The following is a 243,793-nucleotide window of genomic DNA, read 5'->3' as shown; positions in this document are numbered from 1 at the left end:
TCTCTTCCTTCCTTTACTTCCTCCCTCCCTCTTTCTTTCTCTCTTTCTTCCCTCCCTCCCTCCCTCCTTCCTTCTTTCTTGTGTGGATTTGTATGCTGGCCAACTCCCTAAGGACTCTGGGCAGCTCAACCAATAATACACATCATGTTTCTCTGTGTCTGTAATACATGTAGGCATGCGTGCACATATTGATTGGTTGATTGATCGCGTCACGTTTTATGTGGTGCATATTAGAGGTGGTGACCCTTCGACAGCTGTCAGGCAACGAAGCCTCATTGTAATGTATGCCGGTTAACCTCCATTGAAAGTGAACAATAAACTTCATTCTAAGTTCTAAAGCGGGCAAGAGAGGCAGGTGGGCGCAGCCGCTTGCCTGACCAGCCCTTCCGATCCGACAGATAATCTCCGATAATCTTCGACGGATCCAGAGCGGAAGGTCCGATATATCCCCACAACGAGATGCGCAAAAAAGGTTGGCCCCGAGTGCCAGGCTGCCATTCAGGGCTCGTGAGGCGTCGGCTCCCTCCTCACCTCTCCCTCAGACTCCGGCTCGCTCGTGGCCAGCCCGACAGGAGGCGGCCTTGAGGCGAAGGCCGGGTAGCGGCCGTCGGCGCCGCTAAGCGCCGCCCTCTGCGTCCCTCCCTCAGTCTGTTTCCTCCTCCTCCTCCGCCTCCTTCTCCCCTTCGCCCACGGCCCGCGTTCTCTCTGGCTTGCCTGCCAAGCGCGGCGGAAGTCTTGCTTAGAACCGCTGCTGCTGCTGTTATTGCCGCTGGAGCAAAAGAAAAAGAGCCAGCGAGCGCCCGGCGTCCGCTTGGAAAAGAAGGGAGGGGAGAAAGCCAAGAAAGAGCGGGAGACTGCGCTAGACACCGCCGCCGGCAGCAATTGCCGCCCCCGAGCATGGCAGAAGGCGCCCGTTCCCTGCTGGGAGGCAGCCGCAGCTCCAGCCCGGCGTCCAGCCCGCTGATGGCCAGAGGCGGCAAAAGCCACTCGCTGCCCACGCCGTCCTCCTCCTCCTCGTCCTCTTCGACTTCGCTGCAGCAACGCCAGCACCAGACGCCGCCTGCCTCCCCCAAGCAGCAGCCGCCCGCGCTCCCGCCGACGGCTCGGGGCAGCCCGACCGGCCACTGCTTCAAGAGGGTCACCCTCACCAAGCCCACCTTCTGTCACTACTGCACCGACTTCATCTGGGGGTTGGCGGGCTACCTCTGCGAAGGTAAAGCGGGAGAAAGGGGTGCGTGGCGGAGTCGTGACGCGGGGTGTGTGTGTGTGTGGGAGGGGGGGGAGTGTGTAGGACGGCCGGTCTCGCCACTTCCGCGGGTGGGGGAGAGGCGCCCGAGAGGGAGAATGCGTGTCGTTTTGCCTTCCCCTGACTCCGGGCCGAAGGAAGCTTGCTCCCTCCGTTAGGGATACCCGCCGTTCTACCGCCATCCATTTTATATATTGTATTTTTTTTAATTGAAATGTTGTAAGCCGCCCCGAGTCCACGGAGAGGGGCGGCATATAGATCCAATCAATCAATCAATCTCATATTTGCCCAGCCGCCTGCCTCTTAAATGAGTTGCCTTGGGAAGGTTTCCCTCATTAAGCTGCGCAATAGCTTTAGGACCTTATTGATTGGGGTTAGTTAGTAAAACGTAGGATGGATTAGTTTTCCAAATTGGGACGCTTTAATACCTTTAAATACACTGGATGCAAATGGATGCAAAAATCAGTCGGTCGATCGATCAATTAACTGCTCAAAAAATGGATGCAAAAATCAGTCGATCGATCAATTAATAAAACTACACTACTCAAAAGAAAATAAAGGGAACACTTAAACAACACAATATAACTCCCAGTAAACCAAACTTCTGTGAAATCAAACTGTCCACTTAGGAAGCAACACTTGATTGACAATCAATTTCACATGTTGTCAGGGCATTCAACTTTGTACAGAACAAAGTATTCAATGAGAATATTTCATTCATTCAGGTCTAGGATATGTTCTTTGAGTGTCCCCTTTATTTATTTATTTTGAGCAGTGTATATTGTATATTATATACTTACTGGTATATATAATATATTTGGCATATAAGTCCAAATAATAAATAATAAAATCAATCAATCAACCGGCCCCATTTCTTCTCATGGGACAACATGGAATGTAAGCTGTCTTGCTGATGGGAAATTCTGCAGGACTTGGAAAATCTTGCTGTGTGTGTGTTACTCTGTGGGGTTTGGGTTTGTTTGTTTGTTTGATTGATTGATTGATTGGATTTATATGCCACCCCTCTCCAAGGACTCCTGACTGCTTACAACATATAAAAGAAACAACAGAAGGCAATAGCTAAATCCAATTAATTGTCTTGCCAATGGCGAAGTGTGTGTGTGTGTGAAAGTATCCCTTCACTTTAATGGATGCCTGGCGCACCTTCATTGGAAAAAGTTTTTCTATCACTTCATCTTTGTAGGAAAAAGCTTTCCCCACTGGAACAGCAAATGCAAAAGACTTCTTGTTTATTTGCCAAACTACCCCCCCCCCCCCTTTTCTTGAATGCCTCTGTGGAGTGGACAGGTTATTAGTAGATAAAAATATCTTGGGGAAAAAGAAAAGCTTCATGAATTGTAAATGATGCAGATAACAGGGCAGCGCTGTCAGTGTTCTGCTGATAATGTTTCTGGGACTTAATAGTGGCTTGTCTGAAAGGCTGAAATGTTCTTATCCCTTCATTTTTATCCTGGAAAAATGCTCCCCTGCCCTTCACATCACACAGAAAATGGATTTTCTCTCACATTATTGCTAATGGTTGGGCATTAAACAGTGGAACTGTCATGTACATTGCAACACAAGAGGTAAAGAATAAAAGAATTCCAGGTGTCAGTTTTCTTCTTGATCTCTTGCACATAGATCGATAGTTCTGAACCCGGTAGTAAGATTTAATCCTTGGCATCTCTAATTATCATTGCCTTTTTCTAGAGAAAGCCTGGCGTCCTTATGTAATCCCATTTAGTAATCTCAGTTTTACTTGGAGTTGCAGTTACACTTCCTCTGTTTGGTACTTTTAATTCTTGGAGACTAGTAGGTCATTAATTCAGAGAAGATTATTTAAGGGGAAGAATAAGAAAAATCTTCATGTCAAAACCATTTATGACATGCACAACCATATTCCTTGTGTTATTGCTACATATGCTGGCAACATTAGCTTTCAGTCCATGTGGATTGAGGCCTCTTGGTGGTGGGGACTCTGGGCTCTCATTACAACTTCAACTTAATTAAAACAATGCAAGAGTTGAAGAATATTTCCTATACATAAACACTTGGAAGTCTTAGTCAAATGATAGAGAAAATTACACCAATTAGGGGGTGACTATAAATCCGTTAGCAAATTTAAAGTAAGGCTATGTCCATGTCCCTCCCAAATGCTAACTGAATCCAATCATGTGTTGCCTAAAAATTCCAGGAATTGTAGGATAAACAATGTGGGAATATATGTTTTTGTTTTCCCGCTGTTGATAAGAGTGTGTTGTTATGTCCACAACAATGAACTGCAATGATTGTAATGTATCAGTTGTTTACCTTAATACCTGTATATTTATTTTGAGCACAAATTATAAAGATGTATTCTGAAAATGTATTTAAGTTTTGTATTATGAAGACATATTTATTTATTTTTATTGTGATGGGTTTTTTACAAAGGCATACAGGTACTCCTCAAATTACGATCACAATTTACCTCAAAATTTATCTTGTTAAGTTACTTTTGCCCCATTTTATGGCTTTTCTGGCCAGAGTTGTTAAGTGAATCATCATAGTTGTTACATTAGTAACCCAATTGTTAGGTGAAACTGGCTTTACCATTGACTTTGCTTGTCAGAAGGTCCCAAAAGATGATATTGCCACCCCGAGTCTGCGGAGAGGGCGGCATACAAATCTAAATAATAATAATAATAATAATAATAATAATAATAATAATAATAATAATAATAATAATAATATTTTGAGACACAGCAATAATCATAAATATGAGTCAGTTGCCAAGCATCTGAATTTTGACCACATGATCATTGGGATGCTGCGAAGGTTATAACTCTGGGAAAAAAATCATCTCACATTTTTCAGTGCTGATGTAACTTTGAATGATCACTAAATGAACTGTTGTAAGTTGAGAACTATCTGTATTTTTAGTCCTGTTTGAAGCATTCTCTGCAGTTTTGGTGTCTTTATTTCAGGTTACTTTGCTTGTTTCTCTTAACCATTGATGAACTTCTTGGGGGTCGGCTCAGATAATGGTTCAGTATGGTATTTGATGTTAGTGGAAGGGGTTCCTTTAAATTCATTTGATTCATTCACCCTAGAGCAGTGTTTCCCAACCTTGGGAACTTGAAGAGATCTGGACTTCAACTCCCAGAATTCCCCAGCCAGTGAATGCTGACTGGGGAGTTCTGGGAGTTGAAGTCCAGATCTTTTCAAGTTGCCAAGGTTGGGAAACACTGCCCTAGAGTAAGGGAAGCATGGGGACACTATGGAATAACATGTTGATCTTGACTTTTTGTCTCTTGTGTTCATTCATGTCATTCTGAAGAGAAGTTATCTTGCAGGCACATGGAAACTATCTGAAGTTTTGAGGCTGTATATTTCTCTGCTGTGCTGCTTCCTTCCTTCCCCTATTTTTATGGCTATGGAAGGAAGCAGCTGTTCATTCTTTACGCCATAGATATTAGGATTGAACTTCCTTGATGTACTCCATTGATCTTTTTAAATTAGCTATGCCGTATAAATTTTAAGATAGACTGGAACAGGAAGGTCACATCAAGATACATCACTGTATCTTAAGTTCTGGAACCATGATGAAGCATTGCTCATAGCCCTGTTGCGTAAACACCCAAGCCAGGTAAGGAAGTTGAGAATGTGAGTAATTTGCTCTGTTGCTGGATAGTTGAGCAATAACATGGATGGGAGAATAATTCTCTTGCATCAGCTTTTGAAGAGGTTTAAAGCTAGAATCCAAGTGACCATTGTTTCTTTACCTTTTTGTTGTATAACAAGGAAGAAATAAGGACTTATTCAAATACATAAGTAGCAGAAGTTGGCGTAACATATTTTTTTAAATAAAAAATTGAACAGTATACTATTGGCAGATGAGGAAGTTCAGCTAATAGGCCAAGAGGACTCTAATATCATATCATAAAAATAATTGATTTAGTACTTTGCTTTCTTCTACTCTGCCTCTTAGCTAGTAACTACTAAATGCCATGCCATGAATTAGCCAAGAAATATCAGTATTAATATGTTCCGTAGCAATATAGTGCTTTGTGCTATATGATTGAGATGCATTTTTAAATTCCTTTTATTTAGTTTGATACTTGGAGTACATTAAAAAAAATGGGAGCATGTTGTTTCTTTGAGAACGTTCTAATAAAATATTCTGAATAATTTCCCCACAACTAGAGATGTTCTATTTACATCACCATAACCTTTTGCCCCATTTACCTAATTTTAATGATTATTAATTATCTGAAAACTTTCTCACCAATGTTAGAATTATCATCATCATTACTGTCATTTAAAAATATTTACTGTCATTTAAAAATATAATTAAATATAGAATATTCTGAAACAAATAGGGAGACAGTAATTCAGCCTTCTTGGTGATAGTCTTTTTATTCATTACCATGTTAGTGTTATCATCATCTGTATCAGATGTGACCTGTAATGTTTCCATCTCTTAACCATGTCTTATATTGAATCACTTTTATGTGTAAATTCATCCTTTCCTTAATGTCTGTTTTAATTAGTATTTAATAAGGTTTGAGTTAACAGTAACCGTCATCTTTCATTGTTACAATACTCAATACAATGTAATACTCAGAACTCTGATAAAAAAAATGGAACTATGATTATTTTATTTATTTAATTAATTTTTTGTAAGCTATCCATCTTAAAGGTAACTCTGGGTGGCTCCTGAAAACAACTTACAGTGCCATATTAAAACTATAAAACTAACGACTTTTAAAGAAGAAAGTTGTACTGAAGAAAGAGGAAGCTTTGATATTTTTTTAAAAAAATATGTAATTTGAGATCCAGGGGGAAAAAAAGTAACATGCTGTATTAGGATCCAGTGGCACAATTTATCTGTCCTTAATTTACACCAGAAACTATTATGCTTATGTACAATGAAAGAGGGACTGTGTAAGTCTAAAGTGTACTACCTCCTGTTTCTCATTTACTATATGTATAGTGGTTTCGAGCATATTTCCTCAGCAGTGTTGGCTATGAATTCTAAGAGTTGTAATTTCTACTTATCTGGAGAGTGTCAAGTTGAAAAAGACTTGGAGGAAGAGTCTTCATTTCTGACATTTTTTTATTATTAGTATCATTTTTCTATTCTTGGAAAGTTTTGTATCTTTATTTGCAGTTTCCTTTTCTCCCGTTTGCATCATTTTTGCCATGCTTGATATGTTGTAGGACTTGAACTCTTGCATAGCATTGTGTTACAGTGGTGTGGATTTATTTTAGTTACTAAAATAAAATCTACTATTAAGGCAGAACTTCTCTTTAACTCATTTAACATTGCCTCACTTTTTTGGTATCATGCAACGGCAAGCCATTTCTGTATAGCTGCCGAAGGAAATGACACGAATAGTAACCATCTGGTAATTAGGAGTCAGGCTGTTTTTTTTAACCCTCAAGGTAGATTCAATTAAATCTTAATCGTCCTGTACAATGTTAAATACAAACCCCATAAATGAAAGTAATTCTGGTTTTCTGCAAAAACAAACAAACAACAACCCCAAAAACATTAAGCAAATTGATTTGCTTAATCTGCTTTGCTTAATGACCACAGCAAAAAAAGCCAAAAAAGTTGGTCTGGTTATATGATGCCTCACTTAACAACCACAATTATTTATTTCTGGCTCAATTATGGTCACAAGTCAAGGACTATCTGTACAAAGAGTCAAATGGTGGAATGTTATCTAGCTGGTTCAATTCAGGTTATGCAGATCCATGGTTTAAAAGTCGTATAAAATTTATTACCCAGGGCAGAGGAAGTACACTGGGAAAGACAGGCCTAAGAACTGGAAGAGAAAACATTTCTGGTTCTCAATTAACCGCAACACTTTGATTTGCACTTCAATTCAATTCAATTTATTAGATTTGTATGCCGCCCTCTCCGAAGACTCAGGGCGGCTCACAACAATAATAAAAACAATATTCCAGCGAAAACAAATATAATATTAAAAAGCACACAAAACCCTATCATATTTTAAAAAAGCAAACTACATATACACACCCAAACATAAATATAAAAAAACCTGGGGGAAAGGTGTCTCAACTCCCCCATGCCTGGCGGTATAGATGGGTCTTGAGTAATTTACAAAAGACAAGGAGTGTGGGGGCAGTTCTAATCTCCGGGGGGGAGTTGATTCCAGAGGGCTGGGGCTGCCACAGAGAAGGCTCTTCCCCTGGGGTCCGCCAAATGACATTGATGCTGAAGTCTCCTAAATATACAGCGAGAAAGTATCAGTCCTGAGAGGTACTCCAGACAAGAATCACTAACCATGAGTACTAAAAGTACCTTTATTGCAAGGCTACAATAAAGAATTATACAATTGTGAAAATACATCTCTTCCTCCTTTTACAGCTCAAGAAAGTAGGGAGGGTCACTTCTGAGACATTTGTCACATCCTACTAAGTGGCCTCTTATCTCATTGTGGCTCCATCTAGATTGTTGCAGGGTTAAGGGTGAAAAGTGTGAAAATTAAAAATAAATAATATTTAAAAAACAAAACAATTTTAAACTTTTACTACGGTGTTTGGATAAAAATGTGAAATAATAGTTTTATTATTTCTAATAAAAGGTTTTTAATTAAAAAAAAGAATCTGTAACACTTTGTAATGGCGTGATCTCCTTTTGCTTATTTATTATTTATTATTTATTATTTGGATTTGTATGCCGCCCCTCTCCGAAGACTCGGGGCGGCTCACAACAAGTGAAAAACAATCCAATACAATCCAATTAATTAAAATATTATAAGTTTAAGAAAATCCCCAATACTAACATACACACATACAGGCATACCATATATAACTTCAACGTGCCCAGGGGGAGATGTTTAGTTTCCCCATGCCCGACGGCAAAGGTGGGTTTTAAGGAGTTTACGGAAGGCAGGAAGAGTAGGGGCAGTTCTGATCTCCGGGGGGAGTTGGTTCCAGAGGGCCGGTGCCGCCACAGAGAAGGCTCTCCCCCTGGGGCCCGCCAACCGGCATTGTTTAGTTGACGGGACCCGGAGGAGGCCCACTCTGTGGGACCTAATCGGTCGCTGGGATTCGTGCGGCAGAAGGCGGTCTCGGAGATATTCTGGTCCAGTGCCATGAAGGGCTTTAAAGGTCATAACCAACACTTTGAATTGTGACCGGAAACTGATCGGCAACCAATGCAGACTGCGGAGTGATGGTGAAACATGGGCATACCTGGGTAAGCCCATGACTGCTCTCGCAGCTGCATTCTGCACGATCTGAAGTTTCCGAACACTTTTCAAAGGTAGCCCCATGTAGAGAGCATTACAGTAGTCGAACCTCGAGGTGATGAGGGCATGAGTGACTGTGAGCAATGAGTCCCGGTCCAGATAGGGCCGCAACTGGTGCACCAGGCGAACCTGGGCAAACGCCCCCCTCGCCACAGCCGAAAGATGGTTCTCTAATGTCAGCTGTGGATCGAGGAGGACGCCCAAGCTGCGGACCCTCTCTGAGGGGGTCAATGATTCCCCCCCCAGGGTAATGGACGGACAGATGGGATTGTCCTTGGGAGGCAAAACCCACAGCCACTCCGTCTTATCCGGGTTGAGTTTGAGTCTGTTGACACCCATCCAGGCCCCAACAGCCTCCAGGCACCGGCACATCACTTCCGCCGCTTCGTTGACTGGGCATGGGGTGGAGATGTAAAGCTGGGTATCATCGGCATATTGATGATACCTCACCCCATGTCCTTGGATGATCTCACCCAGCGGTTTCATGTAGATGTTAAATAGCAAGGGGGAGAGGACCGACCCCTGAGGCACCCCACAAGGGAGAGACCTCGGAGTCGACCTCTGACCCCCCACTAACACCGACTGCGACCGGCCAGAGAGGTAGGAGGAGAACCACTGAAGCACAGTGCCTCCCACCCCCAACCCCTCCAACCGGTGCAGAAGGATACCATGGTCGATGGTATCGAAAGCCGCTGAGAGGTCGAGGAGCACCAGGACAGAGGATAAACCCCTGTCCCGGGCCCGCCAGAGATCATCCATCAACGCGACCAAAGCGGTTTCCGTGCTGTAACCGGGCCTGAAGCCCGACTGCCGGGGACCAAGATAATCGGCTTCTTCCAAGGACCGCTGGAGCTGGAGTGCCACCACCTTCTCGACAACCTTCCCCATGAAGGGAAGGTTGGAGACTGGACGATAGTTGTTAAGTACTGCTGGGTCCAGGGAAGGCTTCTTGAGGAGGGGGCGCACAAGCGCTTCTTTATAGAGTGATGGAAAAACTCCCCTCCCCAAGGAAGCGTTGGTAATCTCCTGGGCCCAGCTCCGTGTCACCTCCCTGCTGGCCGAAACCAACCAGGAGGGACACGGATCCAGTAAACAGGTGGCAGAACTCACAGCTCCAATGGCCTTGTCCACTTCATCAGGTGTCACCAGATCAAACTCTTCCCAGACAGGTGGACAAGTACGTGCCCCAGTCACCTCGACTGACTCGTTGTCAGTCGACTCTGTTTTACAATTGGAGTCGAGGTCGGCCCGGATCTGAGCGACTTTATCAGCGAAAAACGTGTTAAACTCCTCGGCACTACTCTGCAAGGGCTCCCCAACTCCCCCCTGATTAAGAAGGGAGCGGGTCACCCTAAACAGAGCGGCCGGGCGGGATTCCGCTGATGCAATCAAGGCGGCATGGTACGCGCATCTTGCCGCCTTGAGCGCCACTTTGTAAGTCTTAATAAAAGCTCTTACAAGTGTTCGATCAGATTCAGACCTACTCTTCCTCCATCGCTTCTCTAGACGTCTCTTTTGGCGTTTCAACTCCCGGAGCTCCTCGTTGAACCATGGAGCTCTACGGGGTCTAGCGCCACGGAGAGGTCGCAAAGGCGCAATCCGGTCAAGAGCCTCCGCAGCAGCCGTATTCCAGGCCTCCGCAAGAGACTCTGCCGAACTGTGGATGAGTGCCTCTGGAATAACCCCAAGCGCCGTCTGGAAACCCTCTGGATCCATTAGGCGTCTGGGGCGGAACATCTTCATTGGTTCCGCCTCCCTGCGGGGAAGGATTGGAGCCAGGAAGTTAAGCCGTAGTAGAAAATGGTCTGACCATGACAAAGGCACTGCTTCTAAGCCCCTTAGTCTCAGACCATTACTCAGTTGCTCGGAAAGGAATACCATGTCAGGTGCGTGCCCCCCCTCATGAGTTGGACCCCGTACTACTTGAGTCAGGTCCATGGCTGTCATGGTGGCCATGAACTCCTGTGCCAACCCCGAGGTTTCGCCGAGTGACGGCAGGTTGAAGTCCCCCAAGACAATAAGTCTGGGGAACTCCACCGCCAACCCGGCTACCTCCTCGAGTAGCACAGGCAGGGCTTTTGACACGCAGCTGGGAGGCAGGTACGTGAGAAATAAGCCCACCTGAACCCCTAAGTCCAACCTCATCAAGAGTGACTCGCAACCCGCAATTTCCGGAGCAATGAGTCCACGCAGGCAAAGGCTCTCCCTGGCTATAATAGCCACTCCTCCCCCCCTTCCCTGGGGTCGAGGTTGATGCCATATCTGAAACCCAGCTGGGCAAATTTCGGAGAGAGGAACACCTCCCTCCGGGCCCAGCCAGGTTTCAGTGATACATGCCAGGTCGGCCTCCTCATCCAGGATCAAATCCCGGATGAGGAGAGCTTTATTTACCACCGACCTGGCATTAAGTAGCAGCAACCTGAGTCCAGGGCCAGAGTTACACTCATCACCAGTACCCAAGATTGGGCTCACAGAGTTGGAACAAGGGACCGTTATTAAGCAACGGTCTCTCGTTCCCCTGGAACGGCTAACTCTGTGACCCCCGCCATATCTGCCTCTCCCCAGCAACACAGGGATATTCCGGCCCTCTGCCACCCCAGAGATCAGTGCCCCTTCCTCCCCTGCCTCCCGAGCGTCGGGTGGGCCAATTCTGTCACTCATACTACTGTCACTCATCCCATCCATGCCATATTCCCACCCACCCCAACCATCACACTCATACTCATTCATTCCATATACAACATTAAATCTACTCCAGTCATCCATTAATTAGAAACCCCCCCCAATATTAAAAGAGGATTAAATTAATAATAGATAAAAATGCTGATAGAATATAGCACAGTATAATACATATAAATAGAATAAAAAAGTTCACAAGATTAATAATTAATAAAATGGTATAAAATGTTAAAAATGGTATAAATCAGTTCTTAATATTAATTATTAGCTAATCGTCGGTTAATCAATCGGCCCAGGTGTAGTGTCTTTATAGGTCTTCAATATAACTTAGATCTTTAAAAAAGTCTTAAAAACTGCTGTTGTTTTTTCCAGCCGGTCCACTAGGGGGCATAGATCTTCTGTAAAGTGCATAGACGTGCATAGAAACCAGGGGGGGGGGGGAGGGGAGGGACAAACAAGATAGTCATTTGCAAAGTTAGTATAAGCAATGTCCATGGCCAATTGGCCATATTGGTCCCAGGCAACCAGTCAACCAGTCCCAGGCAACCAGTCCCATCCTTCTCACTCTCCTCCATAGTTCATCGTCCAGCAAGCCCGTCTCCACAGTCTTTCCCACCTACTCCTCCCTTGGCACCAGCAGCTCACACCTGCTGGTGCCATACAGGAAGGGGGGGGGGGGCGGGGGGGGTCGTTATTCCAAATATGCCCCGCCAGCAATTTTCCTCCACTGGAACAGGTCGCTCTTCGTCACCTCCATTTCCCCTGCTCTCTCTCTGCTTCGACGCTGGTCACTCTCACTCACCAGGTCGGGGGGGGGGTGTCGGTTCAGTGCCCCCACACTCCACGTTCCACGTTCTTTCAACACGTTCTTTCAGCACCATCCACTTTCCTCCTTTCCTCCTTCTCCGTTGTTTCTTAATTTTTGTGCAAAGCACCGCCGCCATCTCTCGCGTCCCAATCAGCCACCTCTCGACGCTGCGGTCTTTTCCGGTGTCTACAGCACCCTCCGGCCCCCACCATCTCCGGCCCCCACCATCTCGGAACAATCTGCTCCCATCTGTCGGGCCGGGTCTGGGGATTCAGCCCGACAGTCGCTCTGCCTCTTCTCGGCTGCTCTCTTCCCTCCGATGTCAAAGACTCTGCGCGCGCTGCCGCCGCCATCTTCCGCGTCCCAGCTGGTTCCACGTCCCAGCTGGTCGCCCCGCAGACACTCACGCGCCTCTGCCCCCAGCCTCAGAGCTCTGCAGTTGGGGATACAGTTGGGGGTGCAGCAGCCACAGCGATAACAGACAACCTCCCATCCTGGACCAACATTTCCGACGATATACCGTTGTTCAAGGGAGCGGCGGACCCACCATCTCCCCACCGCTCGAACCGGAACCGGAAGTTTTCATGTATTATCTCAGCTTCTGCCAACCTAGCATGTAAAAATGCGAATATGAAAATAGGGACCATCTTTGGTGGGAAGATAACAGCGTTCCGTGCATCTTTGGCATTTAGTCATGCTGGCCAAATGACCATGGAGACGTCTTTGGACAGCACTGTCATTTCGGTTTTGAAATGGAGAAGAGCATCACCCCATAGAGTCAGGAACGACTCGTACATTTCTTCGAGAGGAACCTTTACCTTTAATCTGTATAAATGTTTTATTTTTGAGCTTGCTTGTTTTCTTGCAGACATTTTATTACCTAAACTAGATAACATCATCAGTGCAAGAAAACAAGCAAGCTCAGAGAGCACCAAGCTCCCCTCATGTCAAGCCTGAGCTACAAATATTCTCCTTTATTAGTAATCCATTATTTTACTTCTGCTATATATTGCAAAAATATACATAGAAACATAGAAACATAGAAGTCTGACGGCAGAAAAAGACCTCATGGTCCATCTAGTCTGCCCTTATACTATTTTCTGTATTTTATCTTAGGATGGATATATGTTTATCCCAGGCATGTTTAAATTCAGTTACTGTGGATTTATCTACCACGTCTGCTGGAAGTTTGTTCCAAGGATCTACTACTCTTTCAGTAAAATAATATTTTCTCATGTTGCTTTTGATCTTTCCCCCAACTAACTTCAGATTGTGTCCCCTTGTTCTTGTGTTCACTTTCCTATTAAAAACACTTCCCTCCTGAACCTTATTTAACCCTTTAATATATTTAAATGTTTCGATCATGTCCCCCCTTTTCCTTCTGTCCTCCAGACTATACAGATTGAGTTCATTAAGTCTTTCCTGATACGTTTTATGCTTAAGACCTTCCACCATTCTTGTAGCTTCATAGGACCCGTTCAATTTTGTCAATATCTTTTTGTAGGTGAGGTCTCCAGAACTGAACACAATATTCCAAATGTGGTCTCACCAGCATTCTATATAGCGGGATCATAATCTCCCTCTTCCTGCTTGTTATACCTCTAGCTATGCAGCCAAGCATCCTACTTGCTTTCCCTACCGCCTGACTGCACTGTTCACCCATTTTGAGACTGTCAGAAATCATTACCCCTAAATCCTTTTCTTTTGAAGTATTTGCTAACACAGAACTGTCAATACAATACTCAGATTGAGGATTCCTTTTCCCCAAGTGCATTATTTTACATTTGGAAACATTAAACTGCAGTTTCCATTGCTTTGACCATTTATCTAGTAAAGCTAAATCATTTACCATATTACTTCATTTCTGGTTCTTAGCCTCATCAAGACTTTTTCTTAAATTCTTATCAAAATGTAGTTGGTTCCTTTTAGTAAGCAAGTACTTTATTTCATACCATTGATATGATTAAAATTACAAGAAAAGTCAAAATTTGTCTATATTTATACTTCGAAGGCTTGTATTTGTCTATATGCTGCATGACAAAAACGTTTCTTAAGGTGAACATACAGTATCTATAAAAATGAGAGAGCTAAATTTAGAATCACTGTGGGATGAGCAAGCTAGCATATGGAACTAATATAGACATCGTTTCTGCAGCATTAATAGCAGTTGATGTGCTTGCTGTAATGCTTCAGTATGGATACTTCCTTTGGGCACAGACCTGCCAACAAGTATTCTCATCTTTCCTTTCTTCCTTAATGTTTAGCTGAAGTTGCAGAGCTGAACTTTCGGTGAAGTTAATTCTTTGGGATCTATTTTACATTGAGAAACGTCCTTCCTTACCGCAGACGTACTGTTATCATCTGTTTGAATAAGAAATCCTACTAATTAAAGTAACTAACCGAATATGGACATACCTGTGCAGGCAGAAAATGAAAGGGATCACAAAAACATATTTGGCAGAAGTGTATTTCGGATTCTCCTGGTGTGACCCAGCACAGTGGCTGGAATCTGTTGAAAGTGTTTATAAATTTATTTTATTTATTAATTGGACTTGTATGCCGCCCCTCTCTGTGGACTCGGGAGTTATGTATATAAATGTAAATGTTTAGTATTTTGTAAGTCAGTCTAAAAGCCTGGGGCTCTGGTGTTAGTTGCAATGTGGAAGGATCTTATCTGCTGCAGAATTTTACTTGTGTCTAATTCATTGTGCCTTTAGGGTCTCTTAAGAATACCAGAAGTAACTGGGCTTTTTCTTAACACTCTATAAAGGCCCCGTTTGGGATTATAAAGCAGATCCGGTTGGTGTTTCATAATTAGTTCACAACATACTAGAGAACAGCAATGTATCACAGTGAATTGACAAAAGAAGGACATTCTTTGCTCTGAGGCCAAATCCACCTGAGTGGGAATATTGTCTAATGCTCGTACTTAAGAGATGAAACCTGGATAGCAGCCCATTCTCACTGCAAATACATTTTCTAGCAATTGTAATTTTCTGGACAGCTCTCAGCTAAGCTTTCTGCTCTTGCTGAGCATAGAACCAATAGTGACTGAACAAATAGTACCATAGAAATAGCTGTGTTTATAGTACTTCCAGTTTTCTAAGAAATAAAGCTATAAAAGGATTTTGCTATATAGTTAAATTGCAGTGTGGAAGTCCTTGTAAAACTGTTTGTCATGTTTTTACATTGGAGTTCCCAAGCATTTTTCACGGAAATGTGGTTGGTTTTTTGAGTCTGTTTACTTCTCTAGTCTTCACCATTTACAGCAAATGCACTCAAACCTTTTCAGACTGGATTTGGTTTTTGTGTGGCATTCTGGGAATTGTGCTCCAAAACCTGGATTGGGCCAGAACAAAGTATGCAGAACTATGTCAAAAACTAAGTTTTGATTTTAATTTTGCTTTGCTATAGTTTAAAACAACTTTCTAAATTTTAGTTAATACGACTCTCCTATAGAGAACATTTTCTCTCTCTCCTGTCCCTTGAGAAATGACTGACAGCAACTTTTTCAGAGATTCTGGAAAATTGCATGCAAGGTATAAATCTGTTAGGTTTCCTTTTCCAATTAAATCCCGTCAATGTGGAGGTAAAATAACAACTTGTAGTCTCATTTTGGAAATACAGTATGTATTTGGTTTGCTGAATGCTTTACAGAAGCAGGGCTCAATCTTTGTGGCTTGGTGGCCTGGCTGCGGGAAAAGAGAGAAACCGGGCCGTGTGAATAGCAGGCTAGCATGTGCAGCTCAACTCAGCGCAAGCGGCAGGCTGGCATAGATGCTCATGCACCCAGAGCTTAACTGCAAGTTGATCTGTGTGTGTTCTTGCATACAAGTCTGCCTCTTGCAGAGTCTGATTCTGAATAGGCACAGCCCCCATTATGGGCCATAGAGCAGAGGTTGGGGACCCATGCTTTACAGCTTTTCTCTTTTCAGTCTCTCTTCCAATAATCTTGTTGTTCTTCCTCTTTCTTTCCATGTGTTGACATGAATGACGATCAGAGTTTTCTCTGTTCATTAGCAGCTGTCCATCCTTTGGGGGCCAGAAGCTCCTATGTGTTCCACCTGGGAAAGTGCAAGCCACTGCTTGCATGGTTGCCTGGAGGTGGTTGCTTCTTAAAATAGGATAGCCAGATCACTGGAAAATTACAAGGATACCTTACATTTCTTTAACCCCTTTTTGTCTTTAAAATACAATGCTCAAAAAAATAAAGGGAACACTCAAAGAACACATCCTAGATCTGAATGAATGAAATATTCTCATGGAATACTTTGTTCTGTACAAAGTTAAATGTGCTGACAACAAAATGAAATTGATTGTCAATCAGTGTTGCTTCCTAGGTGGACAGTTTGATTTCACAGAAGTTTGATTTACTTGGAGTTATATTGTGTTGTTTAAGTATTCCCTTTATTTTTTTGAGCAGTATACATCTCTTCTTCCTTTCACAGTTCAAGAAACTAGGGAGAGTCACTTCTGAGACGTTTGTCACATTCTACTAAGTTGCCCCTTACCTCATTGTGGCTCCATCTAGATCAGACCTGGGCAAAGTGCGGCTCGCCGGCTGTCTGTGACCAGCCCGCAGAGGTTGGAAGGAAGGAAGGAAAGAAGGAAGGAAGGAGAAATGGAGGGAGGGAGAAAGGAAGGAGAAATGGAGGGAGGGAGGGAGGAAGGAAGGAGAAATTCTCTTTCCATGCCCTTTTGCAAAAGTCCAATAAATGCTCATTATTTAATTGTTCATTGGTTTCATTGGCCTTTCCAAGAAATTTAAAGCAAACCCCCCACCCCACCTCTCATGGGGAAAAAAGGGAGGAGGAGGGAGAAAAGGAATCCAAAGCTACTTCCAGGCAAAGCCTCCACTATATTTTCTCAACTGACAATGTAGGTCAGTTGAAGAGAGGCACCTGAAAGGAATATTTTGAAAGAGAAGTAAAGAACTGCCCAAAAGCAGAAATAAAAGGCAGAGAAAATCAGAAAGACAGAAACTTCTCTCCATCTGGAGAAGGAAGGAAGGAAGGAAGGAAGGAAGGAAGGAAGGAAGGAAGGAAGGAAGGAAGGAAGGAGAAATGGAGGGAACAAGGAAGGAAGGAAGGAAGGAAGGGGTGGGCAATTAATTTTTAATTATAATATAATATAATATAGTATAATATAATATTATAATATAATATAATTAATATAATGTAATGTAATGTAATGTAATATAATATATAACATAATATATAATTATAATTCATAATTATAATATAATTAACTCAGTTCTACCCAATAATATAGAGTATTGGGTAGAACTGAGTTAATTATATTAATCCGGCCCTCTAAAACCATCCCAATTTCTCATGTGGCCCCATGGCAAAATTAATTGCCCACCCCTGATCTAGATAGTGGCATCTTCTCTTTCTATCTCTCTAGGACATTCTCATAGACCAATGATGGTGAACCTTTTTTGGTTCCCATGCCAAAAGGGTGTGTGCTAGCATGCATGTATGTGCCCACCCCCCTTCCCTTCCCCAATGCATGCACCAACCTTTGCACATGCACATAATTCCACCCACTTACAAGGATACTGTACATTTCTTTAACTCCTTTTGTCCTTTTCAGGAAAAACTGTAATTTCCCCCCCAGCCAGGATTATGTATTTCCTATCAAGATGATTGAAGCATATACAAGAAAAATAGATTCAGCATTAATAAAAGATTACGGTATTGTTTTTGTTGTTGAACTTGCAAAGGTGGAGGAACTCGGTGTAATTAGTGAATGAAAATAAAAATGGAATAATAGCTCTTTTGAACTGCCTTAGCGAGAGAAAGTTTGAATTGCACCAGGCAGGCACACTTTTCTCACACCCACTCAGTGAGAAAGACTAGAACAAAATATTTAATTCTGGATATTTGGGTGTTAGAAACAATTACAACCTTGTTTCGAAAGACAGAAAAGATTGTTAACAGGGAGGAGAATGCATTCATTATTTTACATCAGATGAAAAGTTCAATATAGCTAGTGCTTGACTTACAATATTTGGTTTAGCGACCGTTTGAAGTTACAACAGTACCAAAAAAGTGACTTGTGATTGTTTTTTTACATTTATGGCTGTTGAAACATCCCCATGGTCATATGCTTTATATTTGGATGCTGGTCAACTGGTTCATATTTATGAAGGTTGCAGTGTGTCAGGGCCAGGTGATCTCCTTTTGAAACCTTCTGACAAGCATAGTAAACGGGAAGCCAGATTCATGTAACAACCATGTTAATAACTGCAGTGATTCACTTAACAAATGTGGCATAAAATGGAGCAAAACTCACTTAACAAATTTCTCACTTAGCAACATATATATTTAAGTTCAGTTGTAGTCGTAAGTTGAGGACCACCTGAATATTAAAATATTTATGCCTGTATATTTTCTATGACTGCGAAGGGAAGGTTATAATAGGTTTGAATAAAAGTGGCCTGATTTTGTGGTGTGGAATTGGTAAATGCAGGAAAGTGAAGGCTTGGCATTAATTGTGAAAGAAAAAGTCTAAAATTTGTGATAGAAAGTATGAATTGGTGTCAAGGGTTTTCAAACTATTTCAGGCTGCAGAACCTGTTTGTTTTTATTTTTTCTTGGGACCCCTGATTAAGAGAAGTGGGGTATTAAGTGTCAGCTAACACATTTCATCCCTTCTGGTTGTATATTTAAAGAAATGGCCATAGATGCCTGCAGCATTGAAGCAGGTGTGGATGGCTGAGTGTATTTTTCTCTCTCCATTGGCCCCTTTCAGATAGTGAAGCTAAGTGAAACTTAGCTAGTGAAACTCATTCAAGTCCTCAAACAACTCTAGGTTACACAGAACCCAGTTCAAACAACCCCTATGGCTATGAATGCATACAAAAATAAATAATAATAATAAAATAATAATGATAGTGAACCTATGGTGCATGTGGAGCCGTGTCTGCTGACACATGAGCTGTTGCCCTAGCTCAGCTCCAGCCTCATGTGCTCTCTGGCTAGCTGATATTTGGCTCATGGGAAAGCTCTGGGAGGCTGTTTTTGGCCTCTGGAGGGCCTCCACGGAGCAGGGGAGATGATTTCATCCTCCCCAGGCTCTGGGAAGCCTCTGGGCCTACTGGGCCACCAAAAGTTGGGAAATGGGAGAGCAGGAGAGGGGGGTCGTACACGCATGGGCGGGGTGTAGGGCAGTGTAGGGGGGCACAGAAGGTGGGGCGTGTGGGGAAGATTGAATTATTAGTGTGGGCACGCACACGTGCGCAGTACTGCGTCCACATGCGCTTTCGGCACCGGAGGGGAAAAAAAGGTTCACCTTTCACTGTGTTAAGTGATAAAATGAGTGGCAGGAATGAAATGAAATATACAGAAAATAATGAAACATCCATAAATGTGCAAGAGTGACTGCTTTTTGAATATCTGCTTAGAAGAAAATACATTTCAAGTATATGCTGTTTACAAGTGGGAAAGGAATAAACAAAAATCATGCTGATTCCATTGTTTACAGTGAAAGAGTGATATGATTAATAAAGGATATCGTATAAGAGATTCTGAATCCAGGACAGGGCATTATCTCACAATATTGTGATTGGGTTTAGGGAAAAATGAAGTGAAAAGAAACTAGATTACAAGGATTGCTGGAAGAAGACAGAAGAGTCCTACATGGAACATAAGAATATAGAATAATTTCCCAGCAGAATAAATGGAAAGTGAATGTATGGGAAAAAGAAATAGGCAGCTGCTTCAGAGACAATAAAAAAGAATTATGTTAGAGAACGCCCCAGAAGTGTGACTAATGAAAAGTGAAAAAGGATGCTTGATGGAATGATGAAGTGAAACAGGCTGAGAACGGGGAAAAAAGGACACGTAAGGGAATGATTGCTGCAACGAATGAGTGGAGATCCTGCATTACTTGTATGGAGAAAATAATCCTGTAAAGAATGTGCACTAGTCAAAGAGAGCAAGGAGCTACTGTATTTAATGCACTTTGATTTTGATGGAGATGTAATTTACAAAAAAAAAAGAGTGATACAAAATAAATGCAGCAGAAAGAGGGAACCTAAGAAGTAGGAGTGGATATGATCAGGAATGCCTTAGGTCAGCGATGGTGAACCGTTTTTGGTCCGTGTGTCAAAAGTGGGAGTGTGGGCTAGCATGCGTGTACGTGCCCACACCCCTTTCCTCCCCCCCCATACATTCACACACCCCTGTGCTGCCCTCATGCATGCGCACAGGCCTCACTAAAGCCCGGAATGTGAAAAAATAGCCAAACCGTCAAACTGGAAGTTTGGAAAAACGCACTTCCGGGTGGCCCTTTATGCTGTTTTTTGCACTCCGGGACTTCAGGAAGCTTCCCTGAACCTTCCAGAGTGCAAAAAACAGCACAACGGGCAAACCGGAAGAGCGTTTTCCGAACTTCCGGTTTGTCCGTTCAGCGATTTTTTTGCACTCTGGGTTCATGGAATCTTTCCTGAAGCATCGGGAGGGTGAAACGGCCTTTCCCAAGGCTGAAAATCAGCTGGTCAGCATGTGCGTGTGTGCATGCGTGCGTGCCAGAGCTGATATAGGGCAAGGTCTCATTTGCCCTCTGAAATGGCTCTACGTGCTATCTGTGGCACACATGCAGGAAGAGAGAGATTGTGATCCTGCTATATAGAGCGCTGGTGAGACCACATTTGGAATACTGTGTTCAGTTCTGGAGACCTCACCTACAAAAAGATATTGACAAAATTGAACGGGTCCAAAGACGGGCTACAAGAATGGTGGAAGGTCTTAAGCATAAAATGTATCAGGAAAGACTCAATGAACTCAATCTTTATAGTCTGGAGGACAGAAGGAAAAGGGGGGACATGATCGAAACATTTAAATGTGTTAAAGGGTTAAATAAGGTTCAGCAGGGAAGTGTTTTTAATAGGAAAGTGAACACAAGAACAAGGGGACACAATCTGAAGTTAGTTGGGGGAAAGATCAAAAGCAACATGAGAAAATATTATTTTACTGAAAGAGTAGTAGATCCTTGGAACAAACTTCCAGCAGACGTGGTTGGTAAATCCACAGTAACTGAATTTAAACATGCCTGGGATCCTAAGATAAAATACAAAAAATAGTATAAGGGCAGACTAGATGGATCATGAGGTCTTTTTCTGCCTTCGGTCTTCTATGTTTCTATGCCATAGATTCTCCATCACGGCCCTAGGTGGTGGATTTCATATCAGACACTTTAGGTGACTTAGTCATGCAGAAAGAACGAATGAATGAAGCCTGAATCACAAATCAAATATCTGAAGGAAAAAAAGAATGAGTGAAAGAGGGGAAAACCAAGGAAGTCATGGTTGGATGGAGATAATGAGATTCTCAGAATGAGGGTGGTGAGAAGTTTAAAGAATAAAGGCAGTCTATGAAGTGGTGCACAGGCAGGGCAGAAGCAGGGATGAAAGATATGGAGAGGAATAACGAATGGCGAACCAGATTTAGCTGCATATCCTTTTTTGTGTCCTTTGGCTTGTTACTTTCTGTGCAAACGCAATTGAAAAATGATACAATGGTTTAAGAAATCTAGTCATTACCTGGCATGTGGCTCTTAAAGCAGTTGGATTTTTTTTTTTTTTTTACAATCAGTCCAAAAGATGTCGAGGTATTTTTATGGAGATCGCGTAAACGGTGCAGTTGAGTTTATTTCACACATTGTCCTTTATTTGAATGTCTGAAGTGGTGAAGGGTTTCCTGCCTAAGCAGGGGGTTGGATTAGAAGACCTCCAAGGTCTCTTCCAAATCTGCTATTCTGTTCTGTTCCATTCCGTTCTGTTCTTTTCCGTTCTGTTCTGTTCTTTTCCTTTCCATTCCGTTCTATCCTATCCTATCCTATCTGTTGTGATTCCGTCTGAGGCTCCTCAGGGAATGGCTGTTCCTCTGCCGGCTCCATGCTCAGAGGGGGAGGATGAGGAACAGGAGGAGGAGGCCCAGGCAGATGGGGAGGAGGAATATCAGGCCGAGGGAGAGGGAGAACAGCCTGAGTCCCCCGGGGTGGAGCTCTCCCCAGCAAGCAGCCTGGAGTCCTTAGATGAAAATGCACAAGCCATCATCGATCTCAGGCAGAGAAGAGCAGCACAACGAAGGGGACAATTAGCCAGGTATTTCCAGCCCTAAATAGGCAACAGCTGGGTTTGGGTGTGGTTCTCCCCAGAAAGGCTGAAAAGGCAGACCCACCCTTCCTGTATTGTGGAGTATTATCTTTGGGAGTCCTGGGACCTGGCTGTGATCTTTGGTGTCTCTGATTCTGGCTTGTGGCCTTGAAGACTGAAACCTTGGGGGGAAAGGCGTGGGTCTTATTCTCTACAGTGGTGTGTGTGCCAGCAAGAAGTCTGCTGTATTGTCTGGCCGTCAGGACTCTGCTGTGAAGCCTCATAGCCTGCCTGTTGGGAAGAACAGGTTTTTCTCTGTGTTTATTTTTCAAACTATAAAGTGCCTTTGCTTTTACCAGCGTGTCTGGCTGTTTTTTCCAGTTGGTGTTGAAGTCTGGGGGCACCCAGACAGAACACTATCCTATCCTATTCTATTCTATTCATAGGGAATATTTAATCGTAATCTTTAAACTTGAAGAAGTTGGCAAATGGGCCATTTCTGGCCTCAGAAGGGCCTCCGTGGGAGGAGGCCATTTTCACCCTCCCCAGGCTCCTAGAAAGGCCTGGGGGAACAAAAAAAAGGGAACCGGAAGTTGAAGTTGGCTTCCAGAGGGCTTCGGAGATTGGGGTGGGGAAGGGCGTTTTCGTCCTTACAGGCTCCTAAAAAGGCCCTGAAGCTTGGGGGAGCAAAAAAAAATGGAACTTCTGGTATAACTGGAACTTGGCGTACAGGCCATTTCTGGCCTCTAGAGGGGTTCCGGGATGGGGTGGGGAAGGGAAGGGTGTTTTCGTCCTCTGCAGGCTACTAGAAAGGCTCTGAAGCCTGGGGAGAGCAAAAAACAGGCATTATTATTATTATTATTATTATTATTATTATTATTATTATTATTAATTAGATTTGTATGCTGCCCCTCTCCGCAGACTTGGGGCGGCTCACAACAGCAATCGCATGCCGAGAGCAGGGGGGAGTCTTGCACATATGTGTGGGGGCCTGCATGGAATTGTGGGTGTGGGCCCGCATGCATGTGACACTTCTCCCATAGCCCCTCTTTTGGGCACGTGAACCCCAAAAGGTTCCCCATCACTGTAGAGGGCTGGGGAATTTCTGGGAATTGAAGTCCACACATCTTAAAAGTTGCTCAGATTGAGGAACACTGGTATAAAACGTGTCAACTGTGTGAGTGTCTTTGCTGCTCTCATTTTGTCACGCATCTATGTATGTTTATGTGCTGGCACTGGGAAAGCAAAGGCTCTGAGTCACATGAGAGGAAGGAGGAAGGCGGAGGCTTAGAATGGAGGGTTGGTCATTAGCTCTCCAAACTTTGCCCCAAAGGTTTCTCTTATGGGATGAATTGGGGGGATTTTTCTGGAATATTTTTCTGCTCAGCATCACGCCAGATCTTCCCTTGCTTTTTCTTTTGCCAGCTTCTCCCACCATTGCATGTAGTCCTCAACTTAAAACCAAAAATTACAACAGACTTCTGCAAGGCTACATTAAACACAGATTGGAAGTTCTGATGGTTTCCCCATCCATTGGTTACATGATCACATGATCACTTGGGCGCCAGCTCACATTTATTCACATGACAGTAATTTACTAAATGTTTTGCTGGAAACCAGTGTTTACTTTTGATTTCTGATAAAAAAACCATCTGTTGCAGTCCCCCATAGCATTCGCTTAACAACCGCAATGATTCGCACTGCCAAAAGGGTTGCAAAATAAGGTACGGTGACCTGCTTAACAACTGCCATGACTTACACGCAACAGATTCAAACTTAATACGAACCGCTCCAAACTTGACTGTAAAAAATATGATTTCAACAATCGAGTTATCGAAGCGTAGAACTCATTACCGGACTCAATTGTGTCAACCCCTAACCCCCATCATTTCTCCCTTAGACTCTCCACGATTGACCTCTCCAGGTTCCTAAGAGGCCAGTAAGGGGCGTACATAAGTGCACTGGTGTGCCTTTTGTCCCCTGTCCAATTGTCTTTCCTTTCTCTCGCTTATCATATATATTTTCTTTCTTTCATATATCCTCTCCTCTAAGTTCACCTTTACCCTTATATATATTACTACATGTCTATTTTTCTTCCTATGTATTTGTGTTTTGGATAAATAAATAAATAAATAAATAAACAAACAAACAAACAAATAATTGTCTTCTTTATTGTTGTTAGCTGCCCCGAGTCTTCGGAGAGGGGCGGCATACAAATCTAATAAATAAATAAATAAATAAATAAATAAATACATACATACATACATACATACATACATACATACATACATACATACATACATACATAGCTAGCTAGCTGTAATTCTGGCTTCAATTATAGTTGTAAGTTGGGGTGTATCTGTATCAGCCGTTCAGGATTTGGCAAGTTATTCTGCTGATAGACCCAGAGATGGACAGAAAGACAGATTTCTTGAGGCCCTTTCTATCATTTCTTTCCAACTTTCAGTTGGGGTGGGAAACTTTTTTTTAAGCTCCTTATATTTTTCATAGAAGCACTGTTCCTTAAGAGTTGGGAAAACTCTTGAGTTAGGTGCCATGTTGCAAGGAACGGGAAGCAGTTGGAGGACCTTGCCAGTTTCACTCAATCAGTATAGAGCTGGGAGGAACCTTGGAGATCTTCTAGTCTAACTCCCTGCTCAAGCAGGAGGTCCTATACGAGTGATGGCGAACCTTGTTTTTCTTGGGTGCCAAAAGGACGCGCACACGCTTGATAATGCGCACATGCGTGCCCACACCCATAATGCAATGGCCTACCTACAGGGGATGGCTACTGCCTGGATGGGGGGGGGGGGAACGCAGTGGGATAGCAAAAATGGAGCTCCACCCCAAAGCACCCAATTTGCACTGAAAGATGTTGAAAGAAAATGCAGGATGTCCTGCATAAGCCACGCCCACAGTGTGGTAGTAAATTTTTTACCTCCATTCATCGGTGCACGACCCTCCACCCATGCTGTCTCTCCCCCCCAGCCATGTAAGGCCTCACGGAAGCCTCCAGACTTTTGGTAGGCCCATTGGGCTGTCTTTTGCCCTTCCCAAGCTTCAGGAAACCTTCAGAGCCTATGGATGGTGAAAAATAGGCCCAACATTTTTTGCCATACATAGGCTCCGGTTGCTTTTCTGAGGAAAATACCCTTCCGCTACTCTCCAGAAGGCCAAAAATCAGCCAGCCAATGTGAACATGCATCCTGGAGCTGATATAGGGCAACACCCTGCATGAGATACGGCTCCATGTACCACCTGTGGCACACGCGCCGTAGGTTTGTCATCACGGCTGTATACAATTTCAGACAAATGATTATCCAGTCTTTTCTTAAAAACCTCCAATGATGAAACACCCACAGATTCTGATGACAAGCACTACCAGTTGCGGTAAATGTTTTCACTTAGGAAGTATCTCCTTAATTGCAGGTTGCTTCTCTCCTTGGTTAGTTTCCATCCATGGTTTCTTGTCTTTCCTTTTATGTATTTCAATGGGAAAAGCTTCCTGGCATTCCCTGCTTTAAGACAACCATTTGTGAAACAGGAAACAGTGCAAAATTTATTAAACAAACAAGAGGTTTTGTGGAATTTTGCAGAATCAGTGTTGTTGTTTTCCTTTGGAACTTTTGTCAACATCTATAGTTTAAAGTAATAGTAATAATTTATTAAATCTATCTGCCCCCTGCCTCAACACTTAGCGCCTCCAAACAGTTTTCAAGTAATTTTCAAGTAATTAAACTTTAATTAAAATTATGGGAGTGATTTCAAAACAAATTAAACAACCAACTGGGCGGTTTTAAAGTAATTCTAAATTAATTAAAATTATGGAAGTAATTTTTAAAATTGAATTCTAGCCCAAGTTAATATTTACACAACTATTTCTTGCATGTCTCATGCTGAAATTAAGTTCTGCATAACTGGATATAATTGCCTACTACTTTATCTGAGATTAACAGCACAGAAAATGTAGCTGACTGTGACATTGCCCTGGTTTATATAACAAGTGAATATCTTGGTGAACTCATCTGTAAAATATCCTATCATTTAATTAGGAAACAGATCAATATGGTGTTTTAAGAATAAAACCCTACGACTTCGCTTGGCATTACATTTGATTGCGGGATTGAGGCATGCAAAAAGGAAAAAGGATGCAAATCATAGGGTAGTTCATTGGTTTGGGAAATACTACAGAGAAAATAGAGATTTCTTGAATTCGTATTTAGATGATTTGGAATTCAGAGCAGAATCTTGTGGCATAGTTTAACCTTGTAGTTGATTGTTTGTGGGTTTTTTATTTTTATGTTAGCAATTCTTCGGGAGACCATTGCAATATGTAGTTCAACTCTAACAGAAGGAGTTCAGGAATGCACGAACAGATGTATTAACACTGTTTCTGAATCTTGGCAACTTTAAAATGTGTATATTTCAACTCCCAGGATTCCCCAACCAGCCATGCACTACTGGAGAGGCATTTTTCTTGTTGAATCACCCTGGTATACCCAAATATGTGTGGGAGTATATTGGTTCCTTTTTTCCTTCAGGGCCATATCCAAGGCAGTTAAATTTTTAAAGCCGACAAACTGTATTCTATATGTGTAACATATTTTTTGCTGATAATGAAAAGGAAGGGAGATTAGTATAGATCTATTTCAAGATTGTTTTGCTGTCATCAACTAGCCATACCCTTAGCAGGATTTGAACCTCGGGAGCCTGCCTGTAAGGCAGTACAGTGGTACGACATACGAGTTTAATTCGTGCCAGAGCCGACCTCGTATGTCGATCAATTCGTATCTCGAACCAATGCATTGAGATTTGGCTTTTCGCCCGGAGATAACTGGAAAAAATGGAATTCTTGCGCCACCTAGTGGACGCTCAGCTCGTATCCCGAATTTAAGCTCGTATGTAGAACAGAAATTTTGCTTGCCTCTCTGCTCGTAACTTGGAATACTCGCATGTGGAGCAGCTCGTATCTAGAGGTACTACTGTAGCTTTAACCTCTACTACACCACAGGCTCTCCTTTTCTTAGCTTGTACCAGGGAAGAGGTACAAATCCCGGCAAGGGTATGGCTAGCTGATGATAGCAAAATACCTTGAAATAGAGCTATACTAGTCTCCCTTCCTTTTCATTGTCAGCAAAAATATCATAAAAAATACATACATACATACATACATGTGTGTGTGTGTGTGTGTGTGTGTGTGTGTTTTGTAGCTTTCATGTAATGCATTTTAAAAAAATATGTGGGTAATTATGGTAATAGTCTCTTCTATTTCACTTAATTGTTTTTAAAAATGACCGCAATGTGTCATTTTACTGAGGTCATCCACTATATTTTAGAAAAACAGCCTGTTGCTCAATAATAACTGTGAGAGAAAGGTCTCAGAAAAATGTTCTTGATTCTGAATTTCAGTCAAAATCATGCTGATAAATAAATAATGAGTAAATATATACTTAAGATGGCACATTTATATTGTATTGTAAACTTGCTTTCCCAAACATTTCAACAGAAGTTGTGTTTATATCATCATGTTTTCCTAAGCCAGACAAAAATATTAGTCTTTGTTTTGACATTTATAAAACTATTCTTTTGGATATAGCAAGTTTTGAAATTTGTCCTTTTTGATTGCCAAATTATTCCTGTACCATAGCAACCCTTTTTATAATATCAACTTTGAAATAAAGAAGGATTTTTCAAATCTTAGTTTCTAATGGAGGAATTCAGAAGCCTCGCCCCTCTTGAACCAGGAATTCCAGATTTTTTTTTTTTTTTAAAACAACCCTTGGTTTAAAGTGTTACAGGAAGGAATAAAATCTATGCATTTTAAGACTTTTATACCTTTTCCTCTATTCTGCTTTTGGCTTTCTTGAATTACATTTCAGGGTTCTCAAGTGATTACCCAAACCAAACACTTTTACAAAACTTTATGTTATCCTCTTTTTGCTTGTTAGTTGGCAGAGAATTTAATCAGCATGACGTAAAACAAACTGGAAAGGAAAAATTAACTGTTCCAGTACTTCACCTTAACATCTACAAAACAGAAAAAAGTATGCTTCTCTACCTTAGTAGCTGATAATTTCAAGACCTTATATGTTATGCTGAAGAATGAGAAAATTATCCTTTAAGCAAAATGCAAACTTAATATAAAGATATCAAAATGCATAGTTTATTTAAAAGGTCTGCTTTATTTTTATAACCAGAAAACTGGCTTCTTAAAGTTAGTTTTGTGAAATTTATATTGCTCTTTATTTTCTATTTATGTCCATACTTGGGGAAAAACCTGCTGGAAATTTGGAAAGATTGGGTTTTAATCTGCGTAATTTGAGTTTATATTGCCACATATATTATATCTTTTATTTTTAATTTGAAAAGTGTAGAATGCTGTGAAAGAGAATTATTGAATTATAATGAATGGGACTTTTTACCTTGTTTTACCTTTTTACCTGTTTCTTAATACAAATTGATATGTATATTTGTTTTCCACAGTTTGCAATTTTATGTCTCATGAGAAGTGCCTGAAGTATGTGAAGATACCTTGCTCATCTGTTGCTCCAAGTCTTGTAAGGGTAAGTTGCTCATGCTTTGGGAAATGCTAAATATCCAGTGGGATGTAGCCAGTGGTGGGATTCAGATTTTTTAAACAACTGGCTCTGTGGGTATGGCTTATTTTTTCAGTGCCATTGTAACTTTGACTAGTCACTAAATGAACTGTTGTAAGTCAAGGATTACCTGTACAAAAATACAAAAAGCTGCTTTGCTTGCAAAAAGCTGCCCTGAATACTAATCATTAGATTAGAAATATCTGCAAACTGGAGTTAAAAATCAGGCAGGGTGCCAGAGCACCTTGAGGAATTAAAATAGTTTAAATGCAATGATAACTATCAGCAGCCAACTTGCTCATAAAGTGAACCGGGGCACATTGTTAAAATAGTGCCTTAAAAAAATACTGATTTATTGTTGCAGGGAATTCATCCCTGATATGGGGTAAATTAATATCAAATTGACATACCCATGTAATACAAGAATACAAGCCAATCATTCGATTTATGTAAATCCTACTTGATACCATGGTATTTCGAGATTGAAGGATGCCAATGCATATTTGTTAGACTACTCTTTATGGGGATTTCTGTTGAATAGCTATTGGTGGTGGCCATTCCATTATTGTTATAACCAAATCAAGAATGGGTTGGAGATCCCAACTTACTTTCCTGTCTGGGTGATAAAGGTTGAAGAAAATCTTTAGATGATAAAATAACTTACAATGAGTACAGCTTGTCTTTTTATTTAGATTATTGTGCTACTTGTAAGCTATATTTTTATTTGAGGATGTGATATTCTTCCACCCCCACCATCTCCCAATAACTGATAAAGTAGACAATAACCTACTACTAGATAAAATAGAGAAATGTGGGTTAGACAGCAGCACCACCAGATGGATTCATAATTGGCTGGCCAGCCGCACTCAACATGTAGTCCTCAATGGAACTACATCTACATGGAGGGAGGTATGTGGTCGGGTACCCCAAGGCTCTGTTTTAGGCCCAGCATTCTTCAAATTCTTCATCAATGATTTGGATGAAGGGATAGATGGGGAACTTATCAGATTTGCAGATGACACCAAGCTAGCAGGAATAGCCAACACTCCGGAAGATAGGCTTAAGATATATAAGGATCTTGACAGACTTGCACATTCTAACAAGAAAATCAAAATGCATAGATAGAGTATGTGGGGTACCTTGCTCTGTAGTAGTAATTATGAGAGGGATCTTGAAGTACTAGTGGACAACCATTTAAATATGAGCCAGCAGTGTGCAGCAGCTCCCAAAAAAGCCAACACAGTTCTAGGCTATGTAAACAGAGGGATAGATTCAAGATCACATGACATTGTTACCACTTTATAAAGCCTTGGCAAGGCCACACTTGGAATACTGCATCTAGTTTTGGTCACCACAATGTAAAAAAGATGTGGAGACTCTAGAAAGAGTGTAGAGAAGAGCGTCAAAGATGTTTAGGGGACTGGAGGCTAAAACGTATGAAGAATGATTGCAGGAACTGATAATGTCTAGTTTAATGAAAAGAAGGACTAAGGGAGACATGACTCTAATATCTCAGGGGTTGCCACAAAGAAGAGGGAGTCAAGCTATTCTCCAAAATCCCAGACGAGAAGCAATAGGTGGTATCTAATCAAGGAGAGAAGCAACTTAGAAGTAAGGAGAAATTTCCTGACAGAACAATTAATCAGTGGAACAGCTTGCCTCCAGAAGTTGTGAATGTTCCATCATTGGAAGTTTTAAAGAAGATTTTATTTATTTTATTTATTTATTTTTGTCCAATACACAATGAGGGTTTTAGTGAGTATATATCAATATACACATAGTAAAATACATGATGAAGGTTATAGAGGAGATACTCATAGTAAAATATATCTAAGATATTGGATAACTATTTATCTAAAGTGATGTAGAATTTCCTTCCTGTGGGGGATTGGACTAGAAGACCTCCAAGGTCCCTTCTAACTCTGTTTTCTGTTCTATCCTATCCTATCCTATCCTATGGTAAAGTAGACTGATGAAACATTGAAGTAGTAGTAGATGCGATGTGGATATAGATGGCTGCAATTTTAATCTCTAGCATTTTTGAAAGTTTTGGAGTCTTCAGCACTAGAAGGTATCATGAAATGTGTCAGCTACTTCTATTTATTAAAATGAATCTTCTCCCATTCAACTTTAATTCTTTATGACTTAATGGATATCTTGGCCACAGTAAGGAAGTGGCTTGTTATAACCTTCTTCGGAGATGTTTTTTAACTGCTCTATTTTAGTATCTATTCAAATAATATCCAGACTAAATGCTGCTTGCTTTCCAAGCCAAGATGTGGTCCCTATTAATTACATTTTCCTAACGAAGTATCTTCTTTGGTAAAGAACAACTATGAATTAGCTGCCTGAAGCAAATATTCAACTTGGTTCTTAATACTTAAAAAATAGCAGAAAGCTTAATGGCAAATTTATTTTTTGGGTAAAAATGTTTGTTTATATGCTCCAATCCCATTCCAGATTATAAAGTGGTTATTTTTAGAAGTTGTGGTACATGAAGGGATGGATTCTTAGACCATTCTAATATTGCAAATCATAAATTGTATTTTTAAATTATAATTTCAAGTTTGATGAAAATATGGCAATGGATCAATTTCAACTGCAAAGGAGATGAACTTACTTAAGAATATTTTATATCAGTATCTTAGTTTTGTTTAATATAATCCTTTGCACGAGTTATATTCTCATGTTTTATTACTCAATTTTAGCTTATTATACTGCATTTTAACTTATTATTTATTCAAATTCCCTCTATTTTAGCCAATTTTACTGTATTTTAACCAGTCACAGTTTTATGATGACCGATGTGGTCCTTTTTCTTGCTTTGATATGGTCGATTGACTAATCAAATAAAGTTGATATTGAACTGAATTTTTAGCTCCATGTTAATTGAAACTGGACCATCTCCCTATCTTACTGGACATGTCACTCTGAAGCAGGATATGGAATTCAAGGTCAAATGAAGTATTGTGAACTCAGATGGTTGGCATGAGTAAGATAAGTTTTGTGTCAACAACTTTCAGAGAATTATGGAGTTAGCATACTATGACTAATTGTTGCTTGGACTTAGTTACAAGCTGGCTGGAACTCATGATATTTAAGAAGCTTTTTGTGAGCAGCTTGTATTGTTAAGTTTCAATGGCTATTTTTGTGTATAAGTACACATATGATTCTTGGGGATTCCTTCTCAAATCACATTGAATTCAAAAGTCAATTCATGACTTTGCGATATTGGTTTGACTGAAACTGTTATGCCACGGCTGCTATAAAACAACTTTTATTGTATGTACAGTGCTGTTTTCCAGCATTTTCAATACTGCTGAACACTTCCCCTCTTTTTTTGATAATTATTTAATTGCTCTAACACGATTGGGTGAGTGCTGCTTCTCAACGTGTCCAATATTTACTGTGAAGGAGGTAAATTAATGGAACAATACCATTTTTATTTGTTTATAATTATTCTTAATTTGTTTATAATTATTCTTAAATGGATGCAAATGGATTGCTTTCAGAGTGCTGCTAAACCACTAATAAACTACAGCATTGAAATGGAACCTTTAACGGTATATGTTGATTGAAGCGAACATAGCAGTTGAAGAAGCTCCGATTGGAATATCACAATACATCATTCTGGATATTTTGATAAGCAGAATACAGTGATACCTTGTCTTACAAACATAATTGGTTCTGGGATGAGGTTCTTAAGGTGAAAGGTTTGTAAGATGAAACAATGTTTCCCATAGGAATTAATGGAAAAGTGATTAATGTGTGCAAGCCCAAAATTCACCCCTTTTGCCAGCCGAAGTGCCCATTTTTGCACTGCTGGGATTCCCCTGAGGCTCCCCTCCATGGGAAACCCCACCTCTGGACTTCTGTGTTTTTGCGATGCTGCAGGGGAATCCCAGCAGGGGAATCCTAGCATCGCAAAAACGAGTGCTTCGCTGGCAACGGAAGTCTGGAGGTGGGGTTTCCCAGTGAAGGGAGCATCAGTGAAATAGCAGCATTGCAAAAACACCGAAGTCCTCAAATCCCCACCTCCGGACCTCTGTGTTTTTGCGATGCTGCGATTTCACTGAGGCTCCCCTCACTGAGAAACCCCACCTCCGGACCTCCGTTGCCAGCGAAGCGCCCATTTTTGCGCTGCTGGATTCCCCTGCTGGGATTCCTCTGCAGCATCACAAAAACATGGAAGTCTGGAGGTGGGGTTTCCCATGGAGGGGAGCCTCAGAGGAATCCCAACAGCGCAAAAATGGGTGCTTCGCTGGCAACAGAAGTCCAGAGGCGGGGCATCCCAGCGGTGGCGGTGGGTTTGTAAGGTGAAAATAGTTTGTAAGAAGAGGCAAAAAAATCTTAAGCCCCAGGATTGTATCTTGAAAAGTTTGTATGACGAGGCGTTTGTAAGATGAGGTATCACTGTATTGTGAAGTGAGAAGAGAAGACTCATTTTTGTGTGGATCAGTTCTTTATACAGATTGTTTATTGTATATAACACTATATCCCCAATTGCCCCTTTGTAGCTTTGATTTCTGGTGTGGGAGAGACCTACATTTTCAGTCCATTTTTATTGTTTCAAAGAAAGGGGTTAAGGTTTCACTTTTCAATTCCCAATTTGTTTTTCAGTTTGGAACGAGTTTGGGAAAGAAATCTCTACAACTTTATTTAGAAGTTACTATTGCTATTTGAAAATGAAGCAGCACCTCATTGGTCTCCATATTAAATGTTCAGGTGGCTCCTATCATTTCTTAAGCAAACATATATTTGCTTCATATTTCTAAGGTCAGCCTTAGCCCTGAGCTCAAATGTAACTGACTCATTCCTCATTTATCAAGATGAAGCCAGTGACTTTCAAGTCGTGATTTTGAATAATGTCAAAAAAACTGAGCTTGAGAAAAAGACTTGTCCCATTCACTTTTTTAACACCTGTGGTTGAATTCTGCCATTGTATCTTTGTGTTTTCAAGATCATGCTTAGTTCTCTCTAAACAAAACTCCTTCCAAATAAGATCAGAAATGAGACAGCTGTTCTTCTGCATTTCGTTCAAGATTAAGGAAATAGGCTTTGAGAAAGTTGGCACCTATTCAACTTTTTTTTAAGCTACCCTAATGTTGAAAAACTTCAACTGTGGCTGTTTCATCTGTTTTTCAGAAAGCCAGATTATCTTTGTGTTTCATAGACTGTTCAAGACAGTCCATTAATTAGATCCTGCGTGAGACTTAAATTGGTTTCAAATCCTGCATTCGTTAGAGGGACAGGAAATGAGGATGTGATTGTTGTTAATGTATATACCATCCACAGAGTTATATAACTATTTTTATAATACGTTGAGGTCTGGTTTAAAATTTAAAAACCATGCATACATGTATGTGTTTATATGTGTGTGCAGTGTATGTCTTTGCATTACATATCCTAACAACTATGCAACTATTTAATGTGTTACATTACTGGAATATTTTTGAGTTCAGTTATTTATGCAAATAGAATATCTGTTCTATGCTAATACTTGAGGCTGTGTTTCTCAGCCTATACCTACAACTTTAAACTGTATCTAGTATTGCTCCCTGGGGAATTCTGGAAATTGAATTCACCAGGAGTTCTTAAACTTGCTAAGGTAGAGAAATTCCCTTCTGTACTATATGATCTAAAGGTCCACAGTGTATGATTATGCTGATTTGTATACTGTTTCCATGATCTATTATTCATAAAATGCTCATATAACTGAAGAATATTTGTTGAACAGATGGTCAGTTTGAAAAAAATTATATCATAACCTAAGGCCTTGGATGACAACATGGTTCATAAAGTTTGTTCGAGTCTTATTTAGAGTAAGAAGAGATGCTTTAATGCTTGACTGGACAATTCCATTCTTTGCACCACCTTTGTTGGTACAAGTAGTCCTCAACTTACTTACTTTATTTATTTATTTATTTATTCATTTATTCATTTGTCCAATACACAAATACATAGGAAGAAAAATAGACATGTGGTAATATATATATAAGAGTAAAAGTGAACTTAGAGGAGAGGATATATGAAAGGAAGAGAATATATAAGATAGGTGAAAGAAAGGAAAGACAATTGGACAGGGGACGAAAGGCACACCAGTGCACTTATATACGCCCCTTACTGGCCTCTTAGGAACCTGGAGAGGTCAATCACAGAGAGTCTGAGGGAGAAATGTTGGGGGTTAGGGGTTGACACAATTGAGTCCGGTAATGAGTTCCACGGTTCGATAACTCGATTGTTGAAATCATATATTTTACAGTCAAGTTTGGAGCGGTTCGTATTAAGTTTGAATCTGTTGCGTGCTCTTGTGTTGTTGCGGTTGAAGCTGAAGTAGTCATTGACCGGTAGGACGTTGCAGCACATGATCTTGTGGGCAATACTCAAATCGTGTTTTAGGTGCCTTAGTTCTAGGCTTTCTAGGCCCAGGATTGTTAGTCTATTTTCGTAGGGCATTCTGTTTTGAGTGGAGGAGTGAAGGGCTCTTCTGGTGAAATATCTTTGGACATTTTCAAGTATGTTGATGTCTGAGATGTGGTATGGGTTCCAGACAGATGACAGTCACCAAATGAACTTACAGCAGTTCCTTTGGTGACTGTTCTATCTTACAACAGCACTGAAAAAGTGACTTATGACCATTTTTCACACTTACGGCCATTGCAGCATCCCCACAGTCACATGATCAAAATTCAGACACTTGGCAACTGTTTATACTTATGACGGTTGCAGAGTCCTGGGGTCACGTGATCACCTTTTGAGACCTTCTGACAAGTAAAGTCAATAGGGAGGCCAGACTCACTTAACAATCCTATGTTGCTAAATTAACAACTGCAATGCTTTACTTAATGACTGTGGCAAGAAAAGTTATAAAATGGGGCAAACGCACTGAACAAATGTTTCACTTAACAACAGAAAACTTGGCCTCTATTGTGCTGTAAGTCAAGGACTACCTGTACATAGCTGTACTTGAACTTTTGTGTTAGGTTTCTAATTTTATTTTCCAACATTTTTGGAAAAGAGATTTTGATAGGAACTTTTCCTATTTGCTCTACCTGGCAAGACAAAACAAAACAAAAAAGGGCTATTGAGTGGTTATTGAATGTTCTGAGTTTTGCCATTTCGTTTGTTTAGTAAAATAAGAACATAAGAGCATAAAAAGAGCCATGCTGAATCAGGCCAAAGCCCATCAAGTCCAGCATTCTGAGTCACACAGTGGCCCACCAATTGTCCATGGAGATCTTGAGCAGAAAGAGAAGGCAAGACCCTCCCTTTCCCCTGACCCCCAACAAATGGTACCCAAGGGAATCCTGCCTGCCTCAATCAACATAGAGGCGGCACATGGACATCCGTTTCAATAACCACCAATACACTTGGCATCCATGAATTTGTCTAATCCTGCCTTGAAGCTATCAAGGCAGGACAGCTGTCACGACCTCTTCTGGAAGTGAATTCCATAAACCAACGACCCTCTGGGTGAAGAAATATTTCCCTTGATTTGTCCTCACTTTCTTCCCTATGAACTTTAGGGAGTGCCCCCTTGTCCTAGTATTGTGTGATAGAGAAAAGAATTTTTCTCTATCCACCTTTTCTATCCCATGCATAATTTTATACACTTTGATCGTCACCCCTTAAATGCCGTCTTTCAAGGCTGAAGAGACCAAGGCGTTGCAACCTGGTTTCATAAGGGAGATGCTCCATTCCCTTGATCATTCTTGTTGCCCTTTTTTGCACCTTTTTCAGTTCCATTATATCCTTCTTGAGGTGCGGTGACCAGAACTGTACACAGTACTCCAAGTGTGGTCTCACCATCAATTTGTACAGAGGCAATACAACACTTACCGGCTTATTTTCGATTCCCTTCCTAATCATGCCAAACATGGAATTTGTTTTTTTACTGCTGCTGCGCACTGGGTTGACATCTTCATTGAGCTGTCCACCAAAACCCCAAGATCCCTTTCTTGGGTTGGCTCAGAAAGCTTGGACCCCATCAGTTGGTAGGTATAATTGGGGTTCTTTGCCCCGATGTGCATAACTTTGCACTTGTTTAGGTTAAAATGCATTTGCCACTTTGTTGCCCATGCACTCAATACATAATACTATACATAATACTTTGTACTACTGTATACATAATACTATACATAATACTTTGTTGCCCACTCACCATACATAATACTTTGTTGCCCACTAACTCAAAATACTAAGTTAGTAATACTATTGTTGTTACTACTACAGGGTTTAGTTTAGTCAACCTTCATTTACTCTTGAAAAGCAAATGGGACAGCAATCAACTGAGGAACTTTGGGGGATGTCTCTCTACTGCTGGTCGTAGCTCTGGTCCAGGGATGAAATGCTCCCGGTTCGGGCCTGCCTGCCAGTGGTCGGAGAGCTGGTAGCAATGGCAGTGCAAACCCGGACACCGCATGCGCAGAGGGTAAAATAACCCAAATGGCGGCGGCCGGGTAGATGGGGCGAAGCCTTGTGCTGCCATCGCTACTGGCTCTCTGACCACCTGCTGGCACACCTGAACTGGGAGGATTTCACCCCTGCTCTGGTTGTAGTTTTCACCTGCCCATCAGAAACTGGTCACTCCAATTGCGAGGTCAATTTCCAACTCTTGCCTTTCCATGGTCGTATGCTTTCTGTAGCGAGTTTGATTTGTCTTAACAAAGCTCTTGTTCGTATTGGAACATTTTTTTAGCAGCTTAGTGATCCGGCTGCAAATAGAAGTGTAAATTGGACAGGGAGTTTTGTTCTTTTTTGAATTTATTTCCTCCTTTGTTAGAGATAGGGTTTTTGTGTACACTAAGTCCCCACAGCGGCCAATTTAATTCTTCAGATTTCTTAGGAGATGCATTGATTTACTCTATCCAAGATACGAATTTAGATGCACTAGGCTGAATCATTTCAGTGGGATGACTGATCTCCTTGGGATTGGCTCTTTGATGTTGAATGGTATCACCAAGGTTATAATGTATTAGGAAATCTTGTCCGTGGCAAATGTGCTAAACATTGGTATTATCCTCACCCAGTGTGTGTTTATGTATGACTTCTGCAAAAGGGTGACTAAAGGGCCAACATTCCTACATTGGTTATGATGCTGAAGGCCACTTGATTTCTTAAGAAATCTCATATCCAGTGTATAGAAAAGAATTACTAATAATCATTGAATTCATGCTTGTAATTACAAATTAATATTCCAAAGAAAATGTTAGTGTGATGTGTAACCTCTAAACTTGCACAAGTTTTCCTGTGTGTGCGGGGGTTTTTTGTCCAGCAGATTTTTTTCTGAATCTGTAAGCAAAACTAAGCAAGCCCATCTAAGGAAACCCAGATCTAGCATCTTCTTTTAAAAGTACATCCTGTAATAATGTATGTAAATAACCAAATAGATGTGGATGATAGATGTTGATGTTTTAGGATTGAGAAAAATGAATATGAATAAAACTTATCAGGAAAGACTTAATGAATTCAATCTGTATAGTCTGGATAGAAAGGAAGGAGGGGGCATGATTGAAACATTTAAATATGTTAAAGGGTTAAATAAGATTCAGGAGGAAGTGTTTTTAATAGGAAAGTGAATGCAAGATCAAGGGGGCACAATCTGAGGTTAGTTGGGGGAAAGATCAGAAGTAATTTATTTATTTATTTTATTTATTATTTTATTTATTGGATTTGTATGCCGCCCCTCTCCGTAGACTCGGGGCGGCTAACAACAGTGGTAAAAACAACATGTGACAATCCAATACTAAAACAGCTAAAAACCCTTATTTTAAAAACCAATCATACATACAAACATACCATACATAAATTGTAGAAGCCTAGGGGGAAAGAATATCTCAGTTCCCCCATGCCTGACGACAGAGGTGGGTTTTAAGGAGCTTAAGAAAGGCAAGAAGGGTGGGGGCTATTCTAATCTCTGGGGGGAGTTGGTTCCAGAGGGCCGTGGCCGTCACAGAGAAGGCTCTTCCCCTGGGTCCTGCCAAATGACATTGTTTAGTTGACGGGACCCGGAGAAGGCCCACTCTGTGGGACCTAACTGGTCGCTCGGATTCGTGCGGCAGAAGGCGGTCCCGGAGATAATCTGGTAATGTGAGAAAATATTATTTTACTAAAAGAGTAGTAGATGCTTGGAGCAAACTTCCAGCAGACATGGTTGGTAAATCCACAGTAACTGAATTTAAACATGCCTGGGATAAACATATATCTATCCTAAGATAAAATATAGGAAATAGTATAAGGGCAGACTAGATGGACCATGAGGTCTTTTTCTGCAGTCTATGTTTGTATATGTTTTTAATGTTCAAAATTTAATAAACAGAATTTTTAAAAGTACATCCTGACTAGAAATTACAGTCTCTATGAATTTGGAGGAGGGAGGAGGGGGTACTTGGTTCGGAAAGAGAATTCCAAGTTGTAACACTAAGTACTGTAGATAGACAGACATAAATGAATGAATGACACAATAACAAGAATTCTCCTTTCTCTGCTTCTATCTGTTGCTTGGCTGCATCCTCATGTTGAAACATTGTGGGCTTTTGGTTCGAAAAGGCAGAGTATACCCTTTTCTTTTCAAACATTATAGGAAGCTTTCGGTCATGTCTATATTTCTATTTTGAATATGGTGGCACATAGATTTGCTTAACTAGTTCAAATTTATATTGTCCCTGTATGTACTTCTAATCAAATGAGCGCTAGCTGGTTTTAATAGCCAGGGTGACAAAATGTGCTATAATAGTCTTTCTAAGAAATAATTGGTGAAGAGGAACATGTTTACATTAGGTCTTATTCTTCATCCAAAAATAATATTTATGTTAACTCCATTTATGGACTAATATTTTATTTCACTAGTTTGCAGCTGCTTTTACTTCTCCATTGTTGATGGTTTACAGTGTAAATATAGAGCGTGAAACAATCTTTTTTGAAGCCAGAATTACGTTTCTAAGGATTCTAACCTCAAATAGATTTATGTGTTTTTATTTATATTAGAAACGTTCCTGGTTTTGAGAGTCTTTTAAGATAATGTTAGTGTGTATTCTTTCTTGTTAGTATAGCAGTTACTAAATTGCACGAGTCTTGTTGAAATTATGCCACGGATCAGTGGTTCTCAACCTTTCTAATGCCATAACCCCTCAATACAGTTCCTTATGTTGTGGTGATCCCCAACCATAAGTCTAGCGCCAATTCTCCCAACAGAGCTTTAAGCTGATTGGCAGGAAGGTCAGAGGGACATGCCCACTGTAAACACCTGATTGATCAGATTGTAAAAAAATGCTCCAAGGCGCCAGAATAAAAGCTTTAGTTCCTAACACCACGGGAAATTTGTCTTTTCCCATGGTTTTAGGCGACCCCTGTGAAATGGTCATTTGACCCCCAAAGGGGTCTCAGGTTGAGAACCACTGCTCTGGATGGATAGTTCTTGCATAATTATTTGCGCACTGGATTAATATGTTGTTTTTGTGCAGATAATTCTTAGGTCAAATTAAGCCATTCCTTGTTCTGTGTAACAGTTTAGTATGAACTGATTTCCTAATGACTTTAGCTAGGAGCTCATACATACATATAAAGCCCTTCATGGCACCCGACCAGATTATCTCAGGGACCGCCTTCTGCTGCACGAATCCCAGCGATCAGTTAGGTCCCACAGAGTGGGTCTTCTCCAGGTCCTGTCAACCAAACAATGTCGTTTGGCAGGACCCAGGGGAAGAGACTTCTTTGTGGCGGCCCCGGCCCTCTGGAACCAACTCCCCCCAGAGATTAGAATTGCCCCCACCCTCCTTGCCTTTCGAAAGCTGCTTAAAACCCATCTCTGCCGCATGGGGGAACTGAGATACACTTTACCCCTAGGCCTTTACAATTTTATGCATGGTATGTCTATATGTATGATTGGTTTTTATATAATGGGTTTTTAACTGTTTTTAGTATTGGATTATTGTCATATACTGTTTTATTACTGTTTTTAGCCGCCCCGAGTCTGCGGAGAGGGGCGGCATACAAATCCAATAAATAAATAAAATAAAATAAAATAAATGTGTTTGCGTGTGCATTTCAGTCATGTGTATCATTGTTTAAGCCTGTCAGCATAATGAGAATTTGAAAAGCAAGGGAACCCCCTACAAAAATAGAAACAGGAAGTTTAACTGCTAAAGATAGCTGAAAATAGAACAGGCATCTTTGTCCCCCAAACAGCTGTTAGTGCTTCCATTTTCTAGAGTTAACCCACATTATTGTTTGGCTTTGTGGACTTTTAAAAAGGCTTTTCTATGAAAGCTAATAACAGTTTTGAACAGTGTGTGTAAGGCATACATATGTTCATTTTTATCTATATTATTTCTGATTTAACATAAAGCCAAAATTCTGTTTTGCATACTATACCTTTTGGCTTAAGGATATAGTGGAAAGATCTATGGTGTGAAAGTTCTAGAGCAGTGATGGCAAACCTATGGCATGGGTGCCACAGGTGGCACGCGGAGCCATATCTGCTGGCACACGAGCCGCTGCCCTAGTTCAGCTCCAACGTGTATGTGTGTGCCGTTCAGCTGATTTTTGTCTCACATAGAGGCTCTTGGAGGGCATTTTTGGCTTCCAGAGAGCCTCCAGGGGGATGGAGGAGGGCGTTTTTACCCTCCCCCAGCTCCAAGGAAGCCTTTGGAGCCTGGGGAGGGTGAAACACGAGCCTACAGGGCCCACCAGAAGTTGGGAAACAGGCCATTTCCGGCCTCCAGAAGGCCTCCAGGGGTTGGGGGGAAACTATTTTTGCTATCCAATCTGAAGTTAGTTAGGGGAAAGATCAAAAGCAACATGAGAAAATATTATTTTACTGAAAGAGTAGTAGATCCTTGGAACAAACTTCCAGCAGACATGGTTGGTAAATCCACAGTAACTGAATTTAAACATGCCTGGGATAAACATAGATCCATCCTAAGATAAAAATTCAGGAAATAGTATAAGGGCAGACTAGATGGATCATGAGGTCTTTTTCTGCCGTCAGTCTTCTATGTTTCTATGTTTCTATCCCCAGGCATTGAATTATGGTGTGGGCACTTGCGCATGCACGATAGTGCACACCCACGGTCTTTCAACACTCGAGGAAAAAAAGGTTCACTATCATTGTTCTAGAGCAGCGATTTTCAACCTCTTTTGAGCCGCGGCACATTTTTTACATTTACAAAATCCTGGGGAACACCACCAACCAAAATGACACTCTAACATAGCACATATATATATAATTAATAACATAGTTTCTAAATGTATTTATACTCACTTAGTGTGAAACCGGGCCTGTTTCGATGAACACAAAAGGGATATCCTGCCAACATTTATCTCCAGTCCTGACCAGGACTAGAAATCGGGACCATGGGGAGGAGTAGCAGCTTCAACTACTCGCCGCGGCTACACAATGACAAGCGGGGACCTTCCTGGGTGTGATGAGAGGTGGCCTGCTATTGGTTCATCACTAGTGGTCAGGATGAATCCTAGAAGGTGATTGGTCAGTGAGCGTTCCCTGTGCCTCCACTCTTCCTGTTGCTGATAGCCTGAGGGATTGTGAGGGGAATGTTTGTGTTCAGATGGAGGCAGCTGGCGGCAGGCCAGATAAATGGCCTCCACGGGCTGTATATGGCACGCGGGCCGTAGTTTGGGGACCCATGTTTAATTTCTCCACGGTACACCTGACCATGTCTCACGGCACACTAGTGTGCCACAGCACACTGATTGAAAAACACTGTTCTAGATTATATATAAGTATAGTGGCCCTGTATTTGTGAACCACTGTTTGCAGGATGGTAAATAAACACTTGGGGCAAAGTAGTATATTTATTTATTTATTTATTTATTTATTTATTTATTTAGTTAGTTAGTTAGTTAGTTAGTTAGTTAGTTAGTTATTGATTGGATTTGTATGCCGCCCCTCTCCGTAGACTCGGGGCAGCTAACAACATTGATAAAAACCAGCATGTAACAATCCAATACTAAAACAACTAAAAAAAAGGAAAACCCTTATTATATATATTCTGACAGTGTGCAAAACAGCATTTCCGTTTTATATTTTAACAACATAACACAATTGGAAGGGACCATGGAGATCTTCTAGTCCTGTGATGAACCTATGGTATGTGTGATGGCACACAAGCTGTTGCCTCAATTCAGCTCTGCCGTGCACGCGCATGCCTCCCGCCAGCCAGCTGGTCTTCAGGTCTCTGTTGAGCATGTGGCGGGGCATGCACATGTGCAGAAGGCACACACATGTGGGGGGGCGCACATAAATGCATGGAGGTGGGGGGTGTGTGCAGGAGCCATGGCACATACGCAAGAACCATTCACATATTGCATTTTGGGTGCGTGCGTGCTTTGGGCACTCGGTCCGGAAAAGGTTATCCATCACTATCTAGTCCAACCCCCTGCTCAAGCAGAGCACCTATACTATTCTGGACAAATGGCTGCCCAATCTCTTCTTCTTTTTTTAAAAAAGTTTTCTTTATTGAGTTTTACAAAAATTAAATAAAAGAAGGTGTATACACCACAACATCTTTTTTTTGTTGCTTACAGGTCTTAACCATTTCATCTTTTCCTTACATTTGCATTTTTACATTTTATATATTTACATTTCTATATAAATCAGTTTGCACTTACCTTTACAAATTGTTTGTTACATTATATATATTTGTCTATTTTTGTATGCCGTTACACATTGTGTCATTTTTACATGCCCGATCTCTTCTTAAAAATCTCCAGTGATGGAGCACTTGCAATTTCTGAAGGCAAGCAGTTCCACTGGATAATTGTTTCATAGTTAGGAAGTTTCGCCTTAATTCCAAGTTGCTTCTCTCCTGGATTAGTTTCCATCCATTGCATCTGGTCCTGCCTTCTGGTGCTCTCCTTTGTGACAACACCTCAAATATTGGAATACCGTTATCATGTCATCCTTAGTCTTCTTTTCACTAGACTACACATATCCAAAGCCTGCAATAGTTATTTATATGCTTTAACATCCAGTCTCTTAATCATCTTAGTTGCTCTTCTCTGCAGTCTTTGTAGAGTCTCAACATGTATTTTTTATTGTGGCAACCAAACTGGATGCAATATTCCATATGTGGTCTTACCAAGGCATTATAAAGTGGTTCTAATACTTCAAATGATCTTGATTACTATTGAACATGGTATACAGTGTTCCCTCGCTTTTCGCAGGGGATGCGTTCTGAGACCGCCTGCGAAAGTTGAATTTCCGCGAAGTAGAGATGCAGAAGTAAATACACTATTTTTAGCTATGAACAGTATCACAAGCCTTCCCTTAACCCTTTAAACCCCTAATTTGCAATTTTCCATTCCCTTAGCAACCATTCAGATTATTACTCACCATGTTTATTTATTAAAGTTTATTAAAAAAATATTTATTAAAGGCAGACGAAAGTTTGGCGATGACATATGACGTCATCGGGTGGGAAAAACCATGGTATAGGGAAAAAAACCCGTGAAATATTTTTTAATTAATATTTTTGAAAAACCGTGGTATAGACTTTTCGCGAAGTTCGAACCCGCGAAAATCAAGGGAACACTGTACTGAGAATATTTCATACTTTGGGCAACAGCAAGCTGAACATCCTTGTCAGACCCACAAAAGATACTTTATTTTGTTAAAATCCTACTTAATTCGATATGGTTTATTTATTATGCTCACCCAGTATATAGAATAGAGTAGAGTAGAGTAGAATAGAATAGATTTTTTATTGGCCAAATATGATTGGACACACAAGGAATTTGTCTTGGCATATATACTCCCAGTATAATGTATAACATATATATGAATAGTATAGAATAGCATGATGTTAAGCTCATTCTCCTTTCATAGCTTTAGTTACATGCAGAGGTGGGCTGCTGCCATAATGCCTAATTGTGCACAGCTCCGCGGCTCTGGAACGTGAGTGCGGGTTCGAGCGCAATTATCCATCCCGCACCTGTGCAAGAAGCAAAACCTCACCGAAACCCGTCCGCACGTGCGTCCCCGTGTGAGATTTTGCATCCTGCACAGGTGCGGGAAGCAAAATTGCGCTTGATCCCGCCCTCGCGTTCCAGAGCCGCGGAGCTGTGTACAATTAGGCATTCTGGCAGCAGCCCACCTCTGGTTACGTGAATGTGAATTTTTTTGCTTCAAATTTTGATGAACTGCAAACCTTTGTATCATTTGACAGAGGCTAATTTAATGGTAATTTTTGGAAACAAGCCATCTTTGTAAAATATGGATTGAAATTGGCTTGCTTTTACTAACCAAATGAAAGATGGATGGCATTTTGATGGCTTGTGTGATCAAATAATCTACTTAATTAAAAATGAAGGTGAAAGCTTTGAAGTCATCCTAGCTTATGTCTCTGATTATTTAAAGACTTTGGGATAATGCTGTAAAATGCCAATATTAAGTACATGTGTGAGGATGTGATTCAGTGTATTAAGGACAATTACATAGCTTTAAAGCAAAGGCAAGGATGAGATTACATTATCTTTGCAAAGTGATCTTAATGGATTATAAAGACACTGTTCTAGAAAGAGGGTTCAATAATAAACGAGAACCAAAAATTGATATTGCTTGTAGAATTAAAGCAGCTACTTGTCTGTAGTGATGATTAAGTACAAGAATAATTGAGGCTTTATGGAGCGAAGGAAGTAAGATTAATCTGAGGGATGAATTTGGCAGAGGGGCTGAAGAAGGGATTAAACCGGGCTGTTAAAACTGGATCCTTCTACTCATTTTCTGAGAATGTGTGGTGATATGCATATCTTGATGTAGAGCTATTTTTGTCCATTCACAAGAAAGGGAGTCAACGGAAGGCTCTGATGATTGCCATCATGGAGACAAGGGAACCTACTCAATAGTAATTGCATCATCTGATTGCATAAAACAGGGAGAATATTCCTTTTGCAATGCTTGTGCAACAGAGAGGCATTTTATACGTGGGTTGTTAGGTCAAGCACAGCTGGCACTATCCCATCCTTATCTTCAGTGATGGAAATATGCTGTTTGGGAATGGGACACTGCCTTTCTTTCTCAGCTGTATTTTTCTTTGCTGCCCTTTTGCCTATCTGCAGTGCACAACTACATCCTTCAACTGCAACTTCGTTTGTGTATCTCCTTAAAGGGAGATTTCTTTCTTGACTGGGTGGTGTAAGGAGGCTTCTAATTTTTTTCTGAGTTTTTTTTTAAAAAAATGTCTTAACAGAGCATTGCTGTTGCACCTCAACGCAAGCATGATGTTGAAAAAACTTTTTGTGTACCAGCAAGTTCAGCCTTCTTTTCTGGTTTCACCTGAAGGGATATTAGACATGGCCAGGGTGAAATGCTCCCAGTTCGCTCGTGCCTGTCGGTCACCGCAGAGCCGGTTGCGAAGGCAACATGAGACGCCGCCTTTGGGTACTTTTACCCTCTGTTCATGTGCAAAGCATTCTCTGTGATCGATAGGCATGAATGAACCAGGAGCATTTCATCCCAGACAGGGCCCATCAAATAATGTGAGGCTGCAAAATTCATAACCCTTGGCCACAGTCTAGTGCAGTGATGGTGAACCTATGGCACAGGTGCCACAGGTTGTACGTGGAGACATATCTACTGGCACCCGAGCCTTTGCCAATCTCAGCTCCAATGTACCTGTGTGTGTCGGCCAGCTGTTTTTTGGCTCTCGCAGAGGCTCTGGGAGGGCGTTTTTGGCTTCCAAAGAGCCTCCAGGAAGATGGGGGAGGGCGTTCTTACCCTTCCACGGCTCCACAGAAACCTTTGGAGCCTGGGGAGGGTGAAACACGAGCCTACTGGGCACACCACAAGTTGGGAAACAGGCCGTTTCTGGCCTGCAGAAGGCATCTGGGGGGTGGGGGAAGCTGTTTTTACCCTCCCCAGGCATTGAATTATGGGTGTGGGCACTCGCGTATGCGCAATAGCGCACACAAATGCTCTTTGGGCACCCAAGAGAAAAAAGGTTCGCCATCACTGGTCTAGTGAATGAGGATGATGGATCTTAGGCTTTCAGTTCCTGGAGATGGGATAGATCTTACAAAATAATTGCAGGTGGATAGATGTGATAGGATTCTTCCACCTTGATGAAGGTTACCAGTTATTAATTTACTCAAATCTTTTTTGTTTATTTATCAAAGAAAAAGAAGTTCTAGATTTCAGCAGTAGAACTATGACTCCACTGTACATTTGTTATCACCACTCTCTTTATATCAATAATACAACACTCACCTCCGTTCAGTTGCTACAATTCCACCCTGATGCAGGAGAGATTACAGCGTTGTTAAAAGAAAAATAAAATAGATCAAGTCAGAACACTTTTTGATGGCCTTGCAGTTCTTTCTAAGGGAGGTGGGAAATATTAAATCCGTCTGCCCCAAGCATCTGATGAGCCTAATTGGGTTCCAAAAGGAACCTTGGTTGTTCTTGAAGATCTTTTGAATGGTCCAAACTGAAATCCCAGTGGCTACCTGGAATGAGAGGGCATTGGGGCCTCTGTATGGGATCACACCCAAGCAGCCCCCTCCCTTCCTAGGGATCTTGGAACTCTCTTCTGTTTTACGGAGGAGTTGAGGAAGATAAGTGTTTGAAAGATACCTGAAGTGCTACTGAAGGCCAATGAGAAGTGAATTAAATTGACTATGGATTAGAACTGCAATTATATACTTTCTTTGTAGTGGTAAGAGCAACAAAATGCCAGTATTTCTTTGCTCTTGGATAGGTGGCTTACCTGGTAGTCTTCTTTCAAATGATCTGACTTTGCCTGATGTAGGAGATAGGGGAAGTTGATATGCCCCTTAGCTACTACGATTTATGTATGGTTTGCTTGGGTTGTGTGATTAATTTTTTATGATAAGGGTTTTAATCTGTTTTTTAATATTGGATTTGTACATTGTGTATTGTGTTGTGACCCGCCTTTAGTCTTCGGAGAGGGGCGGCATACAAATCTAATAAATTATTATTATTATCATTATTATTATTATTATTATTATTATTATTATTATTAATAATAATAATAATATTAATATTATTTTGCCCTGTTTTACAACTTTTCTTGTTACATTTGTTATGGGAATCACTACAGTGGTTAAATTAGTAATGCAGTTGCTAAGTGAATCTAGATTCCCCATTGACTTCACAAAAGGTGATCATGTGACACCAGGATCGCAACTGTCATGAATATGAACCAGCTGTCAGGCATCTGAATGTAAATAAGGTCACCATGGGGATATTGCAATGGTCATAAGTGTGGAAAATTGTCATAAGTCTTGTCCCGTATTTCAGCTCCTGGGCTCCAGATAGCAATAGCAGACAGAAAATACTTCTCACTTACCGTATCAAAGAAAGCTGTTGTCATTGGTCTTTTAGCTCTAGGCCATTCACTGAATAATTTGAATTGCATACCCCCAATGTTTTCTCTATGCCATGTAATCCTGCATTGATGTTCGGTACATTGACCATCAGAAAGAATAAGTATCCTTTGCTCGTCATTGGCCTGCTAAAACTTTGTTTTTTGATGTTTTAGTTAATTTTTGATACTTTGATGAACTACATAAAAAAAGAAATGTTTAGTAAGTAGGAAGCTGCCCTTAAAAGATAAGACTGGCATTTCATTTCATTTCAATTCAATTCAATTTATTAGACTTGTATGCTGCCCCTTTCCGAGGACCCGGAGCAGCTCACAACATGCAATACAAACAACATGTATACAAATCTAATAGTTAAAAAACAGTAGATTAGATTAGATTAGATTTATTGGATTTATATGCCGCCCCTCTCCGTAGACTAAAATCCCATTATATAAAAAACAGTCAGTCTACTCAATCACATCCATACATAACATTTGACGGTCAGAGAAGAAGGGGGCATGGTCTTTTCTATAGCAGATTGTATTTCTTCCTCTCTCCTTATGGTATATTCAGTTGCTTCATACATTAGACAATTTCTATGACTCACTGATTGACCTTAGGCCTCACCAACTTCATGAAACATTATGCAAATAATTGTGGGTACTACAACTGTGTGGGCTATTTTGTACAGCTTGGGGGAAAGCAGAATGCAATTCTAATAAGTAAATAAATAGAATAGAATTTATTGGCCAAGTGTGATTGGACACACAAGGAATTTGTCTTGGTGCATATGCTCTCAGCGTACATAAAATGAAATATACATTTGTCAAGAATCATGAGGTACAACACTTAATGATTGTCATAGGGGTCAAATAAGCAATGAAGAAGCAATATTAATAAAAATCTTAGGATATAAGCAACAAGTTACAGTCATACAGTCAACATGGGAGGAAATGGGTGAAAGGAATGATGAGAAAAACTAGTAGAATAGAAGTGCAGATTTAGTAGAAAGTCTGACAGTGTTGAGGGAATTATTTGTTTAGTAGAGTGATGGCGTTCAGAAAAAAACTGTTCTTGTGTCTAGTTGTCTTGGTGTGCAGTGCTCTGTAGCGACGTTTTGAGGGTAGGAGTTGAAACAATTTGTGTCCAGGATGTGAGGGGTCAGTAAATATTTTCCCCGCCCTCTTTTTGACTCGTGCAGTTTACAGGTCCTCAATGGAAGGCAGGTTGGCAGCAATTGTTTTTTCTGCAGTTCTGATTATCCTCTGAAGTCTGTGTCAGTCCTGTTGGGTTGTAGCACCAAACCAGACAGTTATAGAGGTGCAGATGACAGACTCAATGATTCCTCTGTAGAACTGTATCAGCAGCTCCTTGAGCAGTTTGAGCTTGCTGAGCTAGCGCAGAAAGAACATTCTTTGTTGTGCTTTTTTGATGATGTTTTTGATGTTAGGTGACCATTTTAGGTCTTGAGATATGATAGAACCTAGAAATTTGAAGGTCTCTACTGTTGATACTGTGTTGTCTAGTATTGTGAGAGGTGGAAGGGTGGAAGGTTTTCTCTTAAAGTCTACCACTATTTCTACGGTTTTGAGTGTGTTCAGTTCTAGATTATTCTACTCACACCACAAGGATAGTTGTTCAACTTCCCGTCTGTATGCGGATTCATCATTGTCTCGAATGAGTCTGATCACTGTTGTATCATCTGCAAACTTCAGTAGTTTAACAGATGGATTGTTTGAGATGCAGTCATTAGTGTATAGAGAGAAGAGAAGTGGTGAGAGTACACAGCCTTGGGGGGCACCTGTGCTAATTGTACATGTATCTGATGTGATTTTTCCTACCTTCACCTGCTGCTTCCTGTCTGTTAGTACATAACTGGTCATCTCAAAATATATCAAGAGCCAGCACTAGTAATGTCATTGTTAAATATTTATAAAGGCTGTGCAGCAAATCTATAAACGCTATCTTTAATATATAATCTTATTCCAGAATGTTCTACTTTAAAATCCAGCAAAAAAAATTATTAAATTCTACATTACCCATCTCACCTCAAATGACTGCCAAATTAGCTGGTTAAAAGCAGAATTAAGGTAAACACAGCATTATGTTTACCCAAGTCAAGAAACTGGAAATTAAAACAGATGCCTTAATTATAGATACAGTATATCTCATGGCATTAATGATGCCATGCAAAATTTTGACAAGTCAATCAGTAAAATTTTTCAGCCAAGGATAAATTTACATTTTGAGAGTAAGTGATGAGTACATGTACAAAATGGCAGAGATATCTCCCAATTCTCAATATAATTGTCATTCAGTCAGAAAACACATGAGAAGTCAAATCACTCCAAAAAGAATCCCATTTGCGTAAAACCTTTGTGGAGAAGATTGTATAAGATCTGCATCTTGTGAATAATTTTTGGTTCCCCCAGATTTGGGCTGCCTGAACAAGGGAAAGTAAGAGCAGGCGGAAAGCTAATTATAGATAAACATAGCTTTGACTTTAAGGTGTCATTATTGATTGTGTGGTATTTATTTGCCAAGGCAGCATCCTCAGTTTCTAAAATCCCTGGCTGTGAATTTGGCTGAATTTGAGGTAGCCATTAATTCTGGATTTTTCCACTGAATTTCTTTGATTTTTGTCAAGGAATTTTACCAGTATTGATTTATAGTTCCAAGCTTCTTCCCTGGTTTCTGGTAAATCAGCTTGTGTGATAAATAGAATTTATTAATGATGCATAATTCATATTTTTAATGTTTCCAACAATAAACATGATTATGTTTCTTAATGAGAAGAAATTAATATAGTAATTGCTTGGTTATATGCCATTGTTGAAATAGACTGTTAGCAGCCACATAGATTTTGGGCTCTTTCTGAATGTTTTTTTTAAAATAATTTTTTAAATAGTTTTAAATGTTAAAACATACAGACTAGATACATACAACATAAAAACAGTGTCCTGTGAAGGTCTTTCTGAATGTTGTGTTTGTATATTCATGGAAAAATGGCGCCTTGGATTCTGATTGGGCATTAACCAAATGCATAACAATTAAAATGTATATGCAACATAACCCTCTGTGCAATATGTAATTAATCCTTACCTTCCCCCCCCTGCAGGTTCCAGTTGCACATTGTTTAGGACCCATAGGACATTACAAGAGAAAATTCTGTTCTGTGTGCAGAAAGCAGTTGGAAAGTCCAGCATTCCGCTGTGAAGGTAAGCTCCAAAAAGAATGGATTATGCTACTAGTCAGCAGAGCTTAATTTCAGTTAATTCCTTTTTTCCTGATTCTGATCTATATTTTTCTATGAAAATAAAAAATACGAGTGGTTCTTTAGAAAGTTGGAAGACTTGCTGTAAAAAATATTCAAAAGGAAATCCCTATTGCAATGGAATGTTTACAATGAAACATGTCCCCTTGTGTTTCATGCATTTATCACTGAAATTATGGTTGTTGTGTATACAAATTAGAATTAGAATATTTTGTTTGGCCAAGTGTGATTAGCCAGATAAGGAATTTGTCTCTGGTGCAGAAATGTTTCTTCTTCTTCTTCTTCTTCTTCTTCTTCTTCTTCTTCTTCTTCTTCTTCTTCTTCTTCTTCTTCTTCTTCTTCTTCCTCTTCCTCTTCCTCTTCCTCTTCCTCCTCTTCCTCCTCTTCTCGTTCTTCTCGTTCTCGTTCTTGTTGTTGTTGTTGTTGTTGTTGTTCTTCTTCCTCTTCCTCTTCTTCTCGTCTTTTTCTTCTTCTCTTCTTCTTCTTCTTCTTCTTCTCCTCCTCCTCCTCCTCCTCAATTCAGCCATACCACATTGCTAAATATACTGTACATCAGTGCCCCCCAACCTTTTGGCCACCAGGGACCAGTTCCATGGAGACAGGTTCTTCTGTGGACCGGAAGGGGCATGGTTTCATGTGCTGATTGCATTGCACTGGTGGTGCCTTCGCTTGTTTACGCGACCTGGTTTCTAACATGCTGCATACTGGGACCCCTGCTGTACCATAGATGTTAGACAGCACTGTGAGAATCAGTCATTTAGCAGATCACCTAATTTAAATAACTTTTATGTTTGTATTCAGAATACTTTATTTACTGATTCTACAGTGATTGACCTGCTGTAATAGTTTTTTAAAGGTTATCCTGGAAAGAAGTAAATGCAGAGATGCATGTGGGTAAACAGATGCAGAGGGGAGTTCACTTTGATTTCCCCCATTTATTTCAGTGTGCGAGATGCATGTACACACAGACTGTGCCCCCTTTGCTTGCAGTGATTGCCGTGAGTGCCATCAAGATGGTCATCAAAATCATGTAAGTATACTTTAGCTATCATACTTAAAAAAAAAAAAATCAAGGTAGCAAAACATAAATTTTAACTACAGGAGGATACGGTGCTAGAAGGAAAACTTCGGAGAGGGGCGGTATACAAATCTAATAAATAGATAGATAGATAGATAGATAGATAGATAGATAGATAGATAGATAGATAAAACAAGAACAAAAAGAAAATGGGGAAAAATGTGACTATGTATGCCTATGTGTGTATGAGTGAGTTTTACATACCCTTTGTATGCATATACATAAATATTAAACATGGTTGTAAAAAAATAATTAATAAAATTAATTAATGATGGTGAATTTAAATAAATGTTACATAGAAACATAGAAACATGTTCTAAGCTCTTTGTTGTTGGATTACTTTTTCAGCTAAATATTGCAAATTCCCCCACACCTTTAAATATTGCTGATCCAATGAGAAATGTATCCTAGCCTTTCAGTGTTTTTCAGTAATAAATTTGGTAGATGACAACAAAAATTAATTTGTATCCAGAGTCATGCAAATGTGATGGTCTGCATAAAAAATTGATAAATAAATAAAGAATTGAGCAAAGTTGCCAATTTTGGGGGGAAACTTATTACCGAAGAAAATAACTAGTAGGGCATTGCTATTAATTGGTAACCAATTTGCTTGGATATCTTGTTCACAAAATCTAAATTAAAATCTATTCAATGATAGTTTGATTTATCCGATCCACTTCTGATAGTTTTCAGGTGCTACATACATAATTTATATTCAATCATCCTTTTGATATAGCAGGAATGTCCTGCTGAAACAATCTGAAAGTAATAATTAAAACAAAATGCAAAAAGGACATATTAATTTTTTCTTCTTTGCATTGCTGAAAGTCCTTTGCATAATATCATTAATCAGATAAGGTAAATTACACCACCATCTCCTCCATTTATGCTATTATGGAAATAGTATAAATCAATGCAAATTACATAATTTGCATTTAATAGATATTTAGTAAGAGCAAACATTCCAGCCCTTCTATGGTGAATTAAATCAACTTTCACTAACAACTTTCACTAAAATTGAACGGGTCCAAAGACGGGCTACAAGAATGGTGGAAGGTCTTAAGCATAAAACATATCAGGAAAGACTTAATGAACTCAATCTGTATAGTCTGGAGGACAGAAGGAAAAGGGGGGACATGATCGAAACATTTAAATATATTAAAGGGTTAAATAAGGTCCAGGAGGGAAGTGTTTTTAATAGGAAAGTGAACACAAGAACAAGGGGACACAATCTGAAGTTAGTTGGGGGAAAGATCAAAAGCAACATGAGAAAATATTATTTTACTGAAAGAGTAGTAGATCCTTGGAACAAACTTCCAGCAGATGTGGTAGATAAATCCACAGTAACTGAATTTAAACATGCCTGGGATAAACATATATCCATCCTAAGATAAAATACAGAAAATAGTATAAGGGCAGACTAGATAGACCATGAGGTCTTTTTCTGCCGTCAGACTTCTATGTTTCTATGTTTCTAATGTAGTGAAAGTGTAGAGTTTATTGCCTTTTGGGGATTGTGTCACAGTTAATTCAATACCACAAGAGTGAAATTTATCAAGTTTAATTTCCAATCTCACCTCTCTGGGTTTACTTTAAAAAAATAAATATGCTTAATATAAGAGTTCTATAAAGTATTGAAAAGATGCACCAGATTTAAAATGAAGGAGAGATGGATACTTTCCAATCCATCTACCCAAATTTGAGCCTGATAGTGCAAAATATTATGATGCCCTCTTAACATAATTCTGGTGATTTTGCTTCTCTTTAGGATATGTACCATCATCACTGGAGGGAGGGAAACCTTCCATCAGGCTCACGTTGCAAAATTTGTAAGAAAACCTGTGGCTCTTCTGATGTGCTCTTGGGTATGAGATGTGAGTGGTGTGGCATCCTGGTAAGTATGTTAAGGCTCAGGCAAGTCTTCAAGGAAACAAATAAATATATTCCAAGGAAAGAAAGTTGTTCTTCAAAAGTATTTACCATAACTGTGGGAAACAAAACACAATATTGAAATGTACATGAAACCGCACAGCATCTACTCTGGGAAACCATCATTTCCTTTGTGGTGGTCCCTAGCTTAATAATAAAAATGGTTATTTGAATTCATAGAAGGTATAGGTACAACACAAAGTTGGAGATTAAAAGTTTAGCCTTTAAAGCAAAACATTTATTCCTTCTGAATAGCACCATTAGATAGAAAACTGGAGTTTGAGGGAGAGAAATAACCCATGATTGTTTCCATCGTTAAAACCTGGGGATTTTCAAAAGAAATCAGGATGCTGACCACAAAGATCTGACTGAACTTGATTCAGTCGGCCTGTTTTTCATGGCCCCCACCTTGACCCTTTTGCCCACACTCTGTGGATATCTCTGTAGCTGAGAGAAAAGTATATGAGGAAGTTTTGGCAAGGTTTCAGCATACAGGTGGTCCATGATTAATAACCACTCATTCAACAACTGTTCAAACTTAGAAAAGCACTGAAGGAATACCACTTATGACCAGTCCTTAAAGTTCTGGCTCTTTCAGTGCATGGTCATAGGTCTGTGATCTGGTCACTCAACAACCAGCCTGGATTTCCATGATGAGATAATTGTGATTTGCAGCCTTCCCAGGTGACTCCCCACAAGCAAAATCAGCAGCGAGTTAGAAATCCTCACTTAATGACCTGCAGTAATTCTCCTAACAATGGTAATCGGGGCTTGCCAGAACTGCTGTTGCCTAGCATTCCAGATGTATGATTTTGCATTGCTTAGCAACAGAAAGTCCAGCTCCAATTATCGTCATTAAGCGAGGGCATAAAGGCCTTAATCCCGTTTTACTTTTATTGTTAAAAGCAGGCTATTAAAATTTCACCTGAATTAAACTTGAAAGTATTTTTGTGTGTATGTGTTGTGCTGTCAGAATTTGAAACCATCCAGGCACACAAAATATATTTTGCGCTGTGGAGATGAAGGAGGATAAGACATGTGGTTAATCTTCTACCTTAATTTGCAAACAAGATAGAAAACATTCTAACTATGAGTAATCCAAAATTCCTGGATGTTCTGTTGGCTACTTATTAAATCAAATAAGCTTCAGAATTATTAGCATGGTGTGTGGGTGTGGGTGTGTGGGTGTGTTTAATAAATCTCTACAGATGGTAACATTTCCGCTAGTTACATATACACTGAAAGGAGGGAGTCAGTTTGGTCTACTCTAGCGGTTATAGCACCAGGCTAGAACCCAGAAGACTGCGAGTTCAAGTCTGACCTTAGCCATGAAAGCTAACTGGGTGACCTTGGACCAGTTGTTTTCTCTCAGTTTAACTCACCTCTCAGGGTTGGTGTGGGGAAAAATAGGAGGAAAAAGGAGCAGTAAATATGTTCACCACCTTGGGTTGCTTATAAAAACAATAAAGGAGGGATATTAATTCAATAAAGTTTAAAGAATTAAAGAAATGTAAGACAGACTAAAAGAGTTAGTTTGGTGTAATGGATAAAGCAATAGGCTAGAACAGTGTTTCCCAACCTTGGCCACTTGAAGATATCTGGACATTTGCTGGCTGGGGAATTCTGGGAGTTGAAGTCCAGATATCTTCAAGTGGCCAAGGTTGGGAAACACTGGGCTAGAAAATAGGAAACTCTGAATTCTAATCCTACCTTAGGCACAAAGCTGGCTGGGTGACTTTGGGCCAGTCACTCCCTCTCAGCCACCGGAAGAATGCACTTTAAAAATGCTGCCAAAAGACCTGTAGGGACTTGTACAGTTGTTGCCAGGAATCAAGACTCGGAAACAAACAGACTCACATAAAAGAAGTCTGATACCATGAAGTAGAACCATAGAGTAAGAGTAAACTTAAAAAACAACAACAAATAAATATTAGCTGTTATTTCTGATGCTATCATTACTTACTTGATAAAGGAACGGAAATATTCTTGTGTTCAAACGATTTCCTCATTCTTTGTAAGGGAAATCTGATTTTTTTTTAAGTATAAACTTTCTTCCTCCATTAAAACAGCTTGTAGTTCTGAGTATATAGACACACACATTATTATCAAAGCTCAGATATGGATTTGGATTTGCGAGAAATTAACCATGTCTGTAGTTACAGCTAAAAGAATGCTGAATTATGTAGCACTGAAAATATAAGTGTTCTCATCTCTCAGCTGCATAGCAGCTTTTTGGGGGGGGAAGCATTAAGTTTGTCATTTCTGTTTTATTGCTGCCACTGTAGAATATCACAAACTACAGGAGATGAAATGTAATTTTACAACCTCTTGGCTATACTGAAACAGCTTCTTGAGAACTTGATGTTGTGTTTTCTGTAGGCTCATGCTGCTTGCTGTGTGATTGTGCCTCCTGAGTGTACTTTTGGAAGATTAAGGAACATGATTCTTCCGCCCAATTGTGTGCGATTATTTTGTCGGAACTTCAGTAAAATGCATTGTTTCCGAATATCAGAAAGCATACAAGTAGAGCCAGGTAAAGTTCAGAAATTATGTTAAGCTGTTTCATTATTGTTTTTTTCTCTCTCCCTCTCTTCTGTCTTTTTCTCTTACATTTATATTATTATGGATTTTTGTTAAATAACATTATGACTTCATTTGTTCTGCTACAGGTAATCTTTGTTTAGTGAACATAATTGGGATTGGCAACTTGGTCATTATCGCTAAGTGGAACCGTTATTGTTTTTATGATCTTACTTCAGATTTTCTTTGTTTTATAGGATTGCTAAAGTAGTAAATGTAGGCGCTGGTTACTTTTTCATCACCTTTGTAACTACAAACAGTTGATGACCATGGTAGTCACAAAATCAGTGTAAATAGCAATTCTGGCAAATGATTTGAGGATTATTTTTCTTCCAAGGGTTAGAAACTTTGACAGGTTTGCAGGTTCCAAAAAGACAGGGAGGGAGGGAGGGAGGGAGAGAGAGAGAGAGAGAGAGAAGAAATGTCTTACCCAGTTGAAAATATCAGAAACTGTGGTTTGTAGGGTTTATTTTGAATTCACTAAATATAAGAAAATGTTTTAACCTTTTACTGGAAAAGATTGACGGTGACAGCAAACTAAAGTAATATTTTGGCAAAGTAGTAAGCTATTATAAAATTTAAATTCTTAGTTTATCAAAAATTGTACAGTGCAGCCTTCTTTCCCTGATGTCTTACACATAGAGAAACTATAGTTTCCACAATTCTAAGCCAACACATTAATTACAAATTTGTAGTGGAAAAAAGAGGCCATTATAGGACAACATGGGATAGATTTGGTGATCGGACAAATATGCAAACTTTTTTAAAAATCCTGTGATTTATTTGCTTGGGTTATCCTGAAAAAAAAAACACTGTTTGGAGTCTAAAGCAATATTTTGCTGCCCTCTACAGTACATCTTAGGCCAATATTTTCAATTTCGGGAAAATTTATTTATTTTATTAAGCTAATTTATATAGCTGCCAATCTCAGAAGCCTGACTTTGAATTGCATATTTAACTACCCCCCCTTTTCAGTTGTGTCTGATTCTCAGAGACTTCTTGGAAAGTTCTCTCCAGTTTTCTTTTTTTCAGATGTGGTTTGCCATTGCCTCCCTTGTAGGGTTGAGAGAAAGTGACTGGCCTAAGGCCACTTAGCTGGCTTTATACCCAAAGCCAAAAAAAAATCACAGTCTCCCAGCTTCACTACACCAAACTGGCATGCAAATTAAATTTAATTGTTTAATTAAAACAAACATAAATAAAAAGCCAAGATGCTTTCTTTTTTAGGTTTTTAGTGACTCTTTCCCTGGGTTGTGGTCCACCTACTTGTATTCTTTAAGCTACAAAGTAAGCATTTCTAAAAATATTACAGATTTCCCAACCGTCTGGTTTTTCTTTCTCCCCACCAGACAGTTGTCAACAAACATCACTGTTTAAGGCCATCTAGGTTGCCAACCATTGCATTTTAATTCCTGCTTTCTCCCAATTCTTCTTCCTAAACTTTCCAGGATTTAACACGCCTCCTCTAAGTGTGTTATGGCCATTTCTCCAGTATGGGAAACCCTATTCCATGTGGAGCTAAACCAATTGATAGTCTCAGCTTTATCCTTCACCTAAGAGAAGGAATAGCAGAAACTGGGGATGGAATCGAAAGAGGAATAAGCCCAGAGTCATTATTTAGCCACAAATAGACTAAGTCTGACCTCTCTTGAATCCTGTTGACCCTTATTTAGCGTGAAAGTAGGGCTGAAATAGATTCTTTTTTTAAATTTTTCACCAAACTTATATAAACATCCATATATATATACCACAGTATCAGAACATCCATAGTTATACATTTCTAGCCAAAATGCCATAATATATTCCGTAATTTGCTCATTTTATACCTTTAACTCCCGTCTGCTTTCCTTCCATATATCATACTACTCCCTCCTTCTACCTCCCTCTCTTCCCTCTACCTTCTTTCTCCCTCCCTACCTCTTTTCTACTTCCCTCCTCTCAGTCTCCCTCTGAACCTTCCCTGAGTACATCTAATTATAATCCATTTTATGGTCAGCAGACAAGCAGTTCCAACATCGGAGCTATTCTTAAACTTATATCTTTCTCTTCCTCCATATTTATACAGTATATATATAATATTCTTCTAGATATATCTACTATTATTCTAACGCTGTCTCCTTCCTCCTACTTTTGTTGTCTATGTCTACCACCTGTAATTTTTAACTTTCTACCAAATTAATTGCTATAGCTAGTAGATTCTTGTACTTAAGCATGACTAGTAAAAAAAATCAGTTTGATTGGAACTTCATGTATGCTCCCAGTCTTTTGCACCTATCTAACAAAAAACATGTATTTTAAATTTCTACATGGATTCAGGAACCCCAATAGGGTTGTTCCAGTATCATTTCTTTTCTTCATAAAAATAATATATAAAATGTAATAAATTTGTGCCAGGTTCTTTGATTCAGGAATAGAATGTTCCAGGCTTAATTAAATTTGCACACCTCTGTTATAAAACAGTATCATTATGGCTATAGGTATTTTTAATCCTCCAAGGGCATAAATGCCGGGTTGAGCTACTGCCGGGATGGGGGGGGGGGGGTGCAGTGGGGTAGCGAAAATGGAGCTCCACCCCAGAGCACCCAATTTGCACTGAAAGATGTTGAAAGAAAATGCATAAGCCACGCCCACACTGTGGTAGTAAGAATTTTGGTAGCCCTTCACTGCATAAATGTCATTAGTATCCTGACTCAGCACTCTTCATTATGTAATACATTATGTCTACATAAGAAAAGCAATATTGGGAGCTTATTGTTTCTGAATACTATAATATTCTTAAAACAATACATTAGCCTCCGTATAAAATACCTTTCCCAATTTTTCTTTCGACAGATGATGACGATGATGTTGATAGTTCGACACAATCATCATCAAAAGAAACCCAGGCTTCAGCAGATTCAAGTAAGTGGCATTTGATATTAAGTACATATTCTCTCCGCAGCACAAAGGTTTACACACAGATAATCTGCAGGGGTTTTTTATTGTGCAAAATATTCAGTCCCAAAGATTTTCAAGAGGAGCAGGAGTGTCAAACTGGATTTCTTCGAGGGCCAGATTAATATTGTAATTCTCTGCGAGAGACGGGACACGGGATGGACACCTCCTGCAGCACCCTCCTGCCCAAAATGGGATATGGTGCCCTGTTTTTAGCCTGGACCCTGTTTTGGTTGCCAGAGGCACTGCGACCCAGTCATTTGCTATTTCCCGTGGGCCAGATTTAAGCAATCCGTGGGACGGATCCGGTCCATGGGCCTTAGGTTTCATGTAGAGAGAGTCAAGAGGATGATCTTGCAGAAATATGCAGGAATTCTTCTTACCTAACCAACAGGGAATGAAGCACCCTTTAAAATCCAAACAAAGATATAACATTTGGAAATTGTTTATTTATTTATTGGATTTGTATGCCGCCCAACTCCCAAGGGACTCTGGGCGTCTTGTTCAGGGAGATGCCTCCTTGAGTCACTAAAATGTAAAAAGGAGAAGGAACAACACAGGCTGACTTGCTAGAGTTTGTTATTATAGCCAGTCTTAATGAACATTTTAGTCTTTTTTGGAAACGATTTCCTCATATGGCTTACTAGCGCAGCTGACAGCTTGCCAGCTCTTGTTTTAATTGACAATATTGCTGTTAAACAATGATTAATTCAAGTTGCTTGTGTGATTCAGCCCTTTAAGGTCTCTGCAGTGTAGATTCTTTGAAATATTACGGTAGCTTTTTATTATTGAATATTTAAAAACATATAACGTAAGGTTAAAATGGCTAAATTAACCTAATTAAATGACATATGAAAAGACATCCGCTGCTCTCTCTATTGAATTAAATATCTGCATTCATTGTGGCTGATTAATTGTTTATACACTAGTTTCAACGTGATTTAAAAAGCAGAATTTAATTTTTTTTACATAAAATAATCCTCAAGATATTACAGCTCCCATTGCCTTTTGCATTGTCAAGTTTAAGAGCTCCGTACTATTTTGTTAGCTTATTTATTGTACTTTTTAATATAATTGTTATTAACAATGTTTTTCTATAGAGTAAAAAACAATATAAATTTTGAGTTAAAGAGAAATAGAGAAAAGTATTAGGAAAGTGAAAAAGAAATATAAAAAAAGTAGGAAAAAAAAGAATAACAAAGAAGTGATTTCTGGTCTTTTTAACAGCAGTTATAGGAACTTTTATATACTTATCCCCCCCCCCTTAAGGTTACCACCAAGTTTTCTTCTTTCCATGATGTGTTCTGTCGGGCTCTCTGGTAGAATCCTCCCAAAAATTCACAGGTACAAATTTCAGACACACACACGTTTGAAAATTCAAAACAATGTTCTTTATAATGAAAATTCACTTAAACCAAGCCCTCTTTTTGTAGAGCAAAGAGCACTCGTCTCCAAACAAACTGGTAATTTGTACAAGTCCCTTATCAGTTCTGTGATACTTAGCTTGCAGCTGTGAGGCAATTCACAGTCCTTCTTCTTTCACAAAGTGAAACACACTTTGCTCTGGGTTAGTTTCAAAGCGGGGAAAAAGCAGCACATAAAAAGTCAAAGTCAGTAAAGCAGTCACAAAACACAAGGATCAGATAATCCTCCACAATGGCCAAACCCACAGGCTGCTATTTATAGCAGCCTCACTAATTACCACAGCCCCACCCAACCACAGGTGGCCTCATTTTCTTTGATAATAATCTCTCAGTTGTTGTTGCCTATGCATCGCTCTCCGCATGCGTGGCTGTATCATTAACTCTTGTTCTGAATCCAAGGAGGAGCTAGATAATTGATCTCCTTCTGAGCTGTCTGCCCCACTCTCCTCCTCCCTGTCACTCATGTCTTCTTGGTCAGAGGAGCCTTCATCAGCAGATTCCACCGGGGGCAAAACAGGCCTGCAGCATGTGGATGTCTCCCCCACATCCACAGTCCTTGGGGCAGGAGCTGGGCCAGAGCTAACCACAACATAATGTAACCTTTCTATTCTTCTGATCAATAAAATCATCAATTCATTTTCTTTTTTCAGCAAAAAAATCCCCTAAGGGCTGCCCAGTTTTTAATAAATGTAGTAGCTGATCTTTTTGTAAGCAAACAATTTTTCTAGACTTCTATATCAATTCTCCGTTGTGAGTATTTCAGAATCTTCACACATCAATGATCATATATTAAACAATCTTCAATGGCTGTTTTCCCTAGTTCATTGTGCATTAATCCCTACCAAGAATTCTTGGTTCAGTTAAATTTTTGTCTCCATAATTCTGTGTATCACCAAATGTATTTGAATTCAAAACGTTCTGGCTTACATGTCCAACACAACCCTTCATGTTGTCCACATTTCCAACATATTGTACATTCGAAGTACTGTATTTTTCAGAGTATAAGATGCACCAGAGTATAAGGCGCACCTTGGGTTTTGGGGAAGAAAATAGGGAAAAAATTATTCCTACCAGATATTAATCTGGGTAGCGTCCTTAGTCTGATCAGCTTCAGTACATTATTTTATCTGCTGGTTAGGGCCAAAAAAACCTTATTTGGAGCAAGTAACAATGAAAAAGCTTGGAAGCCAGTAAGAGCTGGGAACATCATTAACACCTTGTTAGGGCTGAAAAAAACTTGTTTGGAGCAAATAGCATTTTAAAAAAGACTGCAAAGACTGGAAAACCATTCTTCAGAGAGAGTAACAATGAAAAAGCCTGCATATTAGTAAGAGGTGGGAAGATCATTAGCACCTCCTTAGGGCTGGGGAAAAAGCTTAGAAAAAGCTACATTCAATGTAGAAGGCACACCCAAATTTTCAGCCTTTTAGGGAGGAAAAAGGTGTGTCTTATACTCCAAAAATACAGTACCTTTTCTCATGATAGATAATTTTTCTGGAGTCATATACTGATGGTGCATCATTTTATAAAAAATCTCCATTAGATTATGTGAATTTCAATCCTTTCAGCTATATTTTCCCATTGTTCCAGCAATGTATGTACCAGTTTTTCAGCCAATTTTATCCTATACCCTTTCATGTGTTCTTTTTTCATTTCAAATTTCAGCAAGAGTGCATGCAATTATTTGTACATAGTTCAAGCCCTGTCTTTTATTGCTCAGTTCCAAACATCCTGCTATATACCTTAAATCTTTCTCTTAACCGTGCTTTTATTTGCTGAACTTTTCAGTTATGAGGTCTCCAAGAATGGTTAAAAATGTGTGTACAGTATTAGTGAAGCTTTGATTTAAGGACGGGGATCACTTTTTCCTTTCTCCAACAGTCTTCTGATTTTTTTAATGCACTAGATACAGAGATAGTCCTCTGAGCTTCAAATGTAAAATATTTGAAGGTTCATCTTATCTTCCCACATTAGAATATTTGGTGTTTTCCATTCTAAACAACTATCCCTCCTCCGCATGAAATATTTTCTGCTAGGGTACGGGAGATGCAATGTGTTTCCATGGATTCTGAAGCATTGCTTGAAGTTAAATCCAAAATATTCCATGTAAGATGCATGGTCCTATTTTCTACCATGTGTTCTCCACCGTGATTGAATTCAATAGGTGCTCCTTAATAAGGGTGTATGAAATCCGGGATAATTGTAGGATCTTATGGTTTTCTTTCTAATTTTGTAATGCCGCCCCAAGTCTTCGCAGAGGGGTGGCATACAAATCTAATAAATAAAATAAATAAATAAAAATAAATACAAAATCTTCTGGATTTTGGACTGTTCTTTCTTCTCCTGAAATGAACTGTAGACTTTTTGGCTAAAGTATAAATCTAAACCTATCAACTATGGGAGAAGTTTGATTTTATGAAATCATAAGTTGTTGGAGAACAAGTCTAATTTTATGAAGTCAGACTGTGTTCTCTGACAACTTATATTTAAAAAGCAGCTACTTAACCAACATGTTTTTAAGACCTTTCATTCATTCATTCATTCATTCATTCATTCATTCATTCATTCATTCATTCATTTATGCCGCCTTTCTCATTAGACTCAGGGTGGCTTACAACATGTTAGCAATAGTACTTTTTAACAGAGCCAGCATATTGCCCCCACAATCCGGGTCCTCATTTTACCCCTCCTTGGAAGGATGGAAGGCTGAGTCAACCCTGAGCCGGTGATGAGATTTGAACCAGTGACATGCAGATCTAGCAGTCAGCTTTAGTGGCCTGCGGTACTGCACTCTACCCACTGCGCCACCTCAGCTCATCAATACCTTCAGGTTATACTGAATATTTAGCAGGATTTAGTATACAGATTTTTTTTACATTAAAATATTGAGAAGTAAACCCCAAAGTAACAGAATCTCATGGAATGAGCCCTAAAACATTGTAGCCTCTATTAAGAAAGACTCGACATTTTTATTGCTAATTCGTAGTATGATTTATTAAATTTGTTTTATTTTTATATGAACATTTTGTGCACTTGCTAATTGGTTTTGGTTTTTAAATTCTGTGTGTTTCTGTTCTCAGAGAATTCCAAACAATTATAACATTTCAAATTACAGGTTGGAGGCTTATTGTACTTGTAGCAATATTTCTTTCGCTCTTGGGACCTCATAAACTTTGTTCCCTTAGCTATAAAATGAAATTCGTAGCACGGAGTGCTGAAGATCATATTGGTTTTGTCAGTTTTATACGCTTTTTAAAATTGTGTTGTGACTCATTTTTTGCTGCATAATATGAAAATTATTACTGCCTTAGGATGATGAAAATGGAGGAAACATTGCCTATAAATGGAAAGTGGGTATGATTGTGGATGTGATCTTGTGGGCCTTTGTAGATCATTTGAATGGAGGCTTATGTAGAAATTCAGATTAGTATTATGGCATTGATGGTTTATACTTATGAAGCCTGGTGCAGTGGTTAGAATGCAGTACAGTGATCCCCCGCTCGTTGCGAGGGTTCCGTTCCAGGACCCCCCGCAACGAGCGGGTTTTCGCGAAGTAGCGCTGCGGAAGTAAAAACACCATCTGCACATGTGCAGATGGTGTTTTTAACTTCCGCAGCGCTAGTGAGGAGCCGAAGATTGGGGGCGGCGCGGGTGTTTTAAAACGTCGCCGTCAACATGGGGGGCTCGCTAGCACCCCCCCGAACCCCCAACCCGGGTTTGGGGGGGTGCTAGCAAGCCCCCCATGTCGGCGGCGACGTTTTAAAACACCCGTGCGGCTTTCCAATGAGTCCCGAAGACAAATGCGGAAGTTTGACGTTTGTCTTCGGGACTCATTGGAAAGCTCCGATCGTTTTAAAGCAGGCGCGCCGTTCTCCGCTGACTCCTAAAGCGGGGAAGTTCGCCAGGAGTCAGCGGAGAACGGCGCGCCTGCTTTAAAACGATCGGAGCCGGCCGGCTCCGATCGTTTTAAAACAGGCGCGCCGTTCTCCGCTGACTCCTGGCGAACTTCTCGGGCAAAGGGCGAAGGGCGGGCGAGCGGGTGCTGGGGGGGGCTTCGCCCTCCCACCAGCAAGAGGGGGAAGACCCAGGGAAGCCGCCCAGCAGCTGATCTGCCCGGCGCCATCTACGCATGCGTGCCCATAGAAAAAAGGGCACGCATGCGCAGATGGTGTTTTGACTTCCGGGTTCAAAAATTGCAAATTACCCTGTTCGCAATGGTCGGGGACGCAATAACCGGGGGATCACTGTATTGCAGGCTGACTCTGCCCACTGCCAAGAGTTTGATCTTGATGAGGTTCAAGGTTGACTTAGACTTCTTGAATCAACCTTCTGACGTTGGTAAACTAAGGACCCATATTGTTGGGGGGCAATATGCGGACGCTGTAAACTGCCCAGAGAGTACTGTAAAGGACTATGAGGTAGTATATAATTCTTAAGTGCTGTTGCTGTTGCTATTAAAGCTGGCAGTCTTGTACAGCCATAAATCATGGTTCCGTTTGGATCCAGATTTTGCTAGAGAATGTAAATGAAAAGGTGCCAATGCAATTTTTAAGATTTTAGAGTAATGAAATCCAGATGCCTTTAATTCCATCTGTCTTAAAGTTGCCAAGGTTCAGAAACACTTACGGCATTAGAGAACCTCTGAGTGATAGCTATCTAGCTTCTGATTAAAAATTGATTGGTCTTAAAGATAATTTTGTCTAATTATCTGATCAGTGCATGATTCACTAGAGCAGGAGCGTCAAACTCAATTTCGCATGAGGGTTGGGTTTGATCTTGGGGAGCTGGGGTGGGTGTGGCCTGCTTGACATCACTCATGTCGAGGGCACTGGTCATGGGCCAAGCGCTCTGCCAGCAAAACGAGCTCCCGAGTTCCATTTTCAGTTGGCCCTGCCAAGCTCCATTTTTGCTGGCAAAGTCACTGCGGGCCAGTTCTTTGCTGTTTCAAGGACAGCTCTATGGGCCAGATCTAAGAACCCCACGGGCCGGTGCCAGCCCAAGGGCCTTGACTTTGACACCCCTGCACTAGAGCAACATTTCTCAATCGGAACCTCAAGGCGTATGGATTTCAATCGTCAAAATTCTGGGAATTGAAGTTAATTGAGATGTCTTAATGTTGCCAAAGTTGAGAAACACTGCATTAGAGAATCTCTGATGACTTATTTAGCTTCTGATTAAATTGCTGTATGAAAGGAGAACTCTTGATGTGGTAATCTATGCTACTGGATGACAGTAGTCTGATAGCTCATGAGTGGAAGAGAAAATGTTTTAAAAATGCATCTGAGAAATTCTTTCTTATTTCTTACAGATCAGATGTTAACTCAATGTAGCCTCTTTGATCAGTGTAAATAATAAAACTGTAATCATAATCCATCAATATAGCAATTAAGATTTAACCTTTCGAGCGCCTCAGCAATTTGGAGGTTTATGCTATTGAACTGTATTTCTTGTGTTACATATTAGAATACTTGTTTTGTTTTAGGTAAACAAATATTAAAAATATATGATGGGAATGATGCAGTAAAACGTAACCAGTATCGTCTTATTACAGTTCCGAGGATTGCAAAAAATGAAGAAGTTGTGGTAAGAATGCCAACAGATCAAATTGTTTATGGAAAATGCTGAAGAATTTAATTCTGTGTGTAAGAGAGACCAATAATTTGATCCAAGGGTTACTCTTTTATTACACAGTAACCAGTGAGAAAGTAACTAGTATTTGGTATAGTACAGACAAAAAGATCTGGGCTTTTTAGTTTTATCTTAATGTTCAGTATATTTTACAGTCTTTGCCATGTGCATAATGCTGCTATTTGTACACTGCTCAAAAAAATAAAGGGAACACTTAAACAACACAATATAACTCCAAGTAAATCAAACTTCTGTGAAATCAAACTGTCCACTTAGGAAGCAACACTGATCGGCAATGAATTTCATGTGCCGTTGTTCACATTCAGCTCTAGGATGTGTTATTGGAGTGTTCCCTTTATTTTTTTGAGCAGTATATTTTGAGTTTTGATTGACTCTAAATAGAGGTTATTAAATTATGCCTATTCAATGGGAGGGGGACATCTGGCTACCAATGGTCACTGTACCAACAAAGGAGGTTAAACAAAGCTTTTGCAAAGTTGAGTGTGATGACTAAACAGGTCCATGTTGATTTCTTAGTAAATTTAGGAAAATAGATCACTACTGTTCTTTCTAGAATGTCATTGCAATTTCTCAATCTATTCTGAGACCTTGGAATGACCGCATAATCTCCCATCCCAAGGCTAACCACGTTTTATACCACTTAACATTTTCAAGAACAATCTAGAATGGGGTACATTGGTAATTGGGATGCATGATGATGCATTATGATAGAATTTGCCAATATTGAGTAGAGATTAGAATTTTATACATTTCTCATACTTATCACGAAACTTCTTAGGGGAAATGTAACTGCTGATTGGAATTGTATATTTGACACCAGTGAGGGCTGTATCACCATTCCATTCAGGCATATTCTTTTGATTTTTTTAAAAAACAAGGATTTACTGTTGTAGGAGGCTGCACTGAGGGCATACTACATCAGTGATGATCAACAAGATTACGAACTTCAGACATTCACTCAGCAGGCCTTGTTTTGTGACGACATCATTAATAGGAATGATACAGCTGAAGAGGCGCAGCCAGGCTCTGTCTTCCCAGAAGCCGTTCCTGAAGCGTGGGTTATCAGAGCTAAACCTAAAGAGAATGAAGTCATAAAGATTTATCCCGGCTGGCTGAAGTGAGTCATCTTTTTCTCAACAAATTCCAATTGCACTTTTGTTGTATATTTATTTACTCAAAAGAGATGATCTACCCAAAATGTAACAGGGAAAAAAAACCAACAGACTAGATAGCATGGTCAGGTCAACCTTAGGTTACTCAGTCCATCTGAAACCAGTTTTTGAAGGAATATATGTGCTGGGAAAAGAAGAAAGAGAAGAATACAATTAAACTGGAATGAAAGAATTGGACAGGGAAGGGGGAGAGAGAGAGAGGAGAGGAAGAGAGAGACATATACTGAGAGAGAGAAAGAGAGAGAGAAAGAAAGAAAGAAAGAAAGAAAGAAAGGGAGAGAGAGATACTGAGAGAGAGAGAGGAGAGGGAGTGAGGGAGGGAGAGAAGAGGGAGGGAGGGAGAGAGAGAGAGAAGGAGTGGGAGAAAGAAAGACCAAGAGATCCTGTCTAGACATAACATGGATTATATTCTTCAAGCAAACAGCTCTTCCAAAGCAGCTGCTAATCTTCAGGCTAATCTTCAAAGGCATCCATGCCTTGAAGCAACAAATTGCTGTAGTCATATCTAGCTCCTGTATCGACCTCTTCTTTTAGCAGCTTTTAGCAGCTGCTTCTATATGCAAGAGTATCTCCCTCAATTCATAGATCTCTCTTGTATGAAGGACAAGAAGGTTGAAGCTGAAGTTTTCCTTGCTTGGAGCTCTGTACCTAGGGACTGCCTGAACATATCCATGTGTTTTGTTGGATAATATTTCTTGTTGGTTTCTTGTCCATGTGTCAGTAAAGTCAGAGAAGTTGCTAGATAGTACTATGGCATGATATCAAAGTATTGAGGTTATTTATTCTACAACGTCAACATTATACATAAACGAACAACAGTTATTAAATAAACCCACCACTTAGGATGTGGAAAAGCGCTTGTCTTTTTCTTTGGTATGGTTTTACTATTCACTACTAATAATAGCAAAATGGAGATTAATTTTTAAATCCACTTTGGTAGGATTGAAAAAGGAGCCCCCCCTCCCCCGCCAAAAGTCACATTCAGTGAGTCTATAACCATTATATTGTTGACTCCGTTTTTTGAAATGTCAAATAAAAAGCCTTTGCCCAATCCTTGGATTCAATCTCTCCATTTTAAATCATCAGAATTTGGTGATAAAGCTGAATGCCCTTGAATTTTCAGAAAAATAGATTAGATTAGATTAGATTTATTGGATTTATATGCCGCCCCTCTCCGAAAACTCGGGGCATCTCACAGCAAGACAAAAACAATACATAATGACAATCCAATACCCACCAATCCAATGACAATTTTAAGCTAAAATTCATAAAAAACAACCCCAGAGTTTTAAAACAAATAAGCAAAACACGCATACAATCAATCTAATACCAAAACAACATGGGCAAGGGGAGATGTTTCAGTTCCCCCATGCCTGACGGCAGAGGTGGGTTTTAAAAAGTTTGCGAAAGGCAAGGAGGGTGGGGGCAATCCTAATCTCAGGGGGGAGCTGGTTCCAGAGGGTCAGAGCCGCCACAGAGAAGGCTCTTCCCCTGGGTCCCGCCAGACGACATTGTTTAGTCGACGGGACCCGGAGAAGGCCAACTCTGTGGGACCGAACCGGTCGCTGGGATTCGTGCGGCAGAAGGCGGTCCCGAAGGTATTCTGGTCCGGTGCCATGAAGGGCTTTATAGGTCATAACCAACACTTTGAATTGTGACCGGAAACTGATCGGCAACCAATGCAGACTGCGGAGTGTTGGAGTGATATGGGCATACTTAGAGAAGCCCATAATTGCTCTCGCAGCTGCATTCTGCACGATCTGAAGTTTCCGAACACTTTTCAAAGGTAGCCCCATAAATAATATTTATTTGGTTTTTTTAAAAAATTATTTATTCATATCTTGCCTTTATTATTTTTACAAATAACCCAAGGTGGTGGACATATACAATAACACACTATCCTCCTGCTGTCCCACAACAACAATGCTGGCAGATGGGTTGGATAGAGGACAAGAGATAGAGATAGAGAGGGACAGATAGAGAGAGAGGCTGGTCCAAAATCACCCAGCTGGCTTTAATACCTAAGGTAGGACTTGAACTCACAGTCTCCTGATTGTGTTGGCACAATTTTCATGTTTAGAAACTGAAAGAGCTTACTCTCTTACACTGACTACAGTGGCCATCATGTGACAGAGGGATGCTCTAAAGGTCCTAAATGAACATAAATTAGCCACAAGGTTATTGTAATTTCAAACAATTACTGGATGAGTGATTGGTAAACAAGGCTACCTGTACCTTATCTAAACAATGGATTGGTGCTATGTGTGAATTGTCAACATTTAAATTAGTTTAGGATGTTTTTTGCAAAGGAGAAAAGAAGGACATATTTATGCTTTATTCCTTTGCCCTCCTACCTTGCTAAATGGAGAGATTGAAGAGGAAGGGGTTTCAAGAGAGTATTGCAAGTTGTTTGTTTGCATAGTGCACTTGCAGCTCCTGGCCCTGGCTCTGTTATTATCACATTGCTTTTGATGCTTACACCACAGTAACCAGGCACTTGAGTATTCCAAAGTGCAAGGAAGTGGTTAGGAGGCAAACAAAAACTGAAAGCATGAAACTAAGTTCTCTTATCTCTTTCTAACCAGATAGCACAGTCACATTAACATGATTTTAGGGACTGCTTTACTTTGTTGCAGAGTTACTGGTAACAATGAGGGTCATTAAGGAAATACTTTCTGTATAGATTTCTCTTTCCATTGTTGTATGCTGATTCTTTTAGACAATCTCAAAGTCCACACCACTTAATGTCAAAATATTAGAGATGTATCCAAAAAAGAACAAATACATTTTTATCTGGACAACCACTGAGAAGACCGTGGAGGAACTATGCAATGAGTTGCAAAAGCAAAAACAAGTTTTAAATCACGGGAAATGAGCAAATCATGGAAAAATACAGCTTAGATTGGCTCTGATATATCTCCTGGAGGTATGAGAAGGATGGACGCCGCCGCCAGGCTGAAATTAATTACAGTAATCCTTCGTATTTTGTGGGGGATGCGTTCCAAGACCATCCGTGAAAAATGAATTTCCGTGAAGTAGAGGAAAAATATTTTTTAATGTATTTAACGAGTATTTGGAGTTTTAAAATCCACCCTTTGCATTAAACAGTCATTATGTAATGTTTTTCAGCTGGAAATACATGTAATACCCTACCAGTTTCTTTAATAGAGTACAGTAGTACTGTAGAAGAATTTTAAGAATTATTAATGGATTTAAAATTTTCAATGGATTTAATGGATTTAAGCCCACTTTGAAAACCCGTGAAGTAGCGAATCCGCAAGAGATGAACCGTGAAGTAGCGAGGGATTACTGTAATTACAATAGTCTATCACAGTAAAGTATAGTTCTAGTATAGGCAGGGTTTCCAACATACTGCCATTACTGGTGCTGATGTGTATGCAGCTCTGGGTGACCAACGCATGCACGCGTTGGAGTGAGATTTGGCTTCTGTGCATGGGCAGAAAGCAAATCTTTTGAGAAGACGTGCCGGCACATGAGATTTTGGCAATTTTTTTGCTTCTGCGCATGTGCAACTAGTCAGGGTGGATCTGGCTGATAGTTCTACCCTATCGCTGAAATTTCGTGCTCACATCCTCTCACAATACTTTGCTGCATGCGCAGAAGCCAAATCTCGCTCCGACGTGACTACCTGCTGGTCATTCAGAGCTGTGCACATAGCTTCATTTATACTTCCGATGCGGTATCCCCCACCCAGGAGTGGGCTGCTACCCAGACGGGGGGATGACGACACACAATGGGATAGCGAAAATGGAGCTCCACCGCAGAGCACCTAATTTGCACTGAAAGATGTTTAAAGAAAATTCAGGATGTCCTGCATAAGCCACGCCCCCTGTGTGGTAGTAAACATTTTGGTAGCCCTTCACTGCCCTCACCATGATACTGTTCTAATCATACTGTAGAGTCTGTTCTCTGACTTAGACTGCCTCGAAGAGCTGACAACATCTTGCCATTGATGCAGAATCATATCAATTATATCCTGTTAATTTCATTCTCAAAATATAGCAAAGTACAGTGGTACCTCGGTTCTCGACCACAATCCGTTCCAGAAGTGTGGTTGAGAACCGATTTGGTTGAGAACCGAATTAATTTATCCCATAGGAAATAATGGAAACGGATTTAATTGGTTCCCAGCCCATTGACTTGCTGGGAACCAATTAAATCTACAGTATTTCCTCTATTTCCTATGGGATAAGGATCTGAGGGGACGGGGTGAGAGGGAATGGGAGTCGGAATCCCGACACGCCCCTCCTGGCCGCCCTCTTAACAGCCTCCCAGTCTCTACCTTGTAACTGCTCCAAGCTGCAGGAAGGGTAGGGCTGGCTGCAATACCGGCAGTTTTGGGGGGCTCCTTTCCTCAGCGGTTCAGTTCGGTACCTCCAGGCAGCTGCACCAACTTTTTCCTTCCCGGCAGCGACGGCTCCGGCAGCTTACCTTCATCACATGACGTTCCTGACGCTGCTCCTCCTCGTAGGGAAGCCGCCGGAGCCGCCGCTGCCGGGAAGGAAAAAGTTGGTGCAGCTGCCTGGAGGTACCGAACTGAACCGCTGAGGAAAGGAGCCCCCCAAAGCTGCCGGTATTGCAGCCAGCCCTACCCTTCCTGCAGCTTGGAGCAGTTACAAGGTAGAGACTGGGAGGCTGTTAAGAGGGCGGCCAGGAGGGGTGTGTCGGGATTCCGACTCCCATTCCCTCTGACCTCGTCCCCTCAGATCTTACATTTCGGATAGTAAACAAAATTTTCTGTTCAGTATCCGAATTTTTGTTTGGATACCGAAGCAAATTTTTGCAGAAAATTTTGTTTGAAATCCGAAATGTATGAAAACCGAGGCGTTTGAGAACCGAGGTACCACTGTACATATTTTGGGCAGCGTCCGAGACATATGAATGAGTACTCCAGCTCCTCAATTGTATTTCCAACAGCAAGATGGTTTTTACTAATTAAATTGTCTCTGAGCTGTTCAGACTCTATAAAGCATGTATTATCATACCGTCCTCATTTTAAGATAGTTGGAAATTAATTATGTTACATAATTACATCATCACATTACTTGGAGGAATCTTGTTACCTAAATAGGACGTCCAAGTAATATGATGAATGGGATGATAATTCATAAATGTGAGCTTATTTCCTGTAAGACAATTTGTCTTACTTTCCTTTGATACAGGATTGGATCTGTGTACTTTGGAATAAAAAAATATAAAAGTTGATTACAGGTGGTCTTTGATTTGCAACTATACAACTAAACCCAAAATTTCCATTGCTAAACATGACGACTGTTAAGTGAACTTTGCCCCATTTTACAACCTTTCTTGCCACAGGTCATTAAGTAAATCACTGCAGTTGTTAATCAGCCACCTGCAGTAGGTTTGGTATTTGTTCATTCTTCTCTGTTTGTATCTCAGATGGATACAAATTTCAATGTTACTGTTTTTAATTGGTTTCAGTGAAGTCGGCAACATATCAGTCTTCTCACACAATATTGTTGCCGAATTCATTGTTAACAAAATTGTGTTTTGGAAGCGTGAAGTCATAGATGGATGGGATACATACAAAGTTAATCAGTATTTGTCTCCTTATAAGGATTTAAGTCTCTTGAATAAAACATTTATTTAGTAGCAAAACAGGGCCATTTAATAGGGACATTTAATTATTATTTTTTAAAATTCAAATAAAGCACTAAGTTAAATCAGTCTGTAATCAGAAATTGTTGTAGTATCTATATCACATGCTTTAACTTCAGATATCAAAATAAAAAGAAAGCAGTCTAACTGAAGAGCATTTCTGTGACTAGAAGCAAAGGGAAGCTAAATTCCTGTTGGGCTTTTATTAATAGAATGCCAAATATCCGGAATTGAATAATGGAATTGCCAACATGTAATATGGCAAAATATGAATCTCAGGATATAATTTAAAGGAGTGGACTGCTCTGGTTTAAAAAGAGATCCAGATCGCTTCCAACTGTTGTAGGTTGATTTAGGAGGCAGGAGTTAAAAACAAGGGGTTTTTTTTTGAAAATATGTAGTTGGAGTGTTATAAATTCAAGTCTCTTAGATTTTGATTATTGAGTCTGATAATGAAATCACATGGTCTTTTCCACCTGATGTTTCTTCTTTAATGATTTACTTAGAAAATCTGTCAGATAAAATAACAACCACCGTTGTACATTTTTACCACATATAATTCTTCCATGACCCCTTGACTTTCTATAAAAGTATATTGTTTTTAAGGAGCAACATTTTAAAATTTAGCCAATGCTTGTTTATGCTTGTGTGGAAAAAACCACTTAATTTTGCATCTTGCAAAGGAGACTGTCAGTAGCTAAACGATTAACAAGAAAAGGAAGCAAAGTTATATGTATTCATGCCTTAGCTGGACGACAGTGAAAGCAGCAGTTATTGTTCAAATCAAAACTATATATTATACTTTTGGATTATTTTTCTAATGTTTAAATTTCCTAATCTCTTAGTCAGTTTTTCAGAATAAGCAAGATAAATGCTAATGTTTTGTGTACATTACTGTTCCAGCAACCTCTGTAGAGATACATAACAGCTTCCTTTGTTCTAAATGAAATACATGGTGGGATATCTTGCCATGCAATATTTGTTTATTCATTAACTTTAACCACTGAAATGGTAACTTTTAGTTTTAAAATCAGGCAGTGATTACATGCATTTGAAGATTGTTTTAAGAAAGGATCTAACTAGATCTTGTACTTTATAGCTATTATCATGTCATTGTTATTTATTATTTTTGTTTTGTTGGGGTTTTTTAATGATTTATTTTAATTATATTTTGCATTTCAAGATTGCCCATCTCGCTTTATGTTTGCCTCCCCGAATCGTGTTTGGTTTGCTTGATGGGCAATTATATAATCATATAATCTCAGACACTAATTATAGGTGATGGTAGCAAGTCTGAGTTAAAAACCAGATTTTAAACAGCTGCAAAGAAAATGAAAGGGAGCAGAACTCTATAGATTAAGAACAAAACAAGAGGAATCTTGAAGGTTCCTTCATAATTAGTTTATTTAACAAAACAGAAGCTTCAGTGGGTGCCACAATAACATAAATAAATAATCAAATAACAAGAAGTTTATATATACATTCTCCTATGATACATTCACATAAGATATATATGTGGTATACTGTATATGTTAAGTTTTATTAGCTTATTTGATGAGATGCAGGATCAATATCCCATAACTTGACAAATCGTGCTGTTGTAGAGAATGAGAAAATGTTTCCATTTCTTTGATTCTCTTATCTCGCATATAAACTTTTATCTGTATCCTCAGGGTTGCAGTGGCCTGTGTCTCAATACGCATAAATAAGGGGAGCACCACTGAAATGGTGATTAAAGAAGTTCTTCCACTACTTGGATACCAGGTAGAAAGTAATATAAAGCTACCAGTTGATTCTCCTAGGGCAGTGGTTCTCAATCTAGGTGTCAGGACCCCTTTGGGAATTGAATGACATTTTATAGGGGTCACCTAAGACCACGGGAAAAGACACATTTCCCATGCTGTTAGGAACTAAAGCTTCTATTCTGGGACCTTGGAACATATTTTTACAATCTAACCAATCAGGCGTTTACAGTGGGGGTGTCCCTCTGATCTTTCTGCCACTCCGCTTAAAGCTCTATTGGGAGAATTGGTGCTACACTTATGGTTGGGGGTCACCACAACACGAGGACCTGTATTAAGGGGTGGTGGCATTAAAAAGGTTGAGAACCACTGTTCTAGGGTCTTATGAGTTAAATCTAATGGTCTTATTCTATTTGCAGTCTGAGTGTGATTCCATACAAGAGACATATGAAAATCTCTAGGGAATTTAATTCTTGGTCCATTAGAGTTTTCATTATATGTCTTCTGTTTCTCCACATCCTGCAATGTCCTAAGCTAGGAACTAGGTATTTAATAGTATTTTTTTTCCTGCTATGTTTACCTTACCTGATAGAAGAATGATGGGAAAGGAAAGCAGAAGATCAGGCTGCTCAATCTCCCGTTATATTTTATATACTCTCTGGGACTCCCCAAAAAGCAGATGAAAGGGCTTAGGTCTATATATTCAATCTGACAGGATTGGAATGTATAATTTTTATGATCTTGTTAGGTTACAGAGAGTGGGGCTTCTTCTGCACAAGATCCAAAGGAATTTGGATTTTTTCCCTACTTGATATGTGGCATGCAAAAATCAGGATAAAATCCATGAAGATCATTTGGTATTATTATAAATAAATAAATATCATTCACATTTCAGTGTATGGTGCATCTACGAGATTTTGCCAACTAAAAAACCGCAATCCCCACATTTTTCTAGGTTTTGCTCTGAGGCCCCCAAATAGTTTAACATATAAGACTAAGTCTGGATGAGAATAATATTTATTCTTTTCTCTTTTTTTGTGAATTTTGAAATTCTTTTTGCATTGATTCTTGCCAAAATTAATAATCTATTATTAGTTAGCCACTGGTAATAATGCTGTTGACGTTCTACATCTGTCTTGTTAAAACTAGAGGGACATTTTGTGCAAAACATGCTTCACTTTAGATCATTGGTAGCTGAGCGCCACTCATTCTGTAGAGTAAATTAACATTTACCGTATTTTTCAGAGTATAAGATGCACTTTATTTCTGGGGTTGGAAAATGGGGGAAAATCTAGCTATCAGGTATTCATCTGGCTAGTGTCCTTAGTCTGTTCAGCTTCAGCACATTATTTTATCCCCTGGTTAGGGCTGAAAAAATCTTTTTCAGAGGGAGAAGGAATGAAAACAAGTCTGCAAAGACTTAGGGCAGGAAAAACTGCTTTGAAGGGAGTAGGAAGCCAGGAAGATTGTTAGCACCTAGTTAGGGCTGGGGGAAAAGCTTCAAAAAAGCTATGTACATTCGTAGCATAAGGCACACTCAAATTTTCAGCCTCTTTAGGGAGGAAAAAGGTGTGTCTTACACTTGGAAAAATACAGTAATACTTTGGTACTTATACAGTGTTCAAGGAAATTTGTATTTCAATATCTAATAAAGGTCTACAACTTGTTTTTCAAATTGCAATGCAAAATTTCCCATCTTTTCAAGGTAATAAGATTGTGATACTAAAGAGACAACAACTTACTTCTAAGACATTTCCTTTTATTTTTAAATCATGTAAACTGTTCAGTTTTAAATCCTATAGTTTACTGGGCATTCATTTTTAACATACCTGTCTTTTGGCAGTCAGATTGCTTACAAAACTTCAAATTGCTGGAAGTCCTGATGGGATCCAGACAAGGTGAGATACTGTTCCTCTGAATTATGTAAATGTAACTTTAGTTTAAAAACCTGGATGTCTGATTCTCTCTCTCTTTTTAATTTCAAGTTCCCTTGCTCCTAATAAATTACCATTTTGATTGTTTTAATTAATTGCATGGTAGCTTTCAATTAAAAAAGAATAAATGAAGGTTTTTTAAAAAATTCTCCTTAGTTCAGCGAATGGTGCTGGATGATCATGAATCAATTATCAGCAGATTACAAGACATCAGAAAGGTAAACAAAGAAACTGTATAAAGTACTTTTCTATATAGAATGGAATGGAATGGAATTTTATTGGCCAAGTGTGATTGGACACACAAGGAATTATCTAGGTGCATATGCTCTCAGTGTACGTAAAATAAAAGATAAGTTCGTCAAGAATCATAAGTTTGTCAAGAATCCACACATAGCCCAGGAACAAATAAGCAATTAAATCATATTAGGAACCAATCATAAATTGTAAGGATACAAGCAACAAAGTTACAGTCAGACAGTCATTTGTGGGAAGAGATTGGTGATGGAACAAAGAGAAGATTAATAGTAGTGTAGACTTAATAAATAGTTTGACAGTGCTGAGGAAATTATTTGTTTAGCAGAGTGATGGTGTTTGGGAAAAAACTATTCTTGTGTCTAGTTGTTCTTTTGTACAGTGTTCTATAGTGTCATTTTGACACTATAGAAGTAAGAGTTGAAGCAGTTTGAGTCCAGGATGTGAGGTGTCTATAAATATTTTCACAACCCTCTTTTTGACTCATGCAGTATACAGATCCTCAATGGAAGGCAGGTTAGTAGCAATTGTGTTTTTTTTCTGCAGCTCTAATTATCCTCTGAAGTCTGTGTCTGTCTTGTTGGGTTGCAGAACCAAACCAGATAGTTATAGAGGTGCAGATGACAGACTCAATAATTCCTCTGTAGAATCCTTAGCTATATCTTAGGTGTTTTACTAAATGTTCAAACTCTTATGAATATTTCTAAAATAAATCATGGTTCAAAGATATTAAGGCAAAATGGCTGGATTCACAAGTAAGAAGATACCACAGCTACAGATGTTTCTACATTTATGAACTTGTCTTTCCTAGTGAGGTCGCTTAACCAAGCAGAAACTCCAAAAGAAACAAAATTCAGTACAGGTAGTCCTTAAGTTTGACCCCAACTGAGTCCAAAACCTATGTTACTAAATGAAATGTTTATTATAATTCAATTTTTTTATTATTTTTCATAAAACAGACATACAGACGTACAAACATTAAACATAAAATGGGGATGTATTTCCCCGCTTCTTTTGAAAGTATACATTCAAATAGAGAAAAGAATACATAATCAAACATTTGTTGAATGTTAAAAAGTCTAGTAAAAAATTTTCAAATCTTAAATGCAATATTAGTACAGTATAAGTAAAAATGCTTAATATGTTATTTAAGTGTAATATATTCATCTAATCAAACATTCAAACTAATCTCAATTACTAAGCATACATAAAACAAAATTTTTAATATATCGCTTGTGAGTAAACAACTATGTCAGAATCATCAACAAATACATCTAATATTGTTATCACCTAAATAAAAACAGATCTATCTCTTATTTTTTCTTATCTGACCATTTATATATGTTGTTCCATGTTTCATAAAATTTTGTATCTTCTTGATCGTTTAATCGTCTTGTCATCATATCCATTTCAGCGCAATCTAATATTTTAGCTATAACTTCTTCTTTCTTGGGGATTTCCTCCCCCTTCCAGTTTTGCGCGTATATTATTCTAGCCGCAGTTAATATGTGTATAATTAAGTAAAGAGTTTCCTTCTTATAAGTCTGATTAGTAATTCCTAATAAGTAAAATTCCGGGGTGTTATCTATGTCATATTTTAATATTTCTTTTAATATCTTCTCAATCATCTTCCAATAAGTTTTAGCTTTGCTACATGTCCACCATTGATGGTAATAAGTTCCTATATCTTTCTTGCATTTCCAACACAGTGGGGATGTTTTAGGAAACATTTTAGCTATCCTGTTAGGTGGAAGGTGCCATCTATAAAACATTTTAATTTGGTTTTCTTTTAATGAAACTGACTTGGTCATTTTCCAATTATTAATCCAGACTTTTTCCCAAGTATCTATATCTATTTCCTTGCCTATATTTCTGCACCATCTTATCATGGTATCTTTTAGAGTCAACTCTATATTTTTGTGAGCGATAAGAAATTTATATATTTTCCCTATCATTTTTACTGAATTATTAATAATTAAATGACTTAGCAAATTCTTACTTTTATTAAAAGTATAAAGAGTTATATCCTTCTGGTATCTGGATCGAATCTGGGCATAATGCCACCAATCTATTATTATCCCTTCCTCTTGTAGTTTATTCCTAAGCTTTAGCTTCATCTGATCATTTAATAATTCTTTATATCTATAAAATATTTTCGTGTCTTTTATAGATTTTGGATGTGTTATTGCTTCTAGGGGGGCTATCCATTCTGGAACATTTAAGAAGTGATTTTTCTTTATGTCCTTCCAAACCTCTAGTAAATACTTCCTTAATGTGTGTCTTTTAAAATATGAGTGATTTTTTTCCTTGTCATACCATATAAATGCATGCCAACCCAGCATAAGATCATGTCCTTCTAAATTTAATATTCTTTTATTCTCTAAGGTTATCCAATCTTTAATCCATGTTAAGGCGGCGGCCTGATAATATAATTTCCAGTTTGGAAGACCAAATCCTCCTCTTTCTTTAATGTCTTCCAGACAGTTTATTTTTATCCTTGCTTTTTTCCCTTGCCATATAAATTTTTTAACTAAGTTTGTCAAAGTTTTAAAGAAAGTTCCCCCTGGGTTTATTGGAATTACCTGAAAGAGAAATAAAACCTTAGGCAAAATATTCATCTTGATTGTGGCAATTCTTCCTAAAAATGATATTTTCAGGTTGTTCCATGTTTCTAAATCTTTTTTAATTTCTGATAATAATTTTATATAATTATCATTTTTTAAAGTTATTGTTTTCGCTGTTAAATTTATTCCTAAATATTTTACTTTCTTTACGGTTTTTATTCCAGAAATATTTTCTAATTTAGTTTCTTGTATTTTATTCATATTTTTGGTTAAGAAAGAAGTTTTACTTTTATTTATCTTTAAACCTGCTACCTTTCCGAATTGTTCAATAGTTTGCAATAAAGAAGGGACAGTTGTTATCGGTTCTTCAATTATAAACGTTAAGTCATCTGCAAAAGCTTGGAGTTTGTAAGTTTCGTCTCCTATAGTTAAACCTTTTATTTCGGAATCCGCTCTTATTTTAATTAATAAAGTTTCAAGTGTCATAATAAATAACAATGGTGATATAGGACATCCTTGACGAACTCCCTTGTTTATATCAAGTGCTTGTAATTGGTTATTATTTAATATTATTTTAGTCGTTTGTTTTGAGTATATAGTATCTATTAAATTAACAAATTTTGAGCCAAATCTCATTTTGTTTAATTGCATTTTTATAAATGTCCAGTTAACGTTGTCAAAGGCCTTTTGAGCATCTAAGAACATTAAGGATGCTGTCTTATCTGGATGTTGTTCATAGTATTCTAATGTATTTATTACTGTTCTAAGGTTATTTTTAATTTGTCGCCCTGGTAGAAATCCATTTTGGTCTTGATGTATTATTCCATTTATAATTCTTTTAAGTCTATCTGCATAAATGGCAATAAATATTTTATAATCTACATTTAATAAAGATATGGGTCTATAATTTTTGATTTTTAGTGGGTCAGTGCCGGATTTGTGTATTAAAGTTGTCAGCGATTCTGACCAAGATTTCGGAATTTTACCCTCAAGTCTACATGAATTAAAAATTTCTAACATATAGTTTCTTACTATTTCATTGTCTATCTTATACCATTCTGCCGGTATAGCATCCGGACCAGTGGCCTTATTGTTTTTCTGTTTTTTAATTATAGTTAGGAGTTCTTCCATTGTTATTGGACCATCCAACATAATCTGTTGATCTTCTGTTATTTGTGGTAATTTTGAAGCCTGTAAGTAATTAAAAACCTCATCTTCACTAACATTGTCTTTGGCATAAAGATCTTTATAAAAGTTATAAACAATGTCCGCCTTTCCTTCTGTATCATATTTTATTGTACCATCTTTGTCTTCTAATTTTTTTATCAATTTGGATTGACTCTGCTTTCTAAGTTTATATGCTAACCATCTGCCTGGTTTATTTGCATGTTCAAAATAGTGTTGTTTTGCTCTTTTAATTTTTTCAGTTATTTGATTTTGTTCTATAATTCTAATTTTATGTTTAATTACATTTATTTCTGTTTTAAAGTCTCTGTTCTTGGTGTGTTGCTGCGATGCAAATTCCAATTGTTTTAATTCATTTATTAGTTGTACGTACTTTAATTTATTTTCCTTATTGTATTTTGCTGTGTAAGATATTGTTAACCCTCTTATATAAGCTTTGAGTGTATCCCATATATTCTGTGGAGTGGTGTCTGGGGTTTTGTTAATCTCAAGAAATATTTTTAATTCCTTTTCGATCCAATCTTTATATTTCTTATCATTTAGTATAATTCTATTCATCCGCCAAATATTCTGTTTGTTGTTCCTTCTTATATAGACCACTATTGGGTTGTGGTCAGCCCATGTATTAACATCTATCTCTACTTCCCTTATTTCTTCTGCAACCATTTTTGATGTCCATACCATGTCTATTCTTGTCCAGATTTTGTGGGGATTAGAATAAAACGTAAATTGTCTTTTGTGGGGGTGTCTTTCCCTCCATATATCATTTAGCAATAATTCTGTTTTCATTTTTTGGAAAGTACTAGGTAGTAGATTTCTTTTTGTTTTTTTCCTTTTATTATGGCTCCCTCCCCCTGAATGGTCTAATTGCCTATTCACAATAGCATTAAAATCACCTATTATTAATACATTCTCAATAGCTAAGTCTATTATTATTTGATGTAAATTTTTATAAAATATCATTTGGTCTTCATTGGGAGCATAAATAGAAACAACCACTATAGGTCTAGGTTCAATATCAACTTGTACAATCAATATTCTACCATCATTATCCTTATATATCTGTTTGGAATTTATAGAATTCTCTACATACATCACCACACCTCTTTTTTTTTGATCTGCTAATGCAGCATACATTTTTCCAATTTTGGGATTCAACAATAATTTTTGGTTATCTTTTTTGATATGTACTTCTTGTAATATTGCAATTTGAGCATTTTGATTTCTGATTTTAGAGAAGATTTGTTTCCTTTTCCTTGGTTCATTAAGTCCGTTAACGTTTACCGAAAAGATCTTTAGATCTTTAGTTGTTGTCATTTAGTGGGTTTTTTGGTTTCTCGCTGAGGCTGAACTCTTCTTATAGCACCTTGGTCCTGCTCTATTGCTAGAGCTGTGGCCCCCAATAGTTCTTCTTGTTGGATTGCTAGTATCTCCCCTGGTTGCTGTTGTGCTGGTTGTTGATGAGCCTCTTGTTGTTTATCTGAAAAGTCCATGTGGCTGATGCCACTATTTTCAAAGAAATACCTAGCTTGTTCTACATTTTCCAGCTTGTATCTTGTAGAACGCCATGTCAGAGAAAGACCTTGTGGGATTAACCAACGATAGGTTATATTTTCTTTGATCAAAATTCTGGTAAGAAACTGGTAATCTCTTCTGCTCTCTCTGACACTTCTTGGAACTTGTTTTAATATTTTTATTTCCACTCCTTGATGTTGGAGTTTGGAGTTTCTTGCCCAATGGAGTATGTCATCTCGCAAAGTTTTCCTGGTGAATTTGATATGAATCTCTCTTGGAAGATTGTGGCGACGGATGTAACTATTCGAAGTCCTGTAAACTTCATCGATTTCTTTCACTAGCGCAGCAGGATCCTCCTGGAGTATACCTCCAATCGTTTCCGCCATAGTCATTTTTAAATCTTCATCTTTTTCCTCTTTCATATTCTGAAATCGTAGTCCATACGAAGCACGTTGCATCTCCAGCTGAATAATTGATTCATCATGTCTTCTGTGTCTTGCATCAGCTCTCCCTTCTAGATAATCAATTCTTTTTGCGTTTTTGTCAGATTTCTCTTCAACCTTTTTCACTCGATCATCACTTTCTTGTAGTGTTTGTTGGATCTCCTTTATCTGGTCTTTCACCTCGCCCATATCAGCTTTCAGTTGGGCCATCTCCTTTTTAAATTCTGCCAAGTCTGCTTTTATGGCTTCCCTTTGTTGTGTTGCATCCTCTTTTATAGCCTCTCTTTGTTGGGTGGCATTCTCTAGAGATTTAAAGATAGAGTCCTGCATATTGTTTAAAGTTTCTTGTAATGTTGCAAAGTTGGGCTGCGTTGTTTTGTCTTTTTCTTTATCCTTGGAAGACATAGCTGAGGCCTGGTGTGTCGGGGAAGGACGTGGGGACACTTGTGGAGAAGAGATTGTTGCAGTAGGTTGTTTTTTGACTGTTTTAACAACGGTTGAATAAGTTGACATTATCAATTTTGAATCCGCTGTTTAAAATTTGAGTTAATTTAAATCAATCTAAATTTATATATAGTGAAAAGGAGAAAATTTCTATAAATTCCAAATCTATTCAATCTGTTTTATTAGCGGTTACGCTTAAATTATAACTATTCAATTATCAAGAAAGTTCAAAATTCAAAATCCAATATATATTGTTATTAATTATTTTAAAAATTTAAATTGTCTTTAAAAATTTAAAGATATAATACCTCAGGAAACTAATATAAAACTTTTAGGAATAAAAAACCAGTAAAAGTTAAAAATAAATGGTCTAATAAAAAGACAAAATAAATGACAGCAAAGAAAGAGTAATAACTATTTTAAAAAGGGAAAGTTTGAAAAAGTACAAAGAAAAAAAGAAGAGAAAAAAGATTTAATAAGGCAGCAAGAAGAGGGAGAAAAAGGGAGAGGAAAAAAAAAGAAATGGGGAGTATTTCAATTCAAATAATTAAAATAGAGCAGGAAACCAAGGTTTGCTAACAATGCATAGTCTTCAATTCAAACTTCTTTCAAGAATAGAAATAAAAAGAAGGAAAATCAGAAGGAGAACAAAGAAAGAGTTAATTAATCAAAAAGAAAACGCAATATGTATAGTTATGTTCTTCTTATAAATCAGGAAATTATATTAGATGAATAAAGAGTGTGAATCCCAATGTCAGAAAATACAATTGTACTTAATCCCAATTGCAGGTCTCACGAAAAGAAAAAAAAAGTCAAATTAATTCTTGTAGTTAAAATGGAGTCTATGTTCTTTTCCAAATTCAAGACAAAGGCAAAAAAAAATAGATCCCAAGATGGAGTCAGGTTAGAAGTCAGAAGTTCATATGATCAGGCAGATGTGAAAAGGTTCTCAGAAGAAAAAATAATCCCAAGGAAAAAAAGCAATCAGCAAGTAATCCAAAGTAGTTCAAAGACAGTCAGCAAGTAATCCAAGTAGGTTAATCCAAAGGTAAATATTCCAAAGGAAAGGTATCAGTTCCTTCTATTTCCCATTTATTTTCAAGTTGTTATATAATGATATTATGTTGCAAAGACAACAGGATGAGAGAAAAAAAAAATAAGGCAACAAAGTTATATTCCTCCGCAGTTAAGATGTCAGCCCAGAACACAATGTTTTAACAGACTATAAAAAAGAAATTTTAGTCATCTTTACTAACTTCTTTTAAGCATTGAAATCTTCTAAATAGCCATTTCCAGTTCAAAATCTTTTATTAAAGCATAGAGTAAGAAAAAATATTTTATAGATTCCAAAATTCAAATACAAGATGGAAACAATGAAGATGAGAGAATTTAGTCTCGGCTGTTATTTGCGGATGAGACTCAGAAAAAAAAAAACTTTCACTTTCGCCTCGTTAAAAAAAAAACTTTCCCTTGAGGCTTGCGAACGATCAAATCTTCAGATTTTGGTCTTGAAACAAAGAGGAAATTTTTTACCTTGAGTCTTTTATCGGATGTATTCTTTTTCAGTTAGATAAATGTAGAACTTTCAATTTAGAGCTTTTTCTCAGCTTCCCGCTGGGTGAGGGGAGAAAGCGCTGGCCGGTCCTCTCAGACGAAGAGGATCGGTTCTCCCGTCTTCAAAGCTGCGGGGCGAACCGCTGCCTCTGGAGTCTCAGCGATGGCTCCTCGGGCAGAGGGGAGCCCCCTGTTCTGGGATCGGGCCATCCGAGCCCGATCCGATCGCGAATGCGACCTTCGAAGGGGGTAGAAGGGATCGCTTGGCAGAGCCCTGCCAAGGATGTCCCGCCGCGATCACCGCCAAACCGGAAGCACTAAATGAAATGTTTATTAAGTGAGTTTGCTGACTTTTCTCGCCACAGTTGGTAAGTAAATCATTGCATCGCTATCTTCGAGACTGCCTTTTACCACATAGCTCCCAGCAACCGATAAGGTCCACAGAGTTGGTTTTCTCCAAGTCCATCAGCTAAACAGTGTCGGCTGATAGCCCCGTGAGGGAGGGCCTTCTTTGTGGCTGCTCTGACTCTATGGAACCAGCTGCCCCCTGAGATCTGAACTGCCCCCACCTTACTGGTCTTTTGGAAAGCTGTAAAGACCTGGCTTTTCTGACAGGCTTGGAGCTGTTGATTGGATGGTACTCCATCTGGATCCAACCACTAATGATATGTATTGTTTTTAACTGTCTTGATTGTTTTTTATTGTTGGTTTTAATTTGTTTTGGACTGTTTTTAAGGGGTTTTAGTGTTACATTGTGTGTTTTATTCCTTGGTTGTGAGCCGCCCAGAGTCCCTCAGGAGTTGGGCAACCTACAAATCCGAATAAATAAATAAATTTGATAAATTAGTAACCTAGTTGTTAAGTGAATCTGGCTTCCCTATTGATTTTTGTTTGTCAGAAGGTCACAAAAGGGGATCATATGACCCAGGGATATTGCAGCCCTTATAATGATTCAGTTGCCAACCATCTGCATTTTGATTATGTGACCATGGGGATACTGCAAAGGTCATAAGTGTGAAAAATGGTCGTAAGTCACTTTTTTCGGTGCCATTTTAATTTCGAATTGTCACTAAATAAACTATTGTAAGTCAAGGACTACCTGCATTTCACCAATGCTGAAGTCTGTGTTTATGCATCCTTTAAAAAAAAGATCTGGTTGGAAGAAGAAAGTATATGATAGCTCCAAATCCTGGTATATTTGAGGAAGGAAGCAAAAGTCCTAGCTCATAAGTAATATAAACTTGTTTCTGGTGGCCTTTGTCTTTGATTGTGCTGATTTACATGTTGCTTATAAACTGCATTTCTGGCTTATTGTGGCAACAACTACTGTAGTAATAAGTATTTGTGCAAAATAGTTTACTATGTTCTTCACTGTGTATTCTTTTATGGAATTTTAAATTCAATGACATTAGCCTAAAATTATTTCGGTGCCTGTCAGGGGTAAAATCTAATAGGTTCTGACAGGTTCTGGAGAACTGGTAGCAGAAATTTTGTATAGTTTGGAGAACCAGCAAATACCACCTCTGGCTGGCCCCAGATTGGGGAGGGAATGGGAATTTTGCAGTTTCTTTCCCCTGGAGTGGAGTGGGAATGGAAATTTTGCAATATCCTTCCCATGCCATGCCCACCAAGCCACGCCCACCAAGCCACACCACACCCACCAAGCCACGCCCACAGAACTGGTAGTAAAAATATTTGGATTTCACCACTGGTGTCTGTTCATACTAATGGCATTCTAAACTATTTTCAGTTTTCAAACTTTTGCTAACATGTAGGACAGAGTGAAAATGAACAAGCAAATCTACACAAAAGGAAACTTGCCTGTTGATGAATGATCTTTATAATAGACAGGTTTCATGGTCTGGGAATTGTGTTTCGGTACTGAAGGCAGAATGGTTATAGAAGTCTTGACCTTCTCTCTGTATGAAATGTATCTTAAGGTGATGAAATGTTATTTTTTTTCTTACATAGACATCATTGCGGCAGATGAACCAAACAAGATTTTACATTACAGAAAACAATATATCAACTGTGCGTATCCATCTGTTTGTTGGTGGTCTGCCCCTCCATCTTACTCCAGAAGAATATACCAAAATCCTCAAAGACGAATTAGCCATCAAAAGTATGTCAGATATCCCCTTCCCCTGTGTTTTTTAAAAATCTACATAAATTGAAAAATGCTTCTATATTTTGAAATGTTCTCAGATGCCATCTATTTTTGGATTTACTTTTCATATTTTTATACATGCTGTAACTTGTAGAAGATGAAAAAAAAGTCTCTTATTTAATCAGAGGCAATTATATGTATGCCCCTGACACTTAGTTTTACTATTAATAAATTGTCCTTCCCTTTCTTTTTTCCCCTTGGATTGAATAACAGCCACTTTCCATTTTTCTGCATTTGGTTTTATAGGAAATAATTATTAGAAGTATATGCATTACATTTATAAGTCATTTTTAGTTTTTTTGGGGAAATGGTAGAAAATAATAAGGAAAGCTGATGTGATGTTAAAGTAATATATCCCCTTAAGAAGAATATATGAAGACTGGTTTCTTTTTAAAATTAACTAAGTTAGAATTGGCTGTTTTGGATAATGAAGCAGAAGTGGACGTTTGTGAAATAGGTATATTGCTGGGTGAAAACATATTGGATTCTTTGTTAAGCATCAACCTGGCACATTACGCAATCATTTTGTCCCTCTTTTTTCCATCACATTTGTGACAATAAATGTGAGTTGTGTATATATCTATCTGTTGGGTCCTCAAAAGCTCAGTTGCACAGATCAAAATTGTGCCCATGGTTTATGGAATGTTACCCATCCAATCCTTGCTGACAACAATTTAAATTAATAGTTAGCTTATGTGTGCTTTGTGTTTGTTTAACTAACATATTCCAATAAGTACTATTTGGAATCAGCTTTGTTTTATCACGAACCAGTTGATCCTGTTTACCATCTAGAAGCCTTAGCTTAAAATCCATGGACAATTCGTGTTTAAATTTCACTCATCTTCAAATAAACAAAACTGGTCTTTTAAAATACATCTAAAACGAGACAGCATTAACTTATTAGCTGTATACTTTTCTTTCAGTTAGAAAAAAAAAAGTTTTAAAAGGAATCCACGGCCAATGATTTTTTTTATTATTATTATCGTTTCAGCCAATTTAGTTTCTGTGAGTCACATATATTCATTTCAAGGTAAGAATATCATATTTTAATTCAAATTTGGCAGCTGAATTATTGGATATTCTGTTTTGCTCTAGTTCATGTATGGTGCATATAAGAATTAGATCTTTCCCCCTTCTCTTAATGCTCTTTACATGTAGAAGCACGAGCTCTTCCCTAATTATACTATTATTGTGTATTGATTCATCTCCTGGAATAGAAAACATTTTACTTTTTTAAAAAAAATCTAGACTGTACGATAGAAATAGATGTTTTGTTTTCCAGAAATAAATCCAGTCCTCAGTGACCCTAATAATCATTAAAGTTCTAGATTTGAGTGAGTGAGGTAAATGGCATGCTAATTCTTATGTTGGAACTCACAGTATTATACATATAAAATATGGGCATGTCATGTTAAATATATTCCTCATTTATTTAGGTGCTGTTGTGCTAGAAATTACTTGTTTTTCCGAAGCTGAGAGACTGTATATGTTAGTTAAAGATACTTTCATCAATGACAAGGCATTAACTGCAGTTATTCTCCCTGAAATTCTGGTAAGTTCCATTGGGTGTCTGTAGTAACATAAGACATTAATATCTGTTTGTTTGTTTGTTTGTTTGTTTATTCATTCATTCATTCATTCATTCATTCATTCATTCATTCATTCATTCATTCATTCATTCATTCATTCAATTTTTATGCTGCCCTTCTCCTTAGACTCAGGGCGGCTTACAACATGTTAGCAATAGCACTTTTTAACACAGAGCTAGCCCATTGCCCCCACAATCCAGGTCCTCATTTTACCCGCATAGGAAGGATGGAAGGCTGAGTCAACCTTGAGCCAGTGATGAAATTTGAACCGCTGACCTACAGATCTACAGTCAGCTTCAATGGCCTGCAGTACAGCACTCTATCTGCTGCGCCACCCCGGCTCTTTACCCAGTTCATGTCTATTTTGCATATTTTCCTCTGATGTTTGTTTTGTTTTATTTGTAAGACACATATATTATTTTACTGAAAGAGTAGTAGATCCTTGGAACAAACTTCCAGCAGACGTGGTAGATAAATCCACTGTAACTGAATTTAAACATGCCTGGGATAAACATATATCCATCCTAAGATAAAATACAGAAAATAGTATAAGGGCAGACTAGATGGATCATGAGGTCTTTTTCTGCCGTCAGTCTTCTATGTTTCTATCGCTTCAGTCTAGTGGCTCTCAGGTTAATTTTATATGACAGTTATAGAACAGTGATGGCGAACCTATGGCGCGGGTGCACGTGAGCCATTGCCCTAGTTCAGCTCCAATGTGCATGTGTGTGCCGGACAGCTGATTTTTGGCTCCCACAGAGACTCTGGGAGAGCGTTTTTGGCGTCCAGAGAGCCTCCAGGGGGATGGGGGAGGGCGTTTCTTTTCCAGGGAAACCTTTGGAGCCTGGGGAGGGCGAAAGACAAACCTACTGATCCCATCAGAAGTTGGAAAACAGCTATTTTCAGCCTCTAGAGGGCTTTCAGGGGCAGAGGAAGCTGTTTTCGTCCTCCCGAGGCAGTGAATTATGGGTGTGGGCACTTGCGCATGAGTGATAGCGTGCGCACATGCTCTTTTGGTACCCAAGGGAAAAAATGCTTCGCCATCACTGTTATAAAATTTCTGTATAATATACTATTGCACCAATAGAAGTGACTCTCCGAAGGCCTTCAGTCAGGTCTCTACAAGCCTTTGGAAAGCCGTAACAAGTGGGGTACCAGAATTTCAGGGGTGAAACTGTTTTCAAAAGTGGGGAGCTGCCATAGACGATGCCTATTTCCATGACCCTACTAATTATACTGCGTAGTGCACAAGGACCTTCAAGAGGCATTCTCTGTTTCAACATAATGGTTAGGCAGATTCAGATTCCATGTATACCCACGTCCTGAGCCACATAGGGCTTTTTAATTAATGATCTACACCTTGAATGTACTTGGAAACATATGGACAGTCATAACTGTTAACTCCTATAGTTATGTAGCAGCAGTTAGATGGCCCATAGCATGGGGTGACACAGCTTGCACTAATTGAAATTTCTGTGTCATTTTCAATGATAGCCATATGTAAAAGGAATTGCATTAATCCAGAAATGAGATACTTACAGAATGAGAAATACTGTGCAGCTCTAGGCAAGAGTACAGCTGGACAAAGACGCTCCTGATCATTACTTCCACTTGTTCTTCCCTCAAGAGCTGTGAGTCCAGGAGGAATCCCAAGATAAGGGAAACATTTCCTGTTCAGAGAGAAAGTTGTTACGATACGAATCCAGAATCATTAAACTACTTAATGAACTATCTCTCAATTTGTCTATTTCATTTCCCATCCAGACCCTGGTAGCTCCAGGTACTGGCTTAAAAGTTCTACCATCTCCCCCATTTGAATGAGAATGGAGATAGATATTGTTGGTATTTTATCCCAAAATTGGTGGATGACCTCATCTACTAGCTTTCTGTAGGTTTTTAATAGGATTGGAGACTGCAATAATTGCAGAATAAAAAAGAGAATAACCGAATTGGGAGGAACCTTGGAGGTCCTCTAGTACAACTTTGGAGGTCCTCTAGTCCTAATCAAGCAGGAGACCCTACAGCAGTGGTTCCCAATGTGGCGCCTACACCCCACAGGGTGATATGGGGGGGGGCATCAGGATTTTAGAGATGCTTAGGCCAAATAAATGTTGGGAACCACTGGCCTATACCATCTCAAACAAATGGTTATCAAATGGTTAGCAACATCATGGCACTGGACCAGGATATCTGCGAGACCGCCTTCTGCCCCACGAATCCCAGCGGCCAGTTAGGTCCCACAGAGTTGGTCTTCTCCGGGTCCCGTCGACTAAACAATGTCGTCTGGCGGGACCCAGGGGAAGAGCCTTCCCTGTGGCGGCTCCAAACCTCTGGAATCAACTACCCCCAGAGATTAGGACTGCCCCCCCCTCCTTGCCTTTCGTAAACTCCTTAAAACCCACCTCTGTCGTCAGGCATGGGGGAATTGAAACATCCCCCCCCTTGCCTATGTAGTTTTGTGCATGATGTGACTGTGTGTATGTATTTTATCTATTGGTTTTTTTTCTTTTTTAGACTTTTTAATGTAAAATTGTTATTTTAGATTTTAATTATTAGATTTGTTACCATGTACTGTTTTTATTACTCTTGTGAGCCGCCCCGAGTCTACGGAGAGGGGCGGCATACAAATATAATAATAATAATAATAATAATAATAATAATAATAATAATAATGGTGATGATGATGATGATAATAATAATAATAATAATAATAATAATAATAATAATAATAATAATAGAGCATCCACAACTTTTGAAGGCAAGCATTCCACTGGTTAATTGTTCCCAATGTTAGGAGATTTCTCCTTAATTCCAGATTGGTTTTCTTTTTGATTAGTTTCCATCCATTACTTCTGGTCCTGCCTCCAGTTGCTTTGGAGAATAGGTTGACCACCTCTTCTTTGTGGCAGCCCCTCCAATATTGGACTACTGCTATCATGTCATTCCACCCTTCTTTTTGTTAGATTAGACATACTCAATTCCCGTTCTTCATATTTTAGCCTCCAGCTCCCTAATTTTTGTTGCTCTTCTCTGCACCCTTCCCGGAGTCTCAATATCTTTTTTATATCGTGACAACCAAAACTGAATGCAATATTCCAAGTGTGGTCTTACTAGGACATTATAAAGTGGCACATGTTCACATGTTAGTTAAACTAAATTAAATTGGCACATGTTCACATGTTAGTTACATTAAATTAAATACTTAGAAGAAGTTAGGTAAATAGTTAGAATAAGAATATATTAATTAGTTAGTATAAAGGAAATAATCCATTTCACATTGCCAAGTGAATATTTTGCATAATTGAGTTGTTCCTTAAAGTCCTTCTTTGATATTGTTTAAATAATGAATGTTCAAACATTTGCCCAGTATAAATTGTATTAATTAAATATGTGCTCTCTGGCATAGAGGTGATATAAATCTATTCTATAATCAGAGCAAAGTGTTCTTAGTAAAATGAAAGTGATTGAATTTTTATAGCAATTTAACTTGTTAAATTAAATTCGGTGTTATTTTGTTATTCTACTCTGATCACACAGAGAATGTGAAGGAACAGTGGCACGGGAGAATTTACTGTCAACTAGGAAATGTGCTATTATAAACAAAGAACAGTTGTGTTTGATTTGAGCATATTTTGGTTCCATCTAAAAGAAAAACAGCTTTGCCAATTTACAAGCTTGAAGGACAGTTCCATGTGCTTTAAATAAGAACACTAGCTATTTCTGGAGAGTATAACTGAGTTAATTTACCTTTGTAAATAACTCTGTATATTGTTGAATATACTTAGTATTGAATTGGCAATAGATCTGGCAGGCTGAAATCTTTTGAAAATGTAAAAATGAATGGCAGTCACATTTTCTTATACAGTAGCAGCGTGAAACCTTATATCCTATGACATTTAGGAATTCTTTGATGTTTCTTTTATGAGTTAGACCAATTCCCATGGATTCTTCTCTGGCTTAATTTCTCCCCAACCATTTCTTGATATGTGTTGTGGGTACATACTGATACTGAGAGCATTTGTGAGATTATATCAGGAGAGAATACTGTAACCTGCTATAGTTACAGCTATTGCTTGTTTACTGAATCTAAATGAATCTTTTTTCCTTATGATTTGCAAGATATTTGAAATCTAAATAAGAACTGCACATTAAACAATTAAATGCAATTGCAACGATCAATGACTTACTGTAAACCCTTTGAAAAATCCCCACCTTACTTGAAATTGTCCAGTAGAATCATGCAATTACTTAATTCTTATTTTACATATTAATCAGATTTCAAAGTGTTTGCTTTTACTTCCATATTAAAGAAGCAAGCAAAGATTTATTTCTGCTCAAGTGAACACGTGGTGCGTAATGCTTTTCTTAAGAGAACACTTTTCAGGCAGTAAAAAGTTTGGGGGGAAATGCAATCATATATCGCAAAAGAATCCCTTAAGTCTATATATTGCTTATTGAAATACTCCTCAATACTATGTATTGCTCCTCTTAGTGATTAATTTTCTTTTGGAATTTGAGCCAAAGGAAGAAAGAGAATTGCAGAATTGAATAGACAGGGAAATTTCTTCCACCGGATTTGGGGAGTGTGTGTGTGTAGGTGCAGAAAAAGCAAGGTGAACATTCATATGAATTGGTTCAGATCCAACCTGATTAATAATTTAAAATTCATACAAACAATCCCCTTTGTTCTCAGATCAGTTGCAAAAAGTTCAGAAATGTTTGATTCCTCCTTAGATTAATGAGACCTTGGAAATGGGGGGCAAAATATCCCTGGTTTGATGGTAATAGAAATAAGTCAGGTCTGTGGATTGTGAAGCTGTTTTTTGTTAAGTAGCCCTAATTACATTTAATCACAAACCATGTGTAAACTTGTGGTTAATCTAAACTAGAAGCAGAAACTTTCAATTTCCGACCAACTTTGCCAGAAGTAGAGAGAAGGGAATTAAGGATCTTATTGTCCTTGTGAAGCCAGATTTACACATAATTGTTTGAAATCAATCACAGTTTTCTAGTATAAAGCATGGAATAAAGTAGATGAAAGGGTAGCTTCACCTTGTGTCTCACAATAAAAATAAGAGAGTTAATATTTTTCATTTATGAACAGTGAAAGTGAAACTTGAATATTTCTGATAGATGGAGTTTGTTGTAAGCCCATAGAGTCTTCCAGTTCCTCGGGCATTCATATGTACTACAAAAATAAAATAAAAACAAAATCGGAGGTTGCTATCAGGGGGTACTTACAAAGACTTGTAGGGATTTTGAAAATCGAATTCCAACATGACTGTCATGGAGGATTCATAATTCTGTATAAGGGCAGGCAGGTGAGGAGTTCTGCTGTGTGATAGAGAAGGTGGTTGGACTCATCCTCCAAATCTCCCCAGTTCTGTTACACAGCAAATGGTTTTTTATTTTTCTCTGTATAAACCTCTTCAGTGTTTTGTGAAGACCATTGATTTGGTACAGTGTAATCACAATCTCAACCCAGTGCCTCCCAGTGGTGGGAGAGCAAGGCAAGGAATTAACCAGCAGAGCAGAAGGAAGGCAACAGCTGGCACTCTTGGCAAGGAAGAGATTTAAGACTCACAGAAACAGTTTTCATTTGCTGGAAGCAATTTAAGCATCTGGCTCCATGTACGGTGACTTTGTCAATCCAGTTATTTACAACCCCTGCTTGTTTAAACTGCTGCTGATTTGGCATCATAAATCTTCAGCTTGGCTTTGGATTGCTTGACCTGGAATTCACTTTTGTCCAGCTAGATGCTTATCTGTGATTATTTGTTTCCCGGTTTTTTGCCTTTTACTTTTACAATTCCTGCTGCCTTACTGTCAGAATTTTCAGACACTCCACTTCCCCCTTAATAGGGAACCCCAGGAATTTTGTCTTGCTCCTGAAGGATTGGTAAGAAAGCCCCATCATCCATTTTGGGATCATCGAGAACATAGTTGGTTATTTATTGATTGCTTTGTCTTTGGGAAAATGTCCAAAGATACTTCACCAGAAGAAGAGCCCTTCACTCCTCCACACGAAACAGAATACCCTATGAGACTAGACTTTCAATCCTGGGCCTAGAAAGCCTAGAACTAAGACACCTTAAACAAGATCTAAGTATTGCCCACAAGATCATATGCTGCAACGTCCTGCCTGTCGGCGACCACTTCAGCTTCAACCACAACAACACAAGACCACACAACAGATTTAAACTTAATATTAACTGCTCCAAACTTGATTGTAAAAAATATGACTTCAGTAACCGAGTTGTCGAAGCGTGGAACTCATTACCGGACTCCATAGTGTCATCCCCAAACCCCCAACACTTTACCCTTAGATTATCTACGGTTGACCTATCCAGATTCCTAAGAGGTCAGTAAGGGGCGAGTACTAGTGCACTAGAGTGCCTTCCATCCCCAGCCCTATTGCTCTCCTATATCTCCTATACCTTTCTTCTATTCCTATATCTCTTCTTATATTCTTTCATTGATGTGTTCTATTACTATACCTTCTTTTCTATTATTTCTTAGATATATTTTACTATGAGTATCTCCTCTGTAACCTTCATCATGTATTTTACTGTGTGTGTGTGTGTGTGTGTGTGTGTGTGTGTATATATATATATATATATATATATATATATATATATATATATATACCCACTAAAACCCTCATTGTGTATTGGACAAAATAAATAAATAAAATAAGTAAATATATTACCCTAATATCCCTTATTTCCATATATCCACATCATATCCCTTCGTTACACTCTTCTTTCTTGAGTCTTGTGCTACCTATCACTCAAAAATCTCCCTTTCTAATTTTAAAGATGAGGGCGATGTCCCCACATCTTTTCTCGCTCTTCCCCAAATTTCCCAGCAGTCAAGATCGAGAGTTCCACAACATCCACCTATTTGTAATGTTCTGTTTCCAGTCTTGGAGTCAACCTCTTTCACCTCTTTGAATCCACTGGAGCAGAGGTCTTCAAACCTGGCAACTTGAAGACTTGTGGATTTCAACTCCCAGAATTCTCCAGCCAACAAAATAGGCCTTCCATCTCTAGGAGGTATAGTCAGGTTCTCATGGAGCAGGTCTATCTAAAATGTCTCCCGGAAGTTGTTAATGATGAGTAAGGTCCTAGCAAAGATGCACAAGAATCCAGCTACATCCTTTGCATGCCATGGAGGCTTCAGCAGCCATGGTTTGCTTCATTTTGTGACTTGTGGGATTACATCCACTTCCCCCAAATGTCCTGAACTTCTTTCTATCCATCGGGAAAAGATCCTTATTCTGACTGACTCACATCTTGAAGGAATCAATTCAGGTAATGTGTCTTCATACGCCTTTTCCTTCTTCCCTGCTTAGTGCTAGTGACTTTAAGATTTCATGCAGGATGACCTATGTTGGTATCGGGAATTAAGAGGATTTGGCATGAATTGTAGCTAGACATTCATTGTATGCCTGGAGGACAAGACTCCAAGCGAAGCAAGCCATAAAACTATAGCAGATTCTGAATGGGCTTTGCAGAAGTGGGAAAGCCCTTTGGTGAATTCACAAAAGACTATTCAATTTCATTGTAGGTAAGTAATTGATTCGTGTGATTGGCTTTTAAAGTACAATAAACCATAATGAGCACTGATGTGCTCTGTTTCTCTACCGAAAGATTCAAGTATTGAATTGATAGGAAGTTATGAAACACAAGCGACTCCGCATCATAGTTTATCTTTTCATTTGGAAGCTCAGACCAGTGATTAGTATAAATCATGGTGTCAGAAAGAGCCTTCTACTAGAGCCAGATGTAATTAGAGCCCAGGAGGAAAAGAATGATTTGGGTTGACAATATTAATCCATTCATTCTCTCTAAAATAAACTGCTTGTCACTGCTATTTTCCATTTTTGCCTAAGCCAACGAAAGATAGTCTTTAGGGATAAAGGCAAACTGTTCCTGTATTTAAGCAGCTGCCTAGAACAATCAATGCCTTTACCTTTGAGTCAGGTTGCAAAATAAGCTTTGCTCATTTTGGAGTAAATGTGGCAGGGGCGGTTCGAGATATATTTTCTTGTTGTTGGTTAGTTTGACTTATATGGATGTTCAGCTTGCAAAAAAACCCCAACCCTGAGTGGCTTACAATTGGAGAGAGACGTGAAAAACAAAAACTAAAAAACTAAAAAAAAGAAACACAGCCAATGCCTGGATCTAAAAATAGAATAACAAAATAAAAGCTAACAGAATAATTGAGACCAGGCATAGTGTTCATTCTGGATGGGTTCATCTCACGCTCTGTCCCAGTGTCCAAAACAGCTATATTTTCAAGACTTTACGGAGGGCTTAATAGAGTCAGATTATTTGAACCTTGGGAAATATTTTTTGATTTGATTTGATTTGATTTGATTTGATTTGATTTGTATGCCGCCCCTCTCCGTAGACTCGGGGCAGCTCACAACAGAATAAAACAGTTCATAACAAATCTAATAATTTACAATTTAAAATATTTTAAAAACCCCATTATTAAGCAGACATACGTACAAACATACCATAGATAAATTGTATAGGCCCGGGGGAGATATCTCAGTTCCCCCATGCCTGACGGCAAAGGTGGGTTTTGAGGAGTTTACGAAAGACAAGGAGGGTGGGGGCATTTCTAATCTCTGGGGGGAGTTGGTTCCAGAGAGTTGGGGCCGCCACAGAGAAGGCTCTTCCCCTGGGGCCCACCAACCGACATTGTTTAGTTGACGGGACCCGAAGAAGGCCCACTCTGTGGGACTTAATCGGTCACTGGGATTCGTGCAGCAGAAGGCGGTCTCGGAGATATTCTGGTCTAGTATTCCGTAAAGCAGGTGCCATGACAGAGAAAGCATCACTAGGTCCCTTCAGGTGTCATTGTTTCTGCCAAACCTCAGAGAGTTAGCAGAGACAATTGGAGGTAAGCTGTCCTATAAATAACCTTGCCTTAGGCTGTGTAGGCCATGTAGATCAGTGATAGCGAACCTATGGCACGGGTGCCACAGGTGGCACGCAGAGCCATATCTGCTGGCATGCGAGCAGTTGCCTTACCTCAGCTCCAGTATGCATGTGTGTTGGCCATCTGATTTTTAGCTTGCACAGAGGCTCTGGGAGGGCGTTTTTGGCTTCCAGAGACCCTCTGGGGGGGTGGGAGAGGGCATTTTTACCCTCCCCCTGCTCCAGGGAAGTCTTTGGAGCCTGGGGAAGATGAAACATGAGGCTACTGGGCCCACCAGAAGTTAGGAATCAGGTCATTTCCGGCCTCCAGAGGGCCTCCTGGGGGCAGGGGAAGCTGTTTTTGTCCTATCCAGGCACTGAATTATGGGTGTGGGTGTTCGTGCATTAGCGATAGTATGCACCCACACTCTTTCGGCACCTGAGGAAAAAAAGGTTCGCCATCATTGCTATAGGTGATAACAGTCAAGTTGAACGGCATCCATAAGCCAACATGGCTCCCAAATTTTGTTGTTGTTCCATCACTCTTTGTGTCCCTGTGGATTATATTTATTTATTTATTTATTTTTTGGATTTGTATGCCGCCCCTCTCCGGAGACTCGGGGCGGCTAACAGCAACAATAAAGCAGTGTACAATAGTAGTCTGATGTTAGAAATAATTAAAAGCCCATTAGTATAAAAAAACCAAACATACATACATACATACCATGCATAGAATTGTAAAGGCCTAGGGGGAAGAGGGTCTCAATTCCCCCATGCCTGACGGCAGAAGTGGGTTTTAAGCAGTTTACGAAAGGCAAGGAGGGTGGGGGCAATTCTACTCTTTGGGGGGAGTTGGTTCCAGAGGGCCGGGGCCGCCACAGAGAAGGCTCTTCCCCTGGGTCCCGCCAAGCTACATTAGCACTAACCAGGCCCCCACTATTCTCCACTTTTATCCTGTAGTTTGCCCAAATTCATGTTCATCACCTCAGTGGCATTATCTAATCATTTCATTCTCTGCTTATGCCTCTTTTTTTCTTTTCTCTTCAAGCTTCCCCAAATTCAGGGTCTTTTCCAATAAGTCCTCTCCTCTCATTAGGCGACCAAATTATTTGAGCTTCAGCTTCAGTTTCTGTCCTTTCAAAGAACAGCCAGACTTGATTTCCTTTAGGATTGACTCGTTTGATATCCTCTCAGGCGTCTTCTTCAACACCACAATTTGAAAGCATCAGTTCTTCAGTCCTCAAGGCTTTCTTCAAACAATATACTGTTAGTAGGAAAAGCTCTCAAAGGTAGTGGTGTTATGTGAGTTCACTGACTTATGTCCAACATCTACTTGCGTTGCTGCATTCTAGGCCAATGATAGCTTTAAGGTAGCTTTCAAAGATAGCCCCATGTACGGCACATCACAATAGTGCAAACCACAGGTGGCCAGAGCACAAATGATTGTGAACAGCCTATCGGTCTATGAGAAAGGACACAACTGGTACAAATGTGCACAAAGGTCTTCATGGAGATGGATGGGTGCCACCTGCTTTTCCAGACATTTTACTTTTGATAACTCAACCCCAGTATACCAAGGTTATCAAAATTCTTAGCAAGAGCTGTCCCTTGTAGAAACTAATTATTTCAGGCTTAACATGCCAGGCAATTTTAAGTTTTATATGTGTGTATGATTGGTCTTGGATAATCAATTATTTAGTTTGTTTGTTTGTTTGTTTGTTTGTTTGTTTGTTGGTTGGTTTATTCATTCATTCATTCATTCATTCATTTATTAGATTTGTATGCCGCCTCTCTCCGCAGACTCAGGGCGACTCACAACAATAATAATAACAATATACAATGTAACAAATCTAATATTAAAAGAAAGTATCTAAAAACCCATCATTTAAAAAAGCATACAACAGAAACATACCATACATAAACTATATAAACCTGGGGAAGATGTCTCAATTCCCCCATGCCTTGCGATATAGGTGGGAGGTCTTAAGCAATTTATGAAAGGCAAGAAGGGTGGGGGCAGTTCTGATCTCTGGGGGGAGTTGATTCCAGAGGGCCAGGGATGCCACAGAGAAGGCTTTTCCCCTGGGTCCCGCCAGACGACATTGTTTAGTCGATGGGACCCGGAGAAGGCCAATACTGTGGGACCTTATCGGCCGTTGGGATTCGTGCGGCAGAAGACGGTCCCAGAGATATTCTGGTCCAATGCCCTGTAGGGCTTTATAGGTCATTACCTATAATTGTGCTCTTCCTTACTGGAAGTCCCATAATTCTTTTTCAGGAGGCAACTGGACTTCGTTTTTTGGTTCCCCCCCCCACTTTAAAGACATTTTGCTTATCATCCAAGAGGTTTTTTCAACTCTGACTGGATGGTGAGATATGGAAGGGTTTATATTCCTTGCAGACAGCTGGTCACCTGCATCCTTTTTGAAACACATCCTTCAAATGGTGTGGGAGTATGAACAGATTTCTCCCCCCCCCCCAACCATTACAGACTGCAAGGACCATTAGTCCTGCTCAGTTGACCCTGAGGACATAGGTAAACCTCCAAGTGGCCTCAACGACCCTCAAAAAGGATGCAAATGACCAGCTATCTGCAAGTATCTATCTGGAGGAATGGGCCAACATACTAGCAACAGTGTATGCCAACATTGTGAAGACTTACAGAAAACATTTGACCTCTGTCATTGCCAACAAAGGACATATAACAAAGTATTGAGATGAACTTTTGTTATTGACCAAATACTTATTTTCCACCATAGTTTGCAAATAAATTCATTAAAAATCAGACAATGTGATTTTCTGGATGTGTTTTCTAACGTTGTCTCTCATGGTTGAGGTCTACCCATGATGTCAATTACAGGCCTCTCTCATCTTTTTAAGTGGGAGAACTTGCACAACTGGTGTCTGACTAAATACTCCCCCCCCCCACTGAAAATCCATCCATTCCCCACCATCCAGTCAGAGCTGAGGAAGGTTCTTGGATGGGAAGCTTCCTGTCGACCCTGAAGATTACATATGTGTAGCCATATTTTATTGCAGCCTTTGTCTGTTTCGTCCTAGTTTTTAGATTTGCAAGTAAAGGAACTTAATGGTATTTCAGGCTTGCCACTCTCCAACTGTTGAAGGAGGGGTTACTTAGATAAAGGAGGAATGTTACGTCTAGGTGTCATTCCTTCATGTGAGAACAGAGAAGATACCTACAGCTGGAGGAAGGTGCAGTTTAGAGTCCCTGGACTGGTTGGACTGAGAATTGATTGGAGATTTTGACTCAGGGGGGAAGTTTCAAACTTTTGGTTTTCATTGGGTGTAATTAAGGATCCTGGCCAGAAACAGAATTACATCAAGTCCTTGGCAATTTGATATGTTCCTAATAAACAGACTTTGATGGGAAATGGATACCTCGGATGCCTTTTTCTGTTTTGTGGGGCATGTTACTTGGAAGCTTGACAAAGAAGCTTTTTCAGCTCTGACTAGATCAGTGATGGGCAACCTTTTGAGCTTGGTGTGTCAAAATTCGCCAAAAAACTGAGCTTAACTCGGGTGGTGTGTCACCTTGAGAAAAAAACTGGGCGGCATAGAAGTATATATATATATATATATGTAGGTAGGTAGGTAGGTAGGTAGGTAGACAGACAGATAAACAAACAAAAAATAAATAAATAAAAATAAAAATAAATAATAAATCCCTTCTTTTTTATTAAAAGAAATTAATAATAAAACAAAACAAAACTCTATTACTATTAAAACTAAAACAACCAGCAAATTCAAAAACATAACTATTAATAAAAACAGGTGAGGGTTGGGGTTTTTTCTCTCTGTTATTATGTTTATGTTTATGTTATTATATGTTTTAAATCAAGAGTCACTTCTCTCTTTCTCTCTTTCCTGTCATTCTCTGCCTCAATCATTTTCTCATTTCTTTTTTTTCTCCCCTTTATTCTATCATTTTTCTCTCTCTCTCTTTCTATCTTCTCTCTCTCACTTTCTCTCTCTCTCCCTTCCTTTCTTTCCTTCTCTCTTCCTTCCACTTTTTTCTCTTTCTCTCTCTCTCCCTTCCTTTCTCTTCCTTCCACTTTTTTCTCTTTCTCTCTGTCTCCCTTCCTTTCTTTCTCTTCCTTCCACTTTTTTCTCTTTCTCTCTCTCTCCCTTCCTTTGTTTCTCTTCCTTCCACTTTTTTCTCTTTCTCTCTCTCTCCCTTCCTTTGTTTCTCTTCCTTCCACTGTTTTCTCTTTCTCTCTCTCTCCCTTCCTTTGTTTCTCTTCCTTCCACTTTTTTCTCTTTCTCTCTCTCTCCCTTCCTTTCTTTCTCTTCCTTCCACTTTTTTCTCTTTCTCTCTCTCTCCCTTCCTTTGTTTCTCTTCCTTCCACTGTTTTCTCTTTCTCTCTCTCTCCCTTCCTTTGTTTCTCTTCCTTCCACTTTTTTCTCTTTCTCTCTCTCTCCCTTCCTTTCTTTCTCTTCCTTCCACTTTTTTCTCTTTCTCTCTCTCTCCCTTCCTTTCTTTCTCTTCCTTCCACTTTTTTCTCTTTCTCTCTCTCTCCCTTCCTTTCTTTCTCTTCCTTCCACTTTATATTTATCTCTTCCTTCCTTCCTCTCTTCCTCCCTTTCTCTCTCCCTCTCGTTCACTTTTCTCTCTTCCAGCGGCCCCTGCGAGCCAACCACCGTTCGTGGTGGGCTCCGACGCTTGGCGCCGCGCCAATCAATATTCCCTCTAATTTTTTCCCGGTGTGGGCAGAAAAGTATACTGTCTGAGCGGCAGTCCCTTTGGGACTGGGCAGCATAAAAGTAATAAATAAATATATAAATAAATAAATAAAAATAAATAAATAAATATTCATGCCTGAGCAGTGCTATGTATTTTGTCAATAGTTAATGAATCTAACAATAGAGGTTCTCAAATTCTGAAACAGATTCCTAAAAAGATAAACCAATTTATGTAACCCACTTTATGAATAAATTAATCCTTTCACTGGCATAAGGACTAGGCAAGGAAATACTTTTAAATTTCATGTTATAATATATGTTCAATAAAACAATTACATAATTGTATAATTTAATTTTCAAATATTTAATTTAAAATATGATATTTATGACTATGTTTTGATGGGATGAATGAACTTGCTTACTTTTGTTGACATCTGAATCAATGTCTGATAATTGCAAAAAAACCTTGAGTCAGAGAAGTAGAAATGCCACAAACGTTTATCAGCACTGTCAATGAATTGATTATTAGGATTGGGTAAGAAGCTTTTTGAAAATACCTAAAAATGTTTCCATGCTAAAAAGCCAAAAATGTAAAAAATGATTTGAAATAGTAAATTTCACTATTAAAAAGTCACTCAAAAGATTATGGAATTACCAGTATGCTAGTGGGGATATATGAAACAAACATTTTCAACAGAAGCAATGCACAGTAACATTTGTTATCATAATTTAAATGATTTAGTTGGCAGCTCATACACTTCTTGCCGTTACTTAAAAAAAGAAGCTGAAAATTGGTTTGTAAGCATAGCAATGCTCACAATTCCAAATTTGATTATCATGTCTGAAACAAATATTTTTTAAAATTCCTACATACCACTTCCAAACCAATGTTGAACTTCTTACTTTATAGAGAAGAAAACAATTTCTAGCTTTGTTTTCCAAAACCCATAAACATTGAAAGAATTGCTATCTCCTCTTATAAATTCTGTGCAGTATTAGGAGAACTCGAGATCCGCCACCCACCTTACAGAGAGATACTGGTGCTCCGCCCCACTCCTCCTCCTCCCCCGGGATTTCCTCTTTCCCGCTCCAGACTTTCCCTTATTCCCCCTGCAAACAACACGGGGGGAACTAGGCATCTCACCTCCCGCTTGTTCCTGGCTGTGCTTGTCCACCGGCTGTTCTCTCCGGCACCTGGGCCAGGTGGCTCAGGGGACGGCGTGGTGCTTTCCCCCGGCCCCAGCCCAGCCTGACCTTCACGCCAAGCGGTTTCTCAGCCGCTGGCGAGACTGTTCCCTCGGCATGGGTGGAGTGGGGAGGAGGAGGATGACTGGCTGCCCGGCACTTTGAAAATGCCGCCGCCGCCCCCCTCAGCAGGGGGGAGGGAGGAGGCCACCCCCCCCCCCCCAGTAAAGAGTTGCAAAAAAGCAGTGAATTTGAAAAGCACGCTGCTTTCTCGGAAAGCCGGCTTTCCTGGCCGGCACAGGGCTTTCCCGCCGCCGCCGCCCCCCCGAAAACACAACGGAAGATGACAGGCAGGGCAAAGCGGGGTGGAGCTACGGGAGGCTCAAGAAGGCAGCCCCGCGCTTTTCTTTCGGCGGAAGAGGAGGAGATCGGGCGGGCGGGGGCAGCGCCTTCTACTGCCGGCGCCTCCCCCCCTGCGGGCTGGCAGGGGGATGGGGAGTGCGCGCCCATGGAAAAGGCTGCGCGGGGGGGTATTTTGGGGCGGGCGCTTCTTCCCTGGCCGGACAGGCATGCTTGTGCTGCCAAAGGCAGCGTGTGGGCGAGCCTGCACTCTGCAGGCTCGCCCATACAGAAGGAGGAAGGAGGCAGCTTGGGAGGCGGCCGCGTGTCACCGAAAATGGCTAGGCGTGTCAGTGGTGACACGCGTGTCATAGGTTCGCCATCACTGGACTAGATGGTGGGGTATGGAAGGATTTATATTTCTTGCATATAGCTGGTTGTTTGCATTGTTTTTGAGGGTCAGCCTTCGAATGGTATGGGAGTATGAACAGATTATTATTATTACAGTGGAACCTCGACATACGAGCAGCTCTACTTACGAGCTACTCGAGATAAGAGCTGGGAGGGGAGCGACATTTTTGTTCGCCTCCCGAGCTCACATTCGGGATACGAGCACCAAGGAGCTGTCTCCTGAAGCCGAACACTAACTTCCGCTTTCGGCTTCAGGAGACAGCTCCTTGGCGCTCGTATCCCGCGTGTTTTAAAAGGTTGCAGCCGGCCGGGGGGGCTCGGGGGGGTGCTGGCAAGCCCCCCAGGCCGGCTGCAACCTTTTAAAACACGCGCACCGCTTCGCAGCTCTCTGCTGAATCCGGAACGCTAACTTCCGCGTTCGGATTCAGCAGACAGCTGCGAAGCAGCGCGCATGTTTTAAAATGTGGCAGCCGGCCTGGGGGGCTCGGGGGCTTCCCCCTGAGCCCCCCAGGCCGGCTGCAACCTTTTAAAACACGCGCACCGCTTCGCAGCTCTCTGCTGAATCCGGAACGCTAACTTCCGCGTTCGGATTCAGCAGACAGCTGCGAAGCAGCGCGCATGTTTTAAAATGTGGCAGCCGGCCTGGGGGGCTCGGGGGCTTCCCCCTGAGCCCCCCAGGCCGGCTGCAACCTTTTAACACACGCGCGCTGCTTCGCAGCTGTCTGCTGAATCCGAACGCGGAAGTTAGCGTTCCGGATTCAGCAGAGAGCTGCGAAGCGGCGTGCATGTTTTAAAAGGTTGCAGCCGGCCTGGGGGGCTCGGGGGCTTCCCCCCGAGTCCCCCAGGCCGGCTGCCACGTTTTAAAACACGCGCGCTGCTTCACAGCTGTCTCTGAACGCTAACTTCCGCGTTCGGCGGCAGCGGTTTTTTTTTTTTGTTGCACGGATTAATTGACTTTACATTGTTTCCTATGGGAAACAATGTTTCGTCATACGAGCGTTCCGACTTACGAGCCTCCTTCCGGAACCAATTAGTCTCGTAAGTCGGGGTTCTACTGTATTATTATTATTATTATTATTATTGTTATTATTATTATTATTATTATTATTATTAATTAGATTTGTATGCCACCCCTCTCCGTAGACTCGGGGCGGCATACAGATTCCCCCCGCACACTCAAAAATTACAGACTACATACGGCAGTGTTTTTCAACCAGTGTGCCGCGGCACACATGGTCAGGTGTGCCGTGAAGAAGGAAGCTCGGCTTCCGGTCTCGCAACTTTTTGCTGAGGGCGCGAAGAGCAAAAAGTTGCGAGACCAGAAACTGAGCTTCCTTCTTCGTGCCTTCCAAGTTTTCCGCCAGTTGCAGCGCCCCACCCGACTGGAGCTTCCCTGGTGGTGGCGGCAGGTGAGCAACAGCATATACCACGCCAGCAACAGCGGCATCGGGCAGTAGCTGTGAGGCGGCAGCAGGGTGGTCGCCTGCAAGTGGGAACTCCAGGGCAGAGGCACCGACGGCGGCGGCTGGATGTATTGCTGGACGCCACACATGCTGGTGCTGAGGGGCTGGCACTGGCCCGCTGGCTGGGCCAGGACCAGCACAGCATCCAGCAACACATCCAGCTGCTGCCATCAGTGCCTCTGCCCTGGACCTCCCGCTCACAGCCGACCGCCCTGCCACCACCTCGCGGCTACTACCCGATGCCACTGTTGCCGGCATGATGTATGAGAGAGAAAGAGAGAGAGATAGCAAGAGAGAGAGAGAGAGAGAGAGAGAAAGAGACATACAGAGAGAGAGAGAGAAAGAGAAAGGGGGAGAGAAAGAGAGAGAGAAAGAAAGCAAGAGAGAGAGAGAGAAAGAGAAAGAAAGTGAGTGTGAGAGAGAAAGCAAGCAAGAGGGAAAGAGAGAGAGAGAGAGAAAAAAAGCAAGAGAAAGAAAAAGAGAGAAAGAGAGAAAGAAATCAAGAGAGAGCGAGCGCAAGAGACAGAGAGAAAGAAAGAGAAAGAAAGCAAGAGGGAGAGAGAGAAAAGGAGAGGAAGGGAGAGAGAAATGAGAGCAAAAAGGGGAGAAAAAAAGGAGAAATGAGAAAATGATTGAGGCAGAGAATGAGAGGAAAGAGAGAGAAAAGAGAGAGAGAAGTGACTCTTGATTTAAAGCATGTGATAAAAAGCATCCAAAGAACCCCAGCCCTCACCTGTTTCTGGAAAGAATAAGAGAGAGAAAACCCCCCATCCCTTGCCTGTTTTGGGAAATGGTTCAAGAGTGTGTCTACACACACACACACACACACACACACACACAAGAGGGGGAGGAGATGGATGAAAAAAGAGAGGAGAGTGTCTTAGAGTGTCATTTTGTGTCATTTTGGTTGGTGGTGTGCCCCAGGATTTTGTAAATGTAAAAAATGTGCCGCGGCTCAAAAAAGGTTGAAAATCACTGACATATGGGAACCATTAGCACCACTCAAGTGACCCTGAGGACATAGATAATCCTCTAAGTGGCCTCAACAACCCTCAAAAAGGATGCGAATGACCAGCTATCTGCAAGGAATATAAATCCCTCCATTCCCCACCATCCAATCAGAGCTGAGGAAGGTTCTTGGATGAGAAGTGAAATGTCTTCAAAGGAAAAAAACAAACAAGCCAGAAAGTCCAGTTATCTCCTGAAAAAGCATCTTAGTGACAACCATGATCTGAATGACTGAGAATGTTTACAGACTTCCTTACTGGAAATTAGGTGCAAACAATAAAAATAAGACTTTCTTTGGAAATCACTAACAGGCATGTTTTTACTTTTTAAATTCATGACCAACACTGACCCAAAACCATGCAAAAAAGTTCTTATTAAGTAGTCTTAGATTGTTAGAGATACAGCCATACCTCATCTTACGAACCTAATTGGTTCCTGGGGAAGGTTCGTAAGACGAAACATTGTTTCCCATAGGAAACAATGTAAAGTCAATTAATCTGTGCAACAACAACAAAAAAAACTGCAAAAAAACGCTGCCGCCCGGCTGTCACCTTTTAAAACAGCCGGGGGGCTTCCCAGCAGCCTCCCGAAGCCGAACGCCAAACCCGAACTTCCGGGTTCTGACTAAGCAGCCTCCCAAACCCGAACTTTTGCCGAACTTCCGGGTTCGGCATTCGGGAGGCTGCTGGGAAGCCCCGCCGCCCGGCTGTCACCTTTTAAAACAGCCGGGGGGCTTCCCAGCAGCCTCCCGAACGCCGAACCCGGAAGTTCGGGTTTGGCGTTCGTAAGACGAAAAAAGTTCGTAAGAAAAGGCAAAATTTTTCTGAATCCTGGGTTCGTATCTCGGGTTGTTCGTAAGACGAGGGGTTCGTATCTTGAGGTACCACTATTGGGTTTCCTTTTATTGTCTTAAACTTCATCATGTCATTTGGAACTTTATCTTGTTGGCTCTAAATGCCACATTTTTTAACCTCTTGTCCTTTCTTTCTTTTTTTTTGTTTAGCAAAATAAGCTTCCTCAGAACTGCTGTCCTTTGCTTGTATTTGTGAATCCCAAAAGCGGAGGTCTTAAAGGTCGGAATTTGCTGTACAATTTCCGAAAACTGTTGAATCCTCATCAGATCTTTGAACTAACAAATGGAGGTCCACTGCCTGGGTAACCTATTGTTTCTATTCAATACATATTTACTGTGTCATATGTTACTTGTTTTAGATGATCTTTTCTTACTTCCCCTTGCTCTTTTTTGTCCTTGCTCTTGCCAGAGGTCTCCAAACTTGGCAACTTTAAGACTTGTGGACTTTAACTCCCAGAATTCTCCAGCCAGCAGTGTTGGCTGGAGAATTCTGGGAATCAAAGTCTACAAGTCTTAAAGTTGCCAAATTTGGAGACCTTTGCTCTTGGCATTGCAAAGCTGCTAAAGCCCTGAGCAATGACCAAATGGAAATTGCTCGACTGACATTTTTACTTTGCCCGTTACCCTTTGGAGAAGAAATGAAGAGGATAACATTTCCTCCTCTTAACTCCTTTTTTGTTCCTGAAACTTTTGTGCTAAAATTTGGCACCGGGTAGTGACTCAGGAGTTTGAAAATCTGTAACCTAGGTTAATTAGGTGATCTTATATCGTTTCCATATGGGTGAGAAGACGGAGCTGCCAAGGAACGTCGTTAAGATTTTGCAGCTGCTGTGTTAGAATTTCCTAATTCTCTCTTTGACCAGAAGATTCTGACGCCTTATCATCTGTTTATTTTGGAAGGTTACTTGAACTGGAGTGCAAAGCTGCTGTTTGCAAAATGCAGATCCGAAGCTTTGGGCTAATGCTCCACAAAGACTTTGGAAGCCAGCCACCTCTTTCAAAAGCTTTTAGTGTAGTAATTAGGAAGCACCATAGTGTGAATAGCAATGTGGCTGAGTTTGGACAATACTCACAGCCAAAAGGTTCAATTTTTTTTTTTTTAAAAGGAAGAGATGTTTAACCCTACTGTCAAATAATAAATCTTTGTACTCTTTTCAATAGGCTTTAAAGTCACTTATTAAAACTGTCGGAATGAGTTGAATAAATGCCATTTCTATTTTTTGCACTGGGATTTGGCAGTGGTTATTCCAAAGAAAAGAAGCTAATTTGTCAAAGACACAATGATGCAAAGAATGAAAAAGAGAGAAAGCTAAAAACACTTGCCCTTTATTGGAAAATAGACTGAACGTTCATTACATGACTTCCCCCCCACTACTTACATATGTAAATTTTGATGAAGTATTAATTCTTGAAAATGAAACATTGTGGGTGGGTGGGTGGGTGGGTGGTGTTTCTACTTAAACTTCACAAAATACACTGACATGTTCTATAAGATTTTTTTTTCTTTTTACAAGTAAAAACAAGAATTTAATTTTAGGTTGGTTTGAGTACTTTCCCCCTCAATTATATTTTTTGGTGAATAAACATTAAGTTGGCTTTTGTATTTATTTTTTCTGTTTTTGGTTCTATTATATTAGAATATGAAAATAAAACATGTTTAATACAATCAGATCTTCTAGAATGAAGAGGTAATGCTCAATCACTCTTTGAGTGATCTTCATACTGTTGTCAGTATCTCAAAATCACTCAGAGCAGATCCATAAAGTTACTCTTGCGCATCTCCCAAGAGTCTGAGCCCAATAAGATTTCTCAATTCTTTCTGTTGACCTTCAAATTGCTTTTGGAGCTGGAAGGGTTGCTGCTGGAAGTCTAATCTCTCCTTGCCTATTGTTGTGGTTTGCTCTGGCCCAGCTCCTGCCCCAAGGACTGTGGATGTGGGGGAGACATCCACATGCTGCATGCCTGTTTTGCCCCTGGTGGAATCTGATGATGAAGGCTCCTCTGACCAAGAAGACATGAGTGACAGGGAGGAGGAGAGTGTGGCAGACAGTTCAGAAGGAGATCAATTATCTAGCTCCTCCCTGGATTCAGAACAAGAGTTAATGATACAGCGATGCATGCGGAGAGCGATGCATAGGCAACAACAACTGAGAGATTATTATCAAAGAAAATGAGGCCACCTGTGGTTGGGTGGGGCTGTGGTAATTAGTGAGGCTGCTATAAATAGCAGCCTGTGGGTTTGGCCATTGTGGAGGATTATCTGATCATTGTGTTTCGTGACAGCTTTACTGACTTTGACTTTTTGTGTGCTGATTTTCCCCCCCGCTTTGAAACTAAACCAGAGCAAAGTGTGTTTTACTTTGTGAAAGAAGGACTGTGAATTGCCTCACAGCTGCAAGCTAAGTATCACAGAACTGATAAGGGACTTGTATAAATTACCAGTTTGTTTGCAGACAAGTGCTCTTTGTTATACCAAAAGAGGGCTTAGTTTATGTGCATTTTCATTATAAAGAACATTGTTTTGAATTTTCAAACGTGTGTGTGTCTGAAATTTGTACCTGTGAATTTTTGGGAGGATTCTACCAGAGAGCCCGACAGAACACCTATGTAGAATTTATCTGGTTCTTGGGATACTGACTTCAGTCTATTAAAAAAAGAAGATACATGAGCCCATCTCTAGTTTTAGATGCTGGATAGATTGAAGGAAAACTGTGTACACATGCTTGAATTCACAATTTCACTTATAATAATATTGTGCTTATTGTTTTTTTATACACTGAAGATTTCATACCTTCTCTCAAATTCCATACTTCCGAATATTGGTATGCGGTGGTGATGGCACAGTTGGATGGGTCCTTGGTGCCCTGGAAGAGATCAGGCACAAGCTCGCCTGCCCTGAACCATCTGTGGCTATTTTGCCTTTAGGAACAGGTGAGGCTTAAACTGTGGATTTTAGGAAGAAGGGCAGCACATGAGGATTCCCATAAGCTCATAGATTCTATTCTTCCACAAATTAAATTATCATATTTTTCAGGCTATAAGATGCACCGGTGTATAAGATGCACCAAGATTTAAGAGATAAGTAAGAAATTATTATTTTTTGTCCTCCCTGACCCCCAGGAACACTCTACAAGCCTCCCAAAACCTCTGCACACCCAGTTGTTTGCAAAAATGGACCTGTTTTTCACCCATATTCATGAAAAATGGGGTAGACAGTAGGTTTGGGAGGCCTGCAGAGTGCTCTTGGGGGCTGGGGAAAGGCAAAAACACCCCTGTTTTTGCAAAAAAAAAAGGCCTATTTTTGGCTGGGGTTTTTTTTTTGTTGCAAAAATTGTGTTTTTATGTTCCCCTAGCCCCCAGGAGCATGCTGCAGGCCTCCCAAACTGTGCACCCAATTTTTATGAAAAATGGGATGTGGAAGTAGGGCTTCGGGAGGCCAAAAATGGCTGTATTCCATGTATAAGACCCTCTTTTGGGGGAAAACATACTCCAAAAATATGATAGCACTGGCTACTGTTACAGCGAGCCGGTGTTATTATGTTATTTCCAGTGGCAAATTCAGCAAACATCTCATTTTAAGTGATAATTTGTTTTGTAAATGATAATTAAAAATGTATTTGAATCAATAGCCTTGTCGATGTGGCAAAACTACAACTCTCAATCATCTACAAGAGTGGTTCTTAATCTTTTCTTCACTACGGACCCCTTTTAAATGCCTTTTGTGGCCTTGGACCACCAAGACTTAACTCAAGATTTAAATCATAACATTTCTTCAAGACTTTGTAGACCCTGCTATGACATTGTGTACCCTTAGAGGTTTGTGGACCACAGATTGAGAACCACATTCCCACAAGTAGTAGGCCTATTGAAATTCAGGTTATGTGAAAGTGAAGGGTTTTTCTTTTTCTTTAGTAGATTTTTTTTAATGAAAACATGCTCTTTTTGACCAGGTAACGACTTGGGGAGGGTCCTGCGCTGGGGAGCTGGCTACAGTGGCGAAGATCCCTACTCCATTTTGATATCTGTAGATGAAGCGGACGATGTGCTTATGGATCGTTGGAACGTCCTTTTAGATGCTCAAGAGGCACTGGAAAGCTCAGAAAACGGTGTATTAGAGCCAGAACCTCCTAAGGTATTTCTCAATTTTTCCTTCCTGAAACTATAACAATAGCAACAACGAAAAAAGAAAAAAGGAAGGAAGGCACTGAACATCCAAAAACTCATAAATGTGTAGAATGTAATCTAATAATCCAAGATTAAAGCAGTAGAGGATAACTTCGTTGTATTGTAGTGTCCTTCTCAGATGCCTGCTATTTATTACGTAAGTAGATTTTTGGAAATAATTTATAGTCTGCTGTCCATTTCCCCCTCACTTTCACTTCTAATTCTCTTTTTCCCCCACCATAATTTGTCTCTTTCACACTCTCTGTTCCTCTTTTCTTATGAATATGCAAGTCATGGTGAAAATTCTTACCATAACGACAATGCTATGTTAAAAATAATATAATCAATATTCTGATTACTTGTGACTGCAAATTGCCATGGTGCTTTGTTACATATTTTCCCTAATTGGAAGATTGCAAAGCTATAAAATATGCTAATTAGAATATATATTTGATAAAGTAATTATCACATGGCTAGGATTCCTATAAAATCCTTGTAAAATGGATCACAGTTTACGTCTCGTTCCTTTTTATAAACCAATAAAGCAACAGATGAGTGTGCTGTTCTATTGCAGGATAAGCACAGTAAACTTTCCATTGTCTGCCACACAAAATGAAATCACCAGCTTTCTTATGTGACCTCTTGAAGTGCATTATGCGAAGAATGCATGGGATTTAGTGTGAGATATGTTCATATGTCTTCAGATAATTTTCTAAGGACAATTATTTGTTTCTATATCAATCCATCTCACTCACAAAGCGGATTCCGAGCGGTGTACAATTAAACCATAAAAATATGATAGCGGTATTCCAATATTTGAGGGGCTGCCACAGAGATGAGGTGGGTCAAGTTATTTTTCAAAGCACCCCGAATGTCAGACAAGGAATAAACTGATCAAGGAGAGATTCAACATGGAAATGCAGTAAGGAGAAATTTTCTGACCATGAGAACAATTAACCAATGGAACAACCTGCCTTCCGAAATTGTGGGAGCTTCATCATTGCAGGCTTTCAAGAAGACACTGGACTGCCATTTGTCAGAAATCGTATAGGGTCACCTGCTTGTGCAGGGGGTTGGACTAGATGACCTACAAGGTCCCTTCCAACTCTGTTAATCTGTTAAGGAGAGATATAAAATATATAAGCAATGTATTCTGGTAGGAGGCAATTAAAACAAGAATAATATAAACAAAAGTTAAAAAGATGGTGAGACTCGAGTGAGTGAGCAGCAATGTCTTCAGACACCTCTGAAAGACCAGGAGATTGTGGATCTCACTTCACCTCTGGGGGAGGGGAATGTTCCAAAGGCCAGTGGCTTTGGCAGAGGGAGCTTTCTTCCTGGACTCCAAGAAGATTGTGTTAATCCAGTTTCCCCCAGAAATCACTCAGAGAAGGCTCTCTTCCTGGATTCCAGGATGATTATGTTAATCTGGTTTGTCCAAAATCACTCAGAAGAATTATGGCTACATAAGCAGGGGTCCAATACTCACATAGTGATATGACAGACTAAAAATAAAACATACTTTTGGCAATGTAGGAAAAGGAGAAGACGGTGAATAAACCGGATGCCGAGAATTGAGAATATTACTGGATTGCCTTTGGAAATGCTATGTGTTTTTATGAAAGACAGGTCAAGTAGACATTTGTCCTGTTGAAAGCAAATGTCAAGATTACATTTGTCTATCAACCAGAAGTTGAAACCTAACTAGTTAGGATCTGCTTTATGCTGTGGTTCTTTTTAAATTGGAGAGTTTATAATGGAGATGTTTCCTGTGTATTAGTTAGAAATTAGAAATCGTTTAGTTCAAAATGGAAAACTCCATTTCTATTTTTTTCCCCCAGATTGTACAGATGAATAATTATTGTGGCCTTGGAATTGATGCAGAGCTGAGTCTAGGTTTCCATCACGCTCGGGAAGAAGAGCCAGGCAAATTCAATAGCAGGTATTTGGATTTTTATTTTATTTTATTTTGAGAAAAGGAACCACCTCTCCCACTAACTGATAATCATTGAGAAGAAATGTCCATATGTTTCAGCTTATTAATACAGGTTGTGTTTGATTTTGTAATTGAGTCTGGAATTAGGGCCGTAAGTTGTGCTGGTAGTTAAATGGATCATCACATGGCCATCTGATTTTACAACCCCACCCCCCTTTTTGTGCAATGGTCATTAAGCAAATGCGACACTCATAAAACAGATGCTGTGATCGTTTTTTTGCCAGAAACCAGAAATAAACACCAGTTTCTGGCAATACACATAATAAATTGCAATTGTGAGTGTGAGACGTTGCAAATGGCTATAAATGCAGCCTGGCTACCAAGTGCCCAAACTGTGATCATGCCCACTGGGACATCAAATCTGGGTTATAAATAGCTGGGGAGCTGAGATGGATACCCCTTGATCTTCTTTTGGGTAGTGGAGAAGGAGGCAAAATGGGGTGTCACCACAAGAAAAGATCTTATAAAAGCTCACAGGACATCTTTTGTGTTGGGACCTAGAAGAGACTGAGTAGGTACATGTGGGAGAAGACAACTTCTTCAGGTTGGACCTGGTTCTAAGCCATTGTGTTCTTTAAATGTCTAAAGCAACACTTTGAATTGGACCAGGAACTAGCATAGATGACAAAGAACTGGAATCATTTGTTCAGTCCCGAGCAGTCTAGCTAGTCTATTTTGAACTAGTACAAGTTAGTTCAGACCAATTTTTTTTTTTGGGGGGGGGGGGGTTTATAAATTTTTTATTGTTTTTCACACCTTACAGAGATTCCAATTTACATACCTCAAATTAAAATATAATACAATACAATATCAAATGCCAATTTATTAGTCAAATTAATAAAAATTTTCTATTTATTTATCCAATTATTCCTGGTGTATATCATTCATCCTGTGCTACCTCCTTTCCAAATGCTATCATCCGGATTTTAGATAATGTTCTTCGCTTTCATTCATATTTAAAGTGCTATAGCTATTTAAATTTCTCTTGGCTATTTGCTATTTTTCCTAACTGTGCCATCGTGCTTCAGTCCCTCTCTAGCGTTCTTAGAAAACACATTCCTACTTTCATTTGAAAAAAACCCTCATTTTATCGCAGCTGCCCTTAACAGTAGAAAATATCTCAGACCATTTTTAAAGGCAGCCTCATCCACAATGCAGAAGAATATCTGTTACAAGACTCCCTCTGCTCGGGGTAATATAGAAATGTACATGATACATATCATACCATAAATTAAGGATACAGTGATACCTTGTCTTACAAACGCCTCATCATACAAACTTTTCGAGATACAAACCCGGGGTTTAAGATTTTTTTGCCTCTTCTTACAAACTATTTTCACCTTACAAACCCACCACCGCTGCTGGGAAGCACCCGTTTTTGCACTGCTGGGATTCCCCCGAGGCTCCCCTCCATGGGAAACACCACCTCCGGAATTCCGTGTTTTTGTGATGCTGCAGGGGAATCCCAGCAGCGCAAAAAACGGGTGCTTCGCTGGCAATAGAAGTCCGGAGGTGGGGTTTCCCAGCGAGGGGAGCCTCAATGAAATCGCAGCATTGCAAAAACACAGAGGTCCGGAGGTGGGGTTTCGAGGACTTCGGTGTTTTTGCGATGCTGCCATTTCACTGATGCTCCCTTCGTTGGGAAACCCCACCTCCGGACTTCCGTTGCCAGCAAAACGCTCATTTTTGCAATGCTGGGATCCCCCTGCTGAGATTCCCCTACAGCATTGCAAAAACACAGAAGTCCGGAGGTGGGGTTTCACATGGAGGGGAGCCTCAGGGGAATCCCAGCAGTGCAAAAATGGGCGCTTTGGCTGGCAAAAGGGGTGAATTTTGGGCTTGCACGCATTAATTGCTTTTCCATGGATTCCTATGGGAAACATTGTTTTGTCTTACAAACTTTTCACCTTAAGAACCTCGTCCCAGAACTACTTAAGTTTGTAAGACAAGGTATCACTGTATTACTAATATTAGGATATCATGGCAACTCTAACACTAATCAGTGGTAAACACCGTATCTCATGAGAAGATCATGCTTCTGCCTATTTAATGCCTCCAGTGATGGCAAACCTTTTGGTATGAGTGCCAGAAGGGTATGTGTGGGTGTGCTAGCATGTGAGCATGTGCCCACACCTCTTTCCTCCCATCCACGCATGCGCACAACTTTGCACTACCCCTGCGCATGTGCACAATCCTCCCCCATTCCCGCGCATGCCCGGGGACAGTGAAAAAAACAGCCAAACGTGCAAACCAGAAGTTCAGAAAAATGGACTTCTGGTTTGACCCTTGTGCTGCTTTTTGCACTCCGGGGCTTCAGGGAAGCTTTTCTGAAGTGTCCAGAAGTGAAACGGCCTTCCCAAAGGCTGAAAATGAGCTGGCCATTGCTTGCACATGCACTGGAGCTGACATTAGGGCAACATCTTGCATGCCCTGCAACTGGCTCCGCAAGTCACCTGTAGCACACATGCCATAGGTTCGCCATCATGGATCTAGTCTACCTTGGCTTATCTTAGACCGCTAAGCAAGGCCAGTTATTATTTGAATGCTGTGATATTTCAGTCTAGAAATGTATGATCCCAGCGACCGGTTAGGTCCCACAGAATGGCCTTCTCCGGGTCCCGTCGACTAAACAATGTCATTTGGCGGGACCCAGGAGAAGAGCCTCCTCTGTGGCGGCCCCGACCCTCTGGAACCAGCTCCCCCCAGATATCAGAGTTGCCCCCACCCTCCTTGCCTTTCACAAGCTCCTTAAAACCCACCTCTGTTGTCAGGCATGGGGGAATTGAAGTTTTTCCCTTCCCCCTAGGCTTATAGAATTTATACATGGTATGCTTGTTTGTATGATTGGTTTCTTAAATTGGGGTTTTTTTAGATTATTTTTAATATTAGATTTGTTTACATTGTCTTCTTTATTGTTGTTAGCCGCCCCGAGTCTTCGGAGAGGGGCAGCATACAAATCTAATGAATGAATGAATGAATGAATGAATGATCTCACTCTGAACTTTGAAGCGTTCGTCTATGGTAGTAAGCCCTGATTTGATTCTATGTTCCAGTGAATGAAACTCGTCTTCATATAAGAGCAAAGATGTTTGACAATTCTACTGTGCCACCTAATTGAGGCTGAGACATGGTCACTTTTTAAATAATGTACAGCCCGGTTCCATTTCAGGCTTGATTTGCTAAACATTTACTTACCTGAATGAGGAAAGCAAGTCTCCCATAAAACCAGAGAAAGAAACTATTGGGTCAATGAGAAAACCATACCCTGTGATGTGCCATTTTTGTAAAAGAAACACAACTTTTATTTCTAGGCTACACAACAAAGGAGTCTATGTAAAAGTTGGGCTGCAGAAAATGAGCCACACCAGGAGTCTTCATAAAGAAATCAAACTTCAGGTGGATCAGCATGAAGTTGAGCTTCCAAGTATAGAGGGTCTTATTTTCATCAATATTCCCAGGTAAATACAAGACAAATGGCTTTGGATTTGCTTTTTACCAAATGGTCCTTATGTTAGTGTTTACAGCTGCTTTGTCTTGATAGTTAAAACTGCTTTATTAATAAATATTTTGGGTGCTTTTGTATTAAGGGTTTACCTTCATCCTGAGTTATGTTATTCTACTGTGAATTTAAAAAACAACTGTGAGTTAGTTGTTAATGCATAGGAGCTTCAAGTTCATGTGCTGCTGTTTCTGAAGAAGAAGCAAACTTCTTGAGTTTGGTTAGATTAGCACTGCTGATGTTACCTGATGGAACATCTTCAAGAAAAGCACCAAGGGGGCACCCCACTTCTGCTGTTGGGACTGCATACATATTATACAGATGCTAACACTGCAACTGTATACTATCTTGTTTCCCGGTTTAAATAAACTACACTGGTCTATATTGGTCTATAGCAGGGGTCTTCAAACTTGGCAACTTTAAGACTTGTGGACTTCAACTTCCAGAATTCTGGGAGTTGAAGTCCATAAGTCTTAAAGTTGCCAAGCTTGAGGACCCCTTGTCTATAGGTTAAGGCAGGGGTCTCCAACCTTGGCCACTTGAAGACTTATGGACTTCAACTCCCAGAATTCCTCAGCCGGCAAAGCTGAGGAATTCTGGAAGCAAAGCTGGCTGAGGAATTCTGGGAGTTGACGTCCACAAGTCTTCAAGTGGCCAAGATTGGAGACCCCTGGGTTAAGGGACCAAGCTAAAAATCAGCACATTCTGAATTCTGGTCTTCCCGAGGCATGAAAGCTGGTTGGGTGACTTTGAGCCAGTCACTTTCTCTCAGCCCATCCCTCCTCACAAGCTGGGGAAAATAGGTAGAGGGAGAAGTATTGGATATGTTTACCTCTCTATAGATAAAAATAATAAAGACAGGATTAAAAAAATAACAAGTCAACTTTCTTGTTTATCTGATTTTAGACACGATGCTTAACTGCTACAGTATTTTAAAATAGGAGAAAATGTTTTGGTCCATGCTTGGCATTGCCAAGGAATAGCAAAAAGACTTGCAGGCTTTAGTGATTGGCAAAGTAGTATTCTTGTGATATATTGCACCTGTGATATATTGCACTGTTCAAGTGAGATGCATATACCGTATTTCTCAAAGTATAAGAGGCTGAAAATTTGGGTGCGTCTTATATTCTGAATGCAGCTTTTTCAAAGCTTTTTCCCCCTAGCCCTAATGAGATGCTAACGATTTTCCCAGCTCTTACAGGCTTGTCAGTTCTTTCATTGTTACTCTCTCCGAATAAGGTTTTTAAAGCCCTAATTCGGGGACAAAACAATGTGCTGAACCTGACCAGACTAAGGATGCTAGCCAGATGAATACCTGGTAGGCAGATTTTTTCCTCCCCCAAAACTAAGGTGCATCTTATACTCTGAAAAATACGGTAGTTTGCTATGCCTGTATTCATTCGCTATAGCCTAGACACATTTAAAGAAAGAGGCAACTATTTCACAGAGATACAACACAGTTTAAAAATGCATGAAGCATAGTGACATGAACAAATGGACTCTGTTCTAGCTGTTTTACTTATTGTTCCTGCCTTTGTCCATTCAGCTTCACTTCTGAACACATGAAGCTGCCTTGTACAGAATCACGCCATTGGACTCTTGAGGTCACTAATGTTTGTGCCAGCTGCCCAGAGCTTTTCATTGTCTTGTATGGACATTCTCCCCACCCCCCACCCCCCTTTGCCTGTTACCGAAAACCTTTTCATCAGATGATATCAGCAACAAGATTCTCAGATTACAAAACGTGAGACTCTTCTGAGAATTCTGATAGGTTTTTTTAAAAAAAATCAGTCACCTATCAAATCTATCTTCTGTATATAGAGAAGGTGTTATAAGAATGAGCCCTTCTGTTACAATTAGTATATCTATTATTTATAGATAATACGAGGAAATATTAGGGATATTAATATAAGATTCACTAAACCAGCATTTGTTCGTCTTAGCTGGATTCAGGCATCATACAAAGCCAAAACCAGACACATCCTATTATATTGTAGCAGATACTGTAAATCCAATCAACATATGGATTATTTGTAAAGGCTTTAAAATGAGCTCTGCATATATTAAAGGAGAGGGGGGGAAATGAGATGAAACATATTTTTAAAATAATTAGGCAACTGCATTTTAGTCAGTTTCTACCTTTTTCTTTTTAAAAAATATATGAAAAATATTTTACTGAAAGAGTAGTAGATCCTTGGAACAAACTTCCAGCAGATGTGGTTGGTAAATCCACAGTAACTGAATTTAAACATGCCTGGGATAAACATAGATCTATCCTAAGATAAAATACAAAAATAGTATAAGCAGACTAGATGGACCATGAGGTCTTTTTCTGCCGTCAGTCTTCTATGTTTCTATGTATCACCAATCTGTTAATCTGACATCATTCCAATAACAAATTTAGCTTATTAATTATACTCACCTCTGAATAAACTCTTGTTTGTTTCTTTATAAACACTAGCACATCTTCACAGGTTGACCTGGTATGTCAGGACAGAGGTTTTCTTTTTGTAGTCCCAGTCTTTATTAAATTCTGTGGGTTAACATAGGATTTTTTCATTTTACCTAAAAGTTTTTGCAGTATATCCCTTGATTTCAAGCGCCCCCTGCAGCTCATTAAGACAAGAGCAGAGAACATACCTAATGTTACTTGGTCTTCTGAATATTAAATACTTATTGTTCTCTTTCAAGTTGCTACCATGCCCCTGTATGATGCCAGTAATTACAGTAGCAGTGGTGGGGAAACTATATGTACCGTTTGTACACTTGTTTTTCTGTTTCAATTTCCTGCAAAATAAATGCTCCAAAATAAATGTTTTACAGAAATTTTAAAAAGTAGTAGAGGTTTAAATATGATTTGTCACACAGTCAACAGAGACTGGATTTAGCATTTTTATTTATCAAGTCCTTCCCAAGAACCTTTGATAGGTAAATGTTGTTTGGTGGTGTTAAAGCTGCCTTCACAAATGTAAGTTGTTTCATGTAAAGCTGCCTTTTGCAATTGGCTGATTGGGATTATTCCAAAGCCATGTTTCAGTTATTTTATTATTACTAGTGCATTATTGTTAATTACCCAGAGATACATATGTAAAATGGACAGTCGTATGAATTTTCTAAATAAGTAACTATAGTAAGGTTATTTCTCCGGATCCCATCGACTAAGCAATGTCGTTTGGTGGGACCCATCTCTGTGGCGGCCCCGACCCTCTGGAACCAGCTCCCCCCAGATATCAGAGTTACCCCCACCCTCCTTGCCTTTAGCAAACTCCTTAAAACCCACCTCTGTCATCAGGCATGGGGGAATTGAAATTTCACTTCCTCCTAGGCTTATAGAATTTATACATGGTATGCTTGTATGTATGAGTGGTTCTTTAAATTGGGGTTTTTTAGATTATTTTTAATATTAGATTTGTTTTCATTGTCTTTTCATTGTTGGTAGCCGCCCCGAGTCTTGGGAGAGGGGCGGCATACAAATCTAATAAATAAATAAATAAATAAATAAATAAATAAATAAATAAATAAATAAATAAATAAATAAATAAATAAATAAATAAATAAATAAATAAATAAATAAATAAATAAATAAATAAATAAATAAATAAATAAATAAATAAATAAATAAAGAAATAAAGAAATAAATAAAGAAATAAATAAATAAATAAATAAATAAATAAATAAATAAATAAATAAATAAATAAATATATTTCATTGCTTTCTTTCTACATAGTTGGGGATCAGGTGCTGATCTTTGGGGGTCTGATAATGACAATCGGTTTGAGAAACCAAAAATTGATGACGGCTTATTAGAAGTAGTTGGTGTTACTGGAGTTGTTCACATGGTAAGTCGAAGCACACTTGATTTCTCTTAATAGCTTTTTAAAAAAAATTGAACTCTTTAGGAGATATACTGTAATGGATTTATGCTGTTTGTCTTGGACTAGATGACCAAGATGAACTCTGTTAATCTGACTTGAGCTGAAACAATTGCACTTGTAAATTAATTGAGATGTATGTATATTGGAACAGAAGGAATATAGTATGGTGCTGGCTGCGAAGGCAGATAGTCTAAATGGAAGCATATTTGGAGATTATAGAACATAGAATAATAGGATTAAAGGGACCTTGGAGGTCTTTTAGTTCAACCTTTTCCTCAAGGAAGGAGACTACCATATTTTCTGGAGTATAAGACACACCTTTTCCTCCCTAAAAGAGGCTGAAAATTTGGGTGTGTCTTATACTTTGAATATGTATATACACCCCATGTCCAGTCAACGAAGCAGTGGAAGTGATGTGCCGGTGCCTGGAGGCTGTTGGGGCCTGGATGGGTGCCAACAGACTCAAAAGTATAAGTCTCCGGTTCCGGTTGAGTAGCAGGAGGGAGGGAAGAGACTGCTGCTCCGCTGGACTACGGCATTAAGATCAAATATAGGGAAATTTTTCAGTTAATTTTGAAAAACAACAGATAGTTCAGAAGGATTAGACTCCCCCGTTTCGGAGGATCGTGTTACCTTGTGTCTCGGCAGTGTTTTTCTCTTTATTTCCTGCTGTGAGAAAGCTGGGAGCCCCGATCAGCTGGGGCTCGGAAAATGGCGACCGTGACCGAGCTGGCTTGATTCTGCCCTGAATCCACACTTTTTAAGAGCATTCTGCAGTGGGGTGAGCTGTATTGTTGCAATCACATTGAGGCTCAACCCGGGGGCTGGCAAAGATAAGAAGAGTGGGGGTTGCCGCCCAGCATTGACTCATACCGACACGGACAGAGGTGGAAAAGGAGAGGTGGAGAGGGATTGAGAAGGAGCGAGCGAGCGTGTGAATGTTCAGGGCAAGCATGCTGGGCGGACTGTGCACGGGCCGAGGAGGAAAGTAGATGGAGGAAAACGTCCCCCACAACAGCAGGACGTTCCCAAAAACAACGGGATCTACCGGATAGACGCTGGACGCCGAGTGGTTACATGGTGGGCACGCTTGACGTCGGAGGGCTTTGCGGTGGACATACTCGATGCTGGAGTGCCTGGAAGAAGGAGGGTCTACCATTATAGTGAACAAGGAGATTGTGAGAAAGAAACTGCCAGATTGAAATTGACAGTATGAAAACCTTGTGGCTGCTGGATGCTATAACTGAAGACCAGGAGATACAGAGATACCTCTCAAATAACAGCAGAGGTACTGGTAGACATTTGGGGCGACCCATGAGAGACCGGGGGTGTCGTGGAGGTGAGAAAGCTGATAACAACGACAGTGGCAAAGAGAAAACCTGGGAGGACAGAGGACAGAATTTATACTCAGGACTGTTTGTCCTACTAATAACATCATACATCCCTCGGACTCACCTTTTTAGACTGGATGATATCTATATGAACTTGGCTTAATTGATTAATTAACTGACCAGTTGAAATATCTTCTACCTATATTTTTATTTTTATTACTTATATTTATCTATATTTTTAATAATTAATATTTTAATAATATGAACTATTAGTTTTATATTAACTCTTTTTAATTAAATTATTGTGGGGATTTTTAAGTGGATGGGAGCATGGTAGTGATGGCATGAATGAATGGGACTATTTTAGTAATTATTGGAATGAATGGAATACTGTGAATGAAAATGAATGGGAGGGGAGTGATAGATGGAATGGAGTGGGTGGGAGGGATTATAATATGTATGGAATGAATGAATATGACATGAATGGAATTTTTGGCACACCTGATGCTGGAGGGGCAGGAGGGGAGGGGACACTTATCTCTGGGGTGGCAGAGGGTCAAAATATCCCGGTCTTGCTGGGGAGAGGCAGGTATGGCGGAAGCCATGGAGCTAGCCGTTCCAGGGGAAGGAGGAATCGCTGCTTAGTAGCGATCCCTTCTTCAGGCTCCATGAGCTTAACTCAAAGCACTGGTGATGAGTGTAATTCTGGCCCTGGGCTCAAGTTGTTGCTACTCAATGCCAGGTCGGTGGTAAATAAAGCTCTCCTCATCCGGGATCTGATCCTGGATGAGGAGGCCGACCTGGCTTGTGTGACCGAAACCTGGCTGGGCCCGGAGGGAGGAGTTCCTCTCTCTGAAATTTGCCCACAGTTCGGCAGAGTCTCTTGCTGAGGTCTGGAACAAGGCTGCAGGGGAGGCTCTTGACCGGATTGCGCCATTGCGACCTCTCCGCGGCACTAGACCCCGTAGAGCTCCATGGTTCAACGAGGAGCTCCGGGTGTTGAAGCGCCAGAAGAGACGTCTGGAGAAGCGATGGAGGAAGAGTAAGTCCGAATCCGATCGAACACTTGTAAGAGCTCATATTAAGACTTACAAAGTGGCGCTCAAGGCGGCAAGATGCACGTATCATGCCGCCTTGATTGCATCAACGGAATCCCGCCCGGCCACTCTGTTTAGGGTAACCCGCTCCCTTCTTAATCAGAGGGGAGTTGGGGAGCCCTTGCAGAGTAGTGCCGAGGATTTTAACACGTTTTTCGCTGATAAAATCGCCCGGCTCCGAGCGGACCTCGACTCCAATTGTGAAACAGAGTCGACTGACAATGAGTCAGTCAAGGTGACTGGGGCTAAACGTCTTTGTCCATCTGTCTGGGAGGAGTTTGACTTGGTGACACCTGATGAAGTGGACAAGGCCATTGGAGCTGTGAGTTCCGCCACCTGTTTACTGGATCCGTGTCCCTCTTGGCTGGTTTCGGCCAGTCGAGGGGTGACACGGAGCTGGGTCCAGGAGATTGTCAATGCCTCCTTGGGGAGGGGGTCCTTTCCGCCACTTTATAAGGAGGCGGTTGTGCGCCCCCTCCTCAAGAAGCCTTCCCTGGACCCAGCCGTGCTTAATAACTACCGTCCAGTCTCCAACCTTCCCTTCATGGGGAAGGTTGTCGAGAAGGTGGTGGCACTTCAACTCCAGCGGTCCTTGGATGAAGCCGATTATCTAGGTCCTCAGCAGTCTGGATTCAGGCCCGGCTACAGCACGGAAACTGCTTTGGTCGCGTTGATGGATGATCTCTGGCGGGCCCGGGACAGGGGCTTGTCCTCTGTCCTGGTGCTCCTTGACCTCTCAGCGGCTTTCGATACCATCGACCATGGTATCCTTCTGCGCCGGCTGGAGGGGTTGGGAGTGGGAGGCACTGTTCTTCAGTGGTTCTCCTCCTACCTCTCCGGTCAGTCGCAGTCGGTGTTAGTGGGGGGTCAGAGGTCGACCCCGAGGTTTCTCCCTTGTGGGGTGCCTCAGGGGTCGGTCCTCTCCCCCCTGCTATTTAATATCTACATGAAACCGCTGGGTGAGATCATCCAAGGGCATGGGGTGAGGTATCATCAATATGCCGATGATACCCAGTTGTATATCTCCACCCCATGTCCAGTCAACGAAGCAGTGGAAGTGATGAGCCGGGGCCTGGAGGCTGTTGGGGCCTGGATGGGTGTCAACAAACTCAAACTCAACCCAGACAAGACGGAGTGGCTGTGGGTTTTGCCTCCCAAGGACAATTCTATCTGTCCGTCCATTACCCTGGGGGGGGGGGAATTATTGACCCCCTCAGAGAGGGTCCGAAACTTGGGCGTCCTCCTCGATCCACAGCTCACATTAGAAAAACACCTTTCAGCTGTGGCGAGGGGGGCGTTTGCCCAGGTTCGCCTGGTGCGCCAGTTGCGGTCCTATTTGGACAGGGAGTCATTGCTCACAGTCACTCATGCCCTCATCACCTCGAGGCTCGACTGCTGTAACGCTCTCTACATGGGGCTACCTTTGAAAAGTGTTCGGAAACTTCAGATCGTGCAGAATGCAGCTGCGAGAGCAATTATGGGCTTCTCCAAGTATGCCCATATCACTCCAACACTCCGCAGTCTGCATTGGCTGCCGATCAGTTTCCGGTCACAATTCAAAGTGTTGGTTATGACCTACAAAGCCCTTCATGGCACTGAACCAGAATATCTTCGGGGCCGCCTCCTGCCGCATGAATCCCAGCGACCGGTTATGTCCCACAGAGTTGGCCTTCTCCGGGTCCCGTCGACTAAACAATGTCGTCTGGCGGGACCCAGGGGAAGAGCCTTCTCTGTGGGGGCCCCGACCCTCTGGAACCAGCTCCCCCCTGAGATTAGGATTGCCCCCACCCTCCCTGCCTTTCGTAAACTCCTTAAGACCCACCTTTGCCGTCAGGCATGGGGGAACTAAAGCACCTCCCCCTTGCCCATGTTGTTTTGTTGATTGATTGACTGTGTGCCTGTTTTTTATATATACTGTTTTTTATGAGATTATTAATTTAAATTGGAACTGGATGGGTGGGCATTGGATTTGGTATTGTGTACTGTACTGTTTTTTATTATTGTTGTGAGCCGCCCCGAGTTTGCGGAGAGGGGCGGCATATAAATCCAATAAACCTAAACCTAAACCTAAACTCAACCCGGATAAGACGGAGTGGCTGTGGGTTTTGCCTCCCAAGGACAATTCCATCTGTCCGTCCATTACCCTGGGGGGAAATTATTGACCCCCTCAGAGAGGGTCCGCAACTTGGGTGTCCTCCTCGATCCACAGCTCACATTAGAGAACCATCTTTCAGCTGTGGCGAGGGGGGCGTTTGCCCAGGTTTGCCTGGTGCACCAGTTGCGGCCCTATCTGGACCGGGACTCATTGCTCACAGTCACTCATGCCCTCATCACCTTGAGGTTCGACTACTGTAATGCTCTCTACATGGGGCTACCTTTGAAAAGTGTTCGGAAACTTCAGATCGTGCAGAATGCAGCTGCAAGAGCAGTCATGGGCTTACCTAGGTATGCCCATGTTTCACCATCACTCCGCAGTCTGCATTGGCTGCCGATCAATTTCCGGTCACAATTCAAAGTGTTGGTTATGACCTTTAAAGCCCTTCATGGCACTGGACCAGAAAATCTCCGAGACCGCCTCCTGCCGCTCGAATCACAGCGACCGATTAGGTCCCACAGAGTGGGCCTTCTCCGGGTCCCGTCAACTAAACAATGTCGGTTGGCGGGCCCCAGGGGAAGAGCCTTCTCTGTGGCGGCACCGGCTCTCTGGAACCAACTCCCCTCAGAGATTAGAACTGCCCCTACTCTTCCTGCCTTCCGTAAACTCCTTAAAACCCACCTTTGCCGTCAGGCATGGGGGAATTGAAACACCTCCCCCGGGCTTGTTCAATTTTACACATGGCATGCTCGTGTGTGTGTCTGTTAGTATATGGGGTTCTTTTAAATCTTTAAATATTTTAAAGTTATTTGAATTATTTATGATTTGTTATATCTTGTTGTGAGCCGCCCCGAGTCTTCGGAGAGGGGCGGCATACAAGTCTAAATAATAAATAAATAATAAATAAATAAATGTGTGTGTGGAAGCTTTTTTCCCAGCCCTAACTAGGTGATAATGATCTTCCTGGCTTCCTACTCCTTCCGAAGAAGGTGTTTTCCAGCCCTAAGTCTTTGCAGGCTTGTTTTTATTCCTACTCCCATTGAAAAAGGCTTTTTCTGCTTTAACACAGTGCTAACAATCTTCCTGGCTTGCAGTATTTTTTTAAAAATTCCTACTCCCTCTAAAGCAGTTTTAATCTGCCCTAAGTCTTTGCAGGCTTGTTTTCATTCCTACTCCCTCTGTAAAAGGCTTTTTCAGCCCTAACCAGGGGATAAAATAATGTGCTGAAGCTGAACAGACTAAGGGCACTAGCCAGAGGAATACCTGGTAGGTAGATTTCCCTCCCTATTTCCCTCCCCTAAAAGTAAGGTGCATCTTATACTCCGAAAAATACAATACAGTGCTACCTCGTCATACAAACTTTTTGAGATACTAACCCGGGGTTTGGAATTTTTTTGCCTCTTCTTACAAACTTTTTTTGCCTTACGAACCCACTGCCGCTGCTGGGATGCCCCACCTCCAGACTTCCGTTGCAAGCGAAGCGCCCATTTTTGCACTGGTGGGATTCCCCTGAAGCTCCCCTCCATGGGAAACCCCACCTCCGGACTTCCGCGTTTTTGTGATGGTGCGATTTCACTAAGGCTTCCCTCGCTGGGAAACCCCACCTCCAGACTTCCGTTGTCAGCGGAGTGCCCGTTTTTGCGATCCTGGGATTCCGTTCCTGGGATTTCCGTACAGCATCGCAAAAACGTGGAACTCTGGAGGTGGGGTTTCCCATAGAGGGGAGCTTCAGGGGAATCCCACCAGCCCAAAAACGGGCGCTTTGGTTTGAAAAAGGGTAGATTATGGGCTTGTACACATTAATCGGTTTTCCATTGATTCCTATGGGAAACATAGAAACATAGAAACATAGAAACATAGAAGTCTGACGGCAGAAAAAGACCTCATGGTCCATCTAGTCTGCCCTTATACTATTTTCTGTATTTTATCTTAGGATGGATATATGTTTATCCCAGGCATGTTTAAATTCAGTTACTGTGGATTTATCTACCACGTCTGCTGGAAGTTTGTTCCAAGGATCTACTACTCTTTCAGTAAAATAATATTTTCTCATGTTGCTTTTGATCTTTCCCCCAACTAACCTCAGATTGTGCCCCCTTGTTCTTGTGTTCACTTTCCTATTAAAAACACTTCCCTCCTGGACCTTATTTAACCCTTTAATATATTTAAATGTTTCGATCATGTCCCCCCTTTTCCTTCTGTCCTCCAGACTATACAGATTGAGTTCATTAAGTCTTTCCTGATACGTTTTATGCTTAAGACCTTCCACCATTCTTGTAGCCCGTCTTTGGACCCGTTCAATTTTGTCAATATCTTTTTGTAGGTGAGGTCTCCAGAACTGAACACAGTATTCCAAATGTGGTCTCACCAGCATTCTATATAGTGGGATCATAATCTCCCTCTTCCTGCTTGTTATACCTCTAGCTATGCAGCCAAGCATCCTACTTGCTTTCCCTACCGCCTGACTGCACTGTTCACCCATTTTGAGACTGTCAGAAATCACTACCCCTAAATCCTTTTCTTTTGAAGTATTTGCCAACACTGAACTGCCAATACAATACTCAGATTGAGGATTCCTTTTCCCCAAGTGCATTATTTTACATTTGGAAACATTAAACTGCAGTTTCCATTGCTTAGACCATTTATCTAGTAAAGCTAAATCATTTACCATATTACAGACGCCTCCAGGAATATCAACCCTATTGCACACTTTAGAGTCATCGGCAAATAGGCAAACCTTCCCTACCAAACCTTGTTTCGTCTTACAAACTTTTCACCTTACGAACCTCCTCCCGGAACCAATTAAGTTTGTAAGACAAGGTATCACTGCATATCATTCTGGTGAAATGGCTTTCCAATCTATATTTGAAAGCCTCTTGCATGTGGAGCACCCGCACTTCCAGGAAGCAAGCTTAATTGTTCTCACTGTCAGTAAATTTCTCCTTACATCAAGATTATAACTGAGAGAAATTCCATATATGATGCATTTATAAAAAATATGAAAGAATCAGTTACGTTTTGCCCAGTGATTGATCTCAAAGGAGACTTGGTTTTTTTAAAAGTAGCATTCTGATTAGTTTTTCCCTGCAAACAGGGTCAAGTTCAAGGAGGCCTCCGTTCTGGCATCCGGATAGCCCAAGGCTCCTACTTCCGTGTAACACTTCGGAAGCCAATTCCTGTCCAAGTCGATGGTGAGCCCTGGATTCAACCACCAGGTCAGATAATTATTTCTGCAGCAGGACCAAAGGTAAGGTATATGTTTGGTGTCAAACATTTTATCATTACTGTAGAAAATCAGGCAAAACTTTATTGATTGATTGATTGATTGATTGGATTTCCATGCCGCCCCTCTCCGAGGACTCAGATCCTGTAATTAACAGACTATAGCCAGATGGATCTGGCTAAAATATAATGTATTTTAATTATAAAAGATGCCAACAGCTGTAACCTTTTCCCTTCAGCCTTTTTGATCTGCTATGATCGGATGCTTTGGGCGTTAACTAACCAGAATTACATCTCAGGAATGTACATTACTGAGAGTAGAATAAACCTGCATGTCAGATGAATATCCTATCACAGTGATGGCGAACGGGTGCCACAGGTGATACGAGGATGCCATATTTGCTGGCATGCAAGCTGTTGCCCTAGCTCAGCTGTAACATGCATGTGTGTGCCAGCCAGCTGATTTTTGGCTCACACAGAGGCTCTGGGAGGACATTTTTACCCTCCCCCGGCTCCAGGAAAGCCTTTGGAGGGCAAAAAAGGAGCCTATTGGGCCCACCAGAAGTTGGGAAACAGGTGGGGGAACCTGTTTTTGCCCTCCCCAGGCATTGAATTATGGGTGTCACAAAGGTGTTGGATGAAAGTGGTGCCGTAGTTATTGCATATCTGGACTTCAGCAAAGCTGTTGATACGGTTCCACATAAAGAGCTGATAAGTTAGTGAAGATTGGACTTAATCCCTGGATAGTTCAGTGGATTTGCAGCTGGCTGAAGCATAGATATCAGAGGGTTGTTGTTAATGGCGAGTATTCTTGAGCTGAGCCTGGTTACAAGCTGTGTGCCACAAGGGGCTGTTCTGGGTCCTATTCTTTTTAATATGTTCGTGAGTGACATAGGGGAAAGTTTTGTAGAGAAGGTTTGCTATTTGCCGATGACTCTAAAATGTGCAATATTGTTGATATTCCTGGAGGCGTCTGTAATGATTTAGATTTAGCAAATGATTTAGCTTTATTAGATAAGTGGTCAAAGCAGCGGAAACTACAGTTTAATGTTTCCAAATATAAAATAATGCACTTGGGGAAAAGGAAACCTCAATCTGAGTATTGTATTGGCAGTTCTGTGTTAGCAAAAATGTCAGAAAAGAAGGATTTAGGGGTAGTGATTTCTGACAATCTCAAAATGAGTGAACAGTACGGTAAGGAAAGCAAATAGAATGCTTGGCTGCATAGCTAGAGGTATAACAAGCAGGAAGAGGGAGATTATGATCCTGCTGTATAGAGCTCTGGTGAGACCGCATTTGGAATACTGTGTTCAGTTCTGGAGACCTCACCTACAAAAAGATATTGATAAAATTGAACGGGTCTAAAGATGGGCTACAAAAATGGTGGAAGGTCTTAAGCATAAAACTTATCAGGAAAGACTTAATGAACTCAATCTTTATAGTCTGAAGGGCAGAAGGGAAAGTGGGGATATGATTGAAACATTTAAATATGTTAAAGGGTTAAATAAGGTTCAGGAAGGAAGTGTTTTTAATAGGAAAGTGAACACAAAAACAAGGGGGCACAATCTGAGGTTAGTTGGGGGAAAGATCAGAAGCAACGTGACAAAATAATATTATTATTAGAGTAGTAGATAAACTTGCAGCAGACATGGGTTGGTAAATCCACAGTAACTGAATTTAAACATGCCTGGGATAAACATATATCCATCCTAAGATAAAATACAGGAAATAGTATAAGGGCAGACTAGATGGACCATGAGGTCTTTTTCTGCCTTCAATCTTCTATGTTTCTATGTTTCTTTCACTATCCTATCATGTATTCAGGGTTTATTGGGGGGGGGGGGGAACAGAATGGAAAATGGATTAATCAACCTGGAAAATCATGGTATGTTGAAGAAGTGGAGACCTGCTATAATATGATAATTGAATTATTGCTCAATGGTCATGTTCTCATTGTGCCATTTAAGTTTGCAGGCTGGAGTACACATAGCTAAATCCTCCCTCATGTAATACATGCATACATGGAAAACTAAAATGTGAGGTTCCAGCCTAACTTCTTTTCCTCCCCAAATATAGAGTTTTCTTTGAGTACAACATTTTTCAACATTTTGTAAGACTCTTCTAACAACTTGAAGTTAACTATAATAGTTCCAATAGGTATTTGTTATCATGGTCAGAATTAGCTGTTTCTTCTAGGGATTCAGTATACAGAATTTAAAATAATATCTGAATCTACACCAGATTATTTCTGTATGCATAGCTTGTCAAACGTTTTCCCACTACCTACCACTCTCTGTGTTGCATCAAATGTATTATATAGAGCAGGGGTCTCCAACCTTGGCAACTTTAAGACTTGTGGACTTCAACTCCCAGAATTCCTCAGTCAGCTTTGCTCAGAATTTCTCAGCTTTGCTGGCTGAGGAATTCTGGGAATTGAAGTCCACAAGTCTTAAAGCTGTCAAGGTTGGAGACCCTTGATATAGAGAGCATGTTAGGATGTAGCCATGTCTAGTATATCTTCTACAATTCTTGGGAATGCTAGTTGGGGGAGCTGGTGTTTGCTAAGCCATGCCTTAGAAATAAAAGTTAGTTCTTCCCTCTTTTAAAGATTTTTATTGTATTGTATTGTATAATTGTCTGATTTTTAATTGTGCGTGTGATCTTTGCAGGTCCATATGCTAAAGAAATCAAAACAGAAACCGAAGAAAACTGGAAACCTAAAGGATTCAAGAACCGAGAGCACATTGGCTGATGAAGCAGGGCACTGATGGGAGATACCCGTAGTTCAAATGCTGCACATCTACTGTAGATGACACCTGTCTGGCAAAATACTGTTGCATAGTTCAGGTCGTTTATGAGCCTGTCTTCTTGTTCCATGTTCATTGTCTATGTAACTGACATGAAAATATGATTGTACACAGGAGTTGATCAGAGGAGTTTGTATTAGGGAGCCTTTGAGAAAAGTACATTCTTTCTCCTTTTCAGCCACTCTGGGGAAGGATTTAAGCCAGTCCAGAAAAAAAAAAATTAACTTGGGTGAGGATCAAAAAGAAACAATAATATAATTTGTGAACTAGTTCCTGAAGTAGGGTAGATTTATGATGATTTAAATCCAGGAACGTAGTCTGGGACAGATTTTTTTTCCTGGTTTATGTAACAAGGGATTCCTTTGCCTTCTCCTCTTCATCTGTGCCATCCACAGCTTACTCATACTCTTTTGATCAATAATTTGTTAAACACGCAACAGAACTCATTGAAGAACTGGCAAAGAAGAACCTTAATAGGATATAGAAGGAAAACTTTCCCCATAATGGCTAGAAGTGCTCTGTTTCGAGTTTTCGTCTATGCGCCACAAACACTTTCACTACCCTACCACAAGAAACGTTTTGAGATTAAACAAAGCTCCTATAATTTTGACTCTTTTTAAATATATAGTTTACAGATTTTTTTTTTATAAAGCCTGCAAGCTTTGGTTTTCTAAAGTATCACATGGGTTTCTTTTCTCTAATTCTGCTCTGTAAGTCAGTGTTCCTGATTTCATTCTTTAGCCTTCTCTTTCTGTCAGCATTCAAACTCTCACCGAAATGTCAAACTCAGAATGAATACGAAGCACAATGTAGTAAATTAATTTGTTTCAACCATTACTTGATTAATATTAAATGATCACACAGAAAATGAAATACACATTGGTTTATTATCAGTTAAAATACTTTTGACTTAAAAATAATAATAATAGATTTTGTTCTCTGAATGTGGATAGTGCCAAATATCCTATATAGAGACCTCCTTATGATTAAGAAACTGATTATTTGCCAGTCCATAGACATTTTTTTGCTTGTTTTCACGATTATCATCTCATGGTGTTATTTTTCTTCTATAACTATCATTCATAGTTTTGGCCATCAACTCACTACAGGTAGTCCTCGACTTACGACCACAATGGAGCCCAAAATTTCTGTGACAAAGGGAGACAGTTGTTAAATGAGTTTTGCCCCATTTTACAACTTTTCTTGCCACATTTGTTCAGTGAGGGGTCCTTGATGCTCTCTGAGCTTGCTTATTTCCTCGCAGACATTTCATTACCCAGCTAGGTAATATCATCAGTGCTATGTCAACCCTGAGCTACAGATATTCTCCTTTATTACTTATTAGCTGTTAAGTGAATCATGGCAGTTGTTAAATTAGTGACACAGTTGTTAAATGAATCTGGCTCCCCCATTGGCTTGAGTGACAGGTGGTCGGAAAAGGTGATCACATGACCCTGGGACACACTTTAATGGTCGTAAAAAGGAGCCAGTTGCCAAGTCTCTGATCACATAAACATGGGGATGGTGCAACAGTGGTAAATGTGAAAAACGGTCATAAGTCACTTTTTTCAGTTCCATTGTAACTTCAAAACAGTCACTAACTGAACAGTTGTAAGTCGAGAACTATCTGTATACCCTCCCCCTCCCCCAAATGAGTGTATTGCCTAGAATAGTGTAGTACCATCTAAAAGATGGACAGTTAGAATAAATCAGTGACTGTTTCATATGGGAAATAAAAGGGGGAAGGGCATCCTATTTTTAAATGTCTAACCTGTTGGAATTGTACCGCACTGTAGTAATTAAACCTGAATGCCGAAACAATAGCAGTAGCCAGGAACCTAATCAGAATCATCATATGCAACTAAGTCATAGGCAGAAGTTGTCTTTCTCTATTTGAAAATAACTTGATAGAGATCTTTATATCCACATTCGAGAAATCGTGTGATTGTGCAAGTTGTGCCTGTTATAGTATCCTTTCTACATGTGTAGGAATGGATACAGCTTTGCTAAGTGGTATCAAGTCTCTTTAAAAATGGATGAGTTGCATTTTACGCATAGCAACAGAAGAAAATTAGAAAATGAGCAGTAAACATCGAAGCTCAGAAGGTCTGCAGGATTTGCTTTCGGCTTAGAAAAGATGCACTTTCCAAAAGCATTAATCGATTTGCTGCTGCAAATGTTGCTGCTGTATTTTCCCAGGAGAACAGGGGTGACTGGAAAACATCTGTGTGGATTCACATAGCGTGTTCTTGTAGATAATACTGGTCCATCCCCAACTTTGTCAGCCGTGGCTCTGCTTCAGCACTGTTGTGTGTCTTGCATCTCTCGTATTTGTGAATAATTGCAAAAAATAATAATAATTGTGAGGTGCTCGCTAGTGTTCTTTTTTCATGCACCAGTCTTCCAAACAGTGAGAGCGTGTTGCACTTTACAGTATTTCTTATCTCCATGCTGTGCCATCCAGTGTAACATTGTAGAACGATGAATATTTTGCAAAAGGTTTTCTTACGAGACTCTCAATTTCTTTACTTTTTCTTTCTTTTCTTAACATGTGACTTGATTCTGGAGTTTCTGGTTTCTTAGAAGCGTAACCATGAAGGTTTACGTAGAAATGGGAATATTTTGTTTAAAATATTTGTAAAGTAATCCTTTGCAACTAAATATGCTTTATTGGGGGGAGTTTGGAAGTTTTCATAACGTCAAAATCATATGTGTGCTTTTCTTTTATCAAATCTTAGAAATTGTCCATAATCCAAAGAATGGCAAACATTGTTAGGGGATGTGTGTGCATTAGAGCAGGGAAAGACACTGACCATGTTCTGATGGCATGCTTATCATGGTTTGTTTAAAACAAGGGTCTCCAACCTTGGCAACTTTAGAGACTCCTAGTCTACAACTTACCTGGCTATACATCAGTGATGGAGAACCTTTTTTTGTTTGGGTGCCAAAAAAGCTTGGGCATGGGGCCTCTGGATGGTGAAACATGGGTCCAAAAACAGCCTCCCCACCACCTTCCATAAGGCCGAAAATCAGCTGATCAGAGCACACATGCGCACTGGAGTTGACCTAGGGCAATGTCTCATGTGTCCTCTATGTGACACTTGTGGCATGCGTACCATAGTTTCGCCATCACGGCTGTACATGATTGGCCATCTCCACTTCATCTGTGGTCGCTTTTGTCTTATTAAGGAACGTTTAAGAGTTCTGATGTCATCTGCCAGTAGGTTTTCTCCACTACTAACAATAAAATAAACTGGGGAAAAACCCTCTTCAGTTATTTTTCATACGGATAAATACAAGGTGCTGGAAGATGATGCTAGAATCTTTAAACCTTAAACAAGCCAAGATTGTGTGGTGGAAACACGACATACAGATTTGGACTTTAACAAACGTGACCTGGCAAACTCAGAATGAAAATTAAATTTAATTATTTAAGCACAAGGTCATCTTAGATCTCTTTCTTCGTCATCTTTACCTCTGTTTGGGTTTGGGTTTCTGTGGAAGTGTGCCTTCAAGTCAGCTTTGATTCCAGGCAGCTGCCTGGGCAAAACCCTGCAATTTGCTTGGCAGCCGTTAACAATATCAACCGCAACAGCAAAAATCTCACCCTTATGGGTAGTATTTGTCTTCCCCAGTCTCGGACCTCTTCCAATGGCCTGGGAGTTTGAAAGTTCTGTGCAATATCTTAGTTGTTTCTAGTACTGTGCTCTTTTGGACATCTGATATTGTTCCTGGGATATGTTGGACCACTTTGGCCTTTACTTTCCACATGTATTCTAGGTCTTCCTTCAGGTGCTCCTTCTTCCTGATGTTGCTGTCACTGGGCATTACTATACCCAGGGGTGAGCTACTGGCCAGAACGCTATATTGGGCTCGCCACCGCGGCTCATGCGCGATTTTGCTTCTGCACCTGTGCAGGTAGCAAAATCGCTCACGGAGCCATAGGTGCGCCCATGTTTTGGCATGCGTAGAAGCAAAAAAATACTTGCCGAAACAAGGCGCACCTACGGCTCCGTACATGATTTTGCTCCCTCTACAGGTGCAGAAGCAAAATTGTGCTGGCCCTGCTAGCACTCATGAGCCATGGCGACAAGCCCAATTTAGTTTTCTGGCTAGCAGCCCATCCCTGACTGTATCTACCACCACTGTTGTCTTTTGGTCCTTGTCTATTACTATGATGTCTAGTTGATTGACCAGTTGCTGCTTGTCTAGATGTGGAAGTTCTACAGGACCTTAACCTTGTCACTCTGTTATCCATGACTTTTTGTGAAATCTTCCATCTTGTCTTGAGATGGTTTAGCTATTGCACTGTGCAGATGTTCCTTCACACAACGCCAGCTATATGGTTATGTCATTCAATCTATGGTCTTCCAGTGTGCTTCTTACATGTTGCCGCTGTGTGTTGGGCGGTCTTTGAGGCCTCTCTGAATAGTCTGCACGTGAGGTGCTCGCTCGTGTGACCCACCTGCTTCTATGATTCTGTACCCTTAAAAAAGGGAACAGACTTTTCCACTAATCAGTAGAATGACACAATTGGATCCAATTCAAAGAATATTAATGTAACTAGTTTGGTGCATCCCAAGTCATGTGACTGGGTTTCTTTGATAGAAAACCTGTATAGCGGAACTATTTGAAAAGTCTACCTTAACTGAAGACAATTACAATTAGATGGGTCCATTGCACTAAGCCAAAAAATGTTGCTTGTAAGTCATGGTTTGCGATTGAGCACATTTATGGAATAAACTATGGTTAAATAAATCACAGCTGTATAAGTGAATCAGTCTAAATATATCCCCAAAGTAGTGCAGCAAAGAGTGTGTTTGTGGGTGGATAGGGAGTGAGATTGTAGCACCTTCTGCAATTCTTTTAATATTTCTTCAATTTCCCCCAAGAATCTCATAGCTGCCCTCCATATATTTCATTTAAACCCGTTTCATGCTACATTGCTTTTCATGGTAATTTAAAGGTGTTCTTCACACTTTAACTCAGGGGTGTCAAACACACAGCAACACGTCATCATGTGACATATCGCAGCTTTCCCCTCCTTCGCTAAAACAGGGGTGGGCGTGGCCAATGTGTGACGCTTCTGGCTTGCAGGCCGTGAGTTTGACACCCCTGCTTTAACTGATCTAAAATAGGACTTAGCTTTAGTTGTCTGCATGAAACATGCACCTAATTTTGATTGCACTACTTTCCTGAGTAAATATACAAAAATAATAACAAAGAGTACATTTTCTTTTGTCCTTGACATGTTTCCTGAAATACAACGCCCTTTAAATGTTATTTACATAGCAACGTTCTTTTTAGCTTTTGAATTTCTACGCATAAGTCATGCATAGCATTTTAGCATTGAGATACATTCAAATTATTAGCCAAAAGTATTATTTGGACATGTGTTGCTTAATATTTTTAAACATTTTCACTACATTGCTGATCATCACGATGCTAAAAAAAGTGAACTACGTACAATGTCTTAGGTGGCTTTTGCGCTTGTGCTAAATTGCCCTTTTTACAGCTCTGGAATTCCCGTAGATTGCATGCCAAGTTTCAGAAACACAATTTTTCAGAAAGTTTGATGGAATTGTGGCATGAAATAGGTTTCCTAAAACTTCCAGAGGTCCTGCTGCCTTTTGCTTTGTTATAACTCCCCATTTCCAGATGCTAAAGGAGAAAAATTTAGGCCTACTGGCTTTGTTTCTCCACTGATGATACCATGCCACTCCATGCCACTGCGCCGACCTTAACTGTCTGCTGTCTTGGTTTTATCTTGCCATCACCGTGTCCTTCAACAGCGTGTTGTGTTTTGTTCGTTTGATTTTTTGAAGTGCTGCATTGATGTACTCGGGCATTAAAAAGAGTTAAGTTTCTTTGCACTATGAAAAGCTTCCCTCTGTGCTAGGTGCCTTTGACATTTTCTTTAAAAGATGGAGGGAGTTTCCTGCTAGTTCCTCTTGAAACCCATGAAGTGTCCAAGTGGGACGATGTGATTGGTGATGAGGATTAGTTTTTCTTAAAAAGATATAAGCTATCATAATAACCATGTTCATGTGAGTTGGCCTCAGACTGTTATTATATCCTAATACAAACGTCACTGAACTCTTTGCAAAAGTTGAATTAGAGATCTGAGAGCATGCTCTCTATTGCCTTCCCCCCCCCTCCACTGAGCACTAACTATAGTTTTGCATTATTGGAACAGATGAGCTAATGCAGATTGTAATTATAGTTTGCTATCTAACTGCAGCAGCCTGTCATTTACAAAGTAGTTGTCGGCATATTTGTAGTGTTCAACCATAGAGAAATACAGGAAAGCAACAGAAGTACATGTAGTCCTCAACTTATGGCCATGATTGGGATCAGAATTTCTGCTAAGCAAGACAGTTGTTAAAATGAATTCCACCTGGTTTTAGGAACGCCTTTTGCCATAGTTGTTAAGGGAATCAGTTGCCCTTAACTGAATCACGTGTTCGTTAAGTGAATCTGGCTGTCCCCAATGACTGCTTGTGGGACGCCAACGGCAAAGGTCATGAATGGCAATCACGTGACTCTAGGATGCTGCCCCCCGTGTATTGGGCATGGCAAGTATTGTACAGGCCAGTTGCCGAGCACTCCAATTCTAATCACATGACTGTGGAGACGCTGCAGCAGTTGTAAGTGTGAGAGCTGGTCGTAAGTCACTTTATTTTTAGTGCTATCGTATCTTCAAATGGTCATTAAAGAAACTGTTCCAAGTCGAGGAGTACCTGTATAAGTTCTGAAAATGGGAGCACGTGCTCCTAATTTTCAGATCATGCTCTGCACGAGGATAATAATGTAGTATCTGGGGGATTAGACCTCACATTATATTTTGAAAGCAATGCATTGCTCCAGATTTATTTTAAAGATAGCATGAATAATTTTTAACAAGGCAGAGTGGGCACATCTTTGTATATGTTCACTTAAGAGGCCACTATGTGGATATGCTGCTTAGTTTGCAGATTTTCAGAAGCAAAAATACACCAATCTCTGGATAAGCCCAGATCACATTGACAAAATATTAATGTTGAAATCGGTCTTGGCACAGGCTTGCTAAGAATTAATTTCATACTCTACCTAGTAATGTAATAGTAATATAGAAGTCTCTTGTTTACACGCTTCCTTAATGTTGCACTTGTAAATACTTGCCTGGCATTTAAAATCCTAGACGAAAACAATGTGCATTTTAGGGTTAAGATCTCCAGCACATAGTTAAATTGTCGGCTTTGTAATTCTGCTATATTTTTTAATGCCTATTTATTCCCCATCCTGACTTCTTGCTGCCAGGTGTAGCAAGTACTTCTGTAAGACATTAATAAATGGAAGTTTCCCATTATGCTTCTATAAAAATTTGCTGTTTAAAGTCACGAGGAGTTACAATTGCTAGGGCAGAATTGGAAATAAGAATTGCACTAGCCATTAATATTTGTGTTAGGTCTATGTATTCAAAAATATGGGCTTGTCTCTGTCTGAAATTGCTATACCTGCATTCCAGTTTTATAGTTCTGGCAGGTGGATTCTGTTTTGGTCCTACATACGTGATGTTCATTTTATGGATATTAATGTAGATCACGGGTATCCAACCTTGGCAACTTTGAAGCGTGTAAACTTCAACTCCCAGGATTCCCCATGATGACTGGGGGATTCTGGGAGTTGGAGTCCACAAACTTTAAAGTTGACAAGGTTGGACATGCCTAGTGTAGATGAACAGGAATATTGGTTGTTACCATTGAATTGAGTAGCATTTATCCAAACAATCTCCAGGTTAGCACTGCTGGACAGCCATGCTTTTGGGTTGGGGTTGGGGTTGGGGTGGGGAGGTTGATAGAAATTGAAGTTCAAGGCATAGGTTGAAGAGTGGATTGGGGAAAGCTAATTTACACCATTTCTGGATCACATGTGTACATTTAATGCCTTTCAATTCCACGGAAACAGATTATCATGAGAATAATGTTCTTTTCATAAATAAATCATGTTTGGCTAGTGATCTTTAAAGAGTTTACCTGACTGTTGTGACTTTGAGACAGTCTGAAGGTCTGAGTGTTGCTAAGTAATATTTTCATTTTGCTAAACTGTTTTCTCACTTGAAATGGCTTACTAAAACTACAGTTTGCCTTAATGAAGAAAAGATACGGGCATCTTTTGCAGTTGTTGCCTACCACAAGTGAACACAAATGTTTGGAAGTGATTTTGGAGAGAGGGAAATTAATCACAGGACCTAAATGAGAATAGAATCAGTTTGACTTTTGGTAAACTTTGATAGGTTAGGTCAGAGGTCTTTAAACTTGGCAACTTTAAGATTCCCAGAATTCTGGGAGTTGAAATCCACAAGTCTTAAAGTTGCCAAGTTTGGGGACCCCAGGTTGTGACTCCTTAGTTAGACTGGAATGCTGCAAAATGTCTACTTTTTGTGAGTTGGGTTGTCTGTAATTTTCATTAAATGAAAATCCCTTTATTGAGTATGAAAAAACAAAGTCATCTGGAGAGTGGCTTTGATATTTACAGAGTTATTATGACTGTTGATTGTAAACTTCCATGTCAGTGCACTGCTTTTCATTGCTTTCTGCATTTGACAGTAAAATTCTATTTTCGGATTGGTCTCTTAAGATGCTCTTCAAAGCTGTAAGTGTAGCTTTTGACTCATCTGAAGATTCAGAGACTGTAGCATTTGTATTGACTTAGATATTGACTAAATATGTATTTGTAACTAACTAGAAGGTTTATATTTTCTGAAAATAATTTATAAGGAGAGTTTTATATGCAGTTACAGAAATTTTGATGGAGATATTGAGTTAAATGTTCATCAATAATAATAAAAATAAGTAAGATTCTATTTTGGGGGATTCCCTGATTTGATTTGTAAAAGGTATGCCTACAATATTTTTAATTCAGATTACATTTCAGCTAGCAAATCTAGTATATGTCAAAGTTTCTACACAAATATTGCTTCCATGCAGAAAATATGTAGCATCTATATACAGTGTTCCCTCGCTTTTCGCAGGGGATGTGTTCCGAGACCGCCCGCGAAAGTCGAATTTCCGCGAAGTAGAGATGCGGAAGTAAATACACTATTTTTGGCTATGAACAGTATCACAAGCTTTCCCTTAACACTTTAAACCCTAAATTGCAATTTTCCATTCCCTTAGTAACCATTCAGATTATTACTCACCATGTTTATTTACTAAAGTTTATTAAAAAAAATATTTATTAAAGGCAGACAAAAGTTTGGCGATGACATATGATGTCATCGGGTGGGGAAAAACCGTGGTATAGGGAAAACCCCCGCAAAGTATTTTTTAATTAATATTTTTGAAAAACCGTGGTATAGACTTTCCGCGATGTTCGAACCCGCGAAAATCGAGGGAACACTGTATATGCAGTTGTCCTAGAGTAGACACCTATGCTTAAGTCCTCCATATATGAAGATGGTTGGAAACCCTGTTTGGTGACTATTGGTAGTGTAAACATACTGTGTATCCACTGAGCATTTACACTTTGACCAATACACAAATCTTTCATTATTAAGTAGTGAAGTGGAATTTGGTATGTATAAAACTAATATTTTTTTCAAGAAGGAAAATGTTAAATGCATGTTGTTTATCTGCATGTTTCTACAGATATAAAATTGCTGCTAGCTTTGATTTTCTGTGTATCTATAGATGTTATTATAATCTGTCCACTTAGTAATTCTAGACAAATGAGGTCTGTTGAGCGTCTGGGTTTCTCTGCATGAATAGAGGGGTAGAGAGTAAGGAATAAGACTTGGTGGATGTGCCTTAAGCTAAACGGGTAACGCATTTTTAAAAGTCCAAAAATCCAGATAATATTCACAAGACAGACACCTCCCTAGTTTATTCAACTACAAGGAGGGGGAGACACACCACCGTCAGACCTGCAAGATTTAGTTACTATATCTAATCTCCATTTTAAAAGGTAGTTGTAGCCTTTCAGTGGAGTTGATATCATGGTCTAGTCCACCTAGGGAGACTAATAGGAGGAGATATCTTGCATTGTGATCAGTTGTGTTAAAAAAAGCATTTTTAGAGGCGTTTGTCATCTTTTATTGACTGATTGGCATTTGCTAACACCTTTGTGGGGTGTTGAGGCTCTTTGCTCTCTCTAATTTTTTTACCTACTGAGGCAGATATGCTATGGATGAGCTGTTTTGTTTTGCATGTGACTAGAAGTTTGCATGGAGCAAAACATCACCCTAGGAGCTATGGTCATGCCGTGGTTAGAACACAGTATTGCAGTTGTCTAATTCTGCCAACTGCCAGAAGTTTGATTCTGACCAGCTCAAGGTTCACTCAGCCTTCATCTTTCCAAGGTTGGTTAAATGAAGACCCAGATTGCTGGGGGTGATATGCTGATGTTGCAAACTGCTTAGAGAGGGCTGTATGAAGCAGCCTATAAGTCTAGGAGCTATTTGCTCTCCTCAAATATCCACATACAATTCAAATATGTTTGTAGAAAATAAAATTAGTATGCAGCCTGTTCTGCTCGGAAAAGCAATCACTTTCCTTAATTGATCTTCCTGGGATCTACCCATTCACTTCAAAAGCTGGCCTGCCTTTATCTGTAGAAGTAAGGAACAAGCTTGATGCAAAATTATCAGATGTGTAAATTTTTATATGCCAAATTGGCAGACTTAAATAAATATTTGTTGAAGAAATGAGTGAGAATCCTAACTTGCTCTGCACCAAAGGAAAAAATATAAAAAAGACACAAAAATAAGGCTGTTCACTATTTTGTAATTAACATAAAAGGTCTCTAAAAACACATTGACTTCTATTATATAAAAGCAAAAGAAAAAAAACTTGCTGAAGTTTGGTAAGAAAAAAAATTATGTCCCTTTTGTTTCTTTTGTCACAATACAGTACATCTTACAGAGAACAAGCTGTGCAATCTAAGTCACTTGGTAGCAATTAAACATTTAGTTAATTTTATTGTAGATAGCTTATGTTATTATTGCAACAGGACAGCTATAAACTATTTTCAAAACTGTTTTGCTGGTCAGTGACCAAAATAAAAAAAAACTATACGCCTATTTTAGGGAGAATTTTAATATACTGTACTCCTAGAAGTATCTGCAAAGTTTTTTTTTCAGAACCAAGGACCATCTTATACTGATATTTTAGGGAGGGAACAGATCTGTAAACATTTACAGTATATTTCTGAATCTTTGATCCAAGAAAAGATTTCCAAGAAAATGAGGAAAGTGGTATGGGATAATTGTGGCAGGTTGAGATGGTTTAATCCAGATGTCTCCAAACTTGGCAACTCTAAGGCTTGTGGACAACTTCCACAATTCCCCAGCCAGAAATCACTCAGAAAGATTGTTTCCCTGATGATCGAACAGGCAAAATGAGGCATAGAAAGTCTCCGTGGCTTGGCTTTTGCATCTTTCAGTTTTTTTTCTAAACTGAATTATATATTTACTTAGCTTTTTAAAAAAATCACTTTGATTGCTGTATCGGTAACCAAGTAAGCCTCTATTTTCCATGTTGCCTGAAAATTCAGTTATATATTTTGTACCGCAGTTTTAACTATCGTGACTCAAAGACTTTTCGGAACAAACAAGCTGGTAGCTTCTTCCTGGAGATTTCTCCAGGTCTCCTCGGTCAAATAGGGTGCAATGGCTTTGAAAAGGAATTACAGCACTAGGTAAGCCAATTCCAAAAAGATGATTTGATAAAGATGATAAAGATGATAAATTGATAAAGAATATGACTGCCATTTGAAAAGAATTAAGTCAGAGGGGATGCTTACCTAATACACAAATGTTCACTGCTGTGCTCTTCTCAACTGAAACGTAAAATATTTTCTATCTGGGTATGCCCACTGTGGTTTGACACACACAGATCCTCGGGTGGATGGAGTGCCCTTTTCCTCATTCAAAATGAGAGACCAAAAAAGTTCTAGAGAAAGATTAAGTTTTGCAGCAGTCCCATCAAACGCACTTTCTCCTTATGGTGCCAGTTGGACTTGCTGTGAAATCTGAATCTTCCTGATTATTTCCCCCTCCATCCTTCTTGCCCTGAGCTGCCTTGCTTTAGAAGAGAGGTTGTGATGGGCCTTTGCTGACATCAGCACTGGATTAGTGACCCGATCTGATCCCACAGTGGCAGTGTGAAACATTTAGGTATTCGTTGTCTAAAAGATGGTACAGAAAGGAGCCTGCCTTTGAAAGCTATGGGGCTAATGCATTGAACTTTATTCTATTCATTAAGCTGAGCAGGAATTTGTGGCAAAGGCCTACTTCTAACATACAAACCATGCGTGGCCAATGGAGTAGTGTGCCAGGCTTGCTTTTTGCAATATATGCGCTTAACAACTTGCTCTGAATAATAGTGAAATTATAATAATTGGAGTGTCCCCACAGTGTGCTTAAACAGAAGCTAGCAACGCACAACAACTTGTTTACTTGTTTCTTCTGTATTAGTTTTGTTGTGTACCTAGTTTTCTACTTAATCTGCCTTGCAAACTCCTTTTCTTGTCTTTGAAGTAGCAGTCCTGAAATGCAATGATTGTAAACATTATTTATAAGATTATGCTTTTTTTTTTCATTTCGATATTTAAATATGTTTGTCTTCGGGTTATAACCTTAAAAGAGATCTGTATATATTTTTGCTATGTATTTATGTTTGGTTGCATTTTGATTGTATATTTTGCAATGATTTAAAATATTCTGTATCAAGTACATTGTGACTACTGGATATGCCTAGAATTTTCTGTTACAAATATAACAGTTAAATTTCTGTTGTACCTAGTTATGCTTGTCCATTGTGTTTTTATGCTGCAGGAACACCATCTAATTGGTCAAAATAACTAACAGATAATCACGAGCAAATAAATGCATGCACCAGTAGTGGGTTCCAAATCCTGTTGCTACTGGTTCGTACACACGCAACACTTCTGCACATGTGCAGAAGTGTCTGGGATGGGTGAGTGGAGCCTCCAGCCACTGCCACTACTGATTCACTGAACTGGGAGCAACCCACTGCTGGCATGCACTCATCATGAGATTGTTCATAGAAGATATTGTACATTGACTTCACCCATTTTCTACTTTACTTAAACAGAACTCTTGAACTCCATTTATAATTCAAAACACTTTTAAGATCTGTAACAAAAGATGTAAGGCAGAGGGCTACTTGTTCATAGCTCTTCCATTTTGTTCCTTTCCACTGTCCCATCAAATAATATCCCATAGCGAGATGTACTGAAGGTTCCTCTGCAATCTATGAAGTTTTTGTAAGCATAACTAGTTCCGTGGTTGGGATGGTGCATCTCAAGCAGTACATATCCAACCTCACAGCTAAATTCTGCCCTTCATAGCAAATATATCAGTTGCATATAGATACTCCCATTGAACCATCTTGGAAACAAGGTGTGCTGGAAAATCTGAACTTTTTTAAAGCTGGTTCAAGCATCTGCTTTCTTTGGAACAATTAGCTAAATACATAAATCATAAACCATAAACTTTGGTCTAGTGCAAAGTGGAGTCAAACCAACCGTATTCTGTCCTAGATGAACCCAACAAAGCTCTCTAGGAAGAAAAGGAGTGATTGCCCAGAACTTTGCTACAATTTAACATCATTGCCAAAGATTAAGTTCTTTTTAAGTGAAAATCTTTGTTTCTAACTCTGAAAAAGTGTCAGGCAAGGAATGAAGCTGCCTATTAGAATGGTGTGTGGTTCAGTTTGTCAATCTGCAGTTCAATCTTCCCTCCCTATAAATATTTATGAATCTCCCTTTTGTCTCCCTGCTCCAAATTTTATTTATTTATTTATTAGATTTATCAGAAAGAGATGCACCTATTTGAAATGTTCCATGCCACTTACACATTCAACTATCAGAAGGAATAAAAAGAACCAACGTTTTACAGTCAATTATCACAAAATTATAATTTATTGAGTTTATGGCACTTGGGGTGTCTGGGGTGCCAACTGATTTTAAGGCATACGGATTAGTCCAGAGTTAATTTAGAAATATTCCATCTCATGCGGTTACTCCAACCTCATCGTCTTCTGTTTTGTTGGTGGAAGATGTTTCTGCAGAGATCCTCTTGTAATTAGTGTGAAATGTAATGATAAAGAAACAGGATGCCACAGTGCTGATTCCCGCCATCACTAGTGTTGCATCTGTAAAAAAAGAGAAGATATTGTCCAATACTTTATTTTGAAATATATAGAAACAAAACCCAATAGTTTTAAAACTATGTTTAAATAAATTTCACTTAACTACCTGCAGAAGAAATATCTCATCTCAGTGAGAGGAGCAATGCATCTACGGCAGTGGTTCTCAACCTTTCTAATGCAATGACCCCTTAATACTGTTCCTCATGTTGTGGTGACCCCCAACCATAAGTCTAGTGCCAATTCTCCCCACAGATCTTTAAGCTGATTGGCAGGAAGGTCAGAGGGATACCCCCACTGTAAACACCTGATTGGTCAGATTGTAAACATATATTCCAAGGTGCCAGAATAGAAGCTTTAGTTCCTAACACCATGAAAAATTGGTCTTTTCCCATGGTCTTAGGCGACCCCTGTGAAACGGTCGTTCGACCCCCAAAGGGGTCCCGACTCCCAGGTTGAGAACTACTGATCTACGGTATCTTGAATATTTAAACTATGGGGATTTGTTCTGTCTGGATGGGTCAACGCTCAGATAAAATCCACACACACACATACTCAGATGTTCAAATATTAAAAACTACATTGCTATTAAAAAGACCAGTATCAAACAGATTTAGTCCATGCTGGCAGGGTTCCCAGCTCAATTTGTCTCTGAGATAAGAACAGTTACCAGGACGGAAGCCAGAACTCAATTAGGGAGATTTCTTTGAAGTGATTGTGTTCTTCAAACAGACTTACAGTTCCCCATGGATTTTTCAGAGAATGAGATTACATGATGATGAGCTTACATGAGTTGGAGCGATCTGCAAGCAAAGTATTCCTCGAACTCTGGAGCTTAACCACACAGTCATGGTTACAAACGTTCACCACATCCCCTTCTCCCAAGCCAGTCACTTATATATGGACCAGGCATTGCCAAGTGTTCCACAGAGGAGGGGCATGCACAGTTGGCTCTTCTATGACTTTTGGACTTCAACTCCCAGAATTCCTGAGCCAATCATGCTAGCTCAGGAGTTCTGGGAGTTGAAGTCCACATGTCAAAGGAGAGCCAACTTTGCCCGCCCTTGCCATAGAGCTACTAACACCAAGACCCTTTCTTTCTCAGACATTCTTGTCTTATTAAGAAAACTGTAGAGACTTGCCCAGGTAGTAGCCGGAAATAGACACTGGTTGAAACGAACCACACACACAAATTATTTATATCTTTGTGTTGTATCTACCCAATATGCATTTTTTTTTAAAAAAATGTTGCATAAAGAGCATATAAGAGTTGAAGTGGCGCAGCAGGTAGAGTGCAGTACTGCAGGCCACTAAAGCTGACTGTAGAGCTGCAGGTCAGTGGTTCAAATCTCATCACCGGCTCAAGGTCGACTCAGCCTTCCATTCTTCCGAGGTGGGTAAAATGAGGACCCGGATTGTGGGGGCAATATGCTGGCTCTGTTAAAAAGTGCTATTGTTAACATGTTGTAAGCCGCCCTGAGTCTAAGGAGAAGGGCGGCATAAAAAAAGTTGAATAAATAAATAAATTGAATAAATTCTTGCCTGGATGTCCTTCTCCTGACCCTTGCAACTAACAGGGGCTCCTCCCCATCCTCTAATTCCACATTGTCCTCTGACTCATTCCGTACCATAACTGGGGGTGCTACAGTCTCTCCTTGATCCTCAGTCTCTAATTCCTTCCCACTCTCACTATCAGATTCTGGTGGCAAGAAAACTGGTCTAGGATACCAATATGCATCCGTCTCCTGGTCCTCGAAATCCATGACCAGCTAAACCGGACGTGGACCATTCACAACAGACTTTACGCAAATCAGTTGAAACCTGAATTAGTATTATTATATAGAGCCAAGGTGGCGCAGTGGGTAGAGTGCGGTACTGCAGGCCACTAAAGCTGACTGCTAGATCTGCAGGTCAGCGGTTCAAATCTCATCACCGGCTCAAGGTTGACTCAGCCTTCCATCCTTCTGAAGTGGGTAAAATGAGGACCCAGATTGTGGGGGCAATAGGCTGGCTCTGTTAAAAAGTGCAATAGCACTTGTAAGCCGCTCTGACTCTAAGGAGAAGAGTGGCATAAACATAGAGATGCATGCCAAAGGTTTGCCATCATGGGACTAAGCCCAGTAATGGGCAGCCAAAATTTTTACTGCCACACTGTGGATGTGGCTTAATGGTCATGTGACTGGGCAGGAGTGGCTTGCCGTCCATGTGACCAGGTGGGATGGGCTTGAACGATCATCATCGTTCAAGTGAACTGTTAAGTCCTCGACTTACAACCTCACCAGTGTCACTCGCTGGGGTGACAATTTGCTTCGTGTTTCCCGTGCTCTCCTTCCTGGGTTGCCCCCCCCCCCCGCCTCAGGCTGAGTAGCTAGGTGAATGGGTGCTGCCAGAAGCATAAATGCTGCCAGCGCCGCTTCCACCCATGCCTTCTGCTTGCATCTCAGGCGGGAGGTGGCCGTGTGAGGCTGGAGGGAAGCCGGGCAGGAGAGAGGGAAGCTCATACGAGGCCAGGAAGGAGGAAAGAGGAAAAAAGCAAGAAGCGCAGATGCAGCAGCAGGGGGAAAAAGGAGATCTGAGATGAGACCAGTAATCCAGGAAGTGACAGCCACTGATCAGCTGTAGCTGTGCAGGCATCTACATTTCCACCGGTGGAACTGCGTTCCAACCCATCCTGCCTGCTGCCCACTCCTGACTAAGCCATTAAAAAAACAGATAATGGCCCAGAAGCAACTCTAGGATTTTATTCAACTTTATGCGACCCTGATTTATTTATTAAATTTGTATGCCGCCCCTCTCCGCGGACTCGATGCTGATGCTGGCGAAGAATCTGCTGGTGACTTTAATCCAACCGTTCACATGCCAATAAATCATTCAAAGGAACATACTTACTTGTCCAATCCATTGGTGGGCCTAGAGATAGAGCACAGGTAGAGAAAGGGGCATTTTTCTTTTCCACAGCCAAGTTCTGGAACAGAAGTATGAAGAGAACTCCTAGGATTTGGCTGTTGAAACAAAACTGACTGTTACCCTTTGGTGATAACATTTAAAATATTATTTATTAGATTTGTATGCCGCCCTTCTCCGAAAACTCGGGGCGGCTAATATGTCTACTTTGAAGCAAGATTTTCAAATTTAACAACCAAGACTTAAAATAGACCTTCAGGTTGACCTAGTTATTGATTTACTGTAGAATCTAACCTGGTTTTTTTTTCTTAGCTAGCATCAATAAGTCCATGTGTTCCAAAATTTCTAGCTTCCGCAGTCCAACAAGATTATTATTATTATTATTATTAATAATAATAATAATAATAATAATAATAATAATAATAATATTTGTATGCCGCCCCTCTCCGCAGAGTCGGGGCGGCTCACAAAGAATATACTGAAGAGGTCAGATTTCTTCCCATTTTGGAAGGAAAAAGTAGGAAATCCTCCTGTTCTCTTCTTTACCAGGACTTGTTTTTTTTAAAAAGTATTTATGGACCAGGGGAAGAGTTTGAAAAATATAGTTTTTCTTAAAGCCACAAGAATACTGTTCTGTTGATGGGTATGTTACTACTGGAACTGGCAACACTGTAATTAAACAAAATAGAAAACATATATACAAAGGGACTACAGTGACCAAGGAATCAGCGTGCTTTCCTAATAAGAATTCTTACACTGTCCTTCTGCAATGTGTTTTCTACTTGAATGAACACAGCTTTCTCTTTTCTTCACTCTTGTGTGACTTGAATAAAGTACCTGTTTTGTAATACAGCTTATGCGTTCTGATTTACATCTAGCAGAGGGATGAGAAACCAGAGCTTAAATGAAGGCAAAGATGAAAGAGCTGTTCCCTCCTGGGAAACATTTAATTGCCTCTATTCTGCAATGTCCTGCACTGTTTTCCACTTTGCCTACAAATCCTTTCCTTAGAAATGATTTGCTTTGGCTTCACTTCCAAAGTGTGGGAGAAAAACAAGTTATTTAAATTTATTGTTCATATCCCAGGATTTGGGCAATTCTGACTCCTACTGGATTCTAAGATGAAAAGACTCATCAGTCGTTGCCGCTGGAAAGCATATACAGTAGTACCTCTACTTACGAACTTAATTCGTTCCAGGTTCTTAAGTAAAAAAGTTCGTAAGAAGAAGCAATTTTTCCCATAGGAATCTATATAAAAGCAAATAATGTGTGCAATTAGGGAAACCTCAGGGAGGGTGAAGGCCCTGTTTTCTCCCATGAGATTCCTAGAGAGGCCCCATGGAGGCTTCTCCCCACCTTTTCTGGCCCTGTTTCCTCTCAGGAGATTCCTAGAGAGACCTCCCCGCCTTTTCAGGCCCTGTTTCCTCCCAGGAGATTCCTAGAGAGACCTCCCCGCCTTTTCAGGCCCTGTTTCCTCCCAGAAGATTCCTAGAGAGACTTCCCCGCCTTTTCAGGTCCTATTTCCTCCCAGGAGATTCCTAGAGAGACCTCCCCGGCTTTTCAGGCCCTGTTTCCTCCCAGGAGATTCCTAGAGAGGCACCAAATTCAATTTTGGCAACTTTAAGATGTATACATTTCCTCAACTAGCATTTTTTTTGGTTGAATAGCCAAAGCCCAAAGATCTTGGTTCACAACTGTGATGCTGGGCCATAAATTATGATTTGCTAACACCAATGGCTAAAATCAACATATTAATCCCAACCCAAATCAAGTATCCTAAAGCCCAGTGAATGAGTCCAGTTATTGACCAGAGAAGATAAATTTCCCTTTTCCATTTCAATTATTTGGATGAATCTATTGATCTACCTGGTCACAAAAATGATCCCTGATGATGTTCCTTCTCCTACAGGATAAGAGCATTCGACGTTTAGTTCCATCGCGATGGGATAGATAGAAAATCCAAAAAGCCCAAAAAGACTGCTGAATATTGCCACAGCATAAGTTTGTTCTCTCATCTGACATACCTGCGGGAAGAGAAAGAGAACATAACCATAGCAAATGGGGAAATCTCTATAGCCTTATATCCAGTAGATATTCCTGCCACCCAGAGCCATGCTACACATTTATATCTGAGCATGGCAAATTCGGCAATGCTGTTCTCCAGTTTCTCCCTGATGCTAAATGCATCCATTTAGATTTAGTTCTTCACATAATGTTTCATTTCAAGTTTCAAGTTTTATTGGATTTATATGCCGCCCCTCTCCGAAAACTCGGGGCGGCTAACAACAATCATGAACAATATACAATAAAATCCAATACTAAAAGCAAATTAAAACCCATTAATATATAAAAATCAAACATACATACAAACATACCATGTATACAGTTGTAACGGCCAAGGGGGAGAAAAAGTCTTAATTCCCCCATGCCTGGCGGCAGAGGTGGGTTTTAAATAGCTTACGAAAGGCAAGGAGGGTGGGGGCAATTCTAATCTCTGGGGGGACTTGGTTCCAGAGGGCCGGGGCTGCCACAGAGAAGGCTCTTCCCCTGGGTCCCGCCAAGTGGCATTGTTTAGTTGACGGGACCCAGAGAAGACCCACTCTGTGGGACCTAACTGGCCGCTGGGATTCGTGCGGCAGAAGGCGGTCCCTGAGGTAATCTGGTCCGGTGCCATGAAGGGCTTTATAAGTCATAACCAACACTTTGAATTGTGACCGGAAACTAATCGGCAACCAATGCAGACTGTGGAGTGTTGGTGTGACATGGGCATATTTAGGGAAGCCCATGATTGCTCTCGCAGCTGCATTCTGCACGATCTGAAGTTTCCGAACACTTTTCAAAGGTAGCCCCATGTAGAGAGCGTTACAATAGTCGAGCCTCGAGGTGATGAGGGCATGAGTGACTGTGAGCAGTGACTCCCGGTCCAGATAGGGTCGCAACTGATGCACCAGGCGAACCTGGGCGAATGCCCCCCTCGCCACAGCTGAAAGATGTTTCTCTAATGTGAGCTGTGGATCGAGGAGGACGCCCAAGTTGCGAACCCTCTCTGAGGGGGTCAATGATTCTCCCCCCAGGGTGATGGACGGACAGATGGAATTGTCCTTGGGAGGCAAGACCCACAGCCACTCCGTCTTGTCTGGGTTGAGTTTGAGTTTGTTGACACCCATCCAGGCCCCAACAGCCTCCAGGCACCGGCACATCACTTCCACTGCTTCGCTGAGTTTGAGTGATTGGTGACTTCTGGAGTCAACAAATCCATGCATTTTTTCTCTAAGCAAAATGTTTGAAAGTGGTTTGCCATTGCCTACTTCCTAGCATCTGGTCCAAGGTCACCCAACCGGCTTTGTGCCTGAGTCAGGACTAGGATTCACGGTCTCCTGGTATCAAGTCTAGCGGCTTAACCAATATATGAAAACTATCTCTCTCTTTAGGAAAACTAAACATGAAAAGCAATATGGAACTTTCAATAGGGAATTTTGGGAACTGAATCCCCATTTCTTTTTGAAGATGCAAAGTTGGGGAAGTCTGTTCTAACAAAAATAATACTTTCTCAAGCAATAATAAATGATTAAGAACCCCCAAATATGTCTTGGCAATATTTTAACCACCAATACTCTCATGAGAACTTTCATACTAGTTAAAAGTTTGTAAATAATATGAAATGATTAGATGATCATACGAAACGTTGACATGTGTTCAGTTTTTATTTCTCTATTCCAGATTTCTATTCATTCTATTTTGTCCTCCTAAGACTTCAGTTAGATAGCTTGGGATCAAAGAAGTGCGATGATTGTACTTCAAAATATTCCTCTGATCTCCTTCTCCAGTATTAGAATGAAAGTGAAAATATTATAACCTTCATTATATCGCTTGGCACTGGACGGATTAAGTGTTAATCAGTCCTTACTTAAACATCTATGGTTACATGGAAAACACACTTCTCTTAATAATCACATTATAAGATTTAGATTATTAACTATTTCTTAGAGGACAGGATTTATTCAGCTGAAAAGTTCCTTATCTCTACAGAAGGGTAGACCAAAACGTTTTTTCAGTTTGAAAATATATTTACCACTGCAAATCCAATGCAAGTCAAAGCAGAGAGAACAAAACTGATTTTGGTAGTTTCTGTAAACTTCTTCGTCCTATCTACATATAGTCCAAGGAAGAAGGCACCAACGAGTCCAAATATAATGAACAAGGCACCGGTCAAACCTGCAAAAAACTGTTCAAGATATTGGATTAAGGGCACATCGTTGTACAACTTCAGGAATAAAGAATAGTACTCTTTTTTTTCTTAATCACAAGATTTGTGAATAAAAGTAGTTATTGCCAAGCTGGTAACAATTTTAGAAACACCTATATATTGAAACACACACCCACACCCAAATATTATAAGTTTGCTTATGTATAAGTAAGAAGCAATATACAGTGGTACCTCGTGGTACGAACCCCTCGCCATACGAACAATCCGAGATATGAACCTGGGGTTCGGAAATTTTTTGCCTCTTCTTCTGAACTTTTTTCGTCTTACGAACTCGCCGCCCGAACGCTGAACCCGGAAGTTCGGCAAAAGTTCGGGTTCGGGTGGCCGCTGAGAAGCTTTTGAAATAGCCGGGGGGCTTCTCGGCGTCTACCCGAACCCGAACGCCAAGCCCGAACTTTTGCCGAACTTCCGGGTTCGGCGTTTGGGAGGCCGCCGAGAAGCCCCGCCGCCCGGCTGTCCCCTTTTGAAACATTTCGGACGGCCAGAAACAATGTTTCGTCTTACGAACTTTTCACCTTATGAACCTCCTCCGAGAAACAATTAAGTTCGTAAGACGAGGTATTACTGTACTGTATATTTGTGTGTATACTTCAGTTCTGAAGCACTGAGAAAGTACAAAGTATAAATCTGTGGAGGTGCAGTGGTAGGAACGCAACATTTCAGGCTAATTCTGCTGACTGTCAATTTGATTCTGATCAGCTCAAGGTTGACACAGCCTTCCATCCTGCTGAGGTCGGTAAAATGTGGATCCACATTTTGGGGAGCAATACGCTGCTTAGAGAACGATGTAAAGCACTATGAAGTGGTGTAAGTCTAAGTGCTATTGCTATTTAAAATGTACGTAACCATCTCTACATTTTTATAATACATCTAGAAGAATGAGTTCAGTAATTCAAGTTACTTCAAGAGGGAGTCCGCACTATGAAAGTTTTCTAACAATTGTCTGAGCCCAAGCGGATTGGAATTTATTCAATAAAAGAAATGAGATCAACTCTACTGGGAAATCATGTCGTTTAAGCTAGTAATTGAAAATTAATAAGCAGTCTATTTCCTCAACCCTCATTTGGCCAGCTTCTAGTCTCAGAATAACCTCGGATATGCATTTGGGAGCTTGAAACCCAGCTCTGATGGCCTTCGTGTATCCTATTTCCAGCAGCCTCTACTTTAGGAAAGTCTATAGGGGATCCATAAAGCAAACAAGCCAATGATTTAACTGCAAATAAGTTTTAGAGCTGTGGAGATGCATTTTCTGCCTTTTATGTGAAAAAAAGAAATGGAGGAGACCTAGATGATTTTTGGAATAAAATATCGGAAAACATTTTTCCAGTGGAAAACTTTGGTTTATTGTTGAACAATTTGGCACTATTAACTATTATCAACATACAGGTTATCAAATGATGCTTATGGTTGCCCTCTGCTGCTGATATATCATCCTAAAGAAATTAATTTATTTGCTTATTGTATTGATATGCCACTCATCTCGCAGTTCAAGGCAGACCAATTATGTAACTGAACAGAAGAATAAAAAGAGAAGAACGGAAACAAACTTAAGAAATGCCTTTCATTGGTCAGGGTAAGTTAAATATTCGTGTCTCCCATTCTCCTTCTTCCACCACTCTTCAAATTAAATACCCAGAAGGAGCATGGACAGTTCGGAGAGGACATGGGACGCACAACCATTAATCATAAGGTCCAGAGATTAACATGAGAAAAAGGCACTTCCTTGTTTTCAATCTGCACTGCTTCTCTCAATGCCATGTGTTGGAAAGAAACCTTCAAAGTTAGTGGGAGGGTTGAATTAGTCTGGACCCATTAGATAGATACAAGAAGGCAAGATCTGACTCCCATTGAATACCTTTAAACAGGGTGGGTTCCACTTACCGTCCGTACTGGTCACATAATCACAGAAGTGCACGCCTTGCACACACACATCCATCACATCACGTAAAATACCCGGAAATGACCCTCTGCGCATGCGCGTAGGGGTGTTTTTTTTGCAAGCCACAGTGACCGGAGGATCACTTAGGGAGCGTGGACTTCCGCTCATCACTACCAGTTCAGCGAGTGGTGGTAAATTTCCACTACCCAGTTCTAAAGAACTGGTCTGAACCAGTAGCAACCCACCACTGCCGTTAAACCTTATCTAATCTTTCTCAGGGAAAAGCTGTCAAGTCTGGGGAGATTCCTGTGCAGTATGCTCCATCCCATAATTGGGTAGACCAGGTTGCCCTGATAAAAAGCAATCTTTCCCCTGATATAGCCGACAAAGTGAGCCCATGGCTTAGAGGTTAATACATCTACCTAACATGCAAGGGTCCAAATCCAGAAGAGTATGGCTAGCTTGAAATAGATCTATACTAGTCTCCCTTTATTTCTTTGTTGGTAAAACAGAAATTCCCATCCACAAGGCATACAACAATAGAGCAATCAGTTTGAACACTACATGCATGGGTCTGGTTATCTGCATCGTATAGTATGTGATCACTTGTCCTCCTTATCTTACCATCCAATCTCACAAAGTTCCTAGATTGTCTTAGCTTCTCCTGACATCCAATCCCATTGACAGAGGCACATAAAAAGAAGGGGACTTACATTGGAATATCCATTGACGCACAGGATCTGTTCCAACAGAGAACTGAGACATGTGAACAGTGCTATCCCAGTGCCAAAGCAGAGAGTCAGGATGATGTAAGGCTTATTTCTGATGAGCTAAAGCAAGCACAGCAAAAAAGAGTTGTCACAACACAGCACATCATTATGCAAGGTGCCAATAGGTGTTTTATTTATTTCAACATTACATTTATATGCTGCTCATCTCACTTTACAAAGTGACTCTGGGCGACATTATTACAATTACAAATATTAAAAAGTGTTGCCGGGTTTGCATTCTGCCTTTCAGGATTTCTGATTTCTGTGTCTTAAATTGCAGCCACGTGACCATGAGACTGTGCAACTGGCTGCATATATGGGGTGTTTGCCAAGTATCCAAATGTTTGGAATAGAATAGAGCTGGAGGGACCTTGGAGGTCTTCTAGTCCAGCCCCCTACTCAAGCAGGACAACTTATACCAGTGATGGTGAACCTTTTTTTTCTCGGGTGCCAAAAGAGCGCGTGTGTGTGCTATTGCACTTGTGCGAGTGCCCACACCTATAATTCAGTGCCTGTGTAGGGCAAAAATAGCTTCACCCATCGCTTTGAGACCCTCTGGAGGCTGGAAATGGCTTGTTTCTCAACTTCTGGTGGGCCCAGTAGGCTCATGTTTTGCCCTCCCCAGGCTCCAAAGACTTCCCTGGAGCCTAGGGGTGGGTAAAAATGCCCTCCCCCATCTCCTCGGAGGCTCTCTGGAAGCCAAAAATGCCCTCCCAGAGCCTCTGTGTGAGCCAAAAATCAGCTGGCCAGCACACACATGCACGTTGGAGCTGAGCTAGGATAACTGCTCATGTGCCAGCAGATATAGCTCCATGTGCCACCTGTGGCACCCGTGCCATAGGTTCGCCATCATTGACCTATGCTGTGTAATCACATGATGGAGAGGTGGCAATTGTAATGGGTCTAGAGTACCTTTTGAGGTGGGGGCAGAATCTGTCGTAACTTTGAATATTTGTTGATCAAGAACTTCTGGTGGGCTCTAATTATAGGGGCAATCCCTATGTTTACTCCTTTGCTTTGCTTGCAGCTTACCATTTTCAAACCTTGACAGAAAGTCGGTGAATTTACATGTTCGGCACTTGCTGACGGTGGAGTTGGGGGAACACTACTGCAAACACCGACGGTGGACATGAGGCAGCCAAGGATAGCAGGCGCTGCAGACACCCCAATCTGTAACGTAAGCAGTTGTGTAAGTAAGCCTCCCAAGAACAGATAACGTTGTGCTGGATTCTAAGTGAAATGTTATGATCATTTACCAGTAAAGGGATATCTTTCGCTTCTGGAGCAATTGTCGGTGACAATAGGTTAGCTATGAGCATGCCCAGTGGATTGGCTAAATGGAAACGCAAAAACAGAAAGAAAGAGACGGTTGGATATGATTTCACCAAAGTAACTGGAACACATTCAACATGCATGTGAATTGACAGGAGAACAAGTAGGATCCCTATATGTCCCATACATGAAGCCACAATTTCTTCAGAAGCCTTTTGTTGGGACTTCTGGCTTTGCTAGAAAGAAGCAAACTGAGAAATGGGAATCTTGGGTTTGACTCATTTTTCGAAAACCTCTCTAAATGGGCTTTAAGGTTCTCATCCATGACAGGTGAAGAGTTTTCTCAAATGTGCCACATGTGGAAAAGGGGTTCATGCCTTTCTATTTCATCATGCCAGCCCTTGTGATCAAACAATAACACTTCAGGTAGAAGGCTAAGAAATCAGGGAGAGCCCTACAATAAATAACAAGCAAATAAGGAAGAAGATTTTCAGTTTTAGTCATTATTTTGACATTCATTCATTTATTCATTCATTCATTCATTCATTCATTCAGTCATTCATTCATTCATTGGATTTGTATGCCGCCCCTCTCCGTGGACTCTGGGCGGCTAACAACAGTGATAAAACACAGCATGTAACAATCCAATACTAAAACAACTAAAAACCCTTATTATAAAACCAAACATACATACAAACATACCATGTATAAATTATAGAAAGAATATCTCAGTTCCCCCATGCCTGATGGCAGAGGTGGGTTTTAAGAGTTGAGTGGCCAATTCTGTGAGATCCCATCTACAGAATGGATCAGGACACAGATATATCATCTTGTGTGTTTGCGTGTGTTCTTTCTAAGGAGCATTATTTATTTATTCATAGTCAATAGTTCGCCCAGGTTCACCTGGTGCATCAGTTGCGACCCTATCTGGACCGGGAGTCACTGTCAGTCATTCATGCCCTCATCACCTCGAGGCTCGTCTACTGTAACGCTCTCTACATGGGGCTACCTTTGAAAAGTGTTCGGAAACTTCAGATCGTGCAGAATGCAGCTGCGAGAGCAATCATGGGCTTCCCTAAATATGCCCATGTTACACCAACACTCCGCAGTCTGCATTGGTTGCCGATCAGTTTCCGGTCACAATTCAAAGTGTTGGTTATGACCTATAAAGCCCTTCATGGCACCGGACCAGATTACCTCAGGGACCGCCTTCTGCTGCACGAATCCCAGCGGCCAGTTAGGTCCTACAGAGTGGGTCTTCTCCGGGTCCCGTCAACTAAACAATGCCACTTGGCGGGACCCAGGGGAAGAACCTTCTCTGTGGCGGCCCCGGCCCTCTGGAACCAATTCCCCCCAGAGATTAGAATTGCCCCCACCCTCCTTGCCTTTCGTAAGCTACTTAAAACCCACCTCTGCCACCAGGCATGGGGGAATTAAGACTTCTTCTCCCCCTAGGCCGTTACAATTGTATGCATGGTATGTTTCTATGTATGTTTGGTTTTATATATTAAGGGGTTTTAATTTGCTTTTAGTATTGGATTTTATTGTATATTGTTCATGATTGTTGTTAGTCGCCCCGAGTTTTCGGAGAGGGGCGGCATATAAATCCAATAAACTTGAAACTTGAAATAAAATTAATATTTAACACAATTTAATTAGCCGCATGATTTCTGGAAAATATAGTATAAGTTTACTTATACAGATAGAAAATTTCTCTCTCTCTCTCTCTCTGCTTCTCTCTCATGAATATAGATGATGTAACCTCTAGAGCTATGCTTAACTCTTCTCTTTGGGGTGGCCCTTTAAACCTATGTTTCTCAACCTCAGCAACTTTAAATTCTGGGACCTGCAGTTCTCATATCTTGAAACCGCTGAAGCTGAGAAACACTGCTCTAGACATTACTGAATTGCAAGTTCTACCTCTCAGCATGGCCAGTGGCGAGAAATGTTAGAAGTCCTACTTCAGCAATATCTGGAGGGCCACGGATTCTCCACCTTACTTTTATAGTTCAAAAGTATATATACATCTTCACAAAACAGCCCTGTCCAGTAAGCTAGTAACAAACTCTTGCACTGACGCCTGGAGCCTCAACAGGGAAAGTATTGTATTCCTTGAGAAAATTGACATCTGAAACCCAGGCTTCCCATCTTACTGCGTCAGCTTCGGAATAACCAACACCAACCCAATTACTTACACATAGAGGCAATCATATTGGCTGTGGCTCGCTGGTCTTCAGGGAACCATAGGGCAGCTAGTTTGGTTGGTGCAAAGATAATGAGTGGCTGGGCCCCAGCACAGAGGCACTGTCCTACAAGAAGGTAGACGTAGTTTAGGGAGCCTAAGCTCAGACTATCAATAACACTGAACACACGAATGATGCTGCCCACCATATTGAGCCAGGCGCAGAGTAGCACCTACAAGAGAAAAAGCCACACAGCCAGGGTTAACATGAATCAGCCTTCCATGACCTGATGCTATCCATGACCATAAGACTGAGTAACAATGCTAAAAATGCCCTCCTATATTACATTCCTAACTGTTTAACTAAGTACCATATTTTTGGAGTATAAGACACACCTTAGTTTTTGGGGATGAAAATAGGGAAAAGAATCTGCTTACCAGGTATTCGTCTGGCTAGCATCCTTAGTCTGTTTCAGCACATTATTTTATCCCCTGGTTGAGGGCTTAAAAACATTTTATTCTGAGAGAGTAACAATGAAAGAGTTTGCAAGCCAGTAAGAGCTGGGAACATCATTAGCACCTGGAAAGAAACAGTCAGAGCAAGTAGAGCAATGGCAAAAACCCTGAAAAGACTTAGGACTTGGAAAACAGTCTTCTTTGCAGAGAGTAACAATGAAAGAGCTTGCAAGCTGGTAAGAGCCGGGAACATCGTTGACACCTGGTTAGGGCTGGAAAGAAACTTACTCAGAGCAAGTTAGAGTAATGTAAAAAAAAATCTGTAAAGACTTAGGGCTTGGAAAACATTCTTTGCAGAGAGAAACAATGAAAGAGCCTGCAAGATAAGAGTTGGGAAGATCATTAGCAGCTAGTTAGGGCTGAATTTTTTTTAATTATCAGCCTCTTTTAGGGAGGAAAAAGGTGCATGTTATACAACGAAAAATACGGTACTTAGTAGAAGGCTGCCTAACCTTTGTACGGTATTAAATAGCATGAGGCTGCTAGCCCATGGTGGAGCAGAGAATCTCGAAGTTGGGCAGGGATATTCTGTGGCTCAAGTCTCACCAAGCATAATTTCAGTAGGTGGTGCAAATCAAACAAGTGGCATGCTGACAAACTGTATAATAACCAGCTCATCTAGCTCTGCTGCCAAACAACTGACCGGGATCTTTGCAGCTCAACTCTGCTCTCAATTGGCTTGTAAAGTTCCAGAAAAATTTAACAATTGCCTTTTACAGGTCAGTATCAGCCAGCTGCGGCACACCACTGTATGTCAAGCATTCAAGGAATGACATCCCTCTCACAGAATTACATGAAAGTTGGGGAGGTGCTGGACGCTGTCCATGGTCCTAAAACGTCAAGACACTCTTAGCTCATTCTCAATAGACATATTTTTTATATTGGTGAAAAAGAGACCATACGAATTCAGAACTCCTTGCTCAACTGAAACTGGATCAATTCCATTTGCATTTGGGTAAATGAACCGAAAAGTATAGCATTAGCTGCAAATAGGCTCTGCCCACAAATGTACAATTCATAGTGGATGGGACTAAGAACAGCCATCAAGGCATCTCCAAGTAAAGTTATATGTTGACTATCAAAGATCAGTTTCAAAATCAAATGGGAAGGCTCCAGCTCCGAACCCATGGGCAGAAAAGAAATGGCAGCAAACCCAAAACACAATGTTGCAAGCTGCCCCGAGACTTCGGAGAGAGGCGGCATACAAATCTAATAAATAATAATAATAATAATAATAATAATAATAATAATAATAATAATAATATTTGCACAAAACGTCCTTAAAATCATTTAAAGTGATTGTGCAGCACTGTGTCTTGGTCATGTTGAAAATAACATTTTCGAGCTCCATGGGAAACCCCCCACATCCCTGCCCAATCAACCAAACATACAAATAAATTAATGCACCATTTTAATCCTTTCTTGAGTCTATTGCTCTGGGCCTATCTTGGGATTCTAGTTCCCAGAATGCCTATCCACCCTATGCTGGCTGTGATTATGTGAACAGAAATTCCAACATATATAAAAACCACCAGGTGGGGAAATTACAAACTAGAACCTTGATACTTTAATATCCTAGTATCAAAGTAGCATTATTTAGTTGGATGCTTTTGAGGTGATTCAGGTTTCTCCACTCCACCATTTGCAATGAAAACCCATAACATGTTCCTCTCTTGAGCTAAATCAGGTCTCCAGACTTTAAGACTTGTGGACTTCAACTCCAGAATTCTGGAGTTAAACTGCAATATGTTTGCATGTGAGAGAGACATGTTGCATCAGAAAACTGGGTGGAGGTACTGAGTTAAATTTTATTGTGTTTCTTAATGTGAAGGAAAAGCACATACGATATCTCACTTAACATTGCATCCATCTCTTCCTTCCTTTTATGTCAAATCACATGGTGTGCACAGCTGTCTTTACAATCTGCCACACGTCTCACTGCCCTTCAGCCATGGCTTCCTATTGTGTAGGGACAGCAGTGGAAAATGGAATTATTTGATTTTGGGAGGAAGCTCATTGGCCGGTTCTGATTCTCTAGTGAAATGGACCCCCGCCAATTTTTGGAAAAATCCTGAAAACCCATTCTGAAGATCACGATAGGAATGAAACGACTAGTGCTCATCTCCCTTCTGCTTACAGCGCATCTGAGTCCGATGGTGTCCAGAATCCATATTGCTAGAAGCCCCACAGGAACTGATACCACAAAGTACACAATGGCGAGCCAATTGACCATATCCAGTGTGGTATCGAAGCGTTCAGCTGTTATGTCAGCCACTGGAGCAAACGTCAACCATAGCTAAAGAAAGGAAATGAGAAGAATAAAATGTTGTCAAACATTCAAGTATCCTTGTTTGTGAGTACTATAATTTGGGCACCTTCTAAGCTAGGCGTACTATGATTTCTTACCTCTGGTATATAATAGAATAATATAATATAATAAAATATAATACAACATTTTAATGCACCCTATATCATTTATCATCATCACCAGCCTCTTTTGGATGAATAACCAACAGTTCTGAAGAAAGTGCTGAGGACAGTTGACAACAAAAAAGAAATACAACCCTGACTAAATTATTTAAAGTAACTTTGTATTAAATAGAATGAGACTAATATAACTAATAAGTTGCTTGTAAAATGATATACTGAGTTTAAATGCTCAAATTAAAAGATATTGTAAGGCTCACACACACAAACACATCTATCTATCTATCTATCTATCTACCTACCTACCTACCTACCTACCTACCTACCAACATAATGTATTCCTCAATTGGAAAAGCCTTCTTCTAGTTGCCCTGCAAAGATACTTGGAACAGAGCTTCTCAGTCTCTTTGCTATTTTATAATCTTTGCCTCAGTAATAGCAAAGCTTAATAGCAGTAATACATTTAATAAGGATATTGGTCTATAATTTTTTTCTCTGTGTTAGATCAGCATCTTCTTTTGGTATTAGCGTAATATTCGTTTCTGTCCATGTATTGGTAATTTGGCTTCTTATAAATTAAGATTTCAGAATATACCATAAAACAAGGAGGAGGATTTAACAGATTTGATTACAAACCTGTTGGCTGAAGCATTGGAAATTGAGAAAGAAATAATACAAGAAGAATTAGATCAAACCTACAAATTAAATCCAAGCTATGCAAGAAGGCCTAGGGTGGTCCATGTCAGGTTGGTCAGGTTTGTGAGGTTTGTTGAGTTAAATATATCTAGCTCATTTAACCATTCTTCATGGGATGTAGCCTCAGATCCCTTAACATCTTTGTTGCTTCACAGAAATTGATGGAATTATTTGTTTATTTATTTATTGGATTTATATGCCACCACTCTCTGTGGACTCTCCTTGATTAGATTGACATTAAAGATAAAAGAGAAGGAAGATACACAATATGGAATTTTTAAAATAAATGGTTGGATAATAGAAGTAGAAATTAGAAGCTGGGAAAATATTATTATGTAAGCAATTGACCCGGACAATACACTCTTCATTGTGAGATGAAGTACAGTGTTCCCTCGATTTTTGTGGGTCCAAACTTCACAAAAAGTCTATACCACGGTTTTTCAAAAAATATTATTAACAAAATACTCAGTGGTTTTTTTGCACACCAAGGGTTTTCTGGGGCTGCCCGATGTACAATACTGTGCGTTTTAACTCTCCTCTTCCCCACCTCCACCTCAGCCATCCTGCTTCTTTAAATAAAAGCTGCGTTTCCGCCCCAGCCTTCCGATCCCACCCCTTTAATTCTCGGAGCGTTGGTACGCTCCAATTGAAGCCGAGCCTTACTGCCGCCCGCCGCTGCAGCAAGCGCAGGAAAGCCCCCTGCTTGCCGCCCCGTTGCCCCTATGGGTTCTGGGGGTAAGTAAAACCAGGAATGAAGGAGGGAGGGGGAGGAAGGAAGGAAAGAAAGGGAGCATCTCTACTTCGCAGAAATTCAAATTTCGCGGGCAGTCTCGGAACGCATCCCCCGCGAAAATCAAGGGAACACTGTATTGAAAAGAGTGAGAGACGAACTACTGCAGTACAGAGGAAAGGAAATCACGGTGCAGAAATAGATCCCTGGGAAGATAAGAGACCTAAAGAAAACGATACCAATTCTTAACCACAAAGCTAAATGAAAAAGGAAGAAATGTGAGGTGCCTGGTGCTGGAGGGGATCCTAATGAATGGGAATTCCAGAAGATACAGGCTGGACTCTATCCTTAAGGCAGCAGATTTTTATAGAAGGCATGTAAGTATTCTTGAAGAGAAAACACAAGATGCACAAGGAACAGAGTTTCTTGATGGACCTAGGATAGTTACATTGCCTTGCTAGGCTACCATTGATTTGGTTGCCTTCCACGTAATTGGTTATTCCCGTGATGGCAAACTTATAGCACTCAAGCCACAGGTGGCACCTGGAGCCAAATCTGAGGACATGCGAGGCACTGACCTATGTCAACTCCAGCACACACTTGTGTATTGGCCAGCTGATTTTCAGCCTTCTGAATGGCAGGGGAAAAGTCATTTTTAACTTCTCCAGGCTTCAGGAAAGACTCCTGAAGCCTGGAGAAGGTGAAAAACGGCTCAACGGCCCAACTGGAAGTTCATTTCCAGACTACCCTTGGGTCCTTTTTTTGCCATCTACAGGCTCTGGAGGCTTAAGCCTGGGGAAGGCAAAAACAACTTGCCCACTGCCTTCCGAAAGGCTGAAAATCAGCTGAAATTCGTTTTTCACCATCCACAGGCTCCAGAAGCTTCAGTGAGCCCTGTGTGCATGCGTAGGGGGAGGGCATTTCATTATGGGTGTGGGCACACATATGCGTGCTCTCGCACACACGCACTCCCTTTTGGCACCTAAGCAAAAGAACCTAAGGTTCTTTATCACCAGGTTATTCCTTTCATGAAGTTAGTAATTTAGTGCTGTAAGTCAAATTGCATATAACTTTAATAAACAATAATTTATTTATTTATTTTATTTTATTTTTTTAATGCTGCCCTTCTCCTTAGAGTCAGGGTGGCTTACAACATGTTAGCAATAGCACTTTTTAAAACAGAGCTAGGCTATTGCCCCCACAATCCGGGTCCTCATTTTACCCACCTCGGAAGGATGGAAGGCTGAGTCAATCTTGAGCCAGTGATGAGATTTGAACCGCTGACCTTCAGATCTACAAGTCAGCTTCAGTGGCCTACAGTACTGCACTCTACCCACTGCACCACCTCAGCTCTCTGTATGTATGTATGTATGTATGTATGTATGTATGTATGTATGTATGTATGTATTTATTATAGTAATAGGCCGCTCTTTCCAGACTCTGGGCGGCATACAGCATAATAAATGCAGTGTAATTATTCTCCACATGATATCAGACTGAAAGAAAAGCTTCAGCATTTATAATTTTTTCATATCTGATTTAAGAGGTATAAAAAAATCCAAGCTCAACATCTGCATTTGTCTGAATCACTAGAAGACCTTTAAAGTCCCTTCAAGCTCTCTTGTTATTATTATTATTATTATTATTATTATTATCAAAAACCAGCAATGATGTGTCCACCAGCACCGTGGCTTCTGGCCTTCCAAGGACAATCTACAAGACCTTCTTAGACACAAGCCTTACATCCACAACATTCTCCATCATCAAGCTCAAGTAGCTCTGAACTGAAACTGCTAAATGAAGTTAATGAAGTTTAAAATGGGTCAGGCAAAGTGACAGGACCAGCTGAGCGAATTGTGACTCAACTACCGTAATTCCCAAATCAACTATGCAGCACTTGAAACTGGGGAAACAGTTTGCAAAGAGGAAATGCTGTATTTAACAGGTGATTTTCCTTCCTTCCTTCCTTCCTTCCTTCCTTCCTTCCTTCCTTCCTTCCTTCCTTCCATTCTTTCTAGCTTTCCCCCACCACAAGTGCAGGGGTTTGCTCTTTTTTGGGGGGAAGGGGGGATCCACCAAGTATTAATCTATTGGTTGCAATAAGAAATGACTGCTTCGCTCAGCCTGATGTTATGGACTGAAAAAGGGATCGGCCCCAAATCATCCATCTGTTTTTTCAGTCCTAAGGTAGGATTGGAACTCATATCATCCTGATTTCTAGCTTGGTGCCTTTACCTCTAGACTGAAATGACTTTCTCATTCTCTAAAGCCAATTCAGTCCTAGGCTGCATTAACAGAGGGGTAGCATCAAGATCACATGAAGTATTAGTACTGCTTTATAATGCCTTGGTAAGACCACACTTTGGATCTCCACAATATAAAAAAAGATATTGAGACTCTAGGAAGAAGGCAGAGAAGAACAATAGGGGACTGGAGACTAAAACATACAAAGAACTGTTGCATGTTTTGGATATGTCTAATCTAGTGAAAAGAAGGACTAGGTATATTTGAGAGCTGCCATAAAGAAGAGGGCACAAACCTATTCCGAAAAGCACTTGAAGGAAGGACAAGAAGCAGTGAATGGAAACAAATCAAGGAGAGAACCAACCTAGAATTAAGGAGAAATTTCCTGACAATAAGGACAATTAACCAATAGAATGGGTTGCTTACAATAGTTGTAGATGCTCTGTTACTGGAGAGATTTGACAGTCATTTATCCAGAAGGGAAGACCTCCAAGGTCCCTTCCAATTCTGTTATTCTGTACAATTTTATTGTATTGTATTGTATTACATTTTAATACATAATTTTATTATGTTATGTTTTTATTTTATATTTTATTGATTTAATTTAATTATATTTAATTATATTTAATTTAATTTAATTATATTTATATAATTGCACATCTTATAACCGATTTTGCTCTGTTCCCAATCAAGAGGTGAAATTTGGTGACCTATATGGTAATTCACAAAAATAAATAACAGGTAAAGTGCTTAGGATATTCTCGTTTGCCTAGCAAAAAAATCCGATAAAATCAGTGCAGCTTTCTTTGAATTAATAATAGGTTTCCATTATCCTACAACTCTTGACCACTAATTTGTGGAAGAATGTTCTAAAGGAAACTGGGCAGACTAGATTTACTACTAGTAGTGTTTTGTGAGTAGCAGGGGAAAACTGATGTGCTTGGAATACATTAGTAAAACTTTGGACTAGCAGGATTTAATGTACCTCTGATACTGCAATTGGTATCTACAGAAACTTTTAAAAACAATTAAAGAGAAGGATGGGAAGGACAAACCCACTTCTACCAGACTACTGAAAGTGTGGCTAGCGAATTCTACACAAAAACCTCCAAAGATTTTTAAAATACACAGGATTTACATAAAGGTTACTACAAAAGAGACACTGAAACTCTAGAGAAAGTGCAGAAGAGAGCAACCAGAATGATAAAGGGACTAGAAGCTGAAACATACGATGAAAGGTTGTCGGAACTGGGCATGGATAGTCGAGCAAAGAGGAGGTCCAGGGGGGGACATGAGAGCAGCCTTAAAATACTTGATGGGCTGCCACAGAGTGGATGGGGTCACATTGTTTTCCAAAGCACCAGAGGGCCAGACAAGGAGCAACAGATGGAAGTTGATTAAAGAGAGATTTAACCTGGAAATAAGGAAGAACTTTCTGACAGTGATCAGAGGTGGTGAATGCTCCAACCCTAGAGACTTTCAAGAAAAGATTGGACTGCTATTGGACTGGGGTGATGTAGCGTCTCTTGCACTAGCGGGGGGTTGGACTAGAAGGTGCCTTTGAATGAATGAACGAACGAACGAATGAATGAATAGCTTTCTAAAATGAGTGGATGGAATCCATATTGCTAGGTCTTTAGTATTAAAAGAAAAAAATGTTGCAGAACTATTTCTCTATGGTCTACAACTGTGTCCCCTGTGTTTTCTATGTTCTGTAATGAAGGGTTAGTTTCTGCAGTTTTGAACCCCGTCAGAAAAGGCATGCATGTCTACTGTCAGCCCTGGAGGCCATCTTTTCTTTTGGATCTTCAGGATTGCCACACTTAGTGCTGTGGGAAAGTGGGAGACGGGTTGCATGCAGTTGGTAGAGTTATTTAGCCACAACAACATTATTTTCTCTGAGAGTCAAGGTCACTCTACCCTGCAACTGGAGCGGTATGGCTGGAAGGCATCTCCAGTTGGGATGGAGCATTGATTGGACCATGTGATGGACATGTGGGTGCAGGGGAAGGGGCTTTGAATTTATTTTAGGTGGAAAAAGCCCGGAAGCTTCCTGATTCAGGTTTTCCCAGATGTGTTGATATGACATCTCTAATAAAATGGATCTTTGAGGGATTGCTTGCCCCAGAGTCTTACTTGGTTGGGGGTATTACTTGGAATCCTCACATCTATCTTTTCTCTTTCCCAAAAGAAAGTTAGAAAAACATAGAAAAAAGTAGAATCAGTGGATGAGTTCACAGGTGATAGCAGACTCAGAAAATAATTTCAGAAGAGCTTCTGCTACTTTCATCACTTGATGAAAGCAACCAGAACCACACATGTAGAATTTAAACTGACAAGTTTCCTGCCTATAACACAGAAATCTGCCCAAACAGCTTGCTCTCCTCGATATATCTATTTCATGGAGCTCAGCCGGGGAGGGAGGGGGCAGGAGAGTGAGTCCTGTGGATCTCTTGTGGCCATGAAATGATTCAAGGCTAATTCCCCATTTCAGTCCTCCTCCTTGACCGGCTGGGCGTTTCCCGATATCTGCACTTCTTTTGAGATGTTAATTGTAGAAATAGGGAGAGAGGCAACTTCTCTGTGTGCATTAATTATGGCATTTAATTAGTTTCATTGAAGAGTGGCGGTCTAAGAGATGTGAAGTCGCTAGAACAAACGTCAGGGATATGCCACCACACCCTACTTACAAATACCCCTAGAGCAGTGGTTCCCAAACTTTTTTTGGCCATGGTCCACCTAACCAGATTATCTCAGGGACCGCCTTCTGCGACACGAATCCCAGCGACCAGTTAGGTCCCACAGAGTCAACTAAACAATGCCGCTTGGCGGGACCCAGGGGAAGAGCCTTCTCTGTGGCGGCCCCGGCCCTCTGGAACCAACTCCCCCCAGAGATTAGAATTGCCCCCACCCTCTTTGACGTTCGTAAGCTACTTAAAACCCACCTCTGCCGCCAGGCATGGGGGAGTTAAGATTCCTTTCCCCCCTAGGCCTTTACAATTTTATGCATGGTATGTTTGTATCTATGTTTGGTTTTTTATATTAAGGGGTTTTTAATTCGTTTTTAGTATTGGATTATTATTGTACACTGTTTTATGATTGCTGTTAGCCGCCCCGAGTCTTCGGAGAGGGACGGCATATAAATCGAATCAATCAATCAATCAATCAATCAATAAGCATCTTTAAAATCCTGATCCTTCCCCCCTCTAGAGACATATAATTCTTACTATTCAAAAAGTGAACTCCTACTCACACGGAGGAAGCCTGAAAGGCAATTAACTTGGTTTAAACAAGGTTCCAATTGCCGCCCATTAAAAAATAAAACTGCCCCCATGTGGGGCATGGGCCTCACATTGGGAACCACTGCTCTAGAGCACTGAACCACTTGCTGTTAGAATGAGACTAGCAAAACATGTGGATCTGAGCCATTAAGGTACACCTTATGTTATATATGCTGCTTCATGACTGCAATAAAAATTTGACCTAAATCTTACCTATGGCAATTTCAAAATACATGTCTACCTGTAATGTGAAGTCAGAATAACCTTGACAAACAAGAGGAAGAGACACAGCCACCTTAGATAAAATAAATCCGAGTTTGGGGCAGAAATATAATTTGATGAAATGTCTCAGACACAAACACCTTAGTTCTTTTGAAGATTAAAAAAAACCTGTACAGCTACAGAGCACTGCACACCAAGACAACTAGACACAAGAACAGTTTTTTCATAAACGGCATCACTTTACTAAACAAATAATTCCCTCAACACTGTCAGACATTTTACTAAATCTGCACTTCTATTTTACTAGTTTTTCTCATCATTCCTATCATTATTATCATCATCATCATTATTATTAATTAGATTTGTATGCCACCCCTCTTTGCAGAAAAGGAAAAGAAACCATCCTTTTCCTCCCACTTAGGACTGTATAACTGTAACTTGTTGCTTGTATCCTAAGATTTTTATTAATATTGATTGTTTCTTCATTGCTTATTTGACCTCTATGACAATTATTAAGTGTTGTACCACATGATTCTTGACAAATGTATCTTTTTCTTTTATGTACGCTGAGAGCCTATGCACCAAGACAAATTCCTTGTGTGTCCAATCACACTTGGCCAATAAAATTCTATTCGAATAAAATATGGTACAACCAGACTTACAAGATTCTGTTATTATAACCTTATAATAAGCCACTATTAACATTCATAGCATCCTAGTCTGGTCTAGGCTGAAGGGCTGCTGTTAGAGAATGATCCTTCAGTAAGAGAGAAATCTCCATTTTTTTTCATCCCAGCCAGGATGTTAAAATGTTCCTCTTTCCATTACAATGAATCGAGAGAAAGCTGAAATGCTGTGTAGCATGTTTATGGGAGAGAAACCTTTCCATCTCACTAGTCATAAACTATGTTAATATATTTTATTTTGCTTCTATATAGCAATGGAGATCTGTAAGCTTCCAGGAATTGTAACTCCAACATTCCTCACCATTGGCTGTGCTAGTTCACACTGCTAAGAGCTATGGTTAAGCAACATATGAAAAAGCTCCAAGTTCTCTTGAACATGTCATTAACAATTCAGTCAAATGCTCATATTTGTACGTGAAAACAAATTTTACAAAGCAAGTTGCGGGTGTTCAGCAGCTATTGATCCTGGCAGCTGACTGATACCTTGGCAGAAAGGAAAAGGAGAAGGTAAGTTGTAGAGCAGTAGTAGTATAAAACAATGTAGCAGCTTCCATATTCTTTCCTGCTAGAAATAGGATGCAGACATGGAAAAACATCTCTAGAAAGCAGAAAAGGAATCCCTCCATGAATGCCTGTAACCATTGTCATGATCAAGGCTAGTGGTGGGAACTCCGAAATATCAGAAGACGTGTATTAGTACTATGTACATAACTAGTTGGGTTTCACAATATATAAAACAAACTAACAATGTATGCTTACACGTAATAGAACACTATTGCTTTAAAAGCTAGTGTTGCAGTTAACCATAAGAGGGAGCCAGAAGTGTGTCTGTCTGTCTGTCTCTCTCTATCTCTCTGATTATTCTCTGCTAGTTTGCCCTTGTGACTATGCTGTATTTGTAAGCTTATAGTGTATGTATTGAGAGCTATTGACTGATGTAATTGTGTATGACTAGGATTGTTCCTGACTAAGATACTGTATCTGCCAAAGTAAATATTTTATATACTGACTGTATCTGGACTATCAGCTGTATATCTACCACCTCCATGTTTCCTCTGTGTATGTGTATCTTTGACTACTCATTCTGCACACATTAGTTATGGGCCCAGTGTGAGGTTCTTAGTGTGAGGTTTCCAGTGTGAGGTTTTTTACTGTGGATATTTCCAGTATGATATTCCCAGTGAGATATTGCTTATGAGTAGTGTGAATATTCAGTTTGTACATTCAGACAGTTAAATTTAAAAGTTAACGAGCCGAGATGGCGTAGTGGGTAGAGTGCAGTACTGCAGGTCATGAAAGTTGACTGCTAGATCTGCAGGTCAGCGGTTCAAATCTCATCATTGGCTCAAGGTTGACTCAGCCTTCCATCCTTCCAAGGTGGGTGAAATGAGGACCCGGATTGTGGGGGCAATATGTTGGCTCTGTTAAAAAGTGTTATTGCTAACACGTTGTAAGCCGCCCTGAGTCTAAGGAGAAGCACGGCATTAAAATCAAATCAAATCAAATCAAGTTGTATTGTATAAATAATGGCTGAACTACAGTCAAGTAAATTATTCACCATAACCCAGCTGGATGGAACAAATTATGTTTCCTGGTCTACAAAATGTAGTATGTCGTTGCGCTGTGAAGAACTCTGGAATGTGGTAATTAACCCACCAGATATAACTGCCTTGAATCCTGACAATGATGAAAAGGCGAAGAAAATAGCTGACTTTAAACAGGACAATGAAAAAACGTTTAGCTTAATTGGCCTGACACTGAATGATGAACAGCTGGTTCATATCTGTGGTGAGATATCGGTTGCTAGGTGTTGGGACATTTTGAAAAAGATATATGTTTGGGTTAGTGTGGGAGCACACATTCATCTTATAGGGAAACTGTTTAGAACCCATTTGCTGAAAGGTGGTGATATGTTAGCTCACTTGTCTTTGATGAAGAAGATTTTACAAGAGCTACCGGAAAAAGAACTGATATTTTCAGATTTGCATCAGGTTTACATAATTCTTTCTTCGTTGGATGAGAGTTATGATGATTATGTGTCTTCACTGGAAGTTTTAACCAGAGATGAACTTGGCATAATGGGAACTGTTGGAGAGGTCAAGGAGAAGGCAGAACAGACAACAGATGAGAGGGAAGCCACCAGAAAAAAAGGAAAAAAACTTCTTCAAATATTTATTTTATAAGAAAATGTTATTCCTGTGGGGCTAAAGGCCATATAGCAAAATTTTGTAGAAGGAGTAGTAAACAGAATGTAGGTAATATACAGTCAGCATATAATAATCGTGGTTTAGCTATGAAAAAGGAAACTAAAAGTGTTAACCATGGTTTGTGGGTTGTTGACAGTGGTGCAAAACAATGTATTTCCAATCATAGAAAAAACTTTTTAAGAATGACCAAAAGTAACCAGCGTGTACTATTACTAGCTAATGGCTTGGAAATGAAAGCAGCTGGAGAAGGTAAAGCAAAGTGTTCATGTTTAAATGATAGTTTGCCAATATTATATATGCCAAAGCTACAGTACAATTTGCTATCTGTTAGATCAGTGTTTCCCAATGTTGGCAACTTGAAGATATTTGGACTTCAACTCCCAGAATACCCCAGCCAGCATTTGCTGGCTGGGGAATTCTGGGAGTTGAAGTCCAAATATCTTCAAGTTGCCAACGTTGGGAAACACTGTAGTAGTAAATTCTGTTAGATTCTAGTAAATGGAGGATATGGTATAACATTTGAGAAAGCTAAATGTATGATAGAAAAACCTGGTGAAATGTTACAGCAAGGTTAGAAAATGGTTTTTTTGTGTTAAAGATAATCCATTAAGTAAAGCTAACCCAGTTGTGGACAGCAACAAGCCACACTCCTTAACACTTAACAACATGGAAGCCTAAGAGCAGAAGTTGGATGATATGGTGTCCCTTGTTTTATAAAGTAAATTGACGCTCATCAAATCAGAGGTTGGTTACCTTCCTGTTCAGATCGGTTCACACGAACTGATAGCAATCTGCTGGTGACATCATGGAACCAGATCAGTCTGTGCCTGCCCATGAGGCCGCCATCTTTTTTAAAATTATTTTTGGGGGGTTCTTCTGCACATGCGCAGAAGTTGAATTTCCAGCACTGCACATGCAACGCCGTCTTATTTTTGGCTTTGGGGGGGGGGTTGATATTTTGCCACTGTGCATACATGCACAAAGTGCTCAACCATGCAGTGTCAGAAGAAGAGAAGTGGCAGCGAGTAAATTAGAATCCACCCGTGCATCAAATGTAAACAACATGAAAAGTAGCTGTCAATCAACATTAATCCCAGCATTTGTAGCATATACATCAATGAGAATATATTGATTTATGTTAGATAAACCCACATTTAAATACTTAAACTAAGCGTCTCCTTGTAAGCTAATGATCCCACAGACCTGATTATACAGATTATTTTTTATAACTAGATTAAAAAGAAATGGAGATTAAGAACACTCCTTATACAGTGATTCCACAATCACTGAACTCTTGGTAATCTAGAAGGATCTGGAGTGTGCCTTCCAAAGGAACCTGGCTTTTATTTATTTATTTATTTTATTTATTTATTAGATTTGTATGCCGCCCCTCTCCGTAGACTTGGGGCGGCTCACAACAACAATAAAACAATTCAAGACAAATCTAATAATTTAAAAACATTTTTAAAAAAACGTTATTAAAGCAGACATACACACAAACATACCATACATGAATTGTATAGGACTGGGAGAGATGTCTCAATTCCCCCATGCCTGACGGCAGAGGTGGGTTTTAAGGAGTTTACGAAAGACAAGGAAGGTGGGGGCAGTTCTAATCTCAGGGGGGAGCTGGTTCCAGAGGGTCGGGCCACCACAGAGAAGGCTCCTCCCCTGGGACCCGCCAAACGACATTGTTTAGTCGACGGGCCCGGAGAAGGCCAACTCTGTGGGACCTAATCGGTCGCTGGGATTCATGCTGCAGAAGGCAGTTCCGGAGATATTTTAGCCTGAATTGTTCTTGATATTAGGGCTCTCAAACCATTCAAGATACGAAAAGATTGTGTAGGACCTCAGCAAAAAAAAAATCACTGTATGGAAAATAGTGTTTTTCTTCCTCCTCCAAGAGTTTTAGAATTTAGAGTCATTCAGTACATCCTGCAACCATGTGGGAAGGAGCAGCATTAATAAAAGGGCATTCTTCTTTGCATAATAGGGTATTGACAGTGGAATTTGCTACTACCCTGTGATGATGGTCATCCATTTAAAATTAGTTTCAAAGGCTTGATTCATGGAGAATTGACTTTGGGTGGCTGTATCTTGCCTCCAAAATCACCAGCCTTTAATGGCAGCTGCTGTGGGTTGGCATTATTGGAGAATTAGCAGTGTGCTTAATCCTAAATTCATCTGCTTGGACATCACATTTTACAGAGGGCTGCGCTAGATGGGCTATTGCCTTGAGCCAGCAAAACGTGGCCTACATTCCTTTGTATTTAAGGAAGTTTGTAAGCATGGACCAGACAGGAGGGAAAATGCACTTTTTCACTGTCACTCTCTGGCAAGTGACATTTCAGATAAACTGTTGTCATTTATGTGGTTGCCTAAGATGATATTAAAGCACTTACATTCGCTAAGTCTTTGAAGTGGCTGGCTCAACAAAAATGCACCTCCCAGTTACAAAAACATCTACCGGTAACTGCTTATGAGTTTTTTCTAGAGATCACTTCCAACAATTGGACTCCACGATAAGGCATAAAGGTTTTGACGTAGTTCTGCTTGTGGAAAGGCTGCATGTTTGTGGCACATGAGCCACTGAAGACGTTGGACGCATTCTTTTGGAGTGCAAACTATAAGGTGCAGAAAGAGCTGCTTATTTAGATTACTTTAAAACTAAAAAAAAATTCTGTCTTACATTTTGCAGGGGATGAAATGATCACTAGTATATCACTAATAAGCTATGTGGCAAGATGGACAGCAAACAAATTTAATAAATAAAATAAGACAGCACTCTTTGTCCCAAAGGTGCTTTATCAAGAGGCAATTGGACTTTCTGGTTGTTCTTTGAAGACCTTCCGTTTCTCATTCAAGAAGCCAGAAGCTTCTTCAAAGAAAAACCAGAAAGAAAGTTGCCTCTCGAAGAAGCACCTTTCGGACAACTATGACCAGATGACTGAGAATCTCCATAGACCACACTCTTTATATTAAAGGTCATTTCAGAGGAGACAGAATATTTAGACCAAATTGGGTTAACTAAGGGGTTGACAACTTATCATGAACATGTTCTATTGCTTTTTTTGTATCTACTGGTTTATTTGTATTAGTTTTATACTTTTGATATGGTCAACTGACTAAATCTATGAAGTTTCTAAATATGTTAGATCAACTGTCTGTGATTCCAGAAGTGAAAAACAAAATGAAGACACCTTATCCTGTTAATTTATTTTCTCCCCATCTTCTGCATATCCCAGAAAATTAAGCATCTTTAGAATATTAAGACTGTTGGTAAAATATAACAAAACAATCAATTATTTTATTCACCCTCTGTTGGCTTTTAAAGCAAATTAGATTATATATAGGGAGTTTTAGCCCTTCACTTGGGTTGAAAGTACTAAAAGGGAAGTGTATTCTGCACATAGTCAGAGGTTCATTAATGTTATCAGTGTTTTTTTAAAACACTCAAGCCAGGAGTAAAATCTATAATAAAGCAAGGCCCTTATTGAATAGAGCTCAATTTCAGAAGAAATCCTCTTGTTGGATTGTTTTCCAAGTTTTTTGCCTTCCAGATGTCGTCATCTTCATTTTTCAAAGTTCTTACCCTTTGATTATGAAATTAGGGAAGTGATACCCAACCCCAGATCTGTGCATGCCAGAAACCAGGCTGCAAAAACAAGCAAAATCTCATTTGCAGCACATGAAACCCCCTCCGGGGTCTCTCCAGGTAACTGGTTCCTGGTGCCCAAAAGGTTGGGGGTGACACTGAATTCTGGGATTATCTGAATTAGGGGATTATCTGAATTATCTGAATTAGGGGATTATCTTTTGGGGTGGGGAAACTCTGCCTCTGCCATGAATTTCCCTTTAGCTATTATTATTATTATTATTATTATTATTATTATTATTATTATTATTATTATTATTAATTTGACTTCTATGCCGCCCAATCCCGAAGGACTCATTGTGTTGTTCTAAAGATCAATAGAGGGTACTATTAATGGGAAGCCGGGAAAGCAATGAAATTATATGACTTAAAGAGACACTCAATTTGTTCAGTCCGACATATGGAGGAAGTCATGAATGAATCACATCTCCTCAGAGTTGCTTCCATCGGTCTCTCTGATCAGTCTACTTGCAACCTCATTTAAGGAAATGCTTTTATATTAAATAATGTTTTATTTTCGTTGTGAGCCGTCCTGAGTCCCTGGGGAGTTGGGCGGCATAGAAATGTAATTAAATAAATAATAAATAAATAAATATGTAAGGAAGGGCCTTTCCTCTCAAGCAGGGAAAGGTATGTGGAACTTCACGCATCTCCTACAAAGGCAAGCTCCCCCCCCCCTAAAAAACCGCCTAGAATCGTCTAATTTTTTTTGTCCCGGGCACAAGCTAGGCAGTTTGCAAAGAAAACGAATAAAAGTGAGCCAGCCCGGTCTCTTCGGGAAATGGGAAAGCAGATAATAATAATACTAATAATACTAATAATACTAATAATACTAATAATACTAATAATACTAATAATAATAATAATAATAATAATAATAATAATAATAATAATAATAATAATAATAATAATAATAATAATATTAGATTTGTATGCCGCCCCTCTCCGAGGACTCGGGCAAATTACAGAGGTCTTCAAAACTTGGCAACTTCAACTCCCAGAATTCTCCAGGATTCTGTCTGGAGAATGTCTGTGCCGCCTGGAGAATTCTGGGAGTTGAAGTCCACAAGTCTTAAAAGTTGTCAAGTTTGAAGTCCCGATCGTATCCCATGCAGGGCAGCCGGGAGGGCTGGAGAAGCGGTTGTGGTGGGGAAGAGAAGCGAAAACTCCCCGGGCGACCGTACTTACCATCGCGTTGGAGCAGTTCACCACGCAGACGGCCGTCAGGATAAACCAGCGCCGCTTGTAAACCTTGAAGGCTTGCCCCGAGGGAGGCTGGGGCTCCTGGTTGATGGAGGGCCCGTCGTCCATCGGAGCGCCGTCCTTCTTCGCACCGTCCCGACGAGGCTGCTCAGGGGGAAGTCGCCGCCGCCGCCGCGCTGCTGCTCCGGATCTTCTGAGCCATCCTCACCAGCGTCCCCCATGCGGGGTTGCCTTGCAACAGCCGAGTCGGCAGAAATGGTGGTGTGTGTGGGGGAGGAATTGCCACCTCCGCAATTAGCAGGGCCTGAAAATCCGGTTTCATCCCCGCCGAGCGAAGAAGCTCCCTTCGCCTCCGCTCCACTCCGCCGGCTTTTGCGGCTGCGGCCGCCGCAAGACACTCCTCTGACTTTACGCATTGGGAAACGGCGGCGGCTTGCTGCCTCGCCGTTCCAAACGGGGCCGCGGGATCCTAGCGCCTGACCTGTTCGTTTCCCGCCGCTCTGCTTACTCTCTTGCCTTGTTTCGGAGCTCTGTTCCATTTTTGTTGCTGTTGTTGTTGTTGTTATTTTATTCACACAAAACTAATACACAGCAAATGCTGGAATAATAATAATAATAATAATAATAATAATAATAATAATAATAATAATAATAATAATATTTTATTCACAAAATTATTATTATTCATCAAAAATACTAGTAATACACAGCAAACAAGATATGGATGCTGGATTCCGTATCACATTATCACAAGTTGAACACTTCCCAAGCATCTAGGACTGTGTGATGTATTTTCGTGTGATGTGCATAGATCCTAGTACGATGGCCTTTTTGCAACAGACAGGTCATGATTTTGTCAATCTTTTGTCAATCTTCAATGCCCGCTGAGGTCTTTTAGCACAGCACCCAGTGTGTCCATTACTATGGGACCCCCTGTACTGGTTTATGCCAGAGTCGTAGAATAATAATGATGATGATGCAATGACTCTGGCATAAGCCAGTAAAAGTGGTCCCAGTGGTCCTTGCACACTGGGTGCAGTGCCAAAGGGTCTCAATGGACATTTGAAAACCATCAGAATTGACAAAATCTCCATCTGTCAATTGCAAAAGGCTGCTTTACTGGGATCGGCACACAAAATTCGCTGCTACATCATGCAGTCCCGGGGGCTTGGGAAGTGCCCGACTGGTGGTGATTATTATTATTATTATTATTATTATTATTATTATTATTATTATTATTATTATTATTTATTAGATTTGTATGCCGCCCCTCTCTGTAGACTTGTAGATGAAATACGAAATCCAGCATAGTGATTTTGTTTGCTGGGTTGTGTTGTTTTATACTAATAACGATAATGATAATAGCATGAGAGTTTGAATCACACAAGAAGAAAGGGTTTTTCTTATTTTTTAAAATATATAAAACTTTAATTGGTTTCATTACTGTTGCTGTATACTGTATCCTGAGGTTTTTATTTACAGTATTTATTTGTTTGTTTGTTTGTTCACGTCATTGCCAAGATCTTGGCTGAGCTGTCACCTGCAAGAAGAAATCACTTGCAGTTGTGTATTGGGTAGAAAGATATCTTCCGCTGTCCCAAAGCATCACTAGCTTTGGAAATTAACAGCCCATAGATACTTATGGATTTGAGGGAGCATATTGTAGGGATTCTCACAAATTGACTGCAATGGGAGCAGGAACCTAAAAAGAATCATAGGCATATGATTCACCATGTAGTAAACATGATGAATCATATGCCTATTGATAAAAAATTCCCTCACTACTGTCAAACTATTCACTAAGGCTGCATTACTATTATTATTAGTCTTCTCATCATTCCTATCACCCATATCCTCCCACTTATGACTGTGTAACTAACTTGTTGCTTGTGTCCTTACGATGTATATTAATATTGATTGTTTCCTGATTACTTATTTGTACCCTATGACAATCATTAAGTGTTGTACCCCATGATTCTTGACAAATGTATCTTTTCTTTTATGTACACTGAGAGCATATGCACCAAAGACAAATCCCTTGTGTGTCCAATCACACTTGGCCAATAAAGAATTCTATTCTATTCTACTCTACTCTACTGTACCCTACCCTACCCTACCCTGCCCTACACTATTCAATTCTTTGTTCATTTAGCAGGAAACAAACTTTCTCGACTCTTTTCTAAATATCTTCTGTATTTTACAGTTGAACTTAGAAGAGGATATTTGTAGCTCAGAGTTGAACTGTAATTTCCTTAGTGCTCTCTGAGGACAGTGGTTTTCTTGCAGATATTTCATTCGCAAACTAGCACTGAGGATGTAAATCTAGTTTAGTAGTGAAATATCTTCAAGAAAACCATCAAGTTCAGAGAGCACCAAGGACCCCATGGAAAGACTTTGCTTTCTTTCCAGGTCGGTGGATGAGCTGGACTGCAAGTAGTCCTTGGGTTACAACCACTCACTCAGTTCAAAGTTAAGTGGTTGATTTCTTACGTTCTCTACCAGCTTCCCCTAAGCAAAATCACTGGGGAAGCTGGTAGGAAGTTAAAAGTTGTGATCCCATGAGGTCCTTGCCTTGTTTAAAACTAGGATTTCCAGAATTGCTATTACTAAGCAACGTGAACATGTTACATAATAATTTACAGCCATGTCACTTAGCAATGAAATTCCTGGTTCCAGTAGCCGTCTAATTCGTGGACTACCTAGAGCATCCACCATTTTTTTACTTTCTAAGAAAAGAAGATATGTTTTATTAAATCAATTTACTCAGTTCTTTTTATTTTTTCTGAATATATGTTCATTCTAAATTTTGTTTCCTTTCTGTTGCCCAAAGTGGTATAGCCTAAGATTAATATTCACCAATGCATCCAGAAGTGCTTGGCCTGACCTAGTTAAGTGAATTGTGTGAAGACATCAATGGGGACTTATTTCAAAATACATATGCATTACATGCTACGTACTGTAGGTTTGATATGATGATTAAGGTGCAAGTCCTAGAAACCAGGAGATTGTGAGTTCTAGTTCCATTTTAGGCATGAAAAACCAGCTGGGTGACTCTGAGGCTGTCACTGTCTCTCAGCCCAATTCACTACACAGAGTTGTTGTTATGGAGAATAATAGGAAAGGACTATTAGTTATTTTTGCCACTTTGTATATGGAAAAATGTGGGATAAAAATAATAAAAGTTCTAGATTTGAATCAGAGATCCCTATAAGAAGAGGTGGAAAAGCAGTGCAATACAGAGAAACGTCAACAGAAACACAGCCCAACAATGCGGCCTCCCACCTTCCATTGCTCAATGGACAAGATATGAAGATTCAGTAAGTCCTGAAAGCTACAGTTGTGTGAAATAGTTAAGGATATATAGCAGCAAGGATAATACTCTCTGGTGCTGCCTTCCCAAGCACGCAGGGGTGGGCAGCAGGTAGGACGGGGGGACGACGACACAGTTCCACCAGCGGAAATGAAGCTGTGTGCCCAGCTCCAGTTGACTATTTATTTGTTTGTTTATTTGTTTGTTTATTGATTGATTGATTGATTGATTGGATTTGTATGCCACCCCTCTCCAGAGACTTGGGGCTGCTAACAACAGTAATAAAACAATGTACAATAATGATCCAATAAATACTAAAAATGATTAAAAAACCCATTAATATAAAAAACCAAACATACATACAGACATACCACACATGAAATTGTCAAGGCCCAGAGGGAAAGAGCATCTCAATTCCCCCATGCCTGGCGGCAGAGGTGGGTTTTAAGGAGCTTATGAAAGGCAAGGAGGGTGGGGGCAATTCTAATCTCCAGAGGGCCGGGGCCGCCACAGGGAAGGCTCTTCCCCTGGGTCCCGCCAAGCGGCATTGTTTAGTTGACGGGACCCGGAGAAGACCCACTCTGTGGGACCTAACTGGTCGCTGGGATTCGTGCAGCAGAAGGCGGTCCCTGAGATAATCTGGTCCGGTGCCATGAAGGGCTTTATAGGTCATAACCAACACTTTGAATTGTGACCGGAAACTGATCGGCAACCAATGGAGACTATCCCCCACTCCCATCCTCTTTCTCCTCCTTAGAAAGCGGCAGGGAGACCAGCAGGAGTGGCAGGGGGGCCATTTCCTCCCCCCCTTTTCTCAACAGTTAATCGGCACCCATTCACCTAGCTACCCAGCCTGAGGTGGTGGGCGACCCAGGAAGGAGAGCGTGGGAAACACAAAGCAAATTGTCACCCCAGAGAGCGACACTGGTGAGGTTGTAAGTCGAGGACTTAACAGTTACTTGAACGATGATTGTTCAAGCCACTCCCACCTGGTCACATGGCCGGCAAGCCACTCCTACCCAGTCACATGACCATCAAGCCACACCCACAAAATAAGCCACACCCACAGCATGGCAGTAAAAAATCCTGGCTGCCCATTACTGCAAGCACGTACTTATTTTGCTTAATGGTCAATCCCCCAAATTCCACAGTGGCTCCTTTTAGCATTTACTAGCTCGCTGCTGCACCTGAATTGAATGGAGGTAAACTGATTTAACACACAGGGCTTCTCTTCTTAGAAAGTAAAAATGGTGGATGCTATAGGTCACGGATGTCAAACTCACGTTGTCATGGCAGCATCATCTGACATATCGGGACTTCCCCCCCCTTTTGTTAAATTGGGCGTGGCCAGCGGAGGACGTATCCGCCCCATGGGCCAGGAGTTTCACAGCTCTTCTGTAGGTAGTCCCCAAATTAAATGGCTATTGGAGCCAGGAATTCCAGTAATATTTTACAGTTGTAAAATATTATGTAAGATGATCACATTGCCTAGTAACAATTCTGGCAGTCCCAGCTACTGCTGCTTGCAAGGATTGCACAAGTTTGTAAGGACCTCATATGACCACAACTTCCTCAGCCATCTCATAACATAAGACTTGTAAGGTGGCTCCCACTTCCTGCATTCTGGGGGTAACGCCACCCTCATAAAATTATTAGATTAGATTAGATTTATTGGATTTATATGCCGCCCCTCTCCGCAGACTCAGGGCGGCTCACAACAATGGCAAAAACAGTACATAGTGACAAATCTAATATTTACCAATCTAATTACAGTTTTAGGTTTAAAAATTCGTAAAAGCAACCCCAATATATATAAAAAACAAGCACACAATCAATCATACACCAAAACAACATGGGCAAGGGGGAGATGTTTCAGTTCCCCCAAGCCTGACGGCAGAGGTGGGTTTTAAGGAGTTTACGAAAGGCAAGGAGGGTGGGGGCAATCCTAATCTCAGGGGGGAGCTGGTTCCAGAGGGTCGGAGCCACCACAGAGAAGGCTCTTCCCCTGGGTCCCGCCAGACGACATTGTTTAGTCGACGGGACCCAGAGAAGGCCAACTCTGTGGGACCTAACTGGTCGCTGGGATTCGTGTGGCAGAAGGCGGTCCCGGAGATATTCTGGTCCGGTGCCATGAAGGGCTTTATAGGTCATAACCAACACTTTGAATTGTGACCGGAAACTGATCGACAACCAATGCAGACTGCGGAGTGTTGGAGTAATATGGGCATACTTAGAGAAGCCCATGATTGCTCTTGCAGCTGCATTCTGCACGATCTGAAGTTTCCAAACACTTTTCAAAGGTAGCCCCACGTAGAGAGCGTTACAGTGCTGCACCTGAATTGAATGGAGTTAAATTGATTTAACACACAGGTCTGAGGTGCCCAGATTGGGAGTGGAGGGGAAAAAACAACAGCAACGTTTTCAAGATCGGACTTTTGCACGTCTGCTTACTGCCCTGACGCCTCCTGATCTATTTTTATTTTTTATTTCCTGCTCTCAGCAGTTGAGTTGGCTGAATGCTGAAGAAGTCCAGACCCCAATCTGCAAAATGAGCAGAGCCATTCCTCTTCAAAATCATATTTTGATTTGCCTTCTAAAGAGATGAGAGAAAAAACAGGGTTAGGACCAGAATATAAAAGACTCTGGCAGTATCAGAGCTCTGATGTGGGAGAAAACACTGTCCAAAAGGACCAGTTTCCACTGCCCGTAGGTTCAGCTGGGAAATGGAAGAAAAGACTTTTATCTCAAACAGTATAACTTTTCGGTTTCGTCCAACTGAGGTCTGACAAAGAGAGCTGGGAATGCAGCAGTCTCATGACCAATGACTCAATTCCCACAAACACACCCACTGCTGAGCAAACAACTTGGCGATTGTAGAAATGCACAGCAGATGTGCTGTGGATGCATATTGTGGACCATATATTAAGGCAGGAGTGGGTGATCTTTCCTTCCTCTTGTTTTCCCCATTGTTCGCCCGTTATTCTTCAGATTCATGGCCACATCTGACTCTGGTGAATTCATATCTCACACGTGGGTAAAGGGCGGCCCGCCAGTGTCTGTGACCGGCCCGTGGAGGTTGGAAGGAAGGAAGGAAGGGAGAAATGGAGGAAGGAAGGAGAAATGGAGGGAGGAAGGAAGGAGAAATGGAGGAAGGAAGGAAGGAAGGAAGGAAGGGAGAGATGGAGGAAGGAAGGAGAAATGGAGGAAGGAAGAGAGAAATGGAGGAAAGAAGGAAGGAAGGGAGAAATGGAGGAAGGAAAGAAGGAAGGGAGAAATAGAGGAAGGAAGGAAGGAAGGAGAAATGGAGGAAGGAAAGAAGGAAGGAAGGAAGGAAGGACGGAATGAAGGGATAAATGGAAGAAGGAAGGAAGGAGAAATGGATGGAGGAAGGAAGGAAGGGAGAAATGGAGGAAGGAAGGAAGGGAGAAATGGAGGAAGGAAGGAAGAAAGAAAGAAAGGAAGAAGGAAGGAGAAATGGAGGAAGGAAGGAAGGAAGGGAGAAATGGAGGAAAGAAGGAAGGAAGAAGAAATGGAGGAAGGAAGAAAGGAAGGAGAAATGGAGGGAGGAAAGAAGGAAAGAAGGAGAAAGGGAGGAAGGAAGGAAGGAAGGGGTGGGCAATTAATTTATAAATATAATATAATATATAATTATAATTTATAATTATAATATAATTAACTCAGTTCTACCCAATAATATACAGTATTGGGCAGTGTTCCCTCTAATTTTTTTGGGGGGTGGGCGGAAAAGTATAGTGTCTGAGCGGCAGTCCCTTCGGGACTGGGCAGCACAGAAATAATAAATAAATAAACAAATGAACAAACAAACAAATAAAAAAACCCACCCTGTTTTGCCTCAGATAATTTCAAAATAAAATAGTGTACTGTATGTCTATAACAGTGAGCTCATAATAGGGCAACTCTATCAATATCAAAATGCCACTTAAATAGTTGAGCTAGTTTCAAACTAGATTTTGATTTTCTTTCTCTCTTCCTTACTCCCATTCTTTTTCTTTCTCTTTTCCTTCCTCTCTTTTTTCTACCTGTTTCTCTCTCTTCCTCTCTTCCTCTCTCTCTCCTTCCCTCTCACTCTTTCCCTCTCGGCTTCTGGGCAGGTTTGGAAAACTCTGAGTTGATGATGATTTTTAAGTGAGCGATTGCTCACTGCTCAGCTTAGAGGGAACTATGGTATTGGGTAGAACTGAGTTAATTATATTAATCCGGCTCTCTGAAACCATCCCAATTTCTCATGCGACCCCATGGCAAAATTAATTGCCCACCCCTGTCATATCTGCTCTGCCTTTATAGAATTTGATCCTCGTGTAACATGTTAAAAGAATGACACAGATGTTTTCCAAGAATTACGCCTTGTGAAATGTGGTGGGAAGGCAACAGGGCTGGTATTCATTTACCTTCCCTACTGATTTGCAAAGGGGAGCATGCAAGTGTACATGCCCGTGCATGTTTCGCTTGCATGCGCCACCTCTGTGCATGCACAAAGCCTTCTGCCCATGCGCCATGCATGCGCAGATCCTCTACAACGTGGATAAATGGGACATCATTACAGGTGGGCAGAGCCATCCACAGTCAGCACTTATTTTATTTTATTTATTTATTTATTGGATTTGTATGCCGCCCCTCTCCGGAGACTCGGGGCGGCTAACAGCAATAATAAAACAGCATATAATAATAATCCAATACTAAAAAGAGTTAAAAACCCATTATTATAAAAACCAAACATACATACAGACATACCTTGCATAAAATTGTAAAGGCCTAGGGGGAAAGAGTATCTCAATTCCCCCATGCCTGGCGGCAGAGGTGGGTTTTAAGCAGCTTACGAAAGGCAAGGAGGGTGGGGGCAATTCTAATCTCTGGGGGGAGCTGGTTCCAGAGGGCCGGGGCCGCCACAGAGAAGGCTCTTCCCCTGGGTCCCGCCAAGAGACATTGTTTAGTTGACGGGACCCGGAGAAGACCCACTCTGTGGGACCTAACTGGTCGCTGCACTACTGGTTCGCACAATCCGGATAGAACCGGTTGAATACCACCACTGGACGGCAAAGCTGAGCCTTCAGGCTTTGTCTTCTCCATTCAAACTCCCCATGTTGAAGGAGCATTTCGTGTGGCACCTGCGCACTTGGTTAAAATATAACCTCAGGTCTTCTTGAACAGAGAAAGGTGGGTGTGGATGAGTCAGCATAAGCAACTCTGAAAAAGCTACTAATGGAACGAAGAGCATCTCTTGAAGTTAAAGCTGCCCTGATCTGTTGCCCTTCAGGTGTGCTTCGATTACAGTTACCAGTATTGCCAGCCAGCATGGCTAATGACCTCCCAAAAATATCAGCAGTACGTAGGTTTCGGAAATGAGCCGAGGTGGCACAGTGAGTAGAGTGCAATACTACAGGCCACTAAAGCTGACTGTAGATCTGCAGGTCAGCGGTTCAAATCTCATCACCGGCTCAAGGTTGACTCAGCCTTCCATCCTTCCGAGGTGGGTAAAATGAGGACCCGGATTGTGGGGGCAATAGGCTGGCTCTGTTAAAAAGTGCTATTGCTAACATGTAAGCCACCCTGAGTCTAAGGAGAAGGGCGGAATTTTTAAAAAATCGGATAAATAAATAATAAAATGCTGCTCTACTTCATTTTTGCTTTTAATCGGCCCTTGAAGCTAACCATAGAGTTTCATGTATATTAAGTCAAGTATCCTATAGCCATTTTACAAGGTTTATGTTAATTTTTATTGTACAGTTTGTACTATTTATTAAAATTATGGTTATAGCCATTTTATCTGGCAGGGTACTATCACTATCTTCTCAAACTGCTGAACCATTCTGTGTCCAAATTTGCCCCCCCCCCCTGTTGGGTTTCCCAATATACCTTAATGGAAGGGATTTCTCCCTAATGCCAAATAATCCATAATATGTACCACAATTTGGTTGATCGCAGTAAACAAAAGCCAAGCCATCATGATTATGCCCAATTTGTAAACTCAACAGTATGTCACTTGAAAATTTGTGGATGTCCTTGAGGACAATTGTCTTTACTTGAGGCTTTACTCTAGATCAGGGCTGCCAAACTCCTGGCTCACAGGCCAGATGCATTATGTGCTGTCCAGTTTAGCAAAGGAGGGAGAAGTCTCAATGCATTACATGACACACTGTGACGGCGTGAATTTGACACCTCTGCCCTAGATTAGTTTTTATTTGCTTTCATACATTTTCAAAAACTGAAAATACCTGATTTCCCCCCTCTCCCTCCTCCCAAACTAGGTTTGTCTGTGATCATAGCACAAGCGTGCATAAGTGCACCAGTGTGCCTTCCGTCCCCTGTCCAATTGTCTCTCCTTATCTCATTTATCTTTTCTTCCTTTCAAATATGTTCACCTATACTTTTATATCTTTTCTTCTATTCTTTTCTTTATTTATATTATTATGTATCTATTCTCTTCAATGTGTATTATGTATTGGAATAAATAAATAAATAAAATAAATAAATAAATAAATGTGAGTTCCCTTTGGAGTGAGTTGCAAACAAGGGGCGAAGCGGCTCCCAAACTAAACTTGGCACACTCAGAGCTGCCACTTCTTTGCAATAGCCGAGGACTGAAGAGTTGAGCTGCCACCATGCCCGCTTTGTTCTCCAGTCCCTCTCCTTCCCTCAGTCAGCTGCTATTGCTGGAGTATTGCCAGGACAAGCATGGTGTGGATGGGAGTGTAGAGGTGGGGGCACGGACCATTTGGCGCTGAGGTAGAAGCACCCATGGTGGCAGGGAAAATGAGTCTTCTTTGCCAGCCTCCCAGCCAGTGTTCCCTCTAATTTTTGGGGGGGGGGGGCGGGGGCGGAAAAGTATAGTGTCTGAGCAGCAGTCCCTTCGGGACTGGGCGGCACAGAAATAATAAATCAATAAATCAATAAATCAATCAATCAATCAATCAATCAATCAATCAATCAATCAATCAATAAATAAATAAATAAATAAATAAATAAATAAATAAATAAATAGCAGTAGCAGTAATAAATAAATTTCTGTAGCAGTAATAGTTGTATTTACTGTATGCTTATAATGAAGCACAATGCACAGAACAAAATAGTAAGTGATACATAGGGAGGTATATCTCAGATTGTAGCCCGAGAAACGTGCACAAAGAAGTAAGGGCCACTTAAGTTTTGAAAAATACCCGCACAGTTGTTAAGATTTCCTAGAAACCAGTAGTAAATTAACGGCCATAATCCAAAGGTGGACTAATATCATATCTCTTAGTGCAGGGAGTCATTAATGTTAAGCAGTAAAATTGGTGTTTTTAACCCTTAACATATTTGGCCCCACCAGCTTGAGGTTACAAGGGGGAAACTAGCAGGTTATCAGCAATTCTGATACATCAGTATGGCATCCCAATGTAGACATAAAAGTGCCTTGTATTCATTGATATAAGTCCTATCTAATTCAGTACGTCTGAGTTAACCAATGGTAGCTTTCACGGTTTGAGTTAAATTTCTCCCACAGCCAAGTCCTTATTTTGAGTCACTTTTGCATGCTTTCATCCCAAAACAACTCTCATTCTTTATTTGTATAGTGTGTGGTTGTACAACTTTTATTGATCTACAAAATGACGTTGATGTTCTGTAGCGATTGAATCAAAAAGTTCCTTCAAAAGGTTCACGCCTGTAGTTTGTCTCCACAACGACATGCCAGCTTTGAACTTTGCACGCATATTTGCTGGTGAACTTTAGCACAATAAGGATCAGGGTGTTTACATACATACTTATCCAAATGGAGCTTTGATGTGATGTTGTTGTCATGTAATGGGTTCTGACTTCTTCAAATTTGATGTGTGAAGACTTGAAGGGAAAGCATTTCGCCTTCAGGAACCTTCCCATCAACTTCCTATCAAATCTGGTGCTCTGCGCAAGAGATGCAAACAATCGTATCCAGTGTTCCCTCTAATTTATTTGAGGGGTGGGCGGAAAAGTATAGTGTCTGAGCGGCAGTCCCTTTGGGACTGGGCGGCACAGAAATAATAAATAAATAAATAAATAAATACATACATACATACATACATACATACATACACAAACAAACAAACAAACAAACAAACAAATAAATAAAAAACCCACCCTGTTTTGCCTCAGAGAATTTCAAAATAAAATACTGCACTGTGTGTCTATAACAGTGAGCTCATAATAGGGCAACTCTATCAATATCAAAATGCCACTTAAATAGTTGAGCTAGTTTCAAACTACATTTTGATTTTCTTTCTCTCTTCCTTACTCCCATTCTTTTTCTTTCTCTTTTCCTTCCTCTCTTTTTTCTATCTTTTTCTCTCTCTTCCTCTCTTCCTCTCTTCCTCTCTCTCTCCTTCCCTCTCACTCTTTCCCTCTCGGCTTCTAGGCAGGTTTGGAAAACTCTGAGTTGATGATGATTTTTAAGTGAGCGATTGCTCACTGCTCAGCTTAGAGGGAACTATGACCGTATCATGTTTGGACCTTGGCTTAGCCCAGTGATGGTGAATCTATGGCACGGGTGCCACAGGTGGCACACAGAGCCATATCTGCCGGCATGCGAGCCGTTGCCCTAGCTCAACTCCAGCAGGCATGTGCTTGCCGGTCAGCTGATTTTCGGCTCACAGAGAGGCTCTGGAAGGGCATTTAGGCTTCCGGAGGGCCTCTGGGGGCATGGGGAGGTGTTTTTGCCCTTCTGAGGCTTCAGGGAAGCCTCTGGAGCCTAGGGAGGGTGAAAAACAGGGCTACTGAGCCCACCAGAAGTTGGGGAATGGGCTGTTTCTGGCCTCCAGAGGACTTCCGAGAGGTCAAATAGAGCAACAATGGATGCACTACCCCATCCTGATCCTGCCAGAGTTCACCCAAAAGCACGAACCTGTTTCCATCTCATATCTTGGACATTTCTTTGTTCCTATTTAATATTGTATTATATTATTGTATTGTATTGTATTATTATTTAATTATCGTATCTATTGTTGTTGTGAGCCGCTCCGAGTCCTCGGAGAGGGGCGGCATACAAATCTAATTAATAATAATAATAATAATAATAATAGTAGTAGTAATAATAATAATTTAACAACAGTGGCAAGAAAGATTGTAAAATGAGTCAAAACTCACTTAACAAATATCTCACTTAACCACAGAAATGTGGGTAACAATTGCGGTCATAAGTCGGGAACTACCCAAAGTTCACTTTCAAAGTCCACTTTATGTTGTGTGGTTCCAGTTAGTTTTTTTAAACCTATCTTTCTCTGCATCTGAACATCACTGAAAACTAAACCTTCGGCAGTCTGCAGTGAATGAAGTAGGGTTGACTTGCGTTGATCAGCTGCGTCCCTTTAAAAATAAGTTCACGTAGAAGAGCAGTAAAAGATCAGAGAAGTGGCCAAAATGCCACGGCTATTCTGGTTCAAAAATGGAAGTGTTGTGTTTCCTTATGCATCTGCTTTACTGGATAGGATGGAGCAGTGGTGGGTTTCAAAATTTTAAATTACTGGTTCTGAGGACTAGGCGTAGCGTGGCTTGGTAAGCGTCGGTTTGGTGGCAGGGAAAGGATATTGCAAAATCCCCATTTCTTCCTGACTGGCTGGGACTCTGGGGAGGCAAAGAATAGATGGGGCCAGGGCCAGTTAGAGGTGGTATTTACTGCTTCTCGGAACTACTCAAAATTCCTGCTACTGGTTCTACAGAACATATCAGAACCTGCTGAAACCCACCTCTGACGAGGGTGGTGTTCAGGGAATCACCTTTGATCATCCCATTAAAGCTTTCTACTACCGTAATAATTTCACACCCTGGAAACTCATGTGTCAAGTACTTCTTCTTAAATAAATGCTTAATACAGAAAATGTTGCAGCAATCAACATGCCTGTGGCTCTGATATTTGGTTATACAGTTATTGCTACTTTTTCTGTTGACGTTGTCAGCATTTTAGGATTTTTTAAAAATGTGTGATGATGCCAGCAAAGCAACACTACTATAGCCTAATCCATGTGTATTTCTTTAAATTATGGCTGAGCAGAAATTTCAGGTTAATTAGTCTCAGTTTCTGTAATGCATATATTCTATAAAACTAAATTGGCCTCCATTAAAGATTAAAAGATGTGGATAGAACATGTGATGACTCCTAGGACATAAAATAGTATTAAAATAGTATTTAAAAGCACCCCTCAAGACCTTGATTAAAGGACGTACTTAAATGTGCTGAGTTGGTAATCCTTTATAATTTCTGTGAGAAATGTATATAAATACAAGAGGTTAATGAATCTCTGATGAACATGAATATGGAAAATCACCAATTAGGTAACATATAACACATTAAGATTCCAGAAAAAAGGATGAGGTGCATGAAGTAGAAGATATTTTGCTTAGATTTAAATTGTGTGTGTGTATAAAAATCCAGTCATCATGATCATCATGATCATCATGATCATCATCATTATTATTATTATTAATTAGATTTGTATGCCGCCCCTCTCCGAAGACTCGGGGCGGCTCACAACAATAATATAAACAATATAACAGTGGAACAAATCTAATATTAAAAATAAAACATATATAAACCCCAGCAATTAAAACCATACAACACATACATACCAAACATAAAATATAAAAGCCTGGGGGAGGATGTCTCAGTTCCCCCATGCCTGGCGATAAAGGTGGGTCTTGAGTAATTTGCGAAAGACAAGGAGGTTGGGGGCCGTTCTAATCTCTGGGGGGAGTTGATTCCAGAAGGCTGGGGCCGCCACAGAGAAGGCGCTTCCCCTGGGGCCCGCCAAATGACATTGTTTGGTCGACGAGACCCAGAGAAGGCCAACTCTGTGGGACCTTATCGGCCGCTGGGATTCGTGCGGTAGAAGGTGGTTCCGGAGTCATATTTAGACATACAGCCAATTGAAAGAATCTTTGAGTGAGGCCACAAAGAAATGAACTGTTTATAAGATCTCTGATATAGCACGTATTACTACATCAATACTACATATGTCAGTGATGGCGAACCTACGGTACGTGTGCCAAGGTGGCATGCAGAGCCATATCAGAAGGCACGCGGGCCATTGCCCTATTTCAGCCCCAGTGCACATGATTGCTCTGGCCAGCTGATTTTCGGCTTTGGGGAAGGCTGATCTTGAAAAAATTAAGCTGACTAGGTGATTGTAGTCTAGACTGGAAAGTTTTTCCAAACTCCAAAAGAGCTGAACTCAGCACAAAACAAAACAAGTTTACTTTCTAATGTCATCTCTACCAGAGTAGTTTTTATTAAGTGAAATGGTCTTCAAATAATTTTGTTCTCCAAATAATAAACAAGTCCGTCATTATTAGCCCAGTTCATTCATTGCCTGCCCTAGAAGCACTAAAATCTAGGATGGAGCTTTTCTTCTCTTTTCTTTTTTAAATGAGAAGAATAAGGATTACCGTATTTTTCTGAGTATAAGATGCACCTTCTCCCCCCCTTAAAAGAGGCTGAAAATTTGGGTGCATCTTATACTCCAAATGCAGCTTTTCCTAAACTTTTTTTTCCAGCCCTAATGAGGGGCTAATGAGCTTCCTGTGTTTGTAGGATTTTTTCATTGCTACTACGAAGAAGTTTTTTTCCATCCATAAATCTTTGCAGGCTTATTTTCATTGCTACTCCCTCCAAAAAAGGTTTTCTTTCAGCCCTAACCAGAGAATAAAATAATGTGCTGAAGCTGACCAGACTAAGGATGCTAGCGAGATGAATAGCTGGTAGGTAGATTCCCGCCCCCCGCTATTTTCCTCCCCCAAAACTAGGGTGTGTCTTATACTCTAGTGCAGTGTTTTTCAACCAGTGTGCCGTGGCACACTAGTGTGCCGCGAGACATGGTCAGGTGTGCCGCGAAGCTCAGAGAGAGAAAGAAAGAGAAAGAAAGCAAGAGAGAGAGAGAAAGAGAACAAGAGAAAGAAAGCAAGAGAGAGAGCAAGAGAGAGAGAGCAAGAGAGAGAAAGAAAGCAAGAGAGAGAGAGAAAGAGAGGGAGGGAAGGAGAGAGAGAGAAAGACATAGAGGGAGGTAAGGAGGGAGAGAAAGAGAGCAAAAAAGAGAGGAAGGAAGGAAAAGAAAGAAAGAGGGATGGAGAGAGAAAGAAAGAGGAAGGAAGGGAGAGAGAGAGAATTTTTTTGTCCAAACTTTTTTTAGCCCCCCCCCCCCCCGCTCAATGTGCCACAGGGTTTCGTAAATGTAAAAAATGTGGCGCGGCTCAAAAAAGGTTGAAAATCACTGCTCTAGTGCATTTTATACTCTGAAAAATACAGCTGTCCCATATCTCAGTTTCTAAAAGATGTAATTTTTCTCTTCTCTTCTCTTCTTCCTTTCTTTCTCTTCTCTTCTCTTATTTATTTGTTTGTTTGTTTGTTTATTTATTTATTTATTTATTAGATTTGTATGCCGCCCCTCTCTGTAGACTTGGGGCGGCTAACAACAATAATGAAACAACAAATAACAAATCTAATATTTAAAATAATTAAAAGACCCTTATTTAAAAAACCAAACATAGACACAAACATTCCATGCATAAATTGTATAGGCCTAGGGGGAAGGGAATATCTCAATTCCCCCATGCCTGACGACAGAGGTGGGTTTTAAGAAGCTTCTCTTCCCTTCCTCCTTTCCCCTTCCCTCTTCCCTTTTTTCTTCTTTTCACAATTGTTCCTTATTCCCCTTGCGGACATTATGAGTACAAGAATTCAAATTGGCATACTTTTTTTTTTTTTTTAAAAAGGTTTTTATTGATTTTTAAAAATAAAACAGAAAAAAAAGAATATATGTCACATATACGTTGTAGAACAGATCATACTCCTTTTCTGTTACATCTTATATTGCTATTTCTTATAATGACAAGATACGCTCAAATACAGCGTGAAAAGCCCTCCATTCATTTCCCCCCCCCCTCAGTGACTGGATGGCCTCAGGTAAGCCAAAGGTGCTTGCTAAGCCTCCATCCCTTAATCAAATACTAATATGGCAGAGGATGATTGCATTCTAAGGATAGAAGGACTCATACTTGACAAGCACTTGGAACACATTCAATTACTAGCTTCCCGATAAGGTTCCAAGTCAGCTATTACTTCCCTTAAAGATGACAAGTGCACAGCATGGCAGCGCTTCTGGGCCTGCCTTTGCACCCAAATAGCTTTTGATCAGCAACCTATCATACTCTCTGTGCTGTAACTAGCGGAAGCTGAATTTGCCTTGCCTAAATCTTCACTTTTGAAAATCAAATCATGTCTAAAATAAATCATATTGATGTCATGCCCTTGTTGCAGTCAGGAAGGATCTTAGAAGCGGTGTACTCTCAGCGCCTTCGCAGACGTGGCTCCACTCCACTGTTAGACAGACCCAAGCTGGAGGAGAAAGATGAGGAATAGTGGAAAGGTATTGGATGACACAGTTTAGTATCCTTTACACCAGGGGTCTCCAACCTTGGCAACTTTAAGACTTGTGGACTTCAACTCCCAGAATTCCTCAGCCAGCTTTGCTGAGGGATAGAATAGAATAGAATAGAATAGAATTCTTTATTGGCCAAGTATGATTGACCACACACGGAATTTGTCTTTAGTGAATAAGTTCTCAGTCTACATAAAAGAAAAATTACATTAATCAATGATCATAAGTACAACACTTGTTGATAGTCATAGAGTGTAAATAAACAGTCAAATCGCATTAGGAAATAGTCAATATAAGTATTGCTAGTATGTATTGCTAGTATTGCTAGTATGCAAGACTGAAATTATAGTCATGCGATCCTAAGTGGGAGGAGATTGGTGATAGGAACGATGAGAAGATTAATAGTAGTGCAGATGTAGTAAATAGTTTGACAGTGTTGAGGGAATTATTTGTTTAGCAGAGTGATGGCATTTGGGGAAAAACCTGTTCTTGTGTCTGATTGTTCTGGAGTGCAGTGCTTTATAGTGTCTGGAGGATAGGAGTTGACACAGTTTATGTCCAGGTTGTGAGGTGTCTGTAAATATTTTCTTTTTGAAAATATCTTTTTTTGACTTGTGCAGTATACAGGTCCTCAATTAAAGGCAGGCTGGTAGCAAAAAAAATTTTTTTTTTGCAGTTTTGATTATCTTCTGAAGTCTGTGTCTATCTTGTTGGGTTGCAGAAACGAACCAGACAGTTATAGAGGTGCAGACTCAATGATTCCTCTGTAGAACTGTATCAGCAGCTCCTTGAGCAGTTTTAGCTTCCTGAGTTGGCACAGAAAGAACATTCTTTGTTGTGTGTGGTTTTTTTAAATGAGGTTTTTGATATTAGGTTTCATTTTAGATCTTGAGATATGGTAGAATATATATGGTATGATAAATATTTGGTAAAGAGAATTGAGTTTTCATTGACACATTTAACCTTTGGGCCTTAATCTACTAAGAAATCAACTGGGAATCACCTCTGAAGATCTTTTTAATGCATTCCACTTTATTTATCTTATTAAACTTGAAGGCCACATGCTGAACTAGAAACCAAAGCTTTTTTTAAAAAAAAAAAATGCTTGCAGTTGTCTCTTTTCTTCTTCCTTTTTTATTATTAAAAAATATTTGGTTAATTGTGTATGTTAAGAAGGTTAAATAAAGGAAAAAATAAACCAGAGGCTGCTGGATTCCAAATGACTCCAGGCATCTTACACTTTAAAGGAGTCAAGAATAAATAGTAAGATAAAAATAAAAGATCATGTCTAGAACAAAACAAACACAACATGCCAGAAAAAAAAACCCACAGGGACTTAAAAAAAAAAAAGCCATCCTACTGCCAGGCCTGGGAGAACAGCCAGGTTTTCAAAAGCCTTTCAGAATATTATCAAGGTGGGACCCACAACAGATGGCTGAAGAATTGTCATTTCAGAAGGCAGCAGCCACAACAGAAAGCAAATTTCCTGGGATCCAGAAGACGAGACCCTTTCTTTGCATGGATCTGGTTTGCACCCACTGTGCCCAAACCTACTGGGAAGACATACACTATTGGAGACAGGTAGTCCTTTAAACAATCAGGTTCTAGATCAGAGGTGGGTTCCTGTCAGTTCACACTGGTTCGCTAGAACTGGTAGCGGGAACTTCTCCTCATTCGCCAAACCGGCAGTGAAGCCCAACTGCACATGCCCCCGAACAGGTCCTCCAGCTTGAAATACGTCCACTGGAGCCAAATTTATGTGAAAATAACCATCTGCATATGTGCAAAGCCTTCTGTGCATGCACAGACCAGTTTAACCCAGGAGCGATGGGGCACATGCGTGAGTGTAGCAAGTGTGCACGCACAAAATGTGCACTTCCAGCGCGATCCTGTACTAGTAGGGAAAGTAAGTAGAATCCACTCCTGTTCTAGATATAGACCAATCATGATTTTCCATGGACGTTATGTAGGTAAATATCCATCAAGAAACTAGGATTGATTTAGGCTTCCTGTTAATAGTTTATTTATTTAGCATACGGTACCTGTTAATAATAAAAAGACATATACCTGACATTCTTACTACAAAATATAGTACTGCTTTAGAAGATGCAAACCTGGTTTGATGTTATAAGAGAAAGATTTGCTACCATAAGCCCAAGCTATTTACTTGCATTCTTCTGGAAATCTGAATATAATAAGTGTCTGTTTTGCATGAAGTTTGATTCCTGGATATCCATCCGTATAATTTTATTTGGATGACATCAATGTTGTTTGCCATTTCCTTTCTCAGGGATACCCTTTTATTTATTTTATTTTTATTTATTTGTTTTGTCCAATACACAATAATACACAATGAAGGTTGTAGAGGATATATACGAGTAGAATGTATCAAAGAGAGTATAGAAGAGAAATATAGGAGTAAAATATAACTAGAGAGAATAGCAGAAAATATAAGAGATAAAAGGGATAGAAGGGATAGAAGAGATATAATGGATAGAAGAGATGGAAGAGATATAAGAGAAGATATATGATACATAGGAGAGACTATAGGACAGGGGACGGTAGGCACTCTAGTGCACTTATGACCTCTTAGGAACCTGGTGAGGTCAACTGTAGATAGTCTAAAGGTAAAGTGTTGGGGGTTAGGGGATGATATTACGGAGTCCGGTAATGAGTTCCACGCTTCGACAACTCGATTGCTAAAGTCATATTTTTTACAGTCAAGTTTGGCGCGTTTAATATTAAGCTTGAATCTGTTGTGTGCTCTTGTGTTGTTGTAGTCGAAGCTGAAGTAATCATTGATAGGCATGACATTGCAGCATATAATCTTGTGGGAAATACTTAGATCGTGTTTGGGGCATCATAGTTCTAAGCTTTCAAGATCCAGGATTGTAGGGTATTCTGTTTCAAGTGGAGGAGTTAAGGGCTCTTCTGATGAAGTATTTTTGGACATTTTCAATGGTGTTAATATCCGAGATGCGGTATGGGTTCCAAACAGATGAGCTATATTCAAGGATGGGTCTAGCGAAAGTTTTGTAGGCTCTGGTAATTAGTGTGAGATTGCCGGAGCAAATGCTGCGTAGGGTTAGGTTGACTACACTTAAAGTCTTTTTTGCAGTGGGCTTTGGCACTTAGGTCATTTGATATTAGTATTCCAAGGTCTTTTACTGAGTGGGAGTTATCTGCAAGATTTTGTTTGTTCAGTTTATATTTGAAGTTTTGATTCTTTTTACCGATGTGGAGGATAGAGCATTTGCTGGTTGAGATTTGGAGCTGACAGGTGTTAGACCAATTAGAGACAGAGTCTAGGTCTTTTCAGAGAATAGCTGTGTTATCGGTGGTGTTGAAGAGTTTTTCTTTTAAAGTTCAGCTTCCCAGTTTAGCTTCACCTTCCAAAGTAAAGTAGTCTCTCTCCAAGTATTAAGTAGGTCTGATCTTGCCTGGCTTTCTAGATGCATTGCTGCCATCTGCTGAGGGAACAGAAAAGAGAAGCAGCACCAAAACCTACTTGATCTACAACAATAGAGTCCAAAAATTCTGTTGCTTAGCAAGGCAGTAGTTGAGTGAGTTTTGCCTCTGTTTATAACGTTTATTGCCACATTTTTAGTGAATCACTGGCGCTGTTAATTTAGTAACACAATTATTCGGTGAATCTAGCTTCCCCATTGACTTTGCTGTTTTAGGAGATGGCAAAAGTCTGAGTTGACGGAAAAAGGGGGCATAGAAATCCAAACAAATAGAATACAATAAATAAAATAAATCACATGACTCAAAAAGAAGAGGGTTGTGTGCAACTGTCCTAAATACCTGCCAGTTGCCAAACGTTTGATTTTTATCACATGACTATGGGGGCTATATACCATGGTCATAAGTGTGAAAAACGGTAACTTCTTTCCAGTACCTTTGTCACCCTTGGGTGTGCAAGCGCCACCTCTATGTTGGTTGAGGCAGGTAGGATTCCCTTGGGTACCATTTGTTGGGGATCAAGGGAAAGGGAGGGTTTTGTCTTCTCTTTCTGCTCAAGATACCCATGTACCATGTGGGCCACTGTGTGACACAGAATGCTGGACTTGATGGGCTTTGGCCTGATTCAGCATGGCTCTTCCTTATGTTCTTAACCCTATTTAGCTTATTTCAAAATTTCCTGATGGGATGAATGAAAAGATCTTCCTGGATTCAGTTTTGTTGTGCCACTAAAGAAACGGTTGTAAGTCGAGGACTACCTGCATTGTTTCCACTGCACTCTGCCCATCTGTGTTGGGAAGAGCTGTCATTTCAGGCTGAGCAGTTCAAACATTTCCACGTGGTTTCGTTGAACCAATATTGTTGTTGGCCGCCTAGATTAGCACGCCCATGAAGTTTTCTTTGATGATACAAAAATGTTTACCATGTCTTTTTTGGGACTGTGTTTCAGCCTTCCAGTAAAACTACTGCTTTGGACCACCCAAATAATCGTGGAAAACCCTGCTTGGTTTCTTAGACCAGCTAAAATAATTTAAATGTTGCCAAAGAAGATTCTGTTACTAACCAAATGTACAGCGAATCTTTTAGCATTGATGTTTTTGGCTGCCAAGGGTTAAACTGTTTGGTCTGTTTTATTCCTGTGTAGCCAACACATTTTTGATATATTCAGCTAGGAGTCTGGTATTGTGTTGGAAGACTGTGGTAGTGTGATTTGTTAAAGCTAATCTGCATTGCAGCACAGCTGAAGTTAAAATTTCAGAGAGAAGTGACCTTGTTAGTCTGCTGTAGCCAAAACAACACATTTCTGATTACTATAAACTAATAAATAATAGCACATATTTTTGTGACTTACACTTCTTTGTGGATCTGATGAAGGTGATTCCAGTCTCTGAAAATAATGCCTTAACACATTTAACACACATAACTCTTTTTTTTATTTTTTTAAATTCTACTGTATGAACTACATCCACACAGGCAATTTCATTTTGCTTACTAGATCCGGAAATGATGGGTTGGCTTGAAAGACATATATTGTTCAAGGGTTGGTTTTAAAACATAATTCAGGAGTAACTTCAGAGTACTGGTAATCGTTAACTTTTCTTTTTAAATCAATGATGGTCACCCTAGTCAAATAACACACATCTGAGCAGCTTACCCAAAAGCCCCCCCCCCCCATTAGGATAAAAATGACAAAAAACAATAAAGAGCAATATGTGACTTAGCTCACATTCATATTCTCCCCTGGTGGGAATTTATTCATGGGAGTCCCAAAGTTTGGGAAAATAACCAGATTTTAAGCAGTTTCTAAAGGGAAGTGGGGGTGGGTGATGGGCCCAGACCAGCTGCATCCCATGGAAAATAATTCCAAAGATTCATCAAAGATACAACAGGTACATCAACTGAAAATGTCCCTGTCTGGGGCTAATCAGGTACCATGGTTTCAAACACAAAGGCACTTTGGGCAAGGTGCTCATCTCTCTTTCTTGGCCAAGGGAGTCATTGTTGTCCAAATATGATTTCTAGTCCCTCACCTATCGCTGGTGTTACGTTCCAGACCTGGCCGCGATAGGTGAAATCCGCGATGGGGAATTTATCGACTGATAGTACTTATTTAAATATTTATATTGTAATTGTTTGGTAAGTTTTCATTGTTTTAAGTGTTTATAAACCCTTCCAACACAGTATTTATTTTAGATACAGTATTTAAATACAGTATTTACAATTTTAGATATATATTTTTAAAAAAACTCTGCCGATCGAGTTCGGCGGGCGGTTTAAATCTGCTGATCGACTTCCTCAGAAACCCGCGATGAAGTGAAGCCGCAGTAGGTGAAGCGTGGTATAGCGAGGGACTACTGTACACCAAAGGCACTTGGAATACTCTTTTTTTAATAACAATTTTTATTAAACATTTTATATTAAAAAATATTTTTACAATCTGCTTTTTAGACAATTATCCCACATTCATTTGTCCCTCTTTTCAACATATATATTTACATATAATATACACATATTAGCCCATTAATTCATCCTTACATCTTTCTAATGTGTCTATTGTACAATAATAGTGTTTTGATTCAAGGATTCCATTTTTACCATTTCTTAACACCTTTTTTTTTACTACATTCTTACTTTTATACCTTCCTGAATGTCATCATTCCTAACCTATATATCTATTATCTAACCATTTATACCAATAATCCCATGTTTTATAATATTCTGATTTCTCTTCATCATTTATTGCTTTAGTAAGTGGCACAAGGAATGCTCTTAGCTTCAAATTACTGCATGAATCCCAGCGACCGGTTAGGTCCCACAGAGTTGGTCTTCTCCAGGTCCCATCGACTAAACAATGTCATCTGGTGGGACCCAGGGGAAGAGCCTTCTCTGTGGTGGCCCCGACCCTCTGGAACCAGCTCCCCCCGGAGATTAGGATTGCCCCCACCCTCCAAGTCTTTCGCAAACTCCTTAAAACCCACCTCTGCCCATCAGGCATGGGGGAATTGAGACATCTCCCCCAGGCCTATATAGTTTTATGCATGGTACGCTTGTGTTGTATGTTCTTTTAAATAATGGGTTTTTAGATTTTTAAATATTAGATTTGTTCTCTGCACATTGTTTTATTATTGTTGTGAGCCACCCTGAATCTGCGGAGAGGGGCGGCATACAAATCTAATAAATAAACAAACAAGCAAGCAAACAAACCAACAAACCAACAAACCAACAAATCAACAAATCAACAAACAAACAAACAATTAATTAATTAAATAATTGAATAATTGAATAATTGAATAATTGAATAATTGAATAATTGAATAATTGAATAATTGAATAATTGAATAACTGAATAACTGAATAACTGAATAACTGAATAAGTAAATAAGTAAATAAGTAAATAAGTAAATAATTAAATAAGTAAATAAGTAAGTAAGTAAGTAAGTAAGTAAGCAAATAAATAAATAAATAAATAAATAAATAAATAAATAAATAAATAAAGTGGTACCTATTAATCTACTCACACTTTCATGCTTTTAAACTGCTTGGTGGGCAGGACTCAAAAGACGCCCATCCTTTTACATCTCATTTTATCTCATGAGATGATGCATTAGCTGGCAATGAAAAAGTCTATTTCCGATTAATTTCTATGCTACTCTTCTTTCCAGAGGAGCCCAGAGAGATACAAAAAAGCAGAGGGGAGTCTAGAAGGAAACCATGGCAATAAAACCAAAATTGCTTAAAAGCAGTAAGTATGAAAAGGACAGGCTAAAAACAAACAACGTAAAAATAGACAATCTTTAAAGTACCTAGTTCTAGAGCAGATGTTACCCTTTGAAATGCCTGGGTAAACAAGTGTGACTTCATTTGTTTGTATGATGAAGATACTGAACATCTTGACAGAAATCCTTAAGTAGGTAGTTGTTCCTGGCCTCTGTGTGATGAGCCAAAACTATTTTAGATCCTCCGCTGATTAATTAATTAATAATAATAATAATAATAATAATAATAATAATAATAATAATTTATTAGATTTGTACGCCGCCCCTCTCCAAGCACATTTAAGTCAGTCACATGACCTTTAAACCACCCCCCGGTCACATGATCATCAAGGCACTCCTACCTGGTCACATGGCCAAAAAGCCACACCCACAAAATAAGCAACGGCCACAGTGTGGTAGTAAAATTTTGTGCAGCCCTTCACTGCTTCTGTGGCATTTGGTGGCAACTGGATTGTGGACCCGGATTGTGGGGGCAATAGGCTGACTCTGTTAAAAAGTGCTATTGCTAACATGTTGTAAGCCGCCCTGAGTCTAAGGAGAAGGGCGGCATAAAAATCAAATAAATAAGTAAGTAAGTAAGTAAGTAAGTAAGTAAGTAAGTAAGTAAGTAAGTAAGTAAGTAAGTAAGTAAATAAATAAATAAACTGGGTGGCATCTAATTGAGAAGGATGTATCTAGGTAAGTGTGGATCACTGTGTGTGTGTGAGAGAGAGTAAGAAAGAGGAACTATATTTTGCAACCAGTAAAGTTTTGCTGTTATTTTAAATCCATAGAGTCACAGGGCTGGAAGGGACCTTGGAGGTCTTCTTGGAAACCCAGGGTTGGCAGGGTCCATGGAGGTCTTCAGGTTCTCCAAGAAGACCTCCAAGGTCCCTTCCAGCCCTGTGACTCTATGATTCTAAAGAATTGGTTATGCCTTATGGTTGGGTTGAAAGTGATTTGAATGGGGCTGTGAGAGTGGGAGTGAGTGTGATGCCTCTAGATGGGGTGTCAAACTCGATTGTGTCACATGATATATATGACATTTGGACAAGGCCTGTGTGTAGTGCATACAGTCTGCCGTCTGCCATTTTGACACCCCTGCATTTAGATTGAATTAACTCTAATGAATGCAATTAGAGGAGGAGACCTTTTAAGCCATTTCAGAGCTTTTATTGACCTTTGGCAATACCATCAGGTGGGCCGATAGCATTTAGGCAAGTGCAACCCTTTAAGAGCTGTTTATGTGTAATCACACCATTTAGCATTTAACAACCAAGCAGCTAGGCTCCGAATTAGCCCTTCTGAACCTATTTATTGTACTGCTTATATAGCATCTCAATTCCAGAGAATTCTGGGCAACACACAGCAAGAAACAAAAAATATAAAATCGCAAGACAACACCATTTAGTACAGAAAATGAATGCACTCATTCAAAACCGGTGGCTCATTCAAATAATCCTGTCTTCATTTACTTAGGGAGTATTGATGATGGCCTCATGTGAAATACATTAGAGAACCTAACTGAAATTTATTGGGGCCTAGGTTACTGAATCTAGACTGAGTAGGGAAGTTGGTAGCTATACTAAACCAGGCAAAGAAAAAAAAAATGCAGTTGGATAGTAGTTTCTAGATCTGCTACATCTCTGGAAAACTTCTTCAGCAATGGCTGGCTCTTAATACTACTATGCTCCATCCAGTAATAACCACAGCTGGACCTGAATTGATTTGTTTCCACAAGGTAGATCTGTATTGTAGAAGTCTCTCTTTGTGAAGCACACAACAACAAAAGCTTGGCAGGCAGTAGAAAATCAAAGAGAACTGGAACTTATAGTAGTATTAAGGTAGGAAACTTTTGGTGCTTTAAAATAAAAGAAGAATCCTACTTATATCCTCAGACAGCTGATAAGCAATGAATGAAGTGCTGAGAGCTTGTGATCAGTCCACCTAAATGGAATTTTAAATCTCGATCAGACTTATCCCAGGTGATTAAATACTTTGAATGGAGTGGAGATTTAATTAGGCAGAAGAAACATATAATAAGTGTGAGATTGTGAGATTGCCAGAGCAGAAGCTACGTAGGATTAGGTTTACAACTCTTGAAGCCTTCTTGGCTAAGTTGTTGCAGTGGGCTTTGGCACTTAAATCTTTTGTTATTAGTATACCGAGGTCTTTAACCGAGTGGGGATTATCTGTGATAATTTGATTATTCAGTTCATATTTGGAGTTCAGATTCTTCTTCCCAATGTGTAGGACAGAGCATTTGCTAGTTGAGATTTGGAGTTGCCATGTGTTAGACCACTCAGAAACAGTTCAGGCCTGGAATACAGCTCATCTGTTTGGAACCCAGATCGCATCTCAGACATTAACACCCTTGAAAATGTCCAAAGATACTTCACCAGAAGAGCCCTTCACTCCTCCAATTGAAATAGAATGCCCTACGAGACTAGACTTTCAATCCTGGGCCTAAAAAGCTTAAAACTAAGACGCCTTAAACATGATGTAAGTATTGCCCACAAGATCATATGCTGCAACGTCCTGCCTGTCGGCAACTACTTCAGCTTCAACCACAACAACACAAGAGCACACAACAGATTTAAACTTAATATTAACCACTCCAAACTTGACTGTAAAAAATATGACTTCAGTAACCGAGTTGTCGAAGCGTGAAACTCATTACCGGACTCCATAGTGTCATCCCCAAATCCCCAACACTTTACCCTTAGATTATCTACAGTTGACCTATCCAGATTCCTAAGAGGTCAGTAAGGGGTGAGTACAAGTGCACTAGAGTGCCTTCTGTCCCCTGTCCTATTGCTCTCCTATATCTCCTATACCTTTCTTCTATTCCTATATTTCTTCTTCTATTCTTTCATAGATATGTTCTATTACTATATCTTCTTTTCTATTCTTTCTTAGATATATTTTACTATGAGTATCTTCTCTATAACCTTCATCATGTATTTTACTATGTGTGTGTGTGTGTGTATATATATATATACACACACACTAAAACCCTCATTGTGTATTGGACAAAATAAATAAATAAATAAATAAATAAAAAAAATAATTAAGAGCAAGCAGTTTCTTGGGGAAAACCCTGACATTGACACTTGTTCTTCTGGTGATTGTAATTCTTCTGTCTGCAAAGTTTAATAATGTTCTGCCTAAATGGTAGTGTTGCCCAAGGATAGGATGGCTATCTCTTATGTAGACTTTGCATTTTAGTGGATTTGGCTTGTGATGATCCCTGTTGAAAATCTTGTTTCTATCTCATCCAGGGTGGGTTCCTCCCAGTTCGGACCAGATCGCCCGAATCATTAGCGACTTGTTGGTGATGTAATTTTGGTGTCACAGATCCGGTTGAGTCTGTGCCGGTCTATGCTCACCGCCATCTTTTTTCCTGAATTTTTGGACGTTTTTCCTGTGTTTGGATGGCTTCCCCTCATTCTGGGCTTTGAAAAAAGCCCTCCCGCCTGCCCCTGGGTTAATATTTACCTTTATTTCTTCACTCGAAGCACAGCTGATCCGCCCCTCAGCTGTGTGTTGGAATGCATCTCCCTTCTGAGCATGCGTGGAAGTGAAATCGCACAAGAAGACGCGCACAAAACATTGTGATGCGAACTGTTGGCGAAGGCAAATTGGAACCCATCCTTGCTCTGATCATGTCAAAGGTAAGGGCTTTGAAACATTGTTTTCCAGAGATAGGCTTATGGTCTGTTGGTGCCAACTTCATTGCTGTGTAGTGAGCTATAGGAGGCTGGTATTTCTAGAATTGAATCAAGACCTGGAGCCTCCATCAATGATGAGGAATTGGAAGGTCTTTCAGACTAGAGCTTGAGCAAAAAACCTTACGCAGCTTGTGTTTACACTGCAAACATTCTTATAACCAATCCTTAGCCATGTATCTTGGAAAAATACAGCAAATTGTGATCCTTTGATACTTCGAAGAGCAGCAATTCTTGGAGATTCTAGACAGAGAAAATTACTATTAAACTCTGTAAAATGTCTTGGGGATCTCTATTATTGACCGGCTTCAATTAAGTTTGCATTAAAATTAAACAGGGAAAGCTTTCTCTTGAGTTCCTGGAGAATAGGTGGAAATGAGTCTAATAAAAGTAATTGAGGATTAATGGCATTTTAGGGGTGAGAGATTTATTGGAATTATAACTGGGTTATAAATGGTTATTTATTTGTTCTATCTCATGCATTCTAGTTCTATTTAAACTACAGTGATCCCCCGAGTTTCGCGATCTCGATCTTTGCGAAACGCTATATCACGATTTTTCCACCCGATGACGTCACTCCCTTCCTTTCTCATCTTTCTTTCTCTCTCTCTTTCTCTATCTTGCTTCTTCCTCTCTCACACTCTCTTCCTCCCTCTCTCATCTCTTTCTTTCCTTCTCTCTCTTTCTCTATCTCTCCCCCTCTTGCTCTCGAGCGGCGGGCGGCACCCAGGGAAGGTTCCTTCGGCCTCCCAGCAGCTGATCTGCTCGGCAGCGCAATAGCAGCGAGGAGCTGAAGATGGGGTTTCCCCTTTGCGTGGGCAACGGGGAAACCCCATCTTCGGCTCCTCGCTGCTACTGCGCTGCCAAGCAGATCAGCTGCTGGGAGGCCGAAGGAACCTTCCCTGGGTCTTCAACTCCCAGAGCGGCGGACAAGCGGCGGCCGGACAAGCTGCGGACAAGCGGCGGGCGGACAAGAAAAGCCACGGACGGACAAGCGGAAAAGCGGCGGACAAGCGGAAAAGCGGCGGACAAGCGGCGGCTGGACAAGCGGACAAGCGGCGGGCAGACAAGAAAAGCGGCGGCCGGACAAGCGGCGGACAAGCGGCGGGCGGACAAGAAAAGCGGCGGCCGGACAAGCGGAAAAGCGGCGGACAAGCGGGCAGGCAGGCGGCTCCTCAGTTGCTGGGTCTTCCCAGGTGCGGAAGTAAAAACACCATCTGCGCATGCGCGGCCATGGAAAAAGGGGCGCGCATGCGCAGATGGTGTTTTTACTTCCGCACCACTACATCCCGAAAAATCGATTATCGCGAGGGGTCTTGGAACGGAACCCTCGCGATAATCGAGAGATCACTGTATTGTGGGTTAATGATAGCTCAACCAGGGGTGGGTTCCTCCTGATTTGGACCAGTTTGCCCAAACTGGTAGTGACCCACTGGTGATATCACAATGATGTCATCGAACCAGATCGGTCAGTGCCTGTCCGTGGGCACTGCCATCTTTTTTGGAATTTTTTCCAATTTTTATGTGCAGAAGCAGAGTTCCGGCATTGTGCATGCGGTCACAATATTTTTTTCAACTTTATTTTTTTTTAAAAAAAAATTGGATTCTTTGTTACTGCGCATGCATGTAGTGCACCCATGTGGCATGGGAGGGAACAAACCAGCAGCGAGGTAATTTGGGACTCACCCCTCACTCACACACTCATTAACTAGCCATCCATGTGCTAGCCTGATATTGCGAAAGTTTTGCCCATATGGTTTACGATTCGGTGTTATGCAAACTTGGACACGTTTCAGTAGTTTTTAACCCTTTTGGACATTGGTAACCCTGGCTGGGAGTGATCTACCAGAGGAGCCATTTGAAAGTCTTATGGCTGCGGACACTTGCATGAAGTTGCATGGGACTAAGATCAGCTTCTTTTTTGTCCTAATTCTTTATAGTTTTCTTTCTTATCTACACATTCCTTTTTCATATAAATAGAGCATCGCAGAGAGCTAATCAGTTGGCTTTCATCCTGCGAGAACATTCGGTTAAGGTTGCTCAGGAATAGGACTCGGGCATCCATTGAGTCCATAGGTCAGGGATATTAAACTCGTGGGCCAGATGCATCATGTGCTGGCCATGGCTGCCTCTGGTTTAGCAAAGGTGGAAAAAAGTTGACACCCCTGCCGCACAAATCCCAGCGACCGGTTAGGTCCCACAGAGTTTGCCTTCTCCGGGTCCCGTCGACTAAACAATGTCGTTTGGCAGGACCCAGGAGAAGAGCCTTCTCTGTGGCGGCCCCGACCCTCTGGAACCAGCTCCCACCGGAGATCAGAACTGCCCCCACCCTCCTTGCCTTTTGTAAAGTTCTTAAGACCCATCTCTGCCATCAGGCATGGGGGAACTGAGACATCTCCCCCGGGCCTATACAGTTTATACATGGTATGTTTTAATAATGGGTTTTTTAGTGTTTTTTAAATTATTAGATTTGTTCTTACATTGTCTTTGTTATTGTTGTGAGCCACCCCGAGTCTACAGAGAGGGGCGGCATACAAATCTAATTAATAATAATAATAATAATAATAATAATAATAATAATAATAATAATAATATATCCAGGGAGGGGTGGGCTACTGCCTGGACAGGGGGGAATGCAGTTGGGTAGCGAAAATGGAGCTCCACCCCAGAGCACTCAATTTGCACTGAGAGATGTTGAAAGAAAATGTAGGGCGTCCTGCATAAGCCACGCCCACAGTGTGGTGGTAAAAATTTGGGTAGCCCTTCACTGCATCTATCATACATACCATATGTATGACACCGCTGCCATACATAAACACTTGTCCTCTGCTGAAACCTGGTGTGAGATCTATGAACCCTGTCATCCATTAGCACCATCCTGATAAACTCCATTACTTTTTGGCTGGTGTGCACCACAAGATGCAAATGTTTTAGGCCCACAATGTTTGATATTCTTACCTATACCGTTGCTTAGAATCTTGCTTGCCTCCCACTTTCACAATAGGCTAGAGCAGTGGTCCCCAACCTTTTTTCCACCAGGGACCAGTTTCAGCAAGACAATTTTTCTACGGCCCGGTGGGGGCGGAAAGGGGGTTTAGCTTATCGTTCCATTGTCTCTCTCCCCCTCCCTTTTTAATTTTGCGGGGGAGTTGAGGTGACAGAGGGAGGAAAGGTAGGAGGGGGCGGTTTCCTGTCTCTTTCCCCTCCTGTTCACTCGGGACCGTTTGCCTTTCAGCAGTTCTAGAGGACACCCCCCCCCCCATTCCAGCTGGGATTGCAGCAAGGAATCCCAGAGCAGGGGGAGGTGCCTCCACGGACACAGTCACCTTCCTTTGCGATCGCTGCCTGCTTGGAGCGCCCACCAGTGCCAGGTCTGGTAATTTTCTTGCAGCAAGGAATCCTTCCAAAAGAAAATTACCGGAGCTGGTGATGGGGGTTTCATGGTCACACACACACCCCTGGCTTCGCTCCCACCCAGGACCCCGGGAATAGGGTGGGGGAGCTGAAATGAAGCAGACCACACAGGAATTCTCAAAGACGGTTCCGTTTATTCAGCTCTCTTGCAAGTGACTTCAGCAAGGAACGCGTCTGGCTGTCAGTGTCAAAAACAGCCCTATTTATACTTTAAAGGCTCGCGCCTAAAAGAAACGGCCGCGCGTCTTAACCAATCAGACGCGACCTTGATTTATTCACATTTTAAATTGACAGAGACAGTATTTTTACAGAATTTCTTTTTACAGACTTAACACCCCTCCCTCATTGGTTGAGAACAACTGTCAATCAGTGAGCCATGTGATGTAATCCTCCAGTCTGCTTGGTCTGCGTGAAGTCCGATCAGACCTGCGCAGATCATTCGCGTCCGGGATTTCCACAGAGGAGGATGGCTCGTTGTGTTCTCTTGCTTGCGGCTGGGCCCAAGTTGGGGCTCCGGCCTGCGATCGCGGATATGTTGGCGTTGCACCGATTTCAGATGAGGAGGTTGGCTCGGAGTTGTTTGAGGATACTTCTGGCCGTGGTGAGTCCATTTGATAATCAAAAAGTTCAGGCTGTGTGTGAGAGTCTGCTTGGGGGGAAGAATTGTTGTTAGCGGCCTGTTCGCTGTTAGGAGTTAAACGCCCCCGCAAGTGATCAATGTGCCGCTTCCATGTGCGGCCATCCTCTAGTAGAATGATATATGTTTTAGGAGCTGTTTGCTGGATTATTTTCCCTTTGAACCAATTTAAACCCCCATCAAAATTTTTTGCAAATACATTTTGCCCTAGGAACAAACTTCTTTCAGGATTTACACAGATTATATCATTATAATTATTTGTACAATAACGGGGGTGCAACCTGTCCAGAGGGGACCTTATTTTTCGACCCAATAAAATTTCTGCAGGACTTTTGTTCGTGATGGAATTTGGGGTTATGTGCTGCATTATTAAGAATTTATCTAAATTGTGTTGTATTTCTCCTGGGCCTGCCCTGCGCAATGCTTCCTTGGCTACCCAAACATAACGTTCTGCCAGACCATTAACCCATGGGGAATAAGGAGATGTGAGGGCATGTCTGACCCCCAAATTACTTAAAAAACATTCAAATTGTCTGGCAGTCAATTGTGGCCCGTTATCAGAAACCAGGATGTCTGGACACCCATGGGTGGCAAACAAATGATACAGAGCCTTTATAGTGGCGCAAGTAGTGATGTTTTGCATGGCTATTATTTCTACCCATCTAGAGAAAGCATCCACTACAATAAAAAAATTCTGAGATCCAATAGGGCCCGCAAAATCGATGTGTATGCGTGACCATGGCCCAGTGGGTTTCTCCCATTCAACCGGTGTTGTCTTAGGGGGATTTGGACGTGACTCCTGGCACGGGTCACAGTTTGCTACCCACTGCTCGATGTCAGTGTCTAGGCCTGGCCACCACAAGTGTCCCCTGGCCAAACCCTTCATTCTGACAATGCCTGGGTGGCCCTCATGCAGCATACATAACACTTTCTGTTTTAGACTGTTGGGAATGACCACCCTGTCACCCCATAACACACAACCCTTCATGTAGGACAATTCCAACCTTTTTGATTTAAAATCTGTTAGTCCTGCTTCCTCAGGGCCTCCCAACCAACCCCTTTGAATACAATTGATTACTTGTAGTAATGTTGGGTCCTTCCTGGTGTATTCAGCTACCTCTTTGGCTGTGGTCAAAGGGTTTTCCTCGAAGTCTAGAAGTAATATGTCCTCTGACGGGGTTGGGTCTTTAACTAAGTCTGCCATGGGGCATCTGCTTAAACCATCTGCATGGTTTATTGCTTTTCCACCTTTGTGGGTTAATTCGTATTGATAACCTGATAAAAATAGTGCCCACCTAATTAATCTGGGGGACATGAAAGGAGGAGTTGGCTTGTTAGAAGCTAGAAGACCTAAAAGGGGTTTGTGATCTGTGACTAGTTCAAATTTCCTCCCACACAGGTAGTTGTGAAATTTCTTCACGCTAGATACTAGGGCCAATGCCTCTTTGTCCAGTTGGCTATAATTTCTTTCGGCCATGGACAATGTCCTGGAAAAAAAAGCGATTGGGGCCTCTGTTTTGTTAGGCATTATATGGGCCAATACTCCGCCTACCCCATAAGCCGAAGCGTCACATGTAAGCCTTATGGGCAATATTGAGCTGTATTGAACCACTACGCTTTTAGATGTTAACAATTGTTTTATTTTGCGAAAAGCGTCGCGCTCAGGTGTGCCCCAGGTCCAGGGAATTCCCTTCTGCAGCAGTCGGTGTAGAGGTTCTGCTGCCGTTGCCTTCTGTTTTAGAAAAACAGAATAAAAATTAAGAAGGCCCAGAAATGCTTGGAGTTCTGTCTTATTATTTGGCTCGGGTGCTTCTGTTATGGCTTTTAATTTTTCTGTTGTGGGGTGGATTCCCTCACCGTCTATTCTGTAACCCAGGAATTCGATGCTGTTGGCTCCCCATACACATTTGTCTGCTTTTACTCTTAAACCCCTAGATTGTAGCCTGGACAATACTTCCCTAATTCTTTCATTTAATTGTGATTGGTTTTCCCCTGAGATAAGGATATCATCAAAATATGGGGTGGTTCCTTTGATGCCTGCTAGTAAGCGCTCCATGAGGCTTTGGAAAATGCCTGGGGCTATGCTAACCCCAAATTGTAAGCGGGTGCATCTGAAAGCACCCCTTGAGTTACTATGGTCTGTGCCAGAGATGTGGCCTCATCGACCGGAAGCTGTTGGTATGCTTGCTCAAGGTCGATTTTAGAGAAGACCCTTCCTTCCCCTAATGAATGCAGGAGCTGTTGGACTACTGGAATTGGATAAGGGTGGTGTTGTAGGGCTTTGTTAATGGTTGCTTTGTAGTCTGCACAGACCCTTAACGAACCATCAGGTTTAAGCGGTGTTACTATAGGGGTTTCCCATGGCCCTTGCTCCACCGGGACTAAGATGCCCTGAGCTATTAGTTTATCCAGTTGGATGTCCAATTTAGGGAGGAGCGGTAAAGGAACCCTGCGAGGCTTGAGTCTGACAGGGGGAACCTTGGGGTCTAGAGAAAAAGAAATAGGGGCCCAATGTAGGGCTGAAAACCTCAGGGAACTCATGCACAAAATCAGGAATATCATTATCAGCATTAATTTTACAAATTCCCAATATTTCAATGCCCAGAGGAGACATCCACGTTAACCCAAGGAGGGAGTGTTTAGCTCCCTCAACCACAACCAATGGAAGAGAACATTTACATTGCTTAAATTGGACAGGCACATCCACTTTCCCTAATACAGGTATAACATTTCCCTGAAAATCCCTTATGACCAGAGTTGTCTGCAGAAAATCAGTTTTCAGAAAATTAGGCATATACATTTTAAATTTGTCCCAAGGCATAATAGAATACTTTGACCCTGTGTCCAATTCGAAATTACAAGGTTTGCCATTTAAAAGTAACGAAATGACAATTTTGCTCCCTTTTTTTGTATTTGCGCAATTTACGTAAGTTTGTGCGTTACCTTGTGAGTAGTCACGGTTAGCGGTGGAGTAGTTTCTTCGGTTGAAGCCTCTGGAAAATTTGTTGTCTCGCGGTTGTTGTGCCTGGTTGTTAAATCTTTGTTGGCGGGGTGCAGAGAAGGACTCCTCGGGAAGGGGCGCTCTGCATGCCTCGGCGATGTGCCCGCGCCGGTTGCAACGGCGGCAAATGGCGTCTCGGAACGGGCAGCATTGTCGTGAGTGGTTCCCTCGGCATCCGGGGCAAGGGTTGGATGGTCGTTGGTATCTGGGCTGTCTGGGTTGGTCAGATGGCAGCAGGAGACAGGTGTCGTCGTCCGTAGCAGCTGGGCTGAGGTCATCTGGTGCCTCGGCGTGGGAGACAGCAACGGAGATTTTGGAAACGGTTTCTTTTTTCTCGTGTTCTTTGAGTTCTTTTGCGGCCGCGTCAACTACTTCGGCAGTTTGAGCCAGCTTAATAACAGATTGGAGCGTTGGCTCGTCTTCAGTTAGGATTTTATTGCGGACTGCGGCGTTTTTCATTCCAAAAATAAGAGCATCGGTGAGGCGAGCTTCCGGGCTGTCAAATTTGCACTTTGACAGCACCGTACGAAGTCGCGTGGCGAATTGGTTTATGGATTCCGACTCACGTTGTGTCATTCTTGAAAATTGGTGTCTGTAGACCACGGCAGGTTTTGTTGGCTTAAAGTGATTGGCGAGTCTTTCTTGAAGGTCGTCCCACGGAACAGCTTTAGCCGGGAGCGGGTCGGTCAGCGTTTGGACGAGGTCGAAGATTTCTGTACCACAATAATTGAGAAAAATCGCCCGCTTCCTGTCGGCTTCGGCTTCTCCCATTCCTGCAGCTTCGAGGAAAATCTCGAATTTTGCCATGTAGGCGTCCCATGATGACTTTTCGGGGTCGAAGTAGTCGGGAGCCCGGCCGATCTGGAGGTTATTCATGCTTGACACGTGGATTCGTCGTTCTCTCGTCGCCAGTGAAATGAAGCAGACCACACAGGAATTCTCAAAGACGGTTCCGTTTATTCAGCTCTCTTGCAAGTGACTTCAGCAAGGAACGCGTCTGACTGTCAGTGTCAAAAACAGCCCTATTTATACTTTAAAGGCTCGCGCCTAAAAGAAACGGCCGCGCGTCTTAACCAATCAGACGCGACCTTGATTTATTCACATTTTAAATTGACAGAGACAGTATTTTTACAGAATTTCTTTTTACAGACTTAACAGGAGCCTAGCAAAAAAAGAGCTGCACAATGCCAAAGCCTTTTTGTTTGAGCTGCAGGCAGAGCGAGGGCTTTGCAAGGGCTTCGCAAGGAGGAAATAGACCACTTTTGACGAGAGAAGAAAGACAGGAAAGGAAGAAAGCAAGCAAGCAAAGGTTTTCTCAGCCCGAGGCAAATGGCGGTCCCAAGTGAACGTGAGGGGAAAGAGACAGGAAACAGCTTGGCACTCGCCGGCTCCACAGCAGCTGCTGACTCCACGGACCAGTGCAACATGCCTTGCGGCCCGGTACTGGTCCGCGGACCGGCGGTTGGGGACCCCTGGGCTAGAGCAGGGGTGTCAAACTCAAGGCCTGCAGGCTGGAACTGGCCCATGGTGCCTGGAAATAGCAAAGGACTAGCCCACGGCAGCCAAAGGACCGGCTTCTGGTAGCCAAAATGGGGTGTGGAGGGAGGGGATTTGCACGCGGCACCCCTGTGCCACATTTTGACTGGCAGGGTGCTATAGGAAGCTTCTGTCCCATCTTCCCCTGCCCCAGCCCACAGAGGAGAACTAGAATGCTGATCCAGCCCCCAAAGAAATCCAGTTTGACACTCCTGGCCTAGAGGTAAAAATGTACCCCAAAAAGACTACTGTATTTGGGCTGCAAAGAAATATAGATTTATCCTTCATTGCCATCTAGTGGGCTAGAAGAGGCTGATATTTACTTACTTACTTACTTACTTACTTACTTACTTACTTACTTACTTACTTACTTATTAGATTTGTATGCCGCCCCTCTCCACAGACTCAGGGCAGCTCACAACAGCAACAGAAAACAATACATAATAAAAATTCAATAATTAGAAAGCTAAAAACCCATAATTTAAAAAAACATGCACACAACATACCATACATGAACAGTATAGGCCTGGGGAAGATATTTCAGTTCCCCCATGCCTGACGGCAGATATTCCTAGATGGACGTGTACAGATCGTTATGCAAGTCGCTGAAATTTTAGAATCCAAGCCAACTAGTTCATTGTCCAGAGCAGTGGTTCTCAACCTAGGGATCTGGGACTCCTTTGGGGGTCGAACGACCATTTTACAGGGGTCGCCTAAGACCCTGGGAAAAGACAAATTTCCCATGGTGTTAGGAACTAAAGCTTCTATTCTGGCGCCTTGGAACATATTTTTATAATCCAATTGATCAGTTGTTTACAGTGGAGGTATCCCTCTGAACTTCCTGCCAATCAGCTTAAAGCTCTGTTGGGAGAATTGGTGCTAGACTTATGGTTGGGGGTCACCACAACAAGAGAAACTGTATTAAGGGGTCACGGCATTAGAAAGGTTGAGAACCACTGGTCCAGAGTGTGATCTAATCCACCCCCACTTTGATTCAGTTTGAATTTTGAAGCTCTGAGTGATGAGCTCCAAAGGTCTATAAAGACCTGCTCCACAAGATAACTGGTTCTCTAAAGAAACGTTTACATTTTGATTGCTTCTTATCATCAAATAATGTTTCCTGCTCTTCAGCCAAAACTATAACATACAGCATGAAATGTAGCCCAGTCCATAGAAAGAAAGATTTGTCTTGCTTTCTTACAGATATTTCATCAGTACAGTTATACCTCTTCTTACAAACACCCCTTCATACGAATGTTTTGTGATACGAACCCGGGTTTTACGATTTGTTTGCCTTGTCTTAAGAACCATTTTTGTTTTACGAATCCGAGCCCGGGTGCCTGGGCTCTCTTACTGTGCATGCGCTCTTGTACTGTGCGTGCGCTCTCTGACTGCTACAGGGATTCCCCTGCCTTGTGACTGTCACCGCTGGGATTTCCCATTTGATTACAGCCCCCGCTGGGATTCCGCACTCGGAGAAAGCACTCAGAGAAAGCGCTCTCGCAGCTGCTTTGCTGGGAATGCTTTCGCCGAGAGCTTCCAGAATGCCTGCCCCACCTCTCCTGCAGCCCCTTTGCTGACCGCTCTGGATGAAAGTGCTCCCAGCAAAGGGACTGCAGGAGAGGCAGGGCAGGCGTTCCCAAAGCGCTTGAGAAAATGCTCTCGCAGCTGCCTCACTGGGAGCGCTTTCGCCGAGCGCTTCTGGAATGCCCGACCCTCTCGCAGCCCCTTTGCTGGGAGCGCTTTTGTCCAGGGCTGTCAGCGAAGAGGCTGCAGGAGAGGCGGGGTGGGTGTTCCGGAAGCACTCGGCAAAAGTGCTCCCACGAAGCAGCTGTGAGAGCGCTTTCTCCGAGCACTTTGGGAACGCCTCCCAATACTGTTCCCAATACTGTTCTCAGTTCCTTAAAAAGCAGAGGGGTGGCTGCGAAGGGGCTAGCTCGGCAAAAGTGCTCCCAGCGAAGGGACTGTGAGAGGATTTTCTCTAAGCGCTTCGGCAATGCCTGCCCCGCCTCCCCTGCAGTCCCTTCGCTGACAGCCCTGGACAAAATCACTCCCAGCAAAGGGGCTGTGAGAGGGTCAGGGCAAGTGTTCCCGAAACGCTCGGAGAAAACCCTCTCACAGCCCCTTCGCTGGGAGCGCTTTCGCTGAGCCAGCCCCTTAGCAGCCACCCCTCTGCTCCAGCCCTGCCCTCCCAAAGGGTGGGGCTGCCACATCCCAGCGGATTCCAACCCTCTTTCCAGGACAAGAGGATAGTGGCGGCGGCAGTGGTTTCTCTTTCAGAAGCAGCAGCAGTGCCGGGAATGTCACATCCCCCCCTTCCCACCACCGCCACCTGCCCCCAAACAAAGATCCGAATGCCAGAAGAATGGGCAAAAGGGGTGAGTTTTGTGCTTGCATGCATTATTCGCTTTTCCATTGATTCCTATGGGAAACTACTACATGGGGTTTTTCTTAAATTGTTAAATATTTTAATTAATTGGATTGTTGTGACTGTTTTTACTTGTTGTGAGCCGCCCCGAGTCTTCGGAGAGGGGCGGCATACAAGTCCAATAAATAAATAAATAAATAAATAAATAAATAAATAAATAAATAAATAAATAAATAAATAAATAAATAAATAAATAAATAAATAAATAAATAAATAAATAAATAAATAAATAAATAAATAAATAAATAAATAAATAAATAAATAAATAAATAAATAAATAAATAAATAAATAAATAAATAAATATTGTTTCATCTTTTCACCTTATTGTTGTGAGCCGCCCCGAGTTTGCGGAGAGGGGCGGCATATAAATCCAATAAATCTAATCTAATCTAACCTTACGAACCTCCTCCCGGAACCAATTAAGTTTGTAAGACGAGGTATCACTGTCATTTTATTCGACTCAGTTTTGCCTATTCCTTCCATTTTTCCTGAACGGTTTATTTTTCAAATCACTAATCCTTTTCAGTGGTTTTTTTTCGAGTAAGGTGTATAGAACCAGGCAGAATCCGTACGAGTTTAAAAATTAAAAAGCATTAATCACGCTTGGGTATGGCAGTTTTTATTAATATAACCTAAAATCAGATTAGCCTTTCTCTTCCTTTTCCTTCCTGCTTTAAACTCATTTTTTGTTCAGGTTTTGGTCACAGACAACTTCAACAAAAGTAGGCTATAAAACCCGTTGCTAATGGGACTCGCGTGCCGTGCTTCGGCGCATGCACAGAAAAATCCTGGGTGGCGCTACCGGTTTGAAGAATTGGGCCCAACTGGGAGCAATCCACCCACCTCCCATCCAAGATGTTCTCCCAAGCCAGAAACTTTTAACAAGCCAGGAATTCTCATCCTGTGTTTGAGTATTCGATTTTTGTTTAAGCTGATGTTGAATTTTTCATTTGTATTGAATATCATATTGCCATTTTCATCCCATTCTCCTATTTTATCCAAACAATCCCTTCTTCATAGATATATTAGGATAAGAATTCAGCGGTTCAAGATGGATTAAGAGCAACCTGTATGTACATGATATAGGAGGGGTCACTTCCTACCCAATACTGTTCTCAGTTCCTTAAAAAGAGGTTGACTCATCATTGTCTTCATGCTATTTCAAAATGCTCTGAACAAGGAGCAGAAGGGGAAAAAAACCCTTTCTACTTCAAACTTTTGCAGACGGCAACAAATAACCCAAAGGAAAATATAATTAATTGCTTGCACATATCCTAAATCAACTTAGGATCACAATTATGACCTAAGATGGCCATGACTACTTAGCACTTAACGACCACAATTAAGCCCCAAATATCTATTGCTAAGTGAAACATTCGTTAAATAAGGTTCGTCAAGTTTACAACTTTTTTTCCACCACAGTTGTTAAATGCACCATTGCAGTTGTTAAGTTTGCAACACGGTTGTTAAGTGAATCTGGCTTCCCCATTGACATCGCTTGTCAGATGATCACAGAAGGTGGTAACATGACCCCAAGGCGTTGCAACTGTCATAAATATGAGTCATGTCCGTCGCCAAGTATTTGAAATTTGATCATGTGTCCACGGGGATGCTGCAAGGATAAAAAGTTAGAGAAATTGTCATAAGTCACTTTTTTTCAATGCTGTTGTGACTTGGAACGATAATTAAATGAGCTGTTGTAAAAGTCGAGGATTACCTGTAATTGGATGAGATGAGGTTCACCTGGTGCACCAGTTGCGGCCCTATTTGGACAGGGAGTCATTGCTCACAGTCGCTCATGCCCTTATCACCTCGAGGTTCGATTACTGCAACACTCTCTACACGGGGCTACCTTTAAAAAGTGTTCGGAAACTTCAGATCGTGCAGAGCGCGGCCGCGAGAACTATTGTGCGGCTTCCCAGATTCGCCCACGTTTCTACAACACTCCGTGGCCTGCACTGGCTGCCGATCAGTTTCCGGTCACAATTCAAAGTGTTGGTAATGATCTTTAAAGCCCTACATGGTATTGGACCAAAATACCTCCGGAACCGCCTTCTACTGCACGATTCCCAGCGGCCGATAAAGTCCCACAGAGTTGGCCTTCTCCGGGTCCCGTCGACCAAACAATGTCATTTGGTGGGCCCCAGGGGAAGAGCCTTCTCTGTGGCGGCCCCGGCCCTCTGGAATCTACTCCCCCGGAGATTAGAACGGCCCCCACCCTCCATGTCTTTCGCAAGTTACTCAAGACCCACCTATATCGCCAGGCATGGGGGAACTAAGACATCTCCCCCAGGCTTTTTTATATTTTATGTTTGGTATGTGCTGTATGGTTCTTAATTGTTGGGGTTTTTTAATATATTTTTAAATAATAATAATAATAATAATAATAATAATAATAATAATTTATTGGATTTGTATGCCACCTCTCTCCGTAGATTTGTCCCATTGCTATACTGTTTTTTATTACTGTTGTGAGCCGCCCCGAGTCTTTGGAGAGGGGTGGCATACAAATCTAATAAATTATTATTATTATTATCTTGGCCCCATGTGATGAAGGGTTTTCAAGGTAATGACTAACCCTTTGAATTGGACCTGGAAGCAAACTGGCACTCAGTGCAACTCACATAGTAGAGATGTTACATGGGCCATCTTCGGGGTGCCCAAAAGCAATATATGGATTCCTGCAAAGATGAGTTAGGAAGGTGGCAATAATAATAATAATAATAATAATAATAATAATAATAATAATAATAATTTATTAGATTTGTATGCCACCCCCTCCGAAGACTCGGAGAGGCTCATCAAGCCTTCTTAACAGGCAGGAAGTCCAAAAGCTAGGAGATGCAGTGAAGCAGGAATTCCAGCAAATGGAGAAAGATACGTCCCATGAATTCCAGAGTCATTTATAAGATTTCTTGCAGTTACGAACACAGTGGGGTTGAGACAGACATTCTTCTATGCAGTCAACACTAGGGAATTGCAGAAATATGGAGCTGCTTTGGAGCTGCTGCCCCTATATCCCTGTAAAAAATTGCTCTTAATGCCTCTTGACCTGGACTCCTTGTTTGGAAAACACACCCACACATGAATATATTTGTGGGGCAGGGGTGGCAACATGCTAGATTGTGCTTTTTATTAAGTATTTTATTTTATTTTAAATGTACTGAATGTCTTAGTGCAGTGATGGCGAACCTATGGCACGAGTGCCACAGGTGGCATGCGGAGCCATATGTGCCGGCACATGAGCCATTGCCCTAGCTCAGCTCCATCATGCATGAGTGCATTGGCCAGCTGATTTTCGGGTCACGCAGAGGCTCTGGGAGGGCATTTTTGGCTTGCAGAGGGCCTCGGGGTGGGGGGCATTTTTGTCCTCTCCAGGCTCCAGGGAAGCCTCTGCAGCCTGGGGAGGGTAAAAAATTGGCCTATTGGGCCCACTAGAAGTTGAGAAATGGGCTCTTTCTGGCCTACAGAGGGCCTCTGGGGGGACAGGAGAGGCAATTTTTGCCCTCCCCGGGCATTGAATTATGGGCATTGGCAGTCATGCAGGCACAATAGTGTGTACACACGAGCTTTTGGCACCTGAGGGAAAAAAGGATTGCCATCACTGTTTTAATGTCTTCCGAAAATTAGTCTGGAGAATAACGTTTACCCCCACTCTCAGCATATGGGAATCTATATCTGGATTGCACCATAGTTATTAACTGAAATGTAAGGGAAATAAAACCAAATAAATATGCAGCTGTCTATGAGAAGAATAGAACTTAATAGGAAATAAAATTAACTCTAATGTCAAGGACAGATACAGTAATACCTCGTCTTACGTTTCGGCCTCCAGGAAGGATGTCTTCCTGACGTCAAAGCTCCGCCCATGGAATTCCCTATTGGGATTCCCCACCTCCTTTCCAGCTTCCAGATCGGCCGAAAACGCCTCTGCTGATTGCAAAAATGGCGCTCCGCCAGGCGGCACCGCCCGGTTGTAACCTTCTGAAACAGCTGGATGCTTCTCGGCGGCCTCCAGAACCCGAACCCAAACCCGAACTTCCAGGTTCGGCGTTTGGGAGAACGCTGAGAAGCTCCCCGGTTGTTTTAAAAGGTGACAGCTGGGTGGCGGCGCCCAGCGGAGGGCCATTTTGCGATCTGCGGTGGGTTTGTAAGCCGATAAAATTTCGTAAGAAGAGGCAAAAAATTTCCGAACCCCGGGTTCGTATCACGAGGGTTGATATCACGAGCATAGTTCCCTCTAAGCTGAGCAGTGAGCAATCGCTCACTTAAAAATCATCATCAACTCAGAGTTTTCCAAACCTGCCCAGAAGCCGAGAGGGAAAGAGTGAGAGGGAAGGAGAGAGAGAGGAAGAGAGGAAGAGAGAGAAACAGATAGAAAAAAGAGAGGAAGGAGAGGAGAAAGAAAAAGAATGTGAGTAAGGAAGAGAGAAAGAAAATCAAAATCTAGTTTGAAACTAGCTCAACTATTTAAGTGGCATTTTGGTATTGATAGAGTTGCCCTATTATGAGCTCACTGTTATAGACACACAGTACAGTATTTTATTTTGAAATTCTCTGAGGCAAAACAGGGTGGGGTTTTTTTTTTGGTTTATTTATTTATTTATTATTTCTGTGCCGCCCAGTCCCAAAGGGACTGCCGCTCAGACACTATACTTTTCCGCCCACCCCCCCAAAAAATTGGAGGGAACACTGATCACGAGGGGTTCGTATCACGAGGTACCATTGTATTTTGTTGAGTTTCAGGATTCTGAAGAAGAGGGAACATCTCAGAAGGGATGCCCCATTCACAAAAGAATACATTGGGATTAGGAAGGAACATACCCTTTAAATAAACAAATTAATTACTATTTTGTGTAGCAGCAATTTGGGCTCTCCCTCCTTCTCTTTTTTTCCTTCTCTGTAGCCCCTCCAAACAAACAGACTTCCAATCCTTTCCTACAAATAAATGTACCCAGTATTTTCTCATCTTGCATGCAATAAATTAACAGGCACAAATATTTATTGTCCAAAAAAGTGTGTTTATGAGAAACCTTATCGGAACCTTTCTTCTTCTTTTGCCTGTTCACATTCCGATCTCTTCTGTTTTCTAGCCTATCTTAGAATGCCTTGCTATTTACTTCGATGGTCTTTTTTTCAGCTAATCTTCCCGGTGTAAGAAAGCAGTAGTTCTGCTATTCTTTCACGGTTGTTCCTCTTCTTGTCCTGGTTTTGCAATATCCCCTTCATAGTTTTCTCCATAAAAGCTGCTTATTTGGGGGAAATGCTTTTGAGGGCCTGATTGTAATTCTGCGAAGGGATTGTTGCATCAAGGAACACAGAATTTTCATAGCCAGGGGTCATATTTAAACCACTAAGTTCAAGTTTCTATGAGACTTCCTGCAAAATGGGACTACCTTTGAAAACTGTTCGGGAACTTCAGATCGTGCAGAATGCAGCTGCGAGAGCAATCATGGGCTTTCCCAAATATGCCCATGTCACACCAACACTCCGCAGTCTGCATTGGTTGCCGATCAGTTTCCGGTCACAATTCAAAGTGTTGGTTATGACCTATAGTGCCCTTCATGGCACCCCACCAGATTACCTCAGGGACCGCATTCTGCTGCACGAATCCCAGCGACCAGTTAGGTCCCACAGAGTGGGTCTTCTCCAGGTCCCGTCAACCAAACAATGTCGTTTGGCGAGACCCAGGGGAAGAGCCTTCTCTGTGGCGGCCCCGGCCCTCTGGAACCAACTCGTTGGAACCAACGAGTCTTCGTAGAGGGGCGGCATACAAATCCAAATAATAAATAAATAAAATAAATAAACTCCCCCCGGAGATTAGAATTGCCCCCACCCTCCTTGCCTTTCGTAAGCTGCTTAAAACCCACCTCTACCGCCAGGCATGGGGGAACTGAGATACACTTTTCCCCTAGGCCTTTAAAATTTTATGCATGGTATGTCTGTATGTATGATTGGTTTTTTATATAATGGGTTTTAACTGTTTTTAGTATTGGATTATACTGTTTTGTTACTGTTGTTAGCCGCCCCGAGTCTGCGGAGAGGGGCGGCATACAAATCAAATCAATCAATCAATCAATCAATCAATCAATCAATAAATAAATCTTCTGGGGGGGGGAAATAAAAAGGGAAATGTTTGCTTCTATGCATGACACTCCCCCAAAATTTCAAAATTCTTTTCCCACTGGATAGTTCCATGTGTTCTGCTAACCACCCAAACAAAGTTAATAGTAGGTTACTAAGAGAAACTTGTCGGCATCCACATCAATAGACGATTCCTGGAATTCCTTGGGGGAACCATGACAATTAAACTAGCATATCATAAATAGTACTGAGTTAATCTCCTTTTAATGTTTAGCAAAGAACAGGGGAAAAAAGCAAAAACAAATAGAGATTGGTTACTTTGCCAAGAACTGTAATAAGCAAACAGTACAGTCTAGTGGTTGCCTTATCATATGGGTAAGTGCAAACTTTCTCAGCGGGTTCTTATTTTAAGAATACTAAAAAAAAATACCTGGGTACATAACAAACTGCATAAGAATGTTTGGACTGGAGAGGTAGGAAATGAATGGTTATGTGTTAACTTGGCAGCTCTTAATATTCTTCCCCTTGTGCAAATGCATAGATGATCGTAGCTGGGTAATGGCCTGGAAATTTGAAGGAAAGTCCCTTTCACAGTGCAGATATATTACATCGAGGCTGAATTAAGGCATCAGTCAAAGCAAAGGTTTTTGCATTTCTTTAATTATAGTGGAAGCACTCCTGAGATTATTAGACAGTTGTGTGTTGGATGTATATCCTGCCTTTCCTACTGCCTATACAGACAGTCCTCGACTTATTAGCACAATTTCTGTTGCTAAGTGAGACATTCTGACAGTAAACTTTGCCTCATTTTACGATCTTTCTTGCCACAGTTGTTAAGTGAATCAGTGCAGTTGTTAAGTTAACCAACGCAGTTGATAAATGACAATAGATTTCCCCATTGATTTGCTTGTAAGGAGGTCACAAAAGGTGACATCGCAACCGTCATGAATATTGATCCAGTTGCCAAGCATCCCAATTATGATCACTTGGCCATGGGGATGCTGTACAGGTCATAAATGTGAAAAATTGAGCCTGTCACCTGCACCTCTATAACCGTCTGGTTTGGTGCTGCAACCCAATAGGACCGACACAGACTTCAGAGGATAATCAGAACTGCAGAAAAAACAATTGCTGCCAACCTGCCTTCCATTGAGGACCTGTATATGCACGAGTCAAAAAGAGGATTGTGAAAATATTTACTGACCCATCGCATCCTGGACACAAACTGTTTCAACTCCTGCGCTCAAAACGTCACTACAGAGCACTGCACACCAAGACAATTCAACACAAGAACAGTTTTTTCCAGAATGCCATCACTCCGCTAAACAAATAATTCCCTCAACACTGTCAAACTTTTTACTAAATCTGCACTTCTAGTTTTTTCTCATCATTCCTATCACCCATTTCCTCCCACTTAGGACTGTATGACTATAACTTGTTGCTTGTATCCTTAAGATTTTTATTAATATTGATTGTTTCTTCATTGCTTATTTGATCCCTATGACAATAATTAACTCAATCTGTATAGTCTGGAGGACAGAAGGAAAAGGGGGGACATGATCGAAACATTTAAATATGTTAAGGGGTTAAATAAGGTTCAGGAGGGAAGTGTTTTTAATAGGAAAGTGAACACAAGAACAAGGGGACACAATCTGAAGTTAGTTGGGGGTAAGATCAAAAGCAACATGAGAAAATATTATTTCACTGAAAGAGTAGTAGATCCTTGGAACAAACTTCCAGCAGACGTGGTTAGTAAATCCACAGTAACTGAATTTAAACATGCCTGGGATAAACATATATCCATTGTAAGATAAAATACAGGAAATAGTATAAGGGCAGACTAGATGGACCATGAGGTCTTTTCCTGCCGTCAGTCTTCTATGTTTCTATGTTGTACCTCATGATTCTTGACAAATCTATATATTCTTTTAAGTACACTAAGAGCATAAACATCAAGACAAATTCCTTGTGTGTCCAATCACACTTGGCTACTAAAGAATTCTATCCTATCCTATCCTATCCTAAATGGTCTTAATCAGTTTTTTCAGTTATAACTTTGAATGGTCACTAAATGAACTGTTGTAAGACAAGGACCACCAGTATATCTCTCCATTTATTCACACCAGAACAACTGAGTGACCACAACAGGCTCAAAGTCACCCAGGGAGTTAGCTATTTTTATAGTCTGGATGTAAACCAAGGAAGCTATTTAATCAGGGAGATTTGGATTGAAATACTTACTTTAGCTTGGGAAGGCAAAGTTTGCTTTCCATCTTATCAAGCTGGGAAGACAGCAATGGGATGATTTTTCTTCTCTTCAGCCTTTGCTGCTGTTCCTCTTAAGGATGGGGAGGGAATCACATAACCGACAATGTCTCAAAGGGCATTTGGTAATAAAACCATCTGACATGCTTTATTAATTATTAAGTTCAGAATTGGCAAACTCTAGGGTTCAGCATCCAATCAGCGCTTCTCATCCATCATTAAAAAGTATAAATACAACCCTTTTTATTGCACCTGGTTTTGATTTTTTTTTTAAAGTTACAGTATTGCTTCCATAGGCTCCCTTTGTCAGAGTTGAAAACATGAAGTATAGCTGCCTTTAGGGAAGGCTAATCCGTCATTGATCAGTGTCTAGTGCCCTGTTATCTCATTGAAAAATATTCTTCTGGCAACACAATCTCCCTTTATGTGAATTTCATAGATGTCAAAGCAGCGTTTGATTCCATGTTCTGAGCTAAACGGTGGGAAAAACTGGAGGCCTCGATTGACCAATGCCTACTTCATTTAACACAAATGGGATCTAGCACAAAGTAAGATGTAACCAATGGTGAAACCCCAAAATTTCCCCTGCTGGTTCTGTAGGCGTGATTTGATGGGTGCGGCTTGGTCATGTGACTGGGTGGGTGTGGCCAACTTGATTGCATGCTCATATCCATAATGTAATGCCCTCCCCCTGCATATGTTGACAACCCCAACACTGCCCCCGCACATGTGTGCCACCCCAACAGGCCAACCGGAAGTTCGGAAATGACATAGGGCAATACCTTGCGTGCTTTCAGATATGGCTCCACCCAGTAATGGGCAGCTAAAAATTTTACTGCCACACTGTGGGTGTGGCTTATTTTGGGGGTGGTGGCTTAATGGTCATGTAGTAGGAGTGGCTTGTCGGCCATGTAACCAGGTGGGAGTGGCTTGAACAATCATCATTGTTCAAGTGAACTGTTAAGTCCTCGTCTTACAACCTTACCAGTATTGCTAGCTGGGGTGACAATTTGCTCCACGTTTCCCACGCTCTCCTTCCTGGGTCGCCCCCTGCTTCAGGCTGGGTAGCTGGGCGAACGGGTGCTGCCAGAAGCATAAATGCTGCCAGTGCCGCTTCCACCCACACCTTCTGCTTGCACTTCAGGTAGGAGGTGGCCACGTGAGGCTGGAGGGGAGCTGGGCAGGAGAGAAGGAAGCTCATCTGAGGCCAGGAAGGAGGAAAGAGGAAAAAAGCAAGGAGTGTAGATGCAGCAGCAGCAGGGGGAAAAAGGAGAGCTGAGCCGAGACCAGTAATCCAGGAAGTGACGGATATAGCTGGAGCTGCGCACACATCTTCATTTCTGCCGGTGGAACAGAGTTCCACCCCGTCCTGCCTGCTGCCCATACCTGGCTCCGCCTACTACCTGTAGCACGTGTGCCTTAGGTTCGCCATCACTGATCTAGTCCTCAAATCACCAAAAAATTAAAATTGTAGATCTTGTGGCCATCTGTCCTGGAGCACTGATGACCATATGCCTGAGCGGGCATCGTGTTTTGAATACCTGGGACTAGTCCTACATTCTGCCAAAAGTGAGAAATCCTATGGAGGCTATGTTGCTGAAAATGTGCAAAGGAGCTCATCTACTAGCTTTACATTTCTTAAGAGAAATACCTGCAGCACTCAAATTATTCAAAGCCAAGCTAATTAGCACAACCTATTTATGATGCCCAATGTTTCAATATTACATCTTTTACCAACTTTAAGATTTTCTGGCTGGGGAATCCTGCAAGTTGAAGTCCACATGGCTTAAAATTGTCAACATTAAACACCCTTGCTTTAGATTCTTTTAGACTCTTTTTTAAATCTATATTTTTCTGTTTTATATCTTTTAGTATGCCATAACATTTTTTTTAGGTCCTCTATGCTGTTTCATTGACTGCACACCACTGTTTGACTGTAATAAAAATTTGTTTAAATTGTGGCCAAAGCATAGAATTGTTTTACAGTACAATTTGAGACGTAACTAGCTGCCCTTGAAATCCCTGCAACACTCATCAATTGAGAACTATTGGCTCTGCTTTGCACACATGGAGTGAACAGGAAGAAGGATTGTGACCTAAGAGGAAGACCAAGATTTCCCCCCCAACCAAATGCCCCTGGGAAGCTGATATGAACACACTGCAAAGTACCAGATCATGTTCAGAATCCATCTGGGGATTATTAAACGGGCAAGTATTCTCTTTAGTGGTTAAGAACATTTCAATTTGTGTTGCCTAGATGAAAGAGGTCATTAAGAGGTGTTAAAAATGACTCTCAGGGTTTGAGGGAATGAAAATGAATTTTGCATAGGGACCTATGCGGACTCGGATAATAAAGTTTTTGTCAGGTCTGCTCAAATACTTTACACAGATTTATTATTTATTTATTTATTTGTTGGACTTGTATGCCGCCCCTCTCCGAAGATTGGCAAATGAATGGTTAAATAGGAGAAATACATACTCAAAATTTATTTAATACATTTATATATATCTGTCATAAGTTGATGCTGGCTTTAATTTTCCTGATTTTTTTAAAAAATATTGGGCATATTTGTTAAGTTGAATAATGCCCAGGACTGAAAATGGTGCTATTTATCATAGTGGCCTCAATCTAGAAGTTATTATTTGTCTTCCTTCTGTTCCTCACAATTTTCTGGTTGTAACTATAGCAGGAATTTGGTCCTTTTTTTGCAGAGTTGAAGATGGTAAGACGTATTTAGATTTGATGGGGCTAAGGGGAGGAAATCTTTGCTGATATAAACAATTGACACTTTGGATTAATTCTTATTTTAGAATAGTTAGTAATAGATTTATATATTCATTTGATTTATATCGTGCCTTTTATTCAGAAGCTCAAAGCAGATTCCTTCCTTTCTTCTGATTTTTTGCCATAAAAGCAACCCTGTTAATTAGCTTAAACTAATATTGAGTGATTGGCCCAAAATCAATCAGCAAGCTTCAATGGCTAAAATCTTCATTTTGGGTAGGAAGCGGGGCGGGGGGTGGGGCATGGCCTGAAAATGGGATGATTACTCTTCACCAGCTAATAAGTAATGACACTTTAAAATTTAGAATTTTTTTAAAAAGAATATAATTTACTTAATAAGGCTATATGGAAGTACATACAACTAAAACATTTGCTATTTTAATTATTTGGCCCCAACGTCCACCTAACCTCACTTCTGAAATTTGTAAGATATTGACTGCATGGGAAAAGGTTTTCATCAAGAATAAATGGGCAATTTATTATAAGCTTAAATTAAAATATTTCTCAGGATAAATTTGGAAAATATACAGGAAATTAGGAATGGAGAATTGGAAGTGTCACATTAATTGATAGTTTCAGACTTTGAGGAAACATAGAAGTGTTTTATATAATTTAAAAGCTTGGTTAGCTCAGCTAAACATTATTTGGGGGAATTTATTGGATCCCACAAAGAATGTTTTCAAAAAAATTGGCAGTCATCCATTCTATGCTACAGATGTACTCAATCTGAAAAAATCTTAATGCATATTTTATGGTGATGTCCTTGCTGGTTAGTTCTTGGAAGGAATTAAGATTCCAAGATGTTAATGCCTTGTTAAACAATATGCCCAAATTTGGAATCCCTTTATTATGAATATTATATCAGGTCTGGAATGGGGAGAAAAATAATTGATTATGCACTCCTAGAATTATACTTGGGTTCCTGATTCAAAAAGCTGGCTGCAGGAAATTTGTCAGCTCTTAGTTTTGAATTAATTTTGTACTGAAGAAGTGCCAGGGCCAGCTAATATTCATTGTTTAAAATATGAATAATCACTGTCTTTCCAATACGATGAAATTAAAAACTTGAAACTGTAGAATGTTACATTGAAAATTGAATGATGGTATTTTTTTTAAGTTTAAAATATCTTGCCATAAGCCACAGAATTCTTCATTGGAGATGGATTCCCAACTTTTGGGGACAGAAAACATGCTTAGAATTTTGAGAGCATAATATGGAGAATGTTATACAATTGTTTTTGGTTTCAAGGACTTCCGTGTTTTTGCAATGCTGCAATTTCACTGAGGCTCCCCTTGCTGGAAACCCCACCTCCGGACTTCCGTTGCCAACGAAGCACCCGTTTTTGCGCTGCTGGGATTCCCCTGCAGCATTGCAAAAACATGGAAGTCCGGAGGTGGTGTTTCCCATGGAGGGGAGCCTCAGGGGGATCCCAGCAGCGCAAAAACGGGCACTTTGCTAGCAACAGAAGTCCAGAGGTGGGGCATCCCAGTGGCGGCAGCTTGGGTTTGTAAGGTGAAAATAGTTTGGAAGAAGAGGCAAAAAAATTCTTAAACCCCGGGTTTGTATCTCGAAAAGTTTGTATGACGAGGGGTTTGTAAGGCGAGGTATCACTGTATAGGTTTGTTCCCTGCAGTCCTTCCATCTTCCTTGTTTTCTAGTACACTGGCTTGTCTTTGTCTTCTTTCTTTCCTGGAGGAAATAAGAGTTTATCTTAGTGTTCTGTTTGAGAAGAAGTTACTTTTCTACTCTTTTTCTTTTTAATTAAAAGATGCCTTAGGAAACATGGGAGGTATCAAGAATTAATTCCTAGATGCGATAACATCTTGATTATATTATCATTGTTATAAGAGTAATGATTGGTAAAATTTCACCATAACATGTCGCAGTCAGAAAGAGGAGCCCAGTTTTAACCTGTCTCTCTAAACCAGGAGTATCAAACTCGATTTCATTGAGGGCCACCCCAGGGTTGTGTTTGACCTCGGGGGGGGGGCATGGTGGGCGTGACAGGGCTTGGCACAGCCAGCTCGCCGTACATCATGTTGGGAGTGCCTGTGGTGGCCCTAGTCCTCTACCAGTGAAAATGGACACCCAGGCTCTGCTTTAGGCTGCAACATCCTCCTGCAACCCTATACAAGTAAAAACAGAGCTTGGGAGGGCCGCAGAGGCCCTGCGGGTCAGTCCTTTGATGTTTCCAGGGCAGCCCAGCAGATCCAGCCCCCAGGCATTAAGCTTGATACCCCTGTTCTAAACATTCAGATTTGCTAGATAACTGGGCTAAATTAAAAGGGGAAAAAATACTGTCTACATCCCACATTGATTTGCCATCAAGTCCCTCTAGATATTTTCCATGACAACATCCTACATGTAGTTTTTTTATGCCTGAATCTTGTTTTCCCTTAGAAAAAAAACATGGCAGTTTTGTTACAATGAAACCTCGCAGGAATCAGGGAGATGGATTAGAAGGAAGAAGATTGGAAAGAATCCCACGTAGATCATCTTTGGGAAAGGAAGATACAGTAGTCCCTCGCTCTACCGCGCTTCACCTACTGCGGCTTCACTTCATCGCGGGTTTCTGAGGAAGTCGATCGGCAGATTTAAACAGCCCGCCGAACTCGATCGGCAGGTTTTTTTAAAAAAATATATATCTAAAATTGTAAATACTGTATTTAAATACTGTATCTAAAATAAATACTGTGTGGGAAGGGTTTATAAACACTTAAAACAATGAAAACTTACCAAACAATTACAATATAAATACTTAAATAAGTACTATCAGTCGATAAATTCCCCATCGCGGATTTCACCTATCGCGGCCAGGTCTGGAACGTAACACCAGCGATAGGTGAGGGACTACTGTATTACATTATCATGTAAACTTTTATTAAACATTCAAGGTACTTCTTTTCAGCCAGGTGTTGCAACAACTTACATTTTTATCATTATGGGTTGCTTTTTTACTACTGATCCAGACAACTGATACTCTCTGCTGTATTTATTTAATAGATTGGACAATTTGCTAAAACTAGTTAGAGCAGCTTTCTACCATTTTTTAGAAGAAGAAAAAAAACCCTATGTCACTTCTATGGTTCTCAACTTCTAAAATAAGTTTAATATGGTTTACAAAAAACAAAGGTCAAATTTCAGCCCAGTCAATTAAATGATCACTTGGTACTCTGTATGCCTTGGGCTCCTCCTTAATGTTAAATGTGGCCCTCAGGCTCTGAAAGCTTGCCTACTACTTGATATAATGTACAGTAGCCTATATAGTGCAACACATTTGTTTTGTCTCTCATTGCTCTTTCTAACCATATAATTTAATTTAATTTAATTAATTCGACTTCTATGCTGTCCAATTCCAATGGGACTCAGGGTGGCTTACAACAGTAAATAGTACATACAATAAACAAAGTCAAATATTAAGCATAAAACTTATCAGGAAAGGCTTAATGAACTCAATCTGTATAGTCTGGAGGACAGAAGGGAAAGGGGGGATATGATCGAAACATTTAAATATGTTAAGGGGTTAAATAAGGTTCAGGTGGGAAGTGTTTTTAATAGGAAAGTGAATACAAGAACAAGGGGGCACAATCTGAGGTTAGTTGGGGGAAAGATCAGAAGCAACGTGAGAAATATATTATTTTACTGAAAGAGTAGAAACATAGAAACATGGAGTAGTAGATGCTTGGAACAAACTTCCAGCAAACGTGGTTAGTAAATCCACAGTAACTGAATTTAAACATGCCTGGGATAAACATATATCCATCCTAAGATAAAATACAGGAAATAGTATAAGGGCAGACTAGATGGACCATGAGGTCTTTTTCTGCGGTCAATCTATGTTTCTATTAGTAGTAAGAACAGTAAAATAATGAATTATCCAATCAAACTCACATACATACAAAATTAGTTACAATCAGACGTGATAAGATGTTACATTCACGGCCCCCAGGTCTTCACAGCCTTTTGGAAGAACAGAAGGATGGGATCAGTATGGACATCGGGGTGGGTAGTTGGTTCCATATAATCAAATCACTGCCTCTGCCCTTTTGCCAAACAGGCCTATCAAGTGGTAGCACATAAATCTCATTATTCCTGTTCAAAATTCTCCATTTTTGATTTTATGGTACTAACACTACTCTCCCTTTTGAACTACTCTCTCACAGCCCAAGCATAGAGAGTAAACTGGTGGTGGGTTGCCACCAGTTTGCCCTGGTTCGGGTGAATCAGTAGCAGTAGCAGTGGCTGCGGGAGATTCTGCCACCTGCCTGGATGTCATCATGGACAACCTGTGTATCTGCAGAAGTGCTGCGTGCAAGTGTGGCCACAGTTCTAAATTGTTGGTGAAGATAAGTGAAACCTGCTACTGGAGTAGATATTGTCTACCCAACAGAATGCCCCACACGATGTCTATTCAACATATTCCTACAAAGGGGAGGATGAGAGAGGCCCGTCAAATTGTCTTGACCCAAGATGAAAAATCACTTTTTATTTATCAATATAATAGACTGTGAAACTCCTAAAGAAGATACAGTGGTACCTCTACTTACGAACTTAATTCGTTAATTCGTTCGTGACCAGGTTCTTAAGTAGAAAAGTTTGTAAGAAGAAGCAATTTTTCCCATAGGAATCAATGTAAAAGCAAATAATGTGTGCGATTGGGGAAACCGCAGGGAGGGTGGAGGCCCTGTTTCCTCCCAGGAGATTTCTAGAGAGGCCCCACACAGGCTTCTCCTCGCCTTTTCCGGCCCTGTTTCCTCCCAGGAGATTCTTAGAGAGGCCCCACACAGGCTTCTCCCTGCCTTTTCTCCTTTTCTGGTCAATTTCAGACGCTCAGGTTTGTAAGTGGAAAATGGTTCTTGAGAAGAGGCCAAAAAATCTTGAACACCCGGTTCTCATCTAGAAAAGTTCGTAAGTAGAGGTGTTTGTAGGTAGAGGTACCACTGTACATGCAAAGGTGGCTTTTGGTTATTTCAGTAAGCCTTAGTCCAAAATGTGGGATGGATCTTTTATGATGTTTTGTGAGAGTATGAAAGAAAAAGTGAAGAAGTCACATAGAAGTGCTCATGTCTCAAAAACCTTTCCCTATGTGGTGATACGTATGCATGCCTCATACTAAGGATGTAAAGCAAATATGGGTATGGATGACTATTTGCTTTGCTCCATGTATCCAGGCTAATTCTGCAAGATAAAAATGATCATGAGCATTTGATGAGTAGGAAGGAGCTGTATACCAGCTGTACAACAAAGTTAATTTTTTTTGGAGTGTGGGGGGAGGAAATAGTATGTTCTACCACACCCAGTTGACCATGAAGTTGAGAAGGGCTGCTTTGGGATGTTTATTACAGCTGTTCAGTGTTTTAAATGTGCTGCCAGCTAGATGCATCCAAGTGAGCAGGATTGTGAACATAGCACCTATCTACAACTCTCTAAAGCAGCTCTACTTTCTCCTAGGATCACACGGCAGTCACATATGGCTTAAAAGACTTGAGAAAGGGGTTTTTTTTTTCTACCCATATTCTGAAGCATCTTTCTCGAATCACTTCCAAGGCACTGCCCAGGCCTAGTGTTTGTCTAATATTCCATTATAATGTTCCTATGGGGCATTTAAAGTTCTTTCATATGGCCATTGCTTTCACTCCCCAGAAATACCTTATCTTTTATTTGCCTTCCAGATAGCTGACCTAGAATTGTTGAGAATCCCTCATGAGCCAAATGGTTGGTCCTTTAAACTACCCAATTAGATAAAAATAGCACCCAACTGGTGGTGCCCGTCCTTCTCTGCATTGAGATTCGTGTTTGGGAATTTCTTGACATTACTGTCATTAGTCTGGGAAGTTAAAAAAGCAAAATGGAACCATCTTTCTGCACAGTTTCAGATACAGATGAAGCACCCAGGAGCTCTCAGACAGCTTTAGTATTTTGAATGAAAATCAGATTTGCAGTGTTTTCTGAGACATCAAGGATGAACGTGAAATAAATCAGTTCAGCTGACCAGCAGAGATGATCATAGGGACACAACCACTCTAAAAATGCTGCCAATGTTTCAAGAGAAGTATTCACAGTTGTTGTTAACAGTGGGTTTTAATTCCTGGAAGGGTTCTGAAATAAACCATTTTCTGCATTGTGCTTCTTTTCTGTGTTACAAATTTTCTTCCTAATTAACCATATCTGTTGTCCTTTACAACTTCCAACATGAACCAGAGATATAGTCCCATGCTTTAGACTTTTAATGGTTGAGTTGTAATTTGTGTGATTTCCATACAGATGTTAGTGTCCTGAGACCCAATGATGGTTAAATTATATTCCATAGATCACCACCACTTTGGAACGATTGGACTTCTGAGGAAAAGTTGCAGATGCTCTCACCAAAGATTATTGTGAAGTTACAAAGCATTTATTTATGAAGAAGCAAGCTGATGAAAATATTTTTTGCACCTCTCCTCTAGATTTAGAGGGTTATTACTTACCTGCCCATCCCCAAATGCCTTTAGAGACAATGAGGGTCTTAGAGGTTTTGAAAATCAAGATTTTGCTTTAAAACTTACCAATTTCCATTTTCCCTTTAAAAAGAAGTAAATTTTTTAAAAAGTTCTTAAAAGAATCAGACTTTTAAAGAGTTAGATGTTGCAGTGACCCCGACAGGCAGAACAGGAGATATCTGTTAAAGGATACTATTAGAAATTCAAGCTATTTTCTAGGTTCTTTGGGATAATAATAGGAGGCTTATCCATGCACCCAATAATAATTTTAATTTCTCTACCTTGTGAAATTGTGATAGGGGAATTTCTTGAACCAGAGCCCTGACTTACTAAACCATTAACAGGCCACACTGATCATCATTTTAGCTGATCTTTATCCCTTGAGGGGATAAAGGGCTATTCTAGAGGGGTTTTTTCTGTCGCCACACCAGCTTTTATTTAGTGCTACAATTAGCATTAGCTGCTAAGGGAAACATCCACGTTGAGACTTCCCCAGGAATCTCATTTGTTTGGGGAAATCCCTAGTACTTTTGGACCATGCCACTATCTTCAGCCGGGCACAAACTTATCTGAACTCAGACTGCTACTTTATTTAGCACTCGGATGGATGATAACCAATTGCGTCCAACTTACACGGCGTGCAATATCTCCGCTCCCCCTCCCCGCATTTGTAAAAACCCACCAAAACTTCAAACTCATCAAATCTTTTAACTGAGATTTATACGAGCGTGAGCTGGATAGATAGCTTGGTCATGCATTTCTTAAAGATTACTGTTCTCTCCCCTCCTAAGGTGTCCATTCAATGAAGCGGTGCTGCAAGTTTGAATTCACACTCTCGTTGCAAGGCGATCTGTTTGTATTTGGGGTTGCCGCCGTTTGAATAAGCGCAAAGCCAAGTGCGGCAAGAGCAGCAGCAAGAGAAGCGGTCAAGGGCGAGGAAGCACTCGGGGCGCCCAGCCCCACCGAGCCACCTGTATGATTGCACACGACCGCCAACCCGCAGCAGACCCCGGTGAGGGGGCAAGGAGGAAACCATGACCCCGGCCCAGAAGGAGCAACCCGTTGTCATGGGAACGGAAGGTGTACGCGTACAAGGTGTGAGGGGTAGGGGTGGGCTGGGTTCTTGCTCCCCGTTTCCAGAGGCGGCCGCCGTTCTTCCCATTCCTGGCGAGAGTCGCCACCCCCCAACCCCCGCCAGCCGCTCGCACTCTGCCGTTCCATCTCCCGCCAACTCCCCCCCCCCTTCCCTCAGTTCTGCTTTGGGAAGGTGGGGGAGGTCTGAAGGACTTGGCCGCTGCTGAGCAAACCCAGCCGCGTTGGTAATAGTGGTGGTGGAGGGGGGGGGGGGGCGGCGCGCTCGGATTGGCCCAAGCGCGCATGCTCTCGGCGCCCCCGCTCGGGCGCATTCGGCTCGGTTCGGCTATTTCCGCCTCTTTGTTGTACTAACTCCCGACCGGAATAATTTTTTCCCCCTTTCTAACCTTCTCCTGGTTCGCGTTTTCGTTTGGGGTTGTTGGGGGTTTTTTTGAAAAAAAAATCCCACTCACCCCCCTCCAGTCTCTTCGAGAGTCTTAAAGGGGAGCGGGCTGCCTCCCTCGTCATCCACCCGCGTGGCCGGCGCCGTCCTCGTTGCTGCTGCCGCCGCCGCCGCCGCCGCTTCTTCCTCCTCCTCCTCCTCCTCTTCCTCCACCTCCCCCAGCCAGGTCAGTGTCTTTCTCCTTTGGGCTGCCTCCTTGCTTCTCTGCGCCCCCCCCCGCCTTCCCTGCCTTCCTCCTCCTCCTCCTCTTCTCCCCCAGACCTACCACGGAGGCCCCACAGGGGCGGGTTCCCTCCCGCGGTTGGGCCAAAGGAGTTGGTGGGTGGTGGAGGTCCGTGCGAGAGGAGCCCCCCTACCTCCTGGGTGGGCGGCAGTGGGCGCCTGCCCCCCTCCCTTGATCAAGAGGAGGGGCTGGTGTGTTTATGTGTGTGTGTGGGGAAGTCTTGGCCCAGACCCCCTTCTTCCCTCTCCCTCCCTCCCTCTCTTTGCCTTTGAGCCTGGCCTGGGGGTGGGTGGGATCCTAATTTGGGGAGGTGGATTTCAAGGGCACCTCTCTTTAACTTTCTGGGACTGCAGCAAATACTTAGAGGGGGCGGGGTGGTCATTTCTGTGATTCAGAGTTGGAGACTTTTTTTTGCTTTCTCCTTTTGGGTATAACTACATTGCTCTCCCCCCCTCCCCTCTATTCAACCGTAGCTATCCTAATGTATTTTTAAAATCCTGTCCCGGGACTCTTCTTCCTCTCCTCCTCCTCCCCACTTTCAGCATTGAAGTATTGGCTTCTTTCTTGCAGGAGGCTTGTGTGTGTCCCCCTATTGGTGCTGCTCTGGGGGGGCAACTCCCCCCTATACTTAATTTTGTCTTCTTTCTCACCTCACCTTTCCGCCCCCCCCTTCAAATTATGAGGAGAAATATCCTTGCTTGCTTTTGCATAGTGACTAAGGGCTTGTTCACCATCGGTGCCGTAATTGTGTAGAAGTGCCCATTGCCGCTCGACTGGTAAGCTTGCCCTACAAGTTTAGCAGTGTTTCTTTTTTTTTAAAAAAGAAAAGAAAGTGTGATTGGTTTGTGTTTTATTGGGCAGGACAGAAGCTCTGCTGTGGCACAGTTTTAAGGTTGTGGCATAGTTGTTGAGTTAATTTGCAGAACTCTTGACTCAAGAGCAGCAAGGGACTATCTTGTAGTTCGTGACAGCGTGTGGACTTTAAAAAATGTTCATGACCTCAGATGTTTGTCTACGTGAATGTACTGGGTTTTGCTTCTGGGGGAATGGCTGTACTGGAAATGGTAGGTATGTTGTTGGGCAATTCAATAGCAATATGATTTTCTGTTGAATAATATCCTCTGAGGTTTAGAGGTGTGCTTCTTGTCATAAGGTATGGTTGTTGAAGAAAGACACTTTTGTGGCTTCAAACTGAGTTCCTCCTGATTATGTTAAAATCAGTTGGTTGGCATTTAAGTTTTGTGTTGCTATGGTAATGTAATGGTTAGAATGGGGTAGTAAATAACAAAATCTTCATAACCAATTATGAGTTGCTGTAAATTTCACACACTCTGGGGAAAACAAAACCCTTAAGACTGTCTATACTTTAATAATCTAGTTTCAGAAATTTTACTATGTTTAACAAATGTAATTCTTTAAGGAAAAGTATATTGTGAAACTAGTAAGAATTGGGTTCATTCATATATTCATTTACAGGTGTGCTTAATTTCACACACAATTGCAACTTATTCTTGAAGTCATTTTATACAGTACATATATACAGGCACACACTTCATCCTCCCCCCCCTCAAATAATCTGATTATAATTGTAATATTCATTAAAATGCTAAGGTTCTCATCCAGGTTTTCTACTATCCTTACTTAGAAACTTTGCTCCAAGCTCTGGTGTCCTGTTTGAGTAAGGTGTTTGTAGTGTTGAAGGTCTTACTAATTAACAAGATCTTGTTTGTATAGTGGCTAAGACATCAGGCTAGAAAATTGGAGACCATGAGTTTTAGTCCTGCCATAGATACAAAGCCAGCTGGGTGACCTTGGGACAGTCACTTTTTCTCAGCTTTAGGAAGAAGATAGTGGCAGATAACTTCTGTAAAATCTTGCCAAGAAAATTGCAGGGACTTGTCCCAGTCAGTCTTCAAAAATTGGACACAACTGAACAGAAGGAAGGTGTGTGTGTAGACTCTTGCTGTTCAATTCCCCCTTCCAATTTAAATGTCCCAACTGCTTTGTTTAATTGAAGCTTGTACATATATTAGATTTTTTTTAAAAAATGTATTTTATACCCCATAAAGCATGGACCTGTTGCATGCGTGTGATTTGTGCACTGCATATATACAGTACTTTAGAAACTTTGACCTGAAAAGTATAGTGTGCTGGAATCTGTCAGATACATTGTTTAAATGAAGTTAGTGAATATTGTGGTGATGGTGGAAATGGCTTAAAGAAGTGGAAAAAAATAATTTAAAATGATCAACTTTACTGTTAAAGAAGTTCCGGTGATTCCTGGGCTTGTTTTAAGAAAGCATGGAAAGTTAATGGGATACGTAAGGCTGTTGGTCCCCATATCCCTGTGCAAACTAAGACTACTTCTTTGAAAGTTCACATAGCAATTGTGTTTTCCAGTCGGAGGTAGGGAGTAATGTGATCCATTTGTATTGGTGCTCTGATTGAACAATTTCTAGTAAGCATGTGGAAACCAGGGGTGGGTTCTGGATTCAGTTATTGCTGGTTTGCTCAGGGACAAGACACTGCGTGCACACATGGGCAGTACTTAAAAAAAGTATTAAAAAAAAACGATAGTGCCACCTATAGCGCCACCGAGAGAACTCGGGGGCATGGCAGCAGCGATCCAGGCCACCAAGTTATTACCAGTTCTATAGAACTGGTCCAAACCAGCAGGAATTCACCTCTGGTGGAAACCTACAGTCTAATCTGTATTATCTAGTTGCGTATACTTTTTAATATAAAAGCTTTCTGTTTTCTGTTCAAGTTAAAAACAGCCTAATTTTATTACTTAAATCTTCTAAGGAAATACTTCTATCCAACCAAATTTGCTGTTCCAGGCTAACTCTTTCCCATTATTTTAGGCATTTTAGGTATTTCAGTATTCTCAAGACTTTTATAACTATCCCCCCCCCCCCCCCCATTTCTTGGCATGTGGAATTAACTCTTATACCCTGCTAGTGGCTTAGGTTTTGTCTTTGCATTTTAGGCTGTGTTGGATTTTTAAAATTTTGCTATCATAATTTTGATTATTGATATTGCATGTCAAATTGCAGGGTCTAGAGAATTCTGTATTATGGGGCAGGTAATACATCTCATAGATAACTTATTTATTTATTTGTTTATTGCATTTGTATGCCGCCCCTCTCCGTAGACTCGGGGCGGCTAACAACAGTAACAAAAAAACAGCATGTAAATCCAATACTAAAACAACTAAAAAACTACATGCAATGTGAAAAAGTTTTCATATAATATCATTGTAACAGGTTAACTTTATGTTCAAATACGTGAAGGTAAGCAAAGTGAGCTTCTATGGAAGCTTCAAGTTCTTGTTTCTATAATTTTTTTTTATGTTCAAGTACATTAAATTATAGGTTTTGGTGACTTTATTACTCATCCTTGAATATTGGGTTGTCACCTCCAGTGTTATGACAATGTGAAACATTCTACATGCTCGTTTGGTTCTGGTGTCCAGAACTGATAGTGATACAGCCATAATGAAATACACTGCAGGTGAGGAAAGAAGGGAAGATCAGTCTTAATAATAATAACAGAGTTGGAAGGGACCTTGGAGGTCTTCTAGTCCAACTCCCTGTTTGGGCAGGAGAGCTTACACTACTTCAGACAAATTCTTAAAAACTTCCAGTGTTGGAGCATTCACAACTTCTGGAGGCAAGCTGTTCCACTGATCAATTGTTCTAACTGTCAGGACTTTTCTCCTTAGTTCTAAGTTGCTTCTCTCCTTGATTAGTTTCCACTTATTGCTTCTTGTCCTACCTTCAGGTGCTTTGGAGAATAGCTTGACTCCCTCTTCTTTGGGGCAACCCCTGAGATATTGGAATACTGCTATCATGTCTCCCGTAGTCATTCTTTTCATTAAACTAGACATACCCAGTTCCTGCAACTGTTCTTCATATGTTTTAGCCTCCAGTCCCCTAATCATCTTTGTTGCTTTTCTCTGCATTCTTTCTAGAGTCTCAACATTCTTTTTACATCATGGTGACCAAAACTGAATGCAATATTCCAAATGTGGCCTTCCCAAGGCATTACGTAGTGGTATTAACACTTCATGTGATCTTGATTCTATCTCTCTGTTAATACAGTTTAGAACTGTGTTGGCTTTTTTTGTAGTGGCTGCACACTGCTGGCTCATATTTAAATGGTTGTCCACTAGGACTCGTAAGATCCCTCTCACAGTTGCTACTGTATACCACATATACTGTACCTGTCACTTGTTTTTGTTGCCTAAACGTAGAACCTTACTTTTTTCACCATTGAATTTCATTTTGTTAAATATACATTCTGTTAAAAATACATGCCAGTTGCCAAGTGCCCAATGTTCAAGTCTATCAAGATCCTTCTGTATCTTAAGTCTATCTTCTGGAGAATTGGCTATTTCTACTAGTTTGGTGTCATCTGCAAATTTGATGAGTTCCTCATCTATCCCCTCATCTTGTCATGTTTCTTACATAAGAACATAAGAAGAGCCATGCTGAATCAGGTCAAAGCCCATCGAGTCCAGCATTCTGTGTCACACAGTGGCCCACCAATTGTCCATGGGGATCTTGAGTAGAAAGAGAAAGCCAGACCCTCCCTTTCCCCTGACCCCCAACAAATGGTACTCAAGGGAATCCTGCCTGCCTCAACCAACATAGAGGCGGCACATGGACATCCGTTTCTTCTCAGTTGAACTCCTGGTACAGCCACTAATAGTCACATTTCAGAAACCAGCACTTACCATATTCTGATCTCTTTGACTCTCTGGTAGTCAAAAAGGAAGGCAGGATGTAGAATAAATTCTTGCTTCCCAATTACTTTTGCCATAGTTCAATTTTCCCTGTTTCTGAAAGGCATGTGCATGAAACTGTTGTATACACGTAGTCCTTGACTTATGACTACAATGGAGACCAAAATTTCTGGTACTAAGGAAAGCAGTTGTTAAGTGATTTTTGTCCTGCTTTATGACATTTTTGCCCAAGATGTTTAGTGAATCACTGCAGTTGTTAGGTAAATCATGCAGTCATTAATTTGGCTTCGCCCCCATGGACTTTGCTGTCAGAAGCCATCTGGAAGGGTTGCAAGTGGTGATCATGTGACCCCAGGACGGTGCAGCTGTTATAAATACATGCCAGATGCCAAGTGCCTAAATTTTCATCATGTGGCTAAGGGAATGCTGCAACGTTGTAATAGAATACAATATAATTTTATTGGCCAAGTGTGATTGGATACTCAAGGAATTTGTCTTGGTGCATATGCCCTCAGTTGTACATAGAAGATAAGTTTATAAGTGTGTAATTTTTCAGTGCCATTTTAACTTGAAATGGTCATTAAGCAAATGATAGTTAAGTGGAGGGCTACCTATTCTACGGTATCTTAAGAAAAAAGTACAGTATATTAATGTAATCTTGATCATTTTGTCACATCTTCACACCTTGCTGCATAACCAACTTCTCTATATGAGCTAGCATTATGCGCTGGCTTAGTTAAGAAAATGTATTATATTTGTTCTTCACTATGAAATTACTATTCCTATTGCCTGAAAAACTTTTGGTGAAAGAATGCCCCATTCCCCCCCTCTTTACTGTCAAGGGAAAAAAAGTTCTATTTATTCACTATTTAAACCTTAAACTTTAAAAAAGAGGAGCACAGGTTCTCCAGTTATGAAGTGAAGAAAAATGAGTCACTGTTTTCTCAGGTGTTGCGAGTGCAAACAGGTGTGTGTGTGAGAGAGGGAATATGTATGTGTGTGAGAGAGAATAGCTTTAAAGCACCGCTGGAATTTAGGGCAAAACCTTTACTATCATCTTTTTCACAATGTTATTTTCCCTGCAAAATGATCTCCCTTTTATTCCCTCTTATCCTACCTATGAGCATCCTGTTCTGATGAACAATTTGTATGGTTAAAAAAAAAGTGGTTAAACTTTAACTGTGGTATATGATCTTGAGCTGTAAATAACAGTAGAGGCAACATGTGAATGCTCGCACATGAATACGAGCTGGTTTCACATTTTAAGAAGGAAATTGTGGGATGAGATGGAAATTTGAAATTTTGAACTACAGTATATCAGATGACTTTAAAACCTTTGATGGAACATTTATAAAAATAAAGTTAATTTACATGCCCGACATAAACTGCACACCGCAGAAACAGATTTACAGAGGATGTTTCTCCTATTCTATAAGGATGGTCTTCTTTTTCAATGAAAAATTTGCAGGGGAAGAGAGACATAGGTGAGGAACAGTACTCACGTTTTGATGCAGGATTCTTCTATATGGGTCTATATGAGTGATGGCATTGAGACACCTCTTCCCAAATAGCCTTTTGAAGCACAACAGCTGGAAATTCTACAGAACTGCTTTTGAAATGTATTAGTTATTCTAAAAATCCCTTTCTAGAGAAAGCTAGTTGAAGGAAGAAGCTATGATGAACATTGATTCCTGATAACTCTATGTGCTGGAGTTTTCCCTGGGAGCATTGAGACATATATTGGTGTCATCTCTAGCTTCGGTCTAGAAAAAGCAAATAAGTAGTCTTGAATAATTTATGATGCTGTAGCTTGTAATAATTCCCATTTTTTGACCAGTTGAGTCCACTTTGGGAGTAAATTGTTATACTTTCCCTTACCCTCATTCTTCAAATAAGCTTAGATGAAAAAAAACCCCAGAATTATTTTCCCTTGCAATTCAGAACCATTCCTCAGTCTTGTGCAACTTTTTTTGTTTGTTCTTAACCCTGTCACAATATTATTTTATCTGTCACCACTTTGACAAGGAATTATGCTGTTTTCACAAATATGCTGTGAACAAATAACTTTTTATTATCTCCTTAAATTTGACCTTCCAAATAAAAGTTGTTTTTAGTACGGTACTTAAGATCAACAGCTGCTTAAAATTGAATGGACTGCCCTCCCTCTCAAAACCCCCTCCATCCTGCTAATTTTCTCGGAATTTCTCTACTTTAAAAAAAAAACTTTAGAAGGGAAGAAACGGAGAGGGGTGGCATACAAATCTAATAAATAATAAATAATAACTCATTATGCAGTATCAGTATACTGAAAGCATATCAACACAATTGAGCCCCCATATTTCTGTTGCTAAGTGAGACAGTTATTATGTGAATTTTGCCCCATTTTACAACCTTTCTTGCCACTGCAGCTGTTAAATTATTACACGGCTGTTAAGTAAATCAGGCTTCCCCATTGACTTTGCTTGTCAGAAGGTCAGAAAAGGAAGTCATGTGACTATGGGACACTGCCAGTTGCCAAGCATCTGAATTTTAATCAGGTGACCATGGGGATGCTGCAACTGGTCTAAGTGTGAAAAAAACCACATTTTTCAGTGCTGTTGTAACTTTGAACAGTCAGTAAATGAACTCTTGCAAGTCGAGGACTACCTGTATGCTGCCCAGAGCATCTAACTGGTGAGACGGGCAAATGGTTGTTGACTTGTAACGTAGCCTGTACAGTGGAGATTGAGAAACATTAGCCTGTATGGGATAGAATTGAACTTCAGTTGTGCTTGTTGGATGTCAGCCCAAATGTGCCAGGGCTGACCGATGCTGTCCTAGCACTTAACCGGAAATGCAGCATGTAGCATAAGTATGATTAAATCTGGTAATTTAGTCTATATTTCTCTCGCCCAGTGATTGTGAACCCTTTTTCCTCGGGTGACGAAAGAGTGTGCGCGAGTGCTCACACCCATAGCCTGGGGAGGGCAAAAATAGCTTCTCTTTTTTAAAAAAAATTAATTTTATTTACATATCTAAACAAATACACAAAAACAGTACAAACATACAAAATTAAAACTTACAATGAGAAATGAGCGAGTGTGCGACAAGTCTGTATAGTAATATTAAATATATGTATTCTCTATTGCCTATCTTAAGTAACTTTATAACAAATACTAATTAGTACTATTGATAATAATTAAATTGACAAAAAGTAAACAGAAAAAATATAATATTCTTAATTAATATGAATATCTTACTCACCTTTAAACATTAAACTTCATCACTAGGTAATTTTCTTTACCCTTTAAACAGTTTAATATATTATGACGGTTTTGGCCTTTTTTCAAGCCAACGATAAAAAAGAGTCCCAGCAGTTATAAAATAAAGATTCTTCGTTATTTTTTAATTCTAGTGTTAATTTAGCTATTTCTGCACAGTGTGTAATTTTCTTCAAAATCTGCTCTTTCTGCGAAAACAGCTTCTCTTGTGCTCTGGAGGCCCTTAGAAGGTCAGAAACAGCCTGTTGCCCAACTTTTTCTGGGCCCAATAGCCTCGTGTTTTGCCCTCCCCGGGCTCCAAAGAATTCCCTGGAAGGTAAAAACATCCTCCCCATCTCCCCCAGAGGCTCTCTAGAAGCCAAAAAATGCC

General features: G+C 40.7%; 3 protein-coding genes across 4 annotated transcripts in view; 2 read left to right on the top strand and 1 right to left on the bottom strand.

Moving 5' to 3' along the window:
- The first annotated feature begins 679 nt into the window (after positions 1–679).
- On the top strand, positions 680–132,947 carry DGKQ (diacylglycerol kinase theta). 2 transcript variants are annotated; one of them, XM_070742292.1, is made up of 23 exons: positions 680–1,213; positions 28,581–28,660; positions 51,153–51,252; positions 52,253–52,338; positions 54,155–54,280; positions 56,695–56,848; positions 59,728–59,796; positions 66,736–66,836; positions 67,796–68,019; positions 75,388–75,478; positions 77,300–77,354; positions 77,547–77,608; positions 87,319–87,469; positions 88,506–88,544; positions 88,951–89,066; positions 108,144–108,295; positions 110,776–110,924; positions 111,944–112,125; positions 113,999–114,099; positions 117,465–117,611; positions 121,380–121,491; positions 129,145–129,297; positions 131,942–132,947. In XM_070742292.1, exons 1-23 carry the CDS (start codon positions 898–900, stop codon positions 132,038–132,040), a joined length of 2,865 nt encoding a protein of 954 aa, XP_070598393.1. In that variant the 5' UTR covers positions 680–897; the 3' UTR covers positions 132,041–132,947. The 2 variants fall into 2 exon arrangements, with proteins under 2 accessions (XP_070598393.1, XP_070598394.1); XM_070742293.1 differs by having other exon boundaries at positions 778–1,213; positions 112,022–112,125.
- Positions 132,948–145,971: 13,024 nt separating this feature from the next.
- SLC49A3 (solute carrier family 49 member 3) lies at positions 145,972–177,784 on the bottom strand. The gene is made up of 10 exons (XM_070742299.1): positions 177,356–177,784; positions 162,157–162,315; positions 159,517–159,736; positions 157,306–157,382; positions 157,082–157,219; positions 155,993–156,109; positions 153,206–153,358; positions 151,000–151,157; positions 149,119–149,231; positions 145,972–146,235 (listed from the first exon to the last, which is right to left on the bottom strand). The coding sequence occupies exons 1-10, from the start codon at positions 177,476–177,478 to the stop codon at positions 146,093–146,095; spliced, it is 1,401 nt and encodes a 466-aa protein (XP_070598400.1). The 5' UTR covers positions 177,479–177,784; the 3' UTR covers positions 145,972–146,092.
- Positions 177,785–235,269: 57,485 nt separating this feature from the next.
- PCGF3 (polycomb group ring finger 3) overlaps positions 235,270–243,793 on the top strand; it is a 78,405-nt gene continuing 69,881 nt past the window's right edge. Inside the window, exon 1 of the mRNA XM_070736852.1 lies at positions 235,270–235,359. The gene's annotated coding sequence lies outside the window, so the exon portion shown is untranslated. The remainder of the gene's footprint in view (positions 235,360–243,793) is intronic.

Source organism: Erythrolamprus reginae, chromosome 2 (assembly GCF_031021105.1).
Source record: "Erythrolamprus reginae isolate rEryReg1 chromosome 2, rEryReg1.hap1, whole genome shotgun sequence".
Lineage (NCBI taxonomy): Eukaryota > Metazoa > Chordata > Lepidosauria > Squamata > Dipsadidae > Erythrolamprus > Erythrolamprus reginae.
This window is presented reverse-complemented; position numbering and strand designations above follow the sequence as displayed.

Bases quoted from the DNA above. Each gene is read 5' to 3' on its own strand.
- DGKQ (XM_070742292.1), top strand. From the start codon at position 898: ATGGCAGAAGGCGCCCGTTCCCTGCTGGGAGGCAGCCGCAGCTCCAGC. The intron at 110,925-111,943 runs GTGAGGCTTAAA...CTTTTTGACCAG, and splicing joins TATTTTGCCTTTAGGAACAG to GTAACGACTTGGGGAGGGTC. The intron at 112,126-113,998 runs GTATTTCTCAAT...TTTTTCCCCCAG, and splicing joins TAGAGCCAGAACCTCCTAAG to ATTGTACAGATGAATAATTA.
- SLC49A3 (XM_070742299.1), bottom strand. From the start codon at position 177,478: ATGGACGACGGGCCCTCCATCAACCAGGAGCCCCAGCCTCCCTCGGGG. The intron at 156,110-157,081 runs GTAAGCTGCAAG...TGCTTGCTTTAG, and splicing joins TCTGTCAAGGTTTGAAAATG to CTCATCAGAAATAAGCCTTA. The intron at 149,232-150,999 runs GTAGATCAATAG...TTGTTTCAACAG, and splicing joins GGGATCATTTTTGTGACCAG to CCAAATCCTAGGAGTTCTCT.